This window comes from Leucopleurus acutus, assembly GCF_964270905.1.
Source record: "Leucopleurus acutus genome assembly, chromosome: 17".
Classification (NCBI taxonomy): Eukaryota; Metazoa; Chordata; class Mammalia; order Artiodactyla; family Delphinidae; genus Leucopleurus; species Leucopleurus acutus.
Genome location: NC_139159.1, coordinates 11,344,758 through 11,633,115, shown reverse-complemented (window position 1 = coordinate 11,633,115; position 288,358 = coordinate 11,344,758). Strand labels below are relative to the sequence as shown.

General features: G+C 40.1%; 3 protein-coding genes and 2 pseudogenes across 8 annotated transcripts; 3 read left to right on the top strand and 2 right to left on the bottom strand.

Annotated features, from left to right (window-relative positions):
- Positions 1-27,938: 27,938 nt before the first annotated feature.
- Positions 27,939-29,690, top strand: LOC309973941 (PX domain-containing protein kinase-like protein; annotated as a pseudogene). Its single transcript has one exon. The product of its transcript is annotated as a PX domain-containing protein kinase-like protein (transcript).
- Positions 29,691-48,509: 18,819 nt separating this feature from the next.
- Positions 48,510-48,665, bottom strand: LOC309973855 (large ribosomal subunit protein eL39-like; annotated as a pseudogene). The gene has a single exon. The product of its transcript is annotated as a large ribosomal subunit protein eL39-like (transcript).
- Positions 48,666-59,958: 11,293 nt separating this feature from the next.
- PDE7A (phosphodiesterase 7A) lies at positions 59,959-108,048 on the top strand (the record flags this gene model as incomplete). The annotated part of the gene is made up of 13 exons (XM_082859002.1): positions 59,959-60,006; positions 61,293-61,353; positions 64,545-64,628; positions 83,520-83,671; positions 85,484-85,547; positions 90,925-91,020; positions 92,849-92,949; positions 98,000-98,131; positions 98,326-98,417; positions 100,844-100,988; positions 101,429-101,525; positions 102,421-102,501; positions 106,312-108,048. 13 exons carry the CDS (start codon positions 59,959-59,961, stop codon positions 106,518-106,520), a joined length of 1,362 nt encoding a protein of 453 aa, XP_082715128.1. The 3' UTR covers positions 106,521-108,048.
- Positions 108,049-114,969: 6,921 nt separating this feature from the next.
- On the bottom strand, positions 114,970-194,052 carry MTFR1 (mitochondrial fission regulator 1). Of its 4 annotated transcripts, XM_082858648.1 has the most exons (10): positions 194,014-194,052; positions 193,693-193,727; positions 193,524-193,597; positions 169,197-169,336; positions 160,790-160,888; positions 152,737-152,852; positions 126,203-126,438; positions 124,103-124,355; positions 117,390-117,558; positions 114,970-116,558 (listed from the first exon to the last, which is right to left on the bottom strand). In XM_082858648.1, the coding sequence occupies exons 4-10, from the start codon at positions 169,257-169,259 to the stop codon at positions 116,490-116,492; spliced, it is 1,005 nt and encodes a 334-aa protein (XP_082714774.1). In that variant the 5' UTR covers positions 169,260-169,336; positions 193,524-193,597; positions 193,693-193,727; positions 194,014-194,052; the 3' UTR covers positions 114,970-116,489. The 4 variants fall into 4 exon arrangements, with proteins under 4 accessions (XP_082714774.1, XP_082714772.1, XP_082714773.1 ...); XM_082858646.1 differs by lacking the exon at positions 194,014-194,052 and having other exon boundaries at positions 193,693-194,002; XM_082858647.1 differs by lacking the exons at positions 193,524-193,597; positions 193,693-193,727; positions 194,014-194,052 and adding an exon at positions 182,324-182,383.
- A 351-nt stretch (positions 194,053-194,403) lies between these two features.
- On the top strand, positions 194,404-228,978 carry ARMC1 (armadillo repeat containing 1). Its single transcript, XM_082858593.1, has 7 exons — positions 194,404-194,592; positions 198,001-198,221; positions 204,495-204,586; positions 213,841-214,030; positions 225,977-226,093; positions 226,180-226,254; positions 227,028-228,978. Exons 2-7 carry the CDS (start codon positions 198,039-198,041, stop codon positions 227,217-227,219), a joined length of 849 nt encoding a protein of 282 aa, XP_082714719.1. The 5' UTR covers positions 194,404-194,592; positions 198,001-198,038; the 3' UTR covers positions 227,220-228,978.
- The last annotated feature ends 59,380 nt before the right edge of the window (positions 228,979-288,358 follow it).

The following is a 288,358-nucleotide window of genomic DNA, read 5'->3' as shown; positions in this document are numbered from 1 at the left end:
TTCTGGACATTCTTACATTCCCTTTGGCTACTCCAGAAAACTTCAACAATTAATTTTTAATCTTCTAATTTAAAAACAACTCAAAATATTTTTTTCTGGCTACAGATTGCTCATATCTTATGATTATTTTGAATTGAGAGAAAATTAAGTGTATATTCTCTTCCATATTTAAATGGCCTGTTCTTGCCTGAAAATAAGGTAGACCGTTAATTTTTACATTGTTGCCAAATATGCCTTTCAAAAGGTTATTCACAAGTAAATGATACTTTTTGCATGGTTGCATTCAGGTGTAAGTGTTCATGCGGTCAGTATGTGGGGAAAGGAATAAAAGCTATGTTTGTAGATGAGCCTTCTAAGCTTGTGGGGCTTCATTTTGGCTGCTGGCAGGAAGCCTTCTGAAGGGATCTATGCCGCTGATCCTGTGGCTGTCATCAGAGAATCTCTTGCTTATAATTTTGAGTAGGAATTTTGGATTATTGCTCCATGCCTCCACCTGCTGGTAGGGATGGCTCTTCGTTTTCTGAAGATGATGGCTAGAGGGAGGAGAGGGCAAAGGCAGGGCATAATTTGGGGAAGAAAAATTATTAATCAGATAACTAAATTTCGGCAAAACCTACTCTGTTTCTCGAAGTTTTGAGTAGACCAAACTCTAGCTCAGGACCATGTGAAGTACTTGGTAAACAGTGCTTAATAAAGATGCAGTAGTCTTGCTTCAATATTAATTATAATTATTGGTTTCCATTTATTGAGGACCTTCTACATGCCAGATACTGTAATTGATGTTTTTAATCTTTACAAAAGATTGCTTTATGAGATAATTGGCAGTACTCTCATTTTCACCAAGGAGTGAGTAAACTGAACTTGGAGACATTAAATCCCACTTTTACCAAGAAGTAAGTAAACTGAGCTTACAGGCAAGTTAAATCGCTTGTCTGAGGCATCAGGCAAGATCTTGGAGAGGAGCCTGTCATGTTCCACACCCTTACTTTCAAACTGGTCTCCCTCATTGGTGAAGGTGAGTGGAATATAGTTAGACTTTTAGGTTTACGGATTATAGATTTTGTTGGTTCATGGATCTTGATAAAGAAAACAAATTTGATGATTTGAGATGATTATTTGAAATGATAACCTTCACTCTGGTCTTTTCAAACCATATCTGGAATATTTTGTTCTAGATGCCATGTTCTAGGAGGAGATGATTAAGCTAAATCAGACTCTGAAGATAGTGACCAGGGTCATGAGGTGATTTGAAAACTGTATTGTTTGACAGGTGACTGAAGAAATCGGAGACATTTAGTCTGGAGAAGAAAGACTCAGGTTTTGGGCCAGCGGGGGTGGGAATGGAGGTGGGGAATGCTTGGTGAGAGATGGTGGAGCATTGCTGTCTTCCAGTATTTGAAGGATTGCTGTGTGAATGAGAGGGAGGAGAAGAGGATTAATTTAGGTTTTGATTGGTTGTGTGTTCTTGATTGCTATACCCTTTTCCTACTTTGTGAGGTCAGTTGCTAATACACAGGAAGAGATCCAAGCTTAAAGTTGTCACTCGTCCAAGGCCACACAACTAGGTACTGGAAATGGATTAAACTCTGGGTCATTCTGACCCTAAAGCCCATGCATTCTCTTCTACTTCCTCTTACTGCGTGGAAAAAGGATGTTACCTCAGAGGGTAGATAAGTACCAATAGGTAGAAACAATAGAAATAGAAAGGGAGATCTTGTGTTTAAGCACACTAGTAATAAAAGAAATGCAGGTTAAAAGAATGGTACTGATTTTTGCTTTCAGATTGGCAAATTTAAAAAAAAATAAGTGTATAGCTTGAAGATTATACTCACGTAATGCTGGTAGGAGTCTAATTGTTTTACGTTTTCTGAAAAATAATTTGGCAATTGAATAAAATAATTAATACTTTTGCCTGATAATTTACTTTTGGGTATCTGTCCTGAGCAGATAACTAGAAATGTAGATAAAGATTAATGATCTTCAAGGATATTCATCATGTATTTATCACTGAAAAATTGAAAACAAATAATTTATAAATGGTTTACTATAGTATTTCTTATTGTGAGTATATGGTATTTATTTTTATATTGTGTGACCACTAAAATGCATTGAAGAATTTAAAGTATGTATAGTGTAAATAGTTCACAAATGGCTAAATAAATTTTAGTATTTTCTACTATTTCTGTATTGTGTGCCCACTAAAATACTTGGAAGAATTTGAAGAATATTTAATTGCATGAAGAATTGCTTACAACATTAAGCTAGCAAACAAACAAAAAAAATCCTCAGGGTATTTACAGATTTATCCCGATTTTGTTTAAAAATAAATCACAAAATATATACATATTCACATACTGTGCATGATTGCAGAAGGAAGAAAAGCCAATATATATCCCAAAATGCTAACAGAAGCCATCTGTGGATGCTGAAATTATAAGCAATTTTTAACTTTTTGTTTAGAATTTTGTGTAATTTTACGTGTTCTTCTTTTAACATGAATCTCCGTTTTAACTACAATAATCCTAGAAAAAGTCAAACAAGTTGTATTTGGGCCCAGATCTCTGACAGAGATGTCCAGAGAGGAAGTACACTGCCTCATGAGATTAAAAATTCCCGAAAGATACTTGGATGAGGTTCTTGTCAAGGGGTTTGACTTTTCTGGTTCTGTCTGACCTCATGATTCTGTAATTCTTGGCGTAACTCAGCTGTATGCATGACAGGTATTTTTGTATAGCTCTGATAATGATAAAGTAGCTTCACTCTCCACGGGAGATGTTGGGAAGTAAATTTAAGAATAGTTATTGTTTTAAAGGAGAGCTGTTTGATGATAGCGTGTGAAGAGATCTTGAACAGTGGCGGTGGTGGAAGGAATAGAGATAGGAAGTCAGGAGTTAGGTCCTCGGAACTGATTTGATTTGAGAGGTTAAAAACAAACAAACAAAAAACTTCACCTTTTAAATTTAGGAGACCAGGTAGATCATGAAGCTAGTAATAAAAATACAAAAGGAAGAAGAGGCAGGTTTTATTTTTTGTTCTTTTCCTCTTTTGTGTATGTGTGTGGAGGATTGGGGGAGGGTGGTGGAGTACATTATAAGTTTACTTTTTAAATATGTTGAGTGCAAGTGTCTGGGAGCCCTCCAGTTGGGATGTCCAGTAGGCAGTATCTTAGGACGAAGGTTAAGACTAATGACATATTTTGACTTCTACTACAAGGGTTTTCAAACATTTTTTGCTCACATATCCCTTTGAAAAACTAGGGGAAAAAACCCACAAAAAACTGGATACCTTCTTACATATCTAGAATTTTTCTTCCAAGTGTATTTGTAAATGATGTAGATTTTGGTGTATTATTTAAATCACAGTTTTAAATACATCCAGGGGAATTTTTAAAATTTGATATGCCTATCATCTGTTTTAATAAAATGTGAGCAAGCTCTTAATTTTAACAGAATCTTTACGTTCCTTATTTTTCTCTTTGAACTCATTTCTGTTTGACAGTCTCTACATATTCTTATCCTAATGTATTCTTTTATATTTGAAAGCGTTTTATCAATCACAGTGTCATACTTTTCTACAACAAAAGTAAATTCATTCATTAATTTAGTAGATGGAAATAGAAAGTACTTAAGCAGCGTCACCCAGTTCTTCTGAGTTCTATGCAAAAACAGTTATAATTTAAAACATTTGAAATTTCCTGTGTCTGTAAGGCTGTGTCAGATTTATTTTGGATTGAGTTACCAATACAATGATAACCAGTAGACAGTCAAAACAACATGTGAGTTATTAAATTTAATAAGTATTAAATAGTAAAAATTTCATTGGAAATGCATTTTGTTTATTTTAAATCATTTAGAAATCTGTTTTGTCCATTTATAAGTATTTTTAGAAAAGATGAGGTTCTGCACCGATTCTCTTCCTTTTTTACTTTAAAGTATTGAGAAATCTTGTCCACAAATTTAGTAGATGGTAATAATAAGTGCTTTATTTTAGCAGTATCACCTATTCTTTTGAGTTGACAGCAAAGTGATCCACAATCAAAAATACTTTTAAGGCTTTCTCGAGTAGCAAATGGATTTGGTTCTCCTTCCATTTTCATGGAAATAGGAGCTGGTGACCATTTGATTTGAAAAAAATTTGATACCCAGTCTGGAGAGCAATTACCTTTTTCAGCATTAATATTTGAAACTCTCCTTTTGGCTCCTCAGCTGTTGTTAGGCCCCAGCTCCACAGTAAGTTTCAGGACTTGTAGAGATTTATGTAGGGCAGAAGAGGAGAGGTGAAAGGGGAGAGGAGGTAAATGAAAACTGACGTGTCAGTAGAATAGTTCTAGAAAATTGTACATATGGAAGTTGAAGACCTAGAAATCAATTCCCTTGAAACTTTCCATGCCCAGGTGCTCTTCAGGGTATGTATGCATGACCCAGTTTGTAGACCACTGTTTACTGTATTTCACCTTATTACCTTGTTGCTGTATTTTACTGTTCTCCATAGGCATACAGAAATAATACCTTACACATCAGGTGTTTTTTTTTTTCCTGATTTTGTTTGCTCATAATCCTGGATCTCCATACTTAATCATTTTAGGCCTTCTTTAGGAATGGAATCAGAATATTAATGCTTGAAAGAGACCTTATAAGTAATTTATCTTCAACAGTTTGAAGATTTGGTTGTCGAGACTCAAAGGTCAGGATTTCTCCAAGATCACACAATTAGAAAGTGGAAAAATTAAAGCTGTAAACTTAGTTCTTCCAACTTTTAATCTGTTGCTTTTCTCACTATACCCCTACTTCCTTATAAAAGGATTGATTTATAGGATTTCCATAAGTAGCAGTCTTTCTTTACTGAACATTATTCCTTTGAGTAGCATTTGCTGATAGACCAGTGATTATTTGAACAAGTTAAAGGACAAACACACTCAATTTTTAAAATGTCTGAGTTACTTCTACTTAAAATATAGTCAGATAAAGCAAAACCATTACTGAAAGTGTATTGGGCCTGTTAGGAAGATATTTGTTAAAATGTGATTTATGTATAACTCAGCAGGAATAACCTTTTAAAAAGGAACACATATTTCACCTGTATTTTAAAAATTAACTTAAGAATAAAACTTTTTTTTCCACTTTAGGGAATAAAAGAATTTTAGCAAATAAAAGAATATTCTTGATATACAAAGAGCTCACTCTCTAAACCATTTATGTGTTTACTATGTATGAAAGGGTGAGTGGTAGAATTTTTTTTTTTACTTCATTTTACTTTTTGCTTGAATTCTTCATAGTGCACGTATATTTTAAGAAAAACAATGAAGTTATTGTGAAAAGCGAACTTTTTTTAAAGAGCAGTTTTAGTTTCACAGTAAAATTAAGAGGAATGTCAGAGATTTTCCATGTATCTCCTGTCCCTACACATGCTTAGCCTTCCCCATGATCAACTTCCCCCCCAACAAAGTGGTACACTTGTTACAATTGATGAACCTAAATTGATATAATCATGCAAATTCCATACTATGTATATACATTAGGGTTCACTCCTGGTGTGAGCTTGGACAAATGTATAATGAAATGTTTCCATCAGTACAGTATCATACAGAGAATTTTTACTACCCTAAAAATCCTCTGTGCTCCACCTAATTATCCCTACCCCTCAGTTCCCAACAACCACTGAACGTTTTTACTCTCTCTCTCGTTTTCCCTTCTCCAGAATGTCACATAATTGGATTCATACAGTCCTCTGCCTTCAGGATGGCATCTTTCACTTCGTAATGTGCATTTAAGGTTCCTCCTTGTTTTTTCATGGCTTGGTAACTCATTTCTTTTTAGCACTGAATACTATTTCATTGTCTGGATGTATCACAGTTTATTTATCCATTCATCTACTGAAGGACATCTTAATTGGCTTCCAGGTTTTGGCACCGTGAATAATGCTGCTACAAACATCTGCTGGATTTTTGTGTGGACATAAGTTTTCAACTCCTTTGGGTAAATACCAAAGGAGTGTGATTGTAGGATCATATGGGTAAAAGTATATTTAGTTTTGTAAGAAAACACCAAACTATCTTCAAAGTGGCTGTACCTCTTTGCGTTCCCACCAGCAGTGAATGAAAATTCCTGTTGTTCCACATCATCACCAACATTTAGTATTCTCAGTGGTCTGGATTTTAGCCATTCTAATAAGTGTGTAGTGATAGCTCATTGTTTTAATTTGCATTTCCCTGATGACATCTTTTCACATGCTTTTTGCTATCTGTATACCTTCTTCAGTGAAGTGTCTCTTAAAGGTCTTTGGCCCATTTTTAATTGAGTTGTTTTCTTATTGTTGAATTTTAAGAGTTCTTTATATATTTTGGATAATAGGCCTTTATTAGATGTCTCCTTTGCAAATATTTTCTCCCAGTGCACGTCTTGTCTTCTCATTCTCTTGACATTGTCTTTTGTAGAGCAGAAGTTTCAGCTTATCAGTTTCGATTTTTTTTTTTTTTTTTTTTTGGTGGACTGTGTCTTTGGTGCTGTATCTAAAAAGTCATCACCATACCCAAGGTCATCTAGATTTTTTCCTGTGTTTTCTTCTAAGAGTTCTATAGTTTTGTATTTTATATTTAGGTCTATGATTCGTTTTGGGTTAATTTTTAAAAATTTATTGGAGTATAGTTGCTTTTCAGTGTTGTGTTAGTTTCACCTGTACACCAAAGTGAATCAGCTATACGTGTACACATATCTCCTCTTTTTTGGGTTTCCTTCCCATTTAGGTCACCACAGAGCATCAAATAGAGTTCCCTGAGCTATACAGTAGGTTCTCATTAGTTATCTACGTTTTGGGTTAATTTTTGTGAAGAGTGTAAGGTCTGTATCTAGATTCATTTTCGCATGAGGATGTCCTGTTGTTCCAGCACCATTTGTTAAAGAGACTATCTTTGCTCCAGACTATCTTTGTTCTGTTGTCAAAGATCAATTAACTGTACTTCTGTGGCTCTATTTCTGGGCTCTCCATTCTGTTCCATTGATCTATTTGTCTGTTCTTTCATCAGTACCACACTCTCTAGATTATTGTAGCTTCATAGTAAGTCTGGAAGTCGGGTAGTGTCAGCCCTCTGACTTTGGTCTTCTTCTTCAATATTGAGTTGGCTATTCTCAGATTTTTGCCTCTCCATATAAACTTTAGGATCAGTTTGTTGATATCCCCCAAGATAACTTGCTGGGGGAATTTCCTGGCAGTCCAGTGGTTAGGACTCTGTGTTCTCACTGCTGAGGGCCTGGGTTTGATTCCTGGTTGGGGAACTAAGATCCCACATGCCTCATGGCGCAGCCCCCCCCCCCAAAAAAAAAAGATAACTTGCTGGGATTTTTGATTGGGATTCCATTGAATCTGTAGATCATGTTGTGAAGAACTGACATTTTGACAATATTGAGTCTTCCTATCCATGAACGTGGAATGTCTCTCCATTTATTTAGTTGTTTGATTTGGTTCATCCAAGTTTTGTAGTTTTCCTCCTATAGATCTTGTACACATTTATACCTAAATATTTCATTTTGTGGGGTGCTAATGTAAATGGAATTGTGTTTTTAATTTTAAATTGCAGTTGTTCATTGCTGGTATATAGGAAAGCGATTGACTTTGTATATTACCCTTGTACCCAGCAACCTAGCTGTAATAACTCATTAGTTCCAGGAGTTTTTCTGTCTGTTTTTTTCTGATTTTCTACATAAATGATCATGCAATCTGTGAACAAAGAGAGTTTTATGTCTTCCTTTCTAATCGATATACCTTTTATTTCCTTTTATTGTCTTATTGCATTAGCAAGGATTTCCAGTATGATGTTGAAAAGGAGTGGTGAGTGGCCTTAGTCCTTGAAGGATTCTTTACTTTTAACAGGGCAATGTAATAAGATCTATAGGAAAAAAATTAAGACTACTCAGCAGAAGGTTAGCAGAAGACTCACTCAGTTCCAGGAAGAAATACAAATGTAGGAAAACAGGTTCAGCTTTGCTAGTAATAAAGGAAATGTAAAATAAAATAAATTTTAAAAATTTGGGGGGTGGGGAAACATTTTCTTACTGGCAAAGACTGGCAAAACCCAAACTTAGCAGGGTGTGAGAAAACGGTCTTTTTTTTGTTTTTTTGTTTGTTTTAATTAATTAATTAATCAATTAAATTTTGGCTGCATTGTGTCTTCCTTGCTGCACACTGGCTTTCTCTAGTTGCGGTGAGCAGGGGCTACTCTTCTTTGTGGTGCCTGGGCTTCTCCTTGCAGTGGCTTTTCTTGTTGCAGAGCGCAGGCTCTAGGTACGTGGGCTTCAGTAGTTGTGGCATGTGGGCTCAGTAGTTGTGGCTCACGGGCTCTAGAGCGCAGGCTCAGTAGTTGTGGCTCATGGCTTAGTCGCTCAGCGGCATGTGGGATCTTCTCGAACCTGGGCTAGAACCCGTGTCTTCTGCATTGACAGGCAGATTCCCAGCCACTGTGCCACCCAGGGAAGTCCCGAAAATAGGTATTCTTATAAATGGAGCTGGGAGCATCATTTGGTTCAGTCTTTTGGGAATACAGTAGGTCTTTACAAATCAAAATTTTAAATGTGAATATTACCCTTTCTGCAGTCCTGTAATTTATCCAAAGGGACAGTTAGAACAATTTGCTAAGATACATGTGCATAGATTTTTGGCAACAATTTGCAGTATTGATATTGATGGGTGTTTAGGTTATTTCAGTGCTCATCATTGGATATTGTTAAAATACGGTGTTTTAATTCAGCGTAAAACTCTATATCCAGTAAAATGATGCCACAGATCCATATTTGTCTTGGAAAGGTATATGTAACAGTTTGAATGGGGAAAATTTTAGCTGAAAAGTGGCATGTATATATTAGCCTGTTGATTTAACTTTCTGTGTAATATCTGCATTTGTCAATAAAAACATGGAGGATATTGTATACACCAGTATATGAATACATACAAGTCTGGAAGGTCGCTCAGCAAAATGTTAACAGTGGCTATCTTTGGGTACTGGGGTTTCTGGTAACTTTTACTATTTTTGTACTTTTGTGGTTTGTTGTATTTTTTTTTTTTTGTAATCAGAGAAACCAGTTTTTTTAAAAAAACAACATTAAAAAAGTAACACGCTGTCAGGTGGAATATCATTTAAGTAGAAATAAAGTTATGAAGAAACTTAGGTCTAGTTAGCTAATAATTTATTATAGGTTGGTCAGAAATGAGTTATTCACTGGCACATAGTAGGCATTCAGAGTGGTTTATTAAAATGGAATTATAGTGGGGGAATGATGTATGGAGGAATACACTGCTTTTTTTTTTTTTTTTGCAGTATGTGGGCTTCTCATTGTTGTGGCCTCTCCCGTTGCGGAGCACAGGCTCCGGACGTGCAGGCTCAGCGGCCATGGCTCACGGGCCCAGCCGCTCCGCGGCATGTGGGATCTTCCCGGACCGGGGCACGAACCCGTGTCCCCTGCATCGGCAGGTGGACTCTCAACCACTGCGCCACCTGGGAAGCCCTGCACTGCATTTTTAATGGAAAAATGAAGTGAGTTTGGAGGCAGATAGTTTACAAAAACTACTATGCCTATTTCAGAGCTGAGAAGGTAAGCTTTCTGCTATAATATTTATGACCTGGAATCATAGAACGTCAATGTTAGAAGAGTCTGTGGAAGTCAGCCCCCTCAACATCCAGAAAAGTAAACTGAAACCAAGGAGGTTAAAGGACACACCGGGCAATCCAGAAGTCTCTTCTGTTGAACATCGTGATTTGGGCTGCTCAGTTTTTGCTTGAACATTTTTGGAATGAGAAGATTACCACTTTCTAAGGCAGTCCATTTTGGTGTTGAAAGGTGTAATGGGTTGAATAGTGTCCACCAAAAATTCATGTCTACTTGGAACCTCAGAATGTGACCTTATTTGGAATGAGGATCTTTGCAAATGCAATCAAGATGAGGTCATATGGGTTAGGGCAAGCCCTAAGTCCAATGACTGAAGTCTAAGAAGAGGAGAGGACACACAGAGCCTCTGACATACACACAAGAAAGAAGGCCATTTGAAGAGGGAGCAGAGATCGGAGCGATGCAGCTACAAGCCAGGAACTCCAAAGATTGCAGGGATACACCAGAAACTACTGAGATGCAAGGAAGGATTCTTCCCTAAAGCCTTCATTCCGAGGCAGCACAGCCCTGCCGACACCTTGATTTTGGACTTCTGGCCTCCAGAACTGAGAGAGAATAATCTGTTGTTTTAAGCCACCCAGCTGGTGGTACTTTGTTACAGCAGCCCTAGGAAACTAATACAAATGGGTTTGAATATTTTAAATGTGTTTGTTCGCTCTTGCAGTCAGCAGATGTTTACGGAGCACTCTTTATGTGCCAGGCACTTGGCTAGGTATATCAGAGATAAGTGAGACGTGCTTCCTGCCTCCATTCCTAGAGTGTGTCCATCAGGAAGGACAGCCATGTAGGTACGTGACTGCAGTACTGGACTAGGATTGTGTGTGGAGTTCAGTGGTGGCACAGTGGAGCTGGGAGAACCAGGGACGGTTTTACAAGAGACCTTTATGGTGGGTTTGAACGAAAGAGCTGAAATCAACCTCTGTGGGAATTCTGCTTGATTCTGCCACCGCTAGTGCTATCACTCCTACCTAGTTCAAGGTATGTAGCATCCTGTTACTAGAATTCTCTCACCACAGATCAGTCGAAGTAATTTTTATTTTTATTTTCTTATTTTGCCTGCACCGCATGGCTTGCGGGATCTCAGTTCCCTGATCAGGGATTGAACCTGGGCCTCTGCAGTGAAAGCGCCGAATCCTAACCACTAGACCATCAGGGAACTCCCCGAAGTAATTTTTAAAATGCAACCAGATCGGGCTTCCCAGGTGGCGCAGTGGTTGGGAGTCCGCCTGCCGATGCAGGGGACGCAGGTTCGTGCCCCGGTCCGGGAGGATCCCACATGCCGCGGAGTAGCTGGGCCCGTGAGCCATGGCCGCTGAGCCTGCGCGTCCGGAGCCTGTGCTCCGCAACGGGAGAGGCCGCAACAGTGAGAGGCCCACGTACCGCAAAAAAAGAAAAAAAAAAAAGCAACCAGATCATGCTTGCCTGCTGAAAACATCAATGGGTTCTTATCACAATGAAAATAAAATCCAAACTCCTTTTCATCATACAGCCCCATAAAATCTGATCCCTCCTAACTTCAGTCGCATCTCCTTATACAGTGGTCTTCTTGCTGTCTGTGAACACTGTCAGGTTTGTTCCCATCTTGGACTTTGCACCTGCTCTGCCCTCAGACCCAGGATCTTCCGTGGCTCCTCTTCCTTCAAGTCTCGGCTCCCTCTTTGCAGAGGAGCCTTCCCTGACCACCCTATTTAAAAGCCCCCCTCCCCCATCTATCTATTACCTTGTTTTATTTATGGCACATACCACTAACTGGATTTGTCTATTTCTGCCTCGCTTCCAGCCTGCATCCCTGCCACCATAGAATGTGTGGTCTGGAAGCAGGGATCTTGTTTATACTGTTCGCTGCTTATACTGTTCACTGCTGTGTCCCTAGTGTACAACACATAGGAAGTGTTCAGTACAGAAGAAAGAAGAAAAACTTACTCTTTTAGTCTCATGCTTATCATGTCAGATCATATATGTCACCATGACTCTCTTTGGGATGAATCCCAAACTGTATTCTTATAATTTCATTTTATAGTCCCAGCCTATTCCCTCCCCTCGAAAATTGCACCTTCATCTTCGTATCCTTTCTGAGCTGCCCTCTGTGGTATTGGAGCTATCTTAATTTCTAAAATTGTGTAATCTTATTTAAGGATGCATTGAGTTTTAGAAAAGTTGCCCAAAGTAACACAGCCATAAATGGTGTTGCTAGGATTTGAACTTAGATCTCTCCTTGACTAGAGCGCCTTTCTGGTTGTTCTCCTATGGGGGTTTTGGTGAGTGGGAGGTAAAAATCCAGAATTAAAATAGGAGCCTTGTCCATTTGGACTAGAAATAGCAAACACTTATTATTTGTTTCTATAGAAAGAGCTCCGCGATATTTGTTGAAAGGAATTCTAAAAAGTAACTTTAATTTTTTTTCGACTAAAGTTAATTTGCTTGTTATAAAGAAGAAAGTAAACATCATCAGTAGTCTACCACCCAGAGACAGCTGCTGTTAACATTTTAGAACATTTTTATCCAATATTTTTCTGTGCAGAAATAAAATGATGTTATGTCATTTTCCTACATAAATCTTTCTCTGAATTTTGAAATAATTTCCTAATGTAATTATTAGATCAAAGCATATTGCCAAATTTTCTTCCAGAAAGGTGACCCTGATTTACATTTCTGTGAGCAGCACATGAGTGCCTTTTCATACCTTTTCAATATTTTTGGTTTCCACTTCTTGGATTTTTCTTGATATTAAACTTGGAATATATGTTTGTTAGTTACCTACTAACTATCCTGGAATTGTCTATATCCACTGCCTATTTTTCTATTGGCAGCTTAGTATATTTTAAATCAGTTTTTAAATTTTACATTGATAATGAAAATGTTGTCATATTTGTGGCAAATTTCCACCTTTTTGACTTATTTTTATTTTTTTTAATTCTATTTATTTATTTTTGGCTGCATTGGGTCTTCATTGCTGTGCGTGGGCTTTCTCTAGTTGTGGTGAGCAGGGGCTACTCTTTGTTGTGGTGCGTGGGCTTCTCATTGCGGTGGCTTCTGTTGCGGAGCACGGGCTCTAGGCGCACGGGCTTCAGTAGTTGTGGCATGTAGCCTCAGTAGTTGTGGCTTGCGGTCTCTAGAGCGCAGGCTCAGTAGTTTTGGCTTAGCTGCTCTGCGGTATGTGGGATTCTCCTGGACCAGGGCTCGAACCCATGTCCCCTGCATTGGCAGGCAGATTCCTAACCTCTGTGGACCACCAGGGAAGTCCCTTGACTTATTTTTAATAAAATGATGTTCTACCTGTACTGCTAAGCCTTTATCTAGTAAGTCTTATCTCTTTAATGAGGTAGTCATCAGAGGGAATTTTTGTTAATAAAAGTTTTCAGCATTTTAAATTCTTCCACACAGACTTTTTGTCTTCAGCGTACTAATTTGATAAAGATCTTTTTCATTTTAATAAGTTGTATGGATTAATTGTCAATAACAAATTATAGGTAATTATCTCTTTGTATTTTAAATATATTGTAAGAGGAAGGTGACATAAGTACTTTTCCAGAATAGAACCAAGAATGTGAAATTGGAGGAAAAATTTTATGCTTGGAAAATATATTGAAAATGAATGACTTGAGAACTTCTGAATGTACTTTCTAAGCATTCTCACCACTAAAGCAATTGGCATGTAACCTATCCCCCTCCTGCAAACATTTTTAATTTTGTGATAGTAACTCAAATTTTGTACTAAGAAAAATGGAACGTAGGACCCATTTTACATGGCTTTTCTAAAATCTCTAAAATTTTAGAGAGAATTTATGTCTTACAAATATTTAAGAGGATTTTTAATGGCTTATAATATTAACATAAAAGAGGACAATTTGAAGATAAAAGCAAAAACATAGATTACCTGCAGTGTGTAGAACCAACATTTTCATTTTTCTTTCATCACAGTGAAAATACTCCAAAATCATTTTCAGAGAAAAACTTTCCAGAAGTGACTTCAAGAATTTTTTGTGGTTGGCCTCAGTTCATTTCCATTTGAGGTGTAGTTTTAATAACTTTTTCAAGGCTTTCCACATTTATTTCCCCATCAGTGGTGTTTTTTAATTTCCTTTTTGTCGTTTTTTTGTTTGGTTGGTTAAGTCTCTTAGAGCAGGATTCAAGAGGGCTGTGCAAGAAAAGCCATTGAAGATGTAAAAATAAAATTTTAGAATGTTTATTTTTAACCTTATTGTTTCAGATCCTAATTTTATTTATGTTACATGGAGTACATAAAATTATATGTATCTAATTCATAAATAAATGCATTCCAAGTTTGGAGACTACTATCAGAGAATCTGTTGATTGTAATGTATTTCTCACACGCACGTGTGTGCATGCACACACAAACACACACACACACACACACACACAGGTCATGCAGGAACATACACAACATTTCAAAGGGTTCTCGGAGTCCGTCCATCATACCTCTAGAATACTCGCGTTCCTGTTTAACCATAACCTGCCTTGCCTCCTGAGTGCACTTAGCCGCAGCTCTTTGTCTACTGATTTATTTAATTTTTAAAATTTTTTCCTTAAAGACAGTTTCATGAGGTCCATGGTATTTGGATTATAGAAATTTGCTAGGCAAACAGATTTTTTTTTTTTTTGCGGTACACGGGCCTCTCCCTGTTGCGGCCTCTCCCATTGCGGAGCACAGGCTTCGGACGCGCAGGCTCAGTGGCCATGGCTCACGGGCCCAGCCGCCCCACGGCATGTGGGATCTTCCTGGACCGGGGCACGAACCCGTGTCCCCTGCATCGGCAGGTGGACTCTCAACCACTGTGCCACCAGGGAAGCCCTAATTTATTTAATTTTATTAACCAACTCTGATTTCCATCCTTAAGGTTCCAGCCGAGGGTTAACTCTTAGAAGAGCCACCTTGTGTACCTATCTGTCCTGATTTCAGTTTGGTTAAACTATGAGCTCCTTAAGAGTGGTCACTGTTTATTTAGCTCTGTTCAGCCCAGTGCTTCATACAAAGTAGATATTTAGCAAATGAAAAGAGTGCGTCAAACCTTTATAAAGTCCTGTCAGTGACCCATCCTACAGAGTCCAGCTTCCTGCTCTCCCCACACTCCCTCCTATTTCCCCCTTCCCACGATGCCACCTCATACGCTGCTGCGGCAACAGTCATTTCTGTCTTAAAGGGTCTTATGCCATCTCAAGGTGGCCGCTCTTAATTCTTTGACGACTGAAGGATTTCTGGAAGGCCTCAAAGTGGTAGTAGTATTCAGATCCCCTCATATAAAGCTGGTAAATGACATGGTCAGGATCAGGGATAGGCTTTCAACCTTGAGGACTTTATAAAAGGTCTCTAGGGCTTCCCTCGTGGTGCAGTGGTTAAGAGTCCGCCTGTTAATGCAGGGGACACGGGTTCGAGCCCTGGTCTGGGAAGATCCCACATGCCACGGAGCAACTAAGCCTGTGTGCCACAACTACTGAACCTGTGCTCTAGAGCCCGCGAGCCACAACTACTGAGCCCCTGTGCTACAACTACTGAAGCCCACATGCCTAGAGCCTGTGCTCCACAACAAGAGAAGCCATGGAAATGAGAAGCCCACACACCACAACAAAGAATAGCCCCCGCTCGCTGCAATTAGAGAAAGCCAGCGCGTAGCAACAAAGACCCAACACAGCCAATAAATAAATAAATAAAATAAATTACCAAAAAAAAAAAAAGTATCTGGATTTCTCCTGGGGCTTTGGTTGTCTTAATGGATTATAGACCCTTGTTGTTGAGTAACCAGGTGATGACTATAGGTAGCCCTTTTCTTCAGTACACTGTGGGATGTAGCCCCAGGTCAACACACCCTCTTTATTCTTTTATTTAAAAATAAATTTATTTATTTATTTGTTTTTGGCTGCGTTGGGTCTTCGTTGCTGCGCATGGGCTTCCTCTAGTTGCGGCGAGCGGGGGCTACTCTTCATTCCGGTGCGCGGGCTTCTCATTGCGGTGCCTTCTCTTGTTGCGGAGCACAGGCTCCAGGTGCACGGGCTTCAGTAGTTGTGGCTCACGGGCCCAGTCGCTCCGCGGCATGTGCGCTCTTCCCAGACCAGGGCCCGAACCCCTGTACCCTGCATTGGCAGGCGGATTCCCAACCACTGCGCCACCAGGGAAGCCCACCCTCTTTATTCTTTAGCATATAAGTGTGGAACTAGAGAACGCTTAGCCAAAAGAAAATGGTTATAAAATTTTTCTTGTTAGAAACTAGACTGGTTGGTTCAGGTATAACACCAGTGATGCCCAATAGAAATACAGTGTGAGCCATGTATGTCATTTAAAACTTTCCTGTAGCCACATTTAAAACAGTAAAATGAAACAGGTGAAATTAGTTTTAATGTATGTTATTTAACCAACTCTATCCTAAATATTATTAATTTAACATGTAATCAATACAAAGAAGATGTTAGTGCTAAATTTTATGTATTGTTGGAGCACACATCTCGGTTCTGACCAGCACCATTTCAAGCACTCCGTAGCCACAGTGGCTACTGATTCACTGGACAGCGTGGCTCTAGAAATAATGATATTTTATAGTACATCTTGTTAGAGGGTGTCAAGGCCACCTCTTTTTTCTATAATTAGACACATTTGTTGTTACATTTTATGGGGTTCTGTACATTTCCCTTATTCAAACCTTGTTTACTTATTAGGCTTGGAAATACCAAGATACCAGTATAAGTTAGCTGCATTTTTAGAGAGATTGTATATAGTAGTCCCCGCCCTTGTCTGCGGGGAATATGTCCCAAGACCCACAGGAGATGCCTGAAACTGTGGATGGTACCAAACCCTGTACATACTCTGTTTTTTCCTGTACACACATGTGATAAAGTTTAACTCAAAAATTAGGCACAGTGGGCTTCCCTGGTGGCGCAGTGGTTGAGAATCTGCCTGCTAATGCAGGGGACACGGTTCGAGCCCTGGTCTGGGAGGATCCCACATGCCGCAGAGCAACTAGGCCTGTGAGCCACAGCTACTGAGCCTGCGCGTCTGGAGCCTGTGCTCCGCAACAAGAGAGGCTGCGATAGTGAGAGGCCCGCGCACCACGATGAAGAGTGGCCCCCGCTTGCCACAACTAGAGAAAGCCCTCGCACAGAAACGAAGACCCAACACAGCCATAAATAAATAAATTTAAAAAAATATTAGGCACAGTAAGAGATTAACAACAATAATAAAATAGAACAATTACAGAACAATTATATAGAACAATTATAATAGAACAATTATAATAATACACTGTAGTAAAAGTTAAGTGGATGTATCTCTCTCAAAATCTTAGTGTACAAATCTAATGCCTTTTCCAGCTTAACTAAGCACTTAAAATGTACTGTGGCCATAACTTTTGCAGTTTGAGGTGTGACAGCAAAACTAGCACAAATTTCTTTTTCCTTCACAATTTCGCAGATAGAAGAGTTGTTCTTACCACAGATCTTAGCAACCCCAGCATACAATTTTTTTTTTCTTAAGTCAAGAACTTTCACCTCTTCACTTAAAGGAAGCACTTTACGGCCTCTCTTTGGCATATGAGTCACCAGCATCACTACTTTTGCACTTGGAAGCTTTATTAAGTGAATAATTATTAAGTAAGATAAGGGTTACTTGAATACAAGCATTGAGATACGGTGTTGTTCTGATAACTGAGATGGCTACTAAGTAACTAATGGGCAGGATACGCTGGACAAAGGGATGGTTCATGTCCCAGGTGGGACAGTTCGAGATTTCATCATGCTGTTCAGAGGGGTGCACGTTTTAAAACTTGTGTATTGTTTATTTCTGGAATTTTCCATTTAATATTTTTCGAACTGCGGTTAACCGGGGGTAACTGAAGCCGTGGAGTGCGGAACCTGAACTAAGAGGGGACTGCTGACTACTGTAGTTTGAAAAATGAGAGGACGACAGAGTTGTTAGCAGCTCTGTTTTGCTTTCTTTGGGCTTGGCTGTTTCATTTTCTTAGTTCTGGGGTGTAGGGACTTCAGTCTTAAAAGCTATGCTTTTCATAGTGGGGCCAGCTCTTGTCCTTCTCCAGAAAGATTTTTTTAGGTTGAGGGAAGTTGCTGGTGAGAAAAGGCATAAAGCTTCTTGTTGGTTCAGGTTCTGTATATCCCCTTACACGCATGGAGACTAGACTTTGTTTCCTCTAAGAAATACAAATGTGAAAGATGAAGCAAAGGGGTTTATTTTGTTGTTTTTGTGTGTGTTTTGTTTGCTTTTTACAAAGTAGAAATAGTTTAGTTATGTGAAGCCAGTCTTGTTTGGGTAAGGCTGTTAGCTAGTACCCTAGAGGAACATGGGTAAATAATTCTGCATTGTTAAAGAAAGAACACAATGGCAGGATTGCAGACCAGGTACCTTGGATGTGAACATTGGCCAGAGGATCCATGCTTTATACCACGATGAAAGTGGCTAGGATAAAAATCCTTTAACTCTGGGGCTTCCCTGGCAGTCCAGTGGTTACTACTCCACGCTTTCAGTGCATGGGGCACGGGTTGGATCCCTGATCAGGGAACTAAGATCCCACATTTGTCACGGCTGAAAAATTAAAAATAAATAAAAAATAGGGAAAATTTATTTTTTAAAAAATCCTTTAAATCTGTTTTGAAACCATTTTTAAGACAGTCTTAAAACAGAATGGAAAATGTCTCAAAGCAGATTTAATTCAACAATTTCAACTTTTTAAATTATCAGACTAACTTAATATTATTGAAAGTTTGAAAGGAATAATCGTCCATAATCCTACCATTATAGCATTATTATTTTTATGCAGTTGCCATGTTTTTATATGTATTTTAAGGTAGTTGTGATGAACGGGTACATTTAATTTTGTAGCTTTTTAGAATATGTTACTTTTTAAAATGTGGATTTGTAATGTTACTCAGTAATAAGATACCTTTTTATTTAGTTGTCATACAGTAGCCTGAAAATAGATACAGGCTGGTGAAGTGATTCCATTCCTTGAAGTAATACAGGGATTTCATTTGTCATGGTTGTCTGTGAGTTGCTGCCAGTCTGTGGGGACGGAGAGGAATGTCAGGGCAGTTTACATCGAGGAGGTGGGCAGGAAGCTGTGGTATCTCTTCCACTCTTGTCGCATTGGTGAGAACTACGTGGCTCCACTTAGCCGCACAGGAGGCTGGAAGGGAGAAATAACACAGTAGGAACGTGCTGTGCACAGCTTTCTCCACATTGTGGGCTTCCCTAGGGTGGTTTTTATAGAACTGGGATTACTGGTCCAAAGAGTACGAACATTTGAATAGAATATTTATTTCTACATTACTTTTGTAAAGCAGCCATTTCATTACTCTGGAGACTGACCAAAGGCCAGTTGCATAAAGCTTTGAAAAGTGTAATGCTGTCGAACTTGGAGTAAGAAAAATGGGAATCTCTGGCATTCTTGGCTGGGGCTACGCACATTCCACCCTACTCTCTCCCAGCTCGGTTGGCATGAGGTTCTGCCAGCAAGAAGCAGGCTGTGAAGACCTCACCTTGAAGAGGGCTCAGCTCTTTGGAGTGGCGGGTGTTGTTGCTCAGTGGCATTTTCTGTGGATGTGGATTTCAGAGGTGCATGGGAGGGCCAGTGGCTCCGCTCATATAGCAGACTGCAGTACTGTTTGGGGCACACGTATTCCTGGATGAGGCTGAGCATACGCACAGAGAAGATCTGAGCAGGCCCACGGTATTCACATACTTTAGACTCACCCTGGAGTTCTATGCATGCACCTGGGAGATGTGAAAGGGCCTGAGGAAAGATAAACCTGGGGCAAACTGGAAAACAGACTGAATTTCCCAGGAGCTCCCCTACCCATGCACATACCCATCAGCAGAGGTGGGAGCCTCACTGGCTAAAGGTGTTTGAGCATAACCTCTGTCCAGTCACAAGTTGACCGTGAAATTATGCAAAGCTGCAACCCCTCAGGAAGTCAGGCTTAAAGATAAAAAGATACATTTAAAACAAGACTGAGCAGAGACATCAGTGGTGGCATATCACAGGGAGACAGAGTTCACATGCTTAGCCCAGACATGATACCAGACAGAAACAAAAGTAAGACGGCAACAATACCTATTGGGGGGAAGGAATCAGAATGCAGAGTTGCTGTGTTATATTATATAAAATCCATAGGTTTAACAACAACAAAATTACAAGCCACGGAAGGAAACAGGAAAAAAAGTGTGACTAGTGCACAGGAAAAAGGAGCGGTCAAAAAAAGTGTCTCTGGGCTTCCCTGGTGGCGCAGTGGTTGAGAGTCCGCCTGCCGATGCAGGGGACACGGGTTCGTGCCCCGGTCCGGGAAGATCCCACATGCCGCGGAGCGGCTGGGCCCGTGAGCCATGGCCGCTGAGCCTGCGCGTCCGGAGCCTGTGCTCCACAACGGGAGAGGCCACAGCAGTGAGAGGCCTGCGTACGACACAAAAAAAAAAAAAAAAAAAAAAAGTTAAAATGGAAATTCTAGACTTGAAGACTACAATACTTGAAATGAAAAATTCACTAGAGAGTCTCAACAGCAGTTTTGAGATGCTAATAAAAAGAATCAGTGAATTTAAAGACAGACCAGTAGATACGATTCAATCTGAAAAACAGAGAAAAATGATTGGAGGAAAATGAACAGAGCCTCAGGGTCAAGCATACAACAAAGGCGTAATGGGAGTCTCAGAAGGAGAGAGAAAGGTGCGGGAAATCGCCTTTTGGGAAGCTTTCCAAATTTGGTGAAAAACTGTAAACTTCACATCCAGAAGCTCAGTGAATCTTAGTAGGATAAATATGAGACCTGTGCCTAGACACAACATAGACAATCTTGTTGAAAGACAAGAGAAAACCTTGAGATCAGCAAGAGGAAAAGCACTCATTGCATGCAGAGGATCATGGGTATGATCAGCGGCTACCTTCTCGTCAGAAACACTCGGGGCAGTGGGGCGGCACACCTGAAGTGCTGAAGGAGAAAAAGCTGTCTGTGAATAATTCTATATTTAGCAAAGCTATCATTCAGAAACGAGGGTGAAATACATTCCTGTGCAGAGACTGAGAGAATTTGTGGCAAGCAGACCTGCCTTACAAGAAATATGAGAACTTCTTAAGGTTGTCAGGAAATGACACCAGATGGTAACTCAGATCCACAGGATGAAATGAAGACACTGGAAATCTAAATATGTAGGTTAATATGAAAATTTGAAATACATTTTTTCCCATTTCTTAACTTTTTAAAAAGGCATTGAATTGTATCTAAAAACAAATTAAGTACCTGTAACATTTCATTCCCCCCCCACCTCCACCATGTTATAATTCATTCATCCCAGTTGTACACAAATTGTTCCCAGCTGTTTGCCTTTTGGTCTGTACGATCTCAAAAGTTTTGGTTTCAGGACCCCTTTCCACTCTAAAAACTTGTTGAAGACTCCAAAGAGCTTTTGTTTATATGGGTTTCGTCTATTGATATGTTTTTGTATTAGAAAATAAAATAGAAGAATTCAAATACTGTTCATTTAAAAATAACTGTAATACCAATTGCATGTTAACATAATGTTTTTTAATGGGAAAAAAATCTATATTTTCCAAAGCAAAAAAAGTTAATGAGGAGAGTGGCATTGATTTACACTTTGCAAATCTCATTAGCTTTGGCTTAATAGCAAACAGTCTGCTTGGAACTTGTTGCTTTGGCTGAAGTACATGAAGAAAAGCTGGCCCCGCTCGTTGGAAAAGAGAGGGGTACTGTCGTAGCCTGTCCTTGTAATTGCGGATAGTTTTCTTTGATATGAACCAGAACTCAAGAAATGGTAGTTTCTGAGAAGTTAGTTGCAATGTGGGATCTAAAACATTATCAGTGAATTTTTTGATTCATTGTTTCATTAAACTTTGTTCCATTAAAACTCATTCCTGTTTAAAGGATAATGGAATAAAAAGTTTGGTCTCTGAAGTAATACATTTGGAAAAAAACTATTAGGGTAATCAAGTATTGCGTAAGAATGTCTTTTGAAAGGCTTTTCATTAACTAGCATTTGAGATTTCTAAGTTAGGACTTAGTTTAAACTCCTGGGAGCTGGAATCACAGATTTTCTATATCATTACTAGGTACTTGATTTAAAGCTTAGTTACAGCATCATCATCACCACCATCATTATTGTAAAAGTAATACCTCCTTGTGGTAAAATTAAAAAATTCAGAAGGGTATAGAATGCAGTTAAGGAAACCTTTCCTTCCCAGTTCCCCAGAGGTAAGTAGTGTTTATAGTTTCTTGAAGGTTTTTTTGCAAATTTGGTCACATAAACACCTTGATATGTATTACAAGTATACATAGGAAAATCTTTTTTAAACACATGGGATCATAATAAACGTTGTTCCGTAAATACACAAATCTTGAGCATCTTTGTATCAGTATAGTAGGTATGTCATTCTCTTAGAGACTGCCTAGTATGTATGTTACTAGATTGGTTATTGGAAGAAAAAAATTTAGTAATAAAGTACCACTTTTAAAATTTGTTCCCACTTAAGTATTGTTCCTGATGCATTATTAATATTTTTATTGGTCAAATACAGTAAAATCAGCTGCAAAATGAAATTGCTTATCTTGCAAAAAGTATGCAGGTTTTCATAAAATTCATGGGTGTGACATTAAAAAATTCAACGCTATTGACAGACTGCCAACTGAAGATCTAAGATGATAACATACTAGATGTCTTTATTTTTATTTTTTTAACATCTTTATTGGAGTATGATTGCTTTACAATGGTGTGTTAGTTTCTGCTTTATAACAAAGTGAATCAGCTATACATATACATATATCCCCATATCTCCTCCCTCTTGCATCTCGCTCCTGCCCTCCCTATCCCACCCCTCTAGGTGGTCACAGAGCACTGAGCTGATCTCCCTGTGCTGTGTGGCTGCTTCCCACTAGCTATCTATTTTACATTTGGTAGTGTATATAAGTCCATGCCACTCTCTCACTTCGTCCGAACTTACCCTTCCCCCTCCCCCTCCACGTGTCCTCAAGTCCATTCTCTACGTCTGCGTCTTTATTCCTGTCCTGCCCCTAGGTTCTTCAGAACCTTGTTTTCTTTTTTTTTTAGATTCCATATATATGTGTTAGCATGTGGTATTTGTTTTTCTCTTTCTGACTTACTTCACTCTGTATGACAGACTCTAGGTCCATCCACCTTACTACAAATAACTCAATTTCGTTTCTTTTTATGGCTGAGTAATATTCCATTGTATATATGTGCCACATCTTCTTTATCCATTCATCTGTTGATGCACACTTAGGTTGCTTCCATGTCCTGGCTATTGTAAATAGAGCTGCAATGATGTAAATAGAGCTGCAATGAACATTGTGGTACATGACTCTTTTTGAATTACGGTTTTCTCAGGGTATATGCCCAGTAGTGGGATTACTGGGTCATAATAACATGCTAACTGTTTTTTAAGGGAGCCTGATTCGATTGCAGTGACTTTTGATGCAAATGATTAGAGAGAGACCCTTAGGAAAAATGGATGAAGCCATTCAGTACTTTCAAAAGATGATCATTGTGATTGAGAAAAAAACATGAAGGATGTATTATATTATGTTATCATACAATTTTGTTGAAAAGCTTACACTAAAAAATAAAGTCAACACGATTCTGTTTTTTATTCTTAGAATTTGTGCATAGTTAAAATTATAACTTACATCTTGTTAACTATAACTTAAACTTGTTTTTATATTTGTTATTTTTCAAGTCAAAATCTTGAAAATCAGTTATCATTTTCAATTTTATAATTACATTTTGGTGCTTAGCTTGAGAGAGTTCATTAAGTGGCCTTTTCCCAGTATCAGTCATCTCCAGAAGACTAGGAACTCATGAATTGCAGTGCATGGATGTACTTTAACTTAGGTCCCTGTCAATTAAGATATTTAGGCTAGCAAATTCCCTGGCAGTCCAGTGGTTAGGACTCAGTGCTTTCACTGCAGGGGCCTGGGTTCAATCCCTGGTGGGGGAACTAAGATCCCGCAGGCCACGTTGGTGCACCCAAAAAAAAAAAAAAAAAGATATTTAGGCTAACAGTATTTAGACTAACAGTATTATAGACAGTGCTGCAGTGAATGTCCTGTGCACATATCTTTACATTCCAACGTATGTCCATGGTATACATTTCTGGGAGGGGAAGAACTTGGGTCGAAAGCTACATGCATTTACAATTTTGCTAGCTCCAAAAGGGTTGCATCAAATGACATTCTCACTGCAAAACTGTGTATACTTCACAGTGTATTCCTTGTTGCCCAGATCTTTTCTTAAGTTAGCATAGTGAGAGTTTGTACAATGAGTTCAAATAGTGAAAGATGAGGTGTTACTGAACTCTGTTTAGTTCCTGAGATTTGGATGGCCAGAATCGGGACAGCCTGGACAGTGAATGGTCCATCTGAAAACTGATCATACTCTGGTCCCTGAGTTAGATGGTGAGAGTTTGAATAATGCAGAATTCCAGCTGTTTCTTTCTTCTGTCATCTCCACACCCTCACTGGCAGTGAGGTATCATCAATGTTTTTGTCCTTGATAGCGTGATGGGTTAAAATAAAAAGGTGTCTCATTAGGTGTGTTTTGCTTCTCTTTAGTTATAAGTGATACTATGCATATTTTTATTTGAATGGCATTTATATTTTAAAATAATATGTAAAATATCTTCTTGTATCATAAGAGTAATTTTCCAACATTAGGGAAATAAATTCGTTTTATAATATTACTAATACTTTATCGAATTTCTTTTTACATTTTATGGTAATTTTTTGTGTGTGGTAGTTTTATTTAGTGAAATGTATAATTTTTCCCCTTTTAAGCCTTCTGGTTCTATGTCATAGAGTATTATCTGCTGTGCCTCAAGATAATAGGTCTTTCATGTATTCTCCTACAGTCTTTTACATTATTCTTTCGATAATTCTATTAACACAGTTAATAGAATTTTTGTTTTTTTGCGGTACGCGGGCCTCTCACTGTTGTGGCCTCTCCTGTTGCGGAGCACAGGCTCCGGACGCGCAGGCTCAGCGGCCATGGCTCACGGGCCCAGCCGCTCCGCGGCGTGTGGGAGCTTCCCGGACCGGGACACGAACCTGCATCCCCTGCATCGGCAGGCGGACTCTCAACCACTGCACCACCAGGGAAGCCCCCACAGTTTGTTTTTCATGTTTTGATCTTTGCTCCATCTGTGGAATTTATTGTGGTGTAAGGAGTAAGGCAGAAATCCAGCTTTTTTCCTCTCCTTACTATCCAGTTTCCCCTAAATCGTTTATCAACTTACACACCTTTTCCCCCATGTATTTGAAATTCCGCCTTTATCGTGTGTGAAGTTGTTGTGTCTGTTTGGTCTATCGCTGGGCTCTATTGTGTTTCAGTGAGCATATTCATGTGCCAGGATTAAACTGTTTTAATTACAGCTTAATAGTATTTTAAAATATGTAATAGGACTATTCTCCCCTCTTTTCTCTCCTACCTGATTGTGCATGCATGGTTATTATCCTAGAAGAATTTATCATTAGTCAAAAACTCCCCTCTCACTACCCGTAAAATATCCTATGGGTGTTTTTACTGGGATTGTTGGAATTTGTTGTTTGGGCAAACTGGCATTATTAGAATTAATGCAGATAAAGTGGTTAGAGCAGCGCCTGGCAGAGAGTAAACAGGCAGAAGAGACCAGCTGCTGCGCTGGATGTTCTTTCCGCGCTTTCAGTGTATTCACTCCCTCCCTCTTGCTCTGCGCTTCAGGGGGCTGACCTTTATGGACGGCCTCATCAGGGCTGTCTTGCCACTGGCTTCTTGTTGGACTTGGCAGGACTGGTAGGAGATGGGAGGGTGGGAGGGAAGAGAGATTAGGGTGTATTTCCCAGCCTGTCACCCTCTTAGCACCGTTTGTCTCCCGAAGGCTCACCTTCTGCCTGATGTTTCCTTGCCCATAGTCAGAGTCCTCCCTAGGGTGTGGAAGTAACGGTGGTAACAGCTTCCTGCTGCTGTTGCTACCGTCTGGGAGCTTCACCCTGCCCAGTCCTTAGTAAATAGTTCTTTCATGAATTTCTCCTCAGTTACTCCTTGAAGTGTGTCATCAGTTTTCCTGCCAGGAGCCTGACTGATACAGCTGCTCTCATCCTAATACTGAATCTTTCTATTCTAGTCTTTTTTGAGATCCCTCAATAGAGATGAAAACTAGAGTCCATTATCATTTTTGTTGTTTATACTCAGGTTTACTTCTCTTTGGTTGCAATTGTAAATGGAATCTTTTCTCTCATTATGGTTTCTGTTTGTAAATAGACAAACTATTGATTTTTGTATGTTAATTTTGTCGTCAGCTGCATACTGAGTTTTCTAGTAGTTTTTCAGTACCTTTTCTTGTTTATTTCATAATCACTTGCAAATAATGATAACTTTGCCCTTTTATCTTTACTTCGTTGGGAGTATTTATTTGGGAATGGTTGTTTATTTTATTCAAATGCATTTTGGGGCATTTGAGATGCTTAAAGTTTTTCACCTTTGATCTAATTTGGTAAATTATCCTAAATTATCTAAAATTAACTTACTGTTATATTCCTAGAATGATTCTTACTTGGTTAAGGTATATTATTCTTTTAATGGTTCTACTTGCTAGTATTTTGTTATAGGACTTTTGTAGCAATATCCCTTACAGAAAATTATCTATAGCTTTCTCTCCCCATCCAGTATCATGTTGCGGTAATAGTACTCTATTGGTATCATTCTTGTATTTTTTGAGGCAAGTCAAAAACAGTAAGGCAGCAAAGAAAAGAAAATTTTTTTTTAATACAAAGCTTTTTAAAGCAGTGAAGAAGTTAACTGGTTACCAGGGAAACTAGCATCATACATTGCTAGTTATAAGGATGTCTTTTGTATCAGAGTGGAACAAAATACAATTGTTACAAGACTTAAGATGTGTCTGTAATGAAGTGGTGGCACATAATACCATCTTTCACTTAATAGTTCTTTCATCTACTTTGTCTCATACTGTGAAGAGAAATGGGTAGGTATTAGCCCCATTTAACAAATGTGAAGGTTTAGGTTCAGAGAGGTTGCTGCTTGCCAGAGGCATAAGGCTAATAAGGTTGACCTCTAGACCTAGAAACTAAATCTTTTGACTCATGGCCAATGCTCCTTTACTTCATTATCTTTAAGAATAGAGTTAATGCAGTTTCACGGGTCATATCACATACGTATTTCAAAATGGGAGAGATTTTGGCTTAGATTTTATTTTCAAAATGATTATGTGATTTCAGCACTCTTCTTATAATGCATATTATAATTCATTTTCTGTCTGCAACATCTTCTCGGGGGTAGTGTCAGAGAACAAGGTTATAACTTTGTACTATAGATAGTAGCACAGAGTCATCCGATTTAAAAACTGGAACTATCTTCCTACCTGCAGAGAATTATATAGGCTCTACCTGGATACAAATGAAATAAAAATAGTGTCTTCTTGTGTTCATGAACAAAAAACACTAAATTTCTTCCTCTTAAAAGCATAAATTGTGTTTTTCTTTATTACTAAGGTAATACATGTTCATGACGGAAAATTTAGGGAAAAAAATAGTCATGCAAAAAATATAAGAATCATCTGTAATTCTACCACCCAGAGATGACAGTGTGAACATATTGGTGTCGAGCTCAACAATCCTAGTATCTGTCTATCTAAATATATTCTCTCTTTCTGTCTCTTACTGTGCATAATGTTTTATAATCTTTTTAAATTTACATTATCAGTAATTTTTCATATGGAGTATTTTATAGCAGTATTTCAGATACTTGAGGTTTTTTTTTCCTAAATAAAGCCTTATTAGAAACCCAAATATATGCAGTATTCCATTGGTAAATGCTAATTTATAGCTTCATTATGGGAATAAAAAGGTTGGTTTAATGATCAGAAAATTTGAAATTGGGTTGTATCCAGTGGCCTGCTGGGAAGTGTTTATAACGACTGGATCTCTGAGTTGTGGTGTTTGCCAGTTTCTGTAGTGTCCTTACTCTTAGCATGGTTGATATGAAGCTCTCGATGTAAAATCAATGAACGAGATGTTGGGACAAGTGCAGAACTGGCTGTCTTGAGCCAGTGTGCGCAGACTCCAGCTCACCACTCGTTACACAGATAGAGTGTTGTTAGTTGCAGGTAGCAAAAAAACTAATTCCAGTTTCTGCAAACAAAAGACTTACCAAGAAGACTCAAGAGTGGCTCCAGGGCGGCGGCGGATCCCGGCGGGCGACGGGAGTCGGCACCTCTGGTTCCTGCCCCTGGTCCTGAGGCGGCGGTGGACGGGCGTTCCGGGATGGCCTTCATGGAGAAGCCGCCAGCCGGCAAGGTCCTGCTGGACGACACGGTGACGCTGACAGCAGCCATCGAGGCGAGCCAGAGCCTGCAGTCCCACACGGAATGTATCATTCGGGTACAAAGAGGAGTTTCTGTAGAAAATAGCTGGCAGATGGTTAGGAGATACAGCGACTTTGATTTGCGGAACAGCAGCTTGCAGATTGCAGGCCTAAGTCTACCTCTTCCTCCCCAAAAATTGATTGGTAACATGGATCGTGAGTTCATAGCTGAGAGGCAGAAAGGTCTTCAGAGCTATCTCAGCGCTATCACCACAAATCATATCTTGTCTAATTGTGAGCTGGTTAAGAAGTTTTTAGATCCAAACAACTATTCTGCAAGCTATACTGAGATTGCCTTACAACAGGTTTCCGTGTTCTTCCGATCAGAACCAAAGTGGGAGGTGGTGGAACCATTGAAAGACATAGGTTGGAGGATAAGGAAGAAATATTTCTTGGTGAAGATTAAAAATCAGCCAAAGGAACGGCTAGTGTTAAGCTAGGCTGGCCTTGGTCCTGACAAGTGTCTGTCAGATAAAGATTTTCAGTGTCTAATCAAACTTCTGCCATCTTGTTTGCACGCTTACATCTATCGTGTTACCTTTGCCACAGCTAACGAATCCTCAGCATTGCTAATTAGAATGTTTAATGAAAAAGGAACTTTGAAGGACCTGATCTACAAGGCAAAACCAAAAGAGCCATTCCTAAGGAAGTACTGCAGCCCTAAGAAGATTCAAGGCCTTGAACTTCAGCAAATAAAAACATATGGGTGGCAAATATTAGAGGTACTAAAGTTTCTCCACGACAAGGGATTCCCTTATGGGCATCTTCATGCTTCCAACGTGATGCTGGAAGGGGACGCTTGCCAGCTGCTGGACCTTGAGAATTCCTTGTTGGGCCTTCCTTCCTTCTACCGATCTTATTTCTCACAATTCAGGAAAATCAACACATTGGAGGGTGTGGACGTCCACTGCTTTGGCCACTAACTGTATAAAATGACTTACGGACGACCGCCAGACTCAGTGCCTGTACACTCCTTCCGTCCTGCACCGTCTGTGGCTGTGGTGGCCGTGTTGGAGTCTACGCTGTCTTGTGAAGCCTGTAAAAATGGCATGCCCACCGTCTCCCCGCTCTTACAGATGCCATTATTCAGTGATGTTCTGCTAACTACTTCCAAAAAGCCACAGTTTAAGATCCCCACAAAGTTAAAAGAGGCATTGAGAATTGCCAAAGAATGTATAGAAAAGAGGCTAATTGAAGAACAGAAACAGATCCACCAGCATCGAAGACTGACGAGAGCTCAGTCTCACCATGGATCCGAAGAAGAAAGAAAAAAGAGGAAGATCTTAGCTTGAAAGAAGTCAAAACGATCTGCTGTTGAAAATAGTGAAGAGCATTCAGCAAAATACAGCAACTCCAATAATTCAGCAGGATCTGGGGCCAGCTCACCTCTCACATCCCCGTCATCGCCGACTCCACCCTCCACACCAGGGATGTCCGCGTTACCCCCACCTCCTCCACCTGCGCCTCCGCCACCAGCAGCTCCCTTGCCTCCTGTGAGCACAGAGGCGCCCACACAGCTTCCGCCCCAGGCTGTGAATGGCGTGAGCCGAGGGGCCTTACTCAGCTCCATCCAGAATTTCCAAAAAGGAACTTGGAGGAAAGCCGAAACCTGTGATCATAACGCTCCTAAGATCGGCTAAAGCTTTGTGTTTACACTTGGAGGGAAAAGTTGTTTTGTTTTTCCTTCCACCTCCAACCCCTAAAGTACCCTCTATCTGGATGAATAATTGCTGAGCCAGTACAGTCACATACGACTTCGCAGATGCTCATGTAAGAGGCTTTTCAAGAGGGAAATAGTCTTCAGGTAGAATAAAGTCAAGCTGGCATTGCTGCCTTAAGAAATAGTTTGCTCCTTTGTTACGCTTGTGAAGGAGTCTTGCTCTTCCTCTAATGGTCATCTTTTGGTGGCAGCAGCATATTGGAATCAATTATTTCCACCAACAGAAGGAAGTGGACAAAAAACAAAAACAATGACAATATACAGTCACAGCGGTGAATGGCCTTCGTGTTGCAGTCCCTCCTGTACCATCAGACAGCTCCTAGAAACGTTCCTCTCATGGTTCATTTCTCTATTCTAAAGCATTTTCTGGTTATTTCTTAGATGACTCCCATTTTTGCTACCTTAATTTCATCCTAGACATTAACACTGTAGCCCAAAGCATAGTTATGTTGCTGAGAGTCAGAGAAGCAACTGAGTTCTTCATTTTCCCTTCAAGTAGAACGGGAAAAGTTCGTAGCAGTCTCTGAAGTTCAAACAGGAACTCCATTGTGGTTATAGAACTCAGGGCTGCTAAAGGAACTACTCTAGATTCTTAGTTCCTTTTAGTATGTATCGAACGGACAAAAAAATGTTGACATCAGAAAAAGCTCTTGCCAATTAGAGGATCTTCTTAATCCTCAGCAATTAAGTCAAGTTTGGCATTTGTGGGGGTGGGTTATTATGCAATACAAGAACATCTGGCAAAATCAGTTCTGATTTTCCAAAGATTTATCCAAATATATCATCTTTTTAATGTTACTCATTTATTAGAAAGATCCTTTATCCTATGATTTGCTTAAACCCTTAAATAAATTACACTTTAAAGGATTATAAATAATCCATCTAAAAATTCAAGTTACACACATCAGTGTTGATTACTATGCAGAGAGAATGTCATTGTGTATAGTTTCATGTAATCTGTGATAAATGTTCAGCTGTATTTTTATTAAAATAAACCATGTCTAGAAAATGGAAGAAAAAAAAAAAGAGTGGCTCCAGATTTGGTTAATTCAGCAGCTCAGTATCATCATTACTGACCCAGGTTCTTTCTATCTTTCTGTTTTGCTAGCTTCAGTATGTTGGAGTTGTGCTCATGCCATGGCTGCACAGTGGCTTTAGTAGTTCCATGTATTCAGACATGACAGCTTCCAGAGGAAGAAATGGGCTGTCTTCCCTTTTGTCTCATTTTAAGTTTAAAGGAACCCATCCCATGAGGCGCCCCACCGCAGACTTTGCGTCACACCTGTTTTACGTGGCCATTTCTAACTCAGTCTCTGGCAAGAGAGATGGACCCAATATGACTGGTTTGGACAGTCAGGGCCCACTCTTCAGGGCTGAGGCTGCCCGCACTTCCCTGAAGCACATGGCTGCCCAGACACCTGAACAAAATGTTGCTTTAGGAAGGAGGGAAGGAGGGGTGGATATTGAACATACAACCAACAGTGTTGTCTGCACAGGACTGTGGATGGCTCTTCCAATCATATTATCAGCTTCGGTATTTATTTTTCTATTTTATTTTGACTGTGTGATAAAATTTTTCATTCATCGAGAAAAATTGCAAATATTAACAGTATTCTTCTCAACTCATTCTGTGAGGCCAGCATTACCCTGATACCAAAACCCAACAAAGACATCTCAGGAAAAGGAGACCACAGACCAATATATCGTATGAATATGGACACAGAAATCCTAAACAAAATACAAACTGAATCCAGCAACATATATAAAGAATTATACAGCCTGACCAAGTGGGATTATCTCAGGAATGCAGGGTGGTTTAATGTTCAAAATTCAATTAACGTAATAACCATATCAATAATAATACACCCAGAGAACTAGGAATAGAAGTGAACTTCCTCAACCTGATAAAGGGTATTTATGAAAACCCATAGCTAACATCATACTTGACGGTGAAACTTTCCCCATAAGATCTGGAACAAGGCAGGATGTCCAGTCATGCTACTTCTATTCAACATTGTGCTAGAGGTTCTAGCCGGCTCAATTAGGCAAGAAGAAGAAAAGGCATCCAGATCAGAAAGGAAGAAGAAAAACTATTCACAGATGACATGATCCTCTTTTTAGAAAATACTAAGGAATTATTAGAACTAATAAATTAGTTCAGCAAGTTTGCAAGATACAAGGTTAATATATAGAAATCAGTTGTTTTTATACTCTAAAACAACTGAAAATGAAATTAAAACAATTCCATTTACAGTAACATTAAAAAAAATAAAATCCTGAGGTTGTTTGTTTTTTTAATGTTAAGTTGTATGAGTTCTTTATATATTTTGGATATTACCCTTATTGGACATACCATTTGCAAATACCTTCTCCCATTCAGTAGGTTGCCTTTCCATTTTGTTGATGGTTTCCTTTCCTGTGCAAAAGCTTTTTAGGTTGATGTGGTCCCATTTGTTTATGTTTGCCTTTGTTGCCTTTGCCTGAGGACACAGATCCAAAAAAATATTGCTAAGACCAATGTCACATCACATACTTGTCTGTTTTCTTCTAGAAGTTTTATGGTTTTAGGTCTTACATTTAAGTCTTTAATCCATTTCGAGTTTATTTTTGTATATGGCGTAAAAAAAAAATGGTCCAGTTTTATCCTTTTGCATGCAGATGTTCAGTTTTCCCACTATCATTTGTTGAAGATGCTATCTTTTCCCCATTGTATATTCTTGCCTCCTTTATCGTGGATTAATTGAACACACGTGCATGGGTTTATTTGGGGGATCTCTATCCTGTTGCATTGATCTGTGTGTCTGTGTTTGTGCTGATACCATACTGTTTTGATTACTGTAGATTTGTAGTATAGTTTGAAGTCAGGGAGCATGGTACCTCCAGCTTTGTTCTTTTCTCTCAAGATTGCTTTGGCTATTTGAGGTCTTTTGTGGTTCCACACCAATTTTAGGATTATTTGTTCTAGTGCTGTGAAAGAGGCCATTAGTATTTTTATAGGGATTGCATTGACTTTGTAGATTGCTTTGGGTAGTATGGATATTTTAACAACGTTAGTTCTTCCAGTCCACAAGCATGGTATATCTTTCCATTTATTTGTGTTGTCTTCAGTTTCTTTCATCAGTGTCTTATAGCTTCAGAGCACAGGTCTTTTACACCATTGGATAAATTTATTCTTAGGTCTTGTTTTTTTGATACAAACAATCTGGCTGACAAATGGAAAGAGGACGCAAATAGGCATTTTTCCGAAGGAGACATACAGATGGCCAACAGGCACATGAAAAGATGCTCAACATCACTAATCATGAGGGAAATGCAAATCAAAACCACAGTGAGATATCACCTCATGCCTGTCAGAATGGCTTTCATCAGAAAGACAAGAAATAGCAAGGGTTAGTGAGGATGTGCAGAAAAGGAAACTCTTAAGCAATTTATTTAAGGGTTGGTGGGAATGTAAATTGGTGCAGCCAATATGGAGAACAGTGCGGGGGTTCCTCAAAAAGTTAAAAATAGAACTACCAGGGGCTTCCCCGGTGGTCCAGTGGTCAAGACTCCACACTCCCAATGCCGGGGGCCCGGGTTCGATCCCTGGTCGGGGAACTAGATCCCGCATGCAGCAACTAAGAGCTTGCATGCCACAACTAAGTGCCTGCATGTTGCAACTGAAGATCCCACGTGTGCAACTAAGACCCAGAGCAGCCAAATAAATAAATAAATACTAAAAAAAAAAAAAAATAGAACTACCATATGATCCAGCAATTCTACTTCCAGGTATTTATCCAAAGAAAACAAAAACAATAATTTGAAAAGATATATGCACAGAAATATTCATTGCAGCATTATTTACAATAGCCAAGGTATGGAAACAACCTAAGTGTCCATCAACAGATGAATGGATAAAGAAAACATGGTGTTTATTTTTATACATAGATACATGTATATATGTTGTGTGTATGTGCCACACAGTGGAATATTACTCAGTGCTGAAAAGGAATGAAATCTTGCCATTTGTGACAGCATGGATGAACCTAGAGGGTATTATGCTAAGTGAAATAAGCCATACAAAGAAAGATAGATACTGTATGTTTTCACTTATATATGGGAATCTAAAAAACAAAACAAATTAACAAATATGAAACAGACTCACAGATAAAGAGAACCAATGAATTGGGTGGGGCGATAAGCAAAATAGGTAAAGGGGATTAAGAGGTACAAAGTACCAGGTATAAAATAAATAAGTCACAGGATATAATGTATAGCACAAAGAATATAGTTAATATTTTAATAACTTTGATGTGTAATGTATAAAAATACCAAATTACTTTGTTGTACACCTGAAACTAATATAATATTGTAAGCCAACGATACTTCAATTTAAAAAAAAAGAATGAAATACTTAAGAATAAATTTAACAAAAGAAGTGCAAAACATCCTCTGAAAACTACAAAACATTTAAAGAAATCAAAAATCCAAATAAATGGGAAAATACCCTATGTTCATGGATCAAAAGATGAAATACTGATAAGGTGGCAGTACTCCTCAAGTTGATCTATAGTTTCAGCCCAGAATCTCAGCTTGTTTCTCTATAGAAATTGATAAGCTGACTTGAAGATTTATATGGAATTGCAAGAGAACCAGGATAGCAATAAACAATCTTTCAAAAAGAGAGAACAAAATAGGACTCACACTTCCTGATTTCAAAACTTACTACTACAAAGGAACAGCAGTCAGGACAGTGTGGTACTGGCACTTAAGCTTGCAGTACTTACCTTTCATACTTATAGACATATAGATCAATGGAATGAATTGAGAGTTGAGATAGAAATCCGTGTGTCTTTGATCAACTGAGTTTTGAGAAAAGTGCCAAAACCATTCAATGCGGAAAGAGTTCCTTTTCAGTAAACTGGTAGAACAACTGGATAGCTAGCCGCATGCAAAAGGATGAAGCGGATCCTTATAAGTTAAAATGGATCAAAGATCTCATTTTAGGAACCGAAACTATAAAGCTTAGAAGAAAACATAGGGTGAATCTTTATGACTTTGGATTTGGAAAGGATTCTTTGATCTGAAAAATGCATGAGCAACAAAAGAAAAAAATAGGTACATTAGATTTCATCAAAGTTAAAAATTATTGTACTTCACAGTACACTATCAAGAAAGTGAAAAGACAACCCACATAGTGGGAGAAAATCATATACCTAATAAGGGAGTCATTTCTAGGATAGAAAAGGAACTCGAGGGACTTCCCTGGTGGCATAGTGGTTGGGAGTCTGCCTGCCAGTGCAGGGGACACAGGTTCGAGCCATGGTCCGGGAGGATCCCACATGCCACGGAGCAACTGGGCCTGTGCTCTAGAGCCTGCAAGCCACAGCTACTGAGTACACGTGCCACAACTACTGGAGCCCATGCTCCGCAGCAGGGGAGGCCACCACAATGAGAGGCCCACGCGCCACGGCGAGGGGTGGCCCCTGCTTGCTGCAACTAGAGAAGGCCCGCGTGCAGCAATGAAGACCCAACACAGCCATAAATAAATTAAAAAAAGAAAAGATAATGCAATTAAAAAATGGACCAAGGGTCTGAATAGTCATTTCTCCAAAGAAGATATACAAATGGCCAAAAAACACATGAAAGATGCTCCAACATCTTTTCCATCAGGGAAATGCAAATCAGAACCACAATGGGAGATGACTAGAATTAAAAAATCAAGATAATAAGTCTTAGCAAGGGTGTGGAGAAATCAGAACCCTTTTGCACTGCTGGTGGGAACGTGAAATGGCACGGCCTCTTGGGATAGCAGTTTGACAGTTCCTCAAGATGCTAAACGTAGAGTTACCACATGACCCAGCAGTCTCACTTCTAGGTATATACCTAAGAGAAAGGAAAACCGGGCCCCACAGAAATTTGTACATGAATGTTTATATCAGTAACAGCATTATTAAATAACCAAAAGGTAGAAATACCCTGAATGTTCATCAACTGATAAACAGACAAAAAGTGTTATGTCCATAATGGAATATTATTAAACAATAAAAAGGAATAAATTTCTGATACATGCTACAACTTGGGTGAACCTCGAAAACATGCCGAGACACAAAATAAGCCAGACACAAAAGGTCACATTGGGTGTGATTCCATTTATATAAAATATCCAAAAATTGGATTGCTGTAAGGATAGAAACAAGATAGGTCGTTGCTGTGGGCTGGGGGAGGGAGAATGGGGACTGACTGCTCATAAGTATGGGGCTTCCTGTGGGAAGAGAAAAATATTAACAGTGGTGATGGTTGCCCATATGTGCGACTACACTGAAAACCATTGTACTGTGTATTTAAATGGGGGAATTGTATTATTTGTGAACTGTATCTCAAGAAAGCTGTTTTAAAAATCTTAACAGCATTTTATTTAGAGATTTCCTTGCAGTTTCAGAATATTTTTAAATTAGTGATCCAGAATTTTGAAGGAAAAATCGTCGGAAATGTTAGTCTCAGTGTATTGTCAGCAATAATATCTAAAATTTTGTCCATCTTGTTTGTCATAAATGTAAAGTCAGAAAAGTAAGCCAAAGTTGTACTAAGCATTAAAATAATAATATACAACCCCAGTGTGTTCTTACATTGTTCATCTGTTAGTATAAAGCTGCTTCGTTTTAATGAAAATATATGCTGAACAGATGCATCTGAGCTGTGCCTGGCATTTGCTTATGGAGCCTGGTTCCTTTGGTGGAGTCACAGTTTTACACAAGGAGCCATGCACAGGCACAAATGGAAAAAGAGGTTAATTCAGAGCCCAAACTTTTCTAATCAGTAACACGTGTATGAAACAGTCATATCCATATACAGAGACGCCAGAGGATGGCCTAATTTAAGATACATGTGAAAAGATGTTACTCTGGGAGCATAAATTAATATTTTGGTAGGAGTCCCCAAAGAGTTAAAATTTAAATGTTTGAATATGTGCATTTTTTGAGAAATGACTCACATACCATAAAATTCACCCTTTTAAAATGTACAGTGTGCTTTTTAGTGTATTCACAAAGTTTTGCAATATTGTACACCTTCACTACGATCTAATTTCAGGACATTTTCATCACCTAAAAAAGAAACTCCACCCACAGCCATTCCTCACTCCTCCCTCCCAGCCCCTGCAACTAGTCATCTCCTTTCTCTCTGTATTTACATATGGAATCTGTGCATTGTTTTTACTACAAATTTGAAATAGTTAAAAGTATCCAAGAATTAAATTAAATCTTTTTGAAGGCAGAACATTTATGTTTTATAGCATTCACTTTAAATGATTGTAGGTAGTCCATATTTCACTTTAGTAATCAACCAGTCAGTCCATTACGGTAATTTCCTTAAGATTATTTCCTAGAAGTGGTATGACTAGTTAAAATATTAGGTGTAGATTAAAGCCTTTTGATAAACATTGCCAAACTACCTTCCAGAAAGCTTATATCAATTTATACTCAAACAGTAATGTAAGAAAGACTCATGTAAGTTGTAAAGTATAATAGTACAAGTAACTAAATTTGTATATAGGGAGAGAGGTTCATAACTGCCTTTCAATTAAATGTTTACTTGTCTAATTTTGAAAATTGTTTTCTCCTCAACACTTCAGAAACTTTTCAGTGAACAGGAGTCATAATTTTTAAATCAATTTTACTTGAAACATTACCTCAAATTAGGAATGCAGCTGCATAGTACCAGTTTGTATTCCAGGTTCAAAACAAGAAACTCTTTAAATATATCTTATTCATCAGTTGTAAATTGCCTGTACTTTATGTAACTGGCTCTTAATTGTTCATACAATAAATCCTTCAGCTGTATCAAATTACGTATTTCAGTTAGTTTTTTTTTTTTTTTTTTTTAATGCTTCCTCAGTAAATCTTGAAATAAGCCATTTGGATGGCCCAAATGACTGTTTATTTTTCTCTTTATACAACTACATGTTGGAGATGTTAAAACCGATGTGGCTTTCCCAAGTGGAAGGGAATTTATTCCAGATAGAGGAAATGAGTTGGGTATAGGTGTGGCAGTTGTCATGTCCAGGCTGTGATCAGGAAATTTTGTGAGCAAATTATTTGGTTGGAATTGTGGTACGTAAAGGGTGAAAATGAGATAATAAGGTTAAATTTGTGCCATAAAAGGCAAATATTAACTGGTTTTCTGTATCTTCTTGTTAATAAAAAAATGCTGCTGATAGGGTATAGGGGAGGATGTATGATAAGGTGCTGTGTATGCAGTTTGATGAAAGGGTTAAAGATTTTGTGCTCTTTGGAGTGTCACCCCTTTTAACCTTGATCATATAGGTTTTTCTTATCATATCAGTTTTTCGCATATCAGCTTTTCCCCCTCAGTTTTATCAGGGTCTTTTTTTTTTTTTTTAAGGCGATGTGATGGTGTGCTGAAGTGGGCACATCTCTTTCAGAAGTGTGTGTATTTGGGTGAGGATGAGGAGGAAGGGGGAAGGGCATGCATACATGCACACCTGGCCTAATTGATAATGGCAAATCCCAGAAGAATCTCGGATTTGGGCAAGGGATTCATGAATCCACATGTATTTGCAATAGTAAACTTAAAAAAACAGACTCATACATATATATATTATTATTTTTCAAATATAAGTAGAGATACCTGTGATTAAATAAAATTCACTTAAACATAACTACTGAACTCTCAGTGTTAGATCATTTTGTATTTTCTCGATCAGTGCATATGTTTTGTATTCTTTTATGAGATGGTCAGTCACATTAGTCAGCCACAGAGGAGACATGGGAAAAGCTCACGAAGAAACAAGGTGTATTATGCTCACGGGTCCTAGAGACAGGAGCCCTGGTACGCCACACAGGGCCACGTGGGAGAACTCCAGGGTGGTCAGAAGACGGAAGACAGGAGTGAAGGGAAAGTTAGGCCATGGCCTCTATGCAGGTTTCCTAGAGAAAGGCAAGGCGGGGCAGAGCGAATCGTTCAGAATTGGTTACTTTGAATCATTTTGCAGGCTTTGGGCTACAGGAGTGGTCCCTAGTTGCCTGGTACCTGACCCTGGGATGATTAGCTGTTTTGAGATGCAAGGGTCTGATGGAGGTCCGGCTCTGGATTGGCTGGTTTGCATAATCAAAGACATGCTTCTGGCTATCTTTAAGAGTTGGCTATCCCATGGAGGGGCAGTCTCCCCAGTCAGAAAGGTTTTTAAGATGTCAAAACAGCATTATAGGGCTTCCCTGGTGGCGCAGTGGTTGAGGGTCCGCCTGCAGATGCAGGGGATGCGGGCTCGTGCCCCGGTCCGGGAAGATCCCACATGCCACAGAGCGGCTGGGCCCGTGAGCCATGGCCGCTGAGCCTGCGCGTCCAGAGCCTGTGCTGCGCAACGGGAGAGGCCACAACAGTGAGAGGCCCGCGTACCGCAAAAAAAAAAAAGAAAAAAAGAAAAAAAAACAGCATTATATGCAGATAATAATGGTATAAAATTACACACAGTGCAGGATGTCAGAAGAGTAACCCGTATCGTGTGGGGTGCACGGACTATTGGACACTTAGGAGGTTAACCACCGCCTATGCCCGCCATGTCTGATCTCCTAAAGGGGTAGAATTGTGACTTAGACCCTGAATTACTTGGGCAAATGTATGATTGTCACGTGCCTGCCTGTTTTTGATGCCACTGACTGAAAATGGACTATTGCCATTGGGTAATGACTGACAAAAATTTGATAAGGGGAGCATTATGGCCAAGCTTTTACCACGAGCAAAACCAATGAGTGAGTTAATGAGTTGGTTTTTTCCTTAATTCCATGGCCGTCTTACACTGTAACTTAGAGACCCTGGTAATTTAAGTAGGAGCTAGGTTGATTGTCTGCTCCGTAGAGAGGGGAAAGCCATTTTATAGAATTTGATTTGAGTCTTTGATGTGCATGAATATATTAAAGCACTGGTTAGAGGGTGTTAAATGATTTTTAAAGGCTTATAAGTTTTAGTTAATGACCCTTCCCTGGGACTGTGTTGGAGAATTGGGTAAGAACACCTCGGTGACGTTCCTGGATTATCTTTAGGCATACCTTAGCTGTCTACTTTCCCATTATCCAGCTGGAGGAAGCCAAGGCTTTTAGAATGTAACTTTTGTATCAAGACTCCATGATAGGAAGGGTAGACCTCAAATTTGAACCCATGATCACGTACGTGATCCAAAGTCTCTGCTCTCCTGGTTCAATTATGAGAAGATAGTTGTTGGCATGAATTTCAAACTTAAGAGAATTCCAGACTTTGAGGAAAATTAGATGAAAATATTTTTCCTCTGTACTTTTTAAATTGTACTAAAATACGCCTAACGTAAAATTTATTATTTTAACCATTTTTAGTTGTACAAACCATCATTTCTGTCCGTTTGCCCAGCTTTCTCATTGGCCGCACAGAAACTGTGTACCCGTTAAACAGTAATTGCTAGTCCCTTCTTTCCCAGCCTCTGGAAACCTCTATTGTGCTTTTTGTGTCTATGAAGAAAATTTCTTTGTAATGAGAGAATTTGTTGATGTTAGATGATATAAATTAAGTTTTAAATTTCTTTGTAGAGTGTTGATTATAAAGGCATTTCTTTTGAACAAAGAAGTACCATGTACTCAATGTAAGTTAAAAGTTATTTTTGCCCTTTTAATTCTTTGCCTATTCTATTTTAAACAAAATATTATAATTACATATGCGAAATACAGAAGCCTTGGTGTTCTCATTTTATTAAATGTAAACCAATGGTGTTAATTTAAGAGAACATAGTTCTTTTTTCTGAACCTTTTACCAAGTTGCTTTTTATACATTGTTGCAGTTCCAGCTCCTTAAGGTAGCATCAGTCTTAATTGCCTTTGCAATTAAGTTCATCGAAATGGTGGCAAATTCAAGAGAGGACAATCTTTTCGCTAGCCTGCGTAAATTTGTATCATGTTCTCCTAGCTGATGGATGTCAAATTGCACGTGAGTTGATTCAAGCTATTTTTTTAAATGAGCACAGAATGTTATTATTATTGCTCATTGTATTCCATTAGCAATAGTTACTGGGAGGTGCTCTGTACTTTGTCCAGACCCTGGGCTTTGGGCTTCTTTTGTTCGATATACTCAGGAGGTTGTGGAAAACGCAGAGTTCAGGTTCACCCGCTTTACTTTGACCTTGCAGTGAGAGCCAGCTTCAGTACTCTGCCCGCCTTCATGCATACCTGCCTTTACTTAGTTTTTGCCTGAGTGTTCCTTATTTTATTACCAGCTCATGGATTCATTTCAGTAGGTATTTTCTGTATTTTCCAGCATTTTCAGTTGTTTTCAGTGGTAGGGTCCATTTTCTAAACTAGTCTGCTGTTGGAAATGATCCTGTGATCAAATGACTCCTGTGATCTCAGAGACTTAAACCGAATCATTACAGCCACCAGGTAAATAACGATAGGAATAGGAACACAGGTTTTGTCTTGATGATTAGCTATAATTTATTCTTGGCTGCTTCTTCCAAATCAGTGTCTGTTACAGAACTGGATGGCAGAATTTTTAATATTATCTGCTATATCTTGCTTTCATTTTGTAAAGGAACTAAGGGAGCCTAGATTGGAGGAAGGGGCTGAACCAAAAGTTCCTTCTCTGGCCTAGGTCTGGAAGAAACTATTAACAAGCCCTACAGGGGATGCAGTTTGAAATTTGTTGAGCGTTGGCCTTCGTGTCACTTGCTTTTTGTATTACAGTTAAAGCTGTTTCTTATTGGCTTTAATGTTACAGAGGTGTAAGAGGGAATGTTATTTATATTTATGTGTGAGAGAAAATAAACGCGTGGGGATGTGCTGTTTAGTTTGAATAGTTACCATTGGCGAGTTTTGGTCTTTTGCCCTCCCAGTCCTTTCCTGTTTGTAAGCCTGAAGCTTTTGGGTTTAACCGTCTTATCTTCTCTCCTTGAGTAATCTTGCCACATGGTCTTGAGTGCTTGGGAGGGATTACTCCCAAATCCCTTCCTCAGCTCACCACAAGCCAGACTCCTGGATGGACATCTCCACTTAGTTGTCCTTGGGGCACTGAGCCCTCTCCTGAAACAGAGCACATTAGTCTCCTGAATCCTGTCACCTTTCTCTGTTCCTGTGACCGCTCCCCTATTCTCAGCCATCGTCTTATTCTGGATTAAGGCAGCAGCCTTCTTACAGAGCTTCTGAAGACGGAAGTCTTCCACTGTATTAATCCATTCCATCCACTGGCACCCAAAGTATTTTTTCCAAAATATAATTTATGCATCACTCTCCTAAATAAAACCTTTCAATGGGTTCCTTTTGTCCTTTGTACACAATTCAGACTGTCAGTATTGTTGACAGTCCTTATTCTCTAGTCTCAATCCCTTACCACTCCCACCTTCACTTTACACTGTAACCTGTACTAAACTTCCTTTGTGGGTGGGAGGGAATAGATTTTGCTCCTCTTTTTGAAATTAAACTTTATGGAGGTATAATTTATACAATGTGATGAGTTTTAACAAATGTGTACACCTATGCAGCTACTATCCCAATCAAGATACTGTGCTCTTCCATCACCCCCAGAAGCTCCCTTGGGCTCCTACCCCAGACCACCACTACTGATTCGTTTTGCTTGTTCTCGACCTTCATATAAATGGAATCATACAAAATGTAGTCTTTTTTTCCTGATTTTTTTTTCACTTAGCACAGTGGTGTTGTTTTTGTTTGTTTGTTTTTTGCGGTACGCAGGCCTCTCACTGTTGTGGCCTCTCCCGTTGCGGAGCACAGGCTCCGGATGCACAGGCTCAGCGGCCATGGCTCACGGGTGGAGCCGCTCCGTGGCAGGTGGGATCTTCCCGGACCGGGGCACGAACACGTGTCCCCTGCATCGGCAGGCGGACTCTCAACCACTGCGCCACCGGGGAAGCCCTAGCACAGTGTTTTTTGAGGTTTATCCATGTCATTGCACATATCAGTAGTTTCATTTTATTGCTGAGCAGTATTCCATTGTATGGATATACCACAGTTTATCCGTTAATTAGTTGTTGGATGCATGTGTTGTTACCAGCTTTGACTAGAGGCACACCTCATTTTATTGCACTTTGCAGGTATTGTATTTTTTACAAACTGAAGATTTGTGGCAACCCTGCATTGTCAAATGATGGTTTATCATTTTTTTTAGCAATAAAGTATTTTTAAATTAAAGTATGTACATTGGTTTTTTGGACATAATGCTATTACACACTGAACAGACCACAGTATAGTGTAAACATAACTTTTATATGCACTGGGAAACCAAAAAATTCATGGGACTTGCTTTTTTGTGACATTTGCTTTATTGCAGTGGTCTGGAACTGAACATTTAATATCTCTGAGGGATGCCTGTATGAATGAAGCTATGAAATTCATGTTCAGGTCATTTTGGGGACATATGTTTCATTTGCAGAGTTCTAATTGCTCCACAGCCCAACACTAGATATTGCCAGTCTTTTTAATTTTAGCTGTTCTTGTTGGGTGTGTAGTGGTATCTTGTGGTTTTAATTTTCATTAAATTTAATTTTCATTTAATTTTCATTTCTCCAGTGATTAAACATGTTGAGCATCTTTTTGTGGGTGTATTAGCTATGCATATATCTTCGTATATCTTCTTTTGTGACTGTTCAAGTTTTTAGCCTATATTTTAAATTGAATTAGTTGTGATTAAGATATGAGCTGTCATTAATATATGTATAATATATTCTGGATCAAATCCTTGGTCAGATATTTATATTGCAAATATCTGAGTCTGTGGTTTGCATTTTCATATCTTAACACTGTCTTTGAAGAGAAGTTTTTAATTATAATTAAGCATAATTAACATTTTGTATGACTAGTGTTTTTGTATCTAGAAATCTTTACTTAACCCCAAATCATGAATATATTCTCGTACTTTTTCTTAGAAATTTTATTGTTTTAGCCTTTATGTTTAGATATAATGATCTGTGTTAATTTTTTATATAGCATGAGATTGCACGTTGAGATTTTTTTTCATAAGTTTATATAGTTTTTCCAGTGCCATTTGTTGAAAAGATTACATTTTCCCTTGAATTACTTGGGCACCTTTGTCAAATATCGATTGACCACATAAGTGTGGGTCTGTTTTTGAACTCTCTGTTGAGCTCTGATGCTCTGCGTCTGCCTTTATGTAAAAACCACATTGTCTGTAGCTTTAAATTAAGTCTTGAAATCAGGTAGTACAAGTCCTCCAGTCTTCTCTTTTCTTTCCAAAACATTTTTGGCTATTCTAGATCTTCAGTGTTTCCATATAGATCTTAGAATTCGCTTGTCAGTTTCTTAAAAAAAAAAAAAAAGCTGGAATTTTAATTGGGATTGTGTTGGATTTATAGATTAACTTGAGAAAAATTGGAAACAATATTGAGCCTTCCAATCCGTAAACATGTGTATTAGTTTCTTAGGGCTGCCAAAACAAAGTATTACAAACTGGATGGCTTATCGTACAGAAATTTCTTTTCATGGTTCTAGAAGTTAGAAGTCAGAAGTTAAGGTGTCAGCAGGGCCATGTTCTCTCTGAAGGCTCTTGGGGAGGAATCCTTCCTTGTCTTTTCTAGCTCCTTGTGGTTGCCGGCCATCCTTGTTATTCCTTGGCTTGTAGATGCATTACTCCAGTCTCTGCCTTTGTGTGGTTGTGTGTCTGTGTCCAGATTTCTCTCTTTTTATAAGGACATGAGTTATACTGGATTTCAAGCCCACTCTAACCCAGTATACTGTTATCTTAAACTTGATTACATCTGCAAGGAACCGAGTAAAGTCACATTCATAGGTACTGGGCGTTATGACCTTGACAAATCTTTTGGGGAAAACACAGTTCAGTCTTGTAACAACATGATATATTTCTCCATTTATTTAGGTCTTTAATTTCTCCTAAAAATGTTTTATAATTTTCATTGTACAGATCTTGCTCATATTCTATTAAATTTGTCTTTAAGTATTGACGTTTGTGGATGCTATTGGAAGTAGTACTTTTTTAATTTCATTTTTCAATCATTTTTTACGAGTATAGAGAAATGCAGTTGATTTTTATATATCAAATTTGTGTCCTGTGACATTGCTAAATTTTTATTAGTTCCAGAAATTCTTTTGTAGGGTTTTTATGATTTTTCTATATAGATGATAATATTGTCTGCAAATAAAAGTTTTTCTACTTTCTTTCCAATTTGTATGCTGTATGTTTCTTTTTCTTGCCTTAATGCAGTGGCTCTGACGTTAAATACCATATTAAAGATGTAAAGCAGACATCCTTGTTTTTTTTGGTGATCTTAGGGCAAAAGCATTTAATTTTTAAGTATGATGATGGCTGTAGGTTTTTTAATAGATGTCCTTTATCAGATGAGGGAGTTTCCTTTTATTCCTAGTTTAGTAAGAGTGTTTAGCATAAATGAGTTGAATTTTGTTCAGTGCCTTTTCTTTATCAGTTGAAATGATTATATGATTTTTTTTAATTCTAATATGTTGAATTACATTTATTGCTTTTTTTGAACAGAAAACCAATTTTGCATTCTTGGGATAATCTCCACTTAGTCATAATGCATTTCCTTTTTATATATTGTTGGATTTGATTTATTAATATTTTCTTATACATCTTTGTGTCTATGTTTATGAGTGATTGGGTTTATGATCCCCTTTTGTAATGTCTTTGGTTTTGGTATCAGTTCTTTTTTTTAGTAATTTTATTGTGATGTATCTTGGTGTGGCTTTCTTTGTGTTTCTCCTATTTGGGGTTCACTGAGCTTCTTTGATATCTGGATTAATAGTTGTCATCAAATTTGGAAACTGTTTAGGTAATTTCTGTTGATCTCTTCTATAGCATTTAGTCTGCCGTTAAGCCCAAATGCAAATTTTTAGTTTAGACGTTATGTTTTTTAGCTATAAGAGATCCTTTTTTTTTTAAGTTTCAGTTTCTTTTTTCAGTGTGCATGTTTTCTTTAAAATCTTTGGATATATTTACAGTAGCATTGTAAAAGTCCTTAATTTACCAACTCCATCATCTTGTTCATTTCTGGGTTTTTATTGACTCCCTACCATCACCCCGTTTGGGGTCACATTTTCTTGTTTATTCTCCTAATTCGTTATTTTTAACTTGTCATCTTTAAAAGAGTGTTGAGTTTTGATCTGATAAGCAACTTAGTTACTTGTGGATCAGCCTGATCCTTTTAGGCATATTTTAAGCATCATTAGTGGGGGTCCAGAACAATGCTGGCCAGTAGAACGTTCTGCATTGATGGGCTACATTTGCCCTTCTCCTGTGCTCTGGCATTTCTTGGGTCGCTATGGAATGTCCCAGGTATTGTGTGAGAGCTCTTCACTGTGGTTGGTGGGGACCAGATGTTTCCCAGCTCCCCTGTAGTTCTTTTCCCAGCCTCATGGTATCTCATTCTACACATGGCTAGCTTAGTATTTAGCCAAAGACTCAAGGAGACCCATTTTCAGGCTTCTGGAGCCGGTTATCTTCACGGCTCTTCCTGTCTGGTACTCAGCCCTGCAAAATCCAAGTATTGTACCCTCCCTGAACTCCAGTCTCTGAGTCCTCAACTTTGTGAGACTTCTTGCTCTGCAGGGTAACTCTGCTCTGCCTTGGGGTTTGGTAACTGCTTTCAAGAAACCTAGGCAATTACAGGTCTCACCTTATTTGTTTTCTTCCCCCTTCTCTCAGGGATCAAAGTCCTATCCTACTTGTCTAACATCTGAAAGCAGTGTTTCTCATAGATAGCCTAGTTCTCTAGTTGTTCATGATGGGAGTTCTAGTCCACTACTAGTTGTCCTATCATTTATTGAACCTTGTTTATATTTTTATAAACAAGCCGTGATTTTGCTTACCTCGGGTTTTTGCAAATACTGCTTTTTCTGTGCTTGGAACTCTTTCCCCCACCTCTTGTGTGACAAACTCTTATGAAATCATTTAAGAGTCAGATTATGTGTCACTTTTTCCCAGTGGTCTACCTAGCTACGACTGAATCCTGGGTTAAGTGTCATACTTGGCACTCAGAGCATCTTACATTTGCTTGTAATCGTGGTTATTTGTTATGATTGTTTGTAGTCCCCACAAAAATCTGAGCTGTGTGAAGGCAAGGACTGTGTCCATTTGTGTTATATCCTTCATGCCCAACACAGTGGAGATCTCAAAATCTCTTTGTGCGTCTCCTCCTTTCCCTTGCAGTACTATATGTGGAGATGAAACAGTACTATGCGGTGTGCCTCAAGTATACTTCAGAAATTTTGGGGGCTTCTACTCTTATTGGTTTGGAGAGGGAAACAATTGTTGACAGTTGGCGTTTCCTTTTTAAATTTGACCAATCTCTGAGAGATTAGTATTTTTCTTCTTTAGTATTTATGTTATAAATATTTTGATATATATTTACCCACAAGTAGTGGTCAGTTCGTGGTAGTATTTTTAGTGTGAAGTTTTTTTCCTTACCTACAAATAGTTCGCATTTAAAAATTATCTTTTGAGATAAATACCAGTAACCACTGAGATGTTAGTAACTTTGAGGAAATCAGTATGGCTGGGTCTGTGGTGGCGGCTTTCTTAGAAAGGCTTCTTTGATTATGAAATCAAGTCAGGTATAGTATTGTGGGATCTTAGAACTGGCAGAGACCTTGAAGGTCATTTTTTCTAGACTGCTCCACAACCGCCTTGACAGAGGCTAGTTTGAGGCAGCTCCTTTCAATTTCCATGGTTCTAACTGTAGAAAGTTCTTAGAAAGTAATATTGAATCAAATTCTGTTTTCCACAAACTTGTGCCCATTGGTCTACTTCCACCTTTCATAATTTCACAGAATAAAGCTGAACTCCTTGGCTTATTTTATCTTATAGCAGTTTATGTATTATCCTTATCTGCATTTAAAGATGTTATGTATGTATGCATCTTCCAGTGTAATACTGAGAACTGAATTCAGTCTTATCCATGTGGCCTGTACTGAGAACGGTGGAGTAGCCTGGATTTGGATACTTACTGACTCTCAGTGCTTCCTAAGATTGCCTTTACTTACTGTCTCTTATTAATTTAGAGTTTAAACATTCTGGCCTTTTTTTTTTTTTAAGGAAACTTGTAAACTCCATTTCCATTGTTCCATATGCATGCAGTTTATTTTATTTTAAAATTCATACTTCATTCTCTCTTTATTTTGTAATTAAGCACAAATACTTTGTGTTTTATATGCAGATATGATATGCATTAGTCCAATCTGCATCCCAATAAATAAACTGTGGAACAAGACAAAGTCAAATGTAGAGTTCTGTCAGCGACCTCTAGAATTCTTCCACCAGCTTGACATCCGGTACTTGAACTCTGGTTATGTTTGTTCAGTCAGCTAGGAGTCAGCCTAACATTACTCTCTTTTGTTCTCAAGGATGCCTCCAGAGACTATGTGTGCAGCCTTGCTGAAATTAAAGTGTCCGGGGTCTGTGACATTCTCCTGGTCTTATATACTGGCAGCCTAAGTCCAAACTCTACAGTTGTCAAATCTACACCACTGATTTTTTTTTTTTTTCCTTCTGGAAATTGTGACCATTTCTACTTTTCCATAATTTTTTTTTTCCGACAAAAGGTCTCACATATTTAGTACTGAGCCAAAGCACTAGTGCAGAAGCACAAAGAGAAAAATCATTTTCCCAATAAAACACATCCAGCTGTTCAGATAGTAGTGATGTTCTCAGAGTGATATGGTAAGATGGAAGTGACCTTGACACAGCATAAATATGTGTGCCACTTCATATGCAAGGCTCCTTATAGACCCAGCTTGGTTCTTCTCCAATGTCTTCTCTTGGAGTTGTACCTGATTTTATTACCAGTTTTCATTCGAATCCATTGGGGAATGGTACGATTCTGCTTTCGTTTCTTGGCTGGGAATCACTTGATCCTGAAAGTCTTGTGAGAAGACATGGCGAGGAGCAAATTCCCATAATTTTTTTTTTTACATCTTTATTGGAGTATAATTGCTTTACAATGGTGTGTTAGTTTCTGTTGTATAACAAAGTGAATCAGCTATACATATACATATGTTCCCATATCTCTTCCCTCTTGCGTCTCCCTCCCTCCCACCCTCCCTATCCCACCCCTCTAGGTGGTCACAAAGCACCGAGCTGATCTCCCTGTGCTATGCGGCTGCTTCCCACTAGCTATCTGTTTTACGTTTGGTAGTGTATATATGTCCATGCCACTCTCTCACTTTGTCACAGCTCACCCTTCCCCCTCCCCATATCCTCAAGCCCATTCTCTAGTAGCTCTGTGTCTTTATTCCTGTCTCACCCCTAGGTTCTTCATGACATTTTCTTTTTCTTAAATTCTATATATATGTGTTAGCATACGGTATTTGTTTTTCTCTTTCTGACTTACTTCACTCTGTATGACAGACTCTAGGTCTATCCACCTCATTAAAAATAGCTCAATTTTTCATTTCTTTTTATGGCTGAGTAATATTCCATTGTATATATGTGCCACATCTTCTTTATCCATTCATCCAATGATGGACACTTAGGTTGTTTCCATCTCCGGGCTATTGTAAATAGAGCTGCAATGAACATTTTGGTACATGACTCTTTCTGAATTACGGTTTTCTCAGGGTATGTGCCCAGTAGTGGGATTGCTGGGTCGTATGGTAGTTCTGTTTGTAGTTTTCTAAGGAACCTCCATACTGTTCTCCATAGTGACTGTACCAACTCACATTCCCACCAGCAGTGCAAGAGGGCTCCCTTTTCTCCACACCGTCTCCAGCATTTATTGTTTCTAGATTTTTTGATGATGGCCATTCTGACTGGTGTGAGATACTGTGAACAGTCATTCAATAAGCAAATCTCTGAGTTCTTTTAATATCATAAAATGTAGTTTTCTGGACCAGAAGACTTGAATGTTTGTAAAAGGTCAGGGTGTTTTTATTATTGAATACTTCATACCAAGACCAGTCACATGTTCATTGCCGTTAATTACTATCCAACAGAAAACTTAATTCAGAACTCTAAATCAGTATGACACAAAGGTCTTAATTAAGTGGTAAAACTCCCATGTTACCATAGTTTTAAAATAATTTTTGTTACTTATCAAGGATTAATTTTTTTGGTCAGTTTCATATCTCTTGAAATTCATAACATTTGAAAAATAATAAGCTCCAATATGTGGTTTTTAGTAATAGAAATAAAAAACCCGCCCTGATTTACTATTTGGTATTAAAATTGATTGGAATTCAAAATGATAAAAGCACAGTTGGAAGGTTTAGACTATAGTATTCACATTTTTCTATTATAAATTTGGTTATAACTTCCAACAGACATTACATTTGTATAAAGAACTCTGGGCTAGGCTCTTCTTGTCAACAGGATTCCAAAATTATAGACAGTGATGTCAATGCAGTTGAGGTTAGCCTAATTTGGTCAAGAGAAGGACATGCTGAGTCTCTATATGGATAGCTAAAGGCTATTGCCAAGATTGACAGGTGTCCTGTGAGTGGCAGAGAGCCCCAGGGATAAAATTTGCACTTGGATTACTTCTCTTAAGACACAGTGATCAAAGCTGTACCTTTTCCTTCTATTGATCATACTCCTAAAATAGTGAGATTTGCTTTTAATACCCTGACTGTTCAGATATTACTTTTATAAGCCCCAGCAAGGTAAAGAGTTTTATACCTTTTTCTTATAGTTTTAAATCCTGTTTTCATAAAGCTTAGCTGTCTCCTATGCATTAATTTTTCTAGTATAGTCAAGTGATTTTTTTTTTGTTGCTCTGTCATGTTTCACTAAGGCTTTGAGACAGGTGAGAAAAGTTAACGTAAAAGAATACATTTGTTGTTATTGTAAAAGGCAACTATTTCTTTATGGGATAATAAATTATTTTATATTTAGAAAGATTAATTTTAAGATAATTTTCTAAGAAATAGACATAATATTGTAAAGGAGTGTTAATACAATTTGATGACAGCTTTTGTTTCTATTTCGTCTTATTGAAAACTTTTTATTAAGAGAAGTCTTATACTTTATCAAGATAAATTAGTGATAAATATTTCATATCTCAGAATAGGAAAAAGTTTTAAAGCCATTAGGTCCGTGCCATTAAGAAAGGTGAGTGTACTGTTTTAAGATAAACTTGTATTGCCTGAATTTTTTGTGAGATTTGAGTGATGTAAATGTGTTATCAGCAACGAAGGAGCTATGATTTTAGGCATAAACTTAGTAGCTGTTTCTATTCAAATAGGAAATTTCTGATCTGGAAGGACTGTGTCTTGATTATCTCTGTATTTCAGTGTCAGACATACAGTAGATATTTAAGAAGGAGGATGCTGGGGAACCATTTTCCTATATTCACTGGTGTGAAAAATGACCTTAGCCCTACCAGGCCTCAGGAGAGGTTCCCAGGGCACTGGGCAAGCACAGCACACGTTGCCCTCATGAACCATGTGATTTCAGTTAAGCCCAGAGTTGGGGTGGAGCTGGAGTGGTTAGGTCATGATCATTGTTAGGTCTTAATTATTTAATTTGGACTTGGCTAGATGTTATTGAGAGCCTGCTATGAGTGAGGTATTCTTTTACAGATGTTATTTAACTCCTGTGAAGGGAGGAAAGCAAGGCCCTTACAGGTGGTGATTCACCCAGGTTCACTCAGCTCTTGGCAGTACAGCTGGGAAATAAACCCAGGCTCTTGACTCCCAGTGGAGTTTTGAGATGGTGGGATAATCTCGACAGAAGTTCATTTAAATGAGAGAATTTTTAGGACTGCCTTTCTTTTTTCCCTGTGTGTCTCAGTTCTGATTCTTTCCCTCTTCCCTTGTTCAATCCTTCACTTGTATTTATTTACTTCTTTTTGGCTCTGCCCTGCCGCATGTGGGATCTAGTTCCCCGACCAGGGGTCGAACCCGCGCCTCCTGCCATGGAAGCACGAAGTCTTAACCACTGGACCACCAGGGAAGTCCCAATCCTCCACTTTTAGACGACAAGCAAGTTGAGATTCTTGACCTCACCACCGTTAACCAAAAGGGCATTTATCAAAACGTACCAAAAATAATAGGATCGTGTTTGCTTCGTAGAACTCACTTTTCGAGCAGCTGACTGGCTGGGAGCTGTGAGGATAGGAAGTATTTCTGGGCTGGGCATCGAGGTGGTAGGCTAATTTGGAGAGTGCAGCCCAGGCTAGTGCGGCAGATAACGAATGATGACCACCAGCGGTTCTCCTGAGGGTGGGGCTGATTACATTTGGCTGCTCTGACCTGTTCCTGGGCATCCTTTGAGTTTGCCGGCTGGAACCTTACTGCCCAGAGAGTAATCCAAGACCCTGACAATCTCATGCCACACCTAGTTTCATGACAGACTAAAAAAGTTATCTCCATTTGTGCAAGGATTAGCATTACAGCTTGTTAATTCAGTAGAAAGAAGTGTGTGTGTGTGTGTGTGTGTGTGTGTGTGTGTGTGTGTGTGTATAATGTATAAGGTGTAGTGGGAAATGTATGGCCATATGTTATGTATAGCTTCAATTTAGAAAAATTGTGATGTGCATCTGTAATTTGAGTTTATGCCTCATTTTGACAGGTGGAGAATTAACTATTTTTAAAAAAATAAACTCTTCCTACTGAGGATTGGATAATGAAAACAGCATTGGTATTTGAACTATTTGGGCTGTTTTCAAATATTTTAGAACTGTCATGTGGGTACCGCCACTAGGCAGATGCCTTTGTCTCACCATGAACTGCAGCCCATGACGTAGTCCTGTCGCATCCGGAGTGTTTCCCAGCCCGTCCACGTCTCCCCCCAGCACAGTCCGTGAGCGCCTCTCCTGGGACTCCGCTGTGGCCTCCTGACCGCCCCCCAGCCCCTACCCCAATGAGCTGCCCTTGACCAAAACCTGCTGAAGTCTCCAGCAGGGTGGGATTGGCTTTTAGGATGCAGACGAAGCCCCTTCTCGGGGCCTCCACTGTGGGGTCCCACAGCCTGCACTGCAGCCTCCTCTGCTCTTCTTCCCGAATCTTCTGCTTGTCTTTGTTGTGCGTTGTCATGTCTGTGAGGATCATTCTTCCCATCCTCTTCGTGTTCTTGCCCTTGCAGTTCAGCTCAGGGACATTTCAGGGCCTCTGGGAAGAAGCCCCTGACCTCCTAACCTGGTCAGACCCGGGGCTTTGTTGGCGGTTCCCGTCGCAGCTCCGTCGTACTTGTTTCCGTTGCAGTTTTGTATTTATTTGCAGACTTCGATTAACGTAGACTGACTGAACTGTAAGTTTCGGGAGGGCAGGAGCCCTTTCCGTTTTCACTCAAAAGATTATACCCCTGGCGTCCAGCAATGGGCCTGGTACCTAGTTGCAGCTTAATGAATACTCGCATGAAAGTTTCATGAAAGGCTTTTTCTCTGCTGGCTGCTGTGAGAGATCATGAAGATGAATAGAGAGAGACCCACTTTGCTTTCACCGAGCTCACTCACAGCTGAGAGAAGAATGAGACGTGTAACACAAATATTATCGTGTAAGCTAGACTGCAAGTCGGGCTTAGAAATAGTGTACTTTTAATTGCTTGAAAAATGCAGATAGACTGGCCTTTGTCAATAAATCCATAATGAGTGAATTATAATGTTAAATAGCACAACATTATCTATGAAAGCCCCTAGCATTCATAAAGTAATCCTAGCTCTAAAGGAAATAGAGTTGACCAATTCAGTATTTAAAGTTGAAAAAATAGAGTAAAATGCATTAATATTTTTAAATGCCAGGACATTATACCTGTGACACTGGTCTACGTGGAGGAAATGAGGAAATTTTTAGTACTGCCAAACATTTTTTGGAAGTTATGTGAAAGCATTCCTGGTGTTAAGGTCGGGGATGTGCTTGGGGCCAGCTGGAGACCTCGTTTGCCTACATTTTGTGAGACTGTTAGGTCAGCGCTCACGAAGGTGTTTCCTCCCCTCTTCCAGCTTTACTGACTCTCCTTCCCCAGCCCTGGGCTGTGGCATTAACCACGCGCTGGTAGGAAGGCCGGCTGGCAGCATTTTCTCAGAGAGTCAGGTGACCCTTGTTTGAAGGCAGCTGCGTGAGGTTCAAGGCAGGCAGTGTCCCCTCTCTTCTGCCTCGGGACAGCAGCTGGTTATTGTCAGATCCTAACAAATCTTCCTTGCTCATTGCCCTCTGGGAGAGGAGGGAGGCTATGCAGGGGGCTTTTCATTGATCCAATGGGAATTACATTGATCTGGTGTCTGGCCTTGGTTCTTATCAAGTGGATCGCCTCTAAGGTAGGCCATCTTTATTTTTAGGATTGTGACATTAATCATTAGTTCATATACGGGTAGGAGTGAACTTGCTAGTCACATTTCTTCTCCTTTTGCTTCAGTGTTATTTCTCTGATTAAAAGAGCTACACGTTTTACCTGTCAGCTGAGAAGCTTGAGATTACTGCATGTGATTTTTATTCTTCTCCCACCTATTCTTCCTGAAGGGCTTTTTATGGTATCATTCCTTGGTATCGAGGTAGCTTTCCTCAGGATCATTTCTTTAAAGAAGTTTTTACAGTTAAAGAAGTTCAACTTTTAAGATTATGGAATTAAACAGTTTAGACATTTGGTGTACGTATTTTAAACATTCTCTTCTGGAGATAGCAAATTTACTGTTGCTTATAAATTTAAAGTATAATTATTGAGGATTTCTAAACAACTAAAAACTTTTTAAAAACTAAATACCACTGTCTCTCATGTTCTCACTTAAGGTCTTCCTGCTGCGGAAATATATGCCTTACTTTATTTCATATGTTGAAAAGAGTAAGATTATTATATATCTGTTGTTTTTAAATTTGGATTCCAAATATCGGGCTTAAGAAATGCTTGCTATAGTATTTCATCAACTGAATCTAGCATTCCATATTAAGTTGTCTTCATTATTCCCTATTAAAATTATGCTATGATTTAAAAAAAAAAAAGAAAGAAATGCTTGCTAGAATGCTAGCCATTTGCCATCCGAATGAGAGTCCAAAGTAGGAAATACTTAAGATTATACTATTTGAAATTATTTTTCTATACTTGTGTAAAAATGATGGTCTTTCATCCACCAGGCAGCTTTTGTCTTCCTTTATTAAGAAATTGAAAAGTGTGAATAGTAACTTAAAATGTATAAGGCCATCACTGTTTGCTAATAAGCAACACAAAAGCTTCTTTTATATTTCTTCTTCAAGCAAGGTTTGAATCCCTGATAATGTAATGTTTTTCACATTTAAGCATATTGTTTTAAGCATAATTGTCTTTTTCTTGAAGCAGTCCTGTTTTCTTAGTGAATACGATTGAAGAAATCTCTCAAAAACAGTGCACTCAGATTTTGTAAATCTTGTGTTTTGTAAGTTAAGAATGAATTTTGTTTCACTCACACCAATTTACTAATTGTTTTTAAAGGATTAGCTTGCCAAGTTACTGAATGAAGGTCAAGTTAATGTTAATAATGCATTAGTTGAATTGTGGATGTTTTCAGAGATTTTTTTACTTTTGTTATAACCACCAAAAAATTTAAATTAAGTTTTTAAACAAAAAGAATGCTAGTTTTAAGAGTGTGATTTTTTTTTTTTTAATATATTGTTTGCATAGGGAAGAGGACTGGGAAGGATAGTGTTCAATGGATGGATTCGTACTTGGATAGGCACTCAGGTGCGAACGCTTTCCTAGCGTACGTAAGATGAATACGGTCTGAAAAAGCTCACTTTACTGCATCCGAGAAAACTGCTTTCAGAACTTTGGGCTTCATCTTTTGTAGCGTGTTACCGTTTTTGTAACGTTACCCAAAAATGTATTTAGTGCTGTTGTGTTTAAGCCCCGTGACCTGTTTACTAATCTCCAACACCCGGCGTATAAGACCTGCCTCACAGAGGTCTTGTGCGGGTAAGTGAGGTTTTGTATGAAAGCGCCTGGAGCATTTTCTGGCACAGAGTAGGAGCTCAGCAAGGAGTTAATATATCATTACTTCACCATCTAAGGGAAATACACACGCCTTTGCACAATAGATTATTTTACTGGAAAACCCAAACAAGATAAAAACCATAGCACTTAAGATACCTTTGCTCAGTTTTAAAACATGTCTGTCTTGGGAATTCCCTGGCGGTCGAGTGGTTAGGACTCGGCGCTTCCACAGCCGAGGGCGCGGGTTTATTCCCTGGTTGGGGAACTAAGATCTCATAAGCTGCGCCAAAACAAACCAAAAAAACATGTCTCTCTTTAAAAGTTACGTACTAACCAATATCAGGAACAACTTTTACGCCTTTTGTCATTTACCTTGTCAGATCTTTTGCGGAAGAGCCGCGATTCACCCCGATGCAAGCTTGAGTGTCTTACCAGGGCACTCAGAACGCCTGTCTGTGTGGTGGCGGATCCTTTGGGACCTTAGAGTTTAACTTGTTTGCGCTGCGGCTGTCAGTTTCTGATTAGCTGGGCCTCACCCGTGGTTTGACTTACAGTAGTTTGCTTTACGAGCTGTTCCCAGGATGGCTAAATTAGAAGTCACGAGTAGAAGCTTCTCAGTTATTTCCATTCACTGGTGAGGTGAGGTGGGAATGTGGATGATAGCCCCGAGTGTTTTATGACTGACTGTGACACGGGAATTTGATTAAATTTGTTTTACTGTCTTTATTAAAAACAATTTTACTAGTATATGGCTTTAAAAATGATAGTCTTTTTTTTTTACAAAGATATATGTTAAGTCTGTGCTGCAGTCTTGGTGTATAAAGCACATATAATTATTTTTTAAAGTAACATTCTAACATGCAAATCAAATTTTTAATGTTATAATTTATAGTATATTTATCCAAAAAGAGTTACTTTAGATTATTTTACCTAGACTGTTCACAGTTTAATAATATTCACTTAAATCTTGGTCTGTGAGGCAATACATGAGTAAATTATCACTCAGAATGTATTCACTGATGGATCCACCTTTTTTTTAAGTCCATTCTTAAAAAATTTTTCTGTTATCTCATTTGGATTTGTTTCATGAGAGTTGTGTCTTGCAGGTTAGGATAGCATTTAAGCTAAGTATTTGTGGACCAGGCTTCCTTAAATTAGTAATGAATAAAATAACTTGAATATTTTGCACATCCCAAAGTAATTTGTTAAAATATATTAAAATTAAATTCTACCCTTTTTGCCAAGTTTTTGTAATGGTTAACTAATACAGACCCTAAGTAGTGCCTCTATACCAAGTCTAAAGTGATTACCTTAAAATAAATTTAGTGTCATAGTTATAATCTAGATTATGTTCATTACCCAGCTTCTTACTTATACTATTTTAACAGCTGATGTTAGTCTTTCTCAATCCTTAAAGTGATAAATGAGACTTTACCTTTCTAATTAGTGGCTCTTTTAGTAAATACCCTTCCCCTCATAAAAAAAAAAAAAAAAAAAAAAAAAGGCAACCCTTCTCCTGAAGAGAACTGTTAGAGATAACAGGTTAAAATGTGTTTTAACAAGCTATTTACCCAATTTGATTGGATAACAGTGGATTGATAGGTCCTGACCATGACAAACTATTACATAATTATATCTGTGGTTTCATGAATATGATTTGGCCGATAGAAATATTTATCTCCACATATGCGCTCTCCAGACTACTAGGTTTTCCTCTAATATGGTGGTATTAAGGGGAGTCTTGAAATCTAATAAGATAAATATCTTGGGGTAGAGATGGGAACAGCAGGTGTGAGCCGTGCCTTTTAATACCAAGTGATTACAGTGGCTCTTTGCTCCAGAATAAGTCGTTTACCATGAAACACTGCAGGAGGCTCAGGGTCTTCTGTTGGTGGAAGACACTAACTTTATTAAGCATGATGCTGCCAGGAGTGTGTTCTGTATGATTTAGTCCCTTGGGTTTTGAGATCATCCATTTCTTTGTAGATTTCTTTGTAGTACATTCTTACTGTAGCTTTAAATTTTAGCTCGATGTATTTTGTGAATATATAATAACTACACGTGCTACAAAATTCAAAAGATATTCGTTGAAAAGTCCTCTTCCTACCCTTGTATCTGTCCTTCAGCTTCCCTGGAGGCAGCCAGTGTTGAAAATTAGAATTTTATTTTTGCTTGTGACTTGTGTTCCTTTTATATTTCCTGAACTGGTGGGGTTTTTTGTTTGTTTGTTTAAGGATACATTAAGTCATAGCAGTTTAATTGATGTTTTTCTCTTAAATGATAAGCATGGAGGAGATAATAACAATGATTTGGGGAGCTATTTTGCATACTAAATCCAAATGAGGGCTTTAAATACAGTAACTTTTCTTTATAATAACAGTAAAAAAAACATGATTATTTTTCCTTGAGATTTCTAGGTATATGTTGAAGAGTTGTAAATTTCATGCCAGGGGTTTGTGAGGAAAGAAGATCATTAGTATGTAAAAATACCATCTCATTTCTTTAATATGTATTTTGTTAATGAAGTCAGGCATTTTTTCTTGTGTTTATTATTTCTCTTTCTGTGAGTAGTGTGTTTATGTCCTACCTGGTTTTCTACACTACACTATTCTACACTATTATTCATTTTGTAATTGATTTGTAAGACACTTCTTTTTTCTCCCTTCATTTTTAGGTGTAGCAGGGAAAAATTAGCCCTTTGTCGTATCTGTTGAACTCATTTTTCTTCATTTGGAGTTTGTCTTTTGCCTATGTTTATGGTATATTTTGCCATACATAATTTAACTTTTATGTGGCCAAATTGATTTGTTTTTCATGATTTCTGGATTTTATAGAACAGTTAGAAAGGCCTTTCCTAGTTAAGATTTCTTTTTGAGTCGTTATTTAAATTAAAAAAACTTTATTGAAGTATAGTTGATTTACAATGTTGTGTTAGTTTCAGGTGTACAGCAAAGTGATTCAGTTATACATATATATATATATATATATATATATATATATTCTTTTTCAGATCCTTTTCCATTATAGGTTATTATAAGATATTGAATATAGTTCCCTGTGCTATGCGGTAGGTCCTTGTTGTTATTTGAGATTTTTTTTAATACAGTTATGTTTTCTTCTAATATTTTCATGCTGTTGTTTTACATTAAAATTTCTGTTCCATGTGTAATTTATTTTGGAGTAGGAAGGTAATAATACAGCCTTATGTTTTTCCAGATAACAACCACTTAATCTAGCATTTTAAATCAAATAATTAACTTGATTTTTTTTTTTTGGCCGTGTACACACAGCTTGTGGGACCTTAGTTCCCCGACCAGGAATTGAACCCCAGCCCTCGGCAGTGAAAATGCTGAGTCCTAACCACTGGGCCGCCAGGGAATTTCCTCTCCACAGATTTTAGATCCTTTATTTAGCATATACAAAATTTCTGTGTATTCTTGGATTTGATTCTAGATTCTCTGTAGTGTCACACTACTTTATAATAGCTCATGACGCTAGTTCTATTTATTACTGTTTTTTAAGAATTTGCTTGCCTGTTTATTCAGCTAATATTATTGATTACATTAGAATGTGCTGGGCACTATTCTAAATGTTGGGATTTATTCTATATCTGGGGATACAGCATTGAACAAAGTCTCTGCCTCCACAGAGGTTAGATTCTGGTATGAGGTTTGGTTAATTTTATCTTCTAGATGTTTAGTTTGTCTTTATATCAATTCTGTTGTTCGTTAATTTATTCATCAACTTAATTTGTAAATGATTATTCACTAATTTATTTACAATAAGTGCATTTATCATTTATTTACCAAATATTTATTTAGCATCTACTAAATAATAGTAGTTTTTAGGGCCGAGGACACAGTGGTGAATAAGTCAGACATGGTTCTTGCTCTTGTGGAGCTTTTGTTTTAGAACAAGCTAACAAGAGTAGGTCAGCTAGGTGTGCTGTACAGAGCATGAACGTAGGGACTCTGGGGAGGGTGACTCTCTGGTGACTTCAGGTTTGGTAGTCTGGGACTGCCTCTCTGAAGAGATGACATTTCGTCTGGAACCTGAGAGGTAAGAAGGGAACGATGGTGCAGTGATCCTGGACAGAACAGCAGGTATCAAGGCTGTGCGTGTGGCGTGGTTGAGGAAGGGCAAGGCGGCCGGGGTGGCTGGCTCTTTCTTAGTGGTAGAAAGAGGGCGGTAGGACAAGAGGACTGAGGGGTAGGCAGATCATGGAGAGTTAGGTGTTTGGAGTTTATTCCAAGTCTAGTGGGGGCCATTGGAGGACTTCTGAGCAGTAGTTGGAATGTTCACTCTTACTTCTGCGTGAATGGACTGGGGGCCAAGAGATGCAGCAGGAAAACCAGTCAGCAGGGCAGAACATTGCAGGAGGCCAGGTGAGAGATGCTATTGCCTGAGACAGAACGAAGAAGTGGAGATCGAGGAAGGGAGATGGGTGTGAAGGTGGAGTTGGCAGAACTTGCTGAAGGTGTTTCAGGTCTTACAGAGGTGTTTTTTGGTTTCTTGCTTTTGGTTTTTTTTTGGTAATTATATTTAAAATATTTGCAATACTCATTATTTTTTATAAATGGCTTTATTGAGGTATAGTTCATGTGCCATACGATTCACCCATTTAAAGTGGGTGTTTTTTTTTTAATTTCAGTGCTTTTTGGTATAGTCACAGAGTTGTGCAGTCATCACCACAGTTAATTTGAGAACACTTTCATCATTGCAGGTAGAAACCCTGTGCCCATTAGCATTCACTCTCCAGTTCCCACCAACTCTCCCAACTCTAGGCAACCACTAGTCAGTCTACTTTCTGACTCTGGGTTTGTCTGTTTGGATATTTCATATAATTGGAAACATATGCTTTGTGGTCCTTTGTGACTGGCTCCTTTCACTCGATATACTGTTCTCAGGATTCAACCATGTTGTAACATGTATCAGTACTTCAGTCCTTTTTATGTCTGGATAACAACACTAGATATTGAATACTGAATAATATTGTACGGCTATACCGCATTAGTTGGTAGACATTTGGATTGTTTCCAGTTGGGGGCCATTATGAGTAATGTTGCAAGATACTTTTTATACCTGTTTATTTTTAAGCTCAAAATATATTTTTAAATCTGTTCTCTTTCAGTGCACCCCATTTTTTGTTTTACTCAGATTTCTCTGAGTACACTAATTACATTTTTTAAATTCTCTTATTTCTTGTAGCTTCGGGGCCATTTGGTTTTTCATTTTGTTCCATTTATTTCTAGCTAAAGAGTTTCTTCAAATGTCTGATGATTCTTGTTTGCTTATTCATTCATGTTTAAGTGAAGGGAATAGTGAAGTAGTTGAACTGTGTCTCTCCATCAATTCCGACTACCTCTGCAGAAGCTCTCTCTTCAAGTGGGCTTGTATGATGTACTCTGACATTAAATTTCCACCTACTGTGTTCCTCACTCTGTATCCACTTCTCCAACAATGCTTAATCATATTGTATTATAATTATTTGTCTTCCTCACAACTAGAGATTTCAAGAGCAAATACTGTATTTAATTTCATTTTGTATATCCCAACTTCTCTTGCACAGTGCGTCACAAAAAATAATAAATACATGTTTGTTGAATTGAATTTTATATCACATTTTAAATTATCATGCATTAAAATGTGTTTTTGTTTTTTTTTTTTCTAGAGGCGTGGAGCTATCTCCTATGACAGCTCTGATCAGACTGCGTTGTACATTCGTATGCTAGGTAAGAATTATTTATTTTGCACCAATATCAGTTAATTTTGTTATCTGCTGTTAATTCAAGATCGAGATATCTTTCATTAGGTAGCTTTTCATCACTGTTTGCAGCAGAAATGACCTATTACTTTGAAGTTGAGTCTAGAAGCCAAAATTAATATGATGTGAATAAAGAGGGGCATCTTAGAGTTTGGGTAATTGAGAAATCTCTGGCTTAATAACTGGGACTCTGTGATTAGTATACAATCTTAAGTTGCATCCTGATTATTCTTCATAAAAAGAGTCTTAGATTTGTACAGTTGCTGAATACTAAACGGTAACACGAACAAAGACGAGACCGTGAATTACCTGATCGCATAGTCCTGTCACTGGATGTGTTTGTTCTCAGTTGGCAGGTGAGAAGGCCATTTGTCTTCTCCTAGTCTCAGTTCTTAAATCTTTAGTGTATTACTCAAGTCCAGAGGGTAAAATGAATTTGATGTGTGTATATATACATGTATAATTGATATATATATATATATATATACACACACACATACATATATGTGTGTAGTTTCTCTCTTTCCCTCTCTTTGCCAGATTTTTCTCTTCATCCACGCACTCCTTGATCCCTTGCACTTTAATTCATACTATTAAAAACATACTATAAAGATTCCAGTAGGCACCTTTACTCATCTTTTCTTACTGTCTTTTCTTCATGACTGCTCTCCTTGTACTCAGAATTCCTCGCTCAATTTCTATGATATTTAGTCATCCTTATTCTTCACCTGCTTCTGGGGTGGTGATTTGGTTTGGGGTTTTTTGTTTGTTTGTTTGTGCCTCTTTCATTAACTCCTTTTCATAGTCTCAGGCCTGTGTGTTCTCCAGTGTCCTGTTTCTGCTCTTCCCTTTTTCTCTCTTTAAGTTACCTTGTGTATCTTACCTGCCTAGTCCCATTCTCCTCTAGCACATATTCCCCCCCCAGGAATGTTGAGCCTTTTCTTCTTTACTGTCTCCATCTCTCTCTGTAGACATGTCAGGATTCTACTCTCCTTAAAACAGAGTTTTAGACTCCTGTCTTCTTCACTCTGTAGAGCATCTCCACATGGTTATGGGTGCCTCACCCATAACATATGTGTTAAAAGATTTGTGTTCCCCAGGTCTGCGATTTTGCATTCTTTCACCGTCTCAGAAAATGGAACTCCATTCTTCTGGTTGTCAGGTCAGGAACCTTGGCGTCATTCTTGACTCTTATTTCTTATTTCCTCTGCGTTTACTTCATCACCACATCCTCTTGGCTGATACCTTCAAAGTGTATCCAGGATTTCCCCACCACAATGCTGTTACCATCCCTAACTGAACCACAGTTACTCGGTTTTTTATCGGTAGCTGTCGTCACATAGTTGTACATTAGATCTCCAGAACTTCCCTGCGTAACTGAAACTTTTTACCCCCTTGACCAGCATCTCCCCATATCCCCCTCCCCGCAGGCCATAGCTGTTGCCTCGTTGAATGCACTCACTCCTTAAGTGTCTCCCTGCGTCTGCCTGTGCGTCTCTACTTGATTCTAGTCTATGCAGCCAGAGTGAACCTTTTCAGACCTAAGTCCATCTCACCCCTCTGTTCTGAATCTTCCGATAGTTTTCTGTCTTGGAGTAACAGCCAAAGCTATGACAATGGCCCGTTGAAGGTCCAGTGTGATGTGGCCCTACTGTTTCTCTGACCACACCTCCTACCAGTTCCCCTCATTCACCTCACTCCAGCCATGCGGGCCTTTTCGCTTGACCTTGAACGTGACAAGCATGCTCCCGTCTCAGGGTATTCATACTTGCTCTCCCTACGTCTGGACCCGTCTTCATCCAGGTGGCCGTGTGGCTCACTGCTTCGCTGCCTCCAGGCCTCTGCTCAGATGCCTCCCGTTCGCTGAGGTCTCTGACCACAGCCATGAATCACTCCTCCCCGACTCCTCCTCCCTGTTCTTCTTTCCTTGCTTTAGTTTTCTGCATGGTGCTTTTTACCATCTTCCACAGAATGAAATTATTTGTTTGTTTTATTATTTGTGTCACTCCATGAAATGGTGCACTTCATGAAGACAGGGACTTTATATATTCTGCTCACTGCTGTGTTACCTGACAGGTAGTGAGTGCTCAGTAAACATCCAATAGAGAGTGAAGGCATCGCCACATGAGAGAAGGGATTAATCGTTGTGGGATGGACTCATGGTGGATGACAGGCACCTTGAAACAAAGAATAAGCAGGAGAGCCTTCCAGGCAAGCGGAATTGCGAGGGCACAGGAATAGGGACTGGAGACTTAAAGGTTATAAACTCGGAGGCTGTGGAAGTGTATGGGAAAGGTGCTGCCTTTGGAGCCCGCAGAGCTAGGTTTAAACCCTGGCACACCTTTACACTAGCTTTGTGGCATATGCATGCTCTTAAACATCTAAAAATCTCAGTTTCTGCATCTGAAAATGGGGGGTTAAGATTCCTATCTCTCAGATTTGGTTAGAGAATTAAATGAAATAATGTCTGCAAGGCAGAAAAAGAGCACCTGGCAGAAGATTGCAGTGGTTATGTTGCTGTATGGAGAAGTAGATCCAAAAGTCATATGAATATAGGAAGAAACAATACTGAGCTTAGAAACAACAAAGTTTAAGACCCAACTAAAGACCTTGACTAGACCCACTGTCAATGAGAAAAAAGAAGACTGACCAGATTAAACATTTCAGGCAAAATCTTTAACATTTTAATTTTCTGTACATGTAAAAAATTATAAGCTGCTTGAGAATAGGTAATATTTTTTCTGTTTCTTTATATCCCTTATAGTATAGTGTTAGGCACAGAGTAGACACTTAATAAATATTTGCTTCTCATTGTGGCTTTTTAAAGTTTTGTGCTGAGGATTTTTTTTAACTCCATGTGAGTAATAAGATATGAGGTTGGATTATCATATACATGAATCATCTTTCAGAAGGTGACTCTAAAATAGAGATTATAATTATTAGAGGGGTAGGTTAAAAAAAAACCTCATCTAGCCTTATAACTCAGTGCCAGAAATTTGTAAACCCTTTCAAATAAATCAGCTCTTAACTACTTATTCCATTTATATCATTAGTAGCCTGAGTTATGGGTTTGATCCCACATAGACCTTTATTGCATGTGGGAGCTTCTTCCTGAATGGCAGCCTTCTAAACTTATGTTTTATTCCTGATTCTGTCCAGGAGATGTACGCGTAAGGAGTCGAGCAGGATTTGAATCAGAAAGGAGAGGTTCTCATCCATATATTGATTTTCGTATTTTTCACGGTAAGTGTTAGCAGATACAGTATTTCTCTCAGACTTCCAGTAAAAGATCTTCATAAAATTATGTAATTTTCCAAGGGAAAGCAAATACAAGGAAAAACACATTATGTTTAAAATGTTTTTAAAATACTGGGTCATGATAAATGACACTTTATTTCTAAATAATACTTGTAAATGTTTAGAGGCAAGTAGAATTGGAAAGTATCAAAATATGAAAGCTGGTATGGTTTTTCTTCTTTCTTATTTAAATGTGAAATTACTTTGGTACATTTTTTTCTTTTTAAAAACTATATGTTCAAAAAGTTGTTTTGGGCTTCCCTGGTGGCGCAGTGGTTGAGAGTCCGCCTGCCAATGCAGGGGACACGGGTTCGTGCCCCGGTCCGGGAAGATCCCACATGCTGCAGAGCGGCTGGGCCCGTGAGCCATGGCCACTGAGCCTGCGCGTCCGGAGCCTGTGCTCTGCAATGGGAGAGGCCACAACAGTGAGAGGCCCACATACTGCCAAAAAAAAAAAAAAAAAAAAAAAAAGTTGTTTTATTCTAAATGTTTTGTCTTCACGACTCTAGATAAAATGTTTTTGTGCAGGTGACATTATATAAAGGTATCTCATAGTTAACAAGGTATATATCCCTTGGATTTATTTAAAAACACACGTACCCCTGAAAGATGTTTGGTAGAATGCGTATTTCGAAAACAAATATTGTTTGGTTCCGGTGCATAATGGGAGAAAAAGGGAAAAAACAGGACTTCTAAAACCCTTAAATATTAACCATATTAAATCTGTTTTTGGAGGAGTTCCTCTTTTGGTCATGTTGGATGAATTATTTGGATTAACAATACAATTGAAAAAATTAGAAAAACTAGACACAGTAGAAAAGACGTGTATTTGAGTGTATCAGAGTGCTGTTGAGGCAAGGACGAGGCAGGCATTTCAGGCTACTTTTCCCCTTAGTGGCATCTGCTGATGCTGGGAAAAGTGGGTGAGAAGCTGAGCAGAGCTTTTGTTGGACACTTGAGGCCAGAAAAACAAAAACAGGTGTTTGTAGTTCACCAAGGTTGGGGAATTGTCCCGGTAAACGCTCTATGCTTCAGTCAGAGACCCAAAGTGCTTTATATTAGAAAAAAATCCCAGCTTTAAACTCTCTCAAATAATGATTAGATTAAGGTGGTCCGTGATTTTAGTGCCTCTAAGCCACCTGCTTAGAAGTAAGTGTTAATCTTCTTCGGAGGAAGGAGACTCTTTTGGATTTGGTTTGCCAGTATTTTATTGAGAATTTCTGCATTTATATGCATGAGAGAGAATGGTCTGTAGTTTTCTTTTTTTTTATAATGTCTGATTAGAGTGAGTTAGGAAGTGTTACCTGTGCTTCTAGCCTCTGAAAGAGATTTTAGAGGATTGGTATAATTTCTTCCTTAAAGAACTCACCAGTGAACCCCTCTAGGCCTGATGTTTTCTGTTTTGGAAGGTTGCTGATTATTGATTCAATTTCTTTAATAGAGATGGGCCTTTTCAGGTTGGCACCTTCTTCTTGTGTGAGTTCTGGCAGACATTTACTGTGGGATTAACCTGGTCAAGCTCCTGGAGGTAAATCTCACAAAATTCTGCTCCCCCCTCCCACCCCATGACTGGATTTCCCTGGAGTTTTTAACTCTCAGAGAAGCCTCCAGAAGTTCATCGATTATAGTTCAGGTTTCTCTGCCCCGGCACCGGTTCCCAAGGAGGTTTCCATTTGTGAGTCTCTGTGCCAGTAAGTTGTCTCTCTTTGCCTGTCTCTCCAGTCTTGGGGCAGTGAGTCGCCCTGTGTCCTCACGTCTTCAGTGGATCCTAGAACAGTTGTTGATTTTGCAGTCTGTTCAGCTTTTTATGTGTTGTTAGGACAGAATGGCAACTTCTAAGCTCCTTATATGCAGATCCAGAAACCAGGAGTCCTATTATGTTATTTCTGAATGAAATGATAAATAAGTATTTTGAATTTTTGTTTTAATTTCTATTATGGAAAATATCCGTAGATACAACGCACATAAACTAAAGCTCTTTGGGGCAGTGAATAATTTTAAGAGTGTGGAAGAGTTCTGGGGTCAACATGTTGGAGAAAGCTACACAAGAGTTACCCCTAAAAGCATGAGGTCCAGAGATTTTACAGGCAAATTATTCAGTGTCTTTAAGAGACTGATAATTAGTTTCACAGCACTTTAAATTCTTTCAGATTACACAAAAAGAAGTCATTCAGAGCTATTTTTATAGAGCAAATATAACTTTCAAGAGGCAAATGTAATACTCTAAGTGTAAATGTCTATAAAAAAATCTTTGGAAAAAATATTAGCAAAAAGAATACCAACAGCATAAAAGAATAATACTCCAGGATTAGTGGGTTTGTCTGGGGAAGGAAGCGAGAGTGATTCAATATGTCGTTCTTTTCTGTAACAACACATTAGACCTTAGTAACATGGGTTGCCTCCAGGAGGGAAACTGGGCGGCCTGAGGACGTGAGAGAGAAAGAAGCTGTTTGTTTTACACCCTTTTGAATTTTGATTCATGTGAACATATTACTCACTGAAAAGTTTAAATAAAATTGTTTTTAAATATTGTAATATACAAGGATTGGCTCTGAGTAAGGATATCAGTAAAATGGTAAAGTCTCAATACTGACCTAAAGAAAAGCACAGTTGCATTGGGAGTCTCTAGGTTACCCCTTGTCTTCTACTGCATTTTAGTGAAAGAGAGGATTTGAAAATTATAATTGTTATAAGATGCTGGAAGTCTTAAATAGGAGACATAATGGGACATTTCTGTGGGGGAGGGAAGTTGGAAATGACCAAATTGTTGGAGGTACTCTCTCATGGAAGTCAAATAGGATGTTTATCTCTAAATCATTATGAAACCAGGAGCAAATGGTGTAAAATCTTAAGGACAAAATGAGAAAAGTACAAGCAAAGGTATCAATGATGGCAGTAAAGGTAAACGGATAAAATATTCCTTCTAAGAGATAAAGGTGCTCAGATTGGGTGCAAAATGAAACCTAGTGGCAAGAAATGGTTGAAAGCAGTGTGCAGCAGTCTCGGGCTTGGGGATCTGCACTTGCATCCTAATGTGGAGCCTCTGTGGTCTGGTGTCTCAGGACAGCAGAGGCCACTCGGCTTCTAGGTATGCAGATTCTCTTCACGACCCCATCGTGACAGATGTTCTAAGACTCTAGGCTGTAGCTGGAAATTGTCACTGTGGAACTGACCCTGTAGTTATTATAAAACAAGAGTATCTCTCTAAGCCAAAATGATAACGTAATTTGGAGGGGTTTTTTAAATAGAGAAAAATGAGTCATTCTTTCCTACTCGTGTCGTAGGTTCTGTTTATCACACAGCTCAGAATTCTGAAAAGAAAAAATTTTCATCGAGCGTATTTTGTGAAATGTGATCTAATCAGGGGGGTGAGCGCATGCCCGAGCTGTGGCTGAAGCCTGCCGAGTGCCGCCTTCAGCCGTGTCCCGCGGACCTGGCCAGCGCCGCGGGGTGGGCGTAATCCCTCGAGGGCCTGAGCAGCAGGGCTTCAGTAATGTGCCCTCTCCTTTGTATACAATTAAAAATATGATTTTATTTTTCACAGTGACATAAATATTTGCATGCTGAAGTTAAAATAGTTTCTAGAATGTTCTGAATACAAAATTCTGGGTAGGTGTATTAAATTCATTGAAGCTAGAATTTTCTATGTGTACAGCTCCTCACCCCACGCCTTCTGTGCATCTCTTTGGTTTTACCTTAAACTCACTGTTAACTTTCCCTGTTGTAAAATTCTTGTCTCTCTCAGTTCTTTCATTGCTTACAGCCAGTCTGCATTCAGTCCCATGTATTTAGTAACCGAAAATAGCTGTCATTCTCCTCTCCTTTCTGTCCTCCTTATCTCCTGTCCTGCTTGATTCAGACCTCTGTTACCACAGTCTGGGGTTATTCTGGTGGTCTCTTAACCGTTGTCTGTCCTTTTAGGATTCTGTCTTGTAATCTGTCCTCCCAGGGCAGGGTCTTTTTAAAGAGAGAGAGAGTTTAAAACACAGGAGAAAATGCATATCAACAGGTTAGAAAAACATATTGTACCATTAGTACATTATAACTACTGCTTGTCTGTAATTTTGTGTTTCTTCCATGCGTTCTATTTGTGAGGTGCTGCTGATGTGTGTTTAGGTGCTGGAATAGTTTTAACTTGTTTCTGGATTGAGATTTTCTCCACGTTGAACATAATTGTCTTTATTAAATTTGCCTAGAAATTAGACATCTACACTGCAATACTGAGCGTTTTTTGAAAGGTTCTTTTATATATACGGTTTATTATAAACAGTGTTTGGGTTTACCATCCCAAGGTGCATTCTCCTCTAGCTGTTTATCCAGTTAGAGAACAATTACAGGCTCCAAAGTTAGCAAGTGAGACCTCAATAATAATTTTATTGTGTAAATATTGCGTTTTTTTCTGCCCTGAGTTTTTGTGGTTTGGATTATCTTTTGTCATAAATCCTTATTCTCGTTCTCGTGAGGCCTAGAATTGGATCTTCACGGTAGGATTTGCCATGGGCATTATCATGCAGCAAGTTCTGACTGTGAGTCTTTCTAAAAGGGTATAAAGAGGCAAAAGAAGAAAATTAGCTGAACACATGAGTACATTAAATACAGAAACAGTGTTCAACTTCACTACTAAACAAATTTCTATCAAATTTAGAAAGTTAAGCAAACGATCAGCTAAGGTGCTAGTGATAGAAGTTTGCGTTATTACAAACTTTTTAGAAGGCAGTTCGTCACGATGCATCACGAGTCGTAAACATTTTTTTTCTCTTTGATTTCAGCACGAGACATGTATGCAAAGGGAATAATCTTACACAAATGTCAGTGTATGTGTGAAGACATTCACATTGGCCTTACTTATAATAAGAACATGTATTAGGTTGTGGTGTTATTCACTGAAGTATTTGAGGGCAAAAGACCAGAATGTTTATAACCTACCCTCAGATGTTCAGAAAAAGAATCAAGTACACACCACACACACGTGTACACACACACACACACACACACACACACACACACAGTACAAATGGTAAAGCAGGTGGATAAAATGTTAACAATGGCAAATCTGAGTAAAGCGTAGTGATAAAGGGTATTCCCTGTACTGTTTAGTTTTGCAGCTTTTTGCATTTTTTATTTGTATTTCAAAATGATCTCTAAACAAAAAGTTTTTAAAGTATGGTAATTAAATTATGCATTTATTAAAAATCATGGGTTTATAGTCGGAGTGCAGATTTGTTAACTGGTATTAGACCAGGTCTGTGGTTGTTTATAAAGAAATGGGAGAATTCACTCTTTGGGAAGACGTTTTGAAACTAACCTGTATTCATGGTTACAGAGGGTGGGGGGATTTGGAAGATCATGAATCCTCGTTGCCAGGAAGTGTTTGCAGAAGACCTGGTGTAAGTCTGCAGCCAGGGTTAGCCTGGCAATTCGTCACAGATTCTGCTTTAATCAAGAAATTCTACTCTAATTTTTAAGTCGTCACACAGAAGCTTTCATTCTTAACTAGGTTTTGTTGTTTGGGGGTTTTTGTTTGTTCGTTTGTTTTTTGGTCTCTGCTGCTTTAAGTGGACTGTTCATGCTAACTACTTTGTGAATTTATCAGGTGTTATTATCTTGGTTCTATGGGGCAAGAAAACAAATTTTCCCAGATATCATCTCTCACTGAAGAGATTTTATGAAGCATTCTTTTTTTTTTTTTTTTGCGGTACACGGGCCTCTCCCTGTTGCGGCCTCTCCCGTTGCGGAGCACAGGCTTCGGACGCGCAGGCTCAGCGGCCATGGCTCACGGGCCCAGCCGCTCCCCGGCATGTGGGATCTTCCCGGACCGGGGCACGAACCCATGTCCCCTGCATCGGCAGGCGGACTCTCAACCACTGCGCCACCAGGGAAGCCCTATGAAGCATTCTTTTACCTTTGTTTGTGTTCTTATTACCTATGTTATGGTACAAAAGATAATATATATCATACATATTTACATAGTTTGAGTTTGAGAAAGGGATTTTTCATGTAAGGAAGTCATTGTTGACATTATTTTAGGATGATCAGAAACATTCCTCGGAACATTGTTTTTTCAAACTAATATTTTCTTCTCTGGGGAGTGTTCCATTTTGCAATTTAGATAGAAATGCATATCAGTGGGAATTATACGATGGGTTGTGTTTATTAAGAAATTTGGAAGATCTTAGCTCATTAAAGATACTGCTGAAATTTTCAGATGCTCATGTTAAGTCAGAAATTTTTATTCAGCCCAAAAGGAGATGTGAAATTGCTTATTGAATAGAAAGCAGTTTCTGGTTATACTACTTAAAAGGTGTCATGACAGTCCATGAGTATTCACAGTATGCTAATCACTAATTATTTGTTTAGATAACAAAAAACTAAGATTGGTGCTTCTTACTTAACCTCCTTGTCCCTTGTCTGTCCCCCAGAGCTGTACATGGAATCTTGTAATGGTGTTTAGGGCTATCGGATTACTAGCAGATAATGCAGCTAGCTCTTCTAAGCATGTGATCGTTTTATATAACTTTTTTTTTTTAAGGATTGGTCCACTTTCTCAATAGGCAGATGATTAGTTTCTGACAAATATTTAAACTTCAGTGTTAACGTTAATACTTCTTTGATACCTACTGAAAAACTTCAGCTTTCATCCCATTTTTAGAAGATCCCTAACCTTTCCAGACCTGCCCTATCTAGGAATTACTCCCACTGAGGTCCAGATTTCTGGTCCTCCAGCATTTAATAAACTGATTCTTGATGTCCCGCATTCAACTAATTTTAACCTATTTAGTTTCCTGACCTTATGTTGTGAAAATTCGAGGTTTGAGGCACCTGATAATGATGAGCAATATATACACTACCAAGTTGGGAGAAAGAGGTAATGGGGGATAGAGAAGAAAGCTGGGGAGAGAGAAGCTGATTGATTAGAGAGTGGCAGAGATGTTAGGCTGCTGGCTGGGTGGTGCGGACTGAAAAGTGCCCTAGAGCTGGGTCTCGCTGACGCGGCCCCGTGGCTCCCGACCGTCTCTCCTTAGCGTGACAGCTCCCCTTCCGCGGGCTTTCTCAAGTTCTGCTTTCACTCCGCTCTCTGTGGAGAGAGAACCAGGAACCTCCCTCCTGTGAGTTTCCTCCTTTCGAGTATGTTGGCTTCAGTAACCAGCTTTCCGTAGGGTGGATTACGAGCCCCAAATTTTCCTACAGATATTTTTCTATGTCCAATTGGCCGTACACCTGGTCTCTTGAAATATAATATTTTGACTTTTAAATTAGTTGGGCTTAATGAAATGGATTCCATATTGACTTTGTGTCAGAATTCATCTCTTGTTTGCTGTACATTTGATGCCCCTAAATTTAGTAAATTATTCTTTTAGTTACACATTCTTTTTAGCTTATATAGTAACAAATTCTAATATCTTTAAACATAAAAGCATTATTGTAATTCTGCTCCACATGTGCACTGATACCTTCCTTTGCAAGGTTCTGGCGTGGTTATTAAGTAGTAAGGGAAGCTGCCAGCTTGAAATTTTCATGGAATTCACCAAAGCTCATTGACGTCATCCAGACTGGAAGCCATGGTCTCTCTGCCAACGTTGGACAAGATGTAATACCAGGAGAATGTTTTTTCATGTCCACACAAACGCAGTTTTCCGTTTTCTTTTACTCCCGACACATGGTAATGTTCCATTCTATGTAAATGTGTTTTGCCCATTATCTTGAGCCTTTTTATTCATTTTAGCACTTTATTCCACCCCATACTAGGGAACCTTTCAGGATATTTACATTGTAGCCTAAAAGGCTTTTAGCCCTACTCATCTTTTTGTTCCTGGTTTCTGGCAGCCTCTGGCTCATTGTAGAGATTGAATATATTCCTGTTGCATCAAATTGACTAAAACTGCATATCTTCTACCAGTTGGACTTAATACGGTCCCATTTGTATTTCTCTAAGTATGATCTGTATTAGCTGTAAACTGAATTCAGGCTGGCTACTGCCCTTCTGTTGAATCAAATGTCTCATGTTGTCTTTATTATAATGACCCACTCTGAAAGCAGACAAAATTATTAAGTGCTGCCTTAGACCCTCAGGTGCGTTTGATTTTGTGTTGTTTCTTATCTTCCTAACAGGGCTGTGTTAGACTTGGATACTTGTTTCATACTTAGTGACATGATCAGAAAGAACATCTGTTTCTGCGTTTATCTTGAGCTTAAACGCTTATGTCATACTGACTTTATTGTCTTAGTTTATCTTAGTCTTTAATGTATAGTAAACTCCCACACAAACTCAGGTCCTCTTATATTCCGAAGCTTTTACTGCTTCTTCCCTTTAAGAATAGAAGTTGTTGCGTGGCGTTTCCCTCAGCCATGACTTTTTCTGTGTTACATTGTTTTTCTTATTATCTTTCATACTGTACTGCCTGGTCATCACTTTCCTATTTACAAGCGTATTTTTCTTTTTTTTTTAGCCATTATTTGTTTGATTTGCTAAGGTGGCTGTCCATGATTTGTAATTTAGTCTCTCATTCAGATGTGAGTGTGCCAGCCTCTACTTATAGTTCTGGTATTATAGACTAAGGTCATATCTGTCTGGAGTTTCTATTAAATTTTAGTTTGTTCCCAGTCATTCATTTATCTTGAAGTCATATCTGGTTGTTTCAGAAACACTTCTGTAATAGTTCATAGTCACAGGAAACAATCTCATGTCCTTTTCCCCTGTCTGTTCATCATGCGTGTTCCTGCCTCCTTCCTATAACAGTCCCCTTGCCAAGCAGTGCCTGTAGAGATGAGTACTGCTGTGCTGAATCGAATTAGGAAACAGAGCATTCTGCCCCCCTGTATGCATTTTTTTAAATGTATCTAGTTTTCCAGGAGATTGTGAAGTGCCTGCATTTGAAAAAACCACTGATTTTTGTTTCTTTTTTGTCTCAAATTGAAAGAATATCTCCTAGATACCTTCTCTAACTTCATAGCATAAATTAGGGAACCGATATGGCTTGGACCTTAACCTTAATAAAATTTAATGACAGTTCAATTCTGCCTGACCTTTGGAGAATTGGAGAAATTGGAGACTTAACTTTAAGCTTTATTTTGTATGTTATACAGTAAGGCTTGTGTGCTTTCTTTTCCTTCTTTTTTTCTCAGCTCACTAATAAGGGAATTAGGAATGTAACAAATAAGGAGCTGTGTTCAAGTCCTACGTTTGAGCGTAAGAGGGACCCAACATGTCACGTATCCCGTCTCTGTAGGAGAGTTGGGAGTGATACTGCTCAAGACGTGTTGATTTTCCAGCCCTTTTGTTTCCTTAACCTATTACCTATATTTCTTTTTTCTGTCCACTTTCTAATATGAAGGAGAAAAGAAATGCCTAATCCATAACAATAAGAGTAATCTTTTAAAAAGGGTTTTATATTGACTGTTTTATCAAATCCTGTCAAAGTGAATATTGAATACTGCAAACTAAAGTTATAAGAATTGCTTAAGGGAAAGAATATTAGTTTATTCTCATGTTAACATTGATGTAATTTTAGATTATGAGTAGCTCCTTTATTTCTTTGGTTTGTAGTGAAGCTTGGAATGTCTATATATTTATTTTAAAGTAATGACGTATGCATATTTTGAAATCTTTAAATGTGTGCATTTAATTCTACAGTATGTAAAAGTATACAGTGGTCTTCAGAAGGAAGTTATGCTGTCATGAAGAATAAATCTGGCTTTGTTAAAATAAATAGTATGAAGTCATGTGCTTAAAAATATTTAAACATGAAACCAATGTTATATGTCAATTATACATATTGTTTTAAAAGAATTGATATCTGTAATAACTGTAGCCATTAATGTTAGTGTTTATTCTTTGCCCAAAAAGACATATTGCTGTATTATCTCTTTTGATTTTTACAACAGTTCTGTAAGGCCTGTTTTACAGTGAGGAAACTGACAATCAGTTCAATAACTTAAATAGCTTTCCTAATATCACAAAACTAGTAAAAGGGGCAGGGCTGGGATTCAAAATCAGATATGTAACTCCAAAGCTGATGTCTTTATTTGCCCTGCTGTACTGCTTCTCCATATCAGAACAAGCTACTCTACTAAAGACCATTGCTCTGAACACCTAGCTGTTTTTTCTCCATTTATCCATGCATGCTAAATGTAAAAATTCTTCCAAGAAAACTTGAATTTAGATGTAGCTAAATGTGTTTATTCAGTATTAACAGTAGGCTTTCTGATATGGCTTCCGTTCTTTTTAAGGAAAATTAAAGAGGAGATTGGAACGAAGAATGTCTTAATATTTTTTATTCAGTTATCATTCAATATGACCTTGCCCTAGACTAGAGTTAACACCTTACAGCACTGAATTAAAAAAAAAAAATGTATGACAGTCTCCAAGGGTAATTCATGCTAATGCGTCTAAATGATTGTTACGGTTTTAAGGTAGCAGGTATAGTGACTGCAGGACTCCCTCTTGTGGACAGTTAAAGCAAGTAGTGGTCAAGTCTCAAGATCCACAGGCTTTTCTGTTAAAAAGCTCTTTTGTCTAATAATATCGGTGACATCTTTGCCATGCCGTTTGGATGACAGACAGAGAAGAGGGTCTGTAGGAGAGTTGAGAGTGATACTGCTCAAGACGTGTTGATTTTCCAGCCCTTTTGTTTCCTTAACCTATTACCTCTATTTCTTTTTTCTGTCCACTTTCTGATATGAAGGAGAAAAGCAAGAGAAAAACATGGCTTCTAAATTTGCTGCTATCCCACATTTCAGTACTGGCTCAGAGAAGCCAGGAGTGGATGACTGGAAGTAATTCCCATGTTCATTAAGTAACGATGCTCATTTAGTTTTGGTGGGTTAATTAGTTTGTTCGTGATCACAGAGTGAGGTAATGTGATATTTTAGACAAGAACCAGCAGCGCCAACAGTTCTTAATAGTAACTTGATTAAGTCACTGAGCCCTGTCGGCTTTCTAAGCTGGATTGGAATGTAGGTAACCATGTAAACTAGAACAAGCCCGAGACTTAAATAGTCCTAGCCTGGTGGAAGCTGGGCTTGAATAAAGACAACTTTAATCTGTTGTCTTTTATGCTGTGAAATAAATACTGGTGTGTCTCATGTCACAAAATGAGTTCTTGAGAATATTGGTTAATAGGGTCAGATTTTATGTAATATGGTCGGGGGTGAGCCTTTTAGCCATTTAACTGTCTGAATGAAAGTACTAGTTAAGTTCTCAGGATCACTCTTTCTTGTTCCCAGTTCCCCATGTATCCTCTTTTTATCTGTTCCTAAATGATACTACTTATTCAACTTGATACCTTCTCAATAGTGGCCTCTACTTGCTTGTTTCAGTATAGGAATTTTATTTTTAATCATTGTAGGGAATCAGTGTGTATCTGTGTGTGGAGGAAGGCTGGGGGTGGGGTGAAGCAAACCTGAAACTAAAATTTTCCATCTTAACATGATCTCATCATGCTTCATCCTTGATTCATAGTTACTGATTCCCTTTTCTTAGATCATATTTTGGAAGCTATTCTAGGAGAGTTCTGGAAACCTCTCCAATTTTCTTTTAGAAAACCTAGCCTCCAGTTTGATAGTGTGTTTTAGAAGCCATTGAAATGTGCTCCTATGTGCTTGTTCTACTTCTGAGGGTTTGTTGTAAGGGAATCAGGACGTGTGCGAAGACTCAGTTATAAGAATGTTTACTACAGAGTTGTTGGTAAGAAAAATGAAAGTTAGGAGCAGCCTAAGAGCAGAAAGATTTAGTAAATTATGATAGTTTCATACTGTGGGATAATATGTGGCTAGTAAAAGTGATGGCTCATGTAAGTGCCATTTACTGACTTGAAAAGGTGTTCGTGGATTCTTAAGTTAAAAAAATGCTGTGAACTGTCTGGGATAAAAGAGAACCTGTATGTTTATGCATATATAGGAAATAATTCATAGAAAAATACCTAGTGCACCAGGCTGTTGATAGGTGTTGTTTCTGGACTGCTAAGCCTTTCCATGCACCTTGTCCCCATTCTCAAACCCAGGTTGAGCGGACGAGAAGGCTTAGGGCAGCTACTCCCAGAAGGGACCAGGCAAAACACCTTTTAAAGGAAAGGGACAGTGTGGCTCAAAAATAACAGGGTGGGGGGCTTCCCTGGTGGCGCAGTGGTTGAGAGTCCACCTGCCGATGCAGGGGACACGGGTTCGTGCCCCGGTCCGGGAGGATCCCACATGCCGTGGAGCGGCTGGGCCCGTGGGCCATGGCTGCTGAGCCTGTGCGTCCGGAGCCTGTGCTCCGCAACGGGAGAGGCCACAACAGTGAAAGGCCCACGTACCACAAAAAAAATAAAAATAAAAATAACAGGGTAGGAAGCTCTAGGGGTTGGTTCCTCCATCAAAACAACCACTAAACTGGAAAACAAAAATGGCAGAATTAACTATTTCAGGACTCTGGACCCTGACTGGACACTTATAACAGCCAGGGGAGTGCTTGATGAGGGAGGGGCTGCTGTTCTTTGGCAGTTGAGCAGTGTGCACAAACCAGTGATCATCCCCCGCTCCTCAGCCGCTCGACCTGTGGGGAGAGTGGCCTGTGTTTCTTTAGTGACTTGCTGAAGCCAGGTGGGCAGTGGAGACCTAGTCCTCCAGAAATTTGGGGTTGCTTCTTGACGTCAGTCTGGCAGATCCTGAGGGTTAGGCACAGACGTTTGCCTTGGTTTCAGCCCTTTCAGCTGCAGAGGCTTTGCCCAGAAGCATCTACCAGAAGATTTAAAGAATCGGTACTTCTCTCCCCACCCCCCAGCCTTTGGAGCCAGACATATAAGGGAAATCTGTGTTGGGTCTTTGGCTGACTGCAGAGATACTGTAGCAGGAATTTCAGGGACCACACACAACAAGGAATAAACAAAGTCAGATAGATATGCAAAGACAAAAATAGTCTGCTCACAAAATAGTCACAAAACAGATGGCTTCTGCCCACAACAAGCAGAAATAAATAGCCCTGGAAGAGTGAGAGATTAGATTTCCAGTTGCCGCAGCATAATACTCACAATGTCCAGTTCTCAATTAAAAACTATAAAACATACAAAGAAAATGGAAAGTATGGTCCATACATATGAAAAAATGAACTTCACAAAAACCATCCTGAGGAAGCCCACACATTGGAATTGCTAATCAAAGATGTTAAATCAACTGTCTTAAATGCTCAATGAGCTAAAGCAAACCATGGGAAAAGAACTAAAGGAAATCAGGAAAACGTTGTATGAACAAAATCAGAATCTCAATAAATAGAAATTATAAAAAAGAACCCAACAAGTTCCAGAGCTGACAAGTATGATAACTGAAATGAGAAATTCACTAGAGGGATTCAGCAGCAGATTTGAGCAGGCAGAAGAAAGGACTGGCAAACTTGAAGATAAGAACATTGAAATAATCCAGACTGAGAAGCAGAAAGAAAAAAAGAATGAAGAAAAATGATGAGAGCCCAAGAAACCAGTGGAGGGATCATCACGTGTACCAACATATGACTCATAGGAGACCCAGCAGGAGAAAGAAGAGAGAAAGGGGCAGAAAAATGATTTGAATGGTGGAAAACTTCCCATATCTGAAGACATGGATATACACATCCAAGAAGCTTGGTGAACTCCAAGCAGGATAAACTCAAAGAGATCCACACAGAGATGCATTCTAGTCAAATAATTGAAACCCAAAGGCAAAGAAAGATAACTGGGGCAGCCATGGTAAAAGCACCTGAATATTGAATATGTTTAATGCTAGAGCTGAACTTAAAATGCAAATGGGGATTGGAGTGAGAGGGGGAAAAAAGCACTCTAACAACTAACAAACACTGGAAGAGGAAAAGGCAAAGAAGGTGGGATATAGAGTGATTTCCTGTATAGTGTTATTTCCTGTTTGTAATAATAAAACATTAAAGAATGATATCTAAAGCTGACAAGTAGTGGAAAACAAGTAGTGGAAATATAAGCATATTTAATAAAATGAAGGTATTTTTGCAAATTGTGAAGTTGTAGCAGTGCCCTTCAGTAGAGGATAGGTTAAATAGATTATGGTCCATCCATATGATGGAATACTTTGTAGCCTCAGAATGAGGAAGGTCTCTGTGTACTGATAGGGAAAGAGCTCTAAGATAAATTTAAAAACAAAGTACAGAACAGGTTATATGGTATGCTGCCATTTACGTAAAAGAAGTAGAAACACAGTATATAATGATGTTTCCATATATTTGATCCAAAAATTGAGAAAGGATACCCGCAAAACTTTTAAAAGGTGATCATTTTAGGGGAGAGTTTGGCATTTGGTTGGATCAGAAACTGGGTAGGGGTAAGGTTTTTCACTGTGTTCTTTTCTCCCTCCCTCCTCCTTTCCCTCCTTGATTTTCATTTTTGAAACGTGAGTGCAGTACATATTAAAAATTAGATTAATGAAAAAAAATCAGATACCACCCCTCCCCCCATTTTGGTCCTATACTAAGTCTCAGGCAAAGCTTTGAGGTAGTTTTAATTACCATCTCTGCAAAGTCTTATGGGATTTTCAGTTCTTTCTGGAATGTAATCTTCTTAGGTATAGGCTCCTCAGGCCCCCTAGGTGAAGAAAATTCTTTTCACTGGATGATTTGCCATTTCATTTGGACAGGTTCTCTGTCCTTTCTTAGATTGTATGTGAAATAATCAGTAATTGTTAAGGCTGGTTCTATCACTAAGTGAAGGTCTGTTTCTTATCCTGTTGTATAGGTTATTTGTGGGATTAGTCTTGCTGGAAGGCATTGGGTTCCTATGATGAGTGAGCTTTTCCCCTTCAGTTAATATCTAATATTCATGCTCAACTTAATGTGGTCAAAACAGAACTCTTGATAATGAGTCCCAACTTCAGGGCTCTGTGAAACAGGAAAAAAGACGAATTATGGTTAGTTTTTTTCAGTTAAGGAAAATAAGACATTGAGAAGTTGTGACTTGTGAGAAGTCACCTAGAAGATAGGAATAAGGCAGGGGGAGGTACAGCCATGATCTCGTGGGTAGAGCCCTGACTCCCAGACAGTGCCACCTGTCTTAACCATTGACAGTGTGAATCCTGCCATGTTGAGGTAGGGACTTAGCACAGTGGATTGAGCCCCTTCAAACGAGGCTTATTAATTTTTTGGACCTTATGTAATTATCCTCCCAAAGAGATTCTCAAGTTTACTTCAAGGGTGGATTAGTTTGGACATACAATTTGGGAGCAGTGATCCTACTGTCAGTGTCCACACACAGGATGCAAAGGAATTGCCAGTGGTAAAATTGTTACCTTTTGTGTGTGATTTAAGATAGTAAATTGAAGGGAATGCTTATGAAGTCATGCTTATGACCTTGAACTCTTTCAGGTTGCTTTTCCATAATGAATAGAATACGTGTCTTCTGCAACATTTTTTAGAAGCTTTCTAAATGCCTTGGCTCTAATGCGTTAATTGTATTGCATTTCTACTTTGGTTTCTAAGGTTATATTTGTAAAATGGGGATGATAATCTTTGCCATCTTCACAGGACTGTTGTGATTATTAAATGGGATGGCAGATGTGAACGTGCTTTTTGCAAAACAGTAAAGTGCCTTGTAAATGCAGAGATGGCAGTACTCATGTTAAGTAGTTCTCATCTGCTCCCCATGTGTTCGCGTCATTCCACTCTGGCCCTTCCAGGTCCAGCCTTTTCTAGGAATAAGACTAGAAGGGTCATATTAAATTCTTGTATTTCTGGGACTTCCCTGGTGGTGCAGTGGTTAAGACTCTGCACTCCCAATGCAGGGGGCCTGGGTTCGATCCCTGGTCAGGTAACTAGATCCCACATGCATGCCGCAACTAAGAGTTTGCATGCCACAACTAAGAGCCCACAACTAAGACCCAGCACAACCAAATAAATAAAATTAATATGTATTTAATTGAATACTTTTATTTCTGTACATTAGCTTTTTTCCCTCTGTGTTTCTTTCTGTACATACTTTCATCTAAATAAGGACAATTTTGAATAATGGTATACACAGAATTTTATCATAAACAGTCAATAAACCATATTGTAGAGATGTAATAAGAAACTTGTGCGTAATACTGTGGACACACAGGCTTTGTCAGTAGATCTGTGTTTTAAAATCTAGTTGTCAGGGACTTCCCTGGTGGTGCAGTGGTTAAGAATCCGCCTGCCAGTGCAGGAGACACGGGTTTGGTTCCCTGGTCGGGGAAGATCCCACATGCCACGGAGCAGCTAAGCCTGTGTGCCACAACTACTGAGCCTGCGCTCTACAGCCCTTGAGCCACAGCTACTGAGCCCAAGTGCCACAGCTACTGAAGCCTGCGTGCCTAGAGCCCGTGCTCCGCAGCAAGAGAAGCCACTGCAAAGAGAAGCCTGCGCACCGCAGCGAAGAGTAGCCCCTGCTCACTGCAACTAGAGAAAGCCCGCACGCAGCAATGAAGGGCCAACACAGCCAAAATAAATAAATAAATAAATTTATTTTTAAAAAAAATCTAGTTGTCACCCTATATTGGCTGTATGACCTTATATATAAGATCATACACCCTATATTGGCTGTATGATCTTATATATAATATATAAACCCTATATTGGCTGTATGATCTTATATATAATCTCTTGTAGATTCAGTGTGCTCATGTATAAAGTGGAAGATAATAATACTTGTTTTTTTAACATTGTTGAGGGCTAGATGAGATACCTCTTCTTCTTTTTTTTAATTCATTTTATTTATTTATTTTTGGCTGCGCTGGGTCTTCGCCGCTGCGTGCGGGCTTTCTCCAGCTGCAGCGAGCGGGAGCCACTGTTTGTTGTGGTGCACGGGCCTCTCATTGCAGTGGCCTCTCCCACTGTAGGGCACGGGCTCCAGGCACACGGGCTCAGTAGTTGCGGCTTGCGGGCTCCAGAGCACAGGCTCAGTAGTTGTGCCGCATGGGCTCAGTTGCTCCACGGCATGTGGCATCCTCCCAGACCAGGGCTCGAATCCATGTCCCCTGCATTGGCAGGCAGACTCCCAACCACTGCGCCACCAGGGAAGCCCTAGATAGCTTTTTTTAAAGCACATGGAACATTACTTTCACTGAACTTATTAAACTAACCTCATTTCCTCAAACATATTAATTCTAGTTCAAACGTAATTGCTTGATATTAATAACGTTACCATTTTGGTTCTAGTCCTTTTAATGTAAGTTACATTGATAAAGATAAAAATTTAACTCCACGGTTGTTCTAGATACTCTATTTTAGATCCACTGGGATGAAAAATGAGAAAAAACCCACATAACTGTGCGTTATCTTATTTCTGGCTTATGTCAGTGTATGGGAACCTCAAAACTCATCAGGTATTTCAAAAACAGTATGCATTTATTCATTTACTCAGTATGTTTTATACATACCTACATGGCACTATTATTAGGCTTTGGAATACAAAGATGAAAAAAAATAATCCGTGCCTGTATTGGAGGTCATCATTTGTTGAAGGAGACAGATAAATAAGCAGTTGTAATAACAGCCTCAAAAGTAGTGTGATAGGTGTCTGCACGGGTAGCCTTGAGAACCCAGAGGAGGTGCCTCCCATCTCTCCTAGATGGGGAATGTGTATATAGGTGTCCAGGTGTGCTTCCCAGGGAAGGTGTCATCTGAGTTGAGTCTGGAGAGAGCCAGAACCTGGAGCATGAAGCCTTTTCTTCCAGGCCAAGAAGATGGAGTTCGTTTTAAAATGATGAGGGATCAGTGAATATTTTTATTTAGAGCAACATAAACAGATTTGGAACTTAGGATAATTACCTAGATGCATACCTCCAAGCAGTGGCGTCAACATCAATTTTATTATCCTCTACACTGCCATCATTTATTTAATACCTATTATATAACTGACTCGTGTGTATATTATCTCATTTAATCCAGCACCCTTTGAACTAGATATTATTGCCATTTTATAGATGAGAAAACACTGGGTGATAGAGGTTAATAGAACAGTTAGTGACTGGACAGACAAGAGAGAATGTGTTTGATTACCTGTCATTCCACCAGTGGGATGTTAATGGAAGGTAAGATGAGAGATGATGGCCTGTTGATCCTTAGTCTTCCACTTTGATGTTTCGTATTATGAACATTTCACTTAACTTAGTTAGATTCTAGAATTTAAAGATAACATTCGTGCTCTACAAGACAGCTTGTAACCAATGTCTTTTATTTTGTCTGGTGCCCCAGAAACTTTGGTTCATTCTAACACTGCAGGGACACATGACTGTTAGACTCATGGAAAGAAAACGTATCCGTATCCAATGTGGAACCACATTTTTTTTTCTAGAGTTTTTCATCTTGCAGGATTTTTATCCCTATCCTTTAGAACTCTTACAGGGTATAAGCTACTTTATTCTCCATTCTCTCTCCTTTTCCTCTGAATAAACTTCTCTTAAGGAAAGATTTGAAATGATACCTCATTAGGATTTGAGATGTTTGAGTTGAATAATTAATTCTTAAAGTCTCATATATAACTTGGGACCTGGCTTCTCAATATGAAGGATAGTTTGAAACTAGATTTTGCCTTTCTGCTTCGTAGTGTTTGTATAGTGTATTGAAGCGATGGAGTGAAAGGTAATAATTCTTAGGAAGTTAAAAAAAACTGATTATTAATCTAACCACACTCCTCATTAGCCTTCTAAATGCTGATAAAATTGGCGATTTGCCCATTCATTCCCAGCTCTTTAATTGAAAGTACCAATAAAGTACCTCTTCTCTTCTAGAAATATGGCATGGAAGCTGATTAATTTTAAGAAATATTTGTATGTAACTAGAAGGGGTACAACAAAGATAGGGTATGCACAGTTTTGAGTCGCTCTACTCACCTTTTACTCCTTTTATTTCAGCTCAATCTGAAATCGAAGTTTCTGTGTCTGCAAGGAATATCAGAAGGTTACTAAGTTTCCAGCGGTATCTTAGATCGTCACGCTTTTTCCGTGGTACCAGCGTTTCGAATTCTCTAAACATTTTAGATGATGATTATAATGGACAAGCCAAGGTGTGTATAGCTTTTTCAAGAAAACATTAATTTTTAGATAAGTTTAGCGAAGCCTTGTTTTTCCCATATGGTACTGATTTATAGAGCCTTTTTTTGTATGTGAAATCAGTTGAACCCATTTTTCAGGTTTTCCCTTTAGAGCAGCTAGCTGTTCATCTTATAATTAGGTATTACAGAGCAAGGAACATTTCTGAAGTAACTAAAATAATGAAAATGTTTTCAATTTATTATAACAGCAAGTAGATCAATAGAAAGTTAAGCTATAAGATCACACTTAACGCTGGGAAGAATATTATGGATTGTCTGATCTAATTTCTGTATTCTGTAGCTAAGAACAGTATGGCCTTAAAAAAAAAAAAAAAAAAACAAACAGAACACTATGGCCTAAATAGTATAAAGGAACTTGGTTGAGCTCCCCCAGCTGGTTAGAAGTAAACCCAGCACAGGAAGACTCATGACTTTCAGTCAAATGATTTTTCATAATCTCTTGTTATCAGTGAGATATTTGGAAGATCTAGATTTTTTAAAAATTAAACCTGGTGATTGTGTGCATTGTTTTCTTTATATAGTTTAAAAGAAGTATGTTAAGGAAGGTGGAAGTTAGTTGAGGTTGTTTTTGACCAAATGAGGATTTTTTAATAATCTTATGTTTCTAATATTTGTAAAAGTATTCTTTGACTTAATACTTACAGGCCAGATGTTGTCAGTTTGTGTAGATAGGGTCGGGGTACCCACTCTACGGTTATACTAAAGTGAAAAACTTTGCCTCCCAGTTTGGTAAAACAAATCAGTGAAAAAGTACTGATGCTTTCCTTAAATTTTAAAATGTTCACAAGTTTTGCTTTTTAGAATGAGAATATTATGTGTATCATTGGCTGTTAGTATTATAATCTCAACCAGTAGTACCTTAATGTTGCTTATGTCTATTAGGTCATAAATGTATACGACAGTGAAGTTTTGGATACAAAATAAATTTTTTTTCTTGAAAATAAAGTCCACAAAATTTTCAGGTTACAAATATATGGTGTAAAAATATCTATTTGAGTTTTAGGGTTGTGGGATTTATTTACTTGGCTGAAATAACCATCAACCTAAAAATTAATGTTAAGTGCTATTGACTCTTTTATAAGGATATTTAAAGAATATAAATAAATACCCATAAATTGGGAGTGTATTTTCAGAAAACGAATAACAAATAATTTGAGTGTAGTACAGTGTAAGCGTCTGGTGCCTGGGTTCCAGAATCAGACCACCTGACGTCAGATCCCAGCTCTGTTACTTTCTTGCTGAGCGAGTTAGAACTTTTCGCCTCTTTCCCCATCTATAAATGAGGATTGAAAACAATGCCTGCTTGATAGTGTCGGCATGAAGAGTAAGAGTGAGTAAAGCACTTTTAACAGTGCCTGGGATATAGCAAGTGTTCGGCTATTATAATTTACTTTTATTCGATTTTAAAAATCTGGTTTCTAGACCATGCAGTGTATGAACCACACTTCTGTGATGTTAAGTTATATTAGAATTCTTGACCGTTCATGGGAGTATAGGAATAAGTTGAAGGGAACACTAACCTTACCTATACATTTATTAACTGGAAGACAAAATAATAATTGTTTTTTCAAATGGAGTTTATCCCTCTGGACATGTTTTGGAGCCGTTTGGAAAGGTCATGATTAAAGGGAGAATGATACTTAACATTCCTTAAAGTAAATCAACCACTTCCCATTTTCATTAACTTCCCTGTGGACTGTCTACAAAAGATAGAGAATGTTACTGAAATTAAATTACAGTAGGAATGTTTGGTTTTCATTACAGTGTATGCTGGAAAAAGTTGGAAATTGGAATTTTGATATCTTTCTATTTGATAGACTAACAAATGGTAAGTGAAGAATTTGACTTACTCAAGTTAATGTATTCTTGAGATTGCTGCACTGACGGTACAGCCGCTGGTGAGCTGCTGCTTTCATTTACTTAGGTTAGGAGCCCTCTGCTGGCAGAGGGAGCATTGTTGTGTTGCTTCTTTAGTGACTGACTTGTAAGCCTAGAGAATCAATCTAAAATTTTATTTTTTGATTATTACTCTTAGTAGTAATCAAAATTAACCACTGTCATCATCACTTGGGCGTCCCTTATTAATGCTACTGTTGTTAATAACCCAAGGCGAACATCACTATCTCATCGTTCTTTTTTCTTTTTTTTTGGTTTCTTTTGTACTGTAGTCACAGTGACATGCTCTGATCTTGTATTCCAGTTTTGATAGCCCCAGATATGTGGTAGATGAATGACCTTTTGAGAGATGGCTTTTCTTCTAGCTCTGGCTCCTAGGTTTTCCTTTCTCTGCTCACTTGAGAGATGGTGTGTCAGCAGCAGTGGTTCCTCCTGGCACTGGTTCTCCATGGCGGGGTCAGGTGGGGTGGGAAGAGCTCATGGCTTCTTGAGGGGGCGTATCAGAATCTACGGAAAGTATGAGTACTTTGAAAAAGACAGGTGATTCTTTTTTTTAGATGTTGGGGGTAGGAGTTTATTAATTAATTAATTTATTTTTGCTGTGTTGGGTCTTCGTTTCTGTGCGAGGGCTTTCTCTAGTTGTGGCAAGTGGGGGCCACTCTTCATCACAGTGCACAGGCCTCTCACTATCGCGGCCTCTCTTGTTGCGGAGCGCAGGCTCAGTAGTTGTGGCTCACGGGCCTAGTTGCTCCGCAGCATGTGGGATCCTCCCAGACCAGGGCTCGAACCCGTGTCCCCTGCATTAGCAGGCAGACTCTCAACCACTGCGCCACCAGGGAAGCCCCAAGACAGGTGATTCTGATCTGTTTACCTCTTTCTGAGTTTTGTTTTGCTTTGCGGGAAGGGTTCATTTTTCTTTATTCTGTTTGGGAATGGGAACAGAATTCCCTTTGAGAATCATTCTTTATTTAGTGTGAAATTTTTGGCATTAAAAAAAAAAACGTGGGCTTCCCTGGTGGCACAGTTGTTGAGAGTCCGCCTGCCGATGCAGGGGACACGGGTTCGTGCCCCGGTCCGGGAAGATCCCACATGCCGCGAAGCGGTTGGACCCGTGAGCCATGGGTGCTGAGCCTGCGCGTCCGGAGCCTGTGCTCCGCAGCGGGAGAGACCACAGCAGTGAGAGGCCCGCGTACCGCAAAAAAAAAAAAAAAAAAAAAAGGTGGTACCTGTTGTCCAACTAGACTTTGCCCCTTTCGCCTTAATATGTTTTAAATGAAGCAGAGTGGAAAGTTCACTGAGAGGAAGTCAGTTCTGTTGGTTGAGAATGAAATAAATATGTGATTCACTGCTATACTTTGAAATCACTTTTTTTTTCTTATTTTACTTTGGAATAAAGCTCCTTTCCTAAGAAAGCCAAATATGGGAAATGGACAAGCAAATAGAACTGTATGCATCTTGAGAACAGCATGGGTCTAGCTTTTTAGTGTCACTACGTCATTCGCTCTGAGCTATATGGCCAGGCATAGTGAGGATACCTTTGTGATCACCTTCAAGTTGTCTGTGGACTGCTGACCAAAAATAAACTGGAGTGACCCAGGCACAGGTGTAAAGACAGTAAAGTTCTCCTCAGTGGTGGAGCCTCCCTCCCGCTTCCCTGCCTTTTGTTTTTCCCCCTTTTCTGTTCCTACTCACCTCTCTTTTGCCCTCTGGTGACTAGTGTCTGTTCCTCTCCCTGCCCCCACTTGGGCCTGTCCACACAGAAAAGGCTCTAATATCATTTAGGGCCTATCGGAGGCTCTTAATATCAGCTGTCCTTCCTTGCAGCCATCCCCTTTTTGAAAATATAGGTGCCTCAGCTTCTTCTAGATCTGGGAAACTCCCCTTTCCTAATGCAACACAAATATTACTTTAGTCATTATCTCAAGATAAACATAGATAAGACAGTGCCGCCCTTAACACCTTCAAGGTCTAGCCTCACATAAACACTAAGAGCTCATAGCCTATTCTTAGTCTCCTGAGACACTTGTCACCCACTGAAATAGTTGATTGTTTTTCTCTAGATTTTATTTTTAAAAAGAACATACCTGCTAGTCAGGGGGCGTGGCGATAAAAGTGGAATGAGGGTGACGGTGCAGGATGGGCAGAAGTCATGGCCACTAGTCTACGTCAGTTAACTTAGCCCTTGGCTTTCCTTCAATCATCTCACTCCTTTTTTGTGGAGAAGGTGGCCGAATGGTTTCTTCTTGGAGTTGTTAGGGGTTAGTAGAAACGACCCATGGTTAGCCACCCACCTGTGCCTTTACAGATGGTGATATCTATGTTCAGTTCACTACAGTCACCCAAAAGTTACAGGAATTCTGTACGTGAAGAGATATTATCGGGAAACAAGTGGGCAGGAGAAAATCACTTTAACTTGCATTATTTAATTGGATCTGCTTTCCTTTCAAAGCTGCTTAGCCTGAAACGAATTCTGGATGATATACGTACATAGTATCCAAGTATATAGTTTTCCCTTCTTGCTGTCGATCCGGTGTGTTCTGTGTTTCTTCCTCTGGTGATTTCCCAAATGATGCTGTGAGGAGGGCAGGAAAGAAACCTCTGATTCCCAGCTTGTCCACTGCAAAGTGGGAAGTGGTTACTATCTGGTAGGATATATTTGATGTTGCCTTTGCAGGAATGAGTTAGGTTACATCAGATAGCAAGATAGGGCTTGTCTCCCCCAGAAGTCACCTGGCGCATGAGGACCCTCGTTGCCAGGCCTGTGTTATAGCCGTAGCCCAGTCCTGCCAGCTCCCAAGTATTGAAGAGAATCACATCCTAAAACCTGTTGAGAGCCGTAACACCTTAGGCAGGTCCATCCTTTCATATATCTTTATATCAAGGGTAACTTTTCTATAAGTACAGTTTTCTTTTCCAAGAAGGTGTTTCCATTCTCATATAAAATAACTGCTTCTATGCCTGTTTCTTGTTTAACGTATCAACTAAGCATCATCACTTGCTCTGAAATGTTTCGTTGACTTGTGTTCTTATTTACTGGTATTAAGTCAGTTGGTATCTTATAAACTGAAAGTGAGAAAAACCGTTGCATACAGTTTTTCATTTTGATATGGGCGGTACGCTTTGTTAGATTGGCTCCTGTCAGACTCCCCCAGGCTTCTTGGTGGAGGACATTAACATGCGTTTCTTACTGCCATTCGCCTGAATTCCAGACGAGGGTATCTTACCATTTGATTGCAGCTTTCTTAAAGCTTATTCTAGATCCTAGAAATTGGTAATTTATTTCATTAGGTTTGGGAAACAATTTGGGGAGAATCCTGCGATTACCTAAATACACAGAATGAATATACATTCTTTTTTTTTTAAATTGAGGCATAATTGACATAGACCATTACGTTAGCGTCAAACATGCAATGTAATGATCTGCCCTTTGTATGTACTGCAGAATCATTGCCGCAGGGGGTCTAGTTAACATCCGTCAGGGTACATGGTCACGGTTTCATCCATTATGATGAGAATGTTTGAGGCCCCTCTCGGCAGCGTTCAAATACCCACTGCGCCCATTGTGTCCCCTTGCCTCACCTCTGACAACCAGCCGCCGGTCTGTTCTCTGTATCTGTGAGCTCGAGATTTTGTTGTTTTTGTTTTAGATTCCACATATAAGTGAGATCATACAGCATTTGTCTTTCTCTGTCTGACTGACTTCACTTAGCACAGTTCCCTCAAACTCCATCTATGTTGTCACATATGGCAAGATTTCCGTCTTTCTTATGGCTGGGTAATATTCCACTGCACATACACCACGATTTCTTTATCTGTTTGTCCATCGATAGGCCCTTAGGTTGATTCCATGTCTTGGCTGTTGTAAATAGTGCTTCAGTGAAGATGGGGGTGCAGGTGTCTCTTTGAGATAGTGATTCCATCTCCTTCAGATATATACCAGCACGTGGGATTGCTGGATCATAAGGTAGTTCTACTTTAAATTTCTTGGGAAACCTCCATGGTTCTCCATAGTGGCTGCACCAGTTTACAGTCCCACCAACAGTGCACCAAGGGTTCCCTTTTCCTCACATCCTAGCTAACGCTTGTTATCTCTTGTCTTTTTGATAATAGCCATTCTGACAGGTGTGCGTTGATATCTCATTGTGGTTTTAATTTGCATTTGCCTGAGGATTAGTGATGCTGACCAGCTTTTCTTGTACCTGTTGGCCATTTGTATGTCTTCTTTGGAAAAATATCTATTCAGATTCTCTGCCCATTTTTTAAAACCAGATTGTTTTTTGAATATACATTCTGAAATATCTCTATATATGCCCTAAGAAAAGTTGGTTGTTACCGTGGTTATGACAGAAACATAGCTCACTTCTTCACAAGTGATTCTAGACCCCATGGGCTCATGTTTTTACCAGTAGAGTGTTACTAGGATTTGAGTGCATGTTTACATTTAACTCCTTAAAGGGAAAAGATTTGAAACGGTTTTCTCTTTCTGTGTGAAGGTGATGTGTCAGAGGGTTTTTAGGAAGACTCTCTCTTGGTTGCCACATCCTTCCCACTGTTGCTTATGCAAACCTTGTTCCAGTTAGTTGACTTTTTTCCTCATCTGTGGGCTTCTAAACAGTTGTTCAGGCAGTTTTGGATAATTAGTTTAGCCTGATAGTTCTTTGTAATTCTTCATAAATATTATTACTACAAATTTTCATTGTGGGACTTAGTTGGGTCTTTTATACATGTTTGTAAGAATCATAGATTTTTTTCGAGAATACCGGAATCATGTTTATATTATTGTTATTGTCTGAAAGCTGGCAGTAACTTATGAGCTCACACACCTTTAAAACCTACAGTCTGTTTAATTGTTAAATAACATAGCATATGCAGCCAAGGCATTTTGCTCTGAGACACCCCCGTTCAGAGCAGTGTGGTGGAGGGATGGTTATGAGGAGGTGAGTGCACATGTTTTAGGTGCTTTGGGAAATTGAATTAAACTTACTCAGTGTGGACAATTTTCAAAGTTTTCTATCAATTCTAATTATTTTGGTGTCTTAAAAAAAAAAACTTATCTACTCAAAAATGTTTATCTTCCAGTTGTTTGGTTTTGGAAAAATAAAACCAAAAAATCTTTTTTTCTTAGAATAGAAAGAACATGTGATATTTAAAGTTCTAAACTGGTAAAATTAAAATAAGTTGTAAATTTTAGATAGACAAAAAGTAGGACTTAATACTCTTTATGTTTTGTATTCAAACCTATATTTGGAAGTACAGTGCAGTTACATAAGCTTGTATTCCTGCTAATATCTCCTCTTCTTCCTTTTTAGGAAATAGTCTAGTAAGTTTAACCTTTCATTTATTTAGTCTTCATGGATTAATTGAGTACTTCCATTTAGATATGATGAAACTTCGTAGATTTTTAGGTAAGTGATCCTAACCCATTTAACAGTAATACGATTTGTACTGGTACTGGTTTAACTTGTCTCTCAATTATATCAGCTGTTGCTCTAAAACTAATCACCCCAAAGTTCGTGGCTTAAAGAAGACACACATTGATTTAGCCCCGAGTCTGCAGGGCTGTGGCGCGCTGCTTCTGGTCTGGCTGAGTTTGTTCGTGCCCCCGCCCTTGACACCCAGTGAGCTGCACTGCGGCGTCGTGGGCCTCAGCTGGGACACCGGGCCTGACCCGGCTCAGCTCTACATGATCTCCTGTTAAATTAAAAGGAGGCAGAGGAGTTTGGCACCATAATAGAGCCACTTTAAAAACAAAAAAGGAAAAAGATTATTTTCCAACAGGCCAAGCTTGTTCAGAGAGCAGTGGCCAGTTGGCAGGAGAGCACTGGCACATCCAGACCCCCGAGCCCAGCCCGGACACTGGCTCGCCTTGCTGTCCGCCGCATCCCGGTGGCCAGAGCCCGTCAGGTGGGGGGGGGGGGGCACACCTCTGGGTGGGGAAGCCGCGAAGGCCCAGTGCCGCTGGGGGCTGGGTCAGCTTTGCTGTCAGTCTCCCACATCAGCCCCGGCTTTCTCGCAAAGATGACACAGTTTCTGTCCTTTCCTAACTTTTTGAAGGCTAAAACCTTAAAAGATCCAGGTCCATTGCACTTGGGTCTCCTCTTTTTCTGATCCCAGAAACCTCCTGACAGTAAACTTCAAAGATTATTTTGAATATGTTTTCATGTGCAGAGTGATACTTAAGAGCACTCTGCTAGGGAAAAAATTAGAGTCTTTCACCGAATAAAGGAAAACGTTAGAAGAAAATTAGCATAGGATTCTTGTTTTTGTAACGAAGGTGATAACATTTTCTTTCCTCTTAATTAGCAAAACTAAGGTAAATTTATTACCTAAGACGTTGAGAAACTTCTAATGCATGTTCATTTACAAATTGTGTGCCTGCAAAACTCTACTAATATCTGTTATAAAACACATAAATAGATATTAACACGAGTATTTAGAAAACTATTTTAAAGGATGGGATCAAAGTACATACAGAATTCTAATGCTCTTTGCCTCTCACCAGTGAGTCCTAGCTCACCACCTTGGGGTTGGCTCACCATACCTGGAGATCACTGGATTGAGTGATGGGCTGTGAGGGCCACAGTGCGGGTTTGGTGGCAGTGGGGACGGCTCTACCCTCTCATCCTAGTCTACTTTTTCATGGTAGCATAATACAGACACTGAGCAGAGAAGGCAGGATTAACACATCATCCTTCCCTACTACTGAAAAACTAATTGCAGATCTGAAACTCACCTCACCGATGGAGTATCCCAAGGATCATGTTCCCATTCCCCAATATCTGTATTATTTTAGCCTCATAATGATTTTTGTCCTCTGATGAATTCCTAGTTCCTAGAACAGTATCTACTACAATGAGTATTTGTTGAATGAATTGTACAGTTTTCATTAAACTAAGAAACTCTTTTTAAATTAAAAAAAAAGTCAGAGGAGTGGGGCACAATGATAGATTGACATTTTAAAAGAGAAAAAAAGGAAAAAAAAATTTTTATAATTTCGACATGAATACCTTCATGCCATTTAAAGAGTTTCAAACAAGAGTCAAAGTGGTGTTGATGCCTTGGGTATACATGTGAGTTATGATAAGTGATTATCATCTCCCCGAATCAGAACAATTAGCTGATAGCCACATGAGAAGGGTAAGTGGAGAATGCATAATTGTTGCAATTTTTGTATTTGTACGTGCCTCCTGTTCGCAGTTAAATCTGAGGTCTTTTTTTTTTACTTTGATGCAGTTATGATCCAAGAAGATTACCACAGTCAAAACCCTTACCACAATGCAGTCCACGCTGCAGATGTCACTCAGGCCATGCACTGTTACCTAAAAGAACCTAAGGTAAGGTGTTGGCATTTACAGTCAGTGAAAGTCCTGAGAAAATGCCCTTGATTTAATTTCAGATACTTTTCCTTAAGTTAATGTTTTCATCAGACTTAAAATCAGAAGCCTCCTTCACAAGAATGAGATGTGGCTGGATCAGGTTTCCAGGCGTGGCTGTATTTGTAAGTTGACAGCTAGAGAGCTGGGGTGATTGTCGAGAATGAGGCTGGAGAAGCGTAAGTGAGGGTCAGGCTGTACGGCCCGGCCACACATGTCAAGTGACCTGGCGTTTACGCTGAGCTCCACGAGGGCAGGGATGACACTCGTCAGGTCCCGTGATGAATAGGAAGCTCCGGAAGGGAAGCAGGAGACTTTACAAAGCTGTCCTGGCTGTGGGGGGAGAATAACTCAGACAAGACCAGAAACACGCACGCTGCCCGTCAGGAACTGTTTCGATAGCCTTGGGGCAGGAGAGAGGCAGACGCTCGGTGAGATCTCTTGGGAATCAGAACATGGAGGATGTGGTGTCTGGATGCATCTAGGGGAGTGAAATAGGGAGAGGAGTCGGTGGAGACTGTCCCCGGCAGCTGAGTAGCAGGTGGGAGTCGCTGGGAGGGAGAGACTGTAGAAAGGGAGGGAGGGCTGGCAGAGATGATGAGCTCCATTGTGGGCATGTGCGGTTAAGTGTATTCGCGCCATATCCGAATGCAGGTGTCTAGTAGAGAGTTGGAGAGGAGTCTGAGCAGAGCAGAGAAATCAGAGTTGGGGACCACCAGCTGTAGATGGTAATGGAAGCCGTGTTTGCCCATGGGCATTTCCTGTTCCTGGAGGCTGTAAAGTTACATCTGCCACCCTTAGCCCTACTTCTAAACTCGCCTCCTCAGGGATCTTAGTTCGGCCGGATGTTGGGAGGGCAGGAGGCTGACTGAGCCAGTTGGTGCTAGTTGATGCCAACTCTGAGAATATAGCCATGTGGTTGCCAGTCTCCTGATTTTTCAAGAGATGTGGAGTATGTGAAAGTACCCCAATTTTTAAAGTATATTATGACTCAAAAAAAAATTAACTTTATTGTGGCATCATTTATATGCAGTAGTAAAATGCATACATTTTATGTGTGTAGTTTTGATAAATGAATACGCCCATGCACCCCAATTTTTTAATTAAAGTTTAAAACAAACATTGGGCCAAGCCTATAGTGTCTCTGTTGAACAGTCTTGTGGGAGAAATTGGTAAGTAATCACCATACAGCCAGGGAAGTGGAATGATGGAGCTAAGTGCCCCATGGGACACAGAGGAGATAAACCTAGTCCATGGGGCTGTGAAGGCCTCACCCGCTGGCTGGCCACGCCCAGCCCGAAGCCAGGGCTGCGGAGCACCGGCACCCAGCAGGACCAGAGGGGCAGAGAGTGCAGGAAGAACGTGGTGCAGACACTGTCTTACCCATGCAGCTCTGGCAGCACTAGTTTTAAACACTTTTTGCCTATGTAGCTCTGATCATTCTTATTTTAAACACTTTTCATCATTAACATACTCAGTGAACTCTTCAGTCAAAGCTTCAGTTAAGGATACCGATAAAATCACTAAGATTTAAAATACAGCAGTTCCCTCCTCCCTTATCATAGAGATAAGAAAATAGAAATGGAGTCACTCAGAGTTGACTGTACCTCTTTTACTTCCCGGGCCTTTACATGGCATCGCATTGTCGAGTGTGTTCATTCCTTTGTTCTGTCCGTTTTCCTGGCGCTAAGAATCCAGTGGTAAACAAGACAGGAAAGGTCCCTGGCCTTCAAAAAGTTGCCCTCCCAGTGGAGGGCAGGGGGGCGGTCTTTAAACAGATAAACAGAACTTTGACCTCTACTGTGGCTAAGTGCTGCTGTGAAGTCATTTACTAGGGTGATGCGCTGGGGAGTGACTGGGTGGCTGGCGAGAGCTCACAACTTCAGACAGACGGTCGGGAAGCATGTAAACCGAGAGGCAGTGTTTGAGAAGGAGACGGCCACGGAGAAGAATCCAGGTGCAGAGGGGACCGTGAAGAGAAAGCCATATATACAGTGTTCAGTGGGAAACCTGCTTCCATTCGTTTGTTTAAACACCAACTTTTATTTTATGGATTGGTGCTGTTGATTGGGTTTTTTTATTGTTGTTTATTTTTGGCTGCGTTGGGTCTTCATTGCTGCACGCAGGCTTTCTCTAGTTGAGGCGAGCAGGGGCTACTCTTCCTTGTGGTGCACAGGCCTCTCGTTAAAGTGGCTTCTCTTGTCGCGGAGCACGGGCTCTAGGCACGTGGGCTTTAGTAGTTGTGGCATGTGGGCTCAATAGTTGTGGCACACGGGCTCTAGAGCGCAGGCTCAGTAGTTGTGACGCACGGGCTTAGTTGCTCCACGGCATGTAGGGTCTTCCCGGACCAGGGCTCAAACCCGTGTCCCCTGCACGGGGGAATCCACATTGGCAGGTGGATTCTTAACCACTGCGCCACCAGGGAAGTCCTGCTTTCGGTTTTTATATCTTATGATTTATACGTAAGAGCTAATTCCCGGCTCTTCTAAGTCAAAAAAAAAAAACAGAAAGACAAAAATATTTGAAAACCAAGAAATTATTGAAAGTTCCTTTGCTGTGTACTTGTATCAGCTCTAACTTTAGTATTTATTTTTTATGTCCTCAAAGCTGAACCTCAGAATATAGATTATAATTTTGTTCCAGTTGAGCCTAACGGCACCTAATAGCAACAGTCAGAAATGGGGATGACATTTGTCTTTTTAAAAAAAATCTAGTTTTAAAAATTGCATTAATGTCATTGACTTCCTTGTCTTTGTTAGGAAACTCACCAAGTTTTTTTTCTGATGAAAGATTTTTGTAACAAGCAGAAATGTTGCATTTTTATTCAAAAATTTTTTTGCATGTGTGATTTGTTTTCAAACTTAGAACTTACTTTTCCTTCACAGAACTTTAACAGCCCAACTGCTGCTTCTCATGTTTCTATTTTTAATAGTTAACTCTTTAATCTGCCTGAGACTGTTTGATGTCATGTGTAAATCATACATTAATTTTTAACAATTCTGGATTATTGCATTCTCCCAGGCTGGTACACGTCTGTTCTTCTGCCAAAGTTATCATAAGAATATAACACTTCTGAATATTGCTTAACAAATCGCATGTTCATAATATATCCACAGCCACGCCTGCATTTTTATGTCAGGAGGGGATGTGGCTTTATATGCAGGGTGCTCCATGGAGTGCGCCTTCTGCTCATCTTGATTAGTAAGCAGCACTCTTTTTATTTATTTATTTTGGGCCACATTGGGTCTCCGCTGCTGCGCGCGGGCTTTCTCTAGTTGCAGCGAGCAGGGGCTGCTCTTCGTTGCGTTGCGCAGGCTTCTCATTGCGGTGGCTTCTCGTTGCGGAGCACGGGCTCTAGGCACGCAGGCTTCAGTAGTTGTGGCTCGTGGGCTCAGTAATTGTGGCTCACGGGCTCTAGAGCACAGGCTCAGTAGTTGTGGCGCACGGGGCTTAGTTGCTCCGCGACATGTGGGATCTTCCCGGACCAGGGCTCGAACCCGTGTCCCCTGCATCGGCAGGTGGATTTGTAACCACTGTGCCACCAGGGAAGTCCAAGCAGCACTTTTAAAATCTTTTATTTTTTTAAAATGCTTTTACCTATCCTAAAGAGGAAATAATTGTCTTCACCATCTTCTACCCATTCATGAGTTTCTCTATATACCATTTACAGGTAATACAAAAATAAATAATTTACATTCTCTGCCCTCAAACAGCTTACACTATTTTAGTGGATTCAGGCCCTCCGACAGTGGTTTTTTTCAGACCAAGATGAACTTGGCGCAGGGGATGGAAAAAAAAATCCATTCTGGCATAGAAAGAATATACTAGAATTTGAATCAAAAATACTTTTATCTCCTATTTTAAAACTTTTCGGTTTTCATCCGTGTTTTATCACGTGCAGTATGGGTTGGCTCTGTGTTGTAATCTGTAAGTAAGTATACCTATGTGGGTGGCCTATGCTCAGAATACTTTTCTGCTGTTAGGGCACAGGACCCTACACGTTTAGAGAGCATTGCCCCAGTGTAAAGCTAAACAGGCGCACGCTGCGCTCTGGCAGTGTGAGTGTGGCAGGATGTGGAATGTGCTGCGAGAACGCAGTCAGGCATTTGTGGGTGGGGGCTCGGCGAGGGCTGGGCTGCAGGCGGAGAACGGAGGTGGGCTGGGGAGGCGCTGGTGGAGCTGGGCTTGCCGGAAAGCGAGAGGCAGTTCATGAAAAGCAGGTGCGACACACTCCAGGTGAGTGTTTTTTGTCGTTGAAAACTTCAGTCAGGTAAATAAGCTTGTTTATTGTGATTATTTTATCAAGAATAATAAATGACTGTTGAGAGTAAAATTACAATGGCTAGTGTACAGGATGGCTTTTCCTGAGATGAACACACTGTGTATGCTGTTCTGAACTGTCCATCCATGGGGAGAGGATTTCATTACCAACTTGACAGAAACTTCCGCTCCGTGATTACTCAGTAGCTTCCTTCAGCATTTGGGACCTCAGAAGTAACCTTGGATTTGGATTCTTGATTGAAACCCAGTAACCCATTTATTGATAAACACACACGCTCAGTCATAGGTTTACAGTATTGTACACTTAAACATCTGTTAAAAGGGTAGATCTCACCTTAAGTGTTCTCACCATGATAAAAATGTTTTTAAGACCTCATAGGCCGTCTCTGACTACATTAACAGAAATACTCAAATCTCTGTTTGTTGTTTGAAAACTTTTATTTCTCAGAAAGGTGGTTTATACTTTAGCTGTCATCTTAATGATGCTAGTTTCCAATGAAGCTGCATCCACGAACTCCACGTGGGCAGGGACACCATTATACCACGCCTGCCGCCAGGGTCGTGAGGAGACCAGCCGCTGGCAGGCACTCCGTGGCCTGGATGAGCGGCCTGAGAAACATGGCGGGAGGAGACCGCCGACACTGTTGAGGCTACTTTAGAACAGCGACTGTAATGGCGCAGCGCGTGTTTCAAACATGTCTGTAATCAGTTATTCCTTGCCGCACTCCAGCTTGCCAATTCTGTAACTCCTTGGGACGTCTTGCTGAGCTTAATTGCAGCTGCCACTCATGATCTGGATCATCCAGGTGTTAATCAACCTTTCCTTATTAAAACTAACCATTACTTGGCAACTTTATACAAGGTTAGTGCAATTTTATCCTCAAAATTTAATATTCTTGCATTCTAGAAAATGTGTCATGTTTAAAGAAGTGAAAGGAGTAAATAAATTCTCCATGAATGTTCAGATTTTAATCAGATTAATATTACTTACAAATAATTCTTTATGTTCAGAAAAAGACTTACCCTTTACTCAGAGATGCCCTTTTCTTTTTGTAGAATACCTCAGTACTGGAAAATCACCACTGGAGATCTGCAGTGGGTTTATTGAGAGAATCCGGTTTATTCTCACATATGCCATTAGAAAGCAGGTAGGTTGGATTAAGACAAAATTAATTAGTTATGAACTGTAGAAATTAAGTTGCAAAAACAACCGTATAAAGTTTTAAAAATTATGTTGTTATATTCAGGTGTTCCACAATTTTCGGGTAAATTATCTTATTTTACAAATTTACATCAAAATTTTAATAATTTAAACCTGTTCTGAAATACAGTCAGTAGTAATTTTTTTTCAGTGAATTTTTATGAAGGAGCACTCATAGATACTATAAAATCCACTCCAAATACACAGTGGCTCAGTCATGGTTTACTGCTTATTTATGTAAATGGTATTACATATTTCCATTTTATGCTCTTTTGAATAAAACCGTAAGTTCTAGCTGTAAAGATAAATTGGATAGAAAGTAAACAATCTGTATAAGAAATAGGTTTATTAAAATCTGTTCCAGGAAGTTTTCAAAACCGATAAGATGTGAAAAGAATGCTTTGTATCCTCAACAGCATAGTCCTAGAGTCACTGCTAGAGTTATAGGATAAAATAATGAATTGAAAGAACAGAAAATGCTACATTTTTTTTAGAAAATATCATTTGATGTTGAGCAGGCCATTTGAAAGGCTAATAAAAAGCATTCATGTAAATGAGCCCAATATGATAATGATGGTGGTGGTCAACAAAATCTCATGTCATGGGTCCACAAACTGAAGCTTTTAATGGTGCCTCCCCAAGAGAAGGTGCACTTAGGAAAACCATGTCAGTGGATGTAAACCACCTACTTCTAGAAAAAAGGTGAGGCAGAAAAATACATGTGGGTATCAAGATTTAAGTTACTGTCATTGTTCTTTCCTTTCTCCCTTTCACAATTTAAAACAACTTCATAAAAAAACAAAAATGTTTTTGGTAATGTCCGTGAGAAAAAAGCTGGACTTTTTATTTTTTTAAATCTGTATTCATGGATACCATTTGGAGTTATGACAGTACTTCTGGTAAGTAAAATTGTTTCTTGTCACAGTACAAATATAAAAACTGCTTAAACCACACAGTGTTTGTATATATAAGTTCTCTTTTTCTTGACTAAGGCAGATTAAATTGTTTGCTTCATTATTCCCTTTCTATCATGTTTTGCATTTGATGATTAACCCTGTTGGATTCTCATATTTTAATACAAATAAAAACTGAAAATAAGGAATACTGCGTAATAGCATTCTTTTATGTTTGCTTAGGGTTTGTTTTATTTACTGTTCAATACTGTGAGCCTTTTATTTTTTTATTTTATATTTTTTTGAAGCAAGGAATACGACTTTATTCGGAAAGTCGGCAGACCAAGAAGATGGCGGACTAGGGTCTCCAAAAAACCATCTTTAGAGCCTTTTAATCTATTGACTGCTCTTTACTGATCATTATACAAAGATAATGTTTGTGATGGCCCATTGAAACAGAAGGAATTTTTTTAACATTTCTCTTATTTGACTTGAAACAGTTTCTTCTTAAATACCTTTATTGGAGTATAATTGCTTTACAATGGTGTGTTAGTTTCTGTTGTATAACAAAGTGAATCAGGTGTATGTATACATCTGTCCCCATATCCCCCCCTCTTGAGCCTCCCTCCCACCCTCCCTATCCCACCCCTCTAGGTGCACACAAAGCATGGAGCTGATCTCCCTGTGCTATGGGGCTGCTTCCCACTAGCTACCTATTTTACATTTGGTAGTGTATATATGTCCATGCCACTCTCTCACTTCGTCCCAGCTTCCCTTTCCCCAGCTGTGTCCTGAAGTCCGTTCTCTATGTCTGCGTCTTTATTCCTGCCCTGCCACTGGGTTCATCAGTACAGTTTTTTTAGATTCCATATGCATGCGTTAGCATACGGTATTTGTTTTTGAGGCGGTTTTTTAAATGATATAATGTATTTGTTATTTGTAGTAACATGTTACCTTTTCCCTTCCAGGAAATTTGGATAATTAATTCTTGAATTCGGCCCTGAAAGCATAGTTGAGTCTAAACTTTATTAAATTGGTGGAACTTCATCAGGTTCTAGTCAGACATCTTCAAACGTCTGCAGAAGTCAGTGGGAATGGGCTGTTCTTCCTCCATCTGACCCTCCTCCTGCCTCTCAGATCTCAGGCACCAAAAAAGAGTCCAAAGTTGTTCACTGCATCCCAGCCAATCTTACATAGACTTTCTTAGGCATATAATCCCACCTTTAGGCATTCTTTTTGGAGTGTTTGCATATTGGTATTTTCCTACCAACTCTCTTGGTTTTAGTGTTGATTATTTTAGTAGGTTTTTAAAATGCATTCTTTAAATCCATCTTTTTGGTAGGTTAAAAGTTGAATGGCAGTTAGAATATCTTAGGGCCCTGTAAAGCTTTCTGAGTATTAAGACTTAAGGAAAAAATAATCAAGAAGTAGCTATTCAGTTGAAAGACTTGTATTTCTCTTTATGTTTCTCTAATTCCAGACAACAGATGGAGGCTCAGATAGGCGCTCTGATACTGGCCACGGACATCAGCCGGCAGAACGAGTACCTGTCCTTGTTTAGGGCCCATCTGGACAAAGGCGACTTACGTCTGGAAGACATCAGGCATAGGCATTTGGTTTTACAGGTAAAATGAACTTGGAAAGATTCTATTTCTAGAGCAAATCACATGACTATTAGAATAAAAATGAAATATTCTCGTGTAGTCTTCTGAGTGGTTAAATCCTGAGGGAAAGCATTTCACTTTAATAAGTTCTCATATCTAAAAAATGAGAGAGAAGTGGCTGATTCCTTTGTAGCTTTCTGGTTAGTGCAGTCCTATGCCTGCCTCTCCGGAATTACCAAGCGTGTATAATTTGCTTAATAGGCTTTCAGTGTTTCTGCAAAAATGATTGTTACAACTAATACTATCGTAAAATCAGTATAAAGGATAACGAATTTCCTGTTGCAACGTTTTCTTTTTCTTTTCTGAGGTGTTCTTTTCCCCACTATTAGCATATATTAAGCTTAGTAAAATTGAAATTTTACCTTCTTCTTAAGACAACTTTCATATTTTGCTTTTGCTAGATGGCTTTGAAATGTGCAGATATTTGTAACCCATGTCGGACCTGGGAATTAAGCAAGCAGTGGAGTGAAAAAGTAACAGAGGAGTTCTTCCATCAAGGCAAGTTACAGTATTGAGTGGTAGTCTATTCAGTTCATTTTTAAGCATCATATGAATAAAATAACTCAGACAATTGCAGAGTCTAGCAGAAGGTGCCTGATAGTTTTAGTGACGATTCACAGTGGATGTACATATAACCAATAATGCACAAATTGAGCATCTGTTTTGAAAATCAGCAGTTCTCTTTTGAAATGATCTGATGTGTGTGTAGGCATTTATGAATTAGACGTGGAGCCGGCTGGAAGGTTTTCTGTACAGAAAGATTTTCCTGCCCTTGCTCCATCCTTGTCTTGTGTGGAGGGTGTGGCCATATGACCATGTAAGACATGTTTTGTGGTTTAAAGCCAGGAACCAAGGATCTTCGTTCCATGCACCTTCCTTTCAGAAATCTGGGTTTTAAATTAAAATGCTGACAGAATTACAGCCTCGGGATAACACCTAGTAGAAGTTTTCCACCCTCTGCATTTAAAATAGGATGTTGGCTTGGCAGCCTTTTCTATGTATGAATAACTTAAAGTTTAAAAAAGAGCTAATTTAGGGCTTCCCTGGTGGCGCAGTGGTTGAGAGTCCGCCTGCCGATGCAGGGGACAGGGGTTCGTGCCCCGGTCCGGGAAGATCCCACATGCTGCGGAGTGGCTGGGCCCGTGGGCCATGGCCGCTGAGCCTGCGCGTCCGGAGCCTGTGCTCCGCAACGGGAGAGGCCACAGCAGTGAGAGGCCTGCGTACCGCCAAAAAAAAATTTAAAAAAAGAGCTAATTTAGAAGGCATCCTCTCACGAGGATTGTGTTACATTATTCCTAAGGAATTTACAGGTAAGATGAAGACTTTCATTATATATTTAACCAATAGGTATATTCCGCATTAAGAATTCTTTTTTTCTTTTTTCCATTTCTAGGAGACATAGAGAAAAAGTATCATCTGGGTGTGAGTCCACTTTGTGATCGTCAGACCGAATCTATTGCCAACATCCAGATTGGTAACTATGCATACTTAGATATAACTGGTTTTTAAAATGCCACTGATTTTAAGTTTGCCAAGAAGAGAGGTACATCTGAAATATCAGTATTAAAATTATGCTTATTTCTAATTTTTAAATAATTTAAGAAATTTTATTCTGGTTTTTCCCTTTTTTTGGCTTTTATAAATTACTCTCATTTGATTTTAGTTCCTCAAAAGCAGAGCAGGTAGCAATAACTTTCTGTTCTGAACTGGAAAGAATGCATCATTTTCCCATGTGGGAGCCTCACTGGCGTCATTCTGGGACCGCTGGGCCTGACGGTCATGGGAAGACCGGCTTCCACGACTGCCGGCTTTTCTCTCACCGCTGCCTGCTGGTTGAAGCTAACTCTTCAGCACCTCACGCAGGCCCCTTGCAAGCTGGCCTCCAATTGTCTCTTCTGTCTTCTCCCCAACACCTTCCCCCTCGTTTACCTACAGCAACTCGGGACTCCCTGGGGCTCCCCAAATCCCTGGTGCTCCTTCACTCTGTGCCTCGCCAGGCCCCCCATCTGCCTCATAGCCTCCTCTTCCTTGAGGGTCCACCTCAGATGTCACCCCCAGAAGCCACCTTTCACTCTCTCCGGGCAGCCATCACCCCTCTTGGGGCGCTGGATGCCTGTCGTCACAGCTCCAGGTGCCAACCTGGCCTTTGGAGGGGTGTGTGTCCCCAGGGCCAGCGCTGCCCCTCGGGGCGGGCTCACTTGAGAACTGCTTGTTGAGTGGACTGTGGCGGTAAGAGAAAGCACGATGAAGGGGCTGTGATTCAAGAACGTGCAGCTTTTCGTAGACGAGCCGAGGGAAGATGGGCCAGGTTTGGGGTGCAGTGGGCGGATTGCCAAGTGGGGGTCACTCAGAAGGATATGGGGGGACGGGCGTAATTGTGGTGGCCGATACTGAGCGGGACCTCTCAGGACTCGGTTGACAATAGTGAAGTGTGTCCAGAAACTTCGGAGAGAGAAAGTTTCTAGAAATTCGGAAGGTAGCACAATACTGTGGCATTGCTAATACCCGGAAAAGCGGACTGTGCTGGAGGGTCAGAAATTCAGAAACAGAATTCTGACACTGTACAACAGTTGCAGAGGATCCTCGGGGGGAGGCAGTGGGTAGTAACGATCTGGCTGCAGAGGGAGCAGTAGAGATGCGGGAGAGTGAGGCCCAGGCCTGCGGGGACGCCGAGGCCCCCGGGAGCTGGGACTGGCCAGGAGCGCGGGAGAGGGAGGTGGGAGGGGAGGGGATGACGGGACAAGAAGCCTGTCTGCTCTGACCTGGTCCTCAAGGGCATAGCTTTCGGATGCGGAAGAGCCGCTGAAATATGGACGGAGGGGCCGAGTCGAAGAGCAGGGGTTGGCTCGTGCACTCACTCCAGCTTACTTCGCGCCTCAGCACATTACTCCCTTGATTCTTGAGAGAGGTTGCAAATGAGGTTTAAAAAACTGCAATTTTTAAAAGGGACAAGAAGCTAGATCCCTTAAGCCGTTCTTGTCGTTTCTGACCTTGTCAGCGTTGGGCAGCTGTGGACCCGGTTCCCCGGGGGGCAGGGATAAGGTAGAAGGCGGTGACAGTTGACGTGGGCTGACCCCTCAGGGCACCCTAGGACACAGGCACTGCTGGTGTTCTTTTCCGCATAGTTTGCCCAGTTTATACAGATAACAGGTATTGGTCTTTCTGACATCAAATTCTAGGTAAAACGGGGCTTGCAGAGGTCCTCTTCCTAGGGTAAGTCGGGACGATTAGAATGAACTCTGTGCTCAGCAGCAGTTACTCGGAGCCAGCATATGGTCAGCAGGTAGAAGCCGTGTTTAATTAACACGGTTTTCTTCTTTGGTAGGAACACTAGGTCCTGTCACATACCGGGTGAGGGTGAGGCATTGACACAGCGTCCTGTGGTATCTGAGGAGAAGGGATAGAGGCGCATGGGCTGGGACAGTTAAGGGGGTTCGCGGGTGGATGAGCAGCTCACGAGTAGCGTCCTGCCACCTGGCTGTGTCCGCGGCCCCGGCCCGTGCATTGTTATCAGGTACTTAAGACCTAAAAGAATCCTAGGTACCATAGAGCCAGAAGTGAGCGCTGATTTGTTGGATGTGAGAAGCAGGATGCAGCTCTCAACCAGTTGCGACAGTGGGAGAATCAAAGAAGATGGATTGCGTGAAACCTGCGGTAATAAGGTTCTGCATTTGGGTGCAACACTCCGGCTGCTCACGACCTGACGGTGGCACCTCACCTGGAAAAGACAGGGCTCTGGCGGCTGGCTCAGCCTGACCCGGGGCTGAGGGGGTGGCTTGGCTGCCAGAAGCCGCTCTGCTCTGACTGCAGTGATGCCGTTTTCCCGTGTCCTCTCTCTCCTCACCAGACGTAACTCGTGGAGAGCACATCTTGTCTGTTTGTCCACTGCTTATCCGTGGCCACCCCAGAGCAGTGCCTGGCATCTAGAAGGTTCTCAGTTAACATGTGTGGAGGGGATGGAAGAGATGAAAGAAAGAGATGGAGGACTTCCCTGGAGCCCTGGTCCGGGAAGATCCCACATGTCGCGGAGTGGCTGGGCCCGTGAGCCACAACTTCTGAAGCCCGCGTACCATAACTACTGAAGCCCGTGCAGCTACAGCCCGTGCTCCACAACAAGGGAAGCCACCGCAATGAGAAGCCTGTGCACTGCAACGAAGAGTAGCCCCCGCTCACCTCAACTAGAGAAAGCCCACGCGCAGCAACGAAGACCCAACGCAGCCAAAAATAAATAAATTTTTAAAAAAAGAGATGGAAGAAAGCCTTATTTCCAATATCGTTACTACTTCAGATACCATAATCTGTACACTTGAAAAAATTCAATCATCAGACCGTGTATGACTTTTCTAATTAAAAGTAGTGGGTGCTTTATTTCCAGTGCGATTTTTTTTGTTAGCCTAATGGAACCTGTGTTGTCTGTGGTCCATGTGGTCTTTTGCTGAAAAGAAAAGGTTTTGGAGATGAAGAAAATTTTAAAACTGTTAAACAAGCAGTGATAGAATTTGAATGTACATTTTCCTGTCCTTGATCAGAAGTTTAGGAAGACAATGTTATTTGCTTCTCCTAATAGATGTGATCTGATTGTTAAGGTGAGGCTTCTTTCACCCTGTGTAAGACACTACGTAGTTTTAAGTCAGCTGTAATGTGAGCTCGAGTGCTGTGTAACCCAGAGATGCAGACAGGCCCGAGACCACTCCTTCTCCTTTTCTGACTGAATTAAGGGAGATCGATTGTAGGAAGTGTCTGTAAAGTAGGCCCCCTGGTACACTTTTGATGTTCACTTTCCTAATTGTCTAAACTAATCTCCTCTGTTCGTTTTAGACTCACACTTTGTGGCATGCATTTTGGCTTTATAAATCCTGAGACTCATAGCGGGCCCACTGTGCTCATGACCAGGTGTGACGATTACCAGCCCGGACGGTAGGGCAGCCGCGCCTCAGTCCGGCCTCGTCACCCACAGCCCCGGGGGGACCCCCTTAGCCTTGGGCACACTGTGCCCTGCTCCTCAGGGTTGAGAGGGCCGCCGCGGGTTTGCTGAAATAGAAGGATATGGTTGGTGCAGCTGAGAGGAGTCGTCAGAAGAGATGGGCTGTGTTTGTCAGTTCACCTTTACTTCAGGTTTCAGTAAGTTGCCTAAATAGATTCTTCAGAGAAGATATGTAAATCTACACACACATCTTTTGAAAAATAAGAGGTAATATTGGAATAGGACTTAAGAGAGTAAACACTACCTCGACGTTGTAAAGTTTCAGAACATCCACTAATACCTTTTCTCTTGCTGTCTCAGGTTTTATGACGTATCTCGTGGAGCCTCTGTTCACAGAATGGGCCCGGTTCTCCAACACCAGGCTGTCCCAGACAATGCTCGGACACGTGGGGCTGAACAAAGCCAGCTGGAAGGGACTGCAGCGAGAACAGTCCAGCAGCGAGGACGCTGACGCTGCATTTGAGGAGCTGAACTCACAGTTATTACCTCAGGAGAACCGGTTATCCTAAACCGCCCCCCAAGTCAGTGGGCAGACTGCCTCTGGAGCTCGTTAGAAATGTGAATGGGGTCTTGAGGTGAGAGAACTTTACTCTCGACTGCCGAGGGAAGTGAATGACGCCAGCATTATTTATTTCCAAGATTTCCTCTGTTGGATCATTTGAACCCACTTTTTAATTACAAGACCCGAACACACAGCAATATGCATTTGGCTTTCGGGTGAAACCTTGAATATGCAAAGCCCAGCGGGAGCGAACTGAAGGGAATAACAAAGTTTTGCAGGAAGTTTTGCGGTGGCCCTCGTGCTTCTCGAAGCATCATGAAACTTGAACCGAAGCCTTCAGCAGAAATCTTTGGAATTTAACCCGTCTGATGCAACAGTGTGTATCTGTACCTTCCACTAAGTTCTCTCGGAGAAAATGGAAATGTGAAGTGCCCAGCCTCTGCGCCTCTGGCCAGACTCGATGTTTACAGACCAACTCTGAAATATTGGTTCTCAATCCGCCTTGGAGCACGATTGTGAAGGAACCACTAAGAATTTTAAAGATCAAACCTAAACTGCAGCCCTTTCCCCCGGTTTGCCTTTCTTCTCCTTTGGATGCCACCAAAGCCTCCCATTCGCTATCCTTTTACTTTGTGCACTGGAAACTGAGCATTTATCCTAGAGTGCCGCCGAGCTTTCACTCCAGTGCTGTTGGGCAATGCAATTTTTTTTAACTCTTAGTTTTTAATTTGGGGCGGGAGGGGCAGAACCCCAGTGTCCTAGCTGTATTATGATTCCGCAGTGAAGACGTTGCATGTTGTTTTCACTAATGTACACTTGACCTGCACATGCAAGAAAAGGGTGGAATGTTTTAAAACACCATAATCAGCTCAGGGTATTGCCAATCTGAAATAAAGTGGGATGGGCAAGTGTGTCCTTCAGAGCAAGGGTACTAAAGTCCCTCTCGCTGCAGGGAGTGAGAGGTATGTTGTGTGTGTGCGGATGTGTGTGTGGGGCACGCTCGTGCATGTGTGACTGTGCATGTGTTCTATTTATCCACGTGGGAAGGATTGGGAACGTCAGCTTTTATTTATTATTTTAGAATGTGACATAATGGGCAGCCACACGTGGGGAGGGGAAGGGAGGTCAGCCGTAACAGATCGCTCCAGATGCCTTAAACTATGCACAAAGCTAAGTGACCAAACTTCTTGTTTTGATTTGAATAAAGTGCATTGTTTTCTTGTCCCTCCCCCTTTGATGAAACGTTACCCTTTGATGGGCCTTTTGATGTGAACAGATGTTTTCTAGGGCAAAAATCTAAGGACTAATTTTAAACTTACAACATTCCACTTTTGTAATTTGTTTTAAAATGTTTTATGTGTAGTAAGCACAACTGTAACCTAGTTTTAAGAGAAACCGGTGCTTTCTTTTAGTTCAATTGTATTTCCCTTGTTACTGTAAAGGACTGTTTATTAATTATGTTTACAAGTTTGTTGCAACAGTCATTCTCTTGGGAGAAAGCTTGAGTGTAAAGCCATTTGTAAAAGGCTTTGCCATACTCATTTTAATACGTGCCTGTTGCTGTTAACTTTTGACGAATAAAAACCTATCTTTTCACATTTTCATCTTTGATATTTACCTATAAGTCAGTCCGTTGGAAACCACGACACTAAATTACTAGGGAAGCAAAGAATTCGCTTCTCGGCTCCGGCATTCGCTCGCCACACATTTGCTCAGGCAGAGCTGGGCGCAGGCGGAGTCCTGCGGGCTCGTGTGCTGCCTGCACCTCACGGGTGAGCAAGCTGAGGCCGGGACGTGGTGGACAGAGTCCTGACAGCCGGGAGAAGTCGGCTCTGAGCCCAGCCTCTTGACTCCACAGCCCTTTGTTCCCACGGCGGGAACCTCAGGCCTTGCAGGTACTCAACTACTCGTATTGGCCTTTTAAAAGTCAAGTAATAAGAAATGGCCACTTAATAACTACTTTTGGTATCAGCGTAAGAAAGGTACCACTGGGCCTCTCCTGGATCCTCTCGAGTCCATTTCATTAGAAGGGATACGTGTAAACTTTGAACTCAAACGTAGTCGTCATTTGCATAGAAGAGTGATGTCGGATAGAAATACAGTGTGAGCTGAGTCAGTGATTGTCAATTTCCGAGGAGTCACATTTTAAAAAAAGGATAAAGAAACAGCTGGAATTTTAATAATATTTATTCCAACATATCCAAAGTATTTTATCATTTCAATATGTAGTCATTATAAAAAACTATTGAGATGTTTTACATTCTTTTTTCTGTTACAGAGTCTTTGAAATCTGGCGTGTATTTTATGCTTACAGCACGTCTCGGTTCGGACCAGCCATGTTTCAGGTGCCCGGTCTCCACATGTGGCTCGTGGCCACCACACTGGACAGCTGGGTGCAGAAGTCCGAGGGCTATGGGGGGAAGGTCAGTTGGCCACTTATACGAGGAGTATCATCTTGGCACATTTGACACATCCAGTGTCTGATAAGGAAACTTGCCAGCTCACACACCTAGCATGTCAGCACATGGAAAGTAGAACTGTATCTCATAGCAAACTCACATTAACCAATTTCACAGAAACTGATGGTTTTTTAAAGTGTTAATAGTTCAATTTACAGTGAGAAATATAACTATCAGTCGTTCTCTCCCTTTAGGCAGACGTTCTCGGGAAGCCAAATGACGATCAGCCGGTTGCTTGAGCATGGATTCTGAGCAAGGGAAGCAAGTCACCTCACGCATCCTGCAGGGACGTACCTGCTGCTACTCGTTTGTGGACCACGGTTCCCCTGAACGAGGCTACAGATTCTCCGCCAGGAGCTGCTTCTCCACGCCTCCTTGATTGGCACATCCAGCAGACATGTCAGACCTTTAGCCTTGCATCAGTTGAGGCTGCCTGGGCTCCATCTACCAGTGTATGATTGCTTTCTTCTTCTCTGACCTGTTACCTGTTTCTCACTGTTGGATATTCAGAGGATTGTCTTCTTATTGCCATTCTCCAGGGGCAGACACCTGAGCGTTGCTCCCATCTCCTGCCTACACATAAAATAAACCCACTGCAAAGGTATGTTTTGTTACATATATGTGGTATTACCGGCTATAGCCCTGCTGCTTCAACAGGACCTATATTCTTTGAACATCGGTTTTCTAGAAAAATCTGAGGAAACAGTAATTTAGAAGGTCACAGTTTAAATAAGTAATTAAATATTATAGAAGAGAATGCAAAATTCACAAATTTTTAAGATAAAACAGACTTCAAAGAATTGTTGAGCGTTGCAGCAGCCCTTTGGGGCTCTGGGCCGGCCCTTAGTCATGGGGCGGCAGCTCCTCTGCTCTAGGCTGAAGGTCCTCGGAGAGAAAATCGTGGTAAGCCTTAGCTTAACAAAAACAATCTGGTTCCTGGTCAGTATTTGCACTCAGTAAGTGAGGTGGTTTATAATGATCCTCTTTACATAAAAGTGAATATTTTATGTCCTTTGTCCAACCTGGGCAATGTGTTTGTACCTTAGGTACAGGTTAGAGGTGCAAATAATTCTTTGAAGATTCCTGTAACAGCCTTTCTTTCCAAAAATCTTTCTTGACTCTTAAAGCTTTCGATTTCCTTAAAACTTTAAAATTTTCACATTGGAGGTTTACAGTGTTTTCATGTGTACTTTTTTTTTTTTTTTTTTTGGCACAGTACGCGGGCCTCTCACTGCTGTGGCCTCTCCCGTTGCGGATCACAGGATCCGGACGCGCAGGCTCAGCGGCCATGGCTTACGGGCCCAGCCGCTCCGTGGCATGTGGGATCTTCCCGGACCGGGGCACGAACCCGTGTCCCCTGCATCGGCAGGTGGACTCTCAACCACTGTGCCACCAGGGAAGCCCCATGTGTACTTTTTTTAATGTATAAATATTTTGTTTAAATCTCCTCCCAATCAGTATCTCCCGCTTGGGACAATGACCGACAGCTAATCTGCATTCAGGAATGTTTTTAAATAAATGTGACATTAATCACCATACTAGCAGCATGTATCTGAAACACAGAGTTATCCAGATATGTGCAAGACTTAGCCTGAGCCATTCCTTGTTTGCTGAGGATTTGCAGACAACCTGTGTCCTCTGGAAGGCCCCCAGTTGTCCACTGTCTCCAGGGGAAGTGACCGCTACTTGCGGGGGACTGCCGGGGTGCACAGCCATCTCCTCCACCTTTTTTTCTCTTGTGCTTAGCATAGGGCTAGCGTGAACTGTGCCGTCAGTAAATGTTGAAAAAATTAACTTGGAATTGTTTCCTTTTTAGCTATCAGTCTACCATCATGAGCAATTATGTGGAAACTAGTCTGTCAATGCCGAAGTCACGTGGTCACAGTATCCGAGTTCCTGTTGTGTGCAGAACTGCACTGGATGTAATAAAGGTATTAAAACTAAATACCGAGACGGGGTCTCTGTTCTCAAAATGTTTGGGTGACAAGATGATGTGTGGAAAGCATCTGTTATGTAACATGGGAGGTTTCTGTATTGCACAAAATGAGTGTAAAGTGTTGGGGTATTGTTGAGAATGAATGATTTTGTTGGGTTAATGATGAAAATGACACCATTTCCAGTCATTATTGAATCTTACTAACATCCGTGACTGGTAAAATCATTTAGCTTTCAAGTTTGATTCTAAAATATAAGTCTTAGATGTTCACTGTGATACTTCTCGTAAAATACTAATAACTTTTATCAATCACAGTAACATTTTTTTTTTTACTTTTACAGCTATGCTAAGTCATCCTGAACCTATCCTGAAGTCTGGTAGAATGGTCAGGGAAAGAGAAACACCCCCATTTATAGTATTAGATTCTTTTTAGCTGTATTTTAAAACTGAAGCACAGTGACCTATTGGTTTATTGCAGCTTTCCACTGGTCCCATCAATAGTCTTGTTAAGAAAGTTCATCTTATATTACATTTATGTTTAAGCTATGCATCGTTTGAGATTTTTGAGGATAAATTTGAAGTGTTTCTTTACTGTTGAGCCGCATCCTATAAAGAATCGGGAGGCTGCATGGTATCCCAAGGTGCTTTATCTTTTTTTTTTTTTTTCCTGCGGTACGCGGGCCTCTAACTGTTGTGGCCTCTCCCGTTGCGGAGCACAGGCTCCGGACGCGCAGGCCCAGCGGCCATGGCTCACGGCCCCAGCCGCTCCGCGGCATGTGGGATCTTCCCGGACCAGGGCACGAACCCGTGTCCCCTGCATCGGCAGGCGGACTCTCAATCACTGCGCCACCAGGGAAGCCCGGTGCTTTATCTTTTGAAGAAAGTATCATAAAGGAATGTGTTTAAAGTTCCTAGTTGAACATTTGCAGGAAAGTTTCTGAATTTCCATCTAAGAATCCTCACAAGATAGGGGTTAACTTCTCCATTGTAGGGAACAGAGTCTCACTCAGATCACTGCAGGGTAACTGGAGCTTTATCTTGAGGATTCATGTTCACGATAATGAGACAAACCCCATGAAGGCTGTAGAAGCAGAACCTGGGGGTCTGAGCACTCTGAGATGTAGCTTCTTGCTGCGTCTGCTTCTTCCCACACTTCTCCTCTTCCTTTCTCTTCTCTACCTTGGAGTGTCTGCTTAGAAAGGCAGTAAAGTTTTTAAAGCGTCTTTATGGCTAGATCGACTGTGTTAAGGTCTTTGGTCATGTATTAGCGCGTCACCTCATCTTCTGCGTGGCTCCCTAACCTATAACATGTCTGCCTCGTGAAGGTAAAATAATGTCCTGACACATGGTTCAGTCCCAGTGTCCTTGTTTGTGTCCTCGTCATCTGTTTTGTATAAACTGCTCGTGGGTATCGTGGGTACACGTGTACCTCATGGCGTGCTTATTTGAGCTCCAGGTACCAACTGTGCCCCTCGCTCAAGGTTTCCTATTCAGATTCCCAAGGGAGGACTTGGACCAGCTCGTCAGGGCTGCGTCCTGAGTCACACATGTCTCTGCATTAGCTGGTGCTCCCCTTGCAGAGGGCAGTCTGCTCCAGAGCTGCGTCAGAGAGATCATCGTGCAGAGTGTCACGTGCTCTCCACCGTCACCGATCACACCTGTGTTACACAACAGTGTCCCCACCACACCTGCTTCTCACCCTTTTTCATCCTCTGATAGCAAGCATGACTGGCCAGTGAAGAGGGACGGCTCCTAGGCCATGTGAACAGAAAGCTGTTCACAACTCTGGTAAAAATCCTGTTGTGAAGAGTGTCTTTCTCCCCAAATTACGGCTTTTCCAGCTGGGAAGACAGTGGTTAGGAGGGACAGGACTGCCCTGTAGCGGCCACAGCAGTTTGGGATGGAATGGGAGGTGCTATTTGGATCATCTTCTTTAGCTTCCTGGTAATGTCTAAATTACACTCGTGTTATTCTCTCAGCTTAGAGAAGGAGCTCTCTGACCTTTAGAAGAGGCTGGATAATCTTCCAGGGGAGAGAAGTTTGAGAAGCTCCAGCTAGAGGAACATTAAGTTTTCCAGCCCCTACCAAGTGGACTAAGGACAACAGCTTTCGGGGAAACATCCAAGATTTCGGGATCCTTCCATGGGTATGCTATTTTTATTATTTTATTTTATTGTCCTATCTGTTCTCAAGTGATCACACTAGTACGAACCAAGAACTAGCCTGCTTACAAGGTTTACAAGGAAAAACTAATAAGAATTTTAAGAAAAAGGCTCAATGGGGTAGCTCAGAAGAATGCTGAGTCTAGGATGAGAAGGGGAAAGAGGACTCGGGAATGGCTAAAGGCTCATGGGAAAGACTGTGACTGTAACAGGCAGAACAGTGATACTGTTGTAAAACCAAGTGCCTCCTTCTGCCTGGCAATCCCAGAGCTGGTGCTACTGGGCTAACGCCTGAAAGTTTAAACTTGTATCTGCCAGATCTAACCTACACAGAAGACTTGTGTTTTTTGGAGAAGTTACCAGAGGATGGTTTGTTTCCAGTAGTTGTTACCTCATGTTTTCTTCCTTCACCACTGAGGCACAGACTCATAGGAACTCTTAATACAGCAAGAGGACAGCGGACTTCCCTGGCGGTCCAGTGGTTAAGACTCTGGGCTTCCAATGCAAGGGTTGTTGTTTCGATCCCTGGTCGGGGAACTAAGATCCCACATGCCATGCAATGTGGTCAAAAAATTTAAAAAAAGAAAAAATGAGGACAGTATTCTTCTGCAGAAGGGCCTACGACTGGGAAGACAGCCAGGACTGAAGACTAAGACCTACTGCTCCACCCAGGCCTGTGCACAGAATGACACCCTTTCCAGGTGCCAAGAACACTGGAGAAATCCGTCTACTGGGCACTACAGTGACCTTGTGTAAAATAATGTAGGAACTCACTTAGCAAGCTGCCATGTACAGAACGTGTTCAGAATCATTATTTAATCCTAGTTTTCTGGACTGAGCATTAGTCCCATTTTAAAAAGAGGTGTGGCTTGGCCAGGATCACATACGTGGGTCGTGTTGTAGCCCCAAGTCCAGCGCTCTTTGCCACACTCATTATGTACACAGTTGACCCTTGAACAACACAGGTTTGAACTGCATGGGTCCACTTACATGTGGACGTGTTTCAATAAATAATATAGTACCTGTATTTTCATTTTACAGATCTTTAAGTTACCTATGGCGAGAAGTGTGTGTTTGACCAGAGATCACAGGACATGGAATCAAAGAAACTAAGGGTTGCGTCCTGACCCTCTCCACACTGTTTCAGCTTCCTGCCCACCCTGGGTGAGCCATTTACCAATTCATCTGTTGTTGAGGCAGAGATGGCAACGCGTGGATTTTCGACTGGGGATGAGAGGGAGTCAGTGCCCCTAACACCCACGTTTTCTTTTTTTTTAAACTTTGATACGGACCAATTTTAGTCTTTTAATTGCATTTGTTACAATATTGCTTCTGTTTTATGTTTTGCTTTTTAGCCAGGAGGGATACGTGGGGTCTTAGCTCCCTGACCAGGGACGGAACCCACACCCCTTGCATTGGAAGGCTAAGTCCCGCCCCCCACATTTTCAAGGGTCCACTCTATAAGAGTGAGGCCCTAGACTAGTCAGAATCACAGAAGAGAAAACATTACACCAGTTATTTAACTTTTTGAGCCTCAGCTGTAAAATGTAGAGTTGAACTATTTTTAAGATCTTTCACCCAACTATTGTGTTGGGTGGGAGAACCAGAAACTGAATGAGGTGGGTGTAGGGGAAGATGAGGAAAGAGCTTTCACCAGTCCCAGAGGTGGATTATAGGCTTGAGAACCCTGAGGAAACTCATCCCAAGTGACTGCCTTTCTCTTCTTAATGATGGAGTTCCTTTAAGAGAAAGATGATGAATGAGAGGTGATATATTCTAGGCAATATATTTCCCCTTGAAAAATGCAGAAAGCAAATAATTCTAAAGAAGCTGCATGTATAATATAAAAGAAAGAATCGTGCCTATTGTGGAAAAAAAAAAATGAAAGCATTTGTATAGGCATTATGGCCCAAGGAAAGTAAAAGTTTATTTCAAAACAGTAACTTCCTTGTAATTGGAGCACTGCCCAAAATTCAACAGTGATACAAATAGAATACATACTTTGACCTCCTAAGAAATTTATATCAGGCGAATTTTCTGAATTCCTTTTAAAGGCAGAATTTTTAAACCGTAGAAAACAATCAGAAACAATGTATCAACATGTGTAAAATAAGCCACAGTTCAAAGTTCAGCTGAATAACCAAACCATGAAAATCACCTCCAACTAATATTTGCTATTATTTAGAATACTGCTTAGAACACTGCACATATTTTCAATAACTTAAAAGGGTATTCACATCTCCTAATCCCCCCAGGAAGGACAACTTTCTTTTCACTAGATTTAAATAATAGATCCAAATATTTACTCATAGTAGGAGGAGGTTCTGACATTAAACTATGTGTGTTTAACAGAAATATAGAAAATCATGAAGATACATGCATTTAAAAATGATCACTTGTAGCAATTCCTTAGAAGTCGTAGAGGAGAAAGGCAGTTGTCTACTTCCTAACAGCACCTAAGGTTTATGCTACATAATATAATTCAGCAGAACACCGTTCTGACCAATGATAAGCAGCTTTCAGAAAATTCTTTCTCCTATTCAATATTTCATTATAAAGCTACTATTTGGACCAATATTAAAAAATGTTTAACTCCATTATGCTGACATTTCCAGAAGTATTAGCAGCAAGTTATCTTCATGCCATTTATTAAACTGAAAGAAAAAGATGGTATATTCTAGTTTTTACTTTAAAAGAGATTTAATTCAATCATTTGATTCCTCACTATCTGAAAACTACATTTCCTTCCTCAGCACTGGATGGCACTACAGTGAAAACGGTTTCCATGATCCTTGACTTCCCTCTTTAAAGGAAAGCATTATGGAATTTCAGCAGCAAACATTATCTGGTTCCTACTCAAACTCCATCTCCAATCCAAGAAAACGTGAGAGAGAATCTAACATAAAAAGTTCTGTTCAAGGTAAGAAATTCCAATCTCAAAACCATTTCATTCCAACAACCTGGTTATTCCACCTGCTCCATCACTGAATAGAAATGATCACTGAAAACAAATGGCACTGTCAGTACCCTCGTCACCCCCTTGCTAAATCTTACGTCCTGAATACATGCACATAAAACATTTGTACAGATAAATTAGTGTTAAGAATTAAAAACTCACATCTACAAAGGTCCTTTCTTTACTCTGAAATCTATATAATTGTTTTCCAGACTGGAAATCTAAACATCTTGGCTACACATTAAAAACACGTCAGAATATAAATATGTTATGGAAAACTTCAGAACGGACCTTCTCTTAAAAGCGAACAAAACTTAGAGTGCTTTTGTTACAGCTGAATCCTCTGAGACTTAAAAGGAGACACTAAATTCAGGTATTTACCAAATGGTGTATTAGGGCTGTTCGGCTAATAGAAATCAACACTAACAGCTGAACTAGTAGGACAGTCTTTCTCAGCTCAGTATTAGGAAGTTGAAACATTTTCAATTAAAGCCTTCATTTTTCCTGTAGACTTCAACATGTGTGGCCCAAACTAGAAAAGAAACAAAAAAGACACTGGTTCATGTAACAGTAATGATATGCCCTGCTCCCAATCATGGATCAAAGGTATGTTCTTCATGAAAAACCAAACAGCTACGTAATATTAAAACCTTTATGAATTGACAAGTTGTTATAAACATGACATATCAAAAGAGTGAAAGGCAAAGAGACAACAAAATTACGCCCTAGAAAACTATAATTACCTTAGCAAGAGCCTAGCTTAGTCCAATTTTACTTCTCCGAATAAAAGAAGGAAGGTACAGAGTTTCCTTTTCAATGTCTGAAGACTTTCAGAGATGCTAGAATTTCTAAGATATCTACATCTCTGGAATAAACACGTACGCCCCATGACAGTACCCAGAATAAAGGTAATGTATACATTAATATATTTGAGCGCTCCCATGAGTCTGCTCAGTCCCCACCTTTGGCACGCCCACAGCCTGCAAGACCCGGGCCAAATGCCTCCCTCTTCAGGAGACTTCCTCACAGGTGCCCGAAGAGAAAATGATCTTTCCTTGCTATATCAGCATTTTTATTGTCCTCAGATATAAATTTTATTGTAATGAATTTCACTTCATTATACTTAAATAAAACAGCATGAAAAATTTAACACAGGAGACACTAAGCAATGAAACCAGGGGTTAACTTTTGCTTCCTTCTCTGTGCTCTTCTGTAATAGGTAATCTAGCTGTAGGTAGGGACTAAATCCTGTAGCATACGTCCTTTTGAATCTTGCAGGCGCACACAGCTGAATGTGTTGCAGCGTGCAGCAGTGAAGTGAACTACCAGGCTGTACTTGGAGAGAACTCTGCCCAGTACTCACCAACACTCTTTCTGAGGTGCCCTCTGATTCAGACTTTGGAATTCCTTTTTCAACTTCACCTTGGCTATCACATCGATACCGATAAGCAAACTTCTTTCTCAGAGCCTCTGCTATGAGGGCAGCAGGGTCAGCAGCATCCACCGGTTTGGGCTTCGTGTCTTGTGCTGACCTGAGAGAAATGAACATGAACCGAGGGGGCGCTGATCCCTCTGGGAAGCACACGGGGAGCCTGGCGGCACTTCCCTGGCATCAATACACGTGACAAAGACACTGACACATACTGGTGCGGCGAAGTGGAAAACCTAGATTTAAAGCTCAATGAAAGAGCACAAAAGTGCCCAGTAACAGTCCCTCAGGTCCCCTCAGGAGCAGAGATTATGTGCTCCTTCAGGGCAATTAGGGTTCCATTCTTCTCCAAAAGCCTGGTGACTACCACAGCAGGGACGCATACAGCTTCACTGGATGAATGACTGCACAGTAACGAAAAGCCTTCAAATGCAGTTGGGGGAGAAACTGGGAAGTTACCTGCAAGTGTTTATTCTGCTAATCTCTTACGCTCCTGTACACAGTTAACTATCTTTTTTAAACTAAAAACTTAGAGCTACTCATGTAGTCATGTTAGAAAACAAAGTTCGCAAGAAACCTAGTACTTGGGAGATCGGTTCAAGCTGGCACAGTAGAAGGACGTGCTCTCCCTCCTGCAAGAGCACCAGAGTCACAACTAACTGCTGAACAACCATCGACAGGAAGACACTGGAACTCCCCAAAAAAGACAGCCCACATCCAAAGACAAAGGAGAAGCCACAATGAGACGGTAGGAGGGGCGCAATCACAATAAAATCAAATCCCATAACTGCTGGGTGGGTGACTCACAGACTGGAGAACACTTATACCACAGCAGTCCACCCACTGGAGTGAAGGTTCTGAGCCCCACGTCAGGCTTCCCAACCCGGGGGTCCGGCAACAGGAGGAGGAATTCCTAGAGAATCAGACTTTGAAGGCTAGCAGGATTTGATTGCAGGACTTCGACAGGACTGGGGGAAACAGAGACTCCACTCTTAGAGGGAACACACAAAGTAGTGTGTGCATCGGGACCCAGGGAAAGGAGCAGTGACCCCAAGGGAGACTGAACCAGACCTACCTGCTAGTGTTGGAGGGTCTCCTGCAGAGGCAGAGGGTGGCTGTGGCTCACCATGGGGACAAGGACACTGGCAGCAGAAGTTCTGGGAAGTACTCCTTGGTGTCAGCCCTCCCAGAGTCCACCATTAGCCCAAAGAGCCCAGGTAGGCTCCAGTGTTGGATGACCTCAGGCCAAACAACCAACAGGGAGGGAACCCAGCCCCACCCATCAGCAGACAAGCAGATTAAACTTTTACTGAGCTCTGCCCACCAGAGCAACAGCCAGCTCTACCCACCACCAGTCCCCTCCCATCAGGAAACTTGCACAAGTCTCTTAGATAGCCTCACCCACCAGAGGGCAGACAGCAGAAGCAAGAAGAACTACAATCCTGCAGCCTGTGGAACAAAAACCACATTCACAGAAAGATAGACAAGATGAAAAGGCAGAGGGCTATGTACCAGATGAAGGAACAAGATAAAACCCCAGAAACCAACTAAATGAAGTGGAGATAGGAAACCTTCCAGAAAAAGATTTCAGAATAATGATAGTGAAGATGATCTAGGACCTCGGGAAAAGAATGGAGGCAAAGACTGAGAAGACACAAGAAATGTTTAGCAAACACCTAGAAGAATTAAAGAACAAACAGAGAGATGAACAATACAATAACTGAAAAGAAAAATACAGTAGAAGGAATCAATAGCAGAATAACTGAGGCAGAAGAAGGGTAAGTGACCTGGAAGACAGAATGGTAGAATTCACTGCTGTGGAACAGAATAAAGAAAAAAGAATTAAAAGAAATGAAGACAGCCTCAGAGACCTCGGGGACAAAATTAAACGCAACAACATTCGCATTATAGGGGTCCCAGAAGGAGAAGGGAGAGAGAAATGACCCAAGAAAATATTTAAAGAGATTATAGTCGAAAACTTCCCTAACGTGGGAAAGGAAATAGCCACCCAAGTCCAGGAAGTACAGAGTCAGGATACAGGATAAACCCAAGGAGAAACACACCAAGACACATAGTAATCAAACTGGTAAAAATTAAAGACAAAGAAAAAGTATTGAGAGCAGCAAGGGAAAAACGACAAATAACATACAAGGGAACTCCCATCAGGTTAAGAGCTGATCTCTCAGCAGAAACTACAAGCCAGAGGGAGTGGCATGATATACTTAAAGTGATGAAAGGGAAGAACCTACAACCAAGATTACTCTACCTGGCAAGGATCTCATGCAGATTCGAGGGAGAAATCAAAAGCTTTACAGACAAGCAAAAGCTAAGAGAATTCAGCACCACCAAACCAGCTCTACAACAAATGCTAAAGGAACTTCTATAAGTGGAACACAAGAGAAGAAAAGGACCTACAAAAACAAACCCAAAACAATTAAGAAAATAGTAATAGGAACATACATATCGATAATTACCTTAAACATGATTGGATTAAATGCTTGACCAGAAGACACAGGCTCACCGAATGCATACAAAAACAAGACCCATATATATGCTGTCTACAAGAGACCCACTTCAGACCTACGGAGATACAGACAGAAAGTGAGGGGATGGAAAAAGATATGCCATGCAAATGGAAATCAAAAGCTGGAGTAGCAAAACTCGTATCAGATAAAATAGACTTTTAAAATAAAGAATGTTACAAGAGACAAGGAAGGACACTACATAATGATCACAGAATCCAAGAAGATGATGTAACAATTATAAGTATATATGCACCCAACATAGGAACAGCTCAATACATAAGGCAACTGCTAACAGCTATAAAAGAGGAAATCAACAGTGACACAAAAGTAGGGGACTTTAACACCTCACTTACACCAATGGACAGATCATCTAAACTGAAAATTAATAAGGAAACACAAGCTTTAAATGACACAATAGACCAGATAGATTTAATTGATATTTATAGGACGTTCCATCCAAAAGCAGCAGATTATACTTTCTTCTCAAGTGCGCACGGAATATTCTCCAGGATAGATCACATCAAGCCTCAGTAAATTTAATAAACTGACATCGTATCGAGCATTTTTCTGAGCATAACACTCTGAGATTAGAAATCAATTACAGGGGGAAAAAATGTAAAAAACACAAACACATGGAGGGTAAACAGTATGCTACTAAATAACCAAGAGATCACTGAAGAAATCAAAGAAGAAATCAAAAAATACCTAGAGACAAATGACAAAAAACATGATGATCCAAAAGCTATGGGATGCAGCAAAAGCAGTTCCAAGAGGGAAGTTTATAGCAATACAATCCTACCTCAAGAAGCAAGAAAAATCTCAAACAATCTAACCTTACACTTAAAGGAACTAGAGAAAGAAGAACAAACAAAACCCAAAGTTAGCAGAAGGAAAGAAATCATAAAGATCAGAGCAGAAATATATGAAATAGAAACAAAACAATAGCAAAGATCAATAAAACTAAAAGCTGGTTCTTTGAGAAGATAAAATTGATAGACCATTAGCCAGACTCATCAAGAAAATGAGGGAGAGGACTCAAATCAATAAAATTAGAAATGAAAAAGAAGTTAAAACAGACACTGTAGAAACACAAAGCATCCTAAGAGACTACTACAAGCAACTCTATGCCAATAAAATGGACAACCTGGAAGAAATGGACAAATTCTTAGAAAAGTATAACCTTCCAAGACTGAACCAGGAAGAAACAGAAAGTATGAACAGACCAATCACAAGTAATGAAATTGAAATGTGATTAAAAAAGTCCCGGACCAGATGGCTTCACAGGTGAATTCTATCAAAGATTTAGAGAAGAGGTAACACCCATCCTTCTCAAACTCTTCCAAAAAACTGCAGAACTCCCAAACTCATTCTATGAGGCCACCATCACCCTGATACCAAAACCAGACAAAGATACTACAAAAAAAGAAAATTACAGGGCTTCCCTGGTGGCACAGTGGTTGGGGGTCCGCCGGCCGAAGTGGGGGACACGGGTTCGTGCCCCAGTTCGGGAGGATCCCACGTGCCGCTGAGCGGCTGGGCCTGTGAGCCATGGCTGCTGTGCCTGCACGTCCGGAGCCTGTGCTCCATGATGGGAGAGGCCACAGCAGTGAGAGGCCTGCGTACCGCAAAAAAAAAAAACAACAAAATTACAGACCAGTATCACTGATGAATATAGATGCAAAAATCCTCAACAAAATACTAGCAAACAGAATCCAACAATACATTAAAAGGATCATACACCATGATCAAGTGGGGTTTATCCCAGGGATGCAAGGATTCTTCAGTATACACAAATCAGTGTGATACACCATATTAACAAATTGGAGAATAAAAACCATATGATCATCTCAATAGATGCAGAAAAAGCTGCTGACAAAATTCAACACCTATTTATGATAAAAACTCTCCAGAAAGTGGGCAAACAGGGAACCTACCTCAACATAATAAAGGCCGTATACGACAAACCCACAGCAAACATCGTTCTCAATGGTGAAAAACTGAAAGCACTTCCTCTAAGATCAGGAACAAGACAAGGATGTCAACTCTCACCACTATTATTTAACATCGTTTTGGAAGTCCTAGCCACAGCAATCAGAGAAGAAAAAGAAAAGGAATACAAATTGGAAAAGAAGTAGTAAAACTGTCAGTGTTTGCAGATGACATGATACTATACATAGCAAATCCTAAAGATGCCACCAGAAAACTACCAAAGCTAATCAATGAATTTGGTAAAGCGGCAGGATACAAAATTAATGCACAGAAATCTCTTGCATTCCTATACACTAATGATGAAAAACCTGAAAGAAATTAAGGAAAAACACTCCCGTTTACCATTGCAACGAAAAGAATAAAATACCTAGGAATAAACATACCTAGGGAGACAAAAGACCTGTATGCAGAAAACTATAAGACACTGATGAAAGAAATTAAAGATGATACCAACAGATGGAGAGATATACCATGTTCTTGGATTGGAAGAATGAATACTGTGAAAATGACTATACTACCCAAAGCTTCTACAGATTCAATGCAATCCCTATCAAATTACCACTGGCATGTTTTTACAGAACTAGAACAAAAAAATCTTAAAATTTGTATGGAGACACAAAAGACCCCAAATAGCCATAGTGGTCTTGAGGGGAAAAAAAGGAGCTGGAGGAATCAGACTCCCTGACTTCAGACTATACTACAAAGCTACAGTAATCAAGACAATATGGTACTGGCACAAAAACAGAAATATAGATCAATGGAACAAGATACAAAGCCCAGAGATAAACCCTCGCACCTATGGTCAACTAATCTATGACAAAGAAGGCAAGGATATACAATGGAGAAAAGACAGTCTCTTCAATAAGTGGTGCTGGGAAAACTGGACAGCTACATGTAAAAGAATGAAATTAGAACACTCCCTAACACCATACACAGAAATAAACTAAAATGGATTAGAGACCTAAATATAAGACTGGACACTATAAAACACTTAGAGGAAAACATAGGAAGAGCACTCTTTGACATAAATCACAGCAAGATCTTCTTTGATCCTCCTCCTAGAGTAATGGAAATAAAAACAAAAATGAACAAATGGGACCTAAGGAAACTACAAACAAGACAAAAAGTAAACCCTAAGAATGGGAGAAAATATTTGCAAACGAATCAATGGACAAAGGATTAATCTCCAAAATATATAAACAGCTCATGCAGCTCAATATTAAAAAAAAAAACCACCCAGTCCAAAAATGGGCAGAAGACCTAAATAGACATTTCTCCAAAGAAGACATGGCCAAGAAGCATGTGAAAAGCTGCTTAACATCACTAATTATTAGAGAAATGCAAATCAAAACTACAATGAGGTATCACCTCACACCAGTTAGAATGAGCATCATCAGAAAATCTACAAACAGCAAATGCTGGCGAGGGTGTGGAGAAAAGGGAACCCTCTTGCACTGTTGGTGGGAATGTAAATTGATACAGCCACTGTGGAGAACAGTATGGAGGTTCCTTAAAAAACTAAAAATACAACTACCATATGACCCAGCAATCCCACTACTGGGCATATACCCAGAGAAAACCATAATTCAAAAAGACACATGCACCCAACTGTTCATTGCCGCACTATTTACAACAGCCAGGATGTGGAAGCAACCTAAATGCCCACTGACAGACGAATGGATAAAGAAGATGTGGTACATATATAGAATAGAATATTACTCAGCCATAAAAAGGAACGCAATTGAGTCATTTGTAGAGATATGGATGAATCTAGAGACTTTCATACAGAGTGAAGTAAGTCAGAAAGAGAAGAACAAGTATCATACATTAATGCATATATGTGGAACCAAGAAAAATGGTGCAGATGAAGCAGTTTGCACAGCAGAATTTGAGACACAGATGTAGAGAACAAACGTATGGACACTAAGGGGGGAAACTGGCGTTGGGGGGGGCTGGTGTGATGAATTGGGAGATTGGGACTGACGTATTCACTGATGTGTATAAAATGGATAAGAACCTGCTGTATGAAAAAAATTAATAAAATTCAAAAATTCAAAAAAAAAAAGAAACCTAGTACTTGGTTTTAGGCAAAAAAATCAAGGGAAGTGAGAAAGAAGGCAAATATATCCTCACCTTTTTACTGACCGAAGTTTCACACTGTTCATGTCTTTAAGGATCTCCAGCATATTTGGCATATCAGATTTCTTTGGACTGCTCTTGACTGAAGTCTTTCCAGCACAGGCGTTTTTCTCTCTTCGATCTCTAATCAGATCAATAGCAGATGCGCTTTTGTGGAGCCCTGACGGAGGGAGGGGAGGTGGCGGAGGGGGAGCTGGTGGGACACAGGGTGGCGCTGGGGCAACAGATGCCGTAGATTCTAAGTCACCTACAGAAACAAGGGAAAGTCATTTTGATCCTGCTGGTATTAGGCAAATAAACTATTTTAAAAGCAACATTATGTTAAGGACTTTATATCTGAAAACAGTATCCTTAAAAAGAATCAAAGTTACGTAAGTAGAAAGGAAGTTTCAGTTACTTGGTTGGAATCTAAATGCCTGCATCTCAGTCACTGTATCATTTAATCCCAAACTCTCCAGATGGAAACATTCCATTTAACTTAACAGGGCGCTTTTGTGATCTCCAATGTTCAAGTCTGACTGCTGCCAAGTGTGTAGCTACTTTTAGATGAAACAGAGCATCTGTACTGCACACATAACTATCTTCAGTATATACAGTTTGACAATTTAGTACTAGAGTTAAGTATTTGAAAAAACCATTTGATATTCCGTGGTTCTTTTTAAGTATATTTACATAGAAGATTTAATTGAGCATTAACTAGAATGTGCATTGACCAAAGTGTGTTTAAAGTTTTAGATTTATTGTTGAACAAATTTCTGGGAGGAAAAAAAAAGTTATAGTTAATTTCCAAAACAAGAAGTAACCAAGAGTTAAAGTGGTTTTAAAATAAGGACCTAAAAATTCATCTTTCTGCATAATTGGAAATTACAGAGTTGTTTTGGGGGTGAACTATATTAATTAGGGGGAACTCGATGCACACGAGTTTTACTCAAGGGATTTGGATTGTAAATAGAAGTCTAACATAAAGCCCCAAATTATCTCACAATTTACAGTAGTTTTCTAGTCTGCCAGAAGAGGGAGGTAAAGCAAAAGAGAAATGTAATTCATAGGTTAAACAGAAAAGGGCAGGACTTTGGTTTTCATAAGTTACGTGCAAATTTCACTTAAGTAACACCAGGTGCGGGGAGTGCACTCATCCTCTGCCCATCTTGGCCTGACCCAGGTTGGATGAGGTTTCCATGTGGGGTTACATTAAACTCTAGGACCACAAGCAAAGTGGCTCAGAGGCAGAATAACTGTCCTATCCTTTAACCTTTAGAGTTGGCTTATGCTGAGTCTTGCCAGGACTCAGGGAACAACACTTGGAAAAACAACCACTACCTACCAACAGGTTAATGGGCTAGGATTTCAAGGCTATAGTTTCTTCTCCAGAGTGACAGTGCCACACAAATAAAAGCAACAGTAGTAGTCCAGGAGTCAAAGGACCTGAATTCAGTTTCCACTCTGGGCAAGAGGGAGAAAAATGACTACTGAATATCTACTATGTGCTGAAGGTATCGTATATAATCTCCACGTTTACTCCCTACCATAGGTAACTACTATCCCCATTTTAGAGCAGGAAAGGGAGGTAGAAAGGCCAAGTACTTGCCTCAGGACATGTAGGGTTGTTTTTTGCGATTACCTCCTGTCTGATGGAATGGTGCCATTATCACAGAAACTAAGTTTCTGTGATAAACTAAGTTTCTGTGATAAACTAAGTTTAAGTTTCTGTGATAAACTAAGTTTACCACAACATTCACTAGTAGCAATTCACCTGTTACCAATGTATGTATATGTTGTGTTTTCAAAATACACTCATCATCCTCTCTGACGGCATTAAGATTGTTCAAAACAAACAACAACTACTTAACCTTGACTGGGTCCTGTACTGGACAATGCAGAGGACTGATTTTCCAACAAGCCCAATGGCTGTTACTTTTTTTTTCTTTTAAATTTCATTGTAATATAGCTGATTTGCAATGTTGTGTTAGTTTCAGGTGTACAGCAAAGTGATTCAGTTATACTTCTATATATACATTTCCTTTTTCTTTTCAAATTAGTGGCATTCTCCTAATTTCCAGTTTGCTGGTTAAAACAAATGTAGGACTTGCAGACCTGCACTGAGGTTTTGCTGTTCCTGGAGGGTCACAATTTTGGCAATCTGAGCTCTGAGGGCAGCAAGCTCACTTTCGAGGGCACAGATCTTCTGCAGTGCTTCCTCGTTGGCCAGTGTCATGGTCTGCAGTGGAGGCTCTTCCTGAGACAGGTTTGGTAAGGAAAACTGCCGGCCTAGGGGCTTCTCGAAGAAAGGAAGATCATCCTGGAGGGGATGCCTTTTCCGGATCTCTGTCCTGCAAGGAAGACAGAAGGTTGGCTGTCACACAGGCTTTGTTAGAGAATGTAAAAAATCATCATTTCAAAGTCAATCAGAACACAGCAGAACATAACATCTGAAAACCACTTTTCAGGCTGACCTTACATAAAACCCCTGCTGTAAGTTTCAAAATAACAAAGCACTTATCAACCTGATGTAGATACACACCACGCCAGGTTTCTTGTTGGCATCATTCTTCTTAATCTTTATCTCTACGTTATATGCACAAGCCAACACTATCTGGAGGAATCACAGATTCCAACAATGTTTTTGCTAATTCATGTTTTGTTTTGGTGGTTTGAACTAAGGTGATGCAACTTTTAATGCTGTTAAAAATGGTAAACTGGGACTTGGCTGGTGGTGCAGTGGATAAGACTCCACGCTCCCAATGCAGGGGGCTCGGGTTCGATCCCTGGTCAGGGAACTAGATCCCACATGCATGCTGCAACTAAGAGTTCGCATGCCACAACTAAGGAGCCCAGAGCCACAACTAAGACCCAGTGCAATCAAATAAATATATATTTTTAAAAAAGGTAAACTAGGGCTTCCCTGGTGGCACAGTGGTTGAGAGTCCGCCTGCCGATGCAGGGGACACGGGTTCGTGCCCCTGGTCCGGGAAGATTCCACATGCCACGGAGCGGCTGGGCCCGTAAGCCATGACCACTGAGCCTGCGCGTCCGGAGTCTGTGCTCCGCAATGGGAGAGGCCACAACAGTGAGAGGCCCGTGTACCATAAATTAAATAAATAAATAAATACTAATTATTGGTTATATTTGACAATCAAATCAAATCAGTAATCCATTAGCCCTTCCCCAGGGTCTTGGTTTCTGCATTTCGATGTCCATGTTTTCCACTTGTGATAGAATACACCAAACTGCAAGACACACTGTAACAATATGGGCCAAATTACAGCATAAGAAACTGAAAAGGGGGAAAAAGTAATTATAATTGAACCCATGCAGTAATTATACAGATGGTCTCATTTTCACTTGAGCGTAAAGAAAGGTTTTCTAATATGCACTGCTTCGTAGGTTGAGAATAAAATTCAGATTTCAACTGTCAATTTATATATTTATCCATTTCCTCCTATTTTCTACAGTTAGGTTTTTCCAGCCTCTAAGCCCTTTTCTTTTTTCTTCATCTAGCTTTATTGTGGAATAATTGACAAATATTGTGTGTGTGTGTGTGTGTGTATACACACACACACACACACACATATAGTACAGCATGATGATTTGTTAATGTGTATACATTTTGAAATAATCACCACAATCAAGTTAATTAACATATGCCAGTTTCCCTCACAGTCTCATGTGGTCGTGTGACCGAGCTGTGTCTAACAAGATGGTGAGCCACTTCAGAAGGCTGCTTAGAGGGCAATGACTCAACTCTACAAGAAAGAAAGTCCTTTCATCTCTAGCCCTACCCACTTTTCCTGCTTCTGAGAGCCTTGAGAGTCGCTGAAGGACAGAAGCTAACCTTGACAGTAAAGCCAAAGCTAAGGATGGCAAAGAGCCTGGCTGGTCCCTGAGGACACAGTGGAGCCACTGTCAGCTTCAGACTATCCACTCTGGATGTTTTTGACTTGAGAAAAATTTCCATCACCATTATTTTGGGCTTCTGTTTGATGTAGTCAAACTCAGACTGACTGTTGTAACATTCACCAACATTATACTGTATTTCAGTTTTCCTTTAACTGAACACTACTATTTTAGTTTTGCTTGAGAGCTATGATAATTCATTCTACCTAGTGTCTGAATGAATGAATTCTTGGACCTTTAGCTTTCGGTATTTTGCACTGAATTCAGTTGTTTTTCTTCATATCTAATTTTGATTATGCCCTGTTAATTAAACTGTCATACACAGAGGCTGCTTGCAAATTGTTTTTTACCTGTAGTATTATTAAACAAAAATATTTGGAGAATAAATGTCCTCGTTATTACCTAGCTAGCAACCAACTTTAATACTAACCTCATTCACTTTATTTAATTTAGAATATCTGTGGGGTAGGGAAATATATTGGGCTTGCAAAGCTTTAATTACCATTTCCTTTCTTACCCCACACGGGGAAGAAACAGGTGATGAAATGTCTAAAAAAAGTACATGACGATTAAACAAAGGTAAAAACTTTTATAAGAAACAATACCAATGCTCTGATTAAATACATTAATATGTTCTTTGAAAGATTATATGTTATATAAGTTCAGATTAGAGCATGTGCTCTAATCAACCTGCAATAAAGAAAGTAATTTTAATAAGACATTAAATTTTTTTTTAAATCACTATGGCTTTTTGTTAATATAACACTGAATTTTGATTTCTACTTACCTTTCATAGGGTAGGTCAAATAATTTCGTTAAACGTCTCTATACGATAAACACATTAAATTACAAGAAGACAGAAATTAGTCTACTGAATGAAGTTTTGGGGGGGGATATTTACATAGAGTTATTTAATCAGTATGATGTCAAATATTTAATATGGTTCCTCAACTATATTCTTGACAACTGTCTAATAAAACATTAAAACACTACTTTTAAAATAGTGTTTTAAAATACTATTTTAAAAATATTACGTTTTGAAAGAACTAAGGAAACCACTGGTAGATAGGATACTGGCAGAGACAGAATTCTAGTACTGAGGAAAGATCTGGGTAAAATATAGAAATCTCAAATAAATGTACAATTAAAGTATCACACTTGTTCGAAACGACAGTGGAGAAAGGAGGAAGACTACTAGTAGGAACGGAGACGGCGGGTCTCAAGCAGGGGATGGATCAGAAGCAGAGAGTTCTCAGGACAGGGGACAGGCGCCCTGCCACAGGCAGCCGGGTGGAGCACCTGGAGGGTGACAACTGGATGGGAGTGCAGCCGAGCAGAGAAGCACAAGAGCCTGGAGGTAAAGACGCACCTCTACCCCCTACCGTCTCCCATTTTCCATGAAAGTTGGATTTTGCTTTGTTTATCTGAACTTACCTAAGAGAATGAATATTTTATTGGGAACATAAGCAAGGATGATGGTTTGTTTTCATATTATGTATGAGTGCAGAGGTTTCATAAACTATATATTATAACAGCAAATAAAGATAAATTTTATTTTTTTGCGGTACACGGGCTTCTCACCGCTGTGGCCTCTCCCGTTGTGGAGCACAGGCTCCGGAGGCACAGGCTCAGCGGCCATGGCTCACGGGCCCAGCCGCTCCGCGGCATGTGGGATCTTCCCGGACCGGGGCATGAACCCGTGTCCCCTGCGTTGGCAGGCGGACTCTCAACCACTGTGCCACAAGGGAAGCCCTAAAGATAAATTCTGAATGCCAGAATCTTTAGTGCTACTAAACAAAAAAATGATGTTATAATAACTGTTTTTTCAAGAACTCGTAGTCACTTTAGTAGTGAGTATACCCTCCCAGATCACAGGATCCAAAAGTATTATATGCTTTTACGTTTGTTTTAAAATGTTATCACTCAAGTAAGCCAATCGTCTAATCCCATGAACATTTACACTTCGATACCCAGAACTGGAACGAGATAATAGGGCGATTTGGATTAAGAGATCAACTACAAGGCATGTTTGAACAGCTTCCTTTCTTTAAGATATCTTCCAGCCAAAATACATTGTAAGAGGAAATTAACCAATTCTTAACAGCAAACTACACTGTTTAAGAAAAATAAGAATTAAGCTTCTACCTCTCCTCATAACTCCTCCAGATGAATTCTATCCTTTTGTTTTTGCGTCTACTGAGAATTAAGGGATAAGCACTCATTAATCTTGAAAACCAGTGTGCCAGGGTAAGAGGAAAAAAGTTTAGGACCTTTAGCAAAACGATTTAAGTGACAGTGTCAGATCATCTATATTTTATATATCTATACTATTTTTATAACTTTGGTATAGATTCTGCATTTCCCTGCCATGGGTTGACAGCTACGGGTTCAAACAAATTATAGGAAATGTGGAAGTTTAAATGTGGATTTTTAGAAGCTGGAAAAGGAAAATAACCTTGAAATGATCATGCATTCTCAAAGACACAGAAAGATTTGACATTTACAGAAGCTTGAGAACCAAAGGCAAAAAAATAAAGAGTTGCTCTGTAATATTCTTATATATGGAAAAGCTTCGGTTTTATGAAAATTCTCATACATGTCCCTTCCTTTAAAACTATAAACACACACACACCCTTTTCCCACAGACATCTGTTTTATAAGGCAGTCTACAAATAACTCATTCTAAGAACCAATCTGTTTTGCCATCCTTCAGAATACAAGGCTATTAAAGAGCTAGAATATAGAGGCAAAAGTAATCCAAACTAAGAAATGCTGTTTTCCACTAAATCTGTGTATAATTCAGAGAAATTTTAAGTAAACAAATATAAAAACAAAAAGAACAAAAGAGGCGTCAAGTACGGATGTCCCAAAAGCAGAAGACAAACAGCCAAAGTATGATCATTTCTTAAAAATACTGTCTGCCGCAGACCTACTAGAGAATGGACTTGAGGATACGGGGAGGGGGAAGGGTAAGCTGGGATGAAGTGAGAGAGTGGCATGGACATATGTACACTACCAAACGTAAAACATATAGCTAGTGGGAAGCAGCCACATAGCACCGGGAGATCAGCTCGGTGGTTTGTGACCACCTAGAGGGGTCGGATAGGGAGGGTGGGAGGGAGACGCAAGAGGAAGGAGATACGGGGATATATGTATACGTATAGCTGATTCACTTTGTTATAAAGCAGAAACTAACACACCATTGTAAAGCAATTATACTCCAATAAAGATGTTTAAAGAAAAATACAGTCTGCATACTGACTTGTGCTGGCGAGACTTCTACCCTTTTTGTTTGATTTGGCTCTGAAGTGCCTGTGGCACAAGGGTGCAGGCTCCCCTTCAGAGTACCATCCACATGAAGTGTCTGGCTCGCTTACCTTTTCAATGTTAGTATCAAGGGCGGCCACTCTGAAGTACAACATACACAGACACGAAGGGCTTTTTAAGCTCCGCTGACTATTTTAAAGAAAATCCTCAATTAAATACAATTACCTCTTGGGTCCTTTCCCCTTACCTCACAGTTAATGAAAACTCAAAATCTGAGATTCTTTTAAATGAGCCCAGTGCCCTATGAAAGGTGGTATTCCCCGGATGACTTTTATTGAGTCTCCCTCACTGTTTTAGTTGAGAGAATAGCTTAGAAAGGTACAGAAATACGTGTTACTGTCAATAGGGTGCGGAGAAGGGAGGACAACTCGTAATGTAGTTCCCTGAAAGCACAAAGTTGGGTAGAAAGCTAACAATATTTTTCAAAGTGAGCAAATAGCTGGATAAAGACAACTGGACTGTCATGAGGCTGCAGACCCAGATGACTAGTGGGATTCATCGCCTATTCTAGATTCTGTTCAACACAAGTCTCTTGTTTTGTATTTTAAAAGCTGGATCTTGGGCTTCCCTGGTGGCGCAGTGGTTGACAGTCCGCCTGCCGATGCAGGGGACGCAGGTTCATGCCCCGGTCCGGGAGGATCCCGCATGCTGCGGAGCGGCTGAGCCTGTGAGCCATGGCCGCTGAGCCTGCGCGTCCAGAGCCTGTGCTCCGCAACGGGAGAGGCCACAACAGTGAGAGGCCCGTGTACCGCAAAAAAAAAAAAAAAAGCTGGATCTTCCTATAAGTGATATTTAGTGGCAATGACATTTCTTCCTTGAATGCAGTACTGTACTGATGTGCATTATTAGTTAATGTCTAGTGTCAAATACTTAAGATTAAAATGGGAATGAATAACACCTGCTGTTTGCTGTGCTGTGAGTAGGAAACCGTCTTGCCCTGATCCTTTGTGTCTCCTGGTGTACACTTGCACCTATGGCGCTGTGGCCAGCCAGCCTGCTTGCTTGCTGAGTCATTTCCTTTGGAGTCTTGTTACTCACTGTCATCCTCTGTGAGGTTGGGGTTCTTCCCCGACACTCCTTAAAAAACAGCACATTTCATTTTACACTTGATATCTTTAGTCAAAGCCTTCAGTCTCACTTTATTCACTATTCTTATATCAGATTTTTGTAAATACATTCATCTTAATTCATTAGATTACAAACATTCTGGTATAAGAAAAAGGGCTACCTCAAATACTTTCAAATCCTACGAACCTGTAAATTTTTATTTAATACATACTCAGTTTGATATGTACGTGGGCACTAAGAATTAAGAATTAGATACAATTAGAAATTAACATATTAATAAAGAATGAACAAAGTGGAGTTAAACTTGAAACATTTCAATATTCCTTAAATAATGTTCTACTCCAGGGAGAAAATATGTGCAAATGATGGGACCGACAAGGGTTTAATTTCCAAAATATACGAACAGCTCATAAAACTCAACAACAAAAACACAACCCAAATGAAAAATGGGCAGAAGACCTAAATAGACATTTCTCCAAAGACGACATACAGATGGGTCAACAGGCACATGGAAAGATGTTCAACATCCCTTATTATTAAAGAAATGCAAATCAAAACTACAATGAGATACCACCTCACATCAGTCAGAATGGCCATCATTAAAAAGTCTACAAATAACAAATGCTGGAGGGACCTCCCTGGTGGTCCAGTGGTAAAGAATCTGCCTTCCAATGCAGGGGACGTGGGTTTGATTCCTGGTCAGGGAACTAAGATCCCACATGCTGCAGGGCAACTAAGCCCACGCGCCACAACTACTGAGCTTGTGTGCCTCTATGGGAGAGCCTGTGTGCTGCAAACTACATAGCCCATGCTCCCTGGAGCCCGCACACCACAACTAGAGAGAAGCCCACATGCTGCAACTAACACCCAACATGGCCAAAAATAAATACATACATACATACATACATACATACATACATAAATGCTGGAGAGGGTGTGGAGAAAAGGGGATCCTCCTACACTGTTGGTGGGAATGTAAATTGGTGCAGCCACTACGTAAAACAGTATGGAGGTTCCTTAAAAAACTAAAAATAGAGCTGACACATGATCCAGCAATGCTACTCCTGGGCATATATCCAGAGAAAACTCTAATTCAAAAAGATACACGCACCCCTATGTTCATAGCAGCACTATTCACAATAGTCAAGACATAGAAACAGCCTAAATGCCCATCAACAGATGAATGGATAAAGAAGATGTGGTATATATATATACAATGGAATACTACTCAGCCATAAAAAGAAGAATGAAATAATGCCATTTGCAGCAAAATGGGTGGACCTAGAGGTTATCATACTAAGTGATGTCAGAAAGAGAAAGACAAATACCATATGACATCACTTATACATGGAATCTAAAATATGACACAAATGAACTATCTATGAAACAGAAACAGACTCACAAGAGAACAGACTTGTGGTTGCCAAGGGGGAGAGGGGGTGAGGAAGGGATGGAGTGGGAATTTGGGGTTAGCAGATACAAACTGGTATATATAGAATGGATAAACAACAAGGTCCTACAGTATAGCACAGGGAACTATATTCAATATCCTGGGACAAACCATAATGGAAAAGAATGTAAAAAAGAATGTATGTATAACTGAATCACTTCGCTATACAGCAGAAATTAACACATTGTAAATCAACTATACATCAATTAAAAAAATGAAATTTTTTAAAAATATTCTACTCCAAAAGCAATCAAAAACCTGATGACAGGGGCTTCCCTGGTGGCACAGTGGTTAAGAATCCAGCTGCCAATGCAGGGGACACGGGTTTGAGCCCTGGTCTGGGAAGATCTCACATGCCGTGGAGCAACTAAGCCAGTGCACCACAACTACTAAGTCTGCACTCTAGAGCCACGAGCCACAACTACTGAAACACGTGGGCCTAGAGCCCATGCTCCACAACAAGAGAAGCCACCGCAGTGAGAAGCCCGCACACCAGAACGAAGAGCAGCCCCCACTTGACGCAACTAGAGAAAGCCCGCGTGCAGCAACGAAGACCCAACACGGCCAAAAATAAATAAAATAAATTTATTTTAAAATAAACACAAAACTTGATGACAATGCCTATGATGTCTGCTAGAAGCCACATAGATTATAGTCTTTAATTTCATCACACATAGTGCAAATGTTATGCTGTGTCTATGTCCAAAGACTACACATTCTCCATAGGCTACTATTATGAAAGAGAACAAGTTAATTATCTGAGACAAGACTCTCAGTTATGCTGATTCTTTCAAAGGATCTCAATGCTTCTTATAAAAATGAAGATTTCTTTCCAATCCTGGGACCATTCTGTTAATTCAAAGGGAAATAAAAACATGTACAGAACAGAAAACAAAATGAGGACTTACTTGTGCATGGCACTGTGCTGTAAGTTTTCTCATGTTATCTTTCAAAATTCTCCTCTCAAAGTAGGTATTGGTGCTTCCAATTTAGAGATGAGAAAACTGAAGTTCAGTGTATTTGAAAAAAAAAATCAATTGTACAATAACCAATTAAGGACTCATGTGTATGCCACTTTCCCAGAGAGATAATACCGTAACATTGTAACCAACAGTTACAGAAATGCCATCAACAAATTTCAAGGGGGAAATAAGAAACAAATATATTGAATAGCTTTGGCTTTCATATAAATATAAATGTGACAGGCAGGAGAACACTCAAATGGCAATACATAAATCTTGAAAGTACTCTACTTCATATTATGTTTTTAAGATTTAAGTTACAGTTATGAGTTAAGTTACAAATTTAAGCTATAAAATATTGCCATGGAAATGCAGTTAATATCAAAATGACAGATGAAAAAAGACTCAAACTGCCTGGTAAGAGTACTAGTATTAAATAATTGTTAAGACAAAGTAAAATTCCATCAGCTCTCATCCTTCTATTTTGTCCTATTGATTAAAATACATGATATGGTAAATCTGCTATCTCATCAATCTGTACAAAACACACTTTATCTGGTATGTGAAACTGACCAAATAGAGCTTCCTCAAAGCTCCCGTCCTTAGGAAGATGGTGAGACTCAGATGTGTCAGCCTGTTTATCAGGATATCAGCCACAGGAACGTAACACAGAGTACCTTTCCCAGCCATCTAGATTTATTATACACATCCACAGTTAATCACAACTGATGCAAAAGGTGATGCAGCACCACACAGCAAAATAAAAAGTCTGCCCAATCTCTCTAGTCACATGGGCCGTGTCATTAACCTTGGAACTCTGGGACCACTTCCCACCTGTCTGTCGACTTCCTCCTCCAGAGCATTGCACAAATCCAGCTGGGTCTCCTGTTTCCTTCTCACTTTGTTCAGGTTCAGATTATCTTTACCTAGAATGCTTCCAGGCACCTTTTCAAAGATCCTTTAGCCAATTACTTTCAACATCATAGACAAAATCCATCATCCAAATCCATTATGCCAACTCAATTACTCTATAATCACAATCCCCATAATAGCTACCCCATAATGTCATATCAAGTACAAACATGACATTTGTGTTAAAAGCCCTTTAGAGACTTTTCTAGGAAGATGGAGCAGATGAACTTTTCACTATTCTTCCTCCTAACTACAACTATAATCTCTGGACATCATATATAAAACAAATGTAAGAAGACTTTCGGACTTACCCGGTGGTGCGGTGGTTAAGAATCCGCCTGCCAATGCAGGGGACACGGGTTCAATCCCTGGTCTGGGAAGATCCCACATGCTGCGGGGCAACTAAGCCCACATGCCACAACTACTGAGCCCGTGCACCACAACTACTGAGCCTGCGCTCTAGAGCCCGTGAGCCACAACTACCGAGCCCACATGCCACAACTACTGAAGCCTGCATGCTGTAGGGCCCATATGCCACAACTACTGAAGCTCACACACCTAGAGCCCATGCTCTGCAACAAGAGAAGCCACCACAATGAGCAGCCCATGCACCGCAACGAAGAGTAGCCCCCACTTGCTGCAACTAGAGAAAGCCTGCATGTAGCAACAAAGACCCAATGCAGGGGCTTCCCTGCTGGTGCAGTGATTAAGAATCCACCTGCCAATGCAGGGGACATGGGTTCGTGCCCTGGTCTGGGAAGATCCCACACGCCACAGAGCAACTAAGCCCGTGCGCCACAACTACTGAGGCTGCATGCCTAGAGCCCATGCTCCACAACAAGAGAAGCCACTGCAGTGAGAAGCCCGTGCACTGCAACAAAGAGTAGCCCCTGCTTGCTGCAACTAGAGAAAGCCCACGCACAGCAATGAAGACCCAACGCAGCCAAAAAATAATTAATTTTTTAAAGAAAGACAATACAGCAGAAAAATAAAGTTAAAAAAAAAAACCAAGAAAAAGAAGTCCAAAAAAAAAAAATAGGCAGAGAGAAGGCAGACTGAGTTGGACCTTGGGATCCAAAAGAAAAAGAGAAAAAAAAAACCAAACCTCAGCCTAGGAGTGAGTTCCTTGAGTTTCCTTTTACCTCATATATCCCAGACTGGGCGCTGGAGTAACAGGTAACCCAGAAATGCCAATGGATGCAGGGGAAAAAGTCTCAACAAAAGCCTGCTCTCTTAGCCAAAGGACCAAGAAAGGGGCAGCCTCCCACAATAGATAACTTATATAAAATAACTGCTCTACTCCAACCGACATCACAGAAAATGCTGCGGCCCCACCTCCACCAAGGCTAACTTCCCTCCTTTCTAGGCTGTAATGAGATGCCTCAAACCCTACAAGATGGTGTCAGAGAAAGCAGGGACTTACTCACCTCCCTTTAAGACAGTGGAGACAATCTGGGGTGGGGTGTGGGGGCAGAATTACACCCCATCCAGCATCAATGAAGCAGCCTCCCCTATCTGCTAGGATGGTGCCCCAGGAGGCCTCGTGGGGAGTTGGGGCACCCACCACCACCCAGCAGTAATATGCCCAGCAGTAAAATGGAGCACTGCCCTGGGGGTGACTGGAGGCCGAGTGGGAAACCTGGACTCTGCTCGCACCTGGTAGTAACAAGATGGCACACACTCCTCCCTTGCTGTTAGTGAAAGCCAGCTAAAAGAAAAAGCTGAAACAAGATCCAAAGTCTCAGATACTCAAAATATCTAGATTTCAGTAAAATCACTCTTCATGCCAAGACCCAAAAAGAACACAAACTGAATGGAAAACGACAATCAGCAGATGCCAACTCTGAGATGACAAGAGATGTTTGAATTATCTGAGATTTTAAAGCAGCTACAATAAAAAGGCTTCAATGAGCATTTAGCAGCACTCTTAAAACAAATGAAAATAATAGTCTCAGCCAAAAAAAAAAAAAAGGGGGTGGGGGTGGGGAACCAAATAAAACTTTTAGAACCAAAAAGTAAAATAACTGAAATAACACAACGGATAGGAACAAAAGCAGAATGGAGAAGACAGAGGGAAGAATCAGTGAACTTAGAGACAGAACAACAGAATTATCCAATCTGGAAAACAAAAAATGAACTGACTAGGGGAAAACATGAGCAGAGTCTCGGTGACCTGTGTGGCTACAACAGAAGATCTAATAATTGTGGCATCAGGGTCCCAGAAGGAGAGGAGTAAAATGGCAAAGCTGAAAAAGTACTTTAAAAAACTAATGGCAGGGCTTCGTTCCAGCCTGATGGGCGTCGAAGGCAGGCCAGTCTGTGGCCAAACAACGAGGCCACATTACAGCGGGACAGTGACTGCGACCACGCTGTGGGCCCCAGACAGGCGAGGAGACAAGACGGCAGAGTAGAAGGGCTTGAACACACCTCCTCTCACGAAAACACCAAAATCACAACTAACTGCTGAACAACCATTGACAAAAAAGCATGAAACCTACCAAAAAAGATATTCAAAGACAAAGAACAGGCCACAGCGAAATGGTAGGAGGGCCGCATTCATGATACAATCAAATCCCATACCCACCGGGTGGGCAACACACAAACTGGAAAATAATTATATCACAGAGGTTCTCCCATAGGAGTGAGAGTTCTGAGCCCCACGTCAGGCTCCCTAGTCAGGGGGTCTTGGCATTGGGAGGAGCCCCCAGAGGATTTCGCTTTGAAGCCCAGCAGGGCTTGACCGCAGGAACTCCACAGGACTTGAGGAAAGAGAAATCCTACTCTTGGAGGGCACACACAAGGTCTTGTGTGCACTAGAACCAAGGAAAAAGCAGTGACTTCAGAGGAGCCTGGGCCAGACCTACCTGCTGGTCTTAGAGGGTCTCCTGGGGAGGTGAGGAGGGCTGTAGGTCACTGTGGGGACGAGGACACTGGTGACAGAGGTACCAGGGAGTACTCATTAGCGTGAGCTCTCCTGGAGGCTGCCATTTTGACACCAAGTCCTGGGCCATCCAACAGCCTGTAGGCTTCAGTGCTGGGACACCTCACACCAAACGACCAACAGGGTGAAAACACACCACACGCATCAGCAGACAGGCTGCCTAAGTCTTTCTGAGCCCACAGCCACATCTAAACACGCCCCTTGACATGGCCCTACCCACGAGAGGGACAAACCCACCAGTGGGCAGGCACCAGTCCTTCCAGCCAGGAAGCCTGCACAAGCCTCTAGACCAGCCTCACCCACCAGGGGGCAGACACCAGACGCAAGAGGAACTACTATCCTGCAGCCTGCAGAACAGAGACTGCAAACACAGAAAGACTGACAAAATGAGACAGCAGAGGAATATGTTCCAGACAAAGGAACAAGATAAAACCCCAGAAGAACAACTAAGGTAAGTGCAGATAGGCAATCTACCTGGAAAAGAATTCAGAGTAATGATAGTAAAGATGATCCAAGATCTCGGAAAAAGAATGGAGGCACGGACTCAGAAGATACAAGAAATGCTTAACAAAGAGCTAGAAGATGTAAAGAACAAACAATTGAACAATAACTGAAATCACAAATACACTAGAAGAAATCAATAGCAGAATAAATGAGGGAGAAGAACATATAAGTGAGCTGGAAGACAGAATGGTGGAAATCACTGCTGCAGAGCAGAATAAAGAAAAAAGAATGAAAAGAAATGAGGACAGTTTAAGAGACCTCTGGGACAACATTAAACACACCAACATTCACATTATAGAGGTCCCAGAAGAAGAGAGAGAGAAACGGCCTAAGAAAATATTTGAAGAGATAAAGCTGAAAACTTCCCTAATGTGGAACAGGAAACAGTCACCCAAGTCCAGGAAGCACAGAGAGTCCCATACAGGATAAACCCAAGGAGAAACACACCAAGACACAAATTATTCAAACTGACAAAAATTAAAGACACAGAGAAAATATTAATATTAAAAGCAACAAGGGAAAAGCAACAAATAACATACAAGGGAATCCCCATAAGGTTATCAGCTGATTTTTCAGCAGAAACACTGCAGGCCAGAAGGAAGTGGCACAATATATTTAAAGTGATGAAAGGGAAAAACCTACAACCAAGAATACTCTACCCAGCAAGGCTCCTGTTCAGATTCGACAGAGAAATCAAAAGCTTTACAGACAAGCAAAAGCTAACAGAATTCAGCACCACCAAACCACTTTTACGACAAATGCTAAAGGAACTTCCCTAGGTGGAAAAGAAAAAGCCACAACTACAAACAAGAAAATTACGAATGGGAAAGCTCACCAGTAAAGACAAAAATACAATAAAGGTAGGAAATCATCCACACACAAATCTGATATCAAAGCTAGTAATCTTGAGGAGAGTACAAATGCAGGATATTGGTAATGCATTTGAAATAAGAGAGCAGGAACTTAAAACAGCCTTGTATACACATACTATGAGGTTTTGCTATACCAAACCCTCATAGTAACCACAAATCAAAAATCTACAATAGATATACACACAAAAAAGAAAGAGGAATCCAAACATAACACTGAAGATAGTCATCAAATCACAAGAAAACAAAAAAATAGAAGTGAAGAAAAAAGACCTACAAAACCAAATCCAAAACAATTAACAAAATGACAATAAGAACATATGTATCAGTAATTACCTTAAATGTAAATGGATTAAATGCTCCAACCAAAAGACACAGACTGGCTGAATGGATACAAAAACAATCCCGTATAATATACTGTCTACAAGAGATCCACTTCAGACCTAGGGACACATATGGACTAAAAGTGAGGGGACAGAAAAAGATATTCCACGCAAATGGAAATCAAAAGAAAGCTGGAATAGAAATACTCTTATTAGACAAAATAGACTTTAACATAAAGTCTGTCACAAGAGACAAAGGACACTACATAATAATCAAGGGATCAATCCAAGAAGATATAACAATTGTAAATATATATGGATCCAACAAAAAAGCATCTCAAAATATGAGGCAAATACCAACAGCAGGATGAAAGTAAAAGAATAGAAAAAGATATATTATGCAAACATTAACCAGAAAACAACCAAACAGTTCTGACTACATTAGTATTAAATAAAGTAGACTTAAGAGCAAACAAAATTATCAGGGACAGAAAGGGACATTATATTACAGTAAAAAGATAAAAGACACAGCAATCCTAAATATGTATGCACCAAACAATAGACCTCCAAAAAATGAAAAGCAAGAGCTGACAGAAAAGAAGGGAAAAATACACAAATCCACAAATACAGTGGGAGACTTCAACACCCCCTTTTCAACAACTGTTAGAATAGAAAATCAAGAATGATACAGAAGAATTTAGCAACGCCATCAACCAACAAGTTCTATTTAACATTTATAGGACATTCCACTAACAACAACAAGAGTACACATTCTTTTCTAGTACCCATAGAACATAAACCAAAATGGCCCATATCCTTGGGCCATTAAAAAGAACCTCAACAAGGCTTCCCTGGTGGCACAGTGGTTGAGAGTCCGCCTGCCGATGCAGGGGACACAGGTTCATGCCCCGGTCCGGGAAGATCCCACATGCCGTGGAGCGGCTGGGCCTGTGAGCCATGGCCGCTGAGCCTGCGTGTCCAGAGCCTGTGCTCCACAACGGGAGAGGCCACAACAGTGAGGCCCGCGTACCGCAAAAAAAAAAAAAAAAAAAAAAAAACTCAACAAATTTTTTTTAAAAAAATGGAAATACACCCTTCAACAACAACACAGGGGTTAGGGTCTCCAACCCTTCCCGCGGTCCAAAATCTGCATATAAATTATAGTCTGCCCTCTATATCTGCAGTTCCTCAGTATCCACAGTTCTGCACCTGCAAATTCAACCAACCTCAAATTGTGTAGGACTATAGTACTTACTACAGAAAAAAATCTGCATATAAGTGGGAACACACAGTCCAAACCTGTGTTATTCAAGGATCAACTGTATACAGTTTATGTCCTCTGACCACAAAAGAATCAAACTAGAACTCAATAACCAAAAAATAATAGCAAAATTTCCAAATATTTGGAAACCAAACAACAAACTTCTAACTTCAACAGTTAAAAGAAGTTTTCTCAAGGGAAATTTAAAAATACAATGAACTGAATTAAAATAAATATATCAAAACTTGTGGGATGCAGCTAAAAGCAATGTTGAGAAGGAAATTTACAGCACTAAATGCTTATATCAGAAAAAGAGGATTTGGTTCAGGAAGGTGGAGTAGAAGGACATGCTCTCACTCCCACTTCCAAGAGCACCGGAATCACAACTAACTGCTGAACAATCATAGACAGGAAGACCGTCGACAGGAAGACTCTGGAACTCACCAGAAAAGATACCCCACATCCAAAGACAAAGGAGAAGCCACAATGAGAGGGGAGGGGGTGGGGCACAATCACAATAAAATCAAATCCCATAACTGCTGGGTGGGTGACTCACAAACTGGAGAACACTTATACCACAGATGTCCACCCACTGTAGTGAAGGTTCTGAGCCCCACATCAGGCTTCCAAAACTGGGGGTCCGGCAAAGGGAGGAGGAATTCCTAGAGAATCAGACATTGAAGGCTAGCAGGATTTGATTACAGGACTTCAACAGGACTGGGGGAAACAGGCTCCACTCAGGGAGCACACACCAAGTAGTGTGCACATCAGGACCCAGGGGAAGGAGCAGTGACCCCAGGGGGGACTGAACCGGACCTACCTGCTACTGTTGGAGGGTCTCCTGAAGAGGTTGGGGGTGGCTGTGTCTCGCCATGAGAACAAGGACACTGGCAGCAGAAGTTCTGGGAAGTACTCCTTGGCTTGAGCCCTCCCAGAGTCTGCTACTGGCCCCACCAAAGAGCCTGGGTAGACTCCAGTGTTGAATTGCCTCAGGCCAAACAACCAACAGGGAGGGAACCCAGCCCCACCCCATCAGCAGACAAGCGGATTAAACTTTTACTGAGCTCTGCCCACCAGAGCAACAGCCAGCTCTACAGAAAACTTGCACAAGCCTCTTAGATAGCCTCATCAACCAGAGGGCAGACAGCAGAAGCAAGAAGAACTACAATTCTGCAGCCTGTGGAACAAAAACCACATTCACAGAAAGACAGACAAGATGAAAAGGCAGAGGGCTATGTACCAGATGAGGGAACAATATAAAACCCCAGAAAAACAACTAAATGAAGTGGAGATAGGCAACCTTCCAGAAAAAGAATTCAGAATAATGATAGTGAAGATGATCCAGGACCTCGGGAAAAGAATGGAGGCAAAGATCAAGAAGATGCAAGAAATGTTTAACAAAGACCTAGAAGAATCAAAGAACAAACAAACAGAGATGAACAATACAATAACTGAAAAGAAAAATACACTAGAAGGAATCAACAGCAGAATAACTGAGGCAGAAGAACAGATAAGCGACCTGGAAGACAATAGTGGAATTCACTGCTGTGGAACAGAATAAAGAAAAGAGAATGAAAAGAAATGAAGACAGCCTTAGAGACCTCTGGGACAACATTAAACGCAACAACATTCGCATTATAGGGGTCCCAGAAGGAGAAGGGAGAGAGAAGTGACCCGAGAAATATTTGAAGAGGTTATAGTTGAAAACTTCCCTAACATGGGAAAGAAAATAGCCATCCATGTCCAGGAAGCGCAGAGTCCCATACAGGAGAAACCCAAGGAGAAACACACTGAGACACATAGTAATCAAACTGGCAAAAATATAAAGACAAAGAAAAAGTATTGAAAGCAGCAAGGGAAAAACGACAAATAACATACAAGGGAACTCCCATAAGGTTAAGAGCTGATTTCTCAGCAGAAACTACAAGCCAGAAGGGAGTGGCATGATATACTTAAAGTGATGAAAGGGAAGAACCTACAACCAAGATTACTCTACCTGGCAAGGATCTCATTCAGATTTGAGGGAGAAATCAAAAGCTTTACAGACAAGCAAAAGCTAAGAGAATTCAGCACCACCAAACCAGCTCTACAACAAATGCTAAAGGAACTTCTGTAAGTGGAACACAAGAGAAAAGGACCTACAAAAACAAACCCAAAACAATTAAGAAAATGGTAATAGGAACATACATACCGATAATTACCTTAAACATGATTGGATTAAATGCTTGACCAGAAGACACAGGCTCACCGAATGCATACAAAAACAAGACCCATATATATGCTGTCTACAAGAGACCCACTTCAGACCTACAGAGATACAGACAGAAAGTGAGGGGATGGAAAAAGATATGCCATGGAAATCAAAAGCTGGAGTAGCAAAACTCGTATCAGATAAAATAGACTTTAAAATAAAGAATGTTACAAGAGACAAGGAAGGACACTACGTAATGATTAACGAATCAATCCAAGAAGAAGATATAACAATTATAAGTATATGTGCACCCAACATAGGAGCACCTCAATACACAAGGCAACTGCCAACAGCTATAAAAGAGGAAATGGATAGTAACACCATAAAAGTGGGGGACTTTAACACCTCACTTACACCAATGGACACATGATCCAAACAGAAAATTAATAAGCAAACACAAGCTTTAAATGACACAATAGACCAGATAGATTTAATTGATATTTATAGGACATTCCATCCAAAAACAGCAGATTACACTTTCTTCTCAAGTGCGCATGGAATATTCCCCAGGATAGATCACATCTTGCGTCACAAATGAAGCCTCAGTAAATTTAAGAAAACTGAAATCATATCAAGCATCTTTTCTGACCACAATGCTATGAGATTAGAAATCAATTACAGGGGAAAAAATGTAAAAAACACAAACACATGGAGGGTAAACAATATGTTACTAAAAAACCAAGAGATCACTGAAGAAATCAAAGAGGAAATCAAAAAATACCTAGAGACAAATGATAATGAAAACATGACAATCCAAAACCTATGGGATGCAGCAAAAGCAGTTCTAAGAGGGAAGTTTATAGCAATACAAGCTTACTTCAAGAAACAAGATAAAACTCAAACAACCTAACCTTACACGTAAAGGAACTAGAGAAAGAAGAACAAACAAAACCCAAAGTTAGCAGAAGGAAAGAAATCATAAAGATCAGAGCAGAAATAAATGAAATAGAAACAAAGAAAACAATAGCAAAGATCAATAAAACTAAAAGCTAGTTCTTTGAGAAGATAAACAAAATTGATAAACCATTAGCCAGACTCATCAAGGAGGGAGAGGACTCAAATCAATAAAATTAGGAATGAAAAAGGAGAAGTTACAACAGACACTGCAGAAATACAAAGCATCCTAAGAGACTACTACAAGCAACTCTATGCCAATAAAATGGACAACCTGGAAGAAATGGACAAATTCTTAGAAAGGTATAATCTTCCAAGACTGAACCAGGAAGACACAGAAAATATGAACAGACAAATCACAAGTAATGAAATTGAAACTGTGATTAAAAATCTTCCAACAAACAAAAGCCCAGGACCAGATTGCTTCACAGGTGAATTCTCTCAAACATTTAGAGCGCTAACACCCATCCTTCTCAAACTCTTCCAAAAAATTGCAGAGGAAGGAACACTCCCAAACTCATTCTATGAGGCCACCATCACCCTGATACCAAAACCAGACAAAGATACTACAAAAAAAGAAAATTACAGACCAATATCACGGATGAATATAGATGCAAAAATCCTCAACAAAATACTAGCAAACAGAATCCAACAACACATTAAAAGGATCATACACCATGATCAAGTGGGATTTATCCCAGGGATGCAAGGATTCTTCAATACATGCAAATCAATGTGATACACCGTATTAACAAATTGAAGAATAAAAACCATATGACCATCTCAATGCAGAAAAAGCTTCTGACAAAATTCAATACCCACTTATGATAAAAAGTCTCCAGAAAGTGGGCATAGAGGGAACCTACCTCAACATAATAAAGGCCATATATGACAAACCCACAGCAAACATCATTCTCAATGGTGAAAAACTGAAAGCATTTCTTCTAAGATCAGGAATAAGACAAGGATGTCCACTCTCACCACTATTATTCAACATTGTTTTGGAAGTCCTAGCCACAGCAATCAGAGAAGAAAAAGAAATAAAAGGAATCCAAATCAGAAAAGAAAAAGTAAAACTGTCACTGTTTGCAGATGACATGATACTATACATAGAGAATCCTAACGATGCCACCAGAAAACTACTAGAGCTAATGAATGAATCTGGTAAAGTTGCAGGATACAAAATTAATGTACAGAAATCTCTTGCATTCCTATACACTAATGATGAAAAACCTGAAAGAGAAATTAAGGGAAAACACTCCCATTTACCACTGCAACAAAAAGAATAAAATACCTAGGAATAAACCTACCTAGGGAGACAAAAGACCTGTATGCAGAAAACTATAAGACACTTATGAAAGAAATTAAAGATGATACAGATAGAGAGATATAACATTTTCTTGGATTGGAAGAATCAACATTGCAAAAATGACGATACTACCCAAAGCAATCTACAGATTCAATGCAATCCCTATCAAATTACCAATGGCATGTTTTTACAGAACTACAACAAAAAATCTTAAAATGTGTATGGAGACATAAAAGACCCCGAATAGCCAAAGCGGTCTTGAGGGAAAAAAACGGGAGCTGGAGGAATCAGACTCCCTGACATCAGACTATACTACAAAGCTACAGTAATCAAGAGAATATGGTACTGGCACAAAAACAGAAATACAGATCAATGGCACAGGATAGAAAGCCCAGAGATAAACCCACACACCTGTGGTCAACTAATCTATGACAAAGGTGGCAAGGATATACAATGGAGGAAAGTCTCTTCAATAAGAGACTGGGGTGGTGGTGTGATGAATTGGGAGATTGGGATTTACATATATACACTAATATGTATAAAATGGATAACTAATAAGAAACTGCTGTATAAAATATAAATAAAATAAAATTCAAAATAAAGAGAAAGTCTCAAATTAATAATATCAACTCTCACCCAAAGAACCTAGAAAAAGAGCAAAATAAACTCAAAAGAAAATGATAGGAGCAGAAATCAATAAAATTGAAAACCAAAAAAAGAAAAAAAAATCAATGAAAGAGAAAGCTTGTTCTTTGAAAAGATTAATAAAATTGACAAATATTTAAAAAAGAGAAGGCATAAATTACTAATATCAGCAATGAAACGGGATATATTATTATAGACCACGTAGCTATCAAAAGCATAATAAGGAAATACTACAAACAATTCTGTACACATAAATCTAACCAGTTAGATGAAATGGACCAATTAATTGAAAAATACAAACTACTACATCTCTTCCAATATGAAATTCGTAAGACAGTCACATAACTCTATTAAGGAACTTGAACTCGTAATTTTAAAAATACACCAAAACTCAATTCCACCTATGGCCAATTAATCTATGACAAAGGAGGCAAGACTATACAACGGAGAAAAGTCTCTTCAATAAATGGTACTGGGAAAACCAGACAGTTAAATGTAAAAAAAAATGAAATTAGAACATTCTTTCACACCATACACAAAAATAAACTCAAAATGGATTAAAGGCCTAAATGTAAAGCCAGACACTATAAAACTCTTAGAGGAAAACATAGGCACAACACCCTTTGACATAAATTGCACAGCAATATCTTTTTCAATCAGTCTCCCAGAGTAACAGAAATAAAAACAGAAATAAACAAATGGAACCTAATTAAACTCAAAAGTGTTTGTACAGCAAAGGAAACCATAAACAAAACAAAAAGACAACCCACACAATGGGAGAAAATATTTGCAAACGAAACAACCAGAAAGGGAGTAGTATCCAAAGTATACAAGCAGCTCATGTAGCTCAAAATACAAGAAAACACCCAACCCAATCAAAAAATGGGCAGAAGACCTAAGAAGACATTTCTCCAAAGAAGACATACAGATGGCCAAGAAGCACATGAAAAGATGCTCAACATCACTAATTATTAGAGAAAGGCAAATCAAAACTACAGTAAGATATCACCTCACTCCACTCAGAATGGCCCTCAATCAAAAAATCTGCAAACAATAAATGCTGAAGAGGGTGTGGAGAAAAGGGAACCCTCCTACACTGTTGGTGGAAATGTAAATTGGTACAGCCAGTATAGAGAACAGTATGGAGGTTCCTTAAAAAAACTAAAAATAGAGCTACCATAAGATCCAGCAATCCCACTCCTGGGCATATAACCAGAGAAAAACATACACGCACCCCAGTGTTCACTGCAGGCACTGTTTACAACAGTCAAGACATGGAAGCAACCTAAATGTCCATCGACAGATGAATGGATAAAGAAGATGTGGTACATATGCACAATGGAATATTACTCAACCATAAAAAGAATAAAATAATGCCATTTGCAGCAACATGGATGGACCTGGAGATTATCATACTAAGTGAAGTAACTCAGACAGTGACAGATATGATATTTGTCTTTCTCTGTCTGGCTTACTTCACTTAATATCATATGATATCGCTTATATGCGGAATCTAAAATGAACCTATAAAACAGAAACAGACTCACAGACTTAGAGAATGAACTTACGGTTATCAGTGATGAAGGGTGGGAGGAAGGGATAGACTGGGAGTTTGGGATTGAGAGGTACACACTGCTGTGTTTAAAATAAAATGCCTTTCTGTATGTATAAATAGATAGATAGACAAATAAATAAATCTCACCAAAAAGAAATCAACAGGTCCGGATGGTTCACTGGATAATTCTCCTAAATGTTTAAAGAATTAACACCAGTTCTGTACAATCTCTTCAGAAAATAGATAGCTTCATTTTTTGAAGCTAGTATTACTCTGACACCAAAACCAGGCAAACAATCAGAAAGTTAATTGTAAAACATAAAACTATAAACTTGAAAAAAACAAAAACAGGAGAAAAATCCAAAGGATCTAACATAGGCACAGAGTTCTTACACTGACACCAAAAGCATGATCCGTAAAAGGGAAAAACAAATGAATTAAAATATAAAACTTTTGCTCTGTGAAAGACCCTGTTAAATAGATGAAAAGATAAGATTTAATTTGTCCTATTTGCCCTACATTTGGAAGAAAATGTTTACAAACCCACACCTCTGAAAAATGACTCATACCTAGCATATATAAAGAACTCGCAAAAGAAAACCAAATTAGAAAATGGGCAAAAGACGTGAAGAGACATTTTATTCAAAAGCATATGAAGATGGCAAACATATGAAACGATGTTCAACATTATTAGCCAATAAGGAAACACAAATTAAAATGAGATGTACAATACACACCTATTAGAATGGCCAAAAAAAAAAAGGAAAAAAGTAACATCATCAAATGCTGGTAAGGAAGCAGAGAAGCTGGATTAGCCATACACTGCTGGTGGGAATGTAAAATAATGCAGCCATTCTGGAAAATAGTGTGTCAGTTTTTTAAAACTAAACATGCAACTACCTTATGACTCATATAAGCCAACAATTGCCCTCATGGGCATTTATTCCAGAGAAATGAAAACTTATGCTGGCTCAAAATCCTGTACACGTTTACATTAACTTTACCTATAAAAGCCAAGAACTGGAATCAATCCAGATGTCCATCAACTGGTGCATGGTTAAACATGTGGTCCATCCATACCAAGGAATACTACTCAGTACTAAAAGGGAAGGAACTGCTGATACACACAGCAATCTGGATGAATCATTAGAGATTATGCTTAGTGAAAAAAGCCAGTCCCAAAAGGTTGTATATTGTATGATTCAATTTATATAACTATCTTGAAATGACAAAATTGTGAAAATGGAGAACAGATAAGTGATTGCCATTAAGGAGGGGTTGGAGATGGAAGTGAAGTGGGTGTGGCCATAACAGGGCCACAGGAGGGGTTCTTGTAGTATGGAAATATTCTGCATCTTGACTTAACCAGTGTCAATATCCTAGTTGTGATAGTGTACCATGTTTTGCAGGATGTTACCACTGGAGAAAACTGGATAAAGGGTACAGGAAATGCTTCTGTATTCTTTCTTGTAACTGCATGTGAAGAATCTACAATTATCTCAAGAAGTTTAATCAAAAAAATAAAATAAACATCTTAAAAAAGAAAGGCTAGGGCTTCCTGATGGCGCAGTGGTTGAGAGTCCGCCAGCAGATGCAGGGGACACGGGTTTGTACCCCGGTCCGGGAAGATCCCACGTGCCGCGAAGCGACTAGGTCCGTGACCCATGGCCACCGAGCCTGCGCGTCAGGAGCCTGTACTCCGCAACGGGAGAGGCCACAACAGTGAGAGGCCCGCGTATCGAAAGAAAAAAAAAAAAAAAAAAGGCTGTGCTCGCTTCGGCAGCACATATACTAAAACTGGAACGATACAGAGAAGATTAGCATGGCCCCTGCACAAGGATGACATGCAAATTCGTGAAGCATTCCATATTTTTTTCCAATGCAGGGGTTGCGGGTTTGATCCTTGGTCAGGGAGCTAGGATCCCACATGCCTTGCGGCCAAAAAACCAAAACATATAACAGTAGCAGTATTGCAACAAATTCAATAAAGACTTTAAAAATAAAAAAAAAGGCTCTTTACCTGCTAATCCTGCAATAATCTGGTCAGTTCATCTACTGCTATGTCCTCACTCCTACTTGTCATTCAAATCAAATTCCTTTTTTGCTCTTGGATTACTTAATTCTTATTTTATTCAGCTAATACCACTCAAATGAAATTACTCTCTAGCTAAAGTCAATGATAATCTTTCAAATGCAAAACAAAACGGAAACTTGCTAGATTTTTGGTTTACCTAGCCTCTAAGTATCTGACACTGATGGAAGTTTACTCTACTTCCCTGAAGATCTCCTACCTCTGCTTCCATGACAACACTCTCTGATGGTTCTCCTTCCGCCTCTTGAGCTACTTCTGGCAGGTAGGGGAGTCCCTTCTTTCTCTTTCTTTTTTTTCTCCTGATTTACTCCCAAATGCCAGCTTTATCCAGGATACAAATGCTCTTCATGTCTTATATATGCTCCTTGAGTACTCTGGGTACCAGCCATTCTATCCACATGTTGAAGTGCAAGCATTCTTTATCAATATCTAGCTACATAAACTGTCTCTAGAGCAATGTCAACGTCCCACAGGAAGCTCAAACACAGCATATTCCACATTGGACTACCTCGTACTCCCACCCTCCAGAAAGAAATCTGTTTTCCTATATTATTAATTGTTCCACCATTCTCATATCCTAGCCAAAAACCTGGGGGTTATTCTAGACTCTTCCTTTCTCAACCCCAATACCCAAAAAGTTTCTTAAAAAAGTTTAACATTCTTCTGAGTATCCCTTGATTTTGTCTTTTTCTCCATGCCTTCTGTCGGTTTCTTAATTTAGTCACACTCTTATCTCTTATTTAGCCTATTTCCTGACTTGGCTCCCTTCTATTCTTTACACTGTTTACAAGGAAATTTAACTAAAATACAAATTTGATATTATTACTATGATGCTTAAATTTCTTCCACTGCTCTACAGTGCTTTCAGGAAAAAGTGTAAACTTCTTAGCTTAACATGTATGACCTTTAAATCTCGACCTACTTTCCATATTCTTCTCCTACAGCTTACCCTTCCCTGCCACTCTCTAGCCTCATGGAGCCATTTGGAGTTTCCTGAACATGCCATGTGGCCTCCTGATTAGTACCTTTAATCACATTCATTTTACCTGGAATACAGCCTTCCTAGTTGAGTGGCTCCTACTGCCCCTCAGCACTCAGCTCTATCATCCACCCCCCTGAGAAGCCTTGCTGAACCTCTCATCCCACAGTGGCCTTCTGTATTCACTTAGTAGTCTTTCCAGTATCACTATTATTTAGTTTTGTAATCTCCTCTAGCAAGTATTTCCACGTATTCCTGGAAAGCTGGGACTGTGTCTTATTTTATCTATGTATCCTTGATGCCTAATAAGAAGAGTTGAATAAGCTGAATAGGTATTTATTAGATTGAAGAGTAGTCAATAATTTACTCAGGCTCTATCAAATAAATAAAAGCACTTCTGTAACTCTTGCATACTGTCTCCTTTGAATCAAAACTCATCCTGAAGCCAGGACATGAAACCAACCTAAATGTCCATCAACAGATGAATGGATAAAGATGTGGCCCATTTATACAATGGAATATTACTCAGCCATAAAAGAAACGAAATTGAGTTATTTGTAGTGAGGTGGATGGACCTAGAGTCTGTCATACAGAATGAAGTAAGTCAGAAAGGGAAAAACAAATGCCGTATGCTAACACATATATGGAATCTAAGAAAAAAAAGGGTACTGATGAACCTAGTGGCAGGGCAGGAATAAAGACGTAGATGTAGAGAATGGACTTGAGGACATGGAGTGGGAAAGGGGAAGCTGGGGCGAAGTGAGAGTAGCATCAACATATATATACTACCGAATGTAAAATAGTTAGCTAGTGGGAAGCAGCCGCATAGCACAGAGAGATCAGCTCGGTGCTTTGTGATGACCTGGAGGGGTGGGATAGGGAGGGTGGGAGGGAGGCTCAAGAGGGAAGGGGATATGGGGATGTATGTATGCATATGGCTGATTCACTCTGCTGTACAACAGAAACTAATAACACAGTATTGTGAAGCAATTATACTCCAATGAAGATCTATTAAAAAAAAACCTATCTTGACTATACAAATTTCCTAATATGATCCACGGTGATTCCTCTGCCTCAATAAGACCATTAGAATTACTTACTTATCTAAACGTATTTATGATAGGTCTTTCTGATTTCTCATTTTAGAATGTAAACTTCCGGAGGGCAAGGAATTCTGTAATTCTTAAGGACTAGGACACAGTTACAGGTCTCTAAAAACTTTACAAATACCAGCTGAGTGTTTAAAATGAACAGAAAAGATGACCACTCAGAAAAAAAAAAAAGAACTGGGTTACTAGAGATCAAATTAGGCTAATAAAAGGAAATACTGTAAATGTATCATCTTAAAATACTAAATACCGCATCTCAGCTCTGATAGCCATCCAGACTAACCTTCGTCTTGTTGAACATTCTCCTTCTTCTTTGGCTACCCATCCAACATCAGCAAAAGACACCACTGCATCCTCTCCTGGCTGTCTGGGGCTCCATTCTGTTGTAGGGCTGGTAAGCTGTAAGTTACAAATAGGGAAAGTTCTTCATCTAGCACCAAAATGGTAGAATAAAACATTTTCTTACCTAAGGAAAATCATCAGCTCTAGCGTTACAAACACATGGACAGTTTCTAGCATTTCCACTGAAGGTCTCCATGAAAGAGACCTTTAGTTATGTTATACTGTTGTTTAATAGTGCATGCAATCTCTGAATTATAATTTAACTCATTCAATTTTTATTTTACAGGTCAAATGAGACTCATTAAAAAAAACAAAAACCTCTATTCATCCTAAAACATTAAGAAAATTTTTAGAATTTAAACATTATAAATCAGTTATTTTCTGAAGAGATTTAGTAAAAAGTATAGTGACCAATTTGTGTTAAATCTGGGAATATTTTTAAATGGATATTATATAGATACACTGTTACAATAATGAAAATACATTTTCAAATATCATTAGAGCTCTTGATTTTTAAATTAAAGTATTAACTATATTAAAGAACCAAAAATACAAATAGCAGAACAGAATTCTCTAGCTAACCTTAAACACCTAGATGAAGGAACAGAATATTCTGAAATAAATATAACAAAGAAAAAGCATGCAAGTTCTGAAACTGACCTTCAAAAAATGGAAAAATAACTTAGTTGAATTAGATTTGTTTTGTTATAAGAATAATGCCTCAGAGCCAGATGGCCAATGAATAATAGTTATCAGATTAATGTAATACTTCCTACAAGTTGAAGTAAGGTTTAAATAAAAAAGAAAATACAGACTTTTTAATTGAAGAAAAACGTTTAAGAGGCCAAAGAGATTTACATGTATTTATCAGAAAGCTTCTACAGTAACCCATGCTTTGTTTGAACCTTCTTACTATTATCATTGCTAGATGAAGCTTTTGGAAGCTACACTTAAATAATACTTGTTCCTCAACTGTAAAATATACCATACAAACACATAATACTAATATGGTTAAAATTTTTAAATAATATATCTTTAATTTTTAAATAATATATCTTTAATGTTAAGAATAAAATTTTAAGTAAACATATTGGCTACTGGTATGTGCACGCATTCAGATACCATAATTACCAACATTATCAACTTCATAGAGTAGTATTAGAAAACTGACATGTTAACAAGATACTAAGAATATCAAGTATTTAAAATGCCTTAAATTCTGGCTTTGGGGAAGGACAGGGGTATAGGAAAGAAAGAAAACAAGTATATTAGAAGAGTAGAGATTTAAGGACTTAATACTGGGCAAAAACAAAAACAAAAAAACTAATAACGGAATTAAGATGAAAAAGCTTTCAAAATACCAACATTCTGGGCTCCCCTGGTAGCGCAGTGGTTGAGAGTCCGCCTGCTGATGCAGGGGACATGGGTTCGTGCCCCGGTCTGGGAAGATCCCACATGCCGCGGAGAGCCATGGCCCGTGAGCCATGGCCGCTGAGCCTGCACATCCGGAGCCTGTGCTCCGCAATGGGAGAGGCCACAACAGTGAGAGGCCCGCGTACCGCAAAAAAAGAAAAAACAAAAACAAAAAACCAGTGTTTTAAGGCAAACAGTAGAGTAACTGTGGTCAGAAGAGAAAAAAAGTATAAGCTTCAGCAAGTACATTGTCAAGGGATATAATCAAAGAAAAACCAAAAAGAAGATTTTTCTACTTCTCCCTTATATGTTTCAGAAATTTATCTAAATAAGTCAATAAAAAATAGTTTTCAGTAAATTGGTATCCTGTACAACTTAAATAATATAAATGAACTAGGCATCACATCTGGTCTCAAGAGCCTGCGAATCTGGCAATATTCTGTTGCTATCCATTACTAAGAACAGAATGGTATATTAATACTCCCGTAACATTATAAAATGGAGATTCTAAGTGGGTTACATGGAGATTAGGGAACAGGAAGGTCCCCCAAGCTCTGTGGAAGCTCCTAGAAAATACAGTATTTAATGGGCTATTTTGTACAAGTGCCAAATCATAAAGGTAAAACCTGAATGGTCCCTTCCTTAAGGTGCTAGTTCATGAAGATCAATTTGGTTACCTAAGTCTTTGTTTAGAAAATAAAATTTTGTTCCAATACACTTACTAGTTGGTAGGAAGAAAGGTATATTTAAGATAAATAAAAATCTAGTTTTGACCTTAAGACTTCTTACCTTCCCATAAAAGCTACAAAAATTGCTGTTTTCTTCCCAGATATTTTTGTTCATAAAAGGAAGCAAAATACTTTTCTAAGAATACTCAAAAATATAAGTTAAACCCACTCTGTGACAGCCTTTCAAAGTATTTTATTTTATAATGTAAAGATCATACAATATTTCTCAATTTTACATCTGTAACACTTCGCATATTAAACATGAAATGTTGCTTTTTGCACAAACTTTAAAAAAAACCACAATTATTCCATGGACTTAGTCTGTAATCTTACTGAGCATTGATTATATTTAATCACTGAAATAATACCATGTCTATAACATGTACTCAATGAGATGAAAATGTTAATGATACTGTCAGGAACCAATTCCAGAACTGATAATACCTGTATCATTTCTAATTGACATCCTGCGCCACAAAACAAAGTAGTTTTAGTATTTAAGTCACGTACTTACATTATAACAGTGATTTATGCCACCAAAAAAGAAGCCTAACAAAGTCCCTGGGGAAACTCATACAAAAAACAAAATAAAACTGAAAAAAATCTAATCTTTTTCTAAAAGGCCACTTCAGTTGTTGCCGAAATGGGCACTCAGTAGCATAAGAAACAGAAAGTACAGTTCACCTAGTAAAGTACTAGTTTAGGTGAGGTCAGTGTAGGCAAGGGGACTGAGGGCATGGAATTCTTGGAGGTATGATTTAGACACCACTACTGACATGCATGGATGATGGATGGGAAGTTTGAAAAAGAAAAGGTCAACTTACTGAAGGTTCCAGCAAGGTCCTGTCCTACCACAGCTATTGTTAGTAGGGGGGGAAAAAAAAACGACAGAAAATTTTTTTTTCAAAATCAAGGGCATTATAAAATTTAAAATAAAATTAGTGCTTATTGATTTATCAGTACCCAAATTCCTTTCAGAAAGAAAAGCATTTCATTCAGAGCAAAATTCAGTAAGAGCATTGTAGTTTTACTGATCTTAAGAAATTCAAATCAACATTTGAAACAATTTAAATTATCCAAGATTCAATTATATTTCTAGAATTTTACTGAAGTAATTTTAGGTAATTTTAAATATTCTGATAATGTAAAACTACACCGAAGAAATTGATTTATTTAATAAAACGCATAAAAGAAAAATATAAAGCTTGTACAAAAGTTGAAATACTTAGAATAAAATATTAGAAGAGCTCACTTTGTCCTCATGTGACTTTTCATAAAATAAACACACTGGCACCGGGAACTAGGATTCTCTCAGTTTCTTGCCAAAAACGGTGTAACAGTAAATATACTCAGTCTATTTTACCACCTTTTGTTTACAACCAAATGCAAAACATGTATTCTTAAAAGCAACACAGTAAAATAACTTCTAGATTTTTAATTACAGATTTAATTATTCCTCTTTTTCTACCAATTCCTGTCATAGTAAGAAAAAGTAAAAGCAGAATTTCTGCATTTTAATATAGTGACATACAGTGACACCAATAGGCCAAGAGGTATACCTGAGTAAAGAACACCAAACTAAATATTGTAGCTGAGACAGGCACTAATATTGCTGAGTAATGTGGTCACTTTAAAAAAAACTGAGCATCTATTAACCCTTCCTATTCATGACACACCTAGAATGGGGGAGGGAAGGAAGGTGAGGGGAGAATAGGGAGAAGAAAAAGGACCAGAGAGACAAGAGGGAAGGAAATGTGTGTGTGTATCTCTCAAAATAACCTAGGAAGGTAAGTAACAGTATCTCCATGGAAAAACAAGTCTGTAAGAAGTCAATTACTGAGAATGAATAAAACATCACAAACAGTTATTTACTGAGTTGGGCTTCAAATTACTATGCCATGTTACCAAATTTATAAAACATAATGCATATATATCTGGATTCAGTTACCCTTAAGGGCCATTTTATAGCTAAAAATATCAAGAAATGGTATGACATCACATGTATGACATCACATGCTAGCATAGTCCAGATTATCAGACAGTAACTGGGAAAAATATGAAGTTTAACAATGAATTTTAGTATGAATCCAGGTACTTATCCACAGATGGCTCAGACATCAAAGACCATGATACCACACTACCCCACTAGCTCCTGACAGAGGGGCCTTGTCTTAGCTCAACAGTAACTTCTGTCTTGCCTCAGGACCTCTGCACTTATTGTTCTCTCTGCCAACACTGCCTCACATCCATCCCTCTCCCTAACTCATTGAGGGGCTGGCTCTTTTTAATCCTTATTTGTCATTCCTCCAGGGATGCCTTCCCAGACCACCACTGTTAGTCTCCCCATGCTATACCAATTTTTCCTTCACTGCACTTAGTACAAATTATAGTTTTATGCTTATTAGCATATTTTCTTGCTTAATATCTCTCCAACTGAACCATATCCCAGTAAGGGTAGAGATCGTGTCTGTTTGGTTCACCACTGACCAACAGCACCTAACATAATGCATGGATTTCAAGTTGATTTGCTGAATAAAGATGGGCTGCCAGGTGGCAGGCAGCTGTTTTACTTCCACCTTTAGTCACAGTGTGTGGACTTCAGTGAGAATCTTATTCATTACTTGTTTGGTTACAGAACATTCCCTCCACCACCAATTCCAACAATCACTCCTAGCAATCTAAGAAAATAGCCTGGGGCAGGGTTTCCACAGGAAAAAAAGGTAATCCAGGTTAAATTTCCCAGAGTTCTGCCAGTTACTGAGCAGGGATTCAAACTACTGTAGCACAGGGCCCACCCTCCCCTTATCTGATGGTATGCAAGAGCACTTTTTTTTGCCTTAGATTTTTCTAAGTGTAGTATTTATTACCCCAATAAGCCACACTTAAGTTCCATGTTTTTCTTTAACTCATAAAATTTGAAATTTATAAAAATGACCCCAAAGGTGTTTTAGTGATTACTTTCATAATTTGCCAATAGATAATTATGTTACTACTGTAAACTTTCTTCAGCAAAACACTAAAACACAATCTGTAAATGAAGTCCTCAAACTCGGCTACATAAGAAGCTTCTGAAGAGGTTTCAAAAAACGAACAGAAAAATCGAATATATGAAATTCGGATTTAGTAAGCCTTGGATGACACCTTATATTCTTTATACATTCCGTAAGTGTTTTTGCGAGGAGGCTGGGGCCTTGGAGGATGGGGCCTGAGCGTGGATATTTTATTTTTTAAAGCTCCTGGTGATTTAATTATGCAGCCAGTATTGAGAACCACTACACATCAAAACCTCTGAACTCCATTCCAACAAACAGAGCAAATAAACATTGAGTGCTTTTATATGATTTTTTTTTAACATTCATTACCTCATTTTAGTCCCAGCCCAATATTCACTGGGCCCATTAACTGGATGAAGGTGTAAATAAATGTGCTGATCTGTGTTCTGATTTGTGAACCTATAAATACACAGAAATCCAATTTGTTTAAAAAAAAAAAAGGCAAAAGTTTTGGGAATTCCCTGGCAGTCCAGTGGTTAGGACTCCAGGCTTCCAATGCAGGGGGCCCGGGTTTGATCCCTGGTCGGGGAAGTAAGAGCTCGCACGCCAAGTGGCACGGCCAAAAGAAAAAAAAAATCCAATCTGTAAAACCAGGGAGTTCACTTAGACAACCAAGTAAGTTAATCTGCTATTCTGCTGCAAGGTGGCAATAACAATAAAATCCCACCACTAGCATACTTTTATTGTGCACTAATTATGTACCAGTTACAATATTCAGGGCTTTGCATGGATTATCTTGTCTAACCCTCAAAACACAAAGTAACATGCCTGTCTTGCCCATCATTTATGTGAGTCTTACTTGTCTGCAGATATATGGGTCAGCTGACAACAATGAAAAGATGGTGTGATTTAGAAGGAACACACTGAGGCTTAAGATTTTGGAGGTGAAACTGTTGTGAGGGCGACCAACTTGAGGTGATGCCTATTGAGTGCTGGGTACAAGAAAAGGAATAGAAGTGAAAGTCTACAGGAGCAGAGGAAGAAAAGAAAATATGAGACTAAGTTCCAAAAGACAGTGAAATCACCCAGGACAACAAAGGACTGGCTTTGACTACTAACTCCTGCTTCTGAATTGACCCATGAACACCTCATTCTCAAGTTTAATCTATTTCAACTTTTCTCTTCCTCCCTGGGTCCCATGGTGGTTCCCCAGTTCCAGACTTTCTATAGCAGTATTTACTCATGTTGGACTCCTGGACAGTCCAAATACATTCCATATCAATCAAACCTCCAAATGAGCCAAAAAAAATAGCAAAAATGAATTGTCAATTTTATTACTCTTAAACGGCATCCCTTATATTTTTTGAAGACTCTACATTTTTTATATTTCTGATAGATGTAGTAAAAAAAAATTAAATTAAAAAAACAGAAGATACAGAAGAATGATAGCAGATTTAAAATATCTAAATAAGTAGCAGATAAAACACTCACTTTAAGAGTGATGCTGAATTTGAAAAGACGCAGCATGCTGCAGAACTGCCTGGAAGTAAAAAATCTCACTATAAACAAATGTCTTCTGTTTTCTACTACATTCTCAAGTAGGTCACCAACATTCCTCTTACCTTACTCCTCTCCTTTATGTTAATTTCTCTTTTCAAATGCAGCTCCTGTACTAAACCTAAAACTCTTATTCTGCTCAGATGCTTCTAAGTGACTAATAACATTGAGAAAGAAAATCCTGCCAAGAAAATGAACTTGGCCCTAGTACTTCGGCCCACTGACTGTCGAGGCAGATTTGGGTTGCTACCAGAAAATGCTGGATTATCTCCATGCCCTTTCATACATCTCTAGCTATGTGAACACAAATGCTGAAGCAAGTTCTCCTGCAACAAGGTTAAGCAGACAGATAAAATTTTAATGGAATAAATGGAGCAATCAGAAGAAAAGTTACTAAGTCTTAGTTAACACAATAGTTATTTGAAGAAAACTGGCAAATAAAGCAATCAGCAATTGGTGTCTCAGTGAACTGAATTCTCAGAAATTGTGCTTGAGAGAATTACTATCATAGGTTTCTCTACTGTGATTTTTTTTAAAAAGCCCATCATTTGATAAAAATTACTTCTGCAAAGTTCCAATCTGTCAATCTCTAGATTGATGCACAAAGGTCTTGCCAGTCAATCCGCAAGTTAGTGAACCTGAACAAATGGTCATTTCTACCACTTACTTAGAAACAGATTTTTAACTCTCTACAAGGAGGAGTGATTTATAAGTAAGACATCTAATAAGCTCGCAGGGGCACTTCTGACCTTCTGAATTATGAGTTAAACTTATCTTCCACACTTCACATGCTAATCTATTATTTAAAATTGGTATAGATTATCTGCTGAACTTTATATACTTAAACGTTGAACTAAAAGATTTTCTTATTACTACTGTAGAGAATTACTGAAAAACAAGAATAAAGCTATGTGAAACATGTCTCACACTAAAACAACCGTAAGGAACAAAAACCCAAATCAAGAAAATAGGAACTTATCTCCAAGCAGAGTTGAGCTACTCGTGATTTGGTGCTAGAAGACAATGCTCAAGGTCACCTGGGAATTAACAACTGCTGGGCTTATTATATGCTTCTAAGTCTGTATGTATTCTTAAGGATAAATGTCTTACAGAGCTTGAATAATCACTTCATAGAGGAACTAAAATTAGAAAGACTTTACCGTGGTTTTTATCCTCTTTTATTTTATTGATAGCAGCATCAATAGTGGGGAGAGGTTCAAAAAGTACTTTTAAAGCTGTCTGGCCTATTTACATCACCAATGCACATATTAATATAAAATTTGAAATATATAAAGTACAGTACCTGAAACTGAACTCTTGGACACTGGATCAGAGATAAATTAGTACCAATTTTCCTTACGATACTTCGAGATGAACCATATGGCTTCCCAGACCAAAGTACCTAAGTAGGAAAAACCAAAAGTTTAATTACAAGACTTACAGAACTGTTAATACAAAGCACTGGACAGTTAATTGCATGACATGCTGACACATTAATTATGGGATCACAAAGCTCTATGTTACGGGAAATGAGCTAATATTTCTCAATTAAAAATTAAAGAATATATACAGCAGGTTGTTACTAATGCAATAAAGTTTAATGTAAGGCATTATATAAAAATGTAAAAGAACAACTAGTGGAAGTTCCCTGGTGGTTCAATATCTGGTTGGGGATCTGATCCCACAAGCCGTGCAGCATGGCCAAAAGGAAGAAAAAAAAAAAAAGAACTACTAGTAATTGTAAAATAAAATTATATTAGGAGTAAAAACTCATCTGTTTTCATTAGGTTTTCATCCTACTCTGCAGAGGAAACTATTTTATCTCCTCTGCTATATTTTTAGAATTTTATCTATAAGTTTTTCAAAACTACAAGCTACTTACAATAGACTTTCAAAACAAATGCAAATCAGTACAAAGTTCAGAATCTGAATTTGTACGACGCAGGATACTGCATTTTGTTTGCTACACAAGAAGGCCTGGCCAAGGGTGAGTGGGGGCCAAAATCCAGTTGTACTTGTGAGGCCTTGTCTCAGGGGAAAGGTGTCTTTTCCTAATTTATACAAAAGTACTAAATAGGCTAGTGATAACCCTAATGAGCAGAATTTTTCAGATGAAATCATGATACACAGAGGACATTATGCTATGCTTAAAGCAAAAACAAACACAAACCTCAAAGCAAAAAGCAAACAAAAAATGCACAGGCAGAATGTTAAAGCATTACGAATTGTACCTTGAAACTTCTCCCCAAGTATATGCTCTTTCCTTAAAGAGAAAAACTATCCATCTGTTTTGAGTGCTATACCTGAAAGCCTGGACAGAAGAGGTAAAGAGAGGTGGTATACTATTAAAAGCAATTTGGAAAAAAAAGAATGAGAATGATATGACTATTTACTAATTCATTCAACTGAGATATTCAATTGCATCGTAAAACTATTAAATAAATAGTACTAAATCAGCTGGCATGTATTCTGAGCAATGGACACTGACCCCTTTTTAAAGTCACTCCATGCCCATTCTAAGTTAAAGAATGGAATTACAGTATGACCAAACAATGTTACTGTAAACAGTGGAACAAGCAATGTTACTGTAAACAGCCATGGCTCCAACACATAACCCTAACTAGAGCTTCAGACCATTCTAAAAGCATGCACAACTTGTAAAACGAGCATAGAAGCAATCTGACTTCTTAGATTTTAGCAATCAAATCCAATTTAAGGTTAACAGTATGAATCAAAGTAAGGATCATGGGGTATATATAATACCTCTGGCATCTGCCTCTGCTCATATAATTCTCATCATCAATATGGTCAAAGTTTCAGATAAATAACAAGGACCTACTGTACAGCCCAGGGAACTATATTCAAGGTCTTTTAATAACCTATAATAGAAAAGAATCTGAAAAAGAACAGATATATACAAATAAATGTATAACTGAATCACTTTGCTGTACATCTGAAGCTCACACAACATTGTAAATTAACTATACTTCAATTTTTTTAAATGGATTTTAAAAATTGTTCAAAGTTTCACTGACTGTTTACCTGGGAGAGCTCCAGAAAGTACTATAACCTACACTGGCTACTATAACCAACAAAAACTATAACTCCTGCTTTAGAAATATAAATTAAAAGGATGGACAGGTTGGAAAACTGGTCAGTGGAAAGATAAGAAGACATCAATACTGAAATAAGAATATTAAACAAAGAATATAAGAGGTAAAGTTACTGTGAAGCTTAGAATTACGTGGAGTTCAGGAAAGCAATCATTCAAACCAATGATCATACAGAGGATTGTCACATGAATAGTGTTAATAACACATAAGGACCAAGAGGAGGAAAATCATCCAACCAGAGGAAAAAGGAAAGAATCACAGCCTTACAAACCCAACATAGGAGGCCAAGAAAAGCAAGAGGGAAGAGAAATGGGGATATATGTACAGCTGATTCACTTTGTTATAAAGCAGAAACTAACACACCGTTGTAAAGCAATTATGCTCCAATAAAGATGTAAAAAAATAAAATAAAATAAAACAGACAGTATTTAAGCAAACTCTTTACCTTATACATGTTAATAGGCATCGATCTTTTAAAAAAATAGCCATAGGGCAATAGTAACTACACCACTCAATCATTTCTCGTGTCTTCTATTTAGCCATAAGTCAAAACTCTCCCATGATGTAGGAGAATGCTATTTATACATCACAATGTGACAATTACATAGTCTAATGTGAATCTTCCATCCCTCCAGTAAGCAAAGATCTTAACTGCAGATGAAAAGGACAAAAAAGCTCACGAAGAAAAGTTCAAAAAGGACTTGCCAAGGTCAGAAACTAAGATTTCTGCCAGCTTTTAGCCTTCCTTGCTATGCATGCTTCAGGGCTAAGTTTCAACTATTATCTTCCCATCTGCTTTATATCAGAAGGAAAGAATACCAGGTGCCTTCAACAAGGGAAAGTGGCCAAAGCTTCAGCTTTTACTTATAAGGAATTAGTAGACTATTTAGGCTTTTGATGCAAAGTTAAGGAAAGTAAAAGAACAGATTGCCTTATGTGATTATTTTTTCATGTATACACAGTGGACTAACATAATGTTGTTCTGTTACTTATGAACTGCATAACATTTAGCACCAAAATTTATGAAGCAAGAGTCTTTATAAGCTAATGACTGGGATATTTAGAAAGAAGAGGAGCCATAACCTTCAGTGGATTGAAGAAAAAATAAGGGGAAGGAGCAGCTAACTTCCAAGAAGTCTAAAACTAGGTCTTAACTTTATTTTTTCTATTCAGCCCTCATGGAGGGGGAGAAATTGTAAATGGCTGTGAAGAAATAATGAACAGATGGTATGGAAAGTCACCATCTGTGCATTGGGAGGCTGTACGGCCCAAGTGCATCTCCTACCCTAACTGGTGGCTGAACTATGTCTTGTCAGTACACTTGTTTGGAGAAGGAAAGGCTTCCTCTAAAGATGAACTGTCAGTAATATCTTTTCAGATCTGAGAGGGCAGGGAGAAAACTGTCATTACTAGACAATTCGATTTCATTAAGACATAAGAATTGGGCTTCCCTGGTGACGCAGTGGTTAAGAATCCTCCTGCCAATGCAGGAGTCATGGGTTCGAGCCCTGGTGCGGGAAGATCCCACATGCCACGGAGCAACTAAGCCCGTGCACCACAACTACTGAGCCTGCGCTCTAGAGCCCGTGAGCCACAACTACTGAGCCCGCGTGCCACAACTACTGAGCCCGCGTGCCACAACTACTGAAGCCCACATACCTAGAGCCCATGCTCCGCAACAAGAGAAGCCACCACAATGAGAAGCCCGCGCACCGCAACGAAGAGTAGCCCCCGCTCAGCACAACTAGAGAAAACCCGCGCGCAGCAACAAAGACCCAACGTAGCCAAAAATAAGTAAAATACATTTATAAAAAAAAAACAAGCATTCAATTCCATTAAGAAAAAATTAAGTAACAGTAATTTTTTTTAAATTTATTTTTGGCTGTGTTGTGTCTTCATTGCGGTGTGCAGGCTTCTCACTGCAGTGGCTTCTCTTGTTGCAGAGCACGGGCTCTAGGCGCACGGGCTTCAGTAGTTGTGGCTCACGGGCTCTAGAGAGCAGGCTCAGTAGTTGTGGCGCACGGGCTTAGTTGCTCCGCGGCAGGTGGGATCCTCCTGGACCAGGGCTCGAACCCGTGTCCCCTGCATTGGCAGGCGGATTCTCAACCACTGCGCCACCAGGGAAGCCCTATTTATTATTATTAAACAAAAAAACTGCTTTGCTTTATTTATAAGTACTGATAAATAATGTAATAATGAATCTGTGTGGGGCATGCATGTTTGCATGTCTGAGTCTAGTAATGACAGTCCATAGCATCTGACAACAGAGTTTGTAAGTGATGACAGCAAGAAGGAGGATGACACCAGGAGAGCAATTTGTTCTTTGTTAACAATGTGAAAAGCTATTGTCGAAGTGCTGAAATGTGAGGCTGGAATCTGAAAATGTCATCTGTCTCACCATGATGACTGCACTCAAGCTTTATACGGTGGTGATTCATTTCTTAGAGACTAGTTAAATCTATATTTCTATCTGAGAGTCACCATTTAGCAAGAAAAAATATAAACTTAATTCTAATCAAATGTATTTTTCTCAAAAAAACTATGTACTATTAACCCAAGGTTCTTATTCTGATATATAATTTCGCATATCCCTGAAATTATACACAAAATTATGTACATATACAACATTTTTCTAGGAAGAAGGTCCATACCATTAATCAAATTTTTAGGGAGTCTAGGACCCAACAAAGTATAAATTCTTAATTCCAAGGGAACCAGAGGAAAATAATAAGTATGTGTTGGGGAGAAGGGGGTGGAGATAGGAAGATGAAATTCTATAACAATTTTGAAATCCCCAACTGAAAACAACCCTTCCCTCAGTTCTCTTCTTCCTTATCTAAACTCCTAGCCACATTCACATTCTTCCTCCAAAACAGAAGAGGAAAACAAGGTTGCAATTCTTAAGTATTACTGGAAATATATTCCTAATACAAATTAGATATTTGCTGTAATTTTTCAACATAAAATACTGAGATGAACCAGAATCACTTTAGTTTCATAGCTTGCTTTCTCTAGTTTAAAACCATTTTTACTTAAGGGCATAAATATAGTAATAATGGAATGAGGAGAAAGTTTGGACAAATGTGAATACAGCTGACCCCTGAACAATGCTCAGGTTAGGGGCACCAAACACTGCCCCCACTTTCCCAACAAAATCCACATATAACTTTACAGTTGGCCCTCCTGTATCCAGGGTTTCACATCTGCGGAGTCAACCAACCATGTATCATGTACTACAGTACTTACTATGGAAAAAAATCTGCATCTAAGTGGATGCAAGCAGTTGAAACCCACACTATTCAAGGGTCAACTGTATATAGTTTTAAATTCAAACAAATGTTGAGGCCAAATGGAATGCAGTGAAGAGAAAACATAGAGACCACGGCAGCATATAGGCCTGGTTTTAAAAGTAGGCTCTACCATTTATTGTCTGTATAAAGCTGGCAAATTATTGATCCCTCTATGTTTCCCTTTCCTCATCTATAAAACGGGAACAGTATCTACCTCATAAGCCAATGAGCCTTAAATGAGTTAAGGGAGGGGCTTCCCTGGTGGCGCAATGGTTAGGAGTCCGCCTGCCAATGCAGGGGACGCGGGTTCGAGCCCTGGTCCAGGAGGATCCCACATGCCGCTGAGCAACTAAGCCATGAGCCACAACTACTGAGCCTGCGCTCTAGAGCCCGTGAGCCACAACTGCTGAGCCCACATGCCACAACTACTGAGGTCCACGCGCCTAGAGCCCATGCTCCGCAACGAGTGGCCACTGCAATGAGAGGCCCTTGCACTACAACGAAGAGTAGCCCCCGCTCGCTGCAACTAGAGAAGGCCCATGCGCAACAATGAAGACCAAACGCAGCCAAAAATAAGTAAAATAAATAAATTTTTTTTAAAACCTGAGTTAAGGTATTTAAATATAACACGACTTTAATAAATACTGTCTTCTTCCCCTTCTATTATAAGAGGTAGCAAAGTACACTAAAAAGAAGATTTTGGAATCAAAATTGGGTTCATATTACAGCTCTGCCACTTATTAGTCAGGTAACTTTGCACAAGTCAGTTAAACACTCTGAACCTCAGGTTCCTCATCTGTTAAAAAAAAAAAAAGTGTTGTCCTAGTGAACACACAAAATACACGTAAAAGACTGGGCATAGTAAGCCGATCAGTGATAGCTATTATGATGGTGCTGATGTGTACGGTAAAATACAAAGAGCTAATCGTCACCAGCTGGGCCTAATGGCAAAAACAAAACGCAGATCTCAAAACCTGCACTTTCTTATTAAAGCAGATAAAATATGCAAAGAATGAAGACATTTTCTGCTCTTGAATACATTCAAATATAGTACCAAGTTCATTTATATATCAAAGCAGTGAAAAATATGTATTTATCATTGAAAGATGGAACTAAAAAGTTTTTTTTTATATTCAGATTACTCTTAAGCAGCAAGCTAAAAGATCCCAGAAACTAAGATAGAAAATAACTCCAAAGGGTCAAATTGTTTAATGTTAGGAGAAAATTTATTTTTATATAGATTTTCAGTTAACTGATTAAAGGTGATGATTATATGTTACATAAAAAAATGATCTTTCCATCTATTGGTAGAAATCAGTTGTGATTACAATATTGGGAGCAAGTTAATGCTCTCTTACCTGGTCCATTCTTTGATGAAAGGCACCCATGTTACAGCTCAAAATGAACAAAGCTAAATAAGTAAACTAAGCTAAATAAAGTGTGTTATCTATTCCTGAAACAAAATTCTGCACTTTGGCCTCAATCAGCACTGGTCACATTGCCTGACTGGGGGCGGGGGCAGGGGGATGACAGAGCAAAACAGTAGGAAATTAACCGTCATTGAATGTACCTACACTACATACAGGCCACTGTGATAGGTATTTTACATACACTGCCGTGTAAATCCACAGGTTCATTGTGCAGGAGTAGTTCTTCCTACCTGTAATTTGTAGATGAAGAAAGTAACTGGCAGAGATAAATTTCATACCCAGGTTTGTTTGAATCCAAGACCTACATCTTTCCACTCAACTACACTTCTTACTAAAATTGCAAATAAATAGGAATCATAAGCTGTAAAGTTTCACTTTTGGGGAATCATTAGCAACAAAAGCTTCCTGACTTTCTGAAAAGAAATTCTTTTGCTGTCAGTACTGAAATGTTAACCTACCCTATGCAGCCAAATGATGGTAAGTAGCAATTGAGAAAGGTGGTATACTGCATTAAGTGAAGTTCAAAACATGAGAAGATGTAACTGAAAAAGATGAAAGTATTAACTTTACAAACCATTTTCCTATTGTTTATCCGAAAGATAATACTCAAAATTATGTAAATATAAAAAAGGGTAGGGACTTCTCTGGCAATCCAGTGGTTAAGACTTTGTCTTCCAATGCTAGGGGTGCGGGTTCGATCCCCAGTCGGGGAGATAAGATCCCACATGCCTCGCGGCCAAAAAACCAAAACATAAAATAGAAGCAGTATTGTAACAAATTCAATAAAGACTTTAAAAATGGTCCACATCAAAAAAAATCTTTAGGGGCTTCCCTGGTGGCGCAGTGGTTGAGAGTCCGTCTGCCAATGCAGGGGACACGGGTTCGTGCCCCGGTCCGGGAAGATCCCACATGCCGCGGAGTGGCTGGGCCCGTGAGCCATGGCCGCTGAGCCTGCGCGTCCGGAGCCTGTGCTCCACAACGGGAGAGGCCACAACAGTGAGAGGCCCACGTACCGCAAAAAAAAAAAAAAAAAAATCTTTAAAAAAAAGCAGGAGGTGGGGCGGGGGGGTGGGGTGGGGCGGGGTAAATGTTATTTGGTTCTTTGCTTTTTATCTCCAAAGAAAATAGATGGAACTTTGTGGGACTGGGGCAACAAAACGTTCAACCTTCTCTTAGCAAGATTCAAAGAGACACAAAATAAAAACAAAAAAGTAAAAGTAGTGCATTAAAAAGTATACCCATATTCAAATTATGTAACCTGCCTATATCTTTAATGAATACAATGTAATTCCATGTCACCAATGACACTGAATGTGAAAATGAGAAACAAATGTTCCACAAAATATGCTTGGCACAAGTATTGCTCTAATAACTTTACACTGGATCTGAAAAAAAAATTATGTATTAGTAGAAAATACTTTTAAAAATGTCAAGATCCGAACATCTTTGGCACAGAATAACAATATTACACTAATTTTTTCCTTTGTATCTACAGTTGTTATATTTTAGGAGACATGACTTACCTTTTAAACAGCTGTGTGATAAACCACATTATAAGAGCATTCAATATTAACAGTTCTACAATATTCAGAGTTGTCAAGCATTAGTCAAACATATTTTATTCAATGATTTCTATATACATTTAAGCCTTTTCCTCACTAATAACAAATGCATTGCTTTTACCAGTCACATGAATATTGGTTAAGTTTTCGATGTAACCAACCCATCCCTTACTTAGGATGCTGGGTAAAGATTCACTTCCATGATATAAATAGTAAGCAAATTAAATACTACATAAGTTGGCCATACATAAGATTCATTTTTCTCAGAAAAAATTCTCAATGTCTGGATTTTAAAAAAGAATTTCAAGCACTCACCGATTGCATGCTTCCAACCTTTTGAAAAACCATCCTAATTAGGCGTTTAATCCAGCCAAGCATTTAGATGGCAAAGTCTCTCCAAATTTGCATTTCAAGTACTTCAGGCATACATAGTAGCACATGGTCCATAAAGCACACTGAAATGTTAAAATGTAAATACTAAAGTGAAATAATTATTATTTAGAATCTTTACTGTCTACAACACATCTCACAAAGTAAGTTTAGTCTACATCTTAAACCTTTGTGTGTATAAGTTTACTTAAGGAAAAAAATTTTCAACTAAGACCCGACACAGCCAAAATAAATAAAACAAATTAAAAAAGAAAAAAAATTTACTTGTGATCACCTTTAAATAAACTAATGGTACAATTTTTTTTATTTTTTTAAGTATTTCTTTTCCAGTCAGGGTTCTACCTTGGAAGCAACAAAAACCTACTGTGGCTGACATAAGTAGAAAATATATTTATGGAAAGACACCCAGTAGACAACAATCTTAGAAGAAACTCATAGGCTACACAGCCAGGAAAGACATCCAAAACTGCAGCAGAACTGGTCTTGGAAGACACCACTGCAACTGCTAGCCCCTGCTACCACCCCTGACAGAACAGAATCTACCAGTTCCCACTTTCCTGTCCCACTGGCTCCTGAGTTGCTGTCCATACTGGCGGCATTTGCTTGGACGAACCTACCTGGCTACAGTTACAAGCCGATTCTGGTTCTCACCAAAATCATAAAGGAATTCCGGAAACATAAAACAGGAATTCAGAGGCCGGAAGGTCAAAAATAACAACAAACCACACTCACTGGCACTATAACCCCTGCCACTCACCCTCTTCACCTCCCCATCGATATACTGTATATCTGATAGAATTAAGAGCTCATATGGCATAAACCAGTTTACCTGAAGTGTTGGTCACCAACACAACAAGTTTACACCAGACTATAAATCAATGTGCTGCTTCCTTGTCAAGGAAGCCTTTAATCAGCGGTCCCCAACCTTTCTGGCACCAGGGACCGGTTTCGTGGAAGACAGTTTTTCCACGGACGGGGCGGGGCGATGGTCCAGGCGGTAACGCGAGCGACGGGAGAAGAAGATGAGGCTCCCGCTCGCTCGCCTCCTGTCGTGCGGCCCGGTTCCTAACAGGCCGTGGACCAGTACCGGTCCGCGGCTCAGGGGTTGCAGACCCTTGTATTTAGTGATATACTTGATTTACATTCTGATATAGGCTTACCCCTTTGTGGACCAGAAATAACGTTTGTGGTCTACACTTTGAGGAGAACTTGATGAAGAATTACAAAGAATTGGGGCGGGGTGGGGATAAAGTTGTCACAAATACGCCAGACGCTGGGTGAAACATGAACTAGAAAGAGCCCAGCCCTAAGGACAGATCAAAGTATGCAATGAAAGAGTTCTAAGCGCTGACAGGGACATATAATTTATTGATAACTAAGAAATGGCCGGGGCTAGAACTTTGGTGAGACATATATTTAAATATTACCAACATCTATAATTGCCTGTAAGAATGAATATTCTGAGAGATAACGGTAATAAAAAGTGCAAAGGGCCAAAAATAAGCTGGAGATGACTGACAAAAAACTGGTCAGAGAAAAAGGATGGTTTTATGTAATTGGAAAACCTATCACTTTTTTTTTTTTTTTTTTTTGCGGTACGCGGGCCTCTCACTGTTGTGGCCTCTCCCGTTGCGGAGAACAGGCTCCGGACGCGCAGGCTCAGCGGCCATGGCTCACGGGCCCAGCTGCTCCGCGGCATGTGGGATCTTCCCAGACCGGGGCACGAACCCGTGTCCCCTGCATCGGCAGGCGGACTCTCAACCACTGCGCCACCAGGGAAGCCCTAAACCTATCACTTTTTTAAAAAATTGAGATATAACTTACACAGGCAAGTGCACAAACTTTAAGTATGTCCAGCTTAATGAATTTTTATATATGTATAAACCTGTGGAACCTCCATCCAGATCAAGATGTGAAACATGTGAAGAACCCCAAGAGCTCCCTTGGGCCTCTACCCAGTCGATATCCATGCCTCACCTATCTAACTACTACTCTAACTTTTACAGCCTATCACTTTCGCAGGCTGCATGTACTCTCCTGTGTCTGGCTTCTGTCACTCAACATTGTCTGTGACATTTATCCACATAATTTGTGAATCACAGTTGTTTTTCACTGATGTTCAGTATTTTGTTGTGGTACTATACCACAATTTACTTGCCCAGTTTACTGGGGGCTTTTTTGTTTGTTTTACTTTATTGGAGTACAGTTGATTTACAGTGTTGTATCACCCAACTTACTGTTCATGAACATTTGGGTGGTTTCCATTTTTTAGCTACTATAAATAAAGTTGCTGAAACAATTCGTGCACATAACATAGCAAGGTACACATAATAACTAATTTCTCTGACTTCCCTGGTGGTGCACTGGTTAAGAATCCACCTGCCAATGCAGGGGACACAGGTTCGAGCCCTGGACCGGGAAGATCCCACAAGTGGAGCAACTAAGCCCGTGCACCACAACTACTGAGCCCACGAGCCACAACTACTGAAGCCCGCACTCCTAGAGCCTGTGCTCCGCAACAAGAGAAGCCACCACAATGAGAAGCCCACGCAACACAACGAAGAGTAGCCCCCGCTCGCCACAACTAGAGAAAGTCCACACACAGCAACGCAGACCCAACACAGCCAAAAATTAATTAATTAATTAATTTTAAAAAGAAGAACTAATTTCTCTTGGGACTTCCCCGGCGGTCCAGTGGTTAAGACTCCACGCTTCCACTGCAGGGGGCATGGGTTCCATCCCTGGTCTGGGAACTAAGATCCCACATGCTGTGCGGCACAGTCAAAAACAAAAAAAGAACTAATTTCTCTTGAGTCTATACCCAGAAGTAAAACTGCTAGATCATCAGATTATACAGAGATAGAGATATAGCTAAATCTTTGAAAAATCTGTAGAAACCAACATTTTTCTGAAGTGGTTGTACCAATTACACTCCCGCAAGCAGGTATATACAAGAGCTCTAGTTGTTCTATAATCCTTGGTATTGTCAACGGTCAATACTTGGTATTGTCAGTCTTTCTAATTTTAGCAATTTTAGTAGCTTTTCCACAGGTTTTGGGGGCATCTTGATACCTTCCATTAAGAAGTGTCTTTCGCTCGCTTTTTTTTTTTTTTTTTTTAAGATTTCCTTTGATGTGGACCAGTTTTAAAGTCTTTAATGAATTTGTTACAATACCGCTTCTGTTCTATGTTTTGGTGTTTTGGCCTTGAGGCATGTGGGATATTAGCTCCCCGAGCAGGGATGGAAACCGCATCCCCTGCATTGGAAGGCGAAGTCTTAACCAGTGGACCGCCAGGGAAGTCCCTTTCCCTCGTTTTTTAAGCAGATAGTTTTGTGTGTTTTTTAACTATTTTTAAAAATTATTCTTGCCAGAAAAAAAAAAAAATTCTTGCCAGGAAAGAGTCTGTGCCAGAGATAAAGATTAGGAAGCACTGGCTTAGAAAAAGGAGATGCAACCTAAGAGTGAATGGGCTAACTCATACTCAGAGTAAGAAATGAAGCCCGAATAGAAGCCTCAAGAAATACTTGCGCATCAAGCAGAGAAAACAAGAGTCACTGGGAAAAAAATGATCAGAGGTAATAGAAAAATGAGAGAGGTGTTGTCACCAAAAAAAAAAAAAAAAAAAAAGGAAATTTCAATAAGGGTAATGGTTCTTGTTACTGATAAACAGTAAACACAGAGGAGAGGTCACATAGTCGGTGGCCGCCTACAGTTACCCTTTCCTCCAAACTTCTCCACTGTGCTCTCTGGAACCCTGTTTGAAGGTAAGCATCCCCTCCCTCGCTGAACTGAAATTTGGCTGCCCCTTTAGAATGCTGCTTCCAAGCCTTCTCAAAGGGTCCTGTGCTTGCTTATTCTCTCCTACTTTATATCAAGGCTCTTTCCAATCAATTACTGCTCTAAGCTCTTTGAAAAACCCTCCCTCAAAGGCAAAACTAAAGTGACAACAAAACAGAGCAGTGGTCACCAGGGTTATTAACTACAGCAAAGCACAAGGGAGGTTTTGGAAAAATGGAAGTAGTTTATATCTCGATTGTGGTGGTGGTTACATGACTCTGTGTTCAAAGAAATGTCTGCCAAAAGGAGTGAATTTTGCTGTATGTAAATTATACCTTCACTTAAAAAAAAAAAAAAAAGCTCTCCTTAGGAAGCACTGCTTTACCACCCTCTGTCCCTCATGAGGGTTGACTTAAGGACACTTCAATCATTCCCTATCGCTCAGCTATGACTTCAACCGAGTCTTCTTCTCTACTCCAAGTCCTTTCCTAAATGGAATTCTGCACTTTGGCCTCATTGGCACTAGTACACCAATAAACAAATATTCTTGCTGGTGCTAGGTGATTATAATATTCACAGAGATGATGCATCCAACAGAGCACTGTTTGAGTCTACTTACATAAAGATCTAAAACAGGTAATGTGAAAGCAATCTCATCAGAGATTATGAATTTTTTTTTTAATTTAAACTTAGTCTTTTTTGTTTTGTTTTGAATTGTTGGAGGCAGAGGTCGTGACTGGCAGGAGGCCCGAGAGGGATTTCTGAGGGTGCTGGCAGTGTTCTATTTCTTGACATACGCAGATACTTGCACGTGTTTGCTCTGTGAAAGCTTACCAAGATACTTTTCTTAATGTAAGTTATGCTTCAAATACAAGTTTTAAAAACACACAGAGCCTTTGACCAAGTTATGCAACTTTCAGGAATTTCTTTTGCAGAAATAAAAGCATTATACATAAAGAATATATATAAAGGTATTTTCTGCAGTGCTTTTTCTACTCACAAAACTAGGATCAACTTTAAATGTTCACCAATAAAACACCTGTTAAATAAATTACTGTATATGCATATTACAAACTTTATGCTTCTATTAAAAGTGAGTTACAGTCTATGTAATGACTTGATGGTTTATATATGTTACAGGAAGAGAAATATACTAAGTATGATTTCATTTCTGTAAAACAAACAAAAAAATCTTCAACCTTTTCATTTATGAAAAGATATACATCAAACTATTAAAACTGGCCAGAGTGGGTAGAAGTAAATTTTTCTTTGTATAATTTGTACTGTTTAGACAACGCTACAAAAATACATGTTTTAATTTGCATTTAAAAAAAAAATCTAGGGACTTCCCTGGTGGTCAACTGGGTAAGACTCCACGCTCCCAATGCAGGGGGCCCAGGTTCGACCCCGGGTCTGATCCCAGGTAAGGGAACTAGATCCCGTATGCATGCTGCAACTGAGAGTCCACATGCCGCCACAACTAAGAAGCCCACATGCCACAACTAAGACCTGGCGCAGCCAAAAAAAAAGAAAAAAAATATCGAAGTTACAAAAACCAAATATGTCACCTTGCAGCTTTCACTCAGACACTCCTTGGACCATACTGAGACCTTCAGTCTCCTCCCCTGCACTTTCTGTCAACCTAACCAATCCCTTCCCACTTTCACTTTCATCTACCTCATGAAGCCCCAAATCACTTGAACTACTGCTTTGTTAGAATTTTCAACTCCTTTTTCTACTGTTTTGTTTATTCTACAAGCCAGAACCTGATGAGTCCACAAGCCTACACTTCCTACAACTGGGCTGTAGAAAAAAGACTATATCTCACATTTTGATGTTGCTACAAATGTACTACCTCTGGTCTCAACTGGGCCTTCACTGCTGCCTAGCGTTCAGGAAAATCTTATTTTCTGCTCTTCCCACTCTTCCATTCTCCAGAGCAGCTATTTCAAGCATTCTCCATGCTACCCAAATCTCTCTAACCCTTGCTCCATCATTTCTCAGCAGATGACCAAGCTTACTACTTTAAATAATAGAGAAGTCTTCTGACAGAAAATCCCTCAACATCCTGCCACGCCACATGCCATACACACAGCATCTCTGCATCCACACCTATTCTGTCCCTCTAAGTCTGTCCCCCATTCTCTCTTGTCCCTCCTTCCAACTAAGTGCTCAGGATTATACCCCCCCACCCCCAACCCACAGGTCTCATTACATCAGCTCCATCCTGTATTACATGGATTCTCTTTCCTCTGCCCTGTTAAATTCAATCACATGCTACCTTCTGGTTTCTCCCATCTTCTTTTAAACCAAAGAAATCTGAAACTGAACTCAATTTTCCTCCTAAATCTGTTGCTTATATGTTCCCTACCTCAGAAAATGGCACACCTAGTCAGTTATTCCTTCTTTCTCTTTCATTTTCTACAATCAAGTTCTATTTCGCCTCCTAAATATATCAGAGTCCATTTCCATTGCCCTTACTGCTCTTCTAAGTCTATACTATTGTAAAAATCTATTAACTACACTATTTGCACCACCCCCTCCCCTGATTTTGCTATCCCTTTCTATCCATTCTCAATACCAAAGTAGGTCCTTTATGATTTGGTCATAAAGAGGGTTTTCCTGATCAACCAGGATTAGGGCCCTCCTGTATGTATTCTCTTACATAGTGTATTAAAACAATGTACCTAAACTGCTTACCTCCTCCACGGCACTTCAGTCACCGTAAGTGCAAAGACTCTATCTTATTCATCACAGTGACCCCAGCATGTAGCACAACATATAGGATACAATAGTTGCTCAGTTAATATGTGAATATTAAATGAAAGGCATCTAAGCCCCAAGCCAGTGCCTTTTCTATACTGTCTCAATTTCAAACAGATATCTTAAGAGGAATTTTACTTCTATTTATAGGTGAACTAGGTAATTTCAGACAAACCCTCCTCCCACTGAGGACAAGTAAACTAGAGGACAATATTTTTAAAATCATCTATTTGAAAGCATCAGAGAACTATTAAGGCAGAGAAGTATAACCAGGCCAAGAGTTGGTTCTTTGAAAAGACTAATAAAAAGAATTGACCTCTAATGAGATTTACTGAGGAGAGAAAAGGCACTTTGCCAATATCAGGAATGAAAAAAGGGACATCACTATAGATCTTAAAGGCATGAAGAAAATCATAAAAGGCAAAACAAACCTATAGTGTAAGAAGTTACAATGGTGGTTACCTTTGGATGGGGTGGCTAAGAGTTGGAAGGGAGTATAAAGGGGCTCTCTGGAGGGCAGACAACTTTCCATTTCTTAAACTGGGTGGTCTCTGCATGGATATTTGCTTTGTGATCATTTATTGAGCTGTATATTTATGTCTGTGCATCTTTCTGTGTTACACTTTGTGTGTGTTATACTTCACAAGAAAACAGGTTTTAAAAAAAGATAGCTATCCCTGGTGGCGCAGTGGTTGAGAGTCCGCCTGCCGATGCAGGGGACACGGGTTCGTGCCCCTGTCCGGGAGGATCCCACATGCCGCAGAGCGGCTGGGCCCGTGAGCCATGGCCTCTGAGCCTACGCGTCTGGAGCCTGTGCTCCGCAACAGGAGAGGCCACAACAGTGAGAGGCCTGCGTACCGCAAAAAAAAAAAAGATAGCTAAGAATCAGGCTGCACTTTGTTTTGTAGGTTCTTTATGTATGTATATGTGTGTGTGTTTGTAAAATTTAACTTCTAGGACTATATGATGACGGTATAGGCTTATAGTCGAGCCTACTCTAGCGTAGACCAGACATACAGAAATATCGTGCAGAAGTAGTGTGGTGGGGTAGCTGGCAAGGCAGTAGAAGAGAAAACCAAGAGTAAAGGAGAAACAGATAAACTGTGAAAACAGACTTTCTTTTCCCGCCACAAATACTATGAAACTATGTGTGTGCAGGTAGACCAATTAAAGTATAGAGCAATCAAGTCAAAGATAAAACAACATAATATTGTTTCAACTAACGCAGTGTATGTTTTTGAGATACTTATAATAAAAAAAGTTATTAGCAATAGTTTCGCAATGAACCTGTTAGCAGTGATACCAAAGTTGTCATTAAACTTAAAATTCCAAAAACTTTAAAAGCTACAACAGTACATGGGGCTTATTTTTATAAGGTCCTTTGGAACTATTCAAGGAAATGGCCATTTAATTATCTTTACAATGTAACAGAAGAGTGTGACCATTTCATTCTGGGGTCCGAGGAGTCTAAAAAGATTAATAGAACATTCTTAGTTATTTGGTTGGCTAAATTATTGGAATAAGGTTTCCTGTTCTCAGAAAACTAAGAGATCAGGTAAGCCATATTAGTTCATCCCAAACGACAGTCTACATTCTGGCTGCAAACAACGATGCAAAAGAAAAATAAGGACCATGAAGTAAAAAACAAAAACTTACTCAGTTTAAAGTTACTGTCCTTGACCCAGCAATCCCACTACTGGGCATATACCCTGAGAAAACCATAATTCAAAAAGAGCCATGTACCAAAATGTTCATTGCAGCTCTATTTACAATAGCCCAGAGATGGAAACAATCTAAGTGCCCATCATCGGATGAATGGATAAAGAAGATGTGGCACATATACACAATGGAATATTACTCAGCCATAAAAAGAAACGAAATTGAGCTATTTGTAATGAGGTGGATAGACCTAGAGTCTGTCATACAGAGTGAAGTAAGTCAGAAAGAGAAAGACAAATACCGTATGCTAACACATATATATGGAATTTAAGGGGAAAAAAATGTCATGAAGAACCTAGGGGTAAGACAGGAATGAAGACACAGACCTACTAGAGAATGGACTTGAGGACATGGGGAGGGGGAAGGGTGAGCTGTGACAAAGCGAGAGAGAGGCATGGACTTATATACACTACCAAACATAAGGTAGATAGCTCTTGGGAAGCAGCCACATAGCACAGGGAGATCAGCTCGGTGCTTTGTGACCGCCTGGAGGGGTGGGATAGGGAGGGTGGGAGGGAGGGAGATGCAAGAGGGAAGAGATATGGGAACATATGTATATGTATAACTGATTCACTTTGTTATAAAGCAGAAACTAACACACCATTGTAAAGCAATTATACCCCAATAAAGATGTTAAAAATAAAAAGTTACTGTCCTTTATTTTGAGAATATGTCCTTCTTACGTTTTTAGTATTAAAATGCTTTTTCTTTTAGGATGTGGGGACAGTAGATGAATGTTACTTTTGATTTTTTTTTTTTAATGCTCACTTATAATAAAAAGTTGTCAGGGTTTCCCTGGTGGCGCAGTGGTTGAGAGTCCGCCTGCCGATGCAGGGGACACGGGTTCGTGCCCCGGTCTGCCGCGGCTGGGCCCGTGAGCCATGGCCACTGAGCCTGCGCGTCCGGAGCCTCTGCTCCACAGCGGGAGAGGTCACAACGGTGAGACGCTCGCGTACCGCAAAAATAAAAAAAGTTGTCAAAGCCCTACCCTTTCTGGAAATTAAACTTGAAATTCAAGTCTAGTGACCACTGCTATACTTCAAGTCAGTCTGGGCTGAGACTTTAAGTCAGAACACTTACCACACTATAAAACAATGACATAGTACTCAACCTATGGGTACAATTTACTGGCAATATTCTGAATTAATATTCTATACTATTCATACAAATTAAGTACACTGCTAGATTCCCAGTACCTAGCACAGAGTCTGACATATAATAAGTTTAACTTTTTTCAGTCCACAAATGAATAAATCTCATGACCTGTACTACATCTCTCAAAAACAAAAGAAAAAGCTGTTTAGATAAGAAACCTAAGAACATAACCTAATTAAAACTTGATGAAAATTCTTTCAAGTTAATGGGCTATAGATATGAAACTAAACTTCTAAAGGACATTTTCTGTAACATTTTTAGAAGTTAACTTTCTCTCCGTATGCTATAAAAGAAGTTAGAGGTAGCTTTATATTTCCTTTTGAACTAAAGATGTGCCATTTTCATGTGAGGATCTCTGACATATAACCCTCCTGTGAATGAGATAGGAATTTCCTTTAAGTATTATTTTAAGTATTCCCATGCAAATGAATTAAGCATCCTGGCATCAATTTTAAAACAATCTTTCGAAAAGACTGCTCAAATATCTTAAGTGGTCCTGGACATCAGTAGAAAAAAAATACTCACACTACTTGGAAGTCAATAATATTTTTCACTAACTAAAAGTGCTTCCTTGGGCCAAGCAAATTGATGAAAATTCACTATAAACGTGATTTTGATAAGTTGTGTAATAATTGCTGTCCCCTACATATTATGTGTATTAAAAAATTCCCTTATGGAAAAATTCAGTAAATTATACCTTCATAAGTAAAGGTGTTCACTTTTTTCAAATTTTAACAATACTTTTTATTTTTTTTAATTGAAGTATAGTTAATTTACAATGTTGTGTTAGTTTCAAGAAAGATGTTTAGTTTTTAAAAGCTAGTAAGGGTAGTTACTGAAGTATCAGTTGTAAAAGAGAAACTCTAGAGGCAAACTAAATGTCCATCAATAAGGAAATAGTTAAATTCAACATACTTATTCTAAGTTTATGGCCATTAAAACAAAAAGCTATACATGAAAGGATTTCATGATAAAAATCTAAATGACTAACACATATGTGATTCTGTTTTTAAAAAATAAAACAAAGCATAGAAATAGTGGTGAAATAGATATTTTATGTACACATGTACACAAAAGAAAAGATTTGAAAAGATACCAAAGCTTAACACTGCTTGTGTCTGAGGCCTGGTGAGGGAATTCTCTACCTTTTCTTCTTTATATTTATGCACTTCTGTATCATTACATGGTGAGATTACAGTATCACTATTTGTTGCTTATCTAAATTGTGTAAGTTGTATCAACAGTAAATAAACATAAAAGAACAGATGAACAGCTGAGTAGTTAACATTTCAAAAAGCAGCTATATAGTAATAACACTCATCACCAAGACTGCCCAAGAAAACAAAGGGGTAGAAACTGAAGTTTATCAGCACTTCAGAACCTGCTGCACCACTGTACCATGCTGTCTCTTCCCCTCTTTTTTAAATTTGTCTGCACCACTGGGCATGTACGAACTTAGTTCCCGACCAGGGATGGAACCCCTGTACCCTGCATTGGGAGTGCAGAGTCTAAACCACTGGACCGCCAGCGAAGTCCCTCTTCCTCTCCTACAGAGTATTTTTTTTTTCTCCACTCCTTTCCTTATATCCATACATTCACCAGTTACCAACTTCTATTTCCACCAGGTTAATTCACTAATTGCTTCACATCTCAGGTGAAGCCATTTTTGACAGGGCCAGCTCACTATCTTCTTATGAGACTGTGATCATGTCACTTCTTTGCTCAAATTCAAACTCCTTCAACTTGGCATTCAAGTTCCTCCATGTGTGAGTCTAACCTTACTTCTAGACTTTTGAATTACTCCCCTACAGTAGGAATCCTAAACTCCAGTTTAACAGGTCTTCTCTGCTGTCCTCCGAACAAGCCCGGCTGTCTCTTTCTAGACCTTACTCCTCTAAAACTACTTGGATGAAGATGAAGATGCTCTCTAAGAAGTAATATAAGATAGAAAAGATGAGGGATACAGATTAAAGTATCCAGTATACATTGCCAGTATATGCTAAGTGCCGAAAGAGGTAGCAATTATTCATTGATACATATTTTTTTTCCCTTTTCCCTTCCTCTTTAACTGGACATACTCTATAAAATAAATGTTTTAAATTCTATTTACTGAACTACACTTATATATTTTGCTCATAACTTTAAATTCAATTGTATTAACCTTTTATTGTTTCAAAGAAACAAAAATACCTAGCTTACTACTGTACGCATAAATACCCAGGGTTTTTTTTTCTCCCCCATTATGGATTTGTAGCTCAACAGAATTTCCCACAGCAGTTAATTTACTCCACAATTCTTAGGACATTCAATTATGGTTAAAAGAGCAAGAACTTTGCAGTGACCAGGGTCAGCATCCTAAATTTCAGTCCCCTGCCCCTTACATCAGTGTGATCGCAGGCAAATTGCTTAACCTCTCTAAGCCTCTTTTCCCCTCACCTGTAAAATGGGATAATACCTACTTCACACAGCTGTTGTAAAAGTTAAATGAATAGGTGGAAACAATTTCACAGTGCTTCATATATATCAAAACCTCGGTAAATATAAATTATCAATACAAAAAAGATTTTAATAAATAATCAATACATAATGCTACTCAAAAGCAGTAAAGCTACAGACAAAACTAGATTATTTGAAAACCTTTGTTTTCAGTGATTCTGAAAAGCTGAGCACCAGGTAATGAAACTGCACCGTCAGAGAACTGCCCACATTCTTGCAGCGCAAACTAAATTAACGCTGTCTACGCCTTCAAGTGTGCCTCACTTTACTCAACCTCTCTAGAAAGCAAATGACTGGGAAAGTATGATTACTGATCATGAGAAATATGTAAAAGAGATGAAAAGGTATGTCTGGGATACACTTCAAAATAACCCGGGGAGAGGGAGCAAGCCTGGCCATTTAATGATACTTGTTGAATTGGTTAAATTGAGTGATGGGTACATCGAGTTCTTTACACTATTCTCTCGACCTCTGTAGAGTTTGCAGATTTCCATAAAAAAATGTGTTTTTAAATGTCCAAAGGTCGATTTTTGTTTTTCCCCTTGGGGCTTAATGCAAATCCTGGTCCTGGTCAGGAAGACATTGGGAAAGTCCTGAGCGGCGGAAAGTCAGCGGTAACGCCGGTCAGCGGAAGCTGGTTGAATCTCCCCGGCCGCCCGGTAGGCGTGCTCCTCCCTCCGAATCCCCGAGGCCTGGCCGGGAGGTGCACCCGCCAAGTCCGGCCGCCGGTCCCGGGAAAGAGCAACACCCACGGGAACCGCAGCCAAGGGCCTTCCAGACGGCCGGCGGACCAACTGCGGGCTCCGGACGACCGACCGAAGCCCGGGGACGGGGGGGCGCAGCGGCGGGGTGGGTGAGTGCCAGCCTTCGGGGCAAGTCGGCCAAATTCCCTCTGCTCCGCCTAAGCTCCAGCCCCACCCGGGTCCTCAGCCACCCTGGCTGCCCCAGATCCTCTCCGCCTCCCCACAGCAGCGGCGCAGACACCCAACCGGTCCGCGGAGCCCGCCGGCCTCCCCGCAATCCCGAGCCCGGCTCCTTCAGCGCCTACCCTGTCACCAGGGTTTCCCACCGCCGTCTGGCCCGGGGGCGCCTCCTCGACCCCACGCCGACCGCTTTCCAGAGTCGCCAGCCCCACTTTACCTCAGCCGCGCGGCAGCGACGCACCCCTTGCAACAACTCCGGCTTCCAGCTTGGCTGACCCGGGGCGTTGCTGCCAATCACCCGATCTCCGCCCCGAGCCCGGGCCAGGCTGACCAATCAGCGGTTTCCTCCGGCCCTGAGGCGGGCACTGAGAGCGGGAGCGGAAAGCGAGACGACCGCCGGAAGCGCCTGGAGCGGCCCTTCGCAGTGTGCGCACGCGCGGGGCTCGGCTGGGAGCGTGCGCTTGCTCGTGCACCTTGCTTTTCGTTTTCACTTCCCTGCCCTGGGAAGTGCCTTGTAAGCCTGAAGCTCTAGGCGTGCAGGGAGAATCACATGATGAATGTAGCTCCAAGTGTGCATTACCTTGAAAGAAGCTGTGAATCTTAAGCCCTTGTTAAGCTAACCAGTGTGGAGCTTTTTCATCCCGCGCTGTAGGGACTTGTGCTCACCTGGCTTATCTTCTGCTGCCTTTTACAGACTTTGTATCCCCGGTGTGTTTGTCTTTAGAGAGAGTGAGGGTGTGGGGTTGTACAAAGTGCCTGATGGATGACGATTTTACTTTACTGAGTCTTCAGTTCCAGCATCTGTTTAATAGCTGGGACACATGGTTTTTAATAGCTGAATATCCTAGGACACTCCGGATTGCAAATCATTCTGTCATGAAATATGATTATTACATTTATAGCTAACAATATATTAAGCATGGTAACGTGTGTAGTACTGATAAAAGATTCACAGGTAGAATGAGAAACCTATTTCTGTATGGCCTTTCAAGAGGCTGTTGCTGATTGGCTTGATTAGCTGCATCTCTTACCCTCCCATTGTAATTGATCCCAGAGGTCAGTCTGCAGACAGCGGAGCGCCTATGTTCTTATCCTGGGACCCCCAGTCTCTCCCTGGCGAGGGCTTCCCTCCTTCAGCAAGAGCATTAATTCATTTACTCAACAAGGGCTTGTTGGGGCCCACTATGACAGTACAAAGATTTTAAAAAGCTTTGAACCACGCCCTCAGTGAGCCTACAGGCTAACAACAAACTTAATTTATATAACCAAATGTTATAATGGAGACATGGAGGGGCCTGGGAGACCTGCCTACGCCTGCCCCGGGTTCTCAGCACATCCGGAAGGAGTTAATGCTTGGGCTGGGATGAAAGAGCAGCATCTCCTGAGCTAAAGGGGCGGGGCAAAGCATGGCGGCATTTCTGACAAAGTTCACCTGTTTCTCCTGAGATCTTCCCAGGGTGAAGCTCTGCTAAGCTAATGAAGCTTCTGCCCGGGCCCCAGGACTTGCAACAGGTCTTTCCAAGACCCAAGGTGGGCCCCTAGCACCGAGTTCACCTTATCACATGTAGCTTTCGACTCTTTTTAAAAGGAAGATGTCTTAAAGCTCTCCTCAACAGGGATTGGTTAAGGCTTTTTTCCGTTCCAATTTCCTTTCCTTCACATTTCCCTTCATCCTAGGTACCCTGGAGTGGCCGTGGGCATTTGGGGAATCTGGGTGAGGGAAAAAGAGTTGAGATGAATTTGAGCCACTTCCCTAAGTTATTGCTGACTCTCCCGGTGTTGGAATGGCTTCCAGGAACACTCCTAGCCGTGCTTTATTCCATCTCACAAATGGATGTGTCCCGTGGCACCTAGCACTAGAAGTATTTAGCTGGTGGAAGAGAAAGAGAGTTTGAAATGTGCTCAGCCAGAAGCTAACCTAGGGGGAAATCTTCCAGTCATCACACTTTTAAAATTATAAGTAGGGGGCTTCCCTGGTGGCGCATTGGTTGAGAGTCCACCTGCTGATGCAGGGGACACGGGTTCGTGCCCCGGTCCGGGAAGATCCCACATGCTGCGGAGCGGCTGGGCCCGTGAGCCATGGCCGCTGAGCCTGCGCGTCCGGAGCCTGCGCGTCCGGAGCCTGCGCGTCTGGAGCCTGTGTTCCGCAACGGGAGAGGCCACAACAGTGAGAGGCCTGCGTACCGCAAAAAAAAAAAAAAAAAAAAAAAAAAAATTATAAGTAGGATGCTTTACTTTTTGTTTTTAATAAACTTTATTTTGGAATAACTTTAGATTTACAGAAAAGTTTGCAAAGAGTACAAAAAGTTCCTGTGTACTCCTCACCCAGTTTCCCCTAATGCTAACGTCTTACATTATCATAATACATTTATAAAACTAAGGAGCCAACACTGGTACAAATTCCAGACTTCACTCAGTTTTTACTAATCCTTTTTCTGTTCCAGAATTCAATCCAAGGTGCCACACTACATTTAGTCATCATGTCTTTTTAGACTACTGCTCTGGTCTGTCAGAGTTTCTCAGTCTTTCCTTGTTTTTCATAACATTGATGTGACCACGACAGTCTTGAGGAGTCTGGTCAGGTATTTTGTATAGTGTTCCTCAATTTGAATTTGTCAGATGTTTTTTCTCATTAGACTGGGATTATAAATTTTGGGAAAAATACCATATGGGTGGAATGCCCTTCTCAGCACATCATATCAGGGGTACATGATGACTTAATTACTGCTGATGTTAACTCCAATCACCTGGACCATGGTAGTGTTTGCTAGCTTCTCCACTGTAAAGTGGCATTTTTCCCCTCTTTCCCTATTCTCTGGAAGCAAGTCACTAAATCCAGCCCACACTGAAGGAGAGTAAGAGATTAAGCTTCACCCCCTGGAGTAGAATATCTATACAAATTATTTGGAATTCTTCTGTAAAGAAGATTCATCTCTCTCCCCACCCCCCATTTATTTATTAGTACTCAATAATTTGTTTATAAATATGCATGTACATTTATTTTATACTTCATTTTATATTCTATATATGATTTTTATTTTGTTGCTCAAATTGTTCTAGCTTGACCATTGGAAGCTCTCTTAGGTTGGCTCATGTGCCGTTTTTGCTTTTTTAAATTTTATTTATTTATTGCTGTGCTGTGCGTCATGTGGGATCTTAGTTCCCCAACCAGGAATCAAACTGCTCCTGCATTGGGAGCACGGAGTCTTAACCACTGGACCGCCAGGGAAGTCCCTCCTTTTTTGCTTTTTTTTTTTTTTTTGCGGTACGCGGGCCTCCCACTGCCGTGGCCTCCCCCGTCGCGGAGCACAGGCTCCGGACGCGCAGGCCCAGCGGCCACGGCTCACGGGCCCAGCGGCTCCGCGGCATGTGGGATCCTCCTGGACCGGGGCATGAACCCGCGTCCCCCTTCCTCGGCAGGCAGACTCCCAACCACGCCACCAGGGAAGCCCCTTTTTGCTTTTTGATCATCATCTTTTTTCTTGAACTACAAGAGGCTCCAGGCTGATCTTGTACTTTTCTTGCCCCAGCATTAGAGTCAGCCATTTCTCCATTTCTTCAAGGAGTCCTGGAATGGTATTTAGAAATCAAAATCTAGATATTGGGTGTACTAGTTGCTCCTGGGATATCATTGAATCTAACCTCTCCTGGTGCACATATATTGCTGCCTTGTTTTTTAATTCTTTGTTTATATCCCTGTGATAGGCAGCCTCTAATATGGCCCCCAAAGATCTCTGCCTGGTATTCATGCTCTTGTGTAATTTCCTCTCCTCTAGGGTGGATTGGACCTAGTGACTCCCTTCTAATGAACAGACTACAGCAAGAAAGATGGGACATCACTTCCAAGATTAGGTTACAAAAAGATTGTAGCTTCCATCTTGCTTGCTCTCTCTCGGTCTCTCCTTCATTCACTCTGAGAAGCCATCCACCATGATGTGAACTGTCCTATGGAGAGGTCCACATGGCAAAAAACTGAGGGAGGCCTCTGACCATCTGTACATCAGCCTATAAGAAACTGAATCCTGCTAACAGCCGTATGAGTGAACTTGGAAAAAGATTCTCTCCCACTTGAGCCTGGAAATGATTGCAGCCCCACTGACACCTTGATTGCAGCTTTGAGAGAGATCCTGAGCCAGAAACATCCAGCTAAGCCACACATGGATTCTTCATGCACAGAAACTATGAGATAATAAATGATTATTGTGTTAAGTTGCTATGTTTTGGAGTAATTTGTTAGGAAGCAATAGATAACTAATACAGTTTCTGACTCCATAAGATCAGTGGTTCTTAAATTTCACTTTGGAATTTGTTTAAAAATACCTATACCCATAGAGAGCCATGATTAATTAAAAATGTATAAAATATGATTCCATATTGATTTAAAAAGCAAATATGAATATATTGTAATATGCATAGAAAACTCTTTGGAAGGATATATATAACAAAATGTCAATAGTGTTCCTCTCTGGGTGGTAGAATTATGGTTTTACTTTTCTGTATTCTTTTCTGTATTTCAATAACTTTTGCATATTTAATATGTGTTAAGTTGTATAATAAAATTAAATAAATTACAAAATAAAAAATAAATACATACACCCAGGCTCCTTCCCAGAAACTTAGGTAGTTGTTCTGTATAGCTAATTCTTAAAATGTAGAAGGTTACAGGGCAATCCATTTGGGGATTTTAGAAGACAATAGACTTTTCTTTTTAGTGTATCTGATCCTGGAATTCTTTACCCAAATTAATGGCTTAGCTTTCTTGGCAGAATCCAGAATAACTGAAATTTCATCTGCTAGTTGAAGTATTTATTATATAGGGGAGAAAAAAACAGCAGAGTTCTCTCTTATTCAACATACAGGCTTGAAAAAGTCTCTTGACCTTTATATGCCTCCAGATTCCTAACAGGAAATTAAACGATTATAATGCTGTTATTTAGGCAAAGAGATTTATCATTATCAAGTGTATATTAGGCAATAGAAAGGTGACCAAGGCCAGCTGTGGGCCAGTTTCCTCGCAGAGATTTAACAAGAGGTTAGATTCCCACTTGTTCATTTTGGTTGATAGTGAGGCAGAATTCTATTGTAGAAAGACTGTGGGCTTCTAAGTCCAACAGACCTATATTCAAATACGCCTCTGCACTTACCAACTGTAAGTCTCTGCAGGTCTCAATTTCCTGACCTCAATCTCCTGACAGTGGGGAAAATAGTCACCCTCAAAGGGTAGCCCTGAAGACTGATTGTGTAACATTTATAAAATACTAAGGGCAATGCATGCCTTATCACAAGGGCCCAATTAATAATAACCACGAAGGACAAACAGTCAGTTCATATGATTGTGACCCTGATATTAGTAAAGTAAGGGACAGACAAATGTCCAAATATGTCCATCAGTCTGTTTCTCATATTAGGTTTAAGGACAGCCCTATTTGGTGAGACAGGTTGAATAAGCTGCAAGCCTTACACAATACTTTCCTTGGAAATCGAGACCCTTTCTCTAGTTCTGATTTTTGACAGCTCTGATTGCCTGTCTATAAAAAATATATCACACTGAAATGGGCCTCAAGAGGTCCTGAGTTAGAATCTAGGAAAACCTAGCTGGTAAAAGACCACTGGGTAGGACAGTGAAGTACCCATGTGAGGGACACTTTAAGACAAAGGGAGGCTGGATGTGTCTAGGAGAGATGAAGCTGCAGGACTACTGGTCAGAGCTAACTGGTGGGCCAACATGATCTCACATTAGGGGACAGTCAGAAGATGCCGGTTAATGCCTAATAGTTCAGGGCTATTGGCTTCAAGGCAGGTATTGTTAAGAGAGAATAATGTTTAAATCTGCTTCAGTCATGTAAATCTCAGTATAAATGAATGTGTTTTACCCCGGTGTTCAATGAAGAATTTGTTAAGCTATTGTGATTTAATCATGTACTGTTGGATAAATTTGGCAGTTCTAAGCCTTGAAACTATTTTTCTCAGATCAGTGTACAAAGCGATCTGATGTACAGTAAATCCTTAAAGATGTATATCCAAATAGGTCAAAAGGTCACTGCGTTCCAGAGATTGTGATATTTCCTTCTGTAAACCAGATTTTGGGATAGACACTGACCCACAGAGCTCTTATTTATGTTTTTAAATGGTTTTGTTTTTAAAACTGTGATTCTGGGGACTTCTCTGGTGGCGCAGTGGTTAAGAATCCGCCTGCAAGGACTTCCCTGGTGAGGCAGTGGTTAAGAATCCACCTGCCAATGCAGGGGACACGGGTTCGAGCCCTGGTCCGGGAAGATCCCACATGCTGCAGAGCAACTAAGCCTGTGTGCCACAACTACAGAGCCTGTGCTCTAGAGCCCACAAGCCACAACTACTGAAGCCCATATGCCACAACTACTGAAGCCCGTGTACCTAGAGCCTGTGCTCCACAACAAGAGAAGCCACTGCAATGAGAAGCCCGTGCACCGCAACAAAGAGTAGCCCCTGCCCACTGCAACTAGAGAAAGCCCACGCACAGAAACGAAGACCCAACGCAGCCAAAGATAAATAAATAAATTTATTTTAAAAAAATTGTAATTCTGGAAAATGTTAAACGTACACAAAAGTAAAAAGCACAGTACAATGAATCCTCATATATCCATCACACAGCTTCAACAACCAGCCACCTATTCCTACTGGTTTCACCTATGCTCTTTCTTGGCCTCTTTGACTCTTTTTGTTGTTTCTTGTTTAGAGGTGATGCCAGGGAATAAACCACAAGGCCTCATACAAGCAAACTCTTTGATTCTCTTGAAGCTAATCTCAGGCATGTCATTTCAAACATAAATATTTCTGTGTGTATCCCTAAAAGATAAGGAGTCTTTTTATTTTATTTTTGTTTGTTTTTTATTTATTTTTTTGGCCACGCCATGTGGCTTGCGGAATCTTAGTTCCCTGACCAGAGGTTGAACCTGGGCCCCTGGAAGCGAAAGAGCCAGGAAGGAGTCTTTTGAAAAACATATCTATACTATTATCAGGCTTGAAACATTAATAATTATTTCTTAATGTCATCAATTCAGTGTGTACATTTACCTGGTTGTCTCATTTATTTTTTATTTTTTTTATTGTTGGTTTCTTTGAATTGGAATGTTAAACAAAGCCACGCATTACATTTTGTGGATAGTCTCTGAAATCTGTTTTAATCTACATAGCACGCCCCCCCCCACACCTCACTATTTCTTGTTTTGTTTTAGTGAAGAAACTGAGAATTTTGTCCCATAGAAATTTCCCACATTCACGACTCTGCTGATTGCATTCCTATGGCGACATTTAACAATTCCTTTGTGTTCTTTTATTTTCTGTAAACTGCTGATTAGATATAAAGGCTTGATCTGATTTAGGGTCAATTTTTTGGCAAGAATACTTCATATGTGGTGGTGTATTCTTACATCAGAAGCTATATAATGTTCACGTGCTTCTTTTTGTAACATTAACAGCTATTGATGATCACTGCCTAGATCCGTGATCTGATTATGGTTTGCAAAACAGTAACACAAAGGGATGTGTTATCATCTCTTTTCATTTGTTAGCTAATTGGTTACCTTGAGGCATGTTTGTAAAGGAAAGCAGGTTGATGCTTATTTCTTAATAGCTACCAGTTTTCAGAATAATCTCATGTCAACAATTTTGTTACACTGAAGTGTAGTACACTTAAGAAAGGCAAATTTAATGCTTGGTTTGATTCTCTCTTTATTTAGCAGTTTTCAGAAAAATGAGTTGGTTCCTTCAAATTCTCTAAAGGTAACCAGTGACATTTCTTTTTTTCCCCCCCCAGTATTCAAGCACTCTTGAATTTTATCATTATAAATTAGCTTTTATCAGATCTTTTCTAGATAGCAGATTTTTTACAGAGAGACATGGGACTAAATGTACATTTATGGAACATCTTCTAGATACTGGTCTGGGTGCTCTCACTTACACTATTTTAACTAATTTCCACAGCAATCTTGGCAGGCAGGTGCCATGATCTCTGTTTTTTAGAAGAGAGTGAGGTCCTCAGCAGCAAAGTGACTACTAGTACAAAGTCATACAGCCAGCAAGTAGTCAAACTCAGATTTGTCTGAACCATACGGCACCATGTAGCTTTTTTGAATTAGGTCCTACAGACACTGAGGCGCTAAGTAGGGCTCACTGGTTGCCCCACCAGCCTCCCGCCTCCTATGTATCTTCCTCAGACTGTTTGGTGACCCCCAGTTTGTCACTCTCATACTTACAAAAGTACAATAGCTCCTTGGAACTGCTAAATACCCTTTTGCCTTTTAACCTAACACATAGATACACTTTATTACATATATGATTTTACTTAATGCAAATTTATGCATTATATATAAAACTACATTTACAACCCCCTAGTAAAGTTACCTTATTATTTTTTAATTTTTTGGCCGTGTCGCGTGGCTTGTGGGAACCTATTTTCCTAGGACCAGGGAACTAACTCGGGCCCCCTGCAGTGAAAGCGCAGAGTCCTAACCACTGAACCTCCAGGGAATTCCCAAAGTTCCTTTATTTATTTTTGGCTTTTCTTGGTGTGGTGGGCTCCTAGTCCCCCAGATCCTACGCTGTTTATTCATGTAATATATGATGAAAACCTAGATTATATCTCTCTCTATATTTTCCATGCTCACACAATAACATGTAAAGATATATAAACATGTGTAGGATATTTGTTATTGTTTTCAAAAATCAGATCATCCGACATATAATTTTAAGCATCTTACTTTTATCACTAAACATTGTGTCTCTTCCTAGAGCTCTAATTTCCTTTTCTTAACGACTTTCTAATATAGTTTTCATAATGGTCCACGTTTTTTAGCTATACCATCATTTACTAAAACATCCCACTATTGATATGCATTCATTTGATGTTGGATGTTGTTGGCATTGTTTCAGCGTTTTTTGTTGTTGTTGTTCTTACTGTCTTTATATACCAGTGCTTTTTGTTTCTGTGGTTTAGATCTTGAGAAATGAATTGCTGTATCAAATATGAATTATTTTTAATAATAGATTTTTCTAGATTGCGTTCTAAAACGCTGTAATAATTTACATTTTCACAGCATTACCTGAGAGTCCTCTTCCTACCCAGTATCCCCACCAGCAAATTTGTGTCATTTTGATTTTTGTTAGTCTGATCAGCGTCAAGTGATTATTCCCATTGTTATATTAATTTGCATTCCCTTATTACGAGTGAATTTAAATGTCTTTTCTTGTTTATTGGCCATATGGATTTTCTCTTGATTAAATACCAATTTATATTCTTAACCCAATTTCCATAGGGTTATTTACGCCCTTCTTGACAACTTGTAATCAATTTTTTTTTTTTTGGCCTAGTGTCTTGTGGGATCTTAGTTCCCCGACCAGGGATTGAACCTGGGCCACGGCAGTGAAAGCACCAAGTCCTAACCACTGGACAGCTAGGGAACTTCCAATTTGTAATCAATTTTTGAATGTTACTATCTGCCCACTGAGTTGCAAATTTACCCCCAAATCTATTATCATTGACATTGCTTATGTATCCTTTTTCCATACCAAAAAAAATGTTTTTTTAAAACAAGTCAAATATGACCATTTCTTCCTTTTTATAAAAATTTCTTGGTTCCCACTTTCGTTTAAGGTCTTCCCTACTTCTTTGCTGTAGTCTCCAAAATTTTCCTAAAGGATTTTTTTTTTTTTTTTTGCGGTACGGGGGCCTCTCACTGATGTGGCCTCTCCCGTTGCGGAGCACAGGCTCCAAACGCGCAGGCTCAGCGGCCATGGCTCACGGGCCCAGCCACTCCGCGGCACGCGGGATCTTCCCAGACTGGGGCACGAACCCGCGTCCCCTAGCATCGGCAGGCGGACTCTCAACCACTGCGCCACCAGGGAAGCCCTCCCTGCTTTTTAATGTCAGTCACCTACTCTCTGTAATGGCAGTTTGCTAGGAAGAATTGGTCTTTTTGATACTGTAGTCAGAAGTCTGACTATATTTATTTATTTATTTCCAGCTACAAATGTTTATTTTTTTACTTTTTTATTATTTTATATTTTTATTATTTTTTTTACAGTAGGTCCTTGTTGGTTATCTATTTTTTAAAATTAAAAAAAATAAATTTATTTTATCTTGGCTGCGTTGGGTCTTTGTTGTGGTGCATGGGCTTCTCATTGCAGTAGCTTCTCTTGCTGTGGAGCACGGGCTCCAAGTGTGTGGGCTTCAGTAGTTGTGGCACGTGCGCTCAATAGTTGTGGCTCATGGGCTCTAGAGTGCTGGCTCTGTAGTTGTGGTGCATGGACTTAGTTGCTCCGCAGCATGTGGGATCTTCCCAGACCAGGGCTCGAACCCATGTCCCCTGCATTGGCAGGTGGATTCTTAACCACTGCACCACCAGGGAAGTCCCTGGTTATCTATTTGAAGTATAGCAATGTGATATGTCAATCCCAAACTCCCAATCTACCCCTTCCCCCCTGGTAACCATAAGTTCATTCTCTAAGTCTGTGAGTCTTGTTTCTGTTTTGTAAAAAAGTTCATTTGTCTTTTTTTTTTTTTTAGATTCTGTATATAAGCAATATCATGATACTTGTCTTTCTCTGACTTACTTCACTTAGTTTGGTAATCTCCAGGTCCACCCATGTTGCTGCAAATGGTATTATTTCATTCTTTTTTTATGGCTGAGTAATATATTGTATATATGTGGAAGTGTGACTATATTTAACTTTAGATTGTAAACTTCTAAAAGTCAAAAACTCTATTGAACATATATTCTGACTGGTGCCAAAAACCTGTATCAATAATTAGTTGGGAAAACCCCAAACGACTTTTCCTTTTCTAATATACAAATTAACCTCAGCAAAAATAGCAAGTTTATTTCCCTGGGTTATTGTTTTTGATAACAATACTGAACAAAGTTTACTCAGTCAAATGGGCTATGTTTAACCTGACTCTGCCCTTTGTACTTCTTATATTTTTTACAGTTTTCTACATTTACGATTCCTTTTTTCCTATTTCTTTCTTTCTTTCTTTCTTTTTTTTTTTTTTCAGTTCCAGCAGTTAATTGGTCTGGCTGATTTTTACAAATGAGGCTGGTGCATCTATCACTGGACATTATGCACCATCTCTCTTCTCCTTTTTATTTCAGATTCAGTATTCACTTACTACCACTCTCTCTTGTGACTTTGGAAAGTAGAAACCAGCCAGATGTGTTTTTGCGATAGGTCAAACGGTGTGAAAGAGATCTTTTCTACTCAACGTTGCCCCTTTTTGCTTGAGCTTATTAGGAGGAAGAGAAGGATAACGAAGAACAAGTGAAGGCAAAGGAATTTGGGCTGAAGTAACTGTTTGGTTTTTAAATTCACTTACAGACGAATCAAAGTATTGGAGAAACATTAGGAGAGACTACTGTACAGCCGGGGATATTTATACTCACTCACACTCTTTCTCCATTAGAGGCCTCTCAAATTCCTTCGGACTTTAATATGGGAGGTACGTGGCAGAATCAAACTGTGAAAGAGAATTCAGAATTTTTTCAGTGAGGTTATTGAGTGCAACGGAAGCATTATAATCAGACTGGCCTGTGGGATTTAAATTATACTTACATTTAGAGATATATTAAAGAATGTAAAACCTATACCTAAACAGAACAAAAACTTCAGTGACTGCCATGAATAGAACAAGAATTTAAACCCTTACTTTGATAAACTAAATAGAAGACAATGTTTTAAAAATACTTCACGAATTTGAGAAAATTCCCTGATCATAAGGCTCTTTTTCCTTACAAAAAAAAAAGTTCCAAAAAGAAGTTTCTATTTAAAAGAAACAAAAAACTGTACTTTGCTACCTTCGCGCTTCTACGAAGACAGTGCTACTGTCCTCAGTGAAAAGAAAAAAATTTGAAAAGATTCTGAATTAAGACTCACAGAAGCCAGTGAAATATTACAAAGCTGCCCTATTGGAACTGAAAGAGTTGCTGAAGAAGTTACGTTCAATTTGAATTTCTGAAGGCCGGAGGGGACAGGTTCCTCTACCGCAGGAACGCTGGGAATTGTAGTCGGGAAAGCGCGGCGGTTTCTCAGGGGGAACCACGTTTCATTGCTTAGCGCTTAATGGACGGAGAGTCGTTTGGTCCAATTCACTCTTCCCGGGTTCTCCCTAGACCCTCCTGTTCAACGCTTCGGGCATGTCCCTTGTTCACCAATGAACGCTTTAGTTTAAGAAGGCCTTCGCGGATTGGATGTTTTACAGTCTGTGGAATGGTATTAGCCAATGGGAGGGCAGAACCGGCCGAGGTGGCTGAGTCATGGGGGAGAGTCCGTAAAGCCTTTCCCTGCCAGCGTCCTAGCTTTTATGGCTCCTAAAGTCAGCAGGGTCGTTTGTCATCGCCGAGGCCGCGTCTGCGAAAGGAGGGACTCGCTCCGCGCCTGCTGGGTTCCTCTACGTTATCCGTCGGTGTGGCCCTGATGCTGCGGCAGTCTCCGGATTCCTAGAACGCTGGAGCGGTAAGTAGGGTCCAGCGACGGCAGACAAATTGGTGGAGCCGGGAAGGCCGCAGAAAGCGGCCCCTGCACGCAGGCGGCCAGTCGGCCTGGGCGGGGCGCGCTGCCTGCCTTGAGGCAGTGCGTCCCTCCAGGCGCTTTAAAGCTCTGCTCCCACGTGTCCTGGGAAAATGTTAGCTTTGTTCATTTCCTCCCCGTCTCCTGCACGTCCGATTTTCACAAACCCTAACATTATTAATGGGTGTCATCTCACTTCTTCATCCCTCCAGGTTGTTGTTTAGTAACTTTCTATTAGCTTTATGCTCCTGCGTGTCTACTAAGAGCAGAAGGACATGGTTGGGTTCGGCTTCATTCAAGCGAGACCAGCGTTCACATCTCTGTATTTTAAAAACAGTTCTTGGGGGCGTTTGTGCCTACAGCACCTCCTTTCGTGGTAGTGTACTTATGTGTGTACCCCAACACATGGCCAAATAGAGGTTCCCACAGGATCAAGTATCGTTCTTGTTTGCTAATTGCTGGTACTGTTAGCACCATCTGAAGTTCTTACTTGATCCTGACAACCACTCAGGATTATTATGAGAGGAAGCTGAGACTCAAAGGAGGTAACCCAACTTCTCAAAGAGTTAGTTGCTAGTAAAGGGCAAGCCAGATTTGATGTCACTGCTTACGTTATTTTCTAAAAAAGTCGCTTAACTGAATATGGATTTAAGTTGTGGTTGTGTAGCTCTGTGTATTTATATTAAACTCTGTATATGAGAGCTAAATAATTCTTTGAGTTGAATGGTACATCTTGGCTGAAAGAAAATCAGGCAGCTGCCTAATTACAGGTGCCTCCCATCTATCACTTAACTCCTAGCTTTTTAAAGCGTCATTCTGGCAGCATAGATCTCACCTGGGAGCTTGTTGGAAATGCAGACTCTCAGACCTCACCCCACCTACTGAATTAGAATTGGCTTTTTAAAATAAGATCCCTTAGGTGATCAGAGTGCCTGTTAAAGTTTGGGGTGCGTTCATTGTCATAAGGATTTGTTTGCCCGAATTGAACTAAACAAAAGAGAAAGTAAAAGGTATACCTTGTGTTATTCCCTACATTTTCCTGGGCAGATCCTAATTTGAGCCCTCTCCTTCTGAATGGGCTGATAAGGTTAGAAGTTTTAACTCTTGGCTTTTGTTCATCTCAGAGGAGCGGGAAAGGCTATAACTTTCAGAATCGTTCCCACTGAGTGGTTCTCTAAGTACTCCTTAGATGAGAATGGAGCGCTCCAGTTTCAAGGCCAGTGTTGTAAGCAAAAGGCCATTACTCTGGGTATTTGGTTCTTAAATGTGACTTGGTTCTTGGACCTTTGGGCCAGTGATTGGTTCTGCAGTTTTCATTTTTGACAGGATTTGTGCTGGTGACATAAAGTTCATGATGCGTAAGCTGGCTCGTAAACAGCAATATTCAGGATGTTGATAATAGAAGCACCTAAGAGGCAAACCCTTCCGTCTTATTTCTGTGTACAGTATTCAGTCTATTGCTTTTTTGTTAAATCCTTTTTAAAATTGCTGAAGTAACTATATTTTCATTTTGAGAAAATTATCTGCCAAATACTATCCTGTTGAAGCCTTGTTTTCTCTGAGTCCTTTATTTTATGCTTGCTTGAAAACTTCAAAAATGTAACTTTTAAAGTATTTTATCTGTGATACGATTTTCTTCCCTCATGTGTTACGAGTTAAAGATCTTAGCAGTGGTTTTAAATTGCTTAGAAGTTATTCCAGTACCCTTTATTGAATAATCTTACTATTTTTCATTGATTTTTGACTCCATGTAACTTGCAACCATTATTTATTGAGCACTTAGAATGTGTCACCTAAGCCTTTTACGTGTATTGTTATTTCATCTGGACAGTATACCATTTGATAGCTGCTATGACTAATCTCATTTTACAGATGTAGAAACTGAGACAAAGAGTTTAGGTGATCTGCCTAAAATCACATTTACCAAGTGGTGGAGCCAGGGTCTGATTCACGTAGAGCCTGCTTTCTTAGATGGACAGTATAAACAGCTTTCCTGGGAGAAGTGTCTCTCAACTACCTCCCACCCCGTACTACTGCTCTACTCTTTATATCTTTGTATATTTCAATATATGGGAAGACCATTTCAGCTTTATTACCTTTTTCCTCCCAAATAAATTTAGTAGGCTGTCTGGAGTTACAGAATAATTTCCCAGCCCTCCTCCCCCAGTTGGCATGGTTTTTGAAATTAGCATTAAACTAACTCGTTACTTTGTGGAAAGTATTTACACCTTTATATTCTTTTTTTTTTGGCCCTGCTGCATGGCATGGGAATCTCAGTTCCCCCACTAGGAATCGAACCTGTGCCTCCTGCAGTGGAAGCACGGAGTCTAAACCACTGGACCGCTAGGCAATTCCTCCCCTAACACCTTTATATTCTTCCTAATAAGAAATATATTGTGTAACTTGGTTAATGGAAGTTACTATTTTTAACTTTCTGCATCTGTGAAAATTATTCCTTGTTATTTTGTATTTCCGCTTGTATGTTTATTATGTTACATTTTCTAAAATATCTTGTTTACTTTTGTGGGAAAAAGGTATGCTGAGTTTAAAAGGAAGGTATGGGAAGTGGAACGACTGCTGACCGGTTTAGGAGATAATAAATAAGCTTTCAGCCCAGTTCTATATTAACTGGCTTTTGTCACCGGGGGCAAATTATTTAACTTCTCTGTGACTGTTTCCTTATCTGCCAAATGAATTACCTCACCTCAAAATCTGTTTCATTCTTCTGAGTTTGGCCCACTCAGGGACGGACAGGTGTGGTTAAATTCGGTTCAGATCCACCCTGATCTCGCAGACTCCACTGGCCTGAGGCACGGGGCAAGATCCCCTTCTTGGCTTCTTTGTTCATGACCTTCTTTGACTCCATCCTTCTTCTTAAGGGATGTTATCTTTTGTAAACCCAGTAAACTGGGTTTTGTTCACAGATGATTTAGAAAAAAAGCTGTCAGCCAGCCACTTTTCTCGGAGACACTTGTCTTAGGCTCCAGAAGTGTTCTAGTCGAAAAAAACACTAGCAGTGTTACAGTTTGAGAAGTGTAGCAAAGGTTGTAAGTTTGAACTGTAAAGACCTTGTTTATTGTGACTTTGGTGTTAAAATATGTATTGCTAAAAAGTTTATTGGAATAATGAGGATGACATATGTTCTTTAAACATTGTGCACACATAAATAACTTGATTTTTTGTTGTTGTTGTTAGTTAGCTTCCTATGTTCTCAGACTGGAATTGCCAAATGCTTAAGTTTTTGTGATTTAGATTCATCTGTTTCTTTCTGAAAGTGCTGTGATTCTGATTATTTAACAAATGCCATAATATACCTCACCAGTCTAGAACTAATTTTGCCAACCATTTCTACAGAATTTAAGAAGATTTTGTTCACGTGTATGGCATAGAAGATGAATTCGTCCTCCTCCACCATGAATGAAGAACCTGATGCTCTCTCGGTAGTTAACCAGCTCCGGGATCTAGCAGCAGATCCATTAAACCGTAGAGCCATTGTCCAGGATCAGGGATGTCTGCCCGGCCTTATTTTATTTATGGACCATCCCAACCCCCCTGTCGTCCACTCGGCTCTGCTTGTAAGTTGCCTTTAGTAATTTAAGTCTCAGTGTTACAATTTTGCAATTAAGGAGAATTTGAAAAAGTATTAGATGACGTGGTAAAAAGTTAAAAGTGTAGAGCAAATAATAGTAAGTTTGTATGTGTTTCTGTATGTGCAAACATGTACGTGTAGTCCTCTTACACAAATGGTAGCATACTATATTGTTTTTATTCTTTGACACAAATGGTAGCATACTACATGCATGGAATGTTCTGCAACTTCCTTTCTTCACTTAAGAAGAAATCTTAAGGATTATATTATATCAGTACAGAAAGACACTCAAAGAGGCACTTACGGTTTTGTTTTTCTTTTGTAACAGTTTTGTTAAGATGTAATCACATACCGTGCAATTTACCTAAAGTGTACAATTCGATGGGTTTTAGTGTATTCACAGAGTTGTGCAGCCATCACCACCATCAATTCTAGAACATTTTCATCACCTCAGAAAGAAACTGCTCTTATTGTTTCTCAGCCCCACTCTCTTCCCCTAAGCAGCCGTGACTTCCTGTTTCTTTGTATTTGCGTATATCTCTAGCAGAAGTGCCTGTATATATTTATATAAATGGAAGCATATAATATGTGGTCTTTGTGACTTGTTTCTTTCACTGAGCTAATGTTTTCAAGGTTCATCCACATTGTAGCATGTATCAGTACTTCATTCCTTTTTATGGTTCCTTCATTCCATTATATAGGTGTGCCAGATTGTTTATCTGTTCATTAGTAGATGTATGTGGCACTTGTTTTAATACAAGATGGGAAGGAAAGATAAAGGAGAAGAAAAGAGAAAATATACAGGATCATAGCTAATAATGCACAAGGAACTACCATATTATGAGGAATGTGGGGGCTAGAGAAACATGATAAAGAACAATACAAAGCAATCAGGCAAATACAGAATGTGAAAATTTGTGGAAGACAAATAATCCAGTTCAGTGAACAATAAATTGCATTAAAAAGGCAGTTGGGGTGTGCGAAAGGCATAGCAGTAACTGTTACAGATTTAGAGAGACTTAAGGGACATATCAGCCAGGTATAATATGTGGACCTGACTTGGATCCCACTTTGAACAAATCAACCATAAACATATTTTTAGATAACTTGAAATGAATGTGGACAAGACAAGAGATAATATTAAAGAACCACTTATTGCTTTTGCAGGGTATTATAATAGTATTATCATTAAGTTAATTTTTTAAAAAACATTAACTTCTTAGGGATATACTGAAGTATTTACAAATGAAATTCTATGTTCTGTGAGATTTGCTATAAAATGCTCCAGTGTGGTTAGCGGCGGGGGAGATGGATGAAACAGGATTGCCTAGTGGATGATAATTGTTGAAGCTGAATGATGGATACCTGGGGGTCACCACACATTTTCTCTACTTTTGTGTCTTCTGAAATTTTCACAGCAAAAAGTTTAAAAGAAAATTACTGTCATAGAAAATTTTAAACTCATTGTCCTTTACTTAAGGACCCATGATCAATTCCCATTTAGTGTAATTTCACAAGTTCATACAGAAAAATAATATAGGCTGTTTCTTTTCAGAAATCAAAGTACATAATACAGATTTCCTATTTTACCTTCATAGAATGACGTTTATTTAGGCAAAACAGACATTGGTATGAGTGAACAGTAGTAACAAATGGGGAAATTTGCGTGGCCCCTAGTTTGGGTCCTATTTCAATGAGAATTGGAATAAGGGTGAGAGGAGAGAGTGTGTTGGTCTCTTGACAGAGACTTGGGGTTGAAGGGGGTTGTTTATTTTAAATAGACTAGTCTTGAACTTATTTAAATTCAGAAGGCAAGGGGCTGCTGAAGTGGGAAAGGTTTGAGGAGAAGGCTCTCACAGTTGGTACAGAAAATGGGAAAGGTTGCTAACTGAGGACGATGGTGAGATTGTTCACAAGCGTTGAGGGACTGCTTAGTTTGGTAACGCTGAATTGATATGAGGCTTACAGCTTATGAAACTCCTTTTTCACCCTGCTTCAGGCCTGCCATAGGCCCTGAGAGCCAGATAGTTGGATTTGTGTGAGGTTGATTCTTGGCCAGGCAAGTTGGTAATTAAGGAAGTTTAGGATTTTGGCAAGAGAGTAGTTGAAACAGTAGACTGTAGGTGCTGGGCTAAATAGGAAGAGAAGTCAAGTCATGGAGGGACCTAGTAAGGAGAGTAGAGGGAGCCAGGGGCTCAGTTCCCAGAGAGGTTGAAGAATATGTTGGTGTTCTCATAATTTCATTTTATCTTCACTGTTGACTTATTAGCTATACCTTTTTGTTTTTAATTTTTTTAGTGGTTGTTCTAGGTTTACATTATACATCTTTAACTTGTTACAGTCTGCTTCATGTATAATGTGAGAATCATACAACCGTATATTTCCATTTCCTTCTCCCATCCTTTGTGCTATTTTTTGTCACACATTTTACTTCCGTGTATGTTTAAAAAAATCTACAGTATTTTTTTTTCTCTTACTCTAAGCTATTTTAAAGAGATTAAAGATTTAAAAATCAAGTGTATTTTATATTTACCATCATATTTACCATTTCTGGTGTTCTTCATTTCTTTTTTTTTTTGCGGTACGCGGGCCTCTCACTGTTGTGGCCTCTCCTGTTGCGGAGCACAGGCTCTGGACGCACAGGCTCAGCGGCCATGGCTCACGGGCCCAGCTGCTCCGTGGCATGTGGGATCCTCCTAGACCGGGGCACGAACCCGAGTCCCCTGCATCGGCAGGTAGACACTCTGCGCCACCAGGGAAGCCCTTCTTCACTTCTTAATACAGATTTGTATTTCTACTGGTGTCTTTTATTTTCCGCCTGAAGAAGTTTAACGTTTTTTGTAATGCAGTTTTGTTTTGTTTTGTTTGCGGTACGCGGGCCTCTCACTGTTGCGGCCTCTCCCGTTGCGGAGCGCTCCGGACGCGCAGGCTCAGTGGCCATGGCTCATGGGCCCAGCCGCTCTGCGGCATGTGGGATCTTCCCAGACCAGGGCACGAACCCATGTCCCCTGCATCGGCAGGCGTACTCTCAACCACTGCACCACCAGGGAAGCCCTGTAATGCAGTTTTGCTCTTGGCTTTTTTCCCCTGGTGCTTTACAAGATGTTTCATTTTTTTTTTCTTTTTCTTTTTTTGGCCACACCGAGTGGCATGTGGGATCTTGGTTCCTCGACCAGGGATCGAACCTGTGCCCTGTGCGTTGGAAGCGCAGAGTCTTAACCACTGGACCGCCAGGGAAGTCCCGTGGATGTTGTTTTATCTTCTGGCTCAAATTATTTCTAATGAGCAGACTGCTGTGATTCTTACCGTTGTTCCTCTCCATATAATATATAAGCCTTTTTCTGGCTTCTTTTGTGACTTTATCAATGGTTTTCAGCAAATGATTATGATGTGCTTAATATGGATGGTTTTCTTTGCGTTTTGGTTTTGTTTTGCTTGGGATTTGTTGGTCTTGGATCTACAGTTTTCATCAATTTTGAGAAATTGTGATTCATCATTCTTTCAAGTTTTTTCTGTCTCTTCCCTGTCACTCCTCTCGTGGGATTCCAGTTGTATGTGTTTTAGATACCTCATGTGGTCCCACATGTCACTGTTCCTTTTTTTTCTTTAAGTCTTTTTCTTTCCTCTCGCAGTCCTTCGTTTTGGATCGTTTCTATTGCTGCATTTTAAAGCTCACTGATGTTTTTTTCTATATTGCCTAATCTGCTGTTAATCCTATCCACTGTGGTTTTCATTTTAGACATTATGTTTTGTCCTCTGGAAGTTACATTTGGGTCTTTTTAATATCTTCCATTTTTTTTCTCACCATACTTAGGTGTTTCTACCCATCCTTGAGCATATGGCACATAATTATGATAGCTATTTTAATGCTTTTATTTCTCATTTTGCCTCTGTCATATTTTGGTCTGTTTCTATTGATTTTTTTTTCCGCCTTGATTATAGGTCATATTTTTCTGCTTTTCATGTCTGGTAGTTTTTAATCAGATGCCAGACATCGCAGATTTTATCGTATGGGCTTTAGAGTTTTTGGTGTCCCTATAAATATTCTTCAACTTTGTTCTTGGTTGCCCTTAAGTTACTTGGGATCAGTTTGATCCTTTGAAGACTCCTAATGGGATGCTCTTCTGAGGATTCACCCTGATTCCTCCTGCATTGTGAGGTCTTTTCACTTCTGGCTGGTGGTGTCACAAACTATTCTCAGCCCAGTGTGAGGTCCAGGAATGGTTTTCCCTACTTTCTGGTGGTTTTAGTCCCAGGCCCTTTGGTCTTTTACTCCAGGCATGTGCAAGTCAGCATTCAACCATAGATTCTTGGGGACCCCTCCGTAGATCTCTGGAGCTGTCTTGCTGTGCTGATCCCTCCTCTCTGTTACTCTGCTCTGCAAATTCTAGCTGCCTGGGGTATTTTCTGACACCAGCCAGTGTCCTCTGTGGACACCAGCTGGGTGACCAACGATGCAATTTTGACAGTAACCACTCAGAGTTAGGTATCAAATTCCCCAGGTTTAAGACTCAGTTCCCCAAGACTGCCTTCACGTCAAAGGCCAGTTGCAAGTATCAGGTCATCCATGTTTCTAACAGATCAGCTATAAATTGGGTGTTCTAGTGACCTCCTCCTCAGTTCAGTAATTTACTAGAATGGCTCCAGAACTCAGGAAGCCACTTTACTTGCATTTACCAGATTTTTATAAAGGATACAAATGAACAGGCACATAGGGCAGGATCTGAAAGGGTCCTGCGTGCAGGAACTTCTGTCTCTGTGGAGTTGGGGCACACCACCCTGGCAGGTGGATGTATTTACCAAGCCAGAAACTCTGAATCTCCTTGTTCAAGAGTTTTTATAGAGCTCAATTTCCAGCCCTTCCCTACCTCCCAGGTCAGTGGGTGGGGCTGAAAGTTCCCACCCTCTAGTCACTTGGTCTTTCTAGTGACGAGCTGCATCCTGAGGCCATCTAGGGGACACAGCCTAACTCACTTCTTTAACATGAACTCACCCAAGTGTGATCTAAAGGGCCTCCTTATGAATAACGAACTCCTATCAAAAAATTCCAAGGGTTTTAGGAACTCTATGCCAGGGACTAGACGAAGACCAGACATGTGTTTTTTATTATACCACTCCACCCTAACCTCCCCAGCTCTCATCTCTGTCTCCCTAGCTTGGCAAGACCCCTGGACTTCACTGGGCTTCCCTCTCCCTGTGCTGCAGTCTGGAACTGCTTCCAAAGCAGTAAGATGGGGCAGTTGTAGGATCTGCCTCATCATTTCTCTTAGGGATTCCAGTCCTATGCTGCTTCTCATCCAGTTGTCCTGTTTGTTAGTTTTTTTATGAAGGGAGGGCAGTTCCCTTGGCAGTTAATCCTATATGGACCAAAGTGAAAATCAAGGTAAGACTAGTTACAGAAAGGATAGGAGATTGCAGTCAGAGACAGGTTGTTGGATTTGTGATTTCATGGATAGTACCATTTTTGGTAAGGACCAGGCACTTTGGAAATGTAGTGTAGAGGACTAGTAGGAAATGTGAAGGTCAGTGAACTGAGGGGGCAGCTTTGGATGGTGTAGTTCACAGAGGTATTCCCCTGCGAATCAGGTACTAAAGTCTGCAGTGAATGATCAGAGATTAGGAAGTTTGTAGAACAGCTAATAAAATCCCTCAAGAATCAGCATGTGAAGGAAATACTTGCAAAAATGTACTTTAAATCTTAAGAGAAAAGCATCCTAGAAAAGTTAAATTCACAGAATAGGAATTTGTGAGAGTGAGTTCATCTTTTGGTTTTCAGTTTAAAAAAAAAGTCATTTTAAAGGTGTTTTATAAAACTAGAAACAGTTCAGTCCATAAAGGGGGTTGTATGTTTTGTCCCTCTCAGCAGTTTATTTTAATTAATATGTCAAAAGCACCTAGGGAAATGATGGCTATTGGGACTGCTCCCTGAAATTAATAAATGGACTATAGTTCCTTGTATCCTTGTCAAGATGAAGTGGTGAAAATGAAACCAGAACAGCCTAATTTTGACCTTGCAGATAAGTTGGGAACCTTCATTTCAAAGAGCAGGTTCAGCTACTGCAGCTCAAAGGAATATTTTTGTCCCCTAGAGGACTGCTCTGCTTATCACATTTAAAGAAGAGTTTCTAAACATTCAAAACCAATTGGTTCTAAAAAGCAAAGCCCTGTTTTTCACTCTTTCCTCTCGCAGTAGCTTAGTAGTGGGTTTAATTTTGAGTAGTCTGGCATGTGGACTGACCTATTCCTGCTCTCGCTGTAGGCTCTTCGATACTTGGCAGAGTGCCGTGCTAACAGAGAAAAGATGAAAGGAGAGCTGGGTATGATGCTAAGCTTGCAAAGTGTTATACAGAAGTAAGTACAATAGATAGTGTCTCCTAATGGAGTAGAAAAGTGGGTCATGTTACTTTACTGAAATTTGTACTCTAATGTGACGGCATACTTTCGTGGGTTATATGTTCAAAAATGTTCTGATGGTCAGTGTTGTGATTATTTCTAAACGTTGATATTAACAGTAGTCCTTATGAAAATGCTCAAATTTTATTTAAAATGTTGATACACATTGTACTTATGAGTAATATTTCTAAAAAGAGACAGTCCTACCTTGTATGAAGTTTTGTGAAGTAGATGTAAATGGATTTGCTAGTAGGGCAACACAGGTGGCATTTGAAAATGTGCAGCATTATAGTATAGTACATAATTCTATTCTTACTTCCTCGCAGTCTTACTCGAAAGAACCTTGATCTGTATCATGACAAAAAGGGCTTTTGGTGAGATTTTCCTGAGAATCATTGCGATGTCTCTTAGAGATTTAGGGCCATTTAATTTGAATTCTAGCAAATGGGTGGTTTTTAATTGTACCTTTCATCTTAGGAAAGTTTTTATATCTATCATCTCATTTTGCTATTTACAGCTTTTTGAGGTAGGTTAGACAGATAATAGTTTTATGGGTGAGAAAATTACAGAGAGGCCGAGTTTCTTATCTGTAGTCCTTCAGCTGTGTTGCCTCTGGGAACATCTGGTTTTGCTCCTTTCCTAGGCCTTGCTGATTTCCTTGTAGAAGACTAGAAATTGAAGATTAAGTGTTTTGTTATTTGCACTGTGTCTGAAAGCAAAGAACTATGCTTTCTGAGGTTTTATCTTAGTTTACTTTGTATCTTGATCTTATTCAAGACATGACTGCCTTTAAGACTATAATAAATAACCATTTAATTTACTGATTTTTAAAACTTGCAGTTTCTTTGGCTTGAGTGCTCACAAAAGTTCTATAATTCCCAAGCACTGTAAGTTAAATTATATCAGTGGACCGCCATCCAAACTGACTTCCAAGGCAGTGTATTTTTTTTTTTAGTGTTCTTGGCTTCTAGATAAATTTCATTTTAATAATCTTTTTTTTTTAAATCATGCTACCCCTGATAGGTGTCTTGATCTTTAATAATGACAAGTTAGAAACTGAAGGGGTTTTTTTGTTTTTATTCAGGTGATCAGTTAGGAATAAATATTAGAAAATATTGACTGGCATCAGTTGTATTAATCATTACCTATGGTTTGAGGTCAGTTGCATTAGTAAAATTTGGATTGCAGTTCTGACTTGAGACAAATGGTCTCTTTGACCCTCAGTTTCCTTATCCATACACCTGCAGTAACCACGTCAAAGTGCTCGATTCAGTGGGATGATACGTGTAGAAATGCTCTGTAAATTCTAAAGTGTTGTATAAAATATGAGGTTGCATTGTTCTTGTTCCTAGTATGTTTTAATGCCATGTAATTATTATTTTTTTTAATTTTATTTTTTTGCGGTACATGGGCCTCTCACTGCTGTGGCCTCTCCCGTTGCGGAGCACAGGCTCCGGACGCACAGGCTCAGCGGCCATGGTTCACGGGCCCAGCTGCTCTGCGGCATGTGGGATCTTCCCGACCCGGGGCACGAACCCGTGTCCCCTGCATCGGCAGGCGGACTCTCAACCACTGCGCCACCAGGGAAGCCCTCTTTAGCTGTTTTTTTTTGTTTTTGTGGTACGTGGGCCTCTCACCGCTGCGGCCTCTCCCATTGCGGAGCACAGGCTCCGGACACGCAGGCTCAGCGGCCATGGCTCACGGGCCCAGCCGCTCCGTGGCATGTGGGATCCTCCCGGACCGGGGCACGAACCCGTGTCCCCTGTATCGGCAGGCGGACTCTCAACCACCGTGCCACCAGGGAAGCCCCCATGTAATTATTTTTAACTGGCGTATTCTTTTGGAAATCGTGACAGGATTAAGCATAATATGGAGCCTTCTGTAGGATTATTTTATTCATATGATGAATTTAAGATTGTGTATTTCTTTAACAGGTTTGGTTATTGAAGCTGAAAATACGTGGTAAAAATTTTAAAATGTAAGAAATTATATGAAAAGTTAATGTTGATATTAAAATATGCTTCAAATTTGAGCTTTAAACATTTAGAGCAAGTTTTAGAGGTACTGTATATTTAACCTATAAAACAATTTTTTAGCTTGGTTGTCTAAGGTTGTGGTATGTGCATACGTATGTGTGTATCTGTAAATGAGAGATACATCTAAAATATTGGGTTGGCCAAAAAGTTCGGGGTTTTCCGTAACATCTTAACGTTAGGGAGACAACTTGTATTTTTTTTTTAATAAATTTATTTAGTTTATTATTTATTTATTATTCTTGGCTGTGTTGGGTCTTTGTTGCCACGTGCACGGGCTTTCTTTAGTTGCTGCGAACGGGGGCTACTCTTCGTTGTGGTATGCCAGCTTCTCATTGTGGTGGCTTCTCTCATTGTGGAGCACGTGCTCTAGGCGTGTGGGCTTCAGCAGTGTGGCACATGGGCTCAGTAGTTGTGGCTCGCGGGCTCTAGAGCGCAGGCTCAGTTGTGGCGCACCGGCTTAGTTGTTCCGTGGCATGTGAGATCTTCCTGGACCAGGGCTCGAACCCGTGTCCCCTGCATTGGCAGGCGGATTCTCAACCACTGCACCACCAGGGAAGACCAACAACTTGTATCTTTATAAGAGAAGTATTATGTCAGTTCAGGTCATTATCTTGCAGTGTCATCTGGGAAGGAGATCTTGAGATGGAGTTAGAAATGGAAGAGGTTTATTGTGAGATATCGTCTGGAGAGGTAGAAGGGAATGAAGAAGGATTGGACTATAGTTGTTAGACAGCAATGCAGATCTGACATCTGTAAAAGGAAAGTGAAGAGGAAACCGAATGGGGCCAGGAGAGTCTCAGATTGCAATGCAAATCTGACAGACAGCTCAAGGGGGAGCTCCAAAGCGAGCATTACCCTGTAGATGAGTCTTGTATTGGGCAGAAATGGCCAGGCCCTATTGTGCCCCTGCTGCCCAGGCATTGAGTGGGGTCTCCCTGGGAACGGTCAGGCCTTGGAATGAAGGACTGAATGGTGTGAGAGATCTCAAAGCCACTACTGCTGGTGGCTCTACTATTCTACTCCCTGTAGCCAAAGGGCAGGTTTCCTTCTTAAAGGGAGATCCAAGCAGTGTGTCTCCACGGTTGCCACAAGCAGCTTCTCTTTAATAAAAATGATGTATATTTTTTAGGACACTGTGGTGATCGTTGCTGGCTCCTCCAGCAGTAAAACAGGTATGCATTCATTGCATACGCCATTATAATTTGGTCCTGTACCCCTCTCAAAAGTGGAGATATGATGTAATAATTTTTATATATATTTTCCAGCTCGTTTGGCTGTGGGAGATCTCAGATTTGAAGGTTACCTTTCAAGCTTTCTTAAAAGTCACCTCTGTTTACTAAAATAATCATCTTAGAATTTATCAGTTACTGTTATCAGAAGGTCAATAAAACTATGTGTTTTAGCTTGTAAACATTAAGACTGAAGTATTAGAATCAGGTTTTGGTTCAGCATGTTTAGCTTTGTGTTGTGAATTATCTCATGGCTTGGACATAATTTTTTTAATATATTTATTCATTTAATTTATTTATTATTTATTTTCAGCTGCGTCGGGTCTTAGTTGCGGTGTGTGGGATCTTTGTTGAGACATACGGGATCTTTTGTTGTGGCACGTGGACTTCTCTCTAGTTGTGGCGTATGGGTTTTCTCTTCTCTAGTTGTGGTGCAGGGCTCCAGGGCACATGGTCTCTATAGTTGTGGCGAGGAGGCTCCAGAACACTGGCGCTCCAGGGCACGTGGGCTCTGTAGTTTGTGGCACACGGGCTCAGTAGTTGTGGCATGCGGGCTTAGTTGCCCCGCAGCATGTGCGATCTTAGTTCTCTGACCAGGGATCAAACCCAAGTCCCCTGCGTTGGAAGGTGGATTCTTTACCACTGGACCACCAGGGAAGTCCCTCATTTTCCTTTTTTAAGAAATTAGATTGCTCTGGCATTATTATTTTCTCCTCATTTACTTTTTTCTTTTGGGTACCTGTATTAAAAATTCTTAAAAAATCAAAAGGAAAAGTTTTTATCATATAGAGCAGGGTGAGTTTTATATATGCATAATTGTTTTGACACTGTAGAAATATGTTCTTCAGACATTATTTTGCATTTTGACGTCTTTGTTGGCAGATACAGATGACTGATTTACCACTATTCCATTCTTATATAGGTCATCTTGGTAAGCCATAGCACAAGAGATCTAAATTATATACCCCAATTGTTTTCATTGATGTGGCTGCCCCATGACAGCTAGGCAGTCAGGGTGGGAGTCGGATCAGTTTTTCTCTCTGTTTAGGAGTACTGAGTTAGGGGGAGATTTAGCTATGATTCTGTGGAACTATACAACTAGGGAAGCAGCAAAAGGATCTTCCCATACCCCAGTGAGACCCATAGAACAAAGAAAATCCATTGTGGAGGGATGCTGCCTTATTGACTGAAGAGAAACCTTCATCTGGAGTGATCAGAGGGGAAACCAGAAAGCAGAAGTAAGTGGGGAGAGTGGAGGTTATTCTTAACATGAGAAGCAGAGAGCAATGTTTTATAAAATAGGGAAAATTCTGTGTATTGAAATTTTTGCCTTTTTATCACCAAATTACTTTTTGCTACAAACTTTTGCTGAGATTTTAGCAAGTTATTCAACGGCAGGTTTGACTTAATGTTTAGGTCAAATTGGTGCTTACAGATCGACAGTTGGATTGATTTCAAAGTCACTGTTACTTTCAGTTCTTCAATTGTGAAAAGAATTTTAAGTTCTCTGTCACTCAAAATGAATCTGGCATTGTGTTCTAATTTTAATCTTCCATAAATGAAAACTTGTCCTTAGAGGTTAGAACCTTTTTACATTTTATTTTTAACCCTGGATCCCTTTGTGAAGAGAATTTTCAAAATGTCAGTCTAGGAAGATATCTAAATGCAGTTTAAGACATTTGTTAATTTGTATTTCAGGAGTAATACTTTTGATACAAAATGTATTTTTTTTTTTTTTACAAAATGTATTTTATAAAGGCACTTGTGAATATCTAACATGAAGTATGCTATAAATAAAAGTCACTTTAATAAAATGTGGCATCTCAACTTTAAAATACCTCATTTCATCTAGAGAACTTCCTAAAATTCTAGATTTTGAAACAGTGCCATAGTAATTGTGGTCTATTCTTCTTGCTAAAATCTTGGATGAAAAGTATGTGCTTCATTTCTTTATGCCTTTCTTCTGTGTTCTTTTATTTTCTTTAAAATACTATTTTAAAATCTTATTACAAGTATGCGGTATGTGGTTTATTTATAAACATTCAAAAATATAAAAAAGAAAATCATAATGCCATTTATTTAAATTTAAATATGTTTATACATACATAGTTTTTTAAACTTTAGTTTGAAATGACATCTGACTTTCAGAAAAGTTGTACAAACAGTACACTGATGCCTAGATAAGTATACCAGTAGTCCCCAAATTTTAACATTTTACCATTTGTTTTACTGTGTTTTTGTTTTTTTAAATATTTATTTATTTTGGCTGCCCTGGGTCTTAGTTGCGGCATGCGATCTTTGTTGTGGCATGCGGGGGTCTTTTAGTTGAGGCATGCGGGCTTTTAGTTGCAGCATATGGGATCTAGTTCCCTGACCAGGGATCAAACCCAGGACCCCTGCACTGGGAGCACAGAGTCTTAACTACTGGACCACCCGGGAAGTCCCTTGTTTTACTATTTTAACATTTGCTTTATTCTTTCTCCATACATGTTGTTGTTTGGTATATATGTCTTCATAACTTATATATAGTCATTGTGAAGTACGTATTTTAGGAGAAAAAAAATGTGTCCTTTGTCATGTTTGATGCTTGGATTTGGGGCTGGAATTCTACTTTGTGTGATATCAGTACACAATTCCTGTTCTCATTGTTTCTATTTGCCTTATCTACACTTGCCCATTCCTTTATTTCTGAATCACTTTTAGTTGTGTCTTGTTTTGTGAGTCAAAATGAAAATCTTTTAGTGGGGGCAATAAAGTAGGAGCTTGGGATTAACATACACACACTACTATATATAAAATAGATAACCAACAAGGACCTACTGTATAGCACAGGGAACTCTACCTACTCAATAACCTATATGGGAAAAGAATCTGAAAAAGAATGAATATATGTATACGTATAACTGAATCACTCTGCTGTACACCTGAAACTAACACAACATTGTAAATCAACTATACTCCAATAAAAATAAAATAAAAAATCTTTTAAATTAGTGAGCTAGGTCCATTTATATTTATTGCTGTTACTGATATATTTCATCTTAACCCATTTTTGTTGTAATTACCATGTATATCATAATAGTTGTGTTTCTGTGCCTGCTGTTTTCTTCTTTTATCTTGAAAATTTCTTCTGATTTGTCTTATTGTTATAGTGGTTACCTTTGTACTTATACTTTAAAGAAATGTTCTCAGTTTTCTGTTTTCTTATTTAAACTTTCACCATCTTGCTTGTTAGTTTTAATGGTAATCTTTTCACTCCCATAGTCAGACTTTTTCTACTTTTCCCTTTTCTTCTCCCTTTTCCTTTCTTTTTTTAAGTTGCATTATTTCTACTTTATCAGAACATTTATATATTCTATTCTCTTTTCCACTTTAGTTTTAAATTTATATCTACAGTTAAATGTGTAAAATGCTCATCATCAGTCCTTTTGCTAGTTTTCCTAGTCATCTCTTTGTTGGTTGAAGCTTAATTCTCTAGTAGATTGCTCAAGTAAGACTCTAATATTCCTTGAGTTCTTTCATGTTTAAAATTCCTTTTCTGTAACCTTGATACTTGAAGGAAAACTGGACTGCATCCATGGTTCACCTTTTGTTTTCTTGTGATTCTTGAAAATGCTGCTCCATTTCGCTTTGATTTTTATGTTGTTTTTTGTAAAGTTTTTAGAACAGAGGGTGGCAACTTTTTTTCTGTAAAATAAAAAGCCAGCTAGTAACTATTTTAGGCTTTGTTGGGCTCACAGTCTCTGTTGCGGCGCTCAGCTCTGCCCTTGTGGGTTAAAGCAGCCAGAGATGATATGTAAATGACGGACTTTTGCTCAAGGATCATAGTTTTCCTGCCTTTGGACTTCATTGTTACCTAAGCAGAGTTGCTGACTGCCTTCTTAGAACCCTTTTAAAGTTTAGGATTGGTTTTGCATTGAAAGATGAAGGATGATTTTCTGAGTTGCATAAATGTTATAAGAACACTTTTTTTAGTGAACAACACAGAAAAAAAAAGGCAAAACCAACTCCTAAAGGAAAAGTTGTGAAGATCTTCAAAAGATGATAGCAAGTCTTTAACATTAAAATAGTATATTCACTGCTTTCATGAAGTATATGGAAGTCTTAACTGGCTTTTATAGGCGGTATAAAATGATATTAGTAGCATCTATATAGGATTAGAGTGAATTGGTGTTTATGACCAGTGAGGAAATACATTCAAAATGAAAATTATTTTTGATATATAATGAAGATCAGAGTTCACCTTTCAGTTGTGTTTTATGAATAACATTTTGAACATTTTCAATATAGATAACTATTTAGAAAAAGTGGTGAGGAATCAATATACTTCATTATGGAATAGTAAATTACTGAGAGCAGAATTCCAATTATTTAGATGAAAGAGCTTTTCAAGATAGTCTTTTCTCGGGTGTCATATTTTAAAGACTGAACTAAATCCAGGGCATTAATCAGCTCTTTCAATTTTCACTTGCTTAAGAAGCTTAGGGCAACTAATACTTGTTTAATTATACAGTCTTTCTTAGGCTTATGGCCAACTGTACCATATAACTCTAGACTTTTTGTACTTGAATGTTTTGAATCACATTATTTGAATAGTAATTTTTGTTGTTTTTTTTTTTAAAGACTAAGATACCTGCTTCCAAATCTGTAGATGCTCTTGGCTTTTTCTTTTTGGTTTTAAAAGCATTTTTAAAAAATAAGGCAATAATTATTTATCATTAATTTGTTGAACAGCAACATGCATAGATATTTGTGATACCTCATATAGTGCCCAGATCAAGAAGTAACTTCGTTTTTTTTTTTTAACATCTTTATTGGAGTATAATTGCTTTACAGTGTTGTGTTAGTTTCTGCTGTATAACAAAGTGAATCAGCTATACATATACATATATCCCCATATCCCCTCCCTCTTGCGTCTCCCTCCCACCCTCCCTATCCCATCCCTCTAGGTAGTCACAAAGCACCGAGCTGCTATGCGGCTGCTTCCCACTAGCCAGGTATTTTACGTTTGGTAGTGTATATATGTCAGTGCCACTCTCTCACTTCATCTCAGCTTACCCTTCCCCCTCCCCACGTCCTCAAGTCCATTCTCTAGGTCTGCATCTTTATTCCTGTCCTGCCCCTAGGTTCTTCAGAACCATATATATATATATATTTTTAAATTTAATTTAATTTAATTTAATTTTTTTTTTTTTTTTGCGGTACACGGGCCTCTCTCACTGCTGTGGTCACTCCCGTCGCGGAGCACAGGCTCTGGACGCGCAGGCTCAGCGGTCATGGCCCATGGGCCCAGCCACTCTGCGGCATGCGGGATCCTCCTGGACTGGGGCACGAACCTGTGTCCCCTGCATCGGCAGGCAGACTCCCAACCACTGCGCCACCAGGGAAGCCCCAGAACCATTTTTTTGTAATCGTTTTTACTTCATTTTTGCTTATATGCTTTTGCAAATTTCATTCTGCCTAAGACAAAATTTTACTTAGCTTTAAGGGAGATCTGTGTCTATAGAGGTATTCCCTTAACTGTTTCGTAGGAAGGGCAGCAATAAAATTAGTCCTATGAGGTATACCAGAAAAACATACTTAGAACAACAGTGGGACCATCATGTTGATTTGACTGTGTTATTCTTTAAAAAATTTTTGGTTTTAAGTAGATAGAAATTGAAAATCTTCCAGAAAGGAATTTATTACTGTATGAAAATGATGACACTTTGAACTATGAAATAAAGGAAGTTAAAAATAGTGATGGTGGGAGTATTTATTTCCTATAACCATTTTTGCCAGTCTGTGGTCTGTAACTGTTTTGTTTATCTAAGTAGATGTAGCCTATGTGACTCTAGAAATATAGATCAGAATGAAGAAAACAAGGTTTTGCCAAGTTGAGGAATAAAATTACAGAATCAGTAGAAGTGGCAAGACTACTTTGTTAATTTATATGTTTCTTTTCAAGGACTACAACTCCAGGAGAAACAAAACTGCTGGCCTCTGAAATCTATGAAATTCTTCAGTCTTCCAATATGGCAGATGGTGATAGTTTCAATGAAATGAATTCACGTCGAAGGAAAGCTCAGTTTTTTCTGGGAACCACAAACAAACGTGCCAAAACAGTGGTTTTGCATATAGATGGTCTTGATGATACGGTAAGACTTTTATAAACACATGGTTCATAACATGCGAGAGAGAAATCATGTTAACTGGTTATCTCAGTGTCACCTGCTAACAGTCTTTAAGAATAAGTCCCTGGCTTCCCTGGTGGCACAGTGGTTAAGAATCTGCCTGCCAGTGCAGGGGACACGGGTTCAAGCCCTGGTCCAGGAAGATCCCACATGCCGTGGAGCAACTAAGCCCGTGCACCACAACTACTGAGCCTGCGCTCTAGAGCCCGCGAGCCACAACTACTACGCCTGCGTGCCACAACTACTGAAGCCCACATGCCTAGAGCCTGTGCTCCTCACCAAAAGAAGCCACAACAATGAGAAGCCCACAGACTGCAACGAAGAGTAGCCCCCGCTCGCCACAACTAGAGAAAGCCCACATGCAGCAAGGAAGACCGAACACAGCCAAAAATAGATAAATAAAAATAAGTAAATTAAAAAGAAAAGACTAAGTCCCAATATTAGCATTTTATTCTGATAAAGAGGGGCATTTTGTGCTTAACGGGTCAGTTATTCAAAGGACATAACCATTGCAAATATTTATGCCCTAGTAATAGAACTTCAAAGTATATGAAGCAAAAACTGACGGAAATGCAAGGAGAAATAAATTCACAACTAGAGCTGGAGATTTGAATACCATTGTCTCAATTAATAGAACAAGTATACAGAAAATCAACAGGGATATAGAAGACGCAACACTAATAATCAACTTAACTGATATTTATAGAAAGCCCCACTCAGCAGCAAGGTAATATTCATTCTTTTCATGTGCACATGAAACATTTACCAAGATAGACCATAGTGTGTCCCATAAAACAAGTCCTGATTTAAAAGAATTAGAACCAAGCAAACTGTGTTCTCTGAGCACAATGAAAAGCAAGTTAGAAATCAATCACAGAAAGATACCTGGAAAACCCCCTAAGAATTTTGGAAACTAACCCATTTCTAAAATAATCCATGGGTCAATGAAGAACTCAAAGGAGAAATTAGGAAGTATTTTGAACTGAATAAAAATGAAAATGTGGGGCTTCCCTGGTGGCGCAGTGGTTAAGAATCCACCTGCCAGGGCAGGGGACGTGGGTTCAAGCCCTCCTCCAGGAAGATCCCACATGTCGCAGAGCAACTAAGCCCGTGCGCCACAACTACTGAGCCTGTGCTCTAGAGCCCGCGAGCCACAACTGCTGAGCCTGTGTGCCACAACTACTGAAGCCTGCGTGCCTAGAGCCCTTGCTCTGCAACAAAGAGAAGCCACCACAATGGGAAGCATGCACCTCAACAAAGAGTAGCCCCCACTCTCTGCAACTAGAGAAAGTCTGCGCGCAGCAACAAAGACCCAATGCAGCCCAAAATAAATAAATAAATATTTTTAAAAAGATGTAGTATCAGACTTTGTGGGAAGCAGCTAAAGCAGAGTTTAGAGGGGAATTCATTAGCACCAAATGACTGAATATATACAAAAAGGGAAAGGTCTCAGTGACTTAAGCTTCTACCTTAAGAAACTAGAAAAAGAAGAGCAAATTAAATCCAAAGTAAGCAGAAGAGAAGAAACAAAAAAAACAAATCAGTGGAATGGAAAACAGAGAAAAATGAAATCAAAAGCTGATCTTTGACATGATCAATTAAATTGATAAACCTCTAGCCAAATTGATCAAGAATAAAAGAGAGAAGTCACAAAATATCAGTATCAGAAATGAGACAGCATTGCTATAGATCTTTTAATGTGGACACTGAAAGGAAAATAAATGAATATTTTGAATAACTTTATGCCAATAAATTTGATAATGTAGATGAAACAGGAAAATTTCTTGAAAGATGGATTGCCAAAGCTCACTCAAAAAGAAATGGATAATCTGAATGAATAGCTCTATGTCTATCAAAGAAATTGGATTCGTAGTTAAAAACCTTTCCATAAAGACAATTTCTGGCCTTGATATCTTCATTGGTGAATTCTACCAAACGTTTAAGGAAAATGTAACACCAATTGTACTGTCTTTTAAAGTATTATACAGTAGTAGTTGTACAGTGTAGTTTTTTCTCAACTCATTCTACCTTTTCCCCTTTTTTTTTAATATTTTTTTTATGTGGACCATTTTTTAAATCTTTATTGAATTTGTTACAATATTGCTTCTGTTTTGGTTTTTTGGCCACAAGGCACGTGAGATCTTAGCTCCCTGACCAGGGATCGAACCCACACTCCCTGTATTGGAAGACAAGGTCTTAACCAGTAGACTGCCAAGGAAGTCCCTTGTCTTTTTTTTTTTTTTTTTTCCTTGCCTGCTTTTAATATTAGCTGCTCAAGCATTCTTTTGATTATAGTGTGTATCTTCTATTTGTGTCTGTATTTCACATGGATTTCTTATAGGCACCATATAGTTGGGCCTTGCTTTTTTAATCCAATTGAAAAATTTCTACCTTTTAACAGGAATGCTGGGATCATTTGCCTTTAATATGATTATTGATATGACTGGATTTAAAACGACCATCTTGCTAATTGCTTTCTATTTGTCCCATGTGTTCTCTTTTCGTCTTTTTCTGCCTTTTGGAGTAATTGAAAGTTTTTTATGATTGCATTTTATCTCCTTTGTTAGCTTATTTGCATTAATTCTCTTTCCTTCCTTTCTTTTAGGTTTGTTGATTTAGGGTTTATTTTGTGTATCTTTTTTTTATTTTTGAATTTTATTTAGGGTTTATTTTCTGTATCTTTAACTTTTTTTTAACATGTTTAAATCATATTTATTTATTTATTTATTTTAACATCTTTATTGGAGTATAATTGCTCCACAATGGTGTGTTAGTTTCTGCTGTATAACAAAGTAAATCAACTATACATATACATATGTCCCCATATCCCCTCCCTCTTGCCTCCCTCCCACCCTCACTATCCCACCCCTCTAGGTGGTCACAAAGCACCGAGCTGATCTCCCTGTGCTATGCGGCTGCTTCCCACTAGCTGTCTATTTTACGTTTGGTAGCATGTATATGTCCATGCCACTCTCTCGTTTTGTCATGGCTTATCTTTAACTTATCAGTCTAGCTTCAGTTAACACTAATCACCATGAGACACTTATAACACTATACTTTCATCTGCCTCATCTCTGCCTTTGTGTTCTTGTTATATGTTTTACTTCTGCATATGTTATAAACCCCAAATTACTTTGTTACTACATTAAATATTCTCTTTTTTTTATTAAAAATATTTTTGTGGTAAATTACACTTAGCATAGAATTACCATCCATCTTAACCATTTACAAGTATTTAAAGACATTAAAAAATAAGAGTATTTTCTGTCTACCCACGTATTTACCATTTCTGGGGCTCTTTATTCCTTTGTGTAAATACAGATTTTCGTCTAATATCATTTTCCTTCTGCCTGAAGGACTCCATTAACATTTCTTATAGTAAGTAGTACAGGTCTGCTGAGGATGGACATTTGGCTTATTTCCACCTTTTGGCTATTACGAATAATTCTGCTATGAATATTTATGTACAGGTTTTTGTGTGGATATATGTCCTCAGTTCTCTTGGGTATATTCTTAAGGGTAGAATTGCTGGATGATACGTGTAGCTTTTCGAGCAACTGCCAGACTGTTTTCCACAGTGGCCGCTGCATTTTACATTCCCATCAGCAAGGTGTGAGGGGTCAAGTTTCTCCACATCCCTGCCAACATTTCTTATTTTCCATTTCTTAAAAAAATAGCTATTCTAGTGGGTGTGAAGTGGTATCTTATTGTGATTTTGATTTACATTTACCTAATTACAATGATGGTATCTTTTCACATGCTTATTGGCCATTTTTAGTGGTTGACTTAGGGTTTATTGTGTATGTCTTTAATTTATCACAGATTTTCTCTTTTGGAGAAATGTCTGTTCATTCTTTGTCCATTTTTTTAAAAAAATTGCTTATTATTTGTCTTTATTCTTGAGATGAGTTAGTTCTGTTAATATCATGTGTTGCATCAGTTGATTTTCGTATGTTGAACCAGCCCTTCATTCCTAGGATAAATCCCAGTTGGTCATGGTGCATAACCTTTTTAACGTGCTTCTGCATTCAGTTTACTGGTATATTATTGAGGCATTTTGCATCTGTATTCATACAGGATATTGGTTTGTAGTCTTTTTTCCCCTCGTGCTGTCTTTTTCTGGTTTTGGTGTCAGGGTAATCCTGGCTTCATAAGAGGATTTGGGAAGTGTCTGGATGAGTTTCTGAAGGATAGGTGTTACTCTTCTATAAACATTTAGTAGAATTCACCAATGAAGCCATTTGGTCCTGGGCTTTTCTTTGTGGGAAATGTTCTGATTATTAATTCAGTTGCTTTACTTGTTGTATAGGTTTATTCATATTTTCTTGAGTCAGTTTATGGTTTTGTCTTTTTTTTTTTGTTTTTTTTGTTTTTTTAGTACGCGGGCCTCTCACTGTTGTGGCCTCTCCCGTTGCGGAGCACAGGCTCCGGACGTGCAGGCTCAGTGGCCATGGCTCACGGGCCCAGCCGCTCCACGGCATGTGGGATCCTTCCGGACCGGGGCATGAACCCGTGTCCCCTGCATCGGCAGGCGGACTCTCAGCCACTACACCACCAGGGAAGCCCTATGCTTTTGTCTTTTGAGGAATATATCATTTCATAGAGGTTATCTGATGTGTTGGCATACATTTGTTCATAGTATTCACTTATAATCCTTTTCTTTTGGTAAGATTGGTCATAATATATCCTCTTTTATTCCTGCTCTTAGTAATTTGAGTCTTCTTACTCTCTTTTCTTGGTCAGTCTAGCTAAAGCTTTATCAATTTTGTTGCTCTTTCCAAAGAACCAAATTGTAGTTTCATCGATTTTTCTATCCACCCCTCCCCCATTCTCTATTTCTTTTTTTCCCCTGCTCTAATCTTTATTATTTCCTTCCTTCCATTTGCTTTGGGTTTAGTTTGCTCTTCTTTTTCTTGTTTCTTTTTAATTTTTTTTTGGCTGTGTTGGGTCTTTGTAACTGTGCGTGGGCTTTCTCTAGTTGCAGCAGGCAGGCTTCTCATTGTGGTGGCTTCTCTTGTTGCAGAGCACGGGCTCTAGGCACATGGGCTCATGGGCTGAGTAGTTGTGGATCGCGGGCTCTAGAGCGCAGGCTCAGTAGTTGTGGCGCACGGGCTTAGTTGCTCCATGGCATGGGGGTTCTTCCCGGACCAGGGCTCGAACCCGTGTCCCCTGCATTGGCAGGCAGATTCTTAACCACTGCGCCATCAGGGAAGCCCTTTTTTCTTGTTTCTTAAATGGAATATTAGGTAATTGGTTTGAGATTTTCTTCTACTTTAATGTAGTTATTATAGCTATAAATTCCCCTCTAAGCACTACTGTCTCTGCATACCATCAGATTTGGTATGTAGTTTTTCATTTCATTCATCTGAAAGTATTTTCTAATTTTTTTGGTGATTTCTTGTTTGACCCATTGGTTGTTAGGAGTTTGTTGTTTAATTTCCGTATATTCATAAATTTCCCAAATTTCCTTCTGTTAACCGATTTCTGATCTCATTTCATATGCATGATTTCAATCCTTTTACACTTGTTGGGGCTTGTCTTGTGGCCTAAAGATCTATCCTGGCGAATGTTCCATGTGCACTTGAGAATGTATATACCTTTGTGTTCTACAAGTGTCTGTTAGGTTTAGTTGGTTTACACTGTTAAGTCGTCTTCTTCCTTGTTGATCTTCTGTTCAGCTGTTCTGTCCATTTTTGAAAATCAGATGGGCTTCCATGGTGGCGCAGTGGTTAAGAATCCTCCTGCCAATGCAGGGGACACGGGTTCAAGCCCCGCTCCGGGAAGATCCCACATGCTGCAGAGCAACTAAGCCCCTGTGCCACAACTACTGAGCCTGTGCTCTAGAGCCCGTGAGCCACAACTACTGAGCTTGCATACCACAACTACTAAAGCCCGTGCACCTAGAGCCTGTGCTCCGCAACAAGAGAAGCCACCGCAGTGAGAAGCCCGTGCACCGCAACTAAGAGCAGACCCCGCTCGCTGCAACTAGAGAAAGCCCGCGCACAGCAATGAAGACCCTATGCAGCCAAAAAATAAATAAATTAATTAATTAAAAAAAAAAGTCAGATGGATATTGAAGTCTCTAACTCTTTGAGTTTTGTGTATCTGGAAAAGTTCTTATTGTATTTTTCTTTTGAAAGATATTTTTATGTGTATAGAACTCTAGATGACAGTTCATTTTCTTACCATACTTTATGAATATTGTCCCACTGTCTTCTCCCTTATATTGTTTCTATTCAGAATTCTGTCATTCTTTTTTTTGTTCTTCTATGTGTAATGTATCTTACTTTTTCCCTCTGCCTGTTCTAATAGTTTCTCTTTTATTATTGCTTCTGATCAGTTTATTTATGATGTGCCTTGGTATCATTTTCTTCATGTTTATTCAGCTTCTTGGATCTCTGGGTTTATAGTTTGCAGCAAATTTGGGCAATTTTTTCCATTATTTTTTCAAGTACTTTTTCTGTCTTTCAGGGATTCCTGTGACATATTCAACCATGTGAAGTTGTCCCATTGCTCACTGATACTCTGTTAATTTCATTTTCATTCTTTTTTTCTCTTTCGTATTGGATGGTTTCTGTTGCTATATTTGCTAAATTTTTTCTTCTACCGGTATTTACTTTGCTGTTAATCTCAACCAGTGTCTTTTTTCACCATAGACATTATTTTATTTATCTATAGAAGTTTGATTTGAGCCTTTTTTATATCTCCTTAACAGTTTATACTTTGTCTACTTGAACATACAGCATATGGTTAGAATAACTGTTTAATGTCTTCGTCAACTAATTCAGTCATCTGTGTTATTTTTGAGTGTGTTTCTGTAGGTTGATTTTTCTAGTTATAGGTTGTATTTTCTTCTTTGCACGCCTCATAATTTTTGATTGGATGCCAGATATTACAAATTTTACATATTGGGATACCGCATGTATTGTATGCAAAGCCTTTAAATATTCTTGAATTCTGTTCTGGATCAGTTAGGTTACTTGCAAACATTAGATGTTTTTGAGTCTTGCCTTTAAGCTCTGGTAGGCAGACTACAGCACCGTTTAACCTAGGGATAACTTTACTACACTACTGAGGCCATACTCTTCTGGGTTCTCTGTCTATGCCCTGTGTATATCAGTTTTCTCCGCTCTGGCTGATGGGGACAGGAAGTATTCCCAGCCCTGTGTGAGTACGCAGGATGGTTCCTTCTATTCCCTTCCAGCCTGGTTGTTTCCTCACATTCGTGCACCCTTCATCACTCAGCTGAAAACCAGAGGGGAACCCATTGCCGAACTCTGGTGTGTGTCTTCTCTCTGCGGGGCTCCCTTTGTGCAACTGTGTCCTCTCATGCTCTGTGCTATGAATTATAGTTGCCTTGACCTCCCTGAATTTTCAACTTTGTGTCCTCAACTTGGGGAGACTGCTGGTTCTGCTTGGCTTCCTGCTTTGTGAGTTGCAGCCTAAAAATTTTCCAGGCAATCCGCTGCTGTGCTGGTGAGCCTCACTTCATTTGCTTTCCTTCTCTCGGGGGCGTCTGCTTTCCAACACCTGGAAATCATTGTTTTATTCATTTTATTTTGTCTGTATTTTTAGTTGTTTAAGCCTTGAGGGTAAATCTGGTCCCTGTTACTACATCTTGACTGGAATTGCAGGTCTCCCTGAAGTTATCTTGAGCAGTGATAAGTTATATACCTTCACATATTGAGGGGTGGCAACTGGTGGATTACCACTTATCTCTTTAGCTGTGCCAGGTAGGTTACATTGGATTATCCACAGCTTTTTCTAGTTGTGGTATTGGGGCACCTAGCCCTCAGAATTTAGGATTCAGTAAACAGGGGTTGGGGAAAACTTTTCATATGCATATCATCCATGACATTGCCAAATAAGTTAACAACTATCTTATCAAAACTGGGGCCACAAGATCCCAAAAAGTTTCTAGAAAGCAGGTTCTGGTAAATGTAAATTAATTGAATGAAAGATATTAAGATGTATAAATTGTCACCAGTACCATTTGTTTAATGTTAATGAAAACAGTACAGTTCCTTTTTAAAGCTAGCAGAAACCAAATAATAAAACCCAACAAAGCTCACACACACAAAAATATAGGCCACATAGGGGGCTTCCCTCGTTGCGCAGTGGTTAAGGATCCGCCTGCCAATGCAGGGGACACGGGTTCGAGCCCTGGTCTGGGAAGATCCCACATGCCGCGGAGCAGCTAAGCCCGTGTGCCACAACTACTGAGCCTGCACTCTAGAGCCTGCGAGCCACAACTACTGAGCCCACGCACCACAACTACTGAAGCCCACACGCCTAGAGCCCATGCTCTGCAACAAGAGAAGCCACCGCAATGAGAAGCCCATGCACTGCAATGAAGAGTAGCCCCCGCAACTAGAGAAAGCCCGTGTGCAGCAACGAAGACCCAGTGCAGCCAAAAGTAAATAAATATATTAAAAAAATATGTAGGCCACTATATCTTAAAAATGTAATTGCTAAAATCCAAAAAAAAAAAAAAAAAAAGGAAGGTTAACTTTGAAACTGTACTGTAATGTTTTGGCGGCATAACCTGGCACCTAGTATGTGCCAGGCACTATTTTAGGCACCAGGGATACAGCGGTGACCAAAATAAGCAAAAGTTCTCATAAATCCTATGTTTGACTTCATTAAGCTAATCTCATAGTTGGAGGAGACCATCAACAAGTCAAGTTTTATAGTATAGTAGAAGTGGTAAGTTCCATGGACAGAAATAAAGGGAAGGTAGCTAGGGATCGCTAAGGAGTGGGATGGTGGATTATAGTTTTAAATAGGATGGTTTAAAAATCCTCTTGGAGAAACTGACATTTAGCCAAAACTTAGGAGTGAGCCAGTGGATATCTGTGGAAGAGTGCATGTTCCCAAGAAAGGGAGCCATGAATGTCAAGCCTTCACACATAGACAACTAAGAAGATACCTAAGAGTAATAAAAGGATGTGGAATAAATTGCTTTAGGAAAGAGCTCTAGTTTAACAGTAAAGTTTTTGCTTTGTCAAATGTATTCTTAAAACGTAAAAACAAGTAGGAAAATATTTGTAATGAATAATTGACATCAGGTTAGTGGCCTTATTACCGTGTGTAAAATAGGTAGCTAGTGGGAACCTGCTGCATAGCACAGGGAGCTCAGCTCGGTGCTCTGTGATCACCTAGATGGGTGGGATGGGGGGAGAGGGTGGGAGGGAGGTCCAAGAGGGAGGGGATATATGTATACATAGAGCTGATTCACTTCATTGTACAGCAGAAACTAACACAACATTGTAAAGCAGCTATACTCCAATTAAAAAGAATAAAAATTAAAAATATATATTAAAAAAATCAACAAAAGAAAATCCAACAGGAAAATGGGAAATTCCTGGAAGAGATGTAATTTCCAGTAAATAGTATCAGCTAACATTTATTGCAGTACTTGCAGGTAACTTTCTGGTGTGTTAACTCATTTATTTTTCTTAAAACTATAAGGTCTACTTATAGTCCCAGTTTACAGATGAGGAGACAGAAGCACACCAAATTTAAATAGCTTCCTGGTGTAGTAGAAGTGGTAAGTGAAGGACATGGGATTTGAATCTAGGCAGCGTGGGTCTAGCTGCAGAACCCCGCTCTTAACTGCTGCTTTGGACAGCTACGCAGGGAAACGTGTCTACTCTCACTAGTAATGAAAGCAGTGTACATTATTTTAGTGTATGTATCAAGCCTTTTAGAAAGATATTCCTGATTTTGGATTGTCACAAGCATTTTTCCCTTTGCTTTATTTTCTCAGCTGCAAATCATGCTACTATGGAGTCTTCAGAAATTGGAGAGAGGCTACTATCTACATCTTTCGAATTGATACACATACACTCTCTCTCCCCCTCCCCCTCCCTCCCTCCCTCCCCCTCCCTCTTCCTTCCTCCCCCTCCCCTCCCCTTCTCCCTCTCTTCTCTCCCCCCCGCCCCGACCCTTCTCCTAGCAATTGCCAGGCAGTTAACTTTGACCCATCAACCTCCTTGCCCAATTCCTAATTTTATCTGCTTATGATTCTTAAAACCTAATCTTGACCTTCTATCCCTATCAAGAAGTTACTCATCCTTTGTAGCTAATTCTTGATCTGTTTGCTCTGTTGAAGATCTCATGTTTACATCTTGGAATTGGACACCCCCCTTTACCTGTTGCAAATGTGTTAATTTCTGTTAAAATAAAGATGAATTGGCATCATGAGTCTGGTTTTTCACTGTCACACATAGTTGGAATTTAATGTCAGACTCTTGTGATAAACCAGGAAAGTTGCTTAACGTTTATATTTTTTGGTTTCCTCACATTTAAAATAAGGAAACAGATTAGACTGGTAGTATCCTAACTTTCATGTTGTATGTGCTATGTAAACTTTCGTTCACTGTTAAGTTTACCTGGTGTTGAATATGTGGAAGAGATAAACATGGACCTTTTGGGCACTAATCCACCAAAGGCGCTTTGCAGAAGGGACAGTGCAGTACATGAGCCCCGTGCGCTGCCATGCACCACTGTATGCAAGACCCTTGCCTGAATAGTGTTGAAACGCAGAAGTGGAAAAATAGTTTAAGTAGGAGATAAACAATGATGTGAGTTGTTTTGAAGGATGTGGGAATAAGTTTGAAGACTGATTTTATTCAATAGAAAAGAATGAATCAGGTAATTGAAGGCAGTGCTTCCTAGGCTATGACCCAGAGACTTGGTGTCCTTTGCTGATTCCTGTCCCCTCAGAAGTACTGAATCGGAGTCTGGTCTCAATACAGAAACAGGATAATTTAGAGATGTTGATTTGATGTATGGGTTGGAGGAGGGAGGGAGGGATGGGGAGAACTGCAGTTACTTTTTAATTCATTTTCTCTTTAGATCTTGTGTTTAAGATGACCACTTGTTATCCACGTGGATGGGTTTGTAGACAAATGAAAATAAAGTCATATTGGAGGTAGACATCTGTGCTTCTACATGGAAGTGATGGTTGAAGTGATCTGAATAGTTTACTGAGGGATGAAGTAGAAAGAAAATCACTTAGTTTTAGCACTGGACCCTGGAGATAAAATGAGAGATGAAATACTCAGTGGTGTAAGCAGAACACCAGGGTAGTGTATTATTAAGTCAAAGAAGCATTGAAGGGCGTATGTTATATTGTGTTGTCAAGAGGAAAATGAGAACCAAAAAGTGGATATTGATAACCCTTGAGAATGCAGTGGTGACCACTGAGAATGCCGTGAATGAGGGATGCGGTGATATAAATACCAAGTGATTTAAAAAACAGTGACTCATACACTGAATGCTCACTAATTCTAACTTCAGTCTGTTAGAATTTATCCCTGGAGGTTTTTAAGCTAGAGCAGGGGTCAGTAAACCCTTTCTTTAAAGGGCTGGATAGTAAACACTTCAGGTTTTGCAGGCATATGGTTTCTGTTATGACTACTAACTCTGCTAGAGGGTGAAACTAGACTTGGACAATATGTAAACAGATAGGTGTGGATGTTTCCAATAAAACTTTATTTACAAAAACAGCTGTTGGACCGTAGTTTGCCTACCCTTGAGCTTGAGGAAACTCTGCTTTTCAGCATGTTTTCTGTATTATTCTTCCATTCTGTTTGGTTTAAGATTTAAATTAACATTGGCAAATTTATTTCTGATTAAAATTAAATATTAGTAATGAAGCTTGAAAAAATCTAGCAGGAATTACTATTTTGTTGGATCTTATAAATTTTCATAAACTTGACTAAGCACCACCCTTTCTGTGCCCTCAAATATGTGATTGTAGAATTGAAAAAGGGACATTAGCTTTCCCTTGCCCTGTGTTCCCTCCTTTCCCCCAAATATAAAGACTAGTTCAGTGTTGTTTGATTTGATTTATTCCCTTATTATTTTGCTAGTTTTAATAACAATTTGCTTTTACTTTTTCAGTCTCGGAGAAACCTGTGTGAAGAAGCTTTGTTAAAAATTAAAGGCGTTATTAGCTTTACTTTTCAAATGGCTGTTCAAAGATGTGTGGTGCGAATCCGTTCGGATCTGAAAGCAGAGGTTGGTATTTTAAATGGCTAAATATGCTTGAGGTTACGGGTAAACACATCGGTGTTCAAAATTGTTGTCTTTCTATCCTGGCCTAGGCTTTGGCATCAGCGATAGCATCAACCAAGGTTATGAAGGCTCAGCAAGTCGTGAAAAGCGAAAGTGGAGAAGAGGTAAAAGCTCGATTGAGTTTGCTTTATGCTTGACTCCCTCTTGATTACCCCTTGTGGCCAGCAGATTGCTAGTGTTTCTAGACTAACAGCTGCTGAGTATATAGCGATGTGGCTGAGTCAGATTATCCTAATGTTTCTTGGTTAACAGTTAACACTTTTAGAAGTACAGAGAGATCTTTGGTGGATTTCAGAATCTCTCAGACTCTGTTCTTGATGTCAGTGGAGATGTCTTGCTGATTTTATTTGGAAATAAAGGATATGTGGTTTCCTTGCATTGGTTTTTAAATACTTTCTAACCCTTAATTGGTTTTGCCGGTCCAAAAATAAAGATCCGGTCCCATCGTTGGGCAGGTATATATAGTGATAATCTCTGCATCTTGCTCCTCTTTCCACTGGCTTTGTGATAGGGAAGAGGAATCTGTATGGCTTTAGCTCATTTGAGTTTCCACAGAAAGGAGGTTCATTGGCCCTTCAGGGCCCCATAGCAGCCGGTTGCTTGTTTTTGTCGTCTTTAAATAGAGGTTGAACATTTATTCCTGGAGCCTCAGGAGAAAAGCATCAGAATTTTCACGTCTACTTCTTCCTTCTGTGCTTACACAGTGCTCAACAATTGGGCCTACCTTCATAGAAGAGGATACTTTTTAAAGGAATATAACCTCTGAGAATAAATATGGTGATGAGAATGAGAAGTAAAGTTGACTTTTAACGTTTGACATGTACCTATATCAATTAGGTTGACTTTGTAACAACTCTTAACGTGCTCTCTGCATCAGATGCTGGTCCCGTTCCAAGACACGCCTGTGGAAGTAGAACAGAACACAGAGCTGCCCGACTACCTGCCTGAGGACGAGAGTCCCACAAAGGAGCAGGACAAAGCAGTGTCCCGGGTGGGCTCACACCCAGAGGGTGGAGCTAGCTGGCTGAGCACAGCTGCAAACTTTTTATCCAGATCGTTTTACTGGTGACTTCAGTTTGGGGCTCAAGGACTGTGTAAACGAACAAGGGGCCAGTTTTCCATTGTTGTGGTGAACTGTCAAGTGCAATTTGCAATAAGTTATCATGAAAAGTTTCTAGATTACATGATTAAGAATGCTGCATTTTACTGGACATTTTACCCCACTAAGTGGTAAAAAGGACAGGCTACAGGTGGAGTTGCTTTATGAAGGTGTTTTGGTTTTGTTTTCCTTTGTTTAAATTGCCTCACTTTTTAAAAAACATGGGTCCACCGTTAAACCAAACATGTATTTGTGCAGCTTTACATTTTATTTTACACAAAGCACGTGATTAGGAAAACTGGTTTTCTCAAGCCTCAGGACCTATCTGAAGAGTTTTTTTTTTTTTGTTTTGTTTTGTTTTTTTTTTAGCTCAAGTTGTGCATGAATTACTGAACACTTTGCCTTTTCTCATGAAAGATACTTGCTTTGGTACTCTTTCTTTCTCATGAAAAGATACTTGCTTTGAAAGCATTTCTCATAATTCCCCTTTTGTGCCTTTTTTATTTTGCCAACCATGTTTATAGAAAGGACGTCACTAGTGACATTTTGTGAATTAAAACATATTCATTGCAACGTAACAGACCCCTAAAAATACAACTCTACAAAAACTTGGCAGTCTTAGTTGTTACAATTTTTAAAAGATTAACACAAAATCAGTCGAGAAGGAAACACGTATATCAGCAAAGTGTTATTGGAGACCATTTGAATGTGACCAAATGTGGTTCTCGTTGACTGCTGTTCAGTTTGGTTTATATCAGCTCTTGAGAATTATGTCCACCCTAATATTGGGAGTGACTGTAAATGGTCTCTAGGCCTTACTTTGTGATTACACACTATCCCCTGCTAAGAAGAAGAAAAAAAAAGTACTAAAGAACTGACAAACTTGAAAAAAGAAAACAAAAATGGAACGCCTATAACACCATAGTGCTATTTGGTAGAGTCTGACCTTAAAACGTGAATTACTTGGCAGATGCCTATTCAGTAGGTGTTTCCTTGTATTGCTTTTTGTAAATTTATTACGAACATGCAGTCATAGTGAATGAAAAGAAAAAAAGACTCAAATTATTGCTTATAAAGAAAGAAAGCCAGCATTTGTCCGTCCACTTAAACTTTCTGCCAGAAAAAAACAGGACTTCAGCAAAGGTAAGATAAATAAATATAAATATATATACATATATATTTTTGGTATAGATTTAAGAGCTAATTACATATATGTAATGCTTTATTAAATTTCTGAAATATTTGGCAACAAAAAATTTTCTTTTGGAAATCCGACTAACTCCAGATAAAGTTTAATGCTAATATGATTAAAAACTAATAGGAGGAAATCGAAAACTTTTTTCGTCAACATGTAGAGCTGCTATTTAACTCCTTGGAGAATGTGAAGTGTAAATTGGACCCTGGAGGGTTTCCTTGCATTTTCATTGCTTCTCTTTTAGAGAAAACTAAAAGCATCCAGTGTCACTGGAGAAGAATTATTGTAAAATAGTTCGCCAGCCAGAATCTTGAGTTCAAGAACATTGTGACCTTATAGAGGGAGGGGTGTTGAGGGATGGAGAGTAATATTTTTTCACCTGGGCTCTGACTCAGGTGATGCGCACAACTGAAAATACAAGCTTTCAGGGCATGTATTGCTTTAAATGCATAGTACAACTTGCTGCCAGACCAGATGTGTTGAAAAAACAAAACAAAACAAAACAAACCCACCTCCTTTCTATAGCCATTGAAACAAAGTTTACTGTTCTAACAGGTTTGTATTTTATTTTGCATTGCCACACATCTGCTTATTTAAAAAACTACATCCTTTTGATAGTAATTGTTCAGCACAAGTAGGTATTACAGCTTGATGTTTGTGTGTTCTAATTCTCAGTGTTCTTTGATTCCAGGTCTTATATAGAGCAGTTAAGGCAACTGTAACAGCATTTTTTGAAATATATTGTAAAATAATAAAAGGTAACATAATTAAAATTGAATGGATATTGCATTTTTGTGGTATAAGCATTACTGATTTCGCTAAAGCCTGTTTGTATCCACACTGCCTGGCACCTTCTCCTCACTACCTGCAAGTGTGTTATCCGACTAATTCCCGGGCATCTTCCATTCATCTCCTTCCCAGCACCACGCCTGCTTCTTCCTGGGTTTGGATCAGTGCCCCTGTACATATATGCATTGTAGTGTTTATTGCATTAGATTAAAATTATATTTACCAGTGTCTGTGCCCTACTTAGCTCTTTGAGAACCGAGAAAGTCTGTAGTAGTACCTGGCTCGTATTTAATGCTCAAATATTTCTTTAAGAGAATGAACAAAGAATTTTTTTTTTTAATCAGTAAAAAATAAATGGAGGGTACTATTTAACTCGTTGGGCAAATAGGAAAAATTTCAGGCTGTATTTTTTTTCTTTTCTGGCATGTTTATTTCTGGCTGATTAATGCTAGGCAAATTCCCCCATTTATTTTGTCATTTGGTTTTTATTTTTTCAAAAAGCAGGAGAAAGGGGTATAATGCTCCATTGAATGAAGTTAAAATTAACTTATAATATCCTGATTCTTATAGAATTATTTTAGGAGAATATTACATATATATATTACTGGTACAAGTATAAGATGGAATTATTGTTACTGGAGGTTGAAATGATTTTCTTCTTGTCTTTGATTCTCAAGCAAGACACTGTGCCTTTCTAGTCACACTTTATGTGACTTATCTTTCTGTATCCAGTCAGAGGGATTTTTTCTTTGAGGCTAAGTCCTCAGCTATTTGATTTTTGTCTAAATGTTGACCCTTGAAGAACTCATCTCTTGTCTTCATTTACCTCTGTGTAGATACCTTCTAAATCTCCATTTACTGTCATCTTTGAGAGTTCCCCTCTCCTTTGCTGTACCTGTCAAGTGTAAAGTCTGTGAATTTTTATTTCTCTTAGAACTGAGGTCATGCAATAAATTTCACAAAAACTAATTCTGTGCCAGGCATTGTGCTAAGTGCTTTACAAATATTTGTTCATTTAATCCTTAACAACTGTGAGGTAGGTACTGTTACGTCTCCATTTTATAGATGGGGGAAAATGAGACAGAAGTTAAGTAATTCATTAGTCCCAGGTCGCAGAACTAATAAGTGGTGAAGCCAGGACTAGACTGCGTGGCCTGGCCTAGTTCCCGGCCTCCGCCTGTCACGGGCAGCCTGCATCGTCCTGGGTCCCCTGCTGAGCCCTCCGGTCTCCCACCACCAGCGTTCCAGTCCAGTGACTTCACCCGGGTGTCTGTTAGCAATCCAGAACTCTGTCTGGAGGCCAGAAGAGGTAGGTACGTGAAAGAAGTGAGTCTGTTTAGGCCACAACCTAGGAAAACACATGGAGAGTGCCCAGCCTGTCTAAAGAGGGAAACCACGTCTTCCTCACGTGTACTGTGGGCTTTTAACAATCAGAGCTTCTGGACTTGGTTGCTTTTCCAGACCCTTAAAACACTACCTGAGCCACAAGAAACATGCCTGTGGCCAGAAATTGGCTACTTTTACTTGTAGAGTAGCCACATTCTGATGTGTCAAATTAATCTTAACAGTACCTTTGTCGTTTTTCTGCTTTAATGTCAACAAAGGCCTATGGATTAGTTTGCACTGCTTTGTCCAGCACCAAAAATGCCGTGAGAGCTTAGCCCCCAACCTAATCTTTCATACGTTCTGCAGCATTACTACAGCCTTTCTATATGTGAGGCACAGTTGTATATCTCGTTTCAAAAACAGTCTTTTTTAGAAATATGAAATGGAGACCTAGAATTTTAATCAGTGCAGTAAAGTTTGTAAAACTCTTAATTTAAAAGTCTGCTTTATTTAGGCTTGCCTGTGTATTATAACCTAAATATTCTGTATTCAGCCTGCCCTCTAGATTTGCTCATATTCTTTCTTATCTAGAATTTCCTCCTTTACACTCTCATCTCCCTTAAAACATTTTCTTATGAAAATTATAGAAATGCATAAAGAAGATGCAAGTCATCTGTCCATCCTACAAATGGACAATATTGATAACAGTGAATGTTTTATTTCTCTTGTTTCGATTGGTAGGAAGTATACACTTTGAATTTTTTAACATGTTCAAGATAGGCATCCAGTGATGAGTGACTCTCCTTTGAACCTTAGTCACCTGGTTCCCCTCACCAGGGACAGCCATTGCTACTAAGTTTGTGTGCCCATCAAGGATAGTCTATAAATTTACCAACTTTTTCACGGTTTTTGTCCCACACAAGTAAGATAACGCCCTGCACCCTACTTTTTTCACTTAAAGTGTATCTTAGAAATTACTCTAGACCCCTGTATAAAGTAGCTTCCTTCTTTCACAGCTTCACATTGTTAACGTTCTAATGTTCCACTGTTTATTTAACCAGTGTTTTGATTATAATCCTTTGCTTCTATAAATGCTGCTACTTAAGTATATCTGTAGAATGGATTCCTAGATGTAGAATTGCTACGTCAAAGGCTGTGAGGGCTTTTAATTTAGATAGTTCCTGCTTCCTCAGAAATTATTCCAGTTTCCTGTCTCACCAGCAGGTTATGAGGTTTCCTGCTTTCCTTCATTCTCTCCAACTGTGTTATCTCATATTTAGCCCTTTGTGGTCTAAAAAAATAGATCTCTTATGATTGAGAGGGAGCTCTCTATGTATTTAAGAGCTGTTTATTTTTTCCTGTGAGTTTTCTCTGTCCTTTTTCATTTTTTGGTAGGGGGAGAAGGATTTGGTTTTTCTTACTGGGCTTACAGAAGTTCTTTAACACGTTAAAGAGATATGCCCATTTCTTTAATAAAAATACTTGCAACTTGCACACTGTACAGAGTATTTCCCACTGCTTTTTATTCAAATCCATTACACCCCTGTGGTCATTTTTCACCCCATGATTCTTTCTTTCTCTTAACTGCTATGGTACTTACTTACGTTTGGGACCTGTCATTTATGGTCCGTTACTTTCCATAAGTATATTACTTCTTATTGAGATCAAGATCTGTAAGGGGAGGGAGTATTTCTTAGGTTTTCTTAGTGTTTGCCACACTATGGAGTGTAATACTGTGTGTGCCGAACATCTGGGGAGTGTTTACGAATGAGTTATGATGGTAAATTAACAATGATGGTAGTATTTCCATGTCGAGGGGGTGGGTATTTGGTATTTTGAGTCTTCTCTTGTTTGGATTAATTACTGTACTTCTGGTTTACTGCCACCTGCTTCTTAGTAACATTTAACATTACTTGAGCGTTGACTACATTCCAGGCCATGTACTGGGGCTTTTACTTGTGTGATCTCCTTTAATCATCTCAACGGTCCAGTGAGCTGGGATTTTAGTACTCATTTTACAGAGGAAACTGAAGGTTGAAAATAAAATAACTGGAGTTAAATATAACAAATAAGTGTCAGGTTTGGGGTTTTTTTTTGGTTTTGTTTTGTTTTTGTTTTTGGCTACGCTGCGTGTCATGCAGGATCTTAGTTCCCTGACCAGGGATTGAACCCATGCCCCCTGCAGTGGAAGCATGGAGTCTTAACCATTGGACTGCCAGGGAAGTCCCCAGGTTTGAGATTTAAATCTCAGAGGTCCTCTTAGTGACCAAATAGTTGCCAAAATAATTATATATTTTTATTTTCTACTCTCCTAGCTTTAAGCCTTTAGTGACTTTTATTGTGTCAAATCTAAATTATTATTATGTTCTCAATATTCTCTGTAACCTATCCTGCTCTTCTAATTGATCTGACATTCTTATTTTTAGTTGAATTGACATCTTTAGTCTTCAGTAAATGCATTCTTTTCTCAAATGACCAAATTCTATCTATTCTTCAAGGCTATTCCACAGAGGCTTCTCTGCCCATTTGGGCTGTTACCAATCTTTCCTAACCATTTAAACTCTTTCAGCGCTTACCTGGTCTGCTGTACCCTTGACCACTTAGTTGTGTCTTTTGTTTCTTCATTCCTAAGCGTGTTTATTTTGTAAGTTACAACAGCATAGGTCACTTTCAAAGCTGTGCTCCCTCTTGCCCTGCCCCCTTCTTATCAAGCCCACCTTGAAGCCTAGCTCCAAGCCTCCTCATTACTGATGGCTTCGGGACTAGCCTGTTTCCCGAGGTTCTTTTCTAATCTATGCTCTTCCGATAAGGACTTTAATGTGAAAATATGAGTTGCATTAAGTATCCATTTTCTCACGTTTAAATATTCCAAGTGGAAGGATAGTTTATTAGGACACAGATATTTCAGATATCCAGTTACATTTTCAGAAGAAAAAGTAATCTTGTGATTGGTGGGAAAAAAGGGAAAATTTTAGCTTAAGATAAATGCACTAGAAGATTGGTAGGTAAGAAATGGAAAAAGGCAATACATGGAAAATCAGTCACCCTGACCTTACCAATGAATGAAAAAATAGAGTGAAAAGCCTAAGGCAGACTGAAAGAGTTGAGCTAGAAGGCAGGGCTCCGTTTTAGGAGATAACATTTTAAGGGAAAAAGAATCATTACCTCTCCATGTAGAAACTCAGAGAAAAAGTGTACTGCTTTAAGGAAATTCGTATGTAAAAATAAAGCTTTGTAAAACTTTCTTTACATGGGCATTTATACTTTTAGTTTTGATTTTATTGATTTTTTTAATGTATCAAGTTCTTCCGGGCAATATAAGGTCTTTTTTAAAAAAATTAGATTCACATGACACACATGGAATTAAAGCAAGATGTACCTAGTGAGAAGAAATCCAAGTGTTTCCGGTCCCACTGCGAGTTAAATTCAGTAAAAAACAAGTGTTTTTTACTGAAGGACGATAAACAATGTATAAAGACTTCTGGATGAAGATACTTATGGTGCTTGGTATTAAGGACTACTAGTATTTTATTTAACTTCTTGTGGAAATGTATGTAGTAAAACTCTTGGGGATGACAATCTACAGGGATTTTTTCTCACTCTGATTGGATAGTAAGTAGCAAGTGTAGGCTGGTAGGAGGTAATGAGTTAAAAAAAATGTATTCTAAATTAAGATCCTGATCACTGAGCTATTAGTTATGATACAGGATGGGAGAGCAGATACACTTTCTTCCTTCATTATACCATTTCTTAGTGTTGTCATAGCAATATAGGCCAAGCAGATGGTTTGTCACCTCCATAACTTATGTTAGAAATGTAAGTTTAATACTAGGAAAAAGAAGATACTTTCCTTACTCTGGTTGGTGAAGCTCAATGGAGACAAAGTGATGGAGAAATGCCAACGATTACCAACTCATGCTGACGCTTAAGGGTATGTTTCAGTTAGGTCATTAAAGTTAGTTATTAAACATTTGAAAACCTATATTGTCCTGGTCATGGTGCTGATGGACGGAGTTATAGACATGGTTCTTTGTGGGGTTCATGGTCTAGTGGGAAGGAAGGAAGATCATGGAACAGCTCATTACAAATATGATGTACCTGGAAGTAGTACAGGAGGTTCAGGAGACCTGATGTTGTCTGGGAAGGGGGATGGAGGAGTCAAGATAGGCTTCTTGGAGAAATTAAAGTTTAAGCCAGAACTTGAGTGATGAGCAGGCATTCATTGGCCAAGTGGGGCAAGGAGAGCATTCCAGGCAAAAGGAACAGCTTTGTAAAGGCTAAGTAAGAGTAAGGCTGATGTGTTGAGTCCAAGATGAGACGGAAATGTTGGTGGAGGCCAGATAAAACAAGATTTTGTAGGCCCTTTTAGTCCCTGAATATTTTGTTTCCTCTACTGATGCAAATAGTTCAATTGCTATTAAGTATTTGTACATTATATAAACTAATAATAACTACCATTTATTATGCTTCACAGTTGCTAATTGCTCTTGTTTAGTATTCATTTGGTCTCAATACTTCTGTGAGGTCTGTTAATTAAAAAAAAGTGGATTTGGGATTTCCCTGGTGGTCCAGTGGCTAAGACTCCGCTCTCCCAATGCAGGGGGCCCCGGTTCAACCCCTGGTCAGGGAACTAGAGCTCATATGCCGTAACTAAGAGTTTGCATGCCACAACTAAGATCCCGAACGTGGCAACGAAGATCCCTTGTGCGGAGGGAAGGGAGGGAGGGAGGGAGGAAGGGAGGGAGGGAGGGAGGAAGGGAGGAAGGAAGGAAGGAAGGAAGGAAGGAAGGAAGGAAGGAAGGAAGGAAGGAAGGACTGAAACATGGGTTTGGTAATTGGTAATTTGCCCAAGAGATTACTTAGGCTACCATGTGGAGAATGGGCCTGAGAGAAGAATGAATTGGAGGGTACCACATTATAAGGCTATTACCATACTTGCAATGCAGGGACAATGATGGCTTGGACTTGGCAAGAAGCAGTGGGCATGGAGAGAGGTGTCACGTTTGAGAGTTTTTTTAATGCATTCTCAGAGAAGGACATGGTGATTCGTTGTGAGGGGAGACCCCCAGGATCCTTAGCAGCTGCACTGATGGGCTTGTTGGACACTGAGCTAGGGGACACAAGAAGAATAGGATTGTGGGCGAGGGTGTTGATGAGGGATCTAGGGACGCGTGCTTTAAGACAGGAGAGACTGAGATGTTTAGATGTTAGTGGGATGGATCCTAGAGAGAGAAGATATAGAAAAGAGACATTTAACGTAGAATGAGGTTCAGAAGCGAGTGTAGTCCAGAGGAGGGCTGGAAGGACTGGTCTGTGATAGTTGAACTCTGGATCCTTCTCTAAGGCTGAACAGAGACTTGCTGGATTGGCCAGTTAGGAGTTTTCTTATATTACTCTTATTAATTAAATTCCTAGTGGACTAAAGAGACAAGTTGAATTCGTTTTATCTTAAGCCTCTTTGAATTAACCAGAATGAGAGTGTGCTCAGTCTCAGTACTCCAGTCACTCGCATTTTTTATGTTAGCGTGGATGAGTTTATTTCCATGAAAGATCATCAGACTCCTGGATTATGATCTGCTTTCTCTGATCCTTGCATCTAGTTCAGTGGGTCTCAACCCTACCTGCACATTAGGAGTATTTGCCTGCTTTTAATAAATAACATTGTCCCCACTCCAGATACTTGAACCAGTCTCTGGGGACGGGGCAAGGGCATGGGTATTTTTTAACAGCTTTGGGGTGATGCTAATATACAGCCAAGGTTGAAAACCATGAATTAGTCCTTGTACTTCTAAGATCTAAAGGTCTTGTGAGAGATGTTACTTTTTGCTCAGTTCAGGAAAGCCCCTTTCCTCCAACCAACTGGTTTCAGAAACTGCTCAAATTGAAATTCAGAGCAAAAGCTTATATACAAAACCTTTGATGTTTAGTTGAATATCTTTGCTGTTTTATTAGTTACTCAGCTTTTGTATGATTTTTAGTGTATTCATTTTGCCCTTGGGCTTATTTCTGAAGTGTTTCCCATTATAAATGTCAGGGTGCCCTAAATAGCATCCAGCCTGGTGCCACCTGTTTGATAGCAGATATTCTTTATAGATTTGAAGTTTCTTAACCTTGAAATTCTTTTTTATTTCAGCCCCCAGTAGTATTACCTGTTTTAAAATATTTCGACAACACATATACCCACAAATGTTCGGATTCTCCAGATACCCAGAATCTAGGTCATGCTCCAAGTAAAAATATATTAAAAGGGCAAGAATATAATTCAAAAATTTCTCAAGGCACTGCTGGGGAGAAAGTTTAAATTTAATCAATTGAATACTTAAAACGGACATAAACATTTTAGAGCTAGCAACTATTCAAAAGCATAAATGTTTTAGGATGAAGAAGCCTTTGATAGTTGTAATAAGCTTGAATTGTTATTTGGTATATGTTATAAATTACTGCTTCTACTATTACATAAACATGGAATTATGTTGGTTGGTGAGGCTTGGCTAATGGGTGTTACACATTTCCTGTATATTTATAAATTCTCCAAATTAAAAAATATTAATTCACAACTGTAGAAGCAAAACTGTCATCAGTAGAAAGGCAGCTATCTTACATGACTTTTTAGCAAGTTATGGCTGTTAGTTTTCTTCACCTGTTTCAAAGGAATGCATAGTGTGTTTTTATAAGTGTTTGTGTTCATATCATCAGTACTTACCATAGAGGAATGGTAATGACTATTTAATTTCAGTTGTCTACATTTTCAAAACAATGAAGACATATGAAGACTCTAAAATAGAAATAGCAACCATTCAAAATAGTTGAACGTTTATTGTATCATTTGCTCTACAGCAGCAATCTCATTATTAAAGTAAATATAGCCAGTTTATGTGCATATGTAGATACAGGGATCTATAATGTACATTATGATTTATAACTATCAAGTACACAAATGTAATGGATATTTTGGTTTATTTTCAACACAAAAATTCTGTGCCTGTGTGCTCTCTCAGGAGTGGTTGCAATTTCAGCTGAAGATTTGAAAGTTTTCTTATGAAATTTTACCTCCACCCCCTCTTTTGCAGATGAACTATTGAAGAAAAAGGATGAAAGCAGATTGACTCTCTACCTACTTCTTAGATTTCAGATTCACATGTGTTTTAATAGTTGCCTCCATGCAGTCTTACAGTTAAGGCTTTCTGGTTTGCAGTTCTTACAAGGGCTCTGCAGTGTAATATATTTGTGCAAGGACTCTGCAGTGTAATATATTTGTGATATGTACAGGCATAACAATTTTCCAAAAGTATGTCTAAAACTAACATATAAATGTCCTCTATAAAATCAGTAATATTTGACTTAGTAATTTATTAAATCTGAATTTTTTTAAAGAAAAATTTTGAAATGATATGTGAAAATTATAGAGGTAGCCTGATTTTCCATTATATTTTATTCTTTCGAGTTAAAAAGAGGTCCAGGTCCTGTGTGATGATTGGGGGTGGGGTGGAAGAGAGAAAAGTATTCCCGAGTTTTGAGTTCTGACTCAGAACCCTTCTGTAACTTAAATGAACACAATTATCTACTAGAATAAACGATATTTGTTATTCCTAATCAATATCATAGGGATGTATTACTCCAAAATTAAACCCAGCTCAACAGTAAAGAAGTCAGCAAGTCAAATTATACGTTAGTATAGAAAAATTTCCCAGCTACGTCTTACATTGAATATATCTAGTCTCCTAGAAACCTCTTCCAAAGAACTAGCTATCTTTGTCAACTTTGTCCAGGTCTGCTATAATATCTATCACAGTGGTTCTTTTTTTTTTTTTTAAGAAGATGTTGGGGGTAGGAGTTTATTAATTAATTTATTTTTGTTGTGTTGGGTCTTCGTTTCTGTGCGAGGGCTTTCTCTAGTTGTGGCAAGTGGGGGCCAGTCTTCATCGCGGTGCGCGGGCCTCTCACTATCGTGGCCTCTCTTTTTGCGGAGCACAGGCTCCGGACGCGCAGGCTCAGCGGCCATGGCTCACGGGCCTAGTTGCTCCGCGGCATGTGGGATCCTCCCAGACCAGGGCTCGAACCCGTGTCCCCTGCATTAGCAGGCAGATTCTCAACCACTGCGCCACCAAGGAAGCCCATATCACAGTGGTTCTTGAAGGGGATGAGGAGAGTGGTATAGGGTTTTCACAATGTCTGGGGGCACGTTTACGGTTCATGCCCACCCTTTGTTATGGTCATAGTAATGGAACGAACTATTGGGACTTAGTGTGCTGGGGCCGGGATGCTAAATGTCCTCCAGTGCTCAGGAAAGTCCCAAGTGTTGAGGATCCTCAATGCAAGTAGAGATGCAGGTAATAAATATATTGAGTGTGTGTAGGTAATAATACCATAACTTTACTGATTAATAAAATATTATGTAAATTTAGATCAGATATTTTACATTTTATCTGGGTATAAATGAGTAGCAGTTTCAGATTTTGAAACAAATTGGGACAGAAGATTTTTTTGTGTTATGTATGTTCATTAGATCTCAAAGGAAAATTACGGTAGCCTTTAGGAGATCGTGAAGTCCTAAATCACTAATGGGGAGATGTTTCTTTAATCATTGACAGATGCTATAATGCAATGTGGCTTGGTCAATTTAAAAAATCTCCACTCATAAACACTAAATGTAGGAAACAATTACATTTTACTAAACTGAGTCAAACAAATAATGATGTATGAGTAACTATACTTAATTCCTTACATTAATTTTATATTCACACATTAAACTATCCATTTTTCTAATGAATCTAAACTTCTTAAGCTACAACTATATTTGTGATTCTTTATGCAGATTGTTTACTCGATCTTTTTGCTTTAGTTAGATGAATAATATGCTAAGGGAAAGGCGATTTTACCAGGAGCCTTTTAAACTTTTGTTATCCTATTTCAGCAAGATAGGTATAGATGGCATTCCTAGTTTTCACTAGCCCTGTTACACACGTTGCTAAAACTGTAAAATCTTTATTTCCCGGGCTGCTACTTATCCTATTCTGGACTTACACATTCAACAGTTAAAATAATTGTGTACTATTTTAAATACTTTTCATGTTCCTGTAATGATTATGCCAAAGTTAGCCATTGATTTACTTATCAAGAAACCTACCAAGTCAGCTTCCTGGAATCAGAAGAGACCTGGGTTTAGAGTCCAGCTCTAACCTACATGTTATATGACTTAATTATGCTCTTCAATTTCTTATATGCAAAGTAAGGTTAATACCCATCTTCACAAGATTTATGCGAGGCTCAATTTAGACAATATTTTAATGTTATTTGAAATGAAAGTAAACTTGGACTTAAAAATCTTAAAACAGGAAATTCCCTGGCGCCCCAGTGGTTAGGACTCTGCGCTTCCACTGCAGGGGGCCTGGGTTTGATCCCTGGTAGGGGAACTAAGATCAAATAAATAAAAGAAAAAAAAATCTTAAAATTTTTTAAACCAGGTATTATCTTTTTAAAAACAATTTCATGTGAACTTACTGTGAAGAATAAACGTGGCTTTTAAACAATCTTTGTGATCATTTGGAAGGGCTTGGTATTTGGTATTTGTACTAAATGAGGTTGGGGCCTTAAAGTGACAGCCTGCTAAGTTGCCTTTGTCAGAGGAAAGTAGCCCATGGCAGCTTTGTCTAAATGGCGTAGGAGTGTTTGCATTTTGCCATAGTCATGGGTCAGAGATGGTGGATGGTGACAAAATGATCCAATAAGCTTTTTAGCTAGGATTATTTGGAGCTAAAAAGCCCTGACATAAACAGAGATGATACTGTCAAAGTACTAGTGCCGTTAGTGATGCTGATATATCTTAAAAATAAATCATTTTCCTTTAAGTTTACCTGGGCATGTTTCTTTTTTTTTCAGGTAGAGCACTGGGGATTTTAATAGAACAATACTCTCATGGTCCGTGCCATCAGGAAACTTATTATATGCTTTTAAAAACAAAAGTTATACATATGCATGGTTTAAAGAAATGACAAGTATTATAAGGTTTTCTATGAAAACAGAAGGCAGTCCACCACCTTTTCCCCCATTTCGACTTTCACAGAGGCATCAGTTTCAACTCTTTTAGTTGACTGTATTTTAGATTTATCTCCATTATCTCTAAGAATCTTGTTTTCTTTTCTTTGAATTTTATTTTTTTATACAGCAGGTTCTTATTAGTTATAATTTTATACATGTTAGTGTACACATGTCAATCCCAATCTCCAGATTCATCCCCCCTCCCCCTCCCCTCCCCCCTCCCCCATTCCCGCTACTTTCCCCCCTTGGTGTCCATACTTTTGTTCTCTACATCTGTGTCTCTATTTCTGCTGGGCATGTTTTTTATTTACAACCTGAGCAGAGCAATAACAGAATCTGGTACCAGGAGTGGGATATGAACCACCATTCAAAGACCTTTATTTTTTATTTTATTTTATTTTATTTTATTTATTTATTGGCTGCGTTGGATCTTCCATTACTGTGCGCCGGCTTTCTCTAGTTCCAGCGAGCGGGGGCTACTCTTCGTTGCGGCGTGAGGGCTTTTCATTGCAGTGGCTTCTCTTGTGAAGCACAGGCTCTAGGCACGCAGGCTTCAGTAGTTGTGGCTCATGGGCTCAAGAGCGCAGGCTCAGTAGTTGTGGCACACGGGCTTAGTTGCTCCGTGGCATGTGGGATCTTCCCGGACCAGGGCTCGAACCCATGTCCCCTGCATTGGCAGGCGGATTCTTAACCACTGCACCACCAGGGAAGCCCTCAAAGACCTTTATTTTATTACGAGTGTCTTCATGAACATAGGGGAGTCCCATCAGAGGCACATTCAAGTTTTATGAGTCCAAGTGTATGTGCTGGGCCAGAGGGAAAGAGAGAGGTTGAGGGTTTAAGTCATGCAGTCACTTCTGACTACCATTTCTCTTGAATACTCCCCAGACTAAGTGAGCTCCCTCAGTTGGTCATAGATTCTTTGTGCCTTGTAGCGTGAGCTTCTCACTGTGCAGAGTGTGATTCTAGTGTTTAAAGATAAGTATTTTTTTATACAAGATGGCCTCAAATGCAAGCCAACTATTTCTTCTGGTGCTCACCCAAAGATTGAGCCATCTGTTTGAACACTGAAGGAAAAACTGGCTGTGTTGGACACGTTGAGAATCTGCTTCCAACATGGTCTGTAAATGTTGTATACTGTATTTTTTAAAGGTGACTTTGATTTCCAAGCATAATTTTGACTCCATGAGATATTTTTTCTTGTGTATATAACTCTGCACGAGATGCAACTCCACCATAATAAATGTGGTATCCTTCCAATTTTCCTTTGTGACTGGGTAACATAGATATTTTCAGTAGTTCTTTATCTTCCAAGGTGTATGGAGACCTTTTAAAAAAAACCTTTTCATTCAAGGAATTAAAATAATGACCTGAATATAAAGCAGGGTTTTGAGCAAATATCTTTAGTTTATATATAGTTGTAAAATGACCCATGCAAAGTCGAAGTTATTATAAAATTTTATGAAATTGCACATTTAGTGAAATAAGCCCCAGTCATGGCAACATCCTTATAGGATTATCCTCTGTAATTATCCTCAGGCCAGGACGTGATGTGGCAGGGTTTACTAGGGCTAGATGATGATGTAGTAGACCAGAGATCAGCATTTTTTTCTATAAAGCACCAAATAGGAAATACTCTGTAAGGGCCAAAAAAGGCTTTGAAGGCCTTAAAGTTTATTGCAACAACTCAACTCTGCAGTTGCACCAAGAAAGCAGCCACAGACAGGAAGTAAATAAGTGAATGTGACTGCATTACTGTAAAACTATTTTCATAAAGAAACGACAGGTTGGCTTGGACACAGTGGATGCTCTCTGAGCTAGAAAATGATAACCTAGGCAATGTTTCTCATATGTGATTCCCAGATCGGCAGCACTGATCACTGGAAACCTGTTAGCAGTGCAAATTCTCAGGCTCCCTCCCCTGCCCCCAACAGTAGCTACTGAGTCAGAAACTGGGGCTGGGGTCCAGCAATTAGGGTTTTAACCAGCTCTCCAAAGGGGTCTGACACACGCATGCTGAAGTTTGAGAATCACTGCTCTAAAGATCTAGACCCCTTAAGGCCAACCCTAAAACTACACAAGAAGATGTTTTTGGTTGTGTTATTACCATTGGTGCACAAGACAATAAAGCAATTTGAACGTTGAAGTTAACTGTAAACACTCTTATCGGAGTCAGAAAATAGTTTTATCCTTCTAGTAAGGAAACATTTGTTTTTCCAGTTGATGAAGTTGTTTTTTCTGTTTAATATGTTTGAATGGGCTCTAAATTTCTCCTGAAAATTTTCCCTTAGAGACCAGCTTTCCTTTGTGCTATCATCATGTATACTAAAAACCCATGAAAATAGTACCAAGTTTCCTGTTGTGGATCCAGTTTAGAGTGGACCCTAACGATGACGCAAAGTTAATGCCTACGATTTTTTCTGGCGTGGTTTTAAAAGACCCATGCCTTACAAATACCTGTGTCAGGATATTCAATAGGAACTTCCTTATTATTCTGGAGTTGCAGCAAGGCCCAAAGCTGAGAATAAAGGGTGCTAATTCTCCCATAGTCTACTGTCCGACACTGCCAAATTTTAATTTATTTTAGCAATCCCTTTCTTCACCCACAGTTACGTCAGGAGAAGCTTGAGGAGGGACCATAGGGGAAACGGTGTTTGGAGCCAGTGGCCACCTCCTCTCCTCCTGGGGGCAGGAGAGGGGGTGGTTTCTTTCAAGCCCAGGGAGGGGCTGGGGCTTTAAGAGAATCAGTCTGAACCCAAAGTGCGTCTTGCATTGTCCCTTTAGTGGAGCAAGGTCAGAGCCTAGAGAGAGCATGAAATATATCCGTAGAATGTGAGGAAGTATGTGTACATAGAAATGAATATCTGCTCTTGTCTGGAAGTTTCTGAAGACAAGGAATCTACAAGAGCAGCCTGTGTTGGCAGAGTTTGAAGGATGTGGGTGCCCAGGTAGAGGAGTGTGGTAACTGCCACCCCATTCTAGGATTCCACAGCTCTCAGAGGCTATGGAGGAGTTATCTAGAGGTTCTTTGGGATCCTTGGGAAGGAATTTGGAAGTTAAAAAAGGGCAGGAACTGTATAATTACCTAGGTTGAGTGAGAAGACAACTCCCATCAAGAGACATTTACCACATCTATGGGTGAGAGGGCCTAGGTTCCTCCTCCCTGAGGGGCTTCTCAGAAATGGAAGGAGCTGAGTGAGGCTGACAGCCCAAGAAACACACATAGCCTCTTTGGAGACCACCAGCATCAGACAGAACCAAGTCTCATCAGTAGTAATGAGAAACGAGGAATTCTAACACCATCATCAGGCAGGCAGTTCAGTTACATGTTTCTAACCCCCTAATCCATCCTCCTTGCCTTGAACTCCAGCCTTAAAGAAGGAAAGAGAAGGTTTCAAGGAGAGACAATACCGTTACAAGTCCTAGAGCCGCCACCCATCCCGTGGTTGAGATGCACATAGGAGTATGGATGGGCTGGGGGTTTGGCATCAGATGTGAGTGTCCGTAGCTGTGAAGGGTCTGATTTTACCTTGCAAGCTAATAAGTTAGCCTGACAGGTTTCATGTCTGCTAGCTGAAGACATCAGACTCCTGTGGCAGAGACAAATGGCTTTTATTACTCACCGCACAATAAAAGCATGAGCCTCAGCATATCCCTGTTGGTTTGCCTTGCCCGCAAGTCCCATGGGGGTGATTCATGGGCTGAGGTAATACGGATACATGCAGTGGGTTATGTTCCAGAAGGACCCAAGGCCAAGCGCCTAGTGCTTTTATTTTTTATATTTTTTTTTGCGGTACGCGGGCCTCTCACTGTTGTGGCCTCTCCCGTTGCGGAGCACAGGCTCCGGACGCGCAGGCTCAGCAGCCATGGCTCATGGGCCCAGCCGCTCTGCGGCATGTGGGATCCTCCTGGACCGGGGCACGAACCCGTGTCCCCTGCATCGGCAGGCGGACTCTCAACCACTGCGCCACCAGGGAAGCCCACACCTAGTGCTTTTTGAGCCAGCTGTAAACATTGTAGGAAAGAGCAAGAAAGCCAGTTTCCTTCTTCTTGAGAATGAGCCGTTAGGTGGTGCTCATCTGGGCTGGGAGAAGGATGGGGCAAGTGACGGCACCCACGGTGCACAATTTAGGAAAGGATTCAGTCTTGTGCAAATGCAGGATTGGCACCTAAGCATGAGAGCCTCCTTAGATTTTGTGCTCTGGGTGCCTTGCTTGCCTCGCCCTAATCCTGGCTCTGCTCATCATGCTGGGCTACCTGGTAGTCACCTGGACTCAGTTGTCCATGTGACTTAGTTGTCTATGCTCAGTGTCAGAAGACACATAAGCCTGCCAGTCTAGCACACTCAGCAGAAACGTGCAGGGACACTCAGGGGGCAGGGTGCCTCTCCCAACAGTGAGATTGAAGCTCAAAACTGAAGTGTTTTGTTGGGGGGAGGGATAAATTAGGAGTTTGGGATTAGCAGACACAAACTTTTACTATATATCAATGTAAAATAGATAAAAAACAAGGTCCTACAGTATAGCACAGGAAACTATATTCAGTATCTTGTAATAAACCATAATGGAAAAGAATATGAAAATATGAGTCACTTTGCTGTACACCAGAAACTAACACAACATTGTAAATCAACTATACTTCAATTAAAAAAAAACCCACAAGTGTTTTAATAACCCTCGGGCCAAATCCAGCCCCAGCCCACAGTTTTGACATTTTTTCTTTATTTTTTATTATTATTTTAAAAAATAAATTTATTTATTTTTGGCTGCGTTGGGTCTTTGTTGCTGCGCGCAGGCTTTCTCTAGTTGTGGAGAGTGGGGCCTGATCTTTGTTGTGGTGCACGGGCTTTTCACTGCAGTGCCTTCTCTTGTTGTGGAGCATGGGCTCTAGGCACGTGGGCTCCAGTAGTTGTGGCACTCAGGCTCTGTAGTTGTGGCTCGCGGGCTCTAGAGCGCAGGCTCAGTAGTTGTGGTGCACGGGCTTAGTTGCTCCGCAGCATGTGGGATCTTCCTGGATCAGGGCTCGAACCCGTGTCCCCTGCATTGGCAGGCGGATTCTTAACCACTGCGCCGCAAGGAAAGTCCTGACATTTTTTTAAAGGATTGCAAAATAAACCAGAATATACAACAGAGATCATATATGACTCACAAAGCCTAAAATATTAGGTTATTTGGCTAATATCTGGCTCTTTACAGAAAAAGTGTTCTGACCCCTGTAAAAACTGAAAGGCAGTTAATTTGCCCATATCTTTAAAAGGTAAGAGAGGGACACTCAATGCAGTAGAGCTCAAGGCAATAGTTTAAAAAAAATGTTTTACATTTACTCCCCCAGAGAGCTGTGTCTCTCGTGTAAACTCGTTACACATATGATAGACATTAGGCTGCTTTCAAGTGGACAGTACCCAACTTTAATTAAAGCCAAAGAGAATGCGTTGGTTCGTATGGACAAACTGCAGAAAGGGCAGGCATAGGATCAGTCTGAGATTTGAAAGCCACTGGAACTTGGGCACAGGTCGACTTCATTTTTGCCTCCACAGGGTATCTCAGGAGCTTTTCCCCAGTGGTAGAGAACAAGGCTCAGGCCACTCCAGAATCCTCCGCCTCCAGTGCTGCAATTCCGGAGGCAATAAGGAGTCTGCTTCCTAGTTAAGGGTTTGGCCGTTGTCCAACCCTGGACCAGCATCATGGCCAGGGTGGGAGAGGTACCCTGTGATGAACCCAACCCTGTGCCATCTCTCATCTCAGAGAGAGGTAAGATCTCTTAGTAGAGAGCAGTGAAGGGCAGGAGCACGGACGTGACCCTGAGTCACCATTGGCAGCTGCCCCTGTCTACCACAGTGTCCTTAAGTTTGGAATCACGTGGGATTTTTAGGCCCTGTCAATGTCTGCACTTGAAGCTCTTTGCCTATAAAACTATCACGTGTTTAACATTAGCTGCTCTATTTCTGATTGATGTATCAGCTTGGCTTCCAGCCCTGTTTCTACAGTTTGATCACGTTGTTTGGAGCTGTGCTGACTGTGACTGGCCCTCGCAGCTCTTCCTCTTTTACTGTGAGCTCACCACAGAAGAGTTGCTTAGGGAACTTTCATTCATCATCCTCTCATGGTCAGGCACTCCTCCTGTCTTTGTGGCCTCGCCAGATAGTTCTATGGCGAACATTACATTCCCGATTCTAGACTTTGCATCCTATAATCGCAGTGACGATTCTGTTTCGCTAATTAACTTTTAGTGTGGCTTGTAGATGATGGTCATGAAACAAGTGAAATGTGACAGGCTTACAATCCATAAAGAAGCTGGAGTTAAAGCAGCCATTCTCTAGATGGTTAACTCTATTTGGGCCTTAGTGCCAGATTGATCCGAGGGCCCTAAAAGACTTGCTAGGCTAACTCAGTTCTCTTCCGTTTTGTCTGACACTATGTGGCAGCTTGGGTAATTCCACTGTCCATACTGGGTCAAATATTGTATCAAAAATATATCCCAAGTGTCTATTTTCTCAGCATAAACTTTGGAGGCAACATCCTCAATGTGAAACATCTCATTGATAAAAGTCTCAGAGTTGAGGGCTTCCCTGGTGGCGCAGTGGTTGAGAGTCTGCTTGCCAGACTCTGCTTGCCAGAGAGTCTGCTTGCCAGACAGGGGACACAGGTTCGTGCCCCGGTCCGGGAAGATCCCACATGCCGCGGAGCAGCTGGGCCCGTGAGCCATGGCCGCTGAGCCCGCACGGGCCCGTGAGCCATGGCCGCTAAGTCTGCGCGTCTGGAGCCTGTGCTCCGCAAGGGGAGAGGCCGCAACAGTGAGAGGCCCGCATACCAAAAAGTCTCAGAGTTGAAAGGAATGGTAGTTTAAAAAAAATGGTAGTTGTATTTGTCAGCCAACTGCTTCTGTGTCCATTGATTTAGCCCTTCCTAGGCTGCCCTTTCGGTCCTCTGACAGCTCTGATCATGGAGAAAGCTTCCCTCTTGTTGCAAGGCATCTGCTTCCCTGTTGCACTTACAGAACAGAGCTAGTCTATTCTCCCCACGGAAGGTAGGGCCCAGCAAGCCCTCTCTCCTTTATCCTGTCTACTCTACTCTCAAGATATTTAATTCTCTGGGTTAATTCTAGTTAAAGACATATTTGACCAGAAAATATCTATTGGATGTTATATTTTCATTGGCTTTCTGCAATAAACTGGTTTTTATTTCTGAGAGCTTCTTAATAGGGTCCTAAAATGGTCAATAAATAGCCCCTAGCACCAAAAAACTTAAGAATATAATCTTTCACTGAAAGTTTCTCTTTTCTTTCTCTTTTTTTTTAAAAAAATTGCTCTAACTCCAGAACCCAGCAGTATCTGACATACATGTTTGTTTAGTAAATACACATATGAGGAATAAAAAATGAGTGAAGGCATGAATACCCCTGTGTTTCCATTCTCCTGCAGTCTATCAACCCACCATCCTATTGCCAATTAGCTAAGGCTCTGTAGTGGCTTCACGTTCTGCCTCATTGGTAGAGAATCTTTACTCCCAACTGGAGGCTGAAAATGGGTATGGAGAGAAAATTCTAGGATGAGGAATTCAGCTAATCTTGCTGTCACTTTATTGTATATTAAATGGCAAATATGTGGTAAGTTATCATAAATAGATAGGTATTAAAAATCTCTTTTTTTCATTAACTGGACTATAGTGATAGCCATGAATTATCAAGTTCTTACTAAACTGTGCTAAAGCATTTTTTCTGTGTTATTTCTTATATTGTCTTCATAACAGTTGTTTGAGATGCATTATCCTCATTTGAGAGAAAAGTCAATCAATAAGCCAGTTGCGCTTAACGGATGATAATATGAAACAGAGCTAAGATTTGAACACAGATCTGATTAACTAAAAAAGAGCCCACGTTCACTAACGTCAGCTGTTTCCCTATAAAGAAATATTTAGCTCACAACACAAAAGAAAATGATATCGTTAACAAAGAGGCTGATTTTTTTTCTTCCAGTTTTATTGAGATATGATTGATATACTATATACGTTTAAGGTGCACAGCATAATGGTTTGACTCACAGACATCATGAAATGATTACCACAAAAAGTTCTCTGAACGTTCATCATCTCATATAGACCCAAAATTAAAGAAATAGAAAAAAATTTTCTTTCCTTGTGATGAGGACTCCGGATTTACTCTCTTCGCAACTTTCATGTATAACACACAGTGGTGTTCATTGTATTTATCATGTTGTCCACTGCAGCCCTCACGTTATAAATGGAAGTTTGTACACTTTGACCACCTTCACCCATTTCCCCCACTCCTTCCTGCCCCTGGCAACCACCCAACTGCTCCCTGTTTCTGGGTCCTTTTTTTTTTTTAGTTTCCACATATAAGTGAGATCATACAGTATTTGTCTTTCTATGTCTGACTTATTTCACTTAATGTAATGCCCTCAAGTTTTATCCATGTTGTTGTAAATTGCAGGATTTCCTTCTTTTTTTATGGCTGAATAACATCACATTGTATTTAATTTAAAAATATATTGTATGTATCTGTATCTATATCTGTATCTATCTCACATTTAAAAAAATCTACTCATCTGTCAATGGACATTTAGGTAATTTCCATGTCTTGGTTACTGTAAATAATGCTGCAGTGAATGATGAGTGTGGGGGTGCAGATGTCTCTTTGAGATAGTGACTTTATTTCCTTCAGATATATTCCCAGAAATGGAGTTGCTGGATCATGTGGTAGTTCTATTGTTAGTTTTTTAAGGAACCTCCCATACTGTTTTCCCTAGTGACTGCACCAATTTACATTCCTACCAACTGTGTGCAAGAGTCCCCTTTTCTCCACATTCTCACCAACACTTGTCTTTTTGATGAAAGCTATTCTAACAAGTGTGAGGTAATATCTCATTTTGGTTTTGATTTACTTTTCCCTGATGATTGATGATGTTGAGCATATTTTCATGTACCTGTTGGTCATTTGTGTATATGCTTTAGAAGAATGTCTTCCAGATCCTTTGCCCATTTTTTTTTTTTTTTCCCCCCGGTACGCGGGCCTCTCACTGTTGTGGCCTCTCCCGTTGCGGAGCACAGGCTCCGGACGCGCAGGCTCAGCGGCCATGGCTCACGGGCCCAGCCACTCCGCGGCATGTGGGATCTTCCCGGACCGGGGTATGAACCCACGTCCCCTGCATCGGCAGGCAGACTCTCAACCACTGCGCCACCAGGGAAGCCCAGAGATTAGCCTTTTGACACAACTGTGTGAGGACCAAGGATGGCACAAGTAGATTTTACCTGCTGAACAAGCACACACCAACTCTGGCTAAATAACTGTCTTCTTGTAGCAACATTTAGCCCATTGTTCACTTTGCTCTAACTGAACTGTTACGATGTGGCAGCAGTCTCTTTCGCAATTCTTTTAAAAATTCTCTCTGCTTTGGTAGTTTTGGTCTCTGGAGACGTGAATTTATTCGTCATTTGGAACCTGAGATATGGACCCTTCCATCCTTGTGGCCAGACCTCCCCAGAGGAAGCAGCAGCCAGGATAAGACTTAGATGGAGTCTGTACAGCAGGGGGCGGCTGCCCTGATGCCAGCGGCTGCGGGACTTCAGGCTTCCGTTCTATCAAACGGTCATGCTGGGGGATGTCTCTAAGGTCATTTCCAGCCTTGATATTTTATCATCTGACAGATAATATGCAGGTTTTGCTGTTAACCAAGAGTCAGTACAGACAGTTGTGGTCTATTTGTTTAAAATACATCTCTTCACCTCCTTACTCACGAGACCAGGTTCTCGGCAGCAGAAGAGAGGCATGAGGTCCCTGTGTCCTTCTCCCTGCCCGTATCACCTGTGTACCACCTCCTCTGTCTCTCCCCTCACTAGACGATGAGCCTGCTCTCCCCCTTCCTGGTGTTGAGCATGCTTCCTGCATGCAGTGGTGCTTACTAAGTATCTGAAGTACTGAAGGGAATAATTCTACTTGACCTTCAGTTCTACCTGTAATTATAACCTTAATGTAATTTGCCATACGTTTTTACCCCATGACATTTGGAAAACTTGTTACTCAGTGTATTTTTAGGCAATTTTATCTTAATAATTTAGATATATTAGCTTTATGTTAAAAAGGAATTACCAGTTTGTTTCTTTTTCTCCAGTTGGGCCGTCAAATTTCTTTCCCATTGGGGAAGGGGAAGATTAAGGTTGCTGGATGAAATTCCTGAAGCCCACTAGAAATTTGAATTTCAGATAAACAATCGATACATTTTTAATATTAGCATGTCCCAATTGTTTGGTTTTTAATCTGAAATTTTAATTTAACTGGGTGTCCTTTTCTTTTTCTGCTTAATCTAGTAACCCCAGGCTCTTCTCCCGGTCAATCTCATTTTCTATCTCGAAGTCCCCAGAGGTAGATTCTACAGAACCTAAAGGAGAAATAGTATTTCTGAGGCCAGGATCTGACTCACAACATTGGATCTATCTGTCAGGGCCCATCTCCTCCCATGCAACCATTTAATTACAAGCAGAGGTAAATAAATATGCAACTGAAAGCACATATTACTACCCTGCTTTCCCACCTTTTACTGTATTTACTGTGCCCAGAGCACTAATCTGCTAAAAGGTGCTATTCTGGCGGTGAGTGTAGAGATATCAGTACAAGTCCTAGATCTTTTTCATGGGATTCTGAAGAACACATTTGAAGGGTCTCATAAAGGTTCTCCTAATACATCCTTTTAAGTTCTTCTCAAGTGGGAAAATTCTATATTTCTCAGGTTTACTGGGGAAAGAATTGGGGGCAGCAGGTGTGTGGGGAGCAGAATATTTTTCCAGTGTTGTCTTCAGTTCTCCAATACATGCATTATGACTAACAAGAGTTTCTGTTTTTCCCCTCTATCCCTTTCTGGGTTTATTGCTGACCCTAAAACCTAGACAGTGCAAGGAATGCCTGCAGGTCCAGGAATTGTATGGGAAATGCAGCATGAATCTGTAACAACACGTGACAGTGGGTTTGGCAGCCACATGTTAAGCATACCTCTGCTCATCACACTAGCCTTCGCCCATCGGGACCGCGTTCAGAATCTGCAAAGGGATGAAGATACCGACAATTCTGACACCAATTCCAATACGTGTATTTTCCACACCACCAAGCAATTCTCTGACACCAGCCAGGTGTCCTACAATTCAACCCAATTCTGACACTACCTGGAGATGGCATCAGATCCCACAGATTAAGGGCTGGGTCTCACAAAGACTGCCCCCTACTTTAGATGCCAGTGCAAGTTCAGGTTGTAACCTGTGCTTCTGACAGACCAGCTACACGGAGGTTCAAAGGACCCCTTCCTTGAATGAATTCGATTAATTTGCTAGAGTGGCTCACGGAACTCAGAAGCATTTTACTTACTAGATAACCCATTTATTATAAAAGGATATATAGCTCAGGAGCAGTCATGCATAGGGCAGGGTATGGGGAGAGGATGCAGAACTTCACGTGTCTCTCACTAGCATCTCCACGTGTTCACGAACACAGAAGCTCTCTGAACCCTGTCCTGGGTTTTTATGGAGGCTTCATTACATAGGCATAATTGATTAAATCACTGGCCATTAGCAACTGATTCAACCTCCAGCCCATTACATTGTTGGTTCCCTTGGGCAACCAGCCCCTATCCTTAGGTGCAACGCCAAAGTCGCCTCATTAACATAACGAAAGTCGCCTTGATCACTCTTATCATTCAGGAAATTCCAAGAGTTTTAGGAGCTCTGTGCCAGGAAGGAAATGAAGACCAAATATATACTTATTATAAATCACAATATCACAATACTGTTTCCTCTTTTCCTACGCCCACATTTCCCTGCTCCCAGTCTCTGTGGAGGGGGAACAGCTCTGCAGTTATCCTACTCATTCACAGAGTAGAAACCAGGCTGCAGATACTTTCGGTGGGTGTTCCTATTCCTACTGCATTGTCACACCACCAGGTGAGTTCACGTGTCCTCCCCTGCGGTTCAGTCCCTTTGCTTTGGAGATGGCTGGTATTCACAGGTGTTGGGGGAAGGTGCTCAGACAGGGAGCTCAGGCCATAGACCCCCATTGTCTAAGACCACACGTTAATTCTTGCTCTGTGTTTTGGGGTCATTTCCCAATGGCATGTGGGTTTGGAGTTAGCCTTAAATGCCATAGATACTATCTTTTTAGACAGTGGAGGATTTTACCTTTTTTCCCTAAATTTTAATATTAGGTGGTAGAGGTAATGCCAACAGTGTATATTAAAAAACTAGATTTTTAAAGGGATCATTGCCTTAAAGAGGATATTTATAATTTTTAAAAATAGTAATTATTGCATAAGTAGTGGCAAAAAGTGTTTTGTTTCTCTAACAAGGTAACGACATTTAAAAGCTAACAGATCTTAATATTAACCTGGTTCTTAGGAAGAAGTTTAATATGTTGGAAGTAGTAGTCCATATACATTGCGTATGACTTCAGATAACCAATAAGTCTTTTCGTATCTGGCACAATCTGGGGGAATTTGCCTGCTCCTGAGCTTTGTCCGCATTACCTAGATAATCCACGAGATGGCAGCAAAGAAATGTTCATGTAAATTTATCATTCAGAAAGATGGCTATAAGCATGCTTTAACATAATATAGATGAACCTTTGTAATTTGGTCCTTTCTAAACAAAGAGTAGCCAGTGAGAGCTTTAAAGTGATTTCTCAGGTCTTTTATGAGAGATGTAATGAGGGTTTTATTTTCTTTACCCAACAAAAATCGTTTTCCTTGTTTACCATATTTTGCAGTGAGAGCCATGTCTAAATGCCAAGCAGTGTATATGCTGGTGTATGTGTTTCTGTCACCGTTAGCACTCCAGTAAGTAATCTTACGAATACTGAGAACAATAAACTTTGGAATCTTACTGAGTGTGTTCTTTATGGGGATTTACAGCCTATTCCCACCATCACTTAGGAACAATCAAGAAAGAGAAAGAAAGTGGTTTTCAGGTCAAGGCCTGAGTTTATTGGGGGGAGTATGTGTGGGAAAAGAGGGTGCCTGGGGAAAAGGATATTTCTACAGAGACTTCAGTTTTCAACTAAGTTTATATTATCGGCTTCATTTTCACATGTTTGTTCCAGTGGGTAATTGGAGTAAGTGGATGGCTGCAGGTGTTTTTGAGTCAGAAGAAAAGTTGTTTTCCTGTGAATGGCCTCAGCTTTCTAGTTCTAGGGTCATGTGTTTCTTATGAAATTATAAAAGGCATAGGCCTAGTCTACAAATAGAATAGCAAATTAATGATCATTACTCTGTACCATTTCTTTGAATTTCATCACGCCCAAAGCTTAGTGAACTTTCACACACACACACACACACACACACACACCCCTGAATGTTGTGTTTTTGTTTATAGAAATAATAGATGCTTGCAGCAAGCTTTTAAATCATACAGGGATGTATGACATAGAAAATGCAGTCTCCCATAATCCTCTGAGGTAGTTTGTTAATATCTTCCTAGGTATTTCTTTAAAAAACATTTAGATTTTAAATGAAATAAGATCATACAACACTGATACTGTTTTGTAACTTAAGTTTTAGATTTACTGTATCATGGAAATCTTTCTGTGTTTAAGTTTTACAAGCTACGTATTATTCCATTGTATGTTTGCAACGTAATTTCTTCAAACACCTCTATTGATGGATGTTGTTTTTCATGTTATTTTTGTTGCTGTAATATCAGTAACAATGCCGCACTGAACAGTTTTGTGTGTTTCTCTTTGTGTACTTGAAATCTGAACTTTTGACCAAATAACACTTTCAAAACTGGAACCCCACCACTGAAATTAGTAATAAAATCGTACAATTACATTGTAGCCAGAGAGGACAGCGCTTGTACGTTAAACTTCAGAACATGTTGATAAACTCTCCTTTCCTTTTTTAAAGTGTTAACGGTGAAGCCTGATCTTGAACGGCGGCAACAAAGGCCGGGACACGCTTTCTCAAGTTTTAGGCTGTTACACAGCAGTGATTTTTGTAAGCGCCCTCCCTGGGGTGTCTTTACACCTGTGCTGCTCTGAGAGCACTAGCTCCCGGGGTACCTGGCCCAGCAAGTTCCGGTGCTGGCTTCTGTCTCGACAGCCAGTCAGAATTGAAACGAGCTCTCCCCAGGACCCTCCTACTCGATTTTTCCAAGGTGCCCGCGATCAAGGAGCTGGAGCTGAAGGTTTGACGTCCGGGAGCCCAGAGGCAGGGTATGCTCAAGGAGGCAAACGGGCCCTGGAACGCACCCCGTCCCGCGGCCCAGCACAGCCGGGTCTGTCGGCCTTCAGGGCACAGCGGCGGCCCCATCTGTCTGCTCGGGCGCCGTTCTGAGTGGCCGCCTTCTGGCGACTCGCCTCACCCACCAGCCGGGAAGCGGCCGCAGCATCTTCTCATCTCACCGCTGCACGCGGAGGGGCTAATGCTGGCAGAGAATTGTTTTATCATAGGGCTTCCCAAGCCAAGGGATTCAGACTCTTAATTATTCCATACGATGGCTGACAAACATTTTATACAAAGGGCGGAAGTTTCAGTCTTAGACAAGGTGCAACGTCTCCAATTCAGAACTCTTTTTCAAGCCCGATTACTTATTTATTGAATCTTCTTTCTCGTGGGTTATATAAGCTGAGGATCTAGTGCCTTTTGGAAAAATATCTCTGGCGCTGGATGAACTGGGGGAAAAGACCCCGACACTTTTCAACGTCCTAAGTTTTGCAAGAAAGCCCATTAGAAACAACTTTTCCTTAGCACGTTAGGCAACCATTTTCTTCCTATTAGACAATAACTTCTCTTCTTGGTCCAGTTTTGAACTGTGTCTAGTTCCATTGTCTGGACTCCTGGCTGCCTGTCTGTTGTCTCAGAGATGCCATTTAGGTGCTGAATGCACCGAATGCGTTGTTGTTTGTGATGTTTACAAAGAAAACATGGCTCTGCTGCTTATGATAAAATATATAAACAGGTAAAACTACTGAATTGCACTTCTGCATGGCAGAGCCTGTTTCATATGTTCCGTATCTCTATGAACTTTAAAAAAAAATTATTTATTTGGCGGTGCTAGGTCTTAGTTGCGGCATGTGAGATCTTCTAGTTGTGGCATGTAAACTCTTATTTGCGGCATGTGGGATCTAGTTCCCTGACTAGGGATGGAACCCAGGCCCCCTTCACTGGGAGTGTGGAGCCTTAGCCACTGGACCACCAGGGAAGTCCCGCTATGAACTTTTAATAGCAACAAGGGCAAAATATAAGGCTTGCAGTGTGTTAATGCTTTGATTTCATTCATTCAACAAGTTTGCATTCAGTACCTGTGCCAGGCACTGTTCTTGTCACTGTTTTGTGGGGGGTGGGGGGGAAGCCAAATAGTCTTTTCCTCAGCGTACTGATTTTTTAGTGGGTAGAGAGAGATAGTAAGCAAATAGACTAATCTTAGTACATCAGAGGGTGGTCAGTGCCAAGGAGGTGAACAAAGCAGGGAAAGTAGGTGCAGGTGTAAGTGGGGCAGTCAGGGAAGGCCCTGCCAATAGGATGAATAAAATGACATTTGAACACTGACTCGAAGGGGTGGATAAATGGGGAAAGAGTGCCCCGAAGAGGAGGCAGAACCGCCGCCAGGACTCCAAGGCAGCAGCCGGCCGTGCGAGCGTGTGGTTGGAGTGCCCTAAGCAAGGGGAAGGGTGGGATGTGATGTGGGCAGAGGGAAGAGGCCACACAGCATGAGGCTTCGGAGAGAGTTGGGAGCCACATTTATTTATTTAGTTTTATCTGCGTTGGGTCTTCCTTGTTGCGCGTGTGGACTTTCTCTAGTTGCGGTGAGCGGAGGCTACTCTTCGTGCGGTGCGCGGGCTTCTCATTGTGGTGGCTTCGCGGAGCACAGGCTCTAGGTGCACGGGCTTCAGTAATTGTGGCACGTGGGCTCAGTAGTTGTGGCGCACGGGCCTAGCTGCTCCGTGGCATGTGGGATCTTCCTGGACCAGGGCTCGAACCTGTGTCCCCTGCATTGGCAGGCAGATTCTCAACAACTGCACCACCAGGGAAGCCCAGGGAGCCATTTAGGTTGTAAGCAGAAGACGAAAGTGATTTGATTCGATTTTTAAAAGGATCGATGGAGCTGCTGTGTTGAGACAGAGTGTAGTGGGTGGGCAGGGAGACCTGTACAAGTGGTCGCTGTCACCTTAGGAAGAGGTGATGGTGCCCACCCCAGGTAGCGGCAGTGGATGGACAGATGTGGAATATATTTTGAGTGTCACGTCAACTGGATTTCCCGATAGTATGGGATTTACCTAATAAGGCTGTCAGGGAGGAGAGAATTTCTCAAATGACTTGAATAGAGGAGCACAAGGAAAAGAAATGTAAAGACCAGATTGGGGTGAGATCATTAAGAAGATAAACCTAATAATAGGGGGAGGATTTGGAACACGAAGGGAAGCTAAGAATTCAGGTAATTCACAGCATCTTCATGAAGTAAATGGTGAAAATCTTTAACATGATCCAAAGCCTGGGAGATTCCATTATGGTTTAAAGAGTGAAACTGCCCCACTTGAAGCAGAACACACACCAAAAAATCCCTTTGCCAGTAGTAATATGGCTGGTATAAAGGCAAAAAGTGTTGGGAAAATATAATAAACTCAACAAACCTGTAGTGAGCCAGTGATAGAAGGGAAGGAAGAGTTAGTAAAAATTTGGTACAGAAAACACTGACAGAATTTGGCAACCAATTTAGTGTTCAGAGTATGGGTTAGAAAACAATACTACTCCCAAGTTTCTCATTTGTGATTTTGAAGAGATGTTAGCAACTTTCCAATACTTGGAAACTAGAACTTGGGAAGGGCCATGCAGGAAGAGGAAATGATGTGTCTCTTGAGAAGCATCTAATCTAACAGATCTTGTAGGGAAGCACTCAGAGGATGAAAATACAGAGTTGGGGCTTCCCTGGTGGCGCAGTGGTTGAGGGTCCGCCTGCCGATGCAGGGGACACGGGTTCGTGCCCCGGTCCGGGAAAATCCCACATGCCACGGAGCGGCTGGGCCCGTGAGCCATGGCCGCTGAGCCTGCGCGTCCAGAGCCTGTGCTCCGCAATGGGAGAGGCCACGGCAGGGAGAGGCCCACGTACTGCAAAAAAAAAAAAAAAAAAAGAAGAAAAAAAGAAAATACAGGGTTAAAGTCAACTGGGGAGTTTACCAAGGTGAGGTGAAGAAATAGGTAAAGAGCAAATGGTCTTCTCTTATTGTAATTAGAAAAAGTAAAAGGTGATTGCAGGGCCCTTAGAAGCTTCCAGAAGAGGAGGGAGAGAAGGAGCCCAGAGTGCTCCTGTTTAAACAGGGCTCTGAGAAGACAGTGGTGTCCGGTGATATTACAAGTTGTATAGAAGTTTTAGGCGGGGTCTCTGGACCGTGGGAGATAAAAACCCAATTGGCAAGGATGCTAGAATCCTGTCTTATCCTCCAAGCAGGATACTAGCATAATAACACTCCTGGAAACAAGTTTAGGGCAGAACAGAAGAAGGGAAAGGTGCAAGCATAAAATCAAGATTAGGGGAAGGGACATCCAGGAAGCTCATATCTGTTTCTTTTTTTTTTTTTTAAGGAAGATGTTGGGGGTAGGAGTTTATTAATTTATTTATTTTTGCTGTGTTTCGTCTTCGTTTCTGTGCGAGGGCTTTCTCTAGTTGTGGCAAGCGGGGGCCACTCTTCATCGTGGTGCGCGGGCCTCTCACTATTGCAGCCTCTCTTGTTGTGGAGCACAGGCTCCAGACGCACAGGCTCAGTAGTTGTGGCTCACTGGCCTAGTTGCTCCGCGGCATGTGGGATCCTCCCAGACCAGGGCTCGAACCCGTGTCCCCTGCATTAGCAGGCAGATTCTCAACCACCGCTCCACCAGGGAAGCCCTGTTTCTTTTTATTACTATAAATAACCAGTTGATGGATAAAGCCCACCAAGCATTTGCTGTAACAGGGCATACAACTGACATCACTGTCACATGGAAAAGAACCCCTTGCCTTCATAGAGAAAAGAACATTTTTCCTTCAGTAACTGCTTGCATAAATTCATCTATTCACTCATTCAGCAAAACTTACTTAAGTTCTGCTGTGTGTCAGTCATTGAACTGGATTCTGGGGATACAAAATTGGGCAAGGTCTGAACCTTATCCATGAGATACTCCCGGTTTAATTGGGGAGAGAGACATTAAACAAGTAACCGCAATACAGTACCGTACATTCAATAATCAAAGTGAGAAATCGCTTGGGCTTTACAGTCAGGCAGACAACATTTAAATCCCCTGCTTCACCACTTCCTTCCTTGTGTACGCTTGGGAAATTGATCTCTGATTCTCCACCTCCTTATCTAGAAAATGGATACAATGACTTCTGCCTTGCATTTCAGGTACAGGGAACAAGATGTGTCAAGGCACATGGCCATGACACACCATGAACAGTAAGAAGTTTGGAAAATCAGATAAGGGCTTTTCTGAAAGGCAGTTTTTATGATATGGGAAACAGGTGAGGTAGAGATAGGAACGAGAACTTTGACCTTTTAAATTTGTGTAATATCTTTGTTGAAAACACTGACACCTGCTAATTACATTATTGGCTATCATTCCTGCTCTGGCTTTATAAGACCCTTTCATGTGATCTTTATTTCAGCCAGATGATTACTGTTCCCCTACATCCTCTGCCCTTTCCAGCTCTGAGCTCTCCTTGGGGTGTTCCCACCTCAGTATCTTCTTGCAAATGCTACCAGATCCAGGAGACCTTTTGTCACTCTAGAAGTTTGGGCCTCTCATGTCTTTGGCCTTCCTAAGCACTCTTTCTGCTCAGTGGACTTTCTCCATCACCATTTGCACACTTAACCCTGGATGAAAAGCTCCTTAGGGTCAGGAATTATCTTATGCATATTTGTATCCCCTCAGGACTTAGCTCCACGTCTTACACATAGTAGATGACATTAAGTATTTGTGAAACTGAATTTGGCGAGGCAAGCCATTTCTTGTCTGACAGCCACAGAACAAGAGCTAATCCATAGCTGTAAAGGGTTCTGGATCACTGAATGAAAGCTGCTCCTTCAGCAGATCATAACTGTGCAAAGCTGTTAAGTGTATACTTTTGAAGAGCAGGTTTTGCTATGTTGCTGAGTTCATGTTACCATGACAACCTTAACTTTTGGCACTTTCTGAATTTAGTGTCCTACTTAATTTCCTTCGTTGAGCTCTGAGAGACCATATTGTTCTACCCCCTTTGCTTATATGAATTTTTCGTTGTTTTTTTTTTTGCGGTACGCGGGCCTCTCACCGTTGCGGCCTCTCCCGTTGCGGAGCACAGGCTCCGGACGCGCAGGCTCAGCGGCCATGGCTTACGGGCCCAGCCGCTCTGTAGCATGTGGGATCTTTCCGGACCGGGGCACGAACCCGTGTCCCCTGCATCAGCAGGCGGACTCTCAACCACTGCACCACCAGGGAAGCCCACTTATATGAATTTTTTAAAAAAATTTATTTATATCTTTGTTTTTATTTTTGGCTGTGTTGGGTCTCCGTTGCGCGCGGGCTTTCTCTTGTTGCGACGAGTGGGGGCTACTCTTCGTTGCGGTGCGCGGCTTTCTCATTGCGGTGGCTTCTCTTGTTGCGGAGCACGGGCTCTAGGCATGCAGGCTTCAGTACTTGTGGCACACGAGCTTAGCTGCTCCGTGGCATGTGTGATCTTCCCGGACCAGGGCTCGAACCCGTGTCCCTTGCATTGGCAGGTGGATTCTAAACCACTGCGCCACCAGGGAAGCCCCATGAATTTTTGAACTGCAAATCATTTATTAATTTATTTTGTTTGCCCTATTAGATCATGAATTCCTTCAGATTGGGGACTTAGTCTTACTATCCTTATCATCCCTGATAGCACCAAAGTATTCCCTGTACATTTTAGACAATGGATATATCAATACACATTTTAGATGAATCGAGAAATTATTGATGTGGTAGGTAGGCTAAATATGGTTGCCCCAGAGAGGTCAAGTCCTAAGTCTTGGAACTTGTAAGTATATTATCTTATGTAGTAAAAGGTAGATGTGATTGCAGATGTGATTAAATTAAGACTTCTGCGCTGGGGAGATGATTATCTGCGCTGGAATTATCCAGGTGGGCCAATGTAATCTCAAGGGTCTTTGTAGGAGTGAGGCAGGAGGGTCTGAGTCAGTAGCAGGAGGCATGATGATGGAAGGGAGATGTTGGAATGGCCCAGAGAAGGGGCCACAGCCATGGAATGGAGGAGCTTCTGGAAGCTGAAAATGTCCAGGAAATAAATCTCCCCCTGAAGCCTGTAGGAGGAACAGAGCTCTGTCTACCTCTTGATTTTAGACTCTGGACCTCCGAGACTGATAGAGAATAAATTTCGGTCCTACTTTGACAGCCCGTCTTGCTAGTAATCGTGCTGTGTGAGGCATTTCCCAACGTGCATTCCTTTTTTATTTTATTTATTTATTTATATTTATTTTACTCTATTTTATTTTTGGCCACACCGTGTGGCTTGTGGGGTCTTAGTTCCCTGACCAGGGATCAAACCTGGGCCCTCGGCAGTGAGAGCATGGAGCCTTAACCACTGGACCACCAGGAAAGTCCCCCAACGTGTATTCTTTTTTTTGTTTGTTTGTTTAAATAAGGGAAATAAGAAAGTTTTAAAAAATATATTTACTTATTTATTTTGGCTGGACCTGGTCTTGGTTGTGGCATGAGGGATCTTTTAATTGCGGCATGCAGGATCTTTTAGTTGTGGCATGCGGACTTCTTAGTTGCGGCATGCATGTGGGATCTAGTTCCTGGAACAGGGATTGAACCTGGGCCCCCTGTATTGGGAGCTTGGAGTCTTACCCACTGGACCACCAGGGAAGTCCCACCAATGTGTATTCTTAAGACACATGTCCCCTAGGGCGGAACATCAACATCAGGTTAATGGACTTTGGAAAACAATCTCCAGTATATTTACCTTTTCAGAGGTTCATGATTAAAAGCTTTAAAGTATTTCTAGATTAAAAGAATCTGTTTGACCCTGCTTAACTCATACTTTCCAAACTTCTTTGACCATTGAACTGCCTCGTTCTGTAACATTAATTCAATACGCTGCACAATGAATGTGCTCCAGGGCACACTGGAGAAAACACTGATCTAGAGACATTCAAGTAGCGATGGTATTTGCCTTACTTAAAAGGCACCAGTCGAGGAGTAGGGATCTCTTAAATTATTGTAAACACACGTATGACACATCAATTCACAGTAAAAACAAAGGTCACAGTATTTCCTAGTCCAGAGAGTTCATTAAAAGTGCAAGTTTTAAGAGTCACAGAATCATACAATTTCTATCCAGATGTCATCTCCATATTGATCATGGTGTGGGGACTGATATTCTCTGAGCACTCACGCCTCCCACATACTCTCACGCTGTGTCTTCCATTTTAGAGCTGTTCCACTTATCATCACTGCCATTTTAAGGACAAAAAAGCTGAGACGAAGAAGCTAAATACCTTGGCTGAAATCAAACACCGGTGCCACACGGACTGTTCTCGGAGTACTGAGTTTTCCAGGCAGTGTCTCATTTAATCCTCCCACAAGACCTACAGGGCAGGGATTAATGTGAGTGGACTTGTCCAAAGCCCCACTGCTCATATGTGGCAAATCAGATTGTCCCCATGTCCTCCTCACTGCAAGGTGTGATCTTTCTGACTCCCAGGCACCCCACTTTTGTCTTCTCAGGATGTAGCTAAAGACGTGGATGCTGACAGAGTGCAATGGGTTAGTACAGACACAAAATGTATGATTGGGGAAAAGAAGTTTAAGTCCTAATAGGACTGAATGCCACCAGTAAGGAGAAAAGTGAAGAAGTCTGATAGACATCTTAGAAGCTGAGTCTTAGGAATGATGAGCAAAGTATTATCACATTTACAAAAATACATTAGGTCGGGAGACTGAGTTAGCTGTATTTTAATTGAAATCTTTCTCTGTGTCGAACATATTGGTATATAATCCAGTACCTTTTTGGAAGGGTCCTCTTTCTGAGTCATAGTTTCTCAAATGTAGTTGTTAGAATCAATGTATAAGCAACTTGCTGTAAAACAACACAAGTTTGAATCCAGTGCTTTGGGACCACGCGCACAGCTGTTGGAAGCACAGTGTCAGACACCCTGGCCGTGTGGGAACTTCCATGCAACAGCAGCATGGATTCTGAGCAACTGAAGCAGCCAGCAAATGAAGCACGTCAACAGGAAGGCTAGGCTGCAAAGTTAAAAAAGGCGTGTCCTCAGACCCACAAATCCTAGAATATTCTTTCAAAGAACCAATGCATTTGTCATGTAACATTTTTCTTTTTTCAGCCATGCACAAGTGAAGCCATCACAAAAACCAGCAGGATTATGTTCCATTAGGAAAAGTAGTATTTAAGTTGGGACCACTGGAACTTGAGGTACGTGTCTTCTTTCTGCTTCTGATATTATCTGTATGTGTTCTGGTCCAAAGACCTATCAACTTCCCAACTTCTCAGAATTATTTTTTGTTATAACTTTTCTGATGAGTCATTTGCAGAAAACAAGCATGACATTTTGAGGTATGCGACTTAATGGTCCCTTCACCTCTAGCTCAGGCTTACAATTTAGCATGCTTGTTCTTCTGTTAGCGTTACTGCCACAGAGAGGAAAAGAACATGGTGCGTATTTTTTGTTCTTGTCATACAAGGACTGAAAGTTTGAGATGCTTCCTTTCCTGATAGGAAATGGTTTTCATACTCCTTGTGACTGAGTCACTCAGGGTTTCTGCTCACACTTGTCTTATAATATGAGAGAAAGAGCACTTTTGATAAATGGAATCCTAGGTGCTTCCTTAATGCAGGACCAAGAGATCCAACGTGCATCCTCGTTGTTGCTTTCTGAATGATAGGGTAAAATTGGGTGACCTCATGCATCAGGCACTCAGGTGAGCAGGCAACAATCAGAGATAGTAAGTGTGAATCCTCACACTGCGGTGGGCTTTGTGGGGTAAACAAGGCAGCTTTCTCCTCTCTGTCAGATTTTCTATTTGTAAAATGAGGTCACGACACTAATCCAGCTCAGAGAGCAGTTATGAGAGAAATGAATAAATGCAACACTATGGCTGGATCTTTATATGAAATGCCTGCATCCTGAGTTTTTAGGGAGATTTATTATTATTGTTAGAAACAAATGTACATTAACATACAAGCAGATGCCTTTCAATAAAAGTTGGTAGGGAAAAACTTTGTGTTTCAATAAGTGGTGCTGAAACAACTGGACATCCACACACAGACATATGAATCTAGACCTTACACCCTTCATGGAAATGAACTCAAAATGGATCATGGGCTCAAATGTGAAATGCAAAACTATAAAACTCCTAGAAGATAACATGGAGAAAAATCTAGATGACCTTAGGTTTGGCATGAATTTTTAGATATAGCACCAATAGCATGATTTATAAAGAACTGATTAAGCTAGACTTCATCAGAATTGAAACATTTTGCTCTGTAAAAGTCACTGTCAAGAGAATGAGAAGACAAGCCCCAGATTGCAAGGGGCCGGGGGGAAGGAGGAAATATTTGCAAAAAAACATATCTGGTGAAGGACTGGCATCCAAAATATACCAAGAACTCTTCAAACTCGACAAGACAACAAACAACCCAATTAAAAATTTGGCCAAAGACCTCACAGACACCTCACCGAAGAAGACATACAGATGGCAAATAAGCATATGAAAAGATGCTCCACATCAGATGTCATCAGAGAAATGCAAATTATTACAACAATGACATACCACTACACACCTATTAAAGTGGCCAAACCCAGAACGCAGACCCCACCAAATGCTGGTGAGAATGTGGAGTAACAGGAACTCTCACTCATTGCTGGTGGGAATGGAAAATGGTACAGACACTTTGGAAGACAGTTTGGTAGTTTCTTACAAAACTAAACATACTCTTAGGTGATCATATGATAAGATCACATGATCTTATCACATGAAGACTGCACTGTTGTTCATTCCCAAGCATTGCTGTCCATGCTCTGGAAGCACTGGGTTTTAGAAGTTATGAAGACTATGTCCATTCCTATGTGATTTTCATGTATCTTCTGTGTTGATAAGTGGTCTTATACAAAACTCAGTAAGGTGATTACGTGGTATCAAGATATGTAGGTCTGAACTACATGACTGTTTGCCACTTGCCTTTAATATGCGAGTAACTTTTGCTTCAGTAGCTTTCCTCCATTCCGCTCCACCTCCTTACCTTCTTTCTTCACTGTTCCTGCCAAAATAATTTTCTCTGCTTACTGTTTGGATTTGACAAATGTATTTGTTAGCTATTGCTATGTAACAAATAACCACAAATTTAGAGGCTTAAAACAGCACCCATTCTTTAGCCCACAGTTCTGTAGGTCAGAAGTCCAGCACAGTGTGACTGGGTTCTCTGTTCAGGATGAACTCAAGACCAAAAGCAAGGTGTCAGCCAGACTGAGTTCCTGCCTGGAGATTCTGGGGAAAAAAAATCAACTTCTAAGCTCCTGTTTGTTGTTGGCAAATTTCAGTTGTTGGCAGTTTTGGGACTAAGATTTATGTTTCTTTGCTGGTTGTCAGCTGGGACTTGCTATCAGCAACTAGTTCCCACCTGCGTTCTTGCCTTGTGGCTCCTCCATCTTCAGGTCAGCAATAGTGAGTTGACTCCTTCTCATGCTCCAAATCTCTGATTTACTCTTCTGCTCCCAGCTGGAGAAAACTCCCAGCTTTTAAAGGTTTCAGGCCATTAGGCTGTGCACATCTTGATAATCTTCCTTTCTTAAAGTGACATGTGTCAAATTACGTAATCTAACCATGGGAGAAAAAGCCATCAGATTCACAATACTGAGGATTATGGGGTGTGTGTATGGGGGTGAGGGAAAGAGGCAGGGCATCTTGGAGTCCATCTTAGGGTTCTGCCTGCGCTGTACCCCTCCCCTCCCTAAAGCCCTATAACGAATCAAATCTGTGAGCTTTAAAAGCCTTCTCCAGGGTACCATGGACAACCCAAATTCCTTTTGTCCCCGTCTGCCTCTGTCACATGTCATTATTCTCCTATTGTCAATCCTCCCTCAAGGCAGCATCTCATGGCACAATTCCCAAATGTTCCCAAATGTTCCCAAATGCTCGCTGAGCTCCATCACACCAGTCCTCAGAAGCTCCAGCTGCTCAAAGCTGGATCCTTGGGGATCCTTGGCTTGTGAACAATTCATGTTGTCAGATATGGGGGGGAGAGTGAGGGGTGGCGGGACACCCTGCTGATTTTCTCTGAGGACAGCCTATGAATATTAAGATATGTTACAATTATTACGGACAAAATAAAACAACAAAACTGAAGACAGCACAATTCCCAAGCCTACAGAGCCTATAGCCACTTGACTGAATTACTTAAAATCTTAAGAGCTGACAGTCCTCAAATTGCTATCAAGAGACCAGAAATTAAGTTTTTGCAGTCTGCCATCTGGGCCTTGAATAAAAGAGAAAATTTTGTGTAATCCTCAGTTCCAGTTCTGTTTGGAGGCAAAAAAATTTAAATAAAAGAGGTCTTTGGCAGCAGAACCTGAGAAATGATATGGTATCTTGTTTTAACTTGTTCATTTGTCACGGCACCTGGGTGGCTTGGTGATAAACACTGTATAAAATTACAGGCCAAAAATGCTTTATTTAGTCTTTGACCTGGAACTTCTTGATTTGGATTTTTAATAGATATAATTCAGTTTTTTTCGGGATCTGTCAGTTAATATACTTTTTAAATTGTTGCAAATAACTGAAAACCTGCCTCAAACTACCTTAAAATTAAAAGAGGTTGATTTTTTTTATGTCACTGAACAATGGAAAATTAAGCCAGGCTTTGGGGCTTCATTTAGAGCTCAATCATGATATTAAGGTCAGTTTCTTCCTTCTCTCCATTTTGCCTTCTAGAATGTCAAACTTATCCCAAGCCTGATTCCCCCTGGTGGTTGCAAAGTGACTTGCAATAACTCACAGTGCAGTATGCTGTTATCGTTTATATCTAACGGGAGAAAGAACACGTCTGAAACAATATCCGGAATTTCATGTTTACTGGACCTCCTTAAGGTCCAGGGCCACCCCTAAACAGTGATGTAGCCAGGGAAACGGATGTGTTGGTGAGTTGAAGACATCATAGGAGGAGTAAAGTACTGTAAAACAAATCCAGGTGTTATATACCAGATACCATTTTCTGTATTTTAAGGGAATCTGTAAAAACCATCTTCCTATACAGTAATCCCCCCTTATCTGTGTTTTCACTTTACGTGGTTTCAGTTACCCCAAGCCAACCAAGGTGTTTTAAATGTATAAAATGGAAAATTCCAGAAATAAACAATTCATAAATTAAAAATTTCTCACTCTCCTGAGTAGCGTGATGAAATCTTGCATTGTGCACTCGGTCCCCACCACCCAGATCCTCAACCATCGGCGTCGTCCTGGCTTAATGACTCAGGACCACCCCAAGCAGATGATCCTTCTCCTGATGTATCATCAGAAGGTCAAAAGCAGTGAAACTGTGGGTTAAATCCATCAAGGTCGTCTCAAGACTTGCATGTCTTGCAAGCGGCACGTAACCTAAAGAACAAAATGTTTGGGCTTCCCTGGTGGCGCAGTGGTTGAGAGTCCGCCTGCCGATGCACGGGACCTGGGTTCGTGCCCCGGTCCGCGAGGATCCCACGTGCCGCGGAGCGGCTAGGCCCGCGAGCCATGGCCGCTGGGCCTGCGCGTCCGGAGCCTGTGCTCCGCAATGGGAGAGGCCAGAGTGGTGAGAGGCCCGCGTACCGCAAAAAAAAAAAAAAAGAACAAAATGTTTGCCTGAGTTTTTTTTTTTCCAGGAACTTGGAGTTTGAGCTGAGCTGAGAGGCAGCTGTGCCTAGTTGGAACTGACCTGGTTAAGATTGGATGGGAACCACGGACCCTTCAACTGGGCATGCGCGCGAGTCGCTCTGTGACCTTTTGACGTCAGAGGACCAGGAGCTCCACCCCCAGGACGTACAGAACGTCTGCGTAGAACGAGCGTCGCTGCAGGTTTTTCCAATCATTCTTCCCCAGGCTCCCCACGCCTCACGTCGCTCTGCTGCTTTCTTCTTTATTCCATAAATGCTCCAAACACTTCGCATTTGGGGAAGTGGGCTTGAGATTTGTTCTTCTGTCTTCTCGCTTGGCGGCCTTGCAAAGAAACCGTCTCTTGGCGGCAAACCTCTGCGTCCGCGTTTCGGCTCGCTGTGTGGAAGGTGACATACGGTAACAGCAGCCTCCGCTAGGTCACAGTGCCTACGTCACTCACCTCGCTTCATCTCATCACACAGGCACTGTGTCATCTCACGTCATCACAAGAAGCAGGGTGAGTACAATCTAAGACCTGAGAGACAGACCACATTCGTATAACTTACGACAGAGTAGTGTTATAATTGTTCTATTTTATTATTAGTTACTGTTGTTCGTCTCCTGCTGTGCCTAATTTATAAGTTAAACTTTTCATAGGTATGTATGTATAGGAAAAACCCAGCATTTATCGGGTTTGGTACTATCCATTGTTTCAGGCATCCACTGGGGGTCTTGAAATGTATTCCCCACGGGTGAGGTGGGATTCCTGTATTTCTAAGGATTTTGGCATATAGTCACTTAAGCTATATTTGGATGAACCACTTATTGGCATTTATATACGTTTTATGATTTTCCTCTAATTTATATCTAGTCTAAAACTTTAAGGAGCTTTACGTCTACCTGTACCTTTTACTGTTTTTTCCAGGAGTTGAGAGATACCAAAATATTACTGAAATAAATTCATGTTCCCTTGATTAGTAACCTGTAGATGCTGCCCAAAGAGCATTCCAGGAGCATTCTCCTAAGAGGCTGAAACGCCTTTGGTCATGAGAAGCAAAGACATAGCGGGTGGAGTGGAGGGGCTTGAAGTTGCTGGCAGGCAGCCTCAAGGTGGAGCTGTTTTTGTCTAAATAAAGGATTGTTTTTTTTGCAAACTAATACAAGTACCAGTATCCTCAAAACATCTCAGACTATAACTTTTAATAAGCAGGAGAAACTGTATGGGAATGTGTTTTGAATAAGCTAGTTCCCCAAATGGCAATATTATGCCTTTATTAATCCAGAAACAGAAGAAGAGATCCGTTCCTGCTCTCAGGTTTCTCATAACTTGGAGACTTAAATACCATCATGGCTTAGAGTGGATAACTTAATCAAAAAAGTCAATATCTGAAATCGAGTAGGAGCATTGTATGTGAAAGGACCTTTCATGACAGTAGGTTTTTCTCTTTCTGATTAGTGTACATCCTGAAGCCTTTAAACTATTTGGTGACACCTGACAGCGAGCAAGACCTTTCCTTCCTCTAAAACATATTTATCAATTCAAATGTTAAAAAAAAAAAAAAAGACAAACTAGTCTCACCTGTGCTCTTTACAAAGTTGCAGTCATCAGGGAATTTTCTCCCCGAATACCTGCGCTTTGTTGTGGCTACAGCTTCTCCCTAAATGACAACATCTTCTTCCTTCCTCTGTTGTGTCTCTGACCTCTGCATCATGCTACGTCTTGCAGTGCAGCTCAGTGGCTTCTGCAGACAAATAATGGCCAAGAGGGGCCGTGGCCTAACCCCCAGGGCTGAGAAAACCACAGTATCAAGGGTGTGTATTCAATGTGGGAAGATGATTTCTCAGCATCTTGCCTTCAACTCCTAGGACTTCCTCTTCCATACTTCTTGGAGGTCTTATAAAAGACTCTATCTCATCTATTTCTTCCAGTGGGATATTTAACCTGGGTTATTATCACAACTATTTTGCTACGTGCGATGAAATTAGCAGTGATTCCATTTGTTGAAATCATATGTAGACGGCAGTGCTCTCTGCCTTATTACCAAACGAGTACAGTGTGCCCTTCAATAATTCTTTAAACTCTCAAATGCCTTGGAAATAATATGCTGGAATATTACTGAGCTGTGACTGAAGCACCATTTGTGCTAAATATGACAGTGCACAAATGATATTCCTCTATAAAAGTTCAAACTACATTAATCTTTTAGGGAGGTTCATTGACTAGGAAGATGACTTAGATATAAAATAAAGAGACCGAGGGCTCACTGAGGAGAGCTTTCCTGGTCAGGATTTCTAGGAACAAGTGTAAGGTAAGGTCCACAGTTAACCCTTCATGATTAGGACGTCAGTAAGAGTTTGGAATTCTGAAGGGGAGAGATTGAAATGATAAAGCACTTATTTCAGTGTGAGGAAAAACAGGCTTCTGGGTGTGAGAAATAGAAATTAAAGGATAGGTATTAAAGGACAGAAATTAAAGAACAGCTGAGATAAATAGACAGTATTGTTGTTGTAGGGAATCTGGACAAAAATGTGGAGAATTCCCAAGTTCCAGGGATTGAACCCATGCCCCCTGCAGTGGAAGCGTGGAGTCCTAACCACTGGACCACCAGGGAATTCTCTCCAAGTTGATGTCTATAGTCCCAGCCCTTAACCATATAAGGATACATTCGGAGAAATGGCAGCCTCTTCCTATGCAGTCTCTCCAATGCCATTTTGTAAGTCCTTATCTTAGCACTGCACAAAAAGAAATGATTGCGTGGCTGTCTTTTTGTGGGTTTCTCAATGTGACTGAGTCAGTAGGGGGGTAGTATATATCAAGAGGTGAGAATGGGTAGGAGACTTAATTAGCATTAACAAAGGTAGTTTCAATATAAATACGTCATAGTATTAAGGTTTTAGTACTAGTTTTTATAAAATGTATGGAGCGTATAAAAAACATTGCTGTTTTAAAAAATTATAGAAGCCATATATACTTTATATCATCTTATAAATTGCTTTTCACTCAACAGTGTAATGCATTTCTCCATGCCAATAAGTAAGTAGGGTAAACCTTCTTCCCCCCAATGAAAGAGCTGATTATTAATATTTTTATTATAAGAATTATTACAGTGGACCTTTGAATAATACAGGTTTGAACTGTATAGGTCCACTTAATATGTAGATTTTTTTCAGTAGTAAATACTACAATACTACATGATTGGAGGAACCACATATACAGAGGGCAGGCTGTAAGTTATACTTGGGTTTTTGACTGTGCAGAGGGTGGGCACCCCTAAGCCCCATTGTTCGAGGGTCAACTGTGTAATATTATTATAAAAATACATTTTTTCAAAAAAAAATCCTCTGAAATCCTGTCACCCAGAGACAACCCCAATGAACATTTCAAAAAAACATTCTTTGATATAGCCTTATCAGGGTGATAAGTGGGTCCCCCCTCAAGCCCTGAGTCCCTTCTGAGGAATTCCTGAAACCCACAGGAACACAGTTTGAACACCAGTGGTTTGGAAGGTAAGACCTACCTCAGCAATCCCTGTGAGGAATGATGAGAGTGTAAAATAAATAGGGAAAGAAATCAGAAGGATATTAATGGGGTAAATCAACATAATATATGGATAGAATGGGTGGTGGTGGGGAAGAGAAGTCTCTGGTGCTTCCTCCTCCTCCACTGCCAACTCGAGTGCTGCGGGAAAAGAGTCCAACCTCGCTTCTACTTCTCTACCCCTCACTCGCTCGCATGAGCAGCCAGGCCCTCCTCACCCCCTGGCTTTGGGCTTGTGCTCTGGCCCTTTCCTCTGCCTGGACCGCTTTCCCCACCGCCCCGCGGTATCTGCTCTGCCAGCTCCTCGGCATTTGCCGAATCTGCTCCGATTTTACCCTGTCCTCTCCACGAGGACTCCCTGCCAGATTGTCTAACACCGTAACATACCTTTCCACGCCCCCATCCTCCTTACCTCGCTCTACCTTCGTTTCGTGTTTTCATCGCACTTATCACCTGTTACCATACTATACAGTTGACTTCTTGTGCTTCCTGTTTGTATAGTTTCCCCTGTAGAATGTCAGCTCCTTAAGCACTGTGAGTTCCAAGTACCTAGAGTAGTGCCTGCTGCATAAATAGCTGCTCAATTAATGTATGTTGAATGAATTAGTTAAAGGGCATTGGAGAGTTCGGAGACACTTGCGCCGAAGGGTGAGATAATGAGAGTGGGTATAGGTCAGAAGAGAGGAGGGGAAAGACCTGAGAGTTATTACAGGGGTAGAATCTCTAAGACTTACAGGAGAAAATGAACCAGAGATGTCTCTAGGAGCCCGTATGAAAAAGATTCCCTGGCTTTTCACTGGTGATTCCCTGGCTTTTCACTGGTGATTCCCTGGCTTTTCACTGGTGATTCCCTGCCTTTTCAATAATTTCCTATCAATTATTTTTTAGTCTTTTCCCAATAACTTATAGACATAGCTTACCAACAAAGAGAGGTGCATAGAACTGGGTCTAAAGAGTCTATTATTTTTAGGTTAAATATATATTGAATACTTGGAGCCAGAACCAATTGATCTATTGATTTGAGAGCTGAGACAGAAAGTCCATTTATCTGCCAAGTTCTGATTTTCCAAGTCAGAAGAAATCCCTGCACTATTGATTAGCTGCTTCTGGGTGCCGTCAATATATTTCACAACTGGATGTTTCTAAATAAGGATTAAGGTTAGAGATGGTGACTTTTAGATACCAGTTAGTGCAATGATAACAGAGATCAATATTGTCAATAAAGATTTTCTATTACACACGAGCTTATGGGGCAGGATATTGACCTTTACCATTCAGCCTCACACATTACAGGGAAGTCATTTAATTTTTTCCCTCAAGCATTTCTGTTTGCCTTTGAGTCTTGCCTGTGGCACTAACATGGTAAAGAACATCCCTGCCTAGACTCTTCACTGTCAATGATATGTATAGCGTGAAAGTGCTAATAAGCTACTTGATGATGGTAACTATTTTGTAATTTTTTTTCTGACTTGCGTATCAAAGAATCTACTCAGCTTCAGTCTGCAAGCTTCACTCCCTCTCCGCCCGCTGAAACCCCTACTACTTGCACTTGGATGCTCAAAAAGCCAATAAGTCAAGCCCCAAATGTTCACATCCATCCTAGTGGTGAGTTCCGTACATCTGGGTATTGTGGTGCAGCTCTGATACTTGACACTTGACATAACTTTTATTAATTTTCCAGTCAACAGTATCTTAAGATTTTCCTTAAGAGCCTTGTTTTCTCTTTAAAATTCCATCCCCTGCTCCCACCCACCCCCCAGTTTCCATATCACAGTAAAGGCGTCATACACCTCTGATTACTTCCTTAAGCCAGAAACATAGCAGTAGTTATCTGCAATTCCACCAGCATCCTCACCTATCATATCAGTCCAATCAGGAACAGTATTTTCCGATGTCTCAGCTCTTACCTCTTCACATCTCCAGTGTGACCACCTTCATCTTCTAACTGCCTTTGTAGCTACAAAACAGAGATCTCAATAATAGATATTTGCTATTAATGAATTGGCCTCATTTCCCAAGGAGTAAATCTCTTGGAGTGATAAGAGTGTTGTCACTTTTGAAAGTATCCTTCAAAACACAGTTCTGTTACTATTGCTGAATGTTCGTGAGATCTGGAAGGTCACAGGACACATCCCCTTGGTATGTCAAGGCTCTACCATGATGGGTTTGGTCACTAGAGCTCACCACGCCAATTTGCTAATGGAGATATTTTGGCTTAAAGAGAAATTGTTATTTGGACCTTGGACATATCTTGTATTCATGGTTTTGGGACTTCCTGATCACACAGCCATTCTGAGGAAAACTCCTGTTAAAGCTGGCAGTAATCCTCCAAACACACGGAAACACGTCTCTTTCTCTCGCAACATCTCTCTCTCAATCACAGTCTCTTGCCTTTAAAGACCACTATTATGGGATGAAAAGGAGCAGCATATACAGGAAGAATCTGAATCCTTCTTTGTAATCCCATGATTTCCTGCTTTGATAAGTCTATTTGGCTCTAACCATGTAAACAGCAATACACAGTTCCTGGTTCGCATATTGCAATTCTGGGTTGCCTCTTGCAATACTTCAAAATTGTCTCTTCCTATCGTGAGACTGAGTTCAATTTTTCTGAACAGCATGCTCTCATCCATAGTATTTCACGGACGTGTATCTTAAAATGCCAACAACTCAGCACATTTAGATGGCTCTGTCCATTGGCAGGGGAAAGTAATCACTTTCTTTAATCTTTAAAACCAGCTGTTCACAGACATTAATTGCCATGTCACTTATGTTCCTCGAAACAGTATCATTCGACAAAGACACATTTTAATTTGTCTTCTGCGTCGGGTCCTATTACACTTGATACCTGGCCATTGTCGGGTATGAGGGTGTCTGAGCCACTGCGGGCGGCTGGCATTGTTGTGCAAAATGCAATGATTCCAAATAGGACGTTTTTGATAATTACATTCATATGATATTAGTTTGGACTCTAAGTCTTTTTTAGTTGAAACCATCACATTTTCAATGAAGGCACAAAATAACTCAGTGCTGACTTTTTTTTAAGGATGGATGCATTTATTTTGAAGTCAGGTGGTATGTGGAGGGCTTTGTACCTTCATGACCATAATGCACTGACATTTAAAAAAAAAAATTTATATTTTTTATTTTTGGCTGTGTTGGGTCTTCGTTGCTGCGCGCGGGCTTTCTTTACTTGCTGCGAGTGGGGGCTACTCTTCATTGTGGTGCGTGGGCTTCTCATCGCGCTGGCTTCTCTTGTTGAGGAGCACGGGCTCTAGGCACATGGGCTTCAGTAGTTGTGGCATGTGGGCTCAGTAATTGTGGCTCAAGGGCTCTAGAGCGCAGGCTCAGTAGTTGTGGTACACAGGCTTAGTTGCTCCGTGGCATGTGGGATCTTCTTGGACCAGGGCTCGAACCCGTGTCCCCTGAATTGGCAGGCGGATTCTTAACGACTGCGCCACCAGGGAAGTCCTGCATTGACATTTTTATAAGAAAATAATTACTTGCATACTTAATGCCTGGGTCAGTATATTTTTCAATTTCTTTTTTTCTGTTTCACTAAGATTTTGAGACTCATCCAATAAAGCAAAGAAGTGATTTCTCATTAGTTATTATCTTTAGACACTTTCACATAAAAATACATAATGTATATAAACTCATATCTCCTTGAAATACAAGAAAGTTCTACAGAATGTAGTGACTGTTTAACTTATTTTTTCATGTATTTATTTATTACACATTTATAAATGTAGCTACTCTTTTCCAGACAGTGTCCTAGACTTCAGGGATGTAAATAAAAATATAACATTTCTGTACATTATAACCTCAACAGCTAGAAGGAGATAAAAATTTGTAAAGATGTAATTATAATACGGCAGTAGTGTGACAGTGAAGTGTGGCCAAAGTATTACGTGAACCCAGAATATCTAATGATTCATTCTACCTGGAGAGTTCAAGGATTGACACAGTGGCAACCTCAGCAGTCAGAATTCAAGCTGTTGATAACTTCTTCCTTCCTACCTGACTCTGAAGACAGAAAACAATTGAACACTGAGAATTTGGGGGTTGTGTTGAGAGGTGGAGATTTTATGACCCTCTTGGCTTGCTGTAGCCAGGGACCTGGGCAGAACACAGGTAACCTCACTGTCTCACTTACACAGGAGCCTTGATTCCCTCTTCCATATCCTTGGTTGTCAAACCCCATGCTCTGCATTCAAAGCTCATCACCATTCTCAGCTCCTGTTGCTTTGCTGGCCTATTCCTATGCATTTTGGGCTTAAATAGCTTCTTCAGTGATACTTTCCCTGGCCCCTTAATCAAAATACTCTCTCCTCTTAAAATGTTCATCAGACTCTTCAATTTTCCTCCATAGCCTTTATCACAGCTGATAATCATAGATTTATTTGTGTGTTGACTGGTGCACATGGCATGGACTGTGTCTACCTGTTTCTGTGTCATTTTCAGTACCCAGGACACTGTGTGGCATGCACTAGGTGTTCAGTAAATATCTGGGGAATGAATAAAGTATTTGTGATTTATACAGCAACACAGTCCTGGATGTCAAGTACCTCAAGAAAGGAGAACTTACCTACCCCTCTGAAGAGGCAAGCACTGCTTCTTCTTAAATTCTTACTTTTTCTTTCTTATTGTCAGGGGATTTTTTACTCTTTGTAGTTGCTCTGAGCTGAGTTAATTATGGATCTAGTCAATCATGAGGGTCCAAACTCCAGAGATACCCACTGGGTAGCCTTCCCTGTTCTTTAGTTAACAGCCTCTAGTCTTGGCTTGTGTGAATAATGACATCAGCACTGTCCATTATCAGGCAGTTTATTTTCTGTTGTGATGGTACATGTTTCTGATCCTGTGGATATTTGCCAAAGGTGTTTTAGACTGAAAGGGCTCCAGGGGTGCTCTAGTGGGGCTGATGATACAAGTATTCTTGCAGTTTATTTTCATTAATTGTAGTGACTGTAACTAACATTTTATAGCAACTGGTTATTTACAGGTGTCATCTGTTGTAACTACTCGTTGCCCCAGGAAAAAGCCATAGGAGAGGGCAATCAGATGGGCAAAGTTGAAGGAATTACATGAAAGCATCAATATTCAGGGAGCAAGGATCTCCAGGAAAAAATAACCCTTACTAGAGATCAAATTAAAATAAACCAGGGGGCTTCCCTGGTGGTGCAGTGGTTAAGAATCTTCCTGCCAATGCAGGGGACATGGGTTTGAGCCCTGGTCCGGGAAGATCCCACATGCCGTGGAGCAGCTAAGCGCGTGTGCCACAACTACTGAGCCTGCGCTCTAGAGCCCTCGAGCCACAACTACTGAGCCCACATGCCACAACTACTGAAGCCCGTGTGCCTAGAGCCCGTGCTCTGCAACAAGAGAAGTCACCGTGATGAGAAGCCCGCGCATTGCAATGAAGAGTAAGCCCCTGCTCGACGCAACTAGAGAAAGCCTGCACACAGCAACGAAGACCCATTGCAGCCAAAAAATAAATTAATTTTAAAAAAAGAAAAAAAATTGCTTAAAAAAATAAATACAGTAAATCAGAGTCAGGATCTCGGAAATGAGAATCCGAGAAGAAAGTCAAATGGTATAATAATATGGATACTTTTTTTTTGGTTTTTAACTCTTATATCATCTTTTTTGCAGCCATTAGAGGCAGTGGCGTAAAGTAGCAATACGTGTGTACTGTGGTCTGCGCAGCGTACCTCTCAGGTTGTTACCTCATCTCATTCCTCATGGTCAAGTCCAGGGTCATTTCCTCACAGCGTGCTCCCCGAGTTCTCTGGGAAGAATGGGCCCCTCCCTCCTGGTTGTGACGGGGCCCCTCCCCCTTTATATCAGGCAGGCGGTGGCCCTTACCAGCCAATACTTTCCCCACCATTACATTTGTTATACATTCTCATGAGCATATAATCTAATGTCTGTTTTCCCTGCTAGACTTTGCATTCTGTGAGGGGAGGGATGATTTTGTGCTTGTTCATCTCTATATTTCCAAGGCCCAGACAGATTCTGCCTAAAGGCTGGCATATAATATGTGAGTCCTGAAACGTGGACGCTGACCAGGCACCCTGCGTGCGTTCCCCCTCCAGTGAGCTGGGCAGAAAATGGCGAGTTACTGCTAGACCAAGGGCTTGGTGGGCCCCAGGGAGAAAAAACTTGCTCAGTGACTTGGAGAGAATGGCCGTGTCTCGTCCATTTAACTCCAGCATCATGCATCCTCCAAGCAGAGCAGCCTTTTGCTCTCCATCTGGTTCCCAGTCTTCACTCTGGCTCCTCATGGGAGCCCACCTTTCAATCCCATGCTTATTAGCTCAGAGCTTTCTCAATGGCCTAGTTTATTTCACAGCTACTTAGAAGCCCTGTGGCCACCTCAGTCTACCCTGTCCTCCTGTTTCTGCCACTTAGCTGTCTGAGCTTGGGAAAGGTGATTTAGTCCTCTAAATTCAGCTTTTCTTATCTCTAAAATGGTCATGATGGTATCCACTTCATATCTTTGTTGTGAGAGTTAAATGAGTTAATGTACATAAAGTACTCAGTGCAGCACTTGAGACTTACAGCAGAGGCTTCGAGGGGATCTGGTGTGAGAAATGCCCAGAGTGGACAGACCTGGCCTTGTCTAAGTCTAAATCTGAACCAGCTGTGACAAAGACTTCTAATTGTCCCCCAAGTGCATTTCCTCCTTCAGTTCTTCCTTCAGTTAAAGAATCCCCAATTTCAGGGGTACATGGCTGCCCAACTAGGATTACATTTCCCAGGCTCTGGCCAACAGGATGTGGACAGAAGTGACACGTGCTATCTTGAATTCTCCTTCCCCTTCTTGCAAACTGTGGTGTGGTTCGCCAGCTCTGAAGATGGAAATGAGGACCACACCCTCAGAGACAGTGGGACAAGAGTGTAGAAGGAATTTGGGTCCCTGAGTGATTTCGTGGAGCAGAGCTACCAGCCCTGAGGACTGCTCATGACCTTTGGCTATTATATGAGAGGGAGGAATATCTTTTATATCACTGTCTTTGGGAGTCCCTCTGGTAAGTGGCTGACCTATAACATAACTAATACATCAGCCTAGTGAGAAAATCTGGGAGTGTGAGTGGGTGGGACTCCAGGAGAGAGTACAGGAAGCCGTGGTGCAGAGCATGGAAAAGCAATCGACGTAATGGACACTTGTATTTTATTCACCTTTGTTCTCTTGTGCTCTTGTTAACAAGAGCAGGCAGATACATGGAATAGCGGTTTTCAGTGAGACTCTGCCAGATGGTTGTAGGGCTTGGTAAAGAAACCCACGTAGGAGATCCTTGAGTGTCCAGAGTGATGCAACAGAAACTAAATGAATAATCTGTGGTTTTCATTGCACAGCATAGGTTTATAGGTATAGTATAACCACGAAGACTCTTATATTCTAGAAATTTACAGAAATGGTTGGTTGGTAGCAGATAGAAATCAAGTTCTTTGTGGCTAGTATTGAGTAGAATTGTGTAACTTTAAAGGGATAGTTAAAATTTGCAATCCAAATTTTGTTATTATGGAAAATAATGTTATTATGGAATATAATGATTATGATTGAATATATCAATACTTATGTGCAAAATCCTGTGTGAACTTTTCTAAGATCTTACAAGAAAAATATATAAATTGGGTTTGTATTGTTTAGCCACAGATAAACTAAAAACTAAACAGAGATGAGGTTTTTGTTCTCTAGATTTGACAGGTAGATTACTGGGCTTTGTTATCCGGTGTGAATAAAATACGTTTATAGGGGCATTGGTGATACAGACAATTTTAGTGGGACTTAGATATCTTACTGTAGCTGAGAAAATGATTTCCTTGACTGAAATGTCTGCCCTTCAGTCTCCTCTTTGTGCTACACTGCATCTCTGCATCCACCCTAAGCTCCAGTCACAACAATTACTCACCCTTCCATAAACAGACTTGTGCTCCAAAAGGGACGAAAGATGCATGGCAGTATGTCTTACCGGCTAGCTTTCTCTTTCCTTTCTCGGTTCTCTTCTTTTTTCTATGAATCTCAACCATTCCCGTGCTTTAGGAATGAGCTCTATGATGATCATTCTAGAATCAGTTTCCTCAGCCTCTGCCTCTCTTTCAAGTTTCAGTTCCCAGTTCTTACTTCACGGGTACCCTCACCCACCTCAAACACAACATATTTAAAATCAGCTTCATTTTTTTCTCTGCTCCATCACCTTCCAAGCTCCTCCTATCTGGTTTCTCCTCATGAAATTCCTTTAGTCTTCACCACCCACCAACTCACTCTACATACCCTTCCGTAGAACTTTCTCCCATTTCCCATTTCCAGTAGGTCTCAAGCCCAGTCAGTTTAACATGGTCTCCTACATGGGCTGGCTAACTGAGCTTAAATATTACCAGCAAACACTAACACAGATCATGTCATTTCTACATAAATCAGTGAAAATTCCTGTAGTAGCCAACATTTGGAAAATAGCCATGATGCGCCTTGAGTGCTGTATGAGTTTTTAAAGAGTGTCGGGTTCTCTGAGGAGGCAGCCTGGAATGCTCCCCGACCTGGGCAGCTCAGGCAGTCACCTGGCTCAGGTGTTCTCTGGGGAGTGGGTGTCGTGAGAAGGAGGTGGCAGCTCCCACTGCCCGAAGGAGGACTATGTCAGGTTAGATAGAAGGAGGATGATCGACCTGAATGTGCCCGTTATAATTTAGCAGAAGCACCGCTCCAAAGTAATTCACCTCCAGAGTTAATGCAGTGTCAACTGAGGCAAACGTTTTTGTGTTCCTGAGCGTGGCCACCACGAGCAGAGTCCCCAACGCGAGGGAGTGGGAGCGAGAGCCCTGGAAGCGGACCCTGCAGAAACACGCCGAGTGCGGACACGTCGGGCCTCCAGGCTGATCTTAACAGCAAAAGAATGTCTCTGGCCTGGTTAAATTAATATAATCTTATGCAGGTTGAAAAGAAGTAAATGTTAGTGACAGAACTGATGCTCTGGAAGCTGTCAGAGTCCTGTCCAGAGATGGCAGGGAGCTTTTGTGACTAAGCCAGCAAGTGACCGTAGCTGACAAACAGGACAGTGTCTGGGTATGAAAGACAGCTTTAAAGAAGCCGGCTAACTAGAGTCCACGAGAACAGACTTCGCGTAAACTGCTTGCAGCTTCCCTCTGTGATCACTATGTGGACTATTTCTTATTCCAGAAATGAATTTTATACTAAATGTCTTGTCAGTTTTAAAATAGTGCTTTAACCCCTAACGATGGGCAGAATTCTGTTTCTCATTTCCAGGATCTCAGTACGTCAACTTTACACAAACCTGGAACCATCCAGCAGAACTTATGACCTGGGCTAAGGTGCTAACAGCTTAGTTAAAGCTTCTATTGAGAATACTTATAAAAAAGGTGAAGTGGAGGCTAGGAAGAGAAAGGGGAGGAAAAGGACTGTTGCATAGGTCAGTGCAACCTCGGGGAGATGAAGGTGGCTGAGCACGGCGCATCCAGCCGGGCCTCTGAGGTGCCGTGCGTCCCCTTAGGAGAAGATTTCAACCTGTGTGAGGGGGCTGGCGGGGCTCTGGGGGGAGAGGGCTCCTGCAGGAGCTGCATACTGCCCTGTATTGTGGAGAGAATCTGAGACTAACTTGTAGATGCCTTTGGGAGTGACCCTCAACTATTTACTGTGAGTCTGTTAAATGAAGTTTACCCCCAGTTTTTCACACCCGAGACGTCTGTAGTTCTCCATAGTAGCGGTAACATTTGTAAGTGTGTTGCCCTTACATTTGCAGCTGTTTGCTTCTATAGGCAGGTAGATTTGTGAATAAAGACAAATAATGTTTTTGCCTCCTCATTTGGGTCGGATCCCGATGTCGTGACAAGAGAAAAAGAACTGAGAGCACAGTATATAGATTGACGTAACATTTATTAAAGAATCCCAGCTCGAGGGTTGATGTGGGATATTTAGGCATCTTTCTGTGACTGTTAACACAAAATCATGGTCTGATCTCTCATTTTTATACAGAACTTGTGTAGACATGATCCCACTTGATTGTCATGAGAACCTAGCACCGGCTGTTATTGCCCAGAGCTCCACTGCTCGCTGGAGGCCGGGCTGTGCTTTCTTGCGGGTGAATAGGAGCAGCGGCAGGGCTGGTGGTGGCTGGAGCAGAAAGTCCACCTCCGAGGTGGTGCGGGGGCAGAGCCTTGACGTACTGAGCCAAACGCAAGCTCCCGCGTTATGCTGCGGTCCCAACAATCAACAGGGGACTGTGGAGGCTCCTCAAACCCCAGGGAGGCTTGGGGAACAGAGGGCATCAGGAATGGAGAGAGCCCACGTATGAATGAATGGTGGGGTGGGAGCGTGAGGACCGCAGATGCCTTGTTCAGCAGAGCGGGGCCGCTTAGCTCTCATTGACAGATGAAGACTCAGGAGACGTGGAAAGCTGGAGTGAATTTTCCAGCTCACACGTTGAGCGGCAAGACGGGAACTTGCATTTACTCTGGCTGATCCCTGTTGTCAGCGATGCTTTCGGTATTCAGGATGTTATATGACATATCGAAGATCTTTCTTGGTTCCTGGTTTACACTTTTGCACTTATTAACATGCAAGAGTTTTGATAAAATAACACCATTTTTACGTGTTTTAAGTAAAGTATCATTGTAATTTTAGTTTCCTAACTTCCTAACCCTGGTTTCTTCCTATCTTTGGATCCGTCCAAATAGAAGTGTATAATTACATAAAATTTTAAGTTAATATCAGATATATGAATTAATAATTGTAGTCAGAGTGTCCCCAGATCTTCCAGATTTTATATTTTTTTTAACATTTATTCTAAACAGAATAACTGAAGATTTCATCACGTCAGATATTGAGGGTTCAGGGCTCTCCCCAGTATTCCTGAGGATTCCTAGTAGAACTTACGTTCTCTCCCCGCTTTTGTCCCGTAATCCACGCTAGCTCTTCAGTTCCATTTTTCCTCTCACCAAGCCCTTGTCCTTCAGCTCCCGTCCTTTCTCCATCCCACAGCACTCTGCTTGCGACCCAGCCCCTGCTTCTTGCCTGCCAGAGTCACCACTGACGAGGTGTTGTGTGCAGCAGACTACTGGGGAGCTTTTAGGGATGATAAAGTCATCATCACAGCTCAGAACCAGGAATGACTTAACATTCAACATCAGACATGATTTCCCCAAAAGTAGTTTATTAATCACTTTATATCGTGGGTCACTTTTTACTGGCCATAGTCTGCTTGGGGATGTCCTAAACTGTTTTAATATGGCTGACCTTTCTTCATAGCTAGAGAGCTTGTCACCTCTCTTTTCCGTGTTTCCAGGGCTCCTGAAACCTTGGAATTACCCAGAAACAAGTTCCCAGATTCTTTCTTTCTTTATTTTATTTATTTTTTTGCGGTATGCGGGCCTCTCACTGTTGTGGCCTCTCCCACTGCGGAGCACAGGCTCTGGACGCGCAGGCTCAGCGGCCATAGCTCACGGGCCCAGCCGCTCCGCGGCATGTGGGATCTTCCCGGACCGGGGCACGAACCCGTGTCCCCTGCATTGGCAGGTGGACTCTCAACCACTCCGCCACCAGGGAAGCCCTGTTCTTTGTTTTTTAAACATAATTTGGATTCCTTTCAATCTCCCCATTTAGATGAGCTCCTAACCTGGCCTTTCATAACCTGCATGTCCGTCGGGTTATCTTGTACAAAAGGAGAATGCCCTGGCCCTTCGGATATGTGATGTAAAGAACTGGTGAAAGCTTTGATTTTGGGGGAAAAGATCCAAATTCTTAGAGTTTTTCCTACTCCCAGCTTGTTAGTGATGATTGATTTTAGTTGTAACTGTTACTTTTCTTCCTGTTCCATGAAAATCATACTAGTATTACTTACTATCACTTCTTTTACTTTGTACCACGCACGGGACTTAGTGCCCTAAGTTCCTTTGTTGCATTTAACCTTCACAAACGTCATATGAAGTAAGTACTGCTGTTTGCGCCCCTTTTACAGCAGCCGAAGCTGAAGCTCGGAGGTTTGGTGTCTCCCTTGAGTTGCTCAGCTCATGCTCGCAGGAACCAGATGGGAACGTCAGCTGTGTGACCCCAGGTCTTTGCTTTGACCTGCTGAGCAGGGGCCCACTCACTGCGCATTCGTATTGTGCAGATGACACTCTCCTAATGTCTTTTTCTGAACTTAAACGTATGTATTGAATAAAGGATTTATGAATTTTAAAAAAAACTACTATGGGGAGAGGAAAAGGGATATGGTTAAAGGGAGAAAACTGTTTGCTGGCAGCCAGTGGTGATGTAAAGAGTTTGCTTGTCATGGTTCAGCTGCCCTGCTCCGTTTATCTGCCGTGTAAAAACAAGGGCACTTCTTGTAGAGGACAACTGTTAAATGGACAAATGGATGAGGGGAAACATCTTCTGCACAAAGTTATTTGGTGTGAAGTACTTGCAAGACAGAGTTACAAAGTAACCTTTGGGTAAAAGGAAAACAAACTTGGTTACGTTGATGCTTTCTCGGTGATGGAAAATTACTGGAAGTCATCTCGAGCTTCATTTGGAACAGTTTTTAAAGTTATTTGCCAAATTTGCTTTGAACACTTTTTGATGTTTTTCTATATTTTCCTATTTCTATCTAGTTTTCAGTGCTATTCACAGTGACTTTTTCAGTAATCATGCCTCTCGAAGTCCTGGGATAGCTTGAAGAAAACTAAGGGTAACTTTGCCCCCCAGGAATTTGGGAGGGTTGCTGTTGATATAATTGATAGAATGTATGGCAGAATATGACAGTTTTTCACTTGCTTATGCAACAGGCATTTAAAAAGGCTTATGTAAGACAGAAATGGTAATGATGCTTCACAACAATGTGAATGCACTTAATGGCACTAAAGTGTACACCAAAAAATGGTTAAAATGGTAAATTTTATGTTCTATATATGCTTCCACAATTGGAAAAAAAAAGAATAGAGAAAAAAAGAGAAACTGTGTCCCCAGTCTTACCACTGTCATCTTCCTCTGTTATTCAGAGATATTTCTCCTCAGAGACCCCCAGGAGTGCCCATGGCTTGTGAGCGTTGATGAACCTGATGTTTTAAAACATCTTGATGCTCTCTGGTCTCCCCCGCGTCCAATAAAAACAGACCAAACACATGCACAGAATTACACGAATCCTCAGTGGTGGGATTTGTGATATACAGAGAAGTATAAGATGAGGGTCACATTCTCAAAGAGATGACGGAGGGTTGGAGAAACAGTTTGCAGATGTACCCCCCCACACACACACATGCAGCAAAGTGCTATACAAGGTCTTTAGTGGTAAGTTATTAATGTCAATTAGAAGATGGGCAAGGGAGAGAGTCCCAGAGTACTAGGACTATCAGAAGAATTCATGAAAGTGGTGAAATATGAGTTGGAGCCTGAAAGATGAGTAAGAATTAGACTGTCAAATTTGTCCCAATATGAGAGACAAATTATGATTTGTATCTAAGAACAAAGTCTCATTTTCTTATGGTGACTTCATTCTTTTCCTTCTTTGTTTCCATAACATCGTGTTTGCCTTCATTTATGAATCATTCAGTAATTAATTTATTGAACACCATGTGACTTGCACGTAGCCTGACTCCTGTCCATGAATTGGGGTACACGTGAACAAAATAGACATAATATCTGCCCCCGTGGAGCTTGCATTCTAGTGAGGGAGACAGGTGATAAATAAGATATATGAGTGAGATATAGTCTTAGTGATAACTGCAGAGAAAATAAATGAGGGAAAATATAGGTTGCTGGGGAATGTTGAATATGAGAGGGTGGCCAGAAAAGGTCTCACTGAGAAGGTATATTTTGAATAAAGGTCTGAACAAAGTGAAGGAGCTCCTTGGGGGAGGAGCTTCTTGGGCTGAGGGTCCATCAGGTGTAGGGGTCCTGATGTGGAACTGTGCCTGATGTGTTCAGGGAACTGCAGGAAGGCCACTGCGGCTGAAGTAGGGAGAAGGTGAGAGCATCAAGATGAGGTATGGGAGGCCATGGCAAGTCTGAGCACGTAGGACCTTTTATGTCATAGGAAACACTTTGAGTGAATTACGTCATCTTTGCAGGTTTGAGCACAGAAGTAACATGATCTGACTGGCTTTAAAACAGACTCTTCTGAAAAAGGACTGAAGGGAAGAAGCTACTTTAGCAGTTACTGAAGTAACTGAAGTAATCTTGATCTTTAAATCAAGGAGTGACAGTGTGGACGATGAGCAATGCTGATTCTGGATGTGTTTTGAAGGTAGTGCTGATAGAATTTGCTGATGGACCAGATGTAGCAGGTGAACAACAAGGGGAGTTAAGGCTTTTGCCTTGAGTGGAAGGACGTAGTTGCTTTGAATGAGATGTGGAAGACTTTAGGAGAATTATTTGGGGGAGCATATCAGGAGCTCATTTTGGACATAGTTACATTGAGGTGTTTATTAGGCATCCACTTACGTTATCAAGTAAGCTGTTGGATATATAGATTTGGAGTTCAGGGAGAGATTCAGGTTGTAGATATAAACTTGAGGTATATGGATGTGTTTAAGGTCTTGTGATTGGATGATATGAAATAGAGAATGAATGTAGAGTGAAGGGAACCAAGGACTGAACTCTGGGGCTTTCCAACCTTTAGGGATTTGGGAGATAAAAGAGATGAGCAAAAGAGACTTAGAAGGAGCAGGAAGAAACTAGTATGTAGTGTGTAGTGTTTGTGTCACTGGCGACTTTGAAAAGAGTAGCTTCAGTGATGCAGTTGGGGTGGAAACCTGACATGTCCAAGAGAAGATAGGAGCGGAGAAATGGGAGGTAATTGAGTACCGTTTCAAGGAATTTTGCCGTAAAGGGAATGATAGGAAAGAGAAGTAGCTGGAGGAGAGAACTGAGGTCAAGAGAAGTTTAAAAAAAAATTATATGGGAGAAATATCTGAAGGATATGCTGATGGGAACAGTCTAGTGGAAAGGGAAGAATTGATGATGCAGGAGAGGGAGGATAATTGCTGGAGAAATATCCTTGTAAAATGTAGAACTGGGTTTAAGAAATAGTTATAACAATCTGAAGTAAACTGAGAAGGCAGAGTACTTGTAGATACATGAAAGTAGTGAAGATGCGATAGTGGCAGTTTGCACATATTTATCTCAACACATTTTGTGTCTGTTTCTTTGAATCCTTTATGAACCTCCTCAGACAGAGACTACTGCTGCGTTTTTGTGTGTAGCCCATGTCTGACATACAATAGTCACTCAACAAATATTTCTTGAATACATGAATGAAAATGAATGACTCAAGATTGAATGCACATTAACTAAAAATTAGGTTTTAAGCATTGTAAGAAATAGAGTGGAACCTAATATTTTTAGTCTTTTCCCACAAAGGTTAGGCAGTTGGTGTTAGGAAGAAATAAAGAAATTTTTATTCTCAAAAGAAATGTTTTCATGCTTATCACCTAAGAAGATATTGATAAGAAATGACTTTTTAATAACAGTAGCTTTATTGAGATATAATTCACATGCCATAAAGTTCATTCTTCTACGTGTACAATTCAGTGGTTATTAGCATATTCACAGAGTTGTAGATCCGTCGTCAGTAGCTAATTCCAGATATTTATCACCCTTAAAAGAATACCATAGCCATAGCGGTAATTTCTTTCTTCCAAGCCCTTGGCAACCACTAATCTACTTTCTGCCTCTATGGATTTGCATGTTCTGGGCATTTTATAAAAATGGAATCATATGATATGTGGCCTTTGTGGTTGGCTTCTTTTACTTCAGCATAGTGTTTTCAAAGTTCATGCATGTTGTAGCATGTATCAAAACTTCATTTCTTTTTATGGCCAAACAATATTCAATTGTATGAATATACCACATTTGTTTATCTGTTCACCAGCTGGTGGACATTTGAATTATTTTCACTTTTTGACTGTCATCAATAATGCTGCTATGAACATTTATGTACAGATTTTTGTGTGGACATATGTATTCAATTCTCAGCCCATTACAGCATCAATTCATACTTCAGAACCTCTTCTAAATCTAAGCTCAAAAGCCCAAATATAATCAATTTACGTCATCTAAACTAGGTCTAGGTAAGGCTCTGGTGATAATCCATCCTGGGACAAAATTTACCTGTATCTGTGGACCTGTGAAACCAGAAAGAAATTATCTGCACACAAAATACAGTGGTGGGACAAAAATAGGTTAACCATTGTAGACATTCCTGTTCAAAACGGGAGGACAAGGAATGAAAAAAGGAGCCATTGGTCCCAAGCAACTTCAAAATACAGCTGGAAAACTCCATTAGGGTTTAAGTCTTGGGAATAATCCTCCGTAGATCTTGGCTCCACCCTCTGGGCTCTCAGTTCTACCATCAGAGTTATCCTTTCTTTTTTGTAGCACAAAAGGGAGCACATCTTTTCAGCTTAGCAGTTTTATCAGCCAGCTTCCTACCTCTAGAATTTTGGGTGTCTAGGAGCCGTCTTTCCTTTTGTACCCTCTTTGTCCTTTTGGGTCCAAGCTGGTAGTGTTTCTGCTAGTATTTAAAATCTTCAAGAACATTGTGGGTCTCCTGTGTATGTGGTGGGGATTCACTCCATTATCCAAGAGGTCCTTCTAAGGTATTTCTTAGATAATTCCATTTTTATTCTTGGCCTCTGTGGGGATGGCTGAAGGGATTTATGAGGCCCACACTTAATCTTTTCAGAGAACCTTTTCTGTGATATGTGACTAAATATTCTGACCTTTTGACTGATATGAGGGATTAGCAAAAGTTTATGCAGCCACACACTCAGGTGTTTTTTTTTTTTTTTTTTTTTCTCTCTTGACAGTGAGTAACTTCAAGTTTAGTATCTCTGGCAACTGGAAAGGCTGAGAATTCCTCAAACCACGAAGTCCTGGTTTCTTTTTTTTTTAACGTCTTTATTGGAGTATAATTGCTTTACAATGATGTGTTAGTTTCTGCTTTATAACAAAGTGAATCCGTTACACATATACATATGTCCCCATATCTCTTCCCTCTTGCGTCTCCCTCCCTCCCACCCTCCCTAGCCCACCCTCTAGGTGGTCACAAAGCACCGAGCTGATCTCCCTGTGCTATGCGGCTGCTTCCCACTAGCTATCTATTTTACGTTTGGTAGTGTATATATGTCCATGCCACTCTCTCACTTTGTCCCAGCTTACCCTTCCCCCTCCCTGTGTCCTCAAGTCCATTCTGTAGTAGGTCTGCATCTTTATTCCCATCTTGCCCCTAGGTTCTTCATGACTATTTTTTTTTTTAGATTCCATATATATATGTGTTAGCATACGGTATTTGTTTTTCTCTTTCTGACTTACTTCACTCTGTATGACAGACTCTAGGTCCATCCACCTCACTACAGATAACTCAATTTCTCTTCTTTTA

Coding starts and splice junctions, on each gene's coding strand:
- MTFR1 (XM_082858648.1), bottom strand. CDS start 169,259: ATGCTTGGCTGGATTAAACGCCTAATTAGGATGGTTTTTCAAAAGGTT. Junction 152,853..160,789: donor GTCCAAGAGTTCAGTTTCAG/GTACTGTACTTT, acceptor TGTAACTTACAG/CTTACCAGCCCTACAACAGA. Junction 117,559..124,102: donor AAACTTCGGTCAGTAAAAAG/GTGAGGATATAT, acceptor CATTTCTCTCAG/GTCAGCACAAGACACGAAGC.
- ARMC1 (XM_082858593.1), top strand. CDS start 198,039: ATGAATTCGTCCTCCTCCACCATGAATGAAGAACCTGATGCTCTCTCG. Junction 198,222..204,494: donor TCGTCCACTCGGCTCTGCTT/GTAAGTTGCCTT, acceptor CTCTCGCTGTAG/GCTCTTCGATACTTGGCAGA. Junction 226,255..227,027: donor AAAGCGAAAGTGGAGAAGAG/GTAAAAGCTCGA, acceptor TCTCTGCATCAG/ATGCTGGTCCCGTTCCAAGA.